The 221,340-nt window shown below is 41.8% G+C and overlaps 4 protein-coding genes and 1 pseudogene across 5 annotated transcripts; 4 read left to right on the plus strand and 1 right to left on the minus strand.

Annotated features, from left to right (window-relative positions):
• Window positions 1–14,726: 14,726 nt before the first annotated feature.
• SRGN (serglycin) lies at window positions 14,727–30,001 on the plus strand. Its single transcript, XM_086679879.1, has 3 exons — window positions 14,727–14,889; window positions 24,724–24,871; window positions 29,039–30,001. The coding sequence occupies exons 1-3, from the start codon at window positions 14,814–14,816 to the stop codon at window positions 29,310–29,312; spliced, it is 498 nt and encodes a 165-aa protein (XP_086536005.1). The 5' UTR covers window positions 14,727–14,813; the 3' UTR covers window positions 29,313–30,001.
• A 4,661-nt stretch (window positions 30,002–34,662) lies between these two features.
• Window positions 34,663–43,468, minus strand: LOC147575968 (cytochrome c oxidase subunit 6A1, mitochondrial pseudogene; annotated as a pseudogene).
• A 6,812-nt stretch (window positions 43,469–50,280) lies between these two features.
• Window positions 50,281–83,804, plus strand: VPS26A (VPS26 retromer complex component A). 2 transcript variants are annotated; one of them, XM_025917721.2, is made up of 9 exons: window positions 50,281–50,434; window positions 57,634–57,783; window positions 68,641–68,716; window positions 69,885–70,041; window positions 70,634–70,798; window positions 73,610–73,716; window positions 76,016–76,084; window positions 78,576–78,718; window positions 81,867–83,804. In XM_025917721.2, exons 1-9 carry the CDS (start codon window positions 50,432–50,434, stop codon window positions 81,978–81,980), a joined length of 984 nt encoding a protein of 327 aa, XP_025773506.1. In that variant the 5' UTR covers window positions 50,281–50,431; the 3' UTR covers window positions 81,981–83,804. The 2 variants fall into 2 exon arrangements, with proteins under 2 accessions (XP_025773506.1, XP_025773505.1); XM_025917720.2 differs by lacking the exon at window positions 50,281–50,434 and adding an exon at window positions 50,628–50,784.
• Window positions 83,805–93,915: 10,111 nt separating this feature from the next.
• On the plus strand, window positions 93,916–121,244 carry SUPV3L1 (Suv3 like RNA helicase). Its single transcript, XM_025918223.2, has 15 exons — window positions 93,916–94,260; window positions 101,397–101,474; window positions 102,303–102,410; window positions 103,688–103,802; window positions 104,968–105,136; window positions 107,021–107,132; window positions 109,678–109,755; window positions 111,107–111,198; window positions 112,556–112,736; window positions 113,284–113,377; window positions 114,305–114,524; window positions 116,045–116,125; window positions 116,503–116,679; window positions 119,727–119,875; window positions 120,507–121,244. Exons 1-15 carry the CDS (start codon window positions 93,984–93,986, stop codon window positions 120,937–120,939), a joined length of 2,364 nt encoding a protein of 787 aa, XP_025774008.1. The 5' UTR covers window positions 93,916–93,983; the 3' UTR covers window positions 120,940–121,244.
• Window positions 121,245–135,087: 13,843 nt separating this feature from the next.
• On the plus strand, window positions 135,088–184,108 carry HKDC1 (hexokinase domain containing 1). The gene is made up of 18 exons (XM_025917711.2): window positions 135,088–135,354; window positions 140,334–140,496; window positions 147,171–147,319; window positions 147,431–147,550; window positions 152,301–152,396; window positions 153,401–153,500; window positions 155,640–155,823; window positions 159,442–159,597; window positions 160,700–160,933; window positions 162,154–162,458; window positions 164,076–164,221; window positions 164,316–164,435; window positions 168,552–168,647; window positions 168,862–168,961; window positions 170,628–170,811; window positions 172,827–172,982; window positions 178,498–178,731; window positions 183,163–184,108. The coding sequence occupies exons 1-18, from the start codon at window positions 135,292–135,294 to the stop codon at window positions 183,308–183,310; spliced, it is 2,754 nt and encodes a 917-aa protein (XP_025773496.1). The 5' UTR covers window positions 135,088–135,291; the 3' UTR covers window positions 183,311–184,108.
• Window positions 184,109–221,340: the final 37,232 nt, after the last annotated feature.

Consider the following 221,340-nt stretch of genomic DNA (forward strand, 5'->3'; position numbering starts at 1 on the left):
AGTGTAGGGTGGGGACCAGAGAGTGGGACTTTATGGGAGAGGTAGGCTTGATAGGGTAGAATAAGTGAGAGCATGTACTTTTATTTCTAAGGTAAGAGTAGGAAAGCCAGTCAGTGGGGAAACCAAGCCGTGGTTCTCCTTCCAGGGGCTCCTTTCCCTCCCCGTTTGAAGTGAGAAGTGGAGCAGAGAAAGAAAGGTGCACAGAAAGGCATCCTATGCTGGACTCGGGCCTGAACTCCCTCTCCTCTGTGTCGGAGGGGTTCTGGGGTTTCCTGGCTGGTCAGTGGGGTTAGGGAGTTCATTCTGAAATAAACGTGGGTCTTCCCTCTGTCGCCCATGAAGTCAGGTGAGTTGCCACCTAGAAATACAACTTTGTCAGAGGTGGCTTCAGCCCTGCTGGGGACTGAAACTTGGGAGCTGGGACTTCCTTAAACATTTTACTTGTGTCATTTTGAAAATGTAGAATTCTTTTAGGCCCCTCAGGCTTGAGTCCCTCCTAGTAGGGCTTTTTAGTGTGATTCACTTTGCATGTCTTACAAGGCGTGTTTGCATTTTTTTTTAAATTTTTTTTTTTTAACATTTATTTATTTTTGAGACAGAGAGAGACACAGCATGAATGGGGGAGGGGCAGAGAGAGAGAGGGAGACACAGAATCGGAAGCAGGCTCCAGGCTCTGGGGCTCGAACTCGCGGACCGCAAGATCGTGACCTGAGCCGAAGTCGGACGCTCAACCGACTGAGCCACCCAGGCGCCCCTGCATTTTTTTTAATTTTAAGTTTATTTATTTATTTAGAGAAAGAGAGAGAGCACGGGGGGAGGGGCAGAGAGTGAGGGAGAGAGAGAATCCCAAGCAGGCTCTGCACTGTCAACTCAGAGCTCAGTGTGGGCTTGAACTCACGAACCATGAGGTCATGGCCTGAATCAAAACAAAGAGTCTGGATGCTTAACTAACTGAGCCACCCAGATGCCTCTTTGTCTTTGCATTTTATTGAAATGATTTGCTGGTGTTCCTTTAAGGACTTTAAGGGCCAATGGGACCTTGATCTTAAGCTCTGTGAGGACTGTGGCAGGCTGGTGGCCCCTTGGGCCCCAATGCTGTCAGCACAGGACCTGGATGGAGAAGGTGCTCGACAGGCATTGCTAAGTCAATGAACACTACTGCACTGTTTCCCACACCTCCAAAACCCCCACAAAAACATGAAATGACAGGGGAATAGTATGTAACTCAAGCCCAGGACTCAGGGTAGAATAGCACCTAGGCTTTTGGAAAGGCTTATTCTTAAGGGTAGGCAGGAATACATAAAAATACAAATGACAGAAAAATACTTTCCAGTAAGTATATTGTGATTGCTTCTGCTATAAAACATTGCTTCTGTGATGTGTAGGTTGTAGTAAGGAGCTGGAAGGAAAGACAACTGGAAATAGCTGTGCTAAGAGTGAGATTATGGGCAGCGACCGTTAAAGGTTTTTCTTAATTTTAACTGTTGCAACGTCATTATAAAAACCAAAGCTCTGTGGCAGTGTTCCGCGATAGGCATAACCAGGATGTGGGCGGCTGAAGTTCTTTACTTGAGCCGGCTAGACAGAGCTTCCTGAGGGCAGGGTTCCATTTGTTCATGCCTCACACCTAGCACATAGTAGGTGCTCAGTAAATAACTTGTTCAACTAGTGGCTCCGTGGGCAGCTTGGAGTGAAAGTTGAGGTCTTTTTTGCAGGCACCCAGAGGTAGTTTGGTTGAAGAAAAAGACTTGGAAAAAGAAGCACATGTGATCCACAAACCACCAACCAAAGGGAAAGTTTAAGGTCCGTGGTCTCTTGTCTTGCTATCGCGGAAGTTGGTTCTTTTCAGCTAAAGTGGTTTAAGTAAATGTATAATAAAATAATTTCATTTTTAAACAAATCTCTAGCTTCTTGTGTGCGAATAAAATCACACACACACAAAAGAGAAAACCTCTTTGTCCATACAAAATCCCATTCTTGGTTCAGAGTCCAGTGGGGGAGCACTGGTTGCCTAACTGACCTCCCCCTTTGGCCTTTCAGTCGACCTCATCCTTGCTCCAAGTGTGGGCCTCTGTGGAGCTGGGAGGTGGGGCATTTGCTGCGCCTTTTCCCTTCCCGGGGTCCTGTGCATCTGTTCACGACTTTGCCTTTCTCACAGGGGCCTTTTTGTCAGAACACGGGAGGACTTGTGGACAAAGAATGAGTAGGGTGTTTTGGGTTTGGTTTGGCGTTTGCTAACGGGTAAAGGTCCTGCCTCAGAATATTCCCTAACCAACCACCCCCTGTCTAAAATACAACCACTACTTCCTCCTTGAGGGGAAGGTTTTGAAGACTCCTGGTCAGGCACAGATCTGGAAAGGGAGACTCTCTGAGCCATTTCTCCAGTGGAAGAAGAACCACAAGGTGACTCAACTCTGGGAAAACGAACCACGAGATCAAGTTGGGGGATATTGTACCTGGGAGGTGGGGGGGTGGCCTGATCGCGTGTGGGCCCGTGGCATGGGCAGGGAAAGAATTCACCCAAGGCAGAACAAAGGACATAGAAGTTTGTTGAATACACTGCAAAGGAAAGGCAGGCAGGACTGCAAAGGAGAGACTCTCTACCACGAGGTGGTGATGAGGGGCCACAGTATAGGGCAGAATGAAGAGGTATGGGAACGGATGGAATTTTCCCTTTTTTGGTAACTGTGCCTGGTTGTAAGTGGCCCATTGGTTAGTTAGGGCCTATGGCTACTTGGAGGTGGGTCGCTTAATGAGTCTGTTTTGCATTCAGGTCAGTGGTGTTTGGTGGTAGCTATGGGCCCTTTTGCCTTGATGGAGAGTTTCCCTGTTGCCTAAAACCGCCCTCCACAGGAACTCCTCGAGATGTGCCCCTAGCAAAGGATGCCCAGAGCAATTGTTCCTTCTAGAGAGTCTACCTTGACTACTAATATTACGTAACACATTCAGCCAGTGGTGCCTCAACTAGCTAGACCCTGAATGAATAGGAAACAACGCAGGTTGACTTCTTACCCATTGTTCTCCAAGCAGTGCGCTAAGCCCTCACACACAATATTCTCTTTCCGTCTTCCCAACCACTACGTGAAGTAGGTAACACCCCTACTTTACAGGAACAAAAACCAAGGCTCAGAGATGTGATTTGCGCAGTTCCCTGCAGCTAACTGTAGTAATGCTAATTAACAGCTAATGACCATTGAGCACTTACTACTGGAGGGTTTCCTGTTTCCACTCACTGAATCCTCAAAACTTCCTTACGAAGGATGTTTCAACATCCCTATTTTAACAGATGTGGGAACTGGAGTACAAGAAGGTTAAAGGGTCCGCAAGGCATTCAGCTAACAGATGTCTGGGTAGGGATTCGACAGGCATCTTGTGGAGCCTGGGTTCTTAACCCCTGCGCTGTATGCCGTAAGGGCTGGCTCCAGCTGTGTCTGGTCCACAAAAATGTACTGAGAGCCTGTTGTGTGCAGGGCACAGACAGCTGTGCTGGTGATCAGACCCAGTCCCTTGCCCTCATGGAGGGTCCATGCTGTGTCATTGCACCAGGCCACTGTGGAGATGGGCCAGAGTCGACAGAGGGTTGAGACAGCCAGAAGTGGAACATCCAGAGGACACGGGGCCCAGGATGGGGGCAGCCCTGCCTGGGGAGGGCAGTCGCGTGACCCTAACCTCATCCTTGTGGCTGCCCTTAGGTACTGATTATCCTCTTTGGGGGACTGAAGCAAGAGGTCAGATGTCTCTGAAGCTCAGTTATCTCTGGGAGTTGGATCTCTGTGGGGTCTTGCCTCACACACCAGTTGTGGGGTTCTTCCTATCTCTGTTTCACACACACACATCGCAGATTAGGAGGCGGGGCCAATGGATCATATCAAGGAAGCTCCTCCCAGGAAGATTTTGAGGCCAGGATCGAGAGACCTTAAATTAAAATTTCTGCTAGGAAGGAATTGTGCTTCATAGACGGCCCTGCCTTCGGAGGGTCTGACGAGGGTGTGACAGGATCTGATTCTCACTGTAACAAGCTGGCTCCGGCCGCGGGACAAGATTAGTGGGGCTGAGTCTGTACTCTCCCCCCGCCCCCCAGAAGGTCAACCCTATGGGAGCCCACCTTGGCCGGAGTCCTGGATTGGAGAGGTCCCCTCTGTCAGCCTCCTTGGAGCATGGCTACAGCTGATCAAATTCTATCCTCAGCTTCCCCATCTGCACAACCCTCAAAGGATTGAATGTGTTAAATGTGAAAGGTGCTTAGAGCGGGACCTGCTCATATTTTACATGTGAGTGATTATTATTATAATTCCTCCTGGCCTCATGAACAGAGATGGACAGAAACTGGAGTCTGTCCTGTGTCCCTCCTCTTTACCAGCCAGCCCTGCGCCTCAGTTCTCACCGTGAGGCGGGGGATGGGAAGGCCAAGCTGGCAGAATTATGTGAGGATCAGACCTCACCCTCAGGCCCTGCCTGACCCATGGTAGACCCCTCTGCACCCAAGATCAAAGAAAATGGGTTTAAGATTTCTCAGGAAGGTTTAGGGCGCCTGGGTGGCTCAGTCAGTTGAGCGTCTGACTTCAGCTCAGGTCATGATCTTGCTGTTCATGGGTTTGAGCCCCGCGTCGGGCTCTGGGCTGATGGCTCGGAGCCTGGAGCCTGCTTCGGATTCTGTGTCTCCCTCTCTCTGCCCCTCCCCCGCTCACACTCTGTCTCTCTGTCTCTCTCTCTCAGGTAAATTAAAAAAAAAAAAAAAAATTCTCAGGAAGGTTTGCTCCTGCTGTTTTCCCTTCCTGGTTTCCCAATTGTCCATGCTCTTCCCCCCAGCCCCGCCCTGCCCCAAGCTACCCTCAGCTTTCCCATCTTCAGTTCCCGGATCTAGTGTGGCTCCTTGTAGCTTCTGTGTCAGCTACGATTACCCTTTTGGTGTCTCTGCCAGCCCTCTGCCTCTGGGAAATAACATATACTTTTAAGGACTTCCATCCAAGCACACCACGCTCAAATGGTAGGAACGCCTACTTACCAAGCGCCGACTGGGCGCTGACTTTGTTCTTTGTCGTCTTCTGCCAGGCCTTCACCCGCTCCTAGGTTTGATCCCCAGTGCTCCTAGGTGGTTGGCGCAATCATCGCCCCATTTAATGACGGAAAAACTGAGACACACCTGACATCACAGCCAGGAAGTGGCAGGTTTGAACCTCCACAGTCTCAGGCCAAGCCCCGGCCCCAACCGCTCCATTTTTCTTGCTGCCGTATGCCCCTACCGTTTAGAATCCACAGGAATTGGGTACAAGAAGCACTGACTTTGTCCTATAAATATCAGAGCTTTATTTGTTTGTTTTTAAAGTGTCTTTTAAAATTTTATTTTATCCATTTTTGAGGGAGAGAGAGGGACAGTGCGAGCAGGCAGAGAGAGAGGGAGACGGGATCCCAGGCGGACTCCGTGCTGACAGCGGGGAACCTGATGCAGGGCTCGAACTCATGAACCGTGAGATAGTGACCTGAGCCAAAGTCAGGTGTTCAACCGACGGAGACACCCAGGTGCCCCTCTTTGCTTTTTTTTTTTTTTTTTTTTTTTTACCCAAAAGATTAATTTAAGGTTGGACATCGCAAGTTTCCCCTGGTTCTATTGTATCTCCTTCTAAGGACAGCCTTCTTTCTAAATTTCATTGAACTTGCTTAGAAATGGGCACATTTTCTCTCGTTTCTGTCACCTGTAGAGATGGGAAACTGCTGATGAGCCCATTCTTTCACGCGCTGTAAAACAGTCCTACGATGTCTCAAAACCTCTCTGAGCCTGTTCCTCTGTGAAGCAAGAGGGCCCTGGCCCCTTCCCACTAGCCTGGTTTCCTGTCCACGTTTCTGAGAAAAGTGTTCAGTGTTTTCCAGGCTCTCTCCTTCCTCAGAATTTTATTTCACCTTAATTTGCTATTTCCATATACCAGAACATTTAGAAATGAAATAAAAGTGTAAAGAAGTAGGGAAACAAAGTAATGCCTAAGATCTCTCTCCTGACATAGTTATACAGATTAGGCTTGACCTTCAACCTGAGGGAGGCCTGCCTATATGCTCAGCACTGCAAGGGCCTTGCCCTGAGATTCTTACAGTCTGAGCTGATGAACGTGGAGAACAGCTTTGAACATTTCCCATTGCGTTTAACCGACTGAGCCACCCAGGCTGAACATTTCCCATTGCAAACAGTATTTATAGAGCATCTACTGTGACCACGGGTTCTTTCTCGTGTTTGGGGTCCATCTGCAAACAAGATCCCTATCCTCACAGAGCTTACATTCTAGTGGGGAAGGCGGATGATGAGTTCATAAATGTTATAGAAAAAAGAAAAGGAAGAGGGTCGGGTTGCAGGGTGTGTGGGGGGAGCCTGCAGTATCTTTTTTTAACTTTTTTTTTTTAACATTTATTTATTTTTGAGACCGAGACAGAGCATGAATGGGGTGGGGGGTGCGGGGCAGAGAGAGAGGGAGACAGAATCCAAAGCAGGATCCAGGCTCTGAGCTGTCAGCACAGAGCCCCATGTGGGGCTCAAACTCACGGACCATGAGATCATGACCTGAGCAGAAGTCAGACACTCAACCAACTGAGCCACCCAGACGCCCCGAGGAGCCTGCAGTATTAAACGGGGGACAGGGGTGGCCTTCTTAAGGTCAGATTTGGGGCACCTGGCTAACTCAGTCGGCAGGGCATGTGACTCTTGATCTTGGGATCGTGAGTTCAAACCCCATGGTGGGCGTTGGGCATAGGGTTTACTTAAGGGGAAAAAAAAAAGGTCAGATTTGAGTCAAGACTTGAAAAAGGTGAGGGATTTGGCCAGGCGGATATCTGAGAATAGCGTGTTTTAGGCAGCAGGAATAGCTAAATTCTCAAAGAAACAAAATCCAACACAAACATCAGGAAGGGGCCACCCGAAAGATAAGAAGTCTGAGAAAGGGCCAAAGGGAGGAAGGAGGTCTTCTTATGCTAATCACATGCTGGTGGCTCTGTTGGGTGGGGTGACTTATCCGCCCCTGGGGACCACTCTGCCCAAACCTCTGGGCCAACGGAAATCTGCTGTGACCCAGGCTCTCTCATAACTGGGACACGGCCTTGAGGGAGCGCGTACTCCCAGGGCCTCAGCGGCCTCCTCTGTAAAAAAAGACAGCCAACATCTGACTGCTCTCTGGTGTCCTGGCCCCTCGCTCCGTGAGTGCCCTTTGTAGTCATGATAGTAATAACAATAATAGTAATAATAATAATAACCTCACAAAAAAATAAGATGGCAGTTACAGCATTTTTCTGGGGTGAACAAGTTAATTATTCTTATTATTGGGACTTTTAAAAACCAAAGGCAAAACCACTGCTGTGGTTTCTGAGGAAAAGAAGGCAAGAGCATGGCCTTCAGTCAGGGGGAAAAAAATGAGGCAAAAGAGGCAAAAAGCTTCCTCTCACCAGCGTTTAACCGTCGTCTCCCCTCTGTGGGAAGTGTGCTCTGAGGGCCCTCTGGGCCGCTCCTGAGAGTATTTCCTTAGCTGAGGTTCAGAACATCCGTGAGCAGCCAACTGTCACTTTGGGAAGGTTTGGGAAATATTATGCAAAAGGTAAAAAAAAAAAAAAAAAAAAAACCCAACCCAAAACGGTCTTTGACAAACGTTTAAAAGTTACAACTTAGCAAAGTTTCCAAGCCTTTAGGCTGTAGGGGCCAGAAACGTAAAACTGTTCTCACAATCCACTGAGTTGCTAAAAAGGAGGGATTTGAGTCAGACACTTGATTTTGCCCAAATGGCAGGATTCTAGGCCCTGTGATTCTAGGGAAGGGCTTTCCCTACTCATGACAGACAGGAGTGTTTGGGTTTTTTTAACGCCAGGGCAGAGGTGGGGTGGGCTTGCTGGGGAAATAACACTGACAAAGAGAAGATCCCCTGCAGAAAGTACATCCAGAAAGGAGAACTCATGTGAGGGGTCACAGAACAAGAAAGAGGGTCTGAAGTCAGATTGCCAAAAGTCAAATCCCACCTGCAATTAAAACTCCTTGTGCCTCAGTTTCCTCATCTGTATAATAAGTTTACAAATGATGCCTACTTCACAGGGTAGTTGTAATAAGCAAGTGAATTAATGCACATGAGGTCCTTACCCATGGAACCCATGTCCTAATGAGACAGCCAACAGTGGATACTTTGGGTTGTATGAGTTCTTTCTAAGTAATGTTTGAGTGTTTTTCATTGAGAGCTGCCACTTTAGGGAACATTTTCCATGCAAGCACACTTTCAGGTTATGTATCTCCCTTCTAACGCAAATTTTCCTTGATCTTAAAAGAGCCATCATTTTTTTTTATGCCAACACTGTCCAATAATAGAAATACAATGCAAGTGTAGGGGCCAAGGGCAGGCCACCCCCAAATGTGCCACTTTGACATATTGATTGTTTTAAATAAAAGTCACTTAAGAGAGTCAATGTAAAAAAAACATTCTGCCAGGGGCACCTGGGTAACTCAGTTGGTTAAGCATCCTGACTCTTGATTTTGGCTCAGGTTATGATCTCATTGTTCACGAGATCACATGCCGCATTGGGCTCTGCACTGACGGCTCGGAACCTGCTTGGGATTCTCTCTCTCCTCTCTCTCTGCCCCTCCCCCGCTATCACACAGGCTTGCGTGCACAGTCTCTCTCTCTCGGTATAAATAAACACTAAAAAAAAAAAAAAAAAACACTCTGCCCACCCCCAGCAGAAAGAAAGAAATCTCCCATGTGAAATGTACCCTCCCTGTGCCAAGAGGTAGACATCCTTATCATGAGATATGGGAAATTTATTTTTTAATTAATTAATTAATTATTTTTAAAAATACATCCAAGTTAGTTAGCATATAGTGCAATAATGATTTCAGGAGTAGAATCCGGTGATTCATCCCCTATGTATAACACCCAGTGCTCATCCCAACAAGTGTCTTCCTTAATGCCCCTTACCCATTTAGTCCATCCCCCGACCCACAGCCCCTCTGGAAACCCTCTATTTGTTCTCTATATTTAAGAGTCTCTTATGTATTGTCCTCCTCCTTGTTTTTATATTATTTTTGCTTCCCTTCCCTTATGTTCATCTGTTTTGCATCTTAAATTCCACATATGAGTGAAATCGTATGATATTTGTCTTTCTCTGACTAATTTCGCTTAGTATAACACCTTCCAGTTCCATCCACGGTGTTGCAAATGGCAAGATTTCATTCTTTTTGACCGCTGAGTAATATTCCAGTGTGTGTGTGTGTGTGTGTGTGTGTGTGTGTGTGTGTGTACATACATACACACACACACACACACCACATCTTCTTTATCCATTCATCTGTCGATGGACATTTGGGTTCTTTCTGTACTTTGGCTATTATCAATAGCACTGCTATAAACATTGGGGTGCATGTGCCCCTTCGAAACAGCACACCTGCATCCCTTGGATAAATACCTAGTAGTACAATTGGTGGGTCATAGGGTAGTTCTACTTTTAATTTTTTGAGGAAACTCCATACTGTTTTCCTGAATGGCTACACCAGTTTGCATTCCGATATGGGAAATTTAGATCCAAGAAGGCTGTATAAACATTCCTTGTTACTTTTTACTAATTTACAGCCTAAACTAAAATTCTGTTTAGTATTCCTTACTAATTGAAGCTCCCAAAGTTAAATTTTCTTTGTATTGTCACTTCCTCACAGATTTATTGTCTCTTTGTCTAAAAAGTATGAAAACTGCCTGCCTTGGGTCTCAGTTCATTATTGGACCCCATGTGCATATAATTAAACTTTGGGTTTTTTTTCCTCCCCATTAATTTGTTTCATGTCAATGTAACTTTTAGACCAGCTGGAAGACTCTTGAAGGTTAGTAGGACATTTTTCCTCCCCTCCATAGCCACAAATGTATGTCACTATGTGTGATTTTATATCTTCTAGTAGCCACATTTTAAAAAAGTAAAACAAACCAGGCAACATTAATTTTAATAATATATTTTAACCCAATATATTCAAAATACCTCAACATAATCAATATAAAAATTATTAATAAGATTTTACATTTTTTCCTTAATATATCTTTTAAATCCAATGTATGGTTTACAAATAGAGCATATCTCAATTCAGATTAGCACATGTCAGGTGCTTACTAACCACGTAGGGCTACCATGTTGGACAGTGCAGTTCTGAGTGATGGGAGGATGGTTCTTGGCAGTGAGCTGGGGTGGGCTAGTTAGGCTGGGCCCTGATTCCCTCCCAATCACCACAATGATATCCAGAAAGGCCTCTGGGATGAGGATCTTCTGGTCATACAGAACGAGGAAGATCTTGATTGCAAGCCCTACAAGTTCAAGAGTGTGGTTTTGAATAGTGATCTATTGAGCAAGCTCTTGCTTGCCCCTAACGGTCTTTTCTTTTCTCCCCACTAGCCCCATCCTATCTGAAAACTACATTGGGAGTCCCTTGAAATAGGAATTTTGCTGAATTGTTCTGCCTATATTCCCACCAGCCAGGAAGGAGAGACCATCCCATCCCCCCTTGGAGAAATGCCCTTTGGTCCAATTCAAGGAGATTTCACTTTGGTCTTTAAAGTAGGATGGGCCTTGGGGAAGACTGACTTGATTTTGAGGACAAGACCTCTTCTCTTCACCTCTTTAGACATGAATTTGCATGTCTTTCCTCCAGTTCATTATTATAAGTTTGTTTGAAGGGAGCCTCATTTTCTTATTTTCAAGTTTTTGAAAAGAGTGGAAGGGAACTCATTCTTACCCCCATGAGCTAGAAGTATCAATACCTCCATGGATACTCTAAAATCTGAAAAGAAACTCATGCTTATTACATTTGTGATGAGGTTGCACTATCTACTTAACCCACAGATGTTCTTTTCTTTCAGCCTTCCTAACTACTGTTTGTACCAATCTTTGGTATTTCCAGCCACATTGCCTTGAGGTGAATTACTTTTATCAGGCAGTTCTTAAGTGCTGATCTCTGATTCAAATTTCTCTTTTTTTTTTTAAGTTTGTTTGTTTGTTAGTTTGTTTATTTATTTCTTTATTTATTTCCTTCTTTATTTAGAGAGCAAGAGAGAGCACACAACCTGGGAAGGGGCAGAGAGAGAAAGAGGGAGAGAGAGAATCCCAAGCAGGCTCCATGCTGTCAGCAAAGAGCTTGACACCTGTGCTTCCAACCCACCACCCGTGAGGTCATGATCTGAGCCAAAATAAAAAATCAGGATGCTTAATCGACTGAGCCACCCAGTTGCCTCTGATTCAAATTCTTTGATATCATTGTGCCCCAAAGGAGGGAGATACAAATTAAAACCACAATGAGATACCACCTCACACTAGTCAGAATGACCAACATTAACAACTCAGGCAACAACAGATGTTGGGGAGGATGTGGAGAAAGAGGGTCTCTTTTGCATTGCTGGTGGGAATGCAAGCTGGTGCGGCCACTCTGGAAAACAGTATGGAGGTTCCTCAAAAAGTTAAAAATAGGGGCGCCTGGGTGGCTCAGTCGGTTAAGCGGCTGACTTCGGCTCAGGTCATGATCTCGCGGTCCATGAGTTCGAGCCCCGTGTCGGGCTCTGTGCTGACAGCTCAGAGCCTGGAGCCTGTTTCAGATTCTGTGTCTCCCTCTCTCTGACCCTCCCCCGTTCATGCTCTCTCTCTGTCTCAAAAATAAATAAACGTTAAAAAAAAAAAAGTTAAAAAAGAACTACCCTATGAGCCAGCAATTGCACTACTCGGTATTTATCCAAGGGATATAGGTGTGCTGTTTCAAAGGGGCACATGCACCCCAATGTTTATAGCAGTGCTATTGACAATAGTCAAAGTATGGAAAGACCCCAAATGTCCATCGATGGATGAATGGATAAAGAAGATGTGGTATATATATATATATATATATATATATATATATATATATATACAATGAAGTATTACTCAGTAATCAAAAAGAACGAAATCTTGTCATTTGCAACTATGTGAATGGAACTAGAAGGTATTATGCTAAGCGAAATTAATCAGAGAAAGACAAATATCATATGGCTTCACTTATATGTGGAATTTAAGATGCAAAACAGTTGAACATAAGGGAAGGGAAGCAAAAATAATATAAAAACTGGGAGGGGGACAAAACATAAGAGACTCTTACATATAGAGAACTGAGGGTCGCTGGAGGGGTTGTGGGTGGGATATTAAGGGGTATTAAGGCAGACACTTGTTGGGATGAGCATGGGGTGTTACACATAGTGGATGAATCACTGGAATCTACTCCTGAAATCATTATTGCACTGAATACTAACTTGGATGTGAATTTAGAAATTAATTAATTAATTAGTTAAAAAAAAGAAAAAAGCAGTTGCTTAACTGACTAAGCCACTCAGGTGCCCCAAAACAGATCTGCTTTTAAAAAGACCACCCTGAAACCAATAGCTAGTGGGAAGCCATGTTGTTGTTTTTAATATTTTGTTTATTTTTGAGAAAGAGAGACAGAGTATGGGCCGGGGCAGAGAGAGAGGGAGACACAGAATCGGAAGCAGGCTCCAGGCTCCGAGCTGTCAGCACAGAGCTCAACATGGGGCTCGAACCCCTGAGCCTCAAGATTATGACCTGAGCCAAAGTCAGATGCTTAACCGACTGAGCCACCCAGGCACCCTGGTGAAAAGTCATGTTTATGTGAAGAGGGGAGGAGGCGGGGTACATTACTTTTTAGATGTGGAACTGGTGTGTGTCCTGTTCCAGGTGATTGTTAAGGAATGAAGATGCCCATGCCACGGGAAAATCAATTGTGTGTGAAATAAAACAGATGCATTTAAGGTTGCCTGGTAACTGAAGAATGAAGTCCAGAACAGAATTTCCCTTTTAAAATTATGGAGAACAGGCTTATTGTAGAGGGTAAGGTTTAGGGACAGATAAAGATCCTCTTTGGTTAATGGAGGAAATTTGGGGCAAGAAGAATGGTAGGTCCCCAGCCCAGAGGGGCGCCGCTAACGCACTCCTCATAGGGTATGCCGTGAGCTTCCTCGGGCACCCTCTCATTGGTTCCCCTCACCATTGTCAGAACCAGAGCAGGGGGCCCAACGTCCCTCAGCTGCTAAGTGAGGGAGTCAAGTTAGGACCCAGGACTTCTGGATGCCACATGCATTTGTCCTGCTCCTCTGCAGCTTAAAGAAGCCTAGGGAAATGAAACTGGAGGAAGGCTGTTTGGGAAAAGAAACTGTTGGTTGTCAGCGTAGTGGGAGAAGAGCAGATGGTTGAGAATGCGGCACCATTAAAAAAAAAAAAAAATCACCATGACCCAGAGAAGGAAAAAATGAAGTACCCAAAGGAAAAAGGCCTCCAAAATGATCATTTTCAATCAGGAGCTCTAAGCAGTTCTGTGGTTTTGCAGGGCTTACGGGAGCTATTGTTTTCGGGCCAGGGCTTTAAATTGGGGGATAGGGTTAAAAAAGACCAGAGATGAGGGCTGTTATTTCAAGCTGAAACCAATATTCCATACTGGGGAGCTCACTAGGTTTGTGAGTTTTGGGGTCGGGTACAGCTAAAGAGGGGTCCCTGGCCTCACTTCCAGATGGTTCTGAGGACCGTCAAGATGTGCATTCTTCATAGCTCTTGTGGACTTGGACCACAGCTACTCAGCGATTAGATTGTGAGGCCTGTCCTTAGCAGGAAATGGTAAAGGAATCAGCAGGAAGCTGAAAACAAGAAAACGGAAACCCCTCCCTCCTGTCAAAGGACCGACAACAGTGAGGGTGAAAATGGAAAGTGGGGGCTGTAGGGACAGGCATGTGGAAATGGAGAGTGGTTGAACCTTGAATAGAAGGCAACAGTGTGTGCCCCCAGGCGAGAACACGTGTTCAACTGTTATGTCTGTCCTGCAACTTTAACGTGGAGCCTCTACCCGGTGTTCCTCAGTCCCCCAGAAGTCTATGCACGATTCCCAGGACCTGAGAAACAGCCACTCCTTTAGTTACAGGGGGCAGCGCAGCATGAGCTCCAGCAGCCCACTGGGCGGACACAACACACCTTGTTTCTGATGCCCAGCTCATTCAAGGCCAGAGAACCCCAAATTCAAGGTGGAAACTTTTACCAGGAGAAAAGGTGAAAGCATAAATGCAATTGCATCGTAAGAAATACTTGGTGTGGAGGGGCAGAGAAGTGCAAAGTCGTTTTTCTGTTGTGCCCAAGTGCTTGGTAACCAGAAATCCTCGCTGCATTCTTGAGGAAGAGGGAGAGCCAGGGATCGATCCAATGGAAGCAACAGAGTCCAGTAAGAAACCTGTTCTCTGAAACCGGAGAACACTTTTTTTGTAGATGAGAACTCAGCTTTGAACTCTTACCTCTCGAGCTCGACTCAGTGACTTGTGCTACTCCTGACAGAAAGGAAAATTAACATTTTATGTTGAAGGTGCTCAGTATGAAAAGGCAGTGCCCAGCTCCCCCTCATCCACAGGGCAGTGGACTCCTTATGTTAAAAATCTTGTGTTCAGATTGCTAATTGAGGAGAGGAAAAACCGACTCTACTGAATGCTGATTCTACTGTTTTAGTGGGAAAACAATTTCTAACAGGCAAGTGTGAAGCAACAAAACTTTTGAAAAAGCAGACCTGGGGAGAGTTCAGTGCAGTTTCATAATGGGTATGAATAGTTATTTTGCTGTCTTTTTTTTTTTTTTAATCTTTCTGGGTTTTGATGTGGATCTCTTTCTATTTGTTCAGGAAATTGTGACGTGTGTTCTGGGCAGGGTTTGAGGTTTTGGAACTTTTTCTAAAAGGGACAGAGTGCACCCTGCTACATTTCCTAATCGTGAAGTTGGTGTCCAGGCAGCAGGACCGAAGTGAGCTGGTCACGATGCAACGGCTCCTCCAGGGCACTACGTTTGTCCTGGCTCTTGCCCTCCTCCTGGTTTTTGATTCTTCGGTTCAAGGTAAGACCTGGGAAACTTGCACCCCCCGCTCCCCGCTGTAATCTTTGTAAGCCCCATGTTTCCCACAAATGATAATATTCACTTTAAGATACAGAATGTATTGTGGGAGAAAGTATGCAAGGAAAAAGTATTTGGGGTGGCTAAACTCCTTAATGTGAGTTTGGTTAAGTTTGGTACCAAGAAGGATGAGGCTCTGGAGGCAGGTGTGGCCTTATAAGCTCTCACAATGGTTGAAACGTGCTCTTTTATTTTGGGATGAAAAGGTATAGTTTATAAACTTTTTTTTAATGTATATTTTCTTTTACTGAGAGAGAGAGAGAGAGAGAGAGAGAGAGACAGACAGAGGGAGAGAGAATCCCAAGCAGGCTCAGCGCTGTCAGCACAGAGTCCCATGCGGGGCTCTATCCCAGGAACCCTGAGATCATGACCTGAGTCGAGATCAAGAGTCCCACACTTAACTGACGGAGGCACACAGGCACCCCTAGTTTATAAACTTTCAGAAATTCAAGAAAGTAATATAGAAAAATACCTATGTGTCTATGGAGAAAGTGGCACTGTTGAGTGCCTATCCCTTAGGGTTTCTATCAGTCCCAAGTTTTCCTATATTATGGTGGTGTCATAATTACTCTAACAGTGGGAAATGATATATTTGTAGAAATCAGAGTAAATTTGTTTTTTTTTTTCCTTTTTTAAAAAAAACTTGGTTCTTAGTGAAAATTCAATTATGGCTAGACATAGTACAAGCCCTCTCAGAGTTTATAAAGAGGCCAAAGAATTTCAGTATCTGTGCTGTTGCTCACAGAGACATTACATCTGGAAATTTCTTGTTAGATTTCTCTATGATCCAGGGTTGTTTAGTCAGACTGAAACAACTTAAAGTCTTAATGACTAAGACAACGAAAATTAACAGTTTGTAGGAAAGATACAATTTCTTCTCCTTTGGTAAATAAGGGATCATGTCTAAACAAGGAAGAAGGTCATTACCTGATAAATAGATGGGAGAGTTTATGGTAGAAACACATTTAAGGTTCCCCAAATTGCACAGGAAATACTGACTCCTAGTGACATACATGTCCTGGATTTGTTTCTTCAAAGTGACTCTAATGGTCTTGTTTTTACTTTTGGTGGAAATGAAATCATATAGGGAATCTCAGATATGTTCGTCATGTACTGGAAATTTATAAAATTATTTTCTTCTTGTTATGCATTTATTGAAGAAAATAACAGCAAGTAGTGTTGCTGAAACTTTTTTATGAATCTATTTATTTAAAAAAAATTTTTTTTACATTTATTTATTTTTGAGAGACGGAGAGAGACAGAGCACAAGTGGGGGAGGGGCCGAGGGAGAGGGAGACACAGAATCCGAAGCAGGCTCCAGGCTCTGAGCTGTCAGCACAGAGCCCGAGGCGGGGCTCGAACTCACAAACCACGAGATCGTGACCTGAGCTGAAGTTGGATGCTTAACCAACTGAGCCACGCAGGAGCCCCAAATCTATTTATTTTTTACAGTATAAAACATTATTGATTGTAGGGAACAGGCTTGGGTCTTTTAGGGAAAATCTTCAGCTTGACGAGGTAATTCCCTAGTGTGTTGTGACAAGATCCAGGGTAATGAGGTCTATATTTGTAGCACAGATTTGAGTGACCAGTTGGTGGGGAGAGGGGGTGGGGTGCGGGGGGAGTCCACCCTGGCAAGAGCTAAGTTAGTCTTTACGTATTCAGAATTTCCCCCAAATATCACGTTCCCCACAAAGATTCAGTAGGTAAAACTGGAATTAAAGCAAAAACGTTCCTTATGTAGTAGGTATTCATCAGAAAGAAGTGAAGAAACCATGATGAAACTGTACAAAGTACTAGCATTTATATCATCACCTGGTAGGTTTGGCTCTTTGTTGGAAAAGGAACCAAGAAAGAGAGAATGAATGAACTGAAAAACTAGGGTATTTCCAAAGGAGAAGTGCACTTGGTGTTGGAATGAAGGGTTTGTGCCCACGTCTCAATAGGAAGGGAGGGGCGCCTGGGTGGCTCGGTCAGTTAAGCGTCCGACTTCGGCTCAGGTCACGATCTCATGGTCCGTGAGTTCGAGTCCCACGTCGGGCTCTGTGCTGACCGCTCAGAGCCTGGAGCCTGTTTCAGATTCTGTGTCTCCCTCTCTCTCTGCCCCTCCCCTGTTCATGCTCTGTCTCTCTCTGTCTAAAAAATAAATAAACGTTAAAAAAAAAAATTCAATAGGAAGGGAAACAGATGCCCACCCGGGGCTGTGTGTGCGAGTGACGGCAAGCTCAAGGCTGCAGTGGAAAGAGCCACGCCACTATTTCACCACACATCCACGTGATGCCAGGTGTGATCTGACAGTGTTTTTCCTCCATCTTTTAAAAAATATTTACTCAAACCACTGGTTTGACTGAACTGATCAAATTAACTAGGCTTTTGGCTTGCTTTTACTGCACATATTCAAAACATCTTAGATTACTGTATTTGTTTGCGAAGACTGCCCAGTATCCCAGACTGGTGTGGCTTAAACAACAGAAGTTTATTTCCTCACAGTTCTGGAGGCTAGAAGTCCAAGATCAAGATGTCGGTGGGGTTGGTTTCATTCTGAAGCCTCTTTCCTTGCCTTGAAGATGCCCATCTCTCTGTGTCTTCACATGGTCCTTCCTCTGTGTGTGTCTGTGTCCTGATCTCTTCTTCATAAGAGACACCAGCCATATTGGATTATAAGGACCCAGCCATATTGGATTAGGGTATATCCATATGACCTCATTTGACCTTAATTACCTCTTTTTAGTCCCTATCTCCAGATACAACCCCATTCTGAGGTATTGAGAGTTAGGGCTTCGACACACAAATTGAGGGGACACAACTCAGCCCCTATCAGTTACTATAAGTCAAACCCAAGTAAAGACATGATGTAAAATCATGTCTATTAGGGGCAAAGAAATGGAAATTTGGCAACGCATGGGAGACCCTAGAGAGCACAGGTGGCCATCGATTTAATGTAGAGCTCCAGGGGATTATTGATTATTGGTAAGGTCTGTGAATCCTAAAGTCTTTTATTGCCCCCCTTTTAATTTTTTTCATGTTTATTTATTTATTTTGAGAGGAGAGTGGGGTGGAGAGGGGCAGAGGGAGAGAGAGAGAGAGAGAGAGAGAGAGAGAGTCCCAAGCAGACTCCGCATTCTGTGGGGTGTCATCTGACAAACCATGACATCATGACATGAGCCAAAATCAAGAACTGGACGCTTAACTGACTGAGCCACACAGGCGCCCTGCCCCTCTTTTTAAAAGATGCCCATAAAGAGAGAAAATGGAAAATCCACGAGCAGTTGTGGCCAGATCATGTGTTCACTCCACACTATTGGGTTACAGTAGATATTGATTCCACCCATGTGTGCTGCTGTTTGATTGTAAAGTGATTTCATGTACATTCTCTCGTAAATGATCATCACATTTCCTGTGAAGAGGAATTAACACCACTTTATAGAAGAGAAGATTCATTTGCTTTTTAGACCAACTGCTTGCAAAATATTTTGAGACTTTAGGCCAGAAGTGGCCATCTGATTTCAAGGACAGAGTTTACTTTCTACTGCAACTTGACTGTCTTCTAGGTAGAGATTTTCTTTTTTCTTTACTGATCTTATCTTTTCTCTTATCTTTTCTTTCTTTTTAAAGTTTTTATTTTTAAGTAATCACTATATCCAATGTGGGACTTGAACTTACAACTCTGAGATCAAGAGTAACGTGTTCTACTGACTGAGTCAGCCAGGTGCCTCAAGTTTTTCTTTCTTTAAGACAAAAAAACCTTGTTTTGACTGTAGTAAACTTGCTATAAAGTTTACCAGCGAATTGAGGTATAGAGAGGGAGAAATTGAAAGTAAACTGGGAACATTTACAGCTTGGCAAGCCATGCAAGGGTGGGGGAACCTTATCTATCTTGTAGAATTGATTGTCTAGTAGGAAGCAACTCCAACTTAGTGATGTCTGTTTCCATGCTACCCAAACAACGAACAAAATGGCCTTTTTTTTTTTTTTTTAACCCTCCGCATGGCAGTTTCTGCTTAAGTTTCTCTAACATACCTGCAGCAGATCTCCATTAAGAATAGGAAATTGGCTGGGGCGCCTGGGTGGCGCAGTCGGTTAAGCGTCCGACTTCAGCCAGGTCACGACCTCGTGGTCCGTGAGTTCGAGCCCCGCGTCGGGCTCTGGGCTGATGGCTCGGAGCCTGCAGCCTGTTTCCGATTCTGTGTCTCCCTCTCTCTCTGCCCCTCCCCCGTTCATGCTCTGTCTCTCTCTGTCCCCAAAAAATAAATAAACGTTGAAAAAAAAATTAAAAAAAAAAAGTATAGGAAATTGGCCAATTGTGATGATGTTGGGGAAAAATTGGTACTACAATATATAAAGATGTAGAGAGATTACTGGGGTAATGTTCATTCACAGAAAGCATTTTGTATAAAGTGGGACTAGTGACTTTGTGTGTATGTGGGGGTGGCGAGCAATGAGGAAAGGATTCTAAATCATTTACCCTTCTTTTCCCTGGAATCTACCACAAAGTTCACCAGCAGATCCAGTAGGTGGGGCCTTTGGAGAAGATAACCCTTGTGTCCACTAGCGTTCTCTCTTTTATTTTTTCCAATTATGGTAATCAGTAATCATGAGGCATTTCTCTCAAGCAAGATAGGAGTCAAGATATTCCCACAACATCGGGGGCTGGAACTGTTGAATTCACATCCTGCCAACACCCTTCAACAGATATGTCAGGAACATCGTGTCTGTAACCATGTTCTTTATTTTAATCCAACTGAAAATTATCAATCCCAAATTAGATACACTTTTCTGGGGGGGGGGGGGGTGACTTCTACCTTTGATTTCTTTATGAGTTTTTAAACAGCTTTATTGAAATAGCATTCACATACCATAGAGTTCATCCATTCAAAGTGTACAATTCAAAGTTTTTAAATTATATTCACAGATATATGCAACTATCACTATAGTCAATTTTAGAACATTTTCATCAACCCCCAAAAGAAGCCCCTCTTTTTTTTTTTAATATTTTATTTTAAAGTAATCCCTACACCCAGTGTGAGGCCTGAACTTACAACCCTGAGATCAGGAGTCATGCATTTTACCCACTGAGTCAGTCAGGCATCCCAAGAAGCCCCTCTTTATAAATTTTAAAAGCTGAGACTCTGAATTCTGGGGGGAATTTTGTATTTTAGAATTTGTTTTCATGAGTTTATGAAAGCTGTATTATGCCAGCAAAATGATAGGGTCTTTCACCTGGACGCTTCCCCGTAAAGTTTTAGTTTTACTTTTCTGTTTAACTTCCTATCTATGCAAACATTCTCTCAGCTTGATAGCACATCGGCTGCCTGTAAAGGAGAAGGCAAACATCTACAGTGCCCAAAATGATAGCCTCTGAGCGCTTGAAATGGGGTGAATCCAAACTGAAATGTGCTGTTAGTGCAAAATATGCACCCAGACTTACATGAAAAGAAAAACGTAAAATATTCATTAATAACTTACATTGCTTATATGTTAAATGGCAATATCTGAATACATTGGTTAAATGAAATGTCTTGAAATTAATTTCACTTGTCTCTTTCTACTTTAAAAAATAGAGCTGCTATGACATTGAAAATTCCATACGTGGGCGCCTGGGTGGCCCAGTGGGTTAAGCGTGGGACTTAGGCTCAGGTCATGATCCTGTGAGTTCGAGCCCCCGTTCAGGCTCTGTGCTGACAGCTCAGAACCTGAAGCCTGCTTCAGGCTGCCCCTCCCCCGATCTGTCTCTGTCTCTCTCAAATATAAATAAACATTAAAAAAAAAGAAAGAATATTTCATACATGGTTGTCTGAACACTTCTATTGGACAGCGCTGTTCTAGACAGCCCACAGTGTGAAGACATCGCCCTCTGCTGGACATGTTGGATTTTTTTTTTTTTTTTTTTTAGTCCCACCTACAAGGCAGGGCTTTTAAGTAGCAAGCACTCAATGCCAAACTTACGCTGCTTGAGGAAAGAATCAGAGGAGAAAGGTAAACCATACCAATACCAGGTGCAAAGATTTGTGCTAGATGTTTTACATACTTTCATCTCACTGTAAAGGAACTGTTTGGGATACTATTATTCATCTTTGAAAGATGAGAAATTGAGAATCAGACAGATGCTAAATGGTAGAATGAGTGTTTAAATTCTGATGTCTTTATAAGTTGTCCACTAGCAGAGATTGGTCATTGTGGTCTCCTCCTCATCGGAGAAACTAGTGTTTAAGGAGCTCTGACCATGGTGCTAGTTATTATTCTAAGAACCTAACATTTATATCTCATTATCAGATCTATTACTGTTCCCATTTCATGGATGAAGAAATTGAGCTACACAGAGGTTAAGTAAGTTGGTCAAGGTCACACAGCTAGTAAGGGGCATTGGATGTCATCTTGCTACCTTACCTCCAGTCTCCAGACAGTGACAGAACTAACCTATTTTGGATGACTAGCTGTCCCAGGCCAGATACAGTTAGCGGTATTCAGAAACCATGGGGAAAATTGTGATAGTATTTCCAAAGGTAAGAAAGAAAGAAAGAAAGAAACAAACAAACAAACCAGCGGGAGAATATTTACTTTCTTACATTAGTGTCTTTAATTTTTCAAGGAATACTGTTATTTATAGAAATTTATAAAACAAAATGAGAAAAAAATCACCAAAGAGTCTATCACTATATTTTTGTGGATTTCCTCAAATTTCTCCCCAATATCTGTTTATGCGGTTGCATTAACAACTACTATGCAGCATGGCGTTCTGCCTTTTTCACTCATTTTTAAATATAGAGTTTCCCATGATGTTACATAGTCTTTTCTATAACCACTACTTTTTAACTTTTTTGTCAATATTCCCTCATATGAATGACTAATAATGAGATTTTTAACTGCTTTGATCAAGTTATTTCCTGTTTCCCCAGTTTAAATAGTACTAAGGTGAATAGTTTCATGTATCTTTTATACATTGTATTTTACTTATATCTATATATCTCTTTATAGATATAAAATGTGTATCATATATCTTAATGATGTAATAACTTGGTTAATCAGAGCTATTAGGACAAAGTTGAGTACAAATAGACATGATAGAGAATCATAAAGAAAGAGGACATTTTGAAAAAGTTCTGTGGTTCTGCAGTCTTTTAAGAACAAAGTCCTTGGCCATCCTATTGAGAGGTAAAGTGAACTTGACTTTGGTATCAACCTCTGATAGTTGCTGTCAGAAGAGAACAGGACATAGTTTGTGCATACTCTTCTAGAAACAGATACTGGGGGTGACCCCAAAACTCCAAAGTTCATGGTCTCTGGGGATGTTGGGTAATGAGATTAGGGGTCATTTTTCTTTTTTTTTTTTTTGTTTAATACATTTTCAAAATTTCCTATAATAAGCTCATATTTCTTTTCTCCTTTTAAAAAATAAAGTTATTTAAGTTTATTTATTTTAAGAGAAAGAGAGGGTAGAGGAAGGGCAGAGAGAGAGAGAGAGAGAGAGAGAGAGAGAATCCCAGGCAGGCTCCATGCTGTCAGCGTGGAGCCCTATGTGGGGCTCGAACACACGAACCATGAGATCATGACCTGAGGCAAAACCAAGAGTCAGAAGCTTAACCAACAGAGCCACCCAGGCGCCCTGTAACATAAATGTTATTTTAAAAAATTGCAACAAAAGCAGTCTAGATGTAAGGAATATCTAAACAGACTGCCCATTTCTAGAGGAGAGTGCTGTAAAAGGTAAAGACACCTTTCCATTAGTCCCTGAATTAAAACAATGTCAGGAAACCCTGTCAAATTGCTGTAGGAGTCCATTTATGTAAAATTACCGAAGATATAAACTAATTTTTTAAGTCTATTTATTTATTTACTTTTGAGAGAGAGAGGGCGAGCAGAGGAAGGGAAGAGAGAGAGGGAGAGAGAGAGAATCCCAAGCAGGCTTCGTGCTGTCAGCACAGAGCCTGATGCAGGGCTCAAATTCATGAACTGTGAGATCATGACCTGAGCCAAAATCAAGATTTGGAGGCTTAACTGACTGAGCCACCCAGTCGTCCCTAAACTAATTTATGATGACAGGAAGCAGATGAATTGTTGTAGGGGGCTTGCAGAAGTGTGTCAAGAGGAGGGAGGGCAGTCAGGGTCCTTCCTTCCTCTGTCTTCTGCCTACCAATCCCCTCCACAAAGGAAATCAGTATGTTGTGTAACTTTTCAGAGGTTCAAGATACATATATGCAAGCATATATGTAAATATATTCTTAAAAACACAAACACACACAAATGTTAACACAATGCACAGTGTTCCTTACTTTGTTTTAAATTTAATAATCTACTTTGGAGAATCTATATCAGTGTCCAGAGAGCTGCCTCATTCTTTTTTTTTTTTTTTTAAGTTTATTTATTTGTTTTGAGAGAGAGAGCAACTGGGATAGAGGCAGAGAGAGAGAGAGAATCCCAAGCAGGCTCTGCACTGTCAGTGCAGAGCTCAACGTGGGGCTCAAACCCACGAACCACAAGATGTGGCCTGAAATCAAGAGTCGGACGCTTAACCAACTGAGCCATCCAGGCACCCCTGCCTCATTCTTTTAATAGCTGTACTTTAACATGTAATTTTCCAATCTTTTACTATTGCAAAAAAAAAAAAAAGTTGCTGTGATTGTCCATAGCACTGGGTTTTTTGTTTGTTTTCTGAAATAGTTGTTACCATTTCCACTTTGATCTGTACAGACAACAATGTACTGGGTTTTAAAACCACTTTTCCTGCTTTTCAAGGATTCTAGACAAGCCCTTTCTTGCTAGGTGATTATTAGTTGCCCTTGTGTGAATAAAACATGGGCTTCGGGTGGGGAGGAGATGAACCTTTTGGAGTATGGGGAAGTAGTTCTCACCATCGGGCTTCCATTCTTGCTAAAGTGAAGAATAGACAGTTTATTTCATGAATTAATAAGGCATCTCTTGTATGACCTTCTAACACCAGATTTGGAGACTTCTGTGTAGAAACTAAACTCAAAAGAAGCTGTGACAAACTAGGGTATTCCAACCAGTCTGTCCCTCTGCGAATAGAACAGCCTAGTTCTTCTGAAATCTCGACTGGATCTGAGGGCAAAGAAAGAGGGCAGGTTTTTTATTTACTTTTCACTGCTAAGAACATCATATGGCCCTAAAGAACTAGGGCCCCGTAGTGTCTTAGGTACTACTTGGTGTATTCCTTAATCTTTCTTAATGTGATTTGACTCATCTCTTTAAGAAGGGGCAGGCTTTGGGGGTCAGATATGGGTTTGAATACTGGGCCCTTCAATACCCGTGTGGCCTCAGTTTTCCTTTGCGTAAAGTGGAGAGAATAGTACAAAAATAATAATAGTTAACACTACCAAGTGTTTATTGTGTTCCTGGCACTATGTTAACGTCTTTACATGCATTTCTTATTTAATTTTGAGGACCAGCTTATGAGAAAAAACGACACTGTTAGCGTCTTCATTTCACAGAGGGGGCTCAGGGAAGTGAAGGTTTCCCAGGTCACCAGTAGCATAGCTGGGACTTTACTCCAGGTGGCTGATTGCCCAAGCCTATTCTAACCTTAAACCCTGGGCTACTTTATGGGGTTGTTGGGAGGACAATGTATCTAAAAGGCTGGCACACGGTGGATGCTGCTGTTCTATTTATGGTCTTTCTATTTACGGTCTATTTATGGTCATGCCCACACCTTACCTTCTACCAAATTTAGAATTCATTTAATCAACAATTTCTTCTGGACAGAGTGATGAGAAGCTGTGTGAGAGGTACTTAGTAACCACATGGGTTCCTTTTTTGGGGTAGGTTCTCCTGTGCGGAGGGCCAGGTACCAGTGGGTACGCTGTAATCCTGAGAGTAATTCTGCAAACTGCATTGATGAAAAAGGACCAATGTTCAACATGCTTCCAGATGAAACCAACAGAATCCTCCCTCCAAGGACTGACCCTTTTTTGTAAGTGAACTTTCTCTGATCTTACTTTCACTGACCCCTGTTGAGACCTTGGCTTGGAGATGGGAGGGTTGTCCAGTGTGTTCTTCTTCAGGCTCTTGCCTTGGTGGCTTGGTTTTCGCCACACAGTACACGGTAAAGCTGTATACTGTATTTACTGGTGTGTGAGATGCGCAAGAATGCACGATTCATCCATACTTTTGCAAGGTCTTTTTGTGGTGGCAGAGACAAAAACCAACTACTTTTCACCAACAAGTATTGGAAATGATTGAGCATTATTCTGTTTATGTAAATAGAGCACGTTATATATTAAAATCCAATAGGAGTCTGGCAACTGCGTGCATAAATAAAATGCAGTACTTCGCTAGAGTGGACTATTATTTGGCCAAATAAGGAACGAAGTGTGTGATCACATGGATCTATCCTGAAAACAGTATGCAAAGTGAAAAAAACCAGACACAAAAAGCCACACCTTGCATGATTCTATCCATATGAAATGCCCAGAATAGTCAATTCTACGGAGGTGGAAAATAGATGAGTGGTCACCAGGGGCTGGAGGAGAGGGAGGAATACAGAATGATTGCTAATAGGGGTTATTAAAATATCCTGAGAGGGGCGCCTGGGTGGCTTGGTCGATTAAGCGTCCGACTTTGGCTCAGGTCATGATCTCATGGTACGTGAGTTCGAGCCCCACGTCGGGCTCTGTGCTGACTGCTCAGAGCCTGCAGCCTGTTTCGGATTCTGTGTCTCCCTCTTTCTCTGCCCCTCCCCTGTTCATGCTCTGTCTCTCTCTGTCTCAAAAATAAATAAACATTTAAAAATTAAAAAATAAATAAATAAAATAAAATAAAATAAAATATCCTGAGATTAGATAGTAGTGATGAAAAAAGAAATTAGGGAAGAGAAGAATAAATGGCCATGGCTTATCAGAGACAAAGCCAAACCTCTTCTTGATGAAATAAAACCTGATTTAAACTTGCAAAAAAGATCCAATAGGAATTCATAAGTAACAAAAATGGAATTGTCTTCGAATCAATTGTTTTAGTAAGCAGCAAAGTCGTATAACAGGTAGCAAAAATGCGTTATGAAAAGGATTATCATAAAGGTTTAATCTTCAGACTTGGAAGATTAACCCTAGAAAATTACTCTCCTCAAAGCCAGGGAAGTCATCATGCCCAAACCAGGTGAGGCCATCATCACTCAGCGGGGCAGGGGGGAGGTCCTGGCGACCCTCTTCGTTTGCTGGCACTCACTGCATAAGAGATTACATCGTCACCATCCTCAAAATGTCGCTCTGCAATCCTGCTCCTATGCCTCTACTTCCTTTTTTTTTCTTTTTTTTTTTTTTATAACCTTTATTCAGTACCTTTATTCAGTATTGAGAGTCAGAGAGACAGAGCGTGGGGGGGGGGAGGGGGAGGGGGAAGGGGAGGGGGAGGGGGACCAGGATGGGCAGAGAGCATGGGAAACACAGAATCCAAAGCAGGCTCCAGGCTCTGAGCTGTCAGCACAGAGCCGGATGTGGGGCTCGAACTCAAGAACCGCGAGATCATGACCTGAGCTGAAGTTGGCCACTTAACCGACTGAGCCACCCGGGCACCCCTCCTGTACTTCTACTTTTAGTCCACAGCATTAAGCTTGAAATTGATTTTGTAGCATCCTCCATTATTTTAACTTCTGAGTTTCCACAGTAATTCATTTAAAGCTAAAATGTTGGAGGAATAACCCAAGTTCTCCCAAACAACTATTTTTACACCATTTCTTCTCTCCTTAAGTCTCTACAATCTTCTCTTTCCTCAGCCGGGAAATTTTCCATCTCACTCTGACCCCAGACACTTAGGAGTGAACAGTTCTTGCTTCTGTGTTAGTCCCAGGCCCATTTGCCCTCCTATCCATTCTTTTTCCTTTCCTCTTCCTTCTCTGTATTGGGTAAGGGGTGAGGGCTCATCCCATGGTCTGCATCTCTCAGGCTCCCTGATCTGTGGCTGAGTTTGGACAATGGAAGGCACAGAAGGGAGACCAGAGAGCATGAGAGGCAGGGAGAGATCAGGATGTTTCTTCTCCTCGGTCCCTGCCTTGAGTGGCACCTCTGGCAGGACTGTGTCTCCTCCATGACTTCGGCTCCCACCAGATACCCCTCGTAGCTGGGCTCAGGGAAATCCACCTCCTTCCATTGTCCCTTTAGCCCAGGGAGAGAAGTATCTTCTCTCATCTCTGGGTTTCCTCGCTATCCCCTGTCTGGCTTCACTGCTTTTCCATCACACATTAAGTAGTTTCCTGTGTTAAATATTGAGATGAGTTTCCTGATTGGACTCTGTGGCAGCTTCTAGGGCCACTCCTCCTTGTTCTGGGGATCCTACCTCTACACGCCTTTTCTAGGACTTCAGTTCTGCAGTGACTCCTGTGAGACCAGCATCTTGTTTCCACCGGGGTGCAGAATTCTCTAGCATCTCAGGCAGTTAGCTAGAATCCCTTCTTTGACTCTGCATCCTGTCCAGCTATTGCCCGTTCTCTGCTCCTCTTCACAGTAACACTTACCGAAAAGGATGCTTCCTGTCTCCCCATCCCTCTACCCCTTCTGTTTGGACTTCCGTTCATTTCTACCTTCCCCTCAGAATGTTTGGTAAGGTCACAATTACTCCTGGTTAACACATCCACTCTTTACTTCTCTGTGTTTGGCTTTCTCAACTTCTTAATTGCCTTCAAAACGGTTGATGCCCCCACCCTGGAAATGCTTTCTTCTCTAGGCTTCCATGGCCCCACCTTATCTTGAGTTTTCTTCTACTTCCCTGACTATTCGTTCTCCTCTGTTCAATATTTAATATATTGATATGGCCCTGGCTCTGTGCTGGGCCTCTTTTCTATCTGCACACTTTCTTTAGGTGACCTCATTGTTCCATGTTTTTGATACTCTGTGTGTGTGTGTGTGTGTGTGCGCGCGTGCACATGCGTTTCCACTTTTCCGGTGCCGATCCCTTTTCCCTGACCCCCACAGTCTAAACTAGCCACCTGGTCACCCTTTCATACATTAGTCTATTTCACTTCTCTGCATAGCATTTAGCACCATCTCATAGTTTCCTGATTTATTCACTTTTTATGGTCTGTCTTCCCCAATAAGTTCTAAATTTCTCGAGGAGGGACCTCATCTGTTCGTCCCCATTCTATCCTAGGCACTTAGAATAGGGATCCACTGTTCAATATTTACTGAAGGCATGCATGCATGATGCTCTAATCTGTTGTATGGCCTGTGGTTCACTATCTTCACGGAAAAAATGACCCATAGACTATGAAACACAGTTTTTGTCTCTGATATTTAGTTGTGTTGTTGTACCACTGAGGGGTAGTGACATGGCTCTGGTCTTTTGGTGCTGAGTGGACTTCTAAACCACCAAACTGAACCCAACTGAATGAATATATTTACTTTTTTTTTAAGTTTATTTATTTATTTTGAGACAGACAGGGAGCACAAGTGGGGAAGCAGCAGAGACAGCGGGGGAGAGAGAGAATCCCAAGCAGGCTCTGTGCCGTCAGCACTGAGCCCAATGCAGGGCTCGATCTCACGAACCATGAGTTCATGACCTGAGCCAACATCAAGAGTCGGATGCTTAACCTTCCGAGCCACTCAGGTGCCCCAATACATTTACTGTTTGAGAGGAAATTGAATGTTAATACGGTGGCAAACATAACGCTTAACTTGTCACAAAGAATTTCTTTAGATTCAGTTGTGTTGAAGCACTGTGAATATTAGGAGTTTTGTAGAAATTTGAAATTTGGGAAAAATGTCATCTATCTAGGCTGACTTACTTGTTTGTGCTTTCTTTAATGGAAGAAAATGGGAAAATTTATCTTTTTTTTTAAATAAATGTCCTCTTAATTTACCAAATACAGGATTGCTATGCTACCGATAAGAAAATTAGCATTGCTTATATGAGTCTGCAATGTGTAGATGTGGATACACAAATGCAATGAGTTAAGTCTAGGCAAACATGTAGAAAGGCCTGATCGATTTGTTTTTTGTTTTAAAGCATTGAATAACTGGGAAATGTGTAACTTTTAATTTGAGCAACTGGGTGGCTGCATTAATTTTCTACCTTAAAAATTTTTTATGATTTTCTTTCATATGTCTCAAACTTCACTGTTTTTCTTTTCCATTTTTTGTTCTTACTTCAGAATGACAGGATCCCAGAACTTGAATGATGTCTTCCCTCTCTCTGAGGACTATTTTGGATCTGGATCTGGATCCGGATCTGGCTCTGGCTCTGGCTCTGGCTCAGGATCTGGAAGTGGCTCTGGAAGTGGCCTCCTCACTGAAATTGACCAGGAATACCAACCAGTAGATGAAAACGATGCTTTTTATTACAACTTTAGGGCTCTCAAGAGAAATCTGCCCTCAGACAACCAGGACTTGGGCCAAGATGGACCAGAAGAGAATTTCATTCTGTGAAAGAGAGGGTTTCCCATTTTGATCCCAGGCAATGCATTCTATACGTTTTATGTACCGGAGTGAAATGATCCATTCTGGAATGAAAAAAGGTTTATAGGATTTCAAAAACATCTGAAAGAAAAGTTTAGGTTTTATCACCTTTTTTTCTTCATGAATTCTTCAAGCTTCCTTCACCTATCCTATTGTCCTGGAAAATACCTGCATTCTCTTTGTATCGTATTCAGCCAACATCACTATGAAATTACCTAGACTGCCCACGTCTAGAAAATGGCTTTAAAGAATAACTTAACCTGTTTAAAAAAAAATTCAGTCTGAGAAACAAATTGACAAGTGATATTTCACACCCCAGTCTTCAGAAACCTGACACTGATTGTGAATTTTATTGATATGCCCCTTTTCTTATGAAAAATCCAGATGAAACACCAGGTAAATTTATAGAGTGGGTGGGTAATTGACAAGTCCCCTGTAAAGTGTACCACTCTACTGTTACCACTGGATGTGCTGGGAGAGCTGGTGGGCCATGTTTGCTGAGAACTACGATTGGTGTTACAATTAGAAACTTAGGACCCAAACTAAAGCACGACTGTGCTCGGAATACTTCATACTGCTTTCCTTTTTTTTTTTTTTTTTTCCTGGATATCTGTGTATTTTCAAATGTTCCTCTATTAAAGCAGAACTATAATCAATGAGTTAAGCTGTCTGGGATCTCTTGTTATAATAGATAAATTAAGAAATAATCATTTTTGCTCAGATGTTTCTAGAAGTCTTATCGACAAGATATCAGCAAGATTATTTTACAGAACAAATTTTGCAATCAAATCCTATTAACCAGCAGATGAAGAAAACAATTGTGGTAGAGCGAGGTTATTCTTGTCCAGGAGCCTCTTCTTCCTGAAGGCTGTTCCCATCTCTGTTCCCCTGAGTTCTGAAAAGCTTGTCAGCATCGTTGTCATGAATCCTGTTCTTCCTTTACTTAGTCTTGCTTCCTTCCATTCCCCTTCCAGGTTATCTATCCTGAGAATGCTCCCTTAGAAACTTACTGCATTGCTACGTGGAAAGTCCAACTGGTGACAGCTGGTGACAGGAACGTAGAAAGCAGATGCTAAAATGGGATCTGGGAGCTAGATCACCTGCTGCCTGACTGGCAATGAGGACCCCATCCCCGGCCAGAGATGCAGCACAGGGACAGGACAGCACTGCAATTACTAAAGTTTTCACTGACGATGACCTCGGGGGTACTAGGGCTAGGGTGTTGGGCATTGAGAAATATGAGGAAGTGGTAATTATAAAGACAATAGTATTGGATGGCTATTGCTAGAAGCAAGTAATGCTTTTAAAAGAGACAATGAAAGACCAAGGATGGTTAATTAAAGGCTAAATGTGAAAACAGATGGGCTTCCTTCGCAGCATTGGGGCACGCCTCAGACACATTGCAGTTTCAGTTCCAGACCACCACAATAAAGTGAGTTTTGCAATAAAGTGAGTCAAACGAATGTTCTGGTTTCCCATTCCATATAAAAGTTATATTTATACTATACTGTAGTCTATTAAGTATGCTATAGCATTATGTCTAAAAAAAGCCAAAAACAATGTACGTACCTCAATTTAAAAATACTTTATTGCTAAAAAATGCTTACCATCATCTCTCAGTGAGTCATAATCTTTTTGTTAGTGGAGTAACTTGTCTTGATGTTGATGGTCGCTGACTCATCAGGGTGGGGGTTGCTGAAGGCTGGGGTGGCTCCAGCAATGAAGTTTGCCACATTCATTGACTCTTCTTTTCACGGATGATTTCTCTGTAGCAGGTGATGCTGTTTGATAGCATTTTATCCACAGTAGAACTTATTTCAAAATTGGACTCAATCGTCTTGAACCCTGTCCCTGCTTTGTCAGCTAAGTTTATAAGATATTCCAAATCGTTTGCTGTCGTTTCAACCATCTTCACAGCATCTTCACCAGGAGTAGATTCTGTTCCAGAAACTATTTTCTTTGCTCGTCCATAAGAAGCAACTCCTCATCTGTTCAGTTTTATCATGACACTGCAGCCACATCTTCAGGCTCGACTTATTTTTTTTTCAGTCTCCGCTTCTTTAAAATTTTATTTTTAATCTTTATTTTTGAAAGGGAGAGAGAGAGAGAGAGAGAGACAGAGATACAGTGCAAGTGGGGGAGGAACAGAGAGACAGGGAGACACAGAATCTGAAGCAGGCTCCAGGCTGTCAGCACAGAGCCTGACGCGGGGCTTGAACTCACAAACCACAAGTTCATGACCACCAAATCAGCCGTTACTTCCTCCACTGAAGCCCTGAACCCCATGAAGTCATCCATGAAGGTTGGAATCAACTTCTGCCACACTCCTGTTCATGCTATTTTGAAATTTTTTTTTAACGTTTATTTATTTTTGAGACAGAGAGAGACAGAGCATGAACAGGGGAGGGGCAGAGAGAGAGGGAGACACAGAATCTGAAACAGGCTCCAGGCTCTGAGCTGTCAGCACAGAGCCCGACGCGGGGCTCGAACTCACGGGCCGTGAGATCATGACCTGAGCCGAAGTCAGACGCTTAACCGACCGAGCCACCCAGGCGCCCCTGTTCATGCTATTTTGACTGCTTCCCGTGAATCACGAATGTTCTTAATGGCATCTAGAATGGTGAATCCTTTCCCGAAGGTGTTCCATTTACTTTGTCCAGATTCATCAGAGGAATCGCTATGTATGACAGAAATATAGATATTAAGAAATATATTTCTTTAAATGATAAGACTTGCAAGTCTCAGTGTCTCCTTGACCCAGGGCTGCGGAATGGATGTTGCGTTCGCAGGCACGAAAATGACATTAATCTCCTTGTACCTCTCCCTCAGAGCTCTCGGGTGCATCGCCAACGAACAGTAACATTTTGAAAGAAATCTTTCTTCTAAGCAATAGTTCTCATCAGTGAGCTTAAAATATTCAGTATATCGTGTTGTCAACAGAAATGCTGTCATCCAGGCTTTGTTCCATTTATAGAGCACAGGCAGAGTAGATTTAACATGATTCTTAAGGGTCCTTAGGAGTTTTGGAATGGGAAATGAGCCCGGGCTTCAACTTAAAAGTCACCAGCTTTACTGGCCCCTAAAAAGAGAGTCAGTCGGTGCTTTGAAGCCTTGAAGCCAGGCATTGACTTCTCTCTAGCTGTGAAAGTCCTACGTGGCATCTTCTTCCAACAGGCCGTCTTGTCTATATTGAAAATTTGTTATTGAGTGTAGCCACCTTCACGAATGATCTTAGCTGGATCTTCTGGAAAACTTGCTGCAGCTTCTACACCAGCACTTGCCGCCTTACCTTGCACTTTCACGTTATGGAGAAGGCTTCTTCCCTTCAACCTCACGAATCAACCTCTGGTAGCTCCAAACTTTTCTTCTGCCGCTTTCTCACCTCTTTCAGCCTTCAGAGAGCTGCAGAGAGTTAGGGCCTCGCTCTGGATCGGGTTTTGGCTTGAGGGAATGTTGTGGCCGGTTTGATCTTCTATCCCGACCACTCCAACTTTGTCCATATCCGTATAAAGCTATTTTGCTTTCTTATCGTTCATGTGTTGACTCGAGTACCACTTTTCACTTCCTTCAAGAACTTGCCCCTTATAGTCACTACTCAGCTGTTGGCGCAAGAGGCCTAGCTTTCCGCCGATCCTGGCTTTCGACACGCCTCCAGGCCTTCGTCACTAAACTTAGTCATTTCTAGCTTTTGATTTAAAGTGAGAGATATGTGACTGACTCTTCCTTTCACTCGAACACTTAGAGGCCCTTGTAGGGTCATCAATTGGCCTAATTTCAATACTGCTGTGTTTCAGGGAATAGGGAGGCCTGAGGAGAGAGAGAGAGACAGAGAGAGAGAGGAGAGACAGGGGAACAGCTGATTGGCGGAGCAGTCAGAATACACATATTTATTAAGTTTGTCATCTTGTTTGGGTGCAATTTATGACACTCCAGGACAATTACAATACTAACATCCAAGATCACCGCTCACAGATCACTGTAACAAGTATGGCAACGAAAAAGAAATATTGTGAGCTGACCAAAATGTGACGCAGAGACACAGAGTGAGCAAACGCTGTCGAATGTTAAACTGTCAACCTAGCCAAGTCTGTCATGTAAAGTCAAGGCCCTGACTGGAAAAAAAATGGGACTCCGAGGGGCACCTGGGTGGCGCAGTCGGTTAAGCGTCCGACTTCAGCCAGGTCACGATCTCGCGGTCCGTGAGTTCGAGCCCCGTGTCGGGCTCTGGGCTGATGGCTCAGAGCCTGGAGCCTGTTTCCGATTCTGTGTCTCCCTCTCTCTCTGCCCCTCCCCTGTTCATGCTCTGTCTCTCTCTGTCCCAAAAAAATAAATAGGACCCCGAGAGATGACATCCAGGTTGATACATTCAGATCTCGATGCCCCTGATTCCCTCAAGCCCTCTGAACTTCAGCGGCCCACTCCTTAAGAAGTAGGTCTTCCCTCTGGCTTAAAGGTGGTTAAGAGGCTTGTGCCCTTCAATACCACACGCAGGCTCCCTCAAGGTCTATCCCTAACTTCTCTCCTTACCCATGAGATGAGTAACTACAGCTACAATAAAAATGAACGGGGAAATTTGGGGCCCGCTAAGAAAGAAAGGTAATATACTCTGCGGGTTCTGCAGAACCCAGCTGTCATGTACCTCAGCAGTGAGTGTCTATATGACTTAATTCGAAGAGTGCTAGATTAAGGGACAGAGGTAAAACACAGACGTAGTATTCTGTTTTAACACCCTGGCAAGAACTCCGGGAGAAGGTGTTGACGCCATGCTAGAATGGCTCTTAGAAGCTAGAAGAAAGCAACAGCCCTTCTTAAGTGGAGTAGGAATGCTTACAACCACCACAGCAGGCCGTGGAAGAAGGGGTGAAAGGGTTTAAGGAAGTGAGCACGTTACACGAACAGACTGTCAGTCTTGAAAACCCCCAAGAAGATTTTGTTCTACGGGAAGCCCCAAGTGATAAAGAATATGCTGGTGAGAATCTCGACATCTCTGAGCTATCAGTAGTAACTTTCCTCTGAAGGGCAAGGTTAATGGTACAGATGTTGCTGCAGAACTGGGCTCACTAATAGCAATGGGAATGAGAGGTTCTCGAAACGATAGAGGCCAGGTGGTAGTGCAACCGTTAGAAGCCAGGCGGTGCAGTTACCATAATAAGCGGCGGGGGCAGGAGGAATCCAGGGGAGCCTGCTGGGCAGGGTCATGGAAATGTCATCTCTAGAGGTAAGAGAGCTGGTAAGCGTTCTGCACCCAGTTCCAGTGTGTGCCTGAAGGGTCGTGTGTGGGCCAACACCAGCTAGCAAGTCAAACACACACACACACACACACACACACACACACACACGAATATTAGGTATAAAAAAGAATGAAATATTGCCATTTGCCACAACACGGATGGACCTAGAGGGTATTACGCTAAGTGAAATAAGTTAGACAGAAAAAGACAAATACTATATGATTTCACTTCTATGTGGACTCTAAAAGCAAAACAGAAGTGGACTCATAAATACAGAGAACTGGTGGTTGCCAAAGGGAAAGTGGTAAAGGGATGGGTGAAATAGGTGTTGTCTGTTTAGCTGTTTTCTGACGAGCCCTTTTTTATTTATTTTATATTTTATTTTTATTTATTATTATTATTTTTTATTTATTCCTGGACCAATCTGAGTTATTTATGTAAGCCATCTCCTGCCACAAGCAAAGGGATGGAAGGTCAGCATACTGGTCGTCATTTGATACACGTAAGGGAAGGTGAGCTTCAGGTCCCACATCCTTTTCTGGTCCGTGTGCGGAGTCATGGTCCAAACCAGCGCTGTGGTCCCCGCCCCCCGGGGCCGTGGTCCAGGTTCTCTTCATTCATCTCCGTAGCCGGTGGGAGGTGGATTCACGTGGGAGTCATGGAATAGAGTGGGATTACCATCTCCCCAGGGAAAGGGCTTGGCTCTGATGCGGAGATGGGGGGAGGCGACCAACTAGGGTCTCTCGCGCTCTGCGTGATGCGAATTCAGGAAGACGGTCCGCATGCTCACTTCCACGCCAAGAAGAGCTACGAAGTAGGTGAGGGCCTCTCACGTGCGAGCTGAGCCCTCCTCGCCGTGGGCGCCGCTGGACGTGGACCAGTCCCAGCTGTGCCCCGGACCGACCTGGCAGCCCCGGAAGCCGGGACACAGCCACCGCCCCCCATTTTCGACCTGGACAGCCTCAGCGCCTGATGATCCCCTTTTTATACTTACACTCTGAGCGCTGGCACACGACTGGGGTTTCATACTAGTTTTTTCTTCTTGTAAGAGAAAAGATTCATCCTACCTCTGGGGTCGTTCCTGGTTAACTGCCCGCGCTAAGGCCTGGCTGGGCCTGCTCTCCTGGCCCCACGCGGTGCCTGGCCTGTCCCAAGAGGGAGCCTTCCTCTCGTGGGTCCTCATATGACGAGCAGCGAGGGGAATGCCAGCTGCACCCCCGTGTCTGTGATGCCCGTGGCAAAGAGAAAATCTGCTGGAATAGATTTCTTCGGGGTAGGAGAGCTCACTACAATGTTGATTACAAAAAAAAAAAAAAAAAAAAAAGCAGTAAGTACAAACCTCCAGTTATGAAACAAATAATTCATAGGGGTATAAAATGCAGTGTAGGGAATATAATCAAGTATATTGTAATAACTTTGCGACAGATGACAACTATACTTATGGCAGTGAGCATTTAATAATATATACAAATGTTGAATTGGGATGTTGTTTACGTGAAACTAACATGATACTGTATGCCAACTGGGCTTCAATTAAAAAATACATCCATTGTTGGGGGGGCACCTGCTTGCCTCAGTTGGTGGAGCATGAGACTCTTATTCTTGAGGTTATAAGTTCGAGGCTGACGTTAGGCATAGAGATAACTTAAAATCTTAAAAAAAAAAAAATATATATATATGTATATGTATTGTTGAAAGTAGTTCCAATATAGTAAATGAAAAAAAAAGAAAATAGCTGTGAGAGGAAATTCTTCCTGTGGGCAGAGCTTCAGGTGGTGTAACTGGTCATTTACTCTGTGTGGAAAGAAAAGTAGCCTAAGGTTAGAATATATACACTTTCATGGGTAGTGGTGAATGTTTTGGTCAGGGGCCTAAAACAGAAAGATTGTAGATTGGGGACTAAGAAGTCTGAGGTAAAGGTATGTGAATGGCTTAAAGTAAGACGTAGAGTGTGAAAATATGTTGTTTTTTTTTTTTAATTTTTTTTTTCAACGTTTATTTATTTTTGGGACAGAGAGAGACAGAGCATGAACAGGGGAGGGGCAGAGAGAGGGAGACACAGAATCGGAAACAGGCTCCAGGCTCTGAGCCATCAGCCCAGAGCCCGACGCGGGGCTCGGACTCAGGGACCGCGAGATCGTGACCTGGCTGAAGCCGGATGCTTAACCGACTGCGCCACCCAGGCGCCCCTGAAAATATGTTTTTAAAATAAAGTTTATTTATTTTAGTAATCTCCACACCCAATGTGGGGCCTGAACTCACAACCCCAAGATCAAGAGTCGCTTTTACAACTGAGCCAGCCCGGTGCCCCCAGAGTGTGAAAATCTTCCTATCAAATGTAATGCCCATCAGAAAGCATCCGTCCCAATCTTTATAGCATTTTACTTTTGGTGACAGTTGTTAAGTTATACCCTCATCTTCCCATTAATAAATCTGTGATTTTTCAGGAGGAAGTTTGTGAGTTTTTATGCTCAATAGGGTGTTACTGTCATGAGACCTATTTTTTTTGGCTCCCATAACTATTCCAACAGAGGGAAAAAAAGGCATGTTTTAGAAAATGCATATACTGCTTTGTGTTTTCTAGTTAAGTGTTACATCTTACATATTTGAAGAATAGAGGAGCGCCTGGGTGGCTCAGTTGGTTGAGTGTCCTTCTCTTGATATTGTCATGGTCCCAGGGTTGTGGGATCGAGCCCTGCATTCTGCTCTGAGCGTGGAGCATGCTTGAGATTCTCTCTCTCTCTCTCTCTCTCTGCCCCTTCCCCTGCTCGTGCTCTCTCTCTTTAATGTAAAAAAAAGGAAGAAAGAATACATAGCCTAGGTTGATTTTTTTTTTGTAGTTTCAAGTTTTTATTTAAATTCCAGTTAGTTAACATACAGTGTAATATTAGTTTCAGGAGGAGAATTTACTGATTCAGCATTTACATACAACACTCAGTGCTCATTATAACAAGTGTGCTCCTTAATGCCCATCACCATTTAACCATCCCTACGTTGGTTTTTATTTATAATACAATACTTTTATGGAGAAAGATTTTAAACTAGCCACAAAGGAACTGTAGAATATTTCTATCTTTGGAGAGGTAATTAGACTGAATGAAAAAGTGTAAGTTTTAGAACTGCAAAGTCCTGGCTTAATACCAATTTCTCTCTTTATTAGCTTTGTAACTCAAGGCAAGTCACTTAATTTTGCTAAGCTTGTCCAGGGAAGGAAATAGTGAAGGGGTTAATTGTGTGAACTCTGAGGGCAGGTTACCTGGATTCAAAACTCTGTCACTCACCCACTAGGTAACCCTAGATCGGTTACTTAACCTCTCTGTACCTCAGGTTCCTCCTCTTTAAAATGAAGATAATGTGGGGCGCCTGGGTGGCTCAGTCGGTTAAGCGTCCGACTTCAGCTCAGGTCATGATCTCGCGGTCCGCGAGTTCGAGCCCCGCGTCGGGCTCTGGGCTGATGGCTCAGAGCCTGGAGCCTGCTTCAGATTCTGTGTCTCCCTCTCTCTCTGCCCCTCCCCCGTTCATGCTCTGTCTCTCTCTGTCCCAAAAATAAATAAACGTTAAAAAAAAAAATTTGTTTAAAATGAAGATAATGATAGTGCCTACCCTACAGGCTTATTGAGAAGATTGAATAAATTAATGTATGTAAAGTGCTCAGGACAGTGTCATTGAGTGAGTGATCAAAAACACAGGCTATTATCATTATCAGTATTATAGGTTAACAATATTTGCCAAAGGGTGGTGGTGAAGATCAAATAAGGCAATATATGAGATACGGTTAAGCTCAGTGTTTGGCACATAGTTAGTCCCTAAAAAAATTCTAATCATGGAAATGTGCGTTATAGCTACTTCATAAGATTATTTTAAAGGTTCCATCTATGTGCCAGGTACTGCGCTAGGTGATGGGGATACAGAGAGAAACAAAGACCTACAACATAGCCTTTGTCCTTGAGCTTAGAGTCTAACAGAGATTGAATGAGAATCAACGTGTCAGTCTCGCCTGGCACAAAAGCAGGTAGACAGATGGAAGTGAATATTCTCAGACACATAAAGGAAGTAGAAGCCAAGTAGATTTTTTTAAATTCTGATTCTTTTACTTTTGGGTTCTATTTGTCAATCATTGCCATAATTCTAGGGCTTTTTAGAGGGGGAAGACTTAGGGTTTCTTCTAATTTGTACTTTTGAGTAAGTAATCCATCATCATTTTTCTCATATGATACAATCAACCAAATTCTACAAAGGATCAAGTTACCAGGAATAAACAGTTAAGAATATTCCCAGTGTAATGGGGGAAACACATACATAGCTGTAATACATTTTACGTTATATTTTTTCAAATCTGTAATGATTATACACAAAAATCTAAGGTAGCAAAGAGGAGGCAATGATTGATTTTGCGAAAGCGTTTTGTCTCCATTCCCTCAGCATGCAGTCTGTTTTACCAGCTGAGTCACTGCTTAAAATATTAATACAATTGATCTTTCAGAACTCTGTCTTCTTAGGTTTACACTAACCCAAGGTTTCTCAGCTTTAACATTATTGACATTCTGGACAGGATACCTCTTTGTTGTAAGGGGCTGTCCTGTGCATTGTAACATGTTTAGCAGGATTTCCAATCTCAGTAGCATTCCTACAGACTTGACGATCAAAAATGTCTTCAGGCATTGGCAAAAGTCCATTGGAGAGAAATATCCTCTCTTCTTGAGAACCTCTGCACTAAACCAATGATTATTTTGGGACTTAAGTCTTATCAGTTATGTTTCTAGCTTATAATGGTATAGTATGATTTATCACTTATAATTGGTTCATAAGAACTTGGAACTTTACTATCACAATCATGCAGCTAGTTGATATGTGATTTGTTACAGAGGAAATTATGCACAAATCTACACTTTAAAATGTTTATATGTTGATTACTGGATATTTTATTTCTTTATCGTCACAAGGACAAAATGCTAATAACATATGACTTTCAGAGAATAATAAACAGTTCTTAAGAATTAAAAAATATAATAGTATCTATTAGTTAATTATTGCTTTTAATAAATTACCTCAAAACTTATTGGCTTCAAATAACAATAAACTTTAATTATTTCATAGTTTCTGTGGGTCAGAAATCTGGGAGTGGATTACCTAGGTATTTCTGGTTAGGAGGTTTTCTCATGAGGTTGCAGTTAGGATGTTAGCTGGGTGGCAGTCATCTGAAGATTTGACTGGGATGGGAGGACCAGCTTTCCAAAATGTTTCATTCACATGGCTGGCAAGTTAGTGTAGCTGTTTACAGTGAGGCCTTGACCCTCACTTTGTGGACCTCTCCATTGTGCTACATGACATGGCTGCTGACTTCTCTCAAAGTGAATGATCTGAGAGAGCAAGTCAGAAGCAGCCTTGGAAGTCACACACTATCACTTCCACCTTTTTTGTGTTGGGCATACAGAACAACCTTGACAGAATTTGACAAGGGACTACATTGAAGTATGGATCGTTGGGAGCAATCTTAGAAGCTGGTTACCATAACATGGCAATAAAAAAAAAATTATAAGTGTTGGGACAAAAAGTTGGGGAAAAGAGAGAAATAAAAACAACAACAGCAAACCAGATAGGTGGAAAATAGGAAAGAAAAAATATGAAAATGACACAACCAATCCAGTAAGCCCAATATATGACTAATAGAAGATCCAGGAAGAGAGAGGAGAGAAAAGAGGTGAGAGGAAATCAAAGAAATGTATCAAGGTTGCAAGATACAAAGTCAAAATAGAAAACCATACACACAAGCATTAAAGAATTAGAAAATGAAATTTTAAAATTCCATCAAAAATATAAATGCTTAGAGCTAAATTTAGCAGTAGATGTATAAGACCTCTACACTGGAAACTACAAAACATGGCTGAGACAAGATCTAAATAAATGGAGAAATATACCATGTTCATGGATTGGAAAGCTTGATATTGTTAAGATGTCAATTTCCCCCAAACTGAGCTACCAATCTCAATAAAAATCACAGCAGGTTTTTGCTGTTGTTTTTGCTGTTGTTGTTGTTGTTGTTGCTTTGGTGGAAGTAGATTAACAATTCAAAAATTTGTGTGGAAATACAAAAAATTTAACCAAAACATTCTAGAAAAAGAACTAAGTTCCAAGTAATTACACTTCCTTACATCAAAGCTTACTATAAAGCTATAGTAATCCAGACAATGTGGTATTGCATAAAGGTAGACAAACAGATCAATGAAATAGAATAAAAACTTAAGAAATAGATCTATAATTATATAGTCAATAAATTTTTGACAAGGCACCAAAGCAATTTGATGAGGTAAAGAAAATTATGTTCAATAAATGGTGCTGGAACCATGTGGACATAAGTAAGCCCTCAAATCCCACCTCATGTTATTTGCAAACTTTAATTTGAGATGGATCACATACCTCAATTTAAAAGCCAAAATTCTCAGGTCATCCAAAAACATTTAGAAAGTAAATAGGCAAGCTATAGACTTAGAGAAAATATTTTCAATTAATATATCTGATACAGGAAATGTATCCAAAATATTTAATAAACTAGAACTCAATAATAAGATAAACATCCTAATAAAATATTGTCAAAGTCTTTTTTTTTTTTTTGGAAAGAGGATTTTTTACTTTTTATTTTATTTTTTAATGTTTATTTATTTTTGAGAGAGAAAGAGACAAAGACAGACCATAAGCGGGGGAGGGGCGACATGGAGGGGAGACACAGAATCAGAAGCAGGCTCTAGTCTCTGAGCTGTCAGCACAAAGCCTGAAGTGGGGCTTGAAATCATGAAGTGTGAGATCATGACCTGAGCCAAAATCCACTGCTTAACCAACTGAGTCACCCAGGTGCCCCAAAGATTGGCAAAGTCTTAAACACTTCACAAAAGGAGGTATACATATGGCCCACAGGCACATGAAAATGTGCTTGACATTAATCTTCAGGAAAATGCAAATTAAAACTACAGTGAGGGTCGCTTGGGTGGCTCAGTCGGTTAAGCATCCAACTTCGGTTCAGGCCATGATCTCACAGCTCATGAGTTCAAGCCCTGCGTTGGGCTCTGTGCTGACAGTTCACAGCCTAGAACCTGCTTCTGATTCTATGTGTCCCTCTCTCTCTCTCTCTCTCTCTCTCTGTGCCTCCCCCACTCATGTTCTCTCTCTTTCAAAAATAAATGATTAAAAAAAACTACAGTGAGATAACTACACATCCATAATGGCTAATATTGAAAACATTGACAGCACAAAATGTTGGCAAAGATGTAAAGATGCTAAACTTTTAAATACTGCTGATGGGAGGGTAAAATGGCACAACGGTTTTGGGAAAGGGTGCGGTAGTTTCTTAATAAATATATACCTGTGCTACCCAGAAATTCCACTTTAGGTATGTTCACAAAAGGGCTTGTATATGAATGCTAATTGCGCTTTCAAAAAACAGATGTCCATTAACGGGAAGAAAGGAAAAATATTCCGTAATCTATTCATACAATGGAATACTACTAAGCAATAAAAATGGCCAAACTGCTGATAACATAGAATAACATGGATGAATTTCAAAATGATTATGCTCAGCAAATGAAATGAGACACAAAAGAGTACTTATTGTATGGTTCCATTACTGTGACATTACAGAACACTCAAAGCTAAACAATATTGAAAAAAATCAAAATAGCATTTGCTTCTTAGAGACGGGGTTGGTTGAGACAATATAAGGTTTTCTGGGGTTGATGGCAGCATTCATATCTTGATAGAGGTGTAGGTTGAACAAATGCTTGCATTTGTCAAAACTGATCAAATTGTATACTTAAGACTTGCATATTTCATTGTATGTAAATTATATCTCAATTTAAAAAAGGGGGACACTGAGATAAAACATTGAGTACATTTAAGAAAAGAACTATGTATTTTTGAAAGAAACAATTGCTATTTACAATGGTGACTTGAAAAAGGGGAAAAAAAGAGTATTTACCGTGATTACAACTGTACCGGCTAAAGTTAAAGAGAATAAATATATTCTATTTATATATTCTCTCTATATTTTCTACTACATATATATCCTATAAATATATTTATCTATTTATCTATATATATCTATATATATAGATAGATATGTAGATAGATATCTATATATAGATAATATATATATTTTTTCATATATATCATATATTACATATTTTATATATTATATATTTGTATATTTTAAAATATATTTATATATTCTATATCTATTTAGAATACATACCTATATTCTAAGTTGAGAAAAAAAGTGTTTTTATACTCAGTATACTGTAAATTCGATTTTAAGGTTTTCATTCTTTTGGTATATTTATTCTTTTTTTTCCTTTTTCTTTTTACTTGTTTGAGAGAGAGAGAGAGAGAGAGAGAGAGAGCAAGGGAGAGGGACTGGAGGAGAGAGTGACAAAGAGAGAATCTTGAGCAGGTTCCACGCTCAGCACAGAGCCTGACACGGGGCTTGATCCCATGACCCTGGGATCATAACCTGAGCTGAAATCAAGACTTGGATGCTCAGATGACTGAGCCACTCAGGTGCCCCTCATGTATTTGTTCTTGATTCCCTTTATTTAGCTTTGGCTGTCAACTCTGCAAATAGCTGCTCCGTTCCACTGTCACAGGTATTAATACGACTTTTTAGTTTTCATGAATTTCAACAAATGGCTATTTTTCTCTTAAGAGGTTGCTGGTAGGTAGATAAAGACTCAAATTATCTTCTCACCTAATACTTTTTTCCTAAACCTGGTCCTTCTGTTTGTGAAAGTAAATGCTCATAAGTTAGTCATATTTTCCCCACCTCTTTTATTTGCAAAGGGCAAATTTACAGATGTCACAGTCCTTGCCTGGAAAAACACTGTACTTCTTACAATCCAGCTTTAACATTCTGGCTTGCCAAATAAGTAGACAGGTAGATAGGTAGGTAGGTAGATAGATAACTTGCTCAACAGCACCACTGCTCCTTGTATTTATTACAATAACATAGCTATTGGGTTTTGATCAGCAGAACAAGTCATTAGCACAAATTGGCCTTTGGCATGACCTTCTTTGCCAGCTCTTATTCATACTTGGCTTCAGCGTTTCTTCACTGCTGCTACTTTTCTTTCATTTATTCTCCTTAATGTGTTGATATTTAGGCCCCCAGACAAGAGTGGGTGGGAACCAGAATAGCAGTCAAGAAAACAGGCATTTCTTCTAGGTATATATATAAAAAAATCATCTTCTTTTTTCATTAGTAATGTCATTTCATGAAGATTTGGCATTGTTTTTATGATTTTCTTCTCACAGTTCAAATGACAGTATCAGCATCAATACAGTTATGAGTAATATACTAATACCTAATACAGCTTTAAAATAACTTTTGGAAATTTAGAAATCATTGGACTCCATCCAGGTTCTATCTGACTTATTAAACGGGCTTTGACTATGCTCTTTATTATTATTATTTAAAATAATTTTTTAATGTTTACTTTTTTTTTTTTTTTTTTTGAGAGAGAGAGAGAGAGACAGTGCACGAATGAGGGAGGGGGAGAGGAAGGGGGGAGACACAGAATCCAAAGCAGGCTCCAGGCTCTGAGCTTGTCAGCAGAACCTGACATGTGGCTCGAACCCACGGACTGTGAGATCATGACCTGAGCCAAAGTCGGACGCTTAACCAACTGAGCTACCCAGGCACCCCTAGTATTTATTAATGTCAAGTGGGTAGTCTGGTAGGGTTAAAAAGAACTGTACTGTAAGTCAGGTCATCAGCTCTTCTACCCTCACCATTTGTATAGTCTTGATCCTAATAAGAGTCGGGACTAGTTGATCTCCACTTAGAGATCTAATTAAAAATTAAGTCAAGGGGCGCCTGGGTGGCGCAGTCGGTTAAGCGTCCGACTTCAGCCAGGTCACGATCTCACGGTCCGTGGGTTCGAGCCCCGCGTCAGGCTCTGGGCTGATGGCTCGGAGCCTGGAGCCTGTTTCCGATTCTGTGTCTCCCTCTCTCTCTGCCCCTCGCCCGTTCACGCTCTGACTCTCTCTGTCCCAAAAATAAATAAACGTTGAAAAAAAAATTTAAAAATTAAGTCAAAATATTTACTGTAGGTTTACTGGGTTTTAGGTACTGCAGTCGGTCAGAGGTATGGGATGAAGTTGTAACTTTTGGTTCCTTCCCTAAACTGGTAAGGAAGAGAAACTATTTAAAGGGAGGTGACTCTTCCTTTCATATTTCAGTTTAAATGTCACTTTCCTACCACCCTATCTAAAAATAGCTCTTTTCTGAGGCACCTGGGTGGCTCAGTCGGTTAAACAGCTGACTTCAGGTCAGGTCGTGATCTCGTGGTTAGTGAGTTCGAGCCCCTCGTTGGGCTCTGTGCTGACAGCTTGGAGCCTGGAGCCTGCTGTGGAATCTGTGACTCCACCTCTCTCTCTGTCCCCTCCCCAGCTCATGCTGTGTCTCTGTCTCTCAAAAAATAATAAACGTTAATAAAAGAAAAATTTAAAAATAGCTCTTTTCCACTCATGTCACCATATTTATTTCTTTTTAGTGCTTTCTTCTAATTAAAAATATTATATTTAATTACTTGTTTATTGACCACTTTCTACACTAGAACATAAGTGCTTGGGGACAAGAACCTTATTCTTATCATTCATTATTATTATTAGTACTTTCTAATTGGTTCTATCTCCACAGCCTAAAACAACACCTGTCATTTAGTAAGCACTCAATAACTATATGGTTTTTTTTTTCGTTTATTTATTTTTGAGACAGAGAGAGACAGAGCATGAACAGGGGAGGAGCAGAGAGAGAGGGAGACACAGAATCTGAAGCAGGCTCCAGGCTCTGAGCTGTCAGCACAGAGCCCAACGCGGGGCTCAAACTCACGGACTGTGAGATCATGACCTGAGCCGAAGTCGGATGCTTAACCGACCAAGCCACCCAGGCGCCCCTACATGTTTAATGAACAAATGTCTGCATCCCTGAATCCAAATATCTGGCTTCAGGAAATAGTTATTTGATGGAGATTCCTATTTAAACAACAACAACAACAACAACAACAACAACAACAAAACTACCTAGAATGGGAAAACATAGAACACATTCCCTCTTCTTAGATTTAGCTTTACTTTCTTTGCAGCCTTAAAGTTTCATTTGTTTTTGTTTCATTATTATCTATATTTTATTAAAGTTTACTTATTTATTTTGGAAAAGCGTGTGGCAGAGGGGCGAGGCCGAGAGAGAAGGGGAGAATCCCAAGCAGCCTCCTTGCTGTCAGGGCAGAGCCCCACAGGGGCCTTAATCCCACAAACTGTGAGATCATGACCTGAGCTGAAACCAAGAGTCAGGTGCTTAACCGAGTGAGCCACCCAGGCACCCCTTTACCTATATTTTAATGCTGACTTGAGCATCAACGATAACAGAGACGAACTTTAAAACATGTACAAAGATGTTGTCCCACTCCACTAACTAGGAATTTTAGAGGCACACAAAGGAACACATTTAACCACAGTGTAGGGCTAACCCACAGATCATGGTTTTTACAGAGATTTCTACTTTATAAACTTGGTTTAGGATTTTTTGCAGCTAAGGTTATGAAGGATGTTGATGCGCAGTTTTCTTTCCTGTAATGTCCTTGTTGGATTTTGACATCAGGGTTACACTGGCCTCAGAAAAAGAGTTGGGAGGCATTCTCTCCTCCTGTATTCTCTTAAAAAGTTTGTGTAGAAAGATTGGTATTGTTTCTTTGTTACAGTTTTGTAGAACTCACCAGTGAAGTCTGCAGCCTAGATGGATTTTAGGGTGGGAAGATATTAAATTTTGTGTTCAATTTCAGTGATGTAAGACTGTTCAGATTTTGTATTTCCTCTTATGTTCGTTTCAGAAAGTTGTTTTATTTATTTATTTATTTTTTAATTTTTTAACGTTTATTTATTTTTGAGACAGAGAGAGACAGAGCATGATCGGGGGAGGGTCAGAGAGAGGGAGACACAGAATCCGAAACAGGCTCCAGGCTCCGAGCTGTCAGCACAGAGCCCGACGCGGGGCTCGAACTCACGGACCGCGAGATCATGACCTGAGCCGAAGTCGGCCGCCCAACCGACTGAGCCACCCAGGCGCCCCCAGAAAGTTGTTTTATTTTTTTTATTTTTATTTATTTTTTTTTTTTTTAATTTTTTTCCAATGTTTATTTATTTTTGGGACAGAGAGAGACAGAGCATGAACGGGGGAGGGGCAGAGAGAGAGGGAGACACAGAATCGGAAACAGGCTCCAGGCTCTGAGCCATCAGCCCAGAGCCCGACGTGGGGCTCGAACTCACGGACCGCGAGATCGTGACCTGGCTGAAGTCGGACGCTTAACCGACTGTGCCACCCAGGCGCCCCCAGAAAGTTGTTTTAATGGAACATGTCCATTCCCCTAAGTTGTCAAACTTATTGGCATAAAAGTTGTTCACATATTTCCCTGTTATCCTTTTGATGTCTGTAGGATCTGAAGCGATGCCTTCTTTTCCATTCCAAATATTGTTAATTTGTGTTTTCTCTTATTTTCTTGATCAGTATTGCTTATCAACTTCATTTGTCTTTTCAAAGAACCAACTATTGGATTTCTTGATCTTCTCTACTGCTTGTCTATATCTATTCCATTGATCCGTTCTTATCTTTGTTTTCCTTCCTTCTACTCTCAGAGTTTAATTTTTTTGTTGTGGTAAAAAAAACACACAAAATTTACCAACTTAACCATTTTTAAGTGTACAGTTTGGTAATGTTAAGTATATTCACATTGTGAAACAGACCTCCAGAACATTCTCATCTGGCAAATCTGAAACTCTATATTCATTAAATAGTAACTCCTCTTTCCCCCTTCCCTCAACTTCTGGGAACCATCATTCTACTTTTTGTGTCTATGGATTTGACCAGATACTTCATATAAGTGGAATCATCCTGTATTTATTTTTTTGTGTATGGCCTATTTCACTTAGCATAGTGTCCTCAAGTTTCCTCTATGTTGTAGGGTGTGATAGGATTTCCTTCCTTTTCAAGACTGATTAATATTGCATTTATCTGTCTGTGAGCATCTGGGTTGCTTCTACCTCTTGGCTATTATGAATGAATATGAGTGCTCATATGTGCTATGAACATGTATGTGCAAATACCTCTTTGAGACCCTACTTCCAATTCTTTTGGATACATAGCCAGGAGTGGGATGGCTAGATCATGACAGTTCTATTCTCAATTTTTTAAAGAACCTCCATGCTGTTTTCCATAAGGGGCCTTGACATTTTGTAATTCCACCAGCAGTGCACAAAGTTCCAATTTCTCCACATCTCACCCATACCTGTTATTATTATTTTTAATGGTAGCCACCCTTGGGGCACCTGGGTGGCTCAGTTGGTTAAGCGCCTGACTTCGGCTCAGGCCATGCATGATCTTACAGTCCCTGAGTTTGAGCCCCTCGTCGGGCTCTATGCTGACAGCTCAGACCTGGAGCCTGCTTTGGATTCTGTGTCTCCCTCTCTCTCTGCCCCTCCCCTGCTCATGCTCTGTCTCAAAAATAAATAAAAACATTAAAAAAAAAATAGTAGCCACGCTGGGGTGCCTTGGTGGCTCAGTCGGTTAAGGGCTGACTCTTGGTTCCAGCTCAGGTCATGATCTCACTGTGAGCTCGAGCCCTGAAGTGGGTTCCATACTGACAGTGTGAAGTCGTCTTGGGATTCTCTCTCTCTCTGCCCCTCCAGTGCACACACACTCTCCCTCTCTCTCTCTTTCTCTCTCAAAATAAATAAACTTAAAAAAAAGTAGCTGCCCTAATGGCTGTGAGATGCTATCTTGTAGTTTTAATTTGCATTTCTCTGATTAGTGATGTTGAGCATCTTTTCATATGCTTATTGGGCATTTGTATACCGTCTTTGGAGAAATATTTGCTCAAGTCTTTTGCCCATTTGTTTAATCGTGTTATTTGATTTTTTGTTATTGAGTTATAGTATTCTTCCTATAGTCTAATACTAAGAATATATGTTTAGCTGTAGGAGTAATTTATATAGTGTTAATATCTTATCAGATATATGATTTGCAACTATTTTCTCCCATTCCATAGGTTTCCCTTCCACTCTGTTGTGTCCTTTGATGCATAAAAGCTTTTAAGTTTGATACAGTCCCATTTGTCTATCTTTGCTTAGATACAGTCCCATTTGTCTATCTTTGCCAGTCCTATGCCTGTCATTTCTGTTGCTTTTGGTGTCATATTCACGAAATCATTGCCAAGTCCAAAGATCTTCCCCTATGTTTTCTTCTACCAGCTTTATAGTTTTAAGTCTTAAGCCCATTTTGAGTGAATTTCTCTATATGGTGTAAGATAAGGGTCCAACTTTACTCTTGTAAGTGGAAATCCAGTTTTCCCAACACCATTTGTTGAAGAGACTGTCCTTTCCTCATTGAGTTGTCATGGCATCCTTATTGAAGATAATTTAACCATCCCTGTGAGGACTTACTATATATATAATTTTAGATAAGCTTTAAGTTCACAGAAAAGTAGAGTGCAAAGTATAGCTCTCATATACCCCCTGCTCCTCTCCACATGTTCATATGCTTTTACTTCCAGATGTGAACTTACATTGCTGATTTTTAAACTCTTCTTTTCAAATATATACATTTAAAGCTACAGACCTCCCTGTAAATACTTCGTACCATAAATTCTGCTATGTTGTATGTTTTCTTTTAGTTCAAACTATTTTTAAGTTTCCACTAACGTCTTCTTTGACACAGAGGCTTAGAATTATGTTGCTTAGTTTCCGTATGTTTGTGGATTTTCTGACTATCTTTTTGATATTTCTCGTTGAATTTTTTTGTGGCTAGAGACGATACTCTAATTTTATGCTTGCTTTATGGCCCTGCGGCACAAACTGGATTTTGTTTTACGATGGGATAACGATGGCGCGTTCAGATTATCATTTTTTTCCTGCTTTGGTCAGGTACAGAATACACCGTGGTGGTTCAACACTGCTTTTAAAAACTAAAACAGCCTCCCATTCAACTGGAGGGCCTCTAGGCTACACCACAGCGTCAGGATGCGGTTAAAACCAGAGTAGTGGCTAGTAGCATCACCTGTTTCAGGAAGGCTTCCCCCACCTCACGGACTGGCTGGGCGGCAGGGCCTGGGGGAGGCGGGGCTAGATCGCAAGCTATCCGCGTACTTTACAAAGCAACGGATGTAGCACCCTCACGTTTTTTCTATTGGTCGGCTCTTCAGAGGCTACAAAGCTAACAAGTTCTCAAAACCCAGAACCTCTCAGAAGGAGCGGGAGCTGGGCAGAGTTCCAGAAAGATGGAAAAATGCATAATCCCTGGATGAAGAGAGCACGTACCCTGCGAGGCCTAGGGAAGCAGGGCCTCGGGTAACAGCGCCCCTTCTCCTCGGAGGGGCCCTAGTAACCCACCCAGGGATATAAGCCCCCCCCTCCTTTTCCAGTTACTCAAACTTCCACAGGGAAGAGGAACTGGGCGTGGCAAAGCCCGTCAGCCGACCGCCCCTCACGTGACGGAAGGGAGGGAGAGGAGGGCCTGTGGTGCCTGCGTCCGCCCAGGCCCCTCCCACTTACGTCATCTCAGTGGCCCCGCCTCCTCAGCCGTAGGGTGGAGCACGAGGCCCCGCCTCCAAACTGCCAGTCCTCGAGGGCCTGGCTGGCCAGTGGGGCGGGGCAAGAGGCCGGGAGGGGACCTGAGCAGGGGGAGAGGAGGAAAGGAAGGGAGGGGTCACGTGCGGCCAGCGGCTCCAGGTCACGTGACGGGCGCTGGGGCGGAGGGAATCGGGGCTGGGAGTTCTCCTGAGGGAAGCGGAGTGAAGTGGGGGGGACGCGGCGGCGGCGCTGACAATGGTGAGTGCGCGGCGGCCCGCGCGCTCGCCTCCAGCCCTGGCCCTACAGCGCGCGGCGGGCCTGCCAACGGCGGGCCGGGTATCCCGGGTGGGGCGGAGGGGAGCGGCAGGAGGGGGGCGGCGAGCAGGGCGGGGAACCGGGTTAGGCCTGTCTAGCCACCCCGGGATCGGGGAAGGGCGGGCGGGGCCGCCTTTTCCCGGTCTCGCAGAGGCCCGAGCACCTGCGGGCGGCTGCGCACTCTCCTGGCCATGTCGGAGCCTCTGCCCGCCTTCCTCGACCGGCTGTGGGGGCCCTGGCTGGGTACTCGGACCCCGCCTCTGCGGGGGCTCAGCGCCGCCTCCCCTTCCAAGGTAGCTAGTCCCTCCGCTCCTTCCGGACAGCCTAGCTTCCCTTCAGGTGGAGTGACCCGGGAGTCCCCCAGTTCCGGGCTGGTGGGGGGGGGGGTACTGGGTCACTCTCTTTCAGTGTCACGAGCTTGATAAACTCCGGGTTGTTGTTGTTTTAATCTCTTTGTGGTGACATTCTGCCGTATCCTGACCCCAGTTCAGCCTTGATTTTGACACTTGTAGAATGGGAGAAAAAAAGGAAAGGACGTTGAAGTGGGATGATTTTAATTCAGACACTGGTTTTGTGCCAGCTAGTTTAAGCTTTGGCTCTCATTTCCTTCCCCAAGCCATTTTCTAGAAACTTAACGCTTCGGGATGTTGAAATGGCCTAGGGAACAGAGAAGGGAGGGAAATCGGAGTACTCCAACCGGTTCGTGAGAAGCACAAGGCGTTTAACTTTGTGTGTGTTGGCCGTCTCTAGATTGGATCTCATTTGGCTCACTTTGTGGTATTCGTTTGATTTTAACAAGTGTACGTTGAGTGCCTACTGTGTGCTCTCTTGATACTATTAGCTTTACCAAAGCTCACTGGTTGAGTAAACTGAGAGTTTTGGCTGAAGCAGAAGCTAGGTTTATTTAAAAAAAATTAAAAATAAATTGTTTTGAATAAATACATCTTAAACTCAGAAATCGTGTTGATTTAATTAAAATCAGAAAAGTAAAAGACAGACCTATTCATTCTTAAACTGGGGGCCCTTTTTTTCATGCAACAAATAATTACTTAGGCTGGCCAGGGGCCACGAGCAAGACTGAAACAGGCCTTGCTCTCTTGCAGCTTACAGTCTAGAGGGAGGTAAACATCTGTTTGTACAAATTATTTATTTAACGTGGAAATTACAGTTGTGATAAATCTAAAAAGGAGACCTTGCCTAGTGAGGGAGTTAGGGAAGTCTTTTTTAATTGAATATAATTTGCCAAGAAGACATAAAAGGCCCTCCTATTTATTGCTTATTTTTAAAATTATTACTTTTAATAAGCTTTTGAATAGTTTAAGAGCAATTTATTTTCAAGTTACTCATCAAACATAAACTGAATTGTAAAGCTTTATAACACAAATGGACATAAATGTAACCTATGCAAGAAAATTTGCTGTTTCATTGCTTGTGTAAATTTTGAGAGCCTCCCTATCTACTCACCTTGAGTTGCATTTCTTTACATCCACTGGAGGTAGTGAAATTTCTTCAGTGAGGGCTAAAGAGTTTGTTGGCTTTTAACGTATTCACATGTAATTTTGCTGGGTGGTAATGCCCAGTATGGGTTTATGAATTATATGGAAAATCTTAAGTTAACCTAAAGGTGATAGGAGGGTTAGGCCACAATTAGAAAACTGTAAAAACAATGCTGTAATCTTTTAATAGTCATATACATTGCAGGTTAGCTACTTAAAGCCTACCTAAGAGTTTTGACTTGTATATTATTGTCTAATGTTGCTCCTGAAAATCTCATATTTTAAATACTCACTTGAAGATATGAGTAATCTTTCAGTTTAATACATGTCTTCTGTAATTTCAGCAAAAGCCTATGTTAATGTATACTAACCTTCTTTACAATTTTCATTCACTTTCTACCTCCTAGTCTTCACCATCTTGTCAATTATGTATTTTGATTTCTTTACATAACAGGAAAATTATTAAAATTTGATGTGAATAATTAAAAAAGATTTTAATTTTATGACTTTTGTTTGAAATGACGGAAGATGCATATCTTGTAGTAAAAACTTCAAAAGCAAGACTTTGGGTAGACAAATCTTTTTTCTTTCAACTCCTTTTAGAAGGAAAACAAAGGGGCGCCTGGGTGGCTCTGTCGGTCTGGTCGCTTAAGCATCTGACTTTGGCTCACGTCATGATCTCAAGGTTCATGGGTTTAAGCCCCCCTTGTTGGGCTCTGTATTGACAGCCTAGGGCCTGCACCGGATTGTGTCTCTCCCTCTCTTTCTCTCTGCCCTCCTTTCCACTTGCGTGCTCTCTCTCTCAAAAATACATAAACAACAAAAAACAAAAAGAAGGAAAAAAGACAAACTTTTTCCTCAGATGTCTTTTTCTCTCCGTTGTCTACTTGTTACTTGTAAGACATTGACAGTTTTCTGGAGGCCTTTGATAAGACTAGTTTGTTTTTGATGTGTCCTAATGTGAAAAACTGGATGTTAACCTGGTGCTGAATTCTCATGGTGTTTGTTAACTTAATCTTGTTAAAATGTTACAGTTTATTAATCTATTATGCTTCTGTATGTATTATAACTAGGCTTTTAAAAAAAATCTAATCTGTCCCCATCTTAGTGTTTTGACAATTTATGTTGAAAAGTAAGCCTACTTTTTAAAGTTTTAGTTGTGAAATACTACATGCATACAGAAAGTAATAGAGGATAACATAGCTTTCACATATTTTTAATGCATAGGAATTTTTCATTTTTACCTATCATGTCAAAATAAGACTTACTATTTAACTATATAATTATGTTATTAGTTAATTGTGAAGTTTTATAAGACTAGCAAGTGTGAGCGGGGGAGAGGCAAGAGAGAGGGAGAGAGAGAATCCCAAGCAGGCTCTGCGCTGTCAGTGTAGAACCCCCATGTGGGCTCGATCTCCTGAACTGCAAGATCATGACCTGAGCTGAAATGAAGAGTTGGTCGCCTAGCCTGACTGAGCCACCAAGGTGCCCCTCTTTTACACCATTTTAATTAGTGGCAATTTTGATTTTGATCTTTTAGTGTCAGCTTTCAAATCCTAAGTTCTCTGTGTGTTAAGTATCCATATGTGGGAAAAGTTACCATAATATTTGCTTTTATTTGTAAAAGAATTTTTGTAGTTTTCGAATCTCATTTTTCCTGGAAGCAGCTCTGGGAAGTACTAAAGGGGAATGAAAAAATTGAATTTTATTTTCCTGCTTCTATTTTATATCTTAAATGAGGTTGTTGTCTTCTACCCTTTCATAATTGCTTCTCCCATAGCAGTTCCCACCTTCCCACCCTTCCCTGCCACCTTGGCTGGCTCAGTAGTTTGCACATAGTTGATAATTAGTAAATATCAGCAGACTGATTTTGAGCTGCTGTACATTGTCATATCTGTAGCCCTTAGGAGAACATAAACCATCTTGAGCAAGTTTTGAATTTAAAACTTGGGAGTGTGAAAGCTAACTAGGAAGGGACAGTGCATATGACCTATCACTGATGTTTTTCATTCTAAGTTCAGAATCATTTTCTGATTAAAATTAGTTTTCTGGTTAAAATTGACTTTGTTATTTGTAATGTTGCCAGGAAAGATTAAAACATTGCTGAAAGGAAAACATGCTGCTTGTGTTTTTGTAGTATGTCAAAAATACAAATCTGGCAATTTTTTGAGTTGATTTCTTGAAATTACGATATATTTATTTTTAAACTTGCCCATTTTTTTTTTTAAGTTTATTTATTTTGAGAGAGAGAGCACAACTTGGATGAAGGCAGAGAGAGAGGGGAGAAGGAGAATTCCAAGCAGGCTCTGCACAATCAGTGTTGAGCTGGATGCGGAGCTCAAACCCACAGACCGTGAGATCAGGACCTGAGTGGAAACCAAGAATCAGACGTTTAACCGACTGAGCCACCCAGGCATCCCTGAAATCACAATCTTTTTGTTAATATAGGATTAATAAAACCCAGCAGGCTCAGAATTTAGGAAAACACTGTCTTCTTTGATCATGGTATCATCCTGTGACCTACTGAGTTTTAAGAGGATCATTAGCTTGCTTGCTGTTACTCTGCTACCTAAGGACAGAATTGAGATTTGATGCAAGTTCCTTGCTTTAGACTTATCTACTGCACTGATGCTAACTTTTGGGGGGAGGGCTAGTTTCACCAAATATTCCAGATTTAACTCCTTTCTTTTGTATCTATTTTTTATTATGAGGACAGCATGTGTTTTTAACTTTTTTATATTTAATTTTTTTAAGTTTTCTTTAATGTTTATTTTTGACAGGGGGGGGGGGGAGGGGCAGAGAGAGGAGATAGAGGGTCTGAAGCAGGCTTCACGCTGTCAGCCCAGAGCCCAGTGTGGGGTTTGAACTCAAACTGTGAGACCATGACCTGAGCCGAAGTCGGGCACTCAACCGACTGAGCCACCCAGGGTCCCCAGAACAGTATGTGTTTTATTCAATATTAATTTAACATTCAGTATATATTTTAATGCTTTCTACTAAATTCCACATACTACCCATAGCTACTGTGTCTTCAGTGATGAGCAAAGGATAAAGTATCTGTCCTCACAGAATTTACGGTTCAGTTAGGGATTCAGGTATTGAATAAGCACACAGTATAATAGATGATGAAGTAAAAACTACATGGTGTTGTGAGGCCTAAATTTGGAGACTCTAGTTTCAATTAGGAAGGAAAGGAAGGCCTCTTTATGGAAATGAGTCAGACTGAGACTCAGAGGATGAATTAGTTAGGTTAAGGATACTTGGTCTAGGATGAGAAAGAAACTGGCAGATTTGATTAACTTGGATAATTTGAGGCTGGTGTGGTTGGAGGTAATGGGTAGAGCCAGTTACATGTAGGTCACGTTAGGGAATACGTGTGTGTGTGTGTGTGTAACAGTGAAGTACAGAAGAGTGCACAAATATACAGCTTGATGTATCTTCACAAAGTGAATGAACCTGTGTGGGAAGTTCTCTGATAAAAACAAACAGCATAGGGGGGTGCCTGGGTTGTTCAGTTGGTTGAGTGACCCACTTCAGCTCAGGTCATGGTCTCATGGTCTGTGTGTTTGAGCCCCGCATCAGGCTCTGCTGACAGCTCAGAGCCTGGAGCCTGCTTCAGATTCTGTGTCTCCCTCTCTCTCTCTGCCCCTTCCCCACTCATGCGCTGTCTCTCTCAAAGAATAAATAAACATTAAAAAAAAATTGAAAACACAACAGCATAACTAGCCCTCTAGAAGCTCCCTCTGTGCTCTCTTCTAGCCACTTCCTGATTTCTAATACTAGAGTGTATGTTACATGTTTTTGACTTTTTAATAAACGGAATAATATTGCATGTGTATTCTTTCTGTGTCTGGCCTCTTTCACTATTAGTGGGTATGTGTGTGTGTGTGAGTCATCTGTGTGTATAGTTGTGTCCCATTCCTTTGCCTATTTATGAATAGACTAAAATTTATGTACCCATTCTCTTGTTGATGGATATTTGAATTGTTTCCTATTTGGAGCTATTGTGAACAATGATGTTATTAACATTCTTACATTTGTTTCCTGGTTTATGTGTAAGAGTTCTCTTTAGGGTAGATAACTAGGGGTGTAATTGCTGGGTCATGGGGTATGTATATCTTTAGCTTTACCAGATAATGCCACCTGTTTTCTAAAGTAGTTGTTCCCATTTGTACTCTCACCAGCCTGTTGACGGATTTTTTTTTTTTTTTTTAATTTTTTTTTCAACGTTTATTTATTTTTGGGACAGAGAGAGACAGAGCATGAACGGGGGAGGGGCAGAGAGAGAGGGAGACTCAGAAGCGGAAGCAGGCTCCAGGCTCCGAGCCATCAGCCCAGAGCCCGACGCGGGGCTCGAACTCACGGACCGCGAGATCGTGACCTGGCTGAAGTCGGACGCTTAACCGACTGCGCCACCCAGGCGCCCCTGTTGAAGGATTTTAAACAGCATATGATCAGGTTTATGTTTTTGAGAGATTACTTATGGTTGTGTAGGGCAGACTAAGAAAGGATGTAGGATGACAGGATAGGAGATGGTTCTTCATGTAAATTTTATTATTTATTTATATTTTAGAGTCAGAGGGCCAGAGGGAGAGGGGGAGAGAGTGAATCTTCAGCAGGCCGTGTCCGCAACACAGAGCCTGATGCGGGGCTCATCCCACAACCCTGAGATCATGACCTGAGCCGAAGTCAGATGCTTAACCGACTGAGCAATTGAGACACCCCAGTTTATACATTTTCTTTGGAAAAATTCACAAATTTAGTCAGTCTCCTCTACTAGAGCCAGTTTTATTTATTCCAAGGGCTTACACAATGTAACGCATCCTGTTCAGACCCATATCGCAGTGCATTTTATAGTAAGTAGTACATAGTAATAATTCATTTGGATCTATATGCATAATTTGGATTTTATGAGTTCTGCTATATGAAAGAGCCACACAGAAGAATAAAGGTGACTTTTCAAACCATATATTAAGAATTAATTTTTAGGGGTGCCTGGGTGGTACAGTCTGTTGAGTGTCTGTCCCTTGATTTTTGCCCAGGTAATGATCTCACAGTTTGTGGGTTTGAACCCCACATTGGGCTCCACACTGACGACATGGAACCTTCTTGGGATTCTCTCTGCCTCTCCCCTGTGCACTCTCTCTCAAATCAATAAATAAAAAAAATTTTTTTTGGATTTCTGGTATATGTTAGTAATTATTTATAGCATTTACCTATGGCAATGATTGAAATTATAGCATGTTTAAATTTTAGTTTTCTTTTTGTCTTTTAAGAAATTGTGGTAAAAAACATATAAATTTGTCCTCTTAACATTTTAATGTACAGTACAATATTAGTTGTATGTGCATTGTTATACTAAATTTGTTTAGGTTTTTTGTTTTTTTAAGGATTTTATTTTTAAGTAATCTCTATACCCAATGTAGGGCCCAAGCTCACAACCCCGAGGTCAAGAGTTGCATGGTCTGACCCAGCTTGGGTGCTCCTAAATTTGTTTAGTTTTGATGTGGAATTTAAGTTCTTATTTCCTTGTTGTACTCAACAGATTTGCAGTCTGTTTAACTGTAGGTCATAGGTAATTTTACTTGAATTACAAAATGTACTGTCTGACAACACATAATTATGGGCATTTTCCTTTTATTTCAGAGTTTTCTTGGAGGCTTTTTTGGACCCATTTGTGAGATCGATGTTGTCCTTAATGATGGGGAAACCAGGAAGGTGGCCGAGATGAAAACTGAAGATGGCAAAGTAGAAAAACACTATCTTTTCTATGATGGAGAATCTGTTTCAGGAAAGGTAAATCTTGTGTTTGGGAGAACTACCTAGTTGTAGGATATTAGAATTAGTCATCAAAGTTGTCTGTGCTGTTTCTAAATTTGAATGATTTTGTTGGAGATGGAAGGTTTTTTTGGAAGGTCAGCTAAAATCCTTGATTCCATTAGAGCATTTATAGGAAAGATTTTTTTTTTTAAAGTTTACTTATTTATTTTGAGAGAGAGAGAGAGAATGGGGCAGGGGAGGGGTACACGAAGAGGGGGAAAGAATCCCAAGCAGGTTCCACACTATTAGCGCAGAGCCTGACTTGGGGCTCAAACTCACGAACTGGGAGATCATGACCTGAGCTGAAGTCAAGAGTCACTTGACTGACTGAGCCACCCAGGTTCCCCTACAAGAGAGATTCTTACTGGAAGGATTACAGGGACAGAGTCTAAAATTGTACGCAGAATTTTGTGTTTGTGACTATGCATGTTTCGCTTTAGCTTCTTCATTGGGGCTGTGATCCACTCAAAAGTTTGTTTCTCCTTTTACATTAAGTTGAGTTGTAGAGATTGGGGATAATTCTTTAGTATACCTTTCTAAAAATTTCTTTCTCATTCTTTGTAGCTTATCTCTCTACACTACTACTGTGGTGTCTGTTGATCTCATTTCTTGGTACCCTGTAGAGGATTTAATGTACATTTGGAATGTATCTATGCATAGTCAGATACGTTTATGATACCTTACATAAGGTTTCACTTTTGCCCCTTTTCCTTATCAAGCAATGTAGAAGAATAATCTTTTTTTGTAGAAGAATAATCTTACACCTTAGCAAATATGATTGATACCCATTATCATAACTTTTGTTTGTTTGTTTTTTAATTTTTTTATTAGTTTTCTTTATTTTTGAGAGGCAGAGAGAGACAGAGTGCTTGTGGGGGAGGGGCAGAGAGAGAGGGAGACACAGAATCGGAAGCAGGCTTCAGGCTCCAGGCTCTGAGCTGTCAGCACAGAGCCCGATGCGGGACCCGAACTCAGGAACCGTGAGATCATGGCCTGAGCCAAAATAGGACGCTGAACCGACTGACCCACCCAGGTGCCCCGTTTGTTTTTAAGTCTAGAAGGGAACATTTATTGTCTGGTTTAACATAATCTTATGTCATCTGGGCCAATTGGGAGTTCATGGCTGATGTTTATAGGACAAATAAAGGAAGAGGACAAATTTAAGGAAATAAAGCTACTTCAGTGTGGTTTTTAAAAAAACAGTAGGCCTTCAGATTATATTTTTGGAATTGCTAGAGATCATATGTAGACCTAATCAATAACTATAGACTACATTTTTTAAAATGATAAAACCTTTTGTAGATAAATGTTTTCTGTTGCTCAAAAGATACCGTATCTGGAATCTGATTATTTATTGACCTGAGATTTTTTTTTTCATTTTTAACCTTTTTATTGTAAAATAAAACACGTAGAGAAAAACCACAAAATAAATATAAGGCATGTTTTCTTGTAATTACCATTGATGTCAAGAAGGAGAACTTTGCCAGTTGCCCTTGTGTCTCATCTCAGTCAGTTATAGTCTCTTCTCAAAAGAAGCCAGCCACTATGCTTTCTATAATAATAAAATCCCTTGTGTTTCTTAATCGTTTCTTGTTCCTTTAAAAAGATTGATATCGCTTTTAAATCTCTTTCAATCTCTGGTTCCCTCTTTATGACTATTTTTTCTTTAAACTTTGAAGAACTTGGGACACTTGAACTGCAGAGTTCTTTGTGATTGGATACTCATGACAGAGTTTTTGCCTTGTAAATTGGTAGCTGAATTTAGAGACTTGATGAGACACAAGTTAAATTCTATTGGCAAGAGTATATGTGGGTAGTGTTTTTGTTGTTGTTTTTATCAGAGGGGTACATGATATTTGCTTTTTGTATCTATTTTGCAAATGTTGTAACTGCTGTTAATATTGATTCCTGACATACCTTTAGAACACGTTATTAAATAGATGATTTATGAGTATTTTGAAAAGATAGCTTAAAAGAGAAGAAAACAAGCATTGATTATCTGTGACCCAGCATGTTCACTAAGAACAAGTCTAGGTTTTCTGAAATATCTGAATATAATAAAAAAGATTGTTGGATTAGAGTTGGGAGATCTAGCCATGACTTTACCAATCTTGGTAGATAATTCGGGGCAGTCATTTAACCTTATGGATTTCACCTTAAAATTAGGGAGGTTGGACTGAATAATTGGTTTCCAGACTTGGCTTTGCATTGTAGGGACTCTGCATAAAAATCCTGCATATATTAGATCTAGTTTTGAAGTTCTAAGAGGTCTGATATCCCATCCAAAGCCAGAATAAATTCTTTTTATGGTATTCCTGACATGTGAATTTCTGTCTGCATACTTTTTTTTTCCAGAACTTTTTTTTAAGAATTACTTTTTTAAGCAGTTTTAGGTTTACAGAAAAATTGAGAGGGAAGTACAGTTATTTCCTGTATACCTCCTGCCCTTATACATGTATAGCCTCTCATTATCAACATCACTCACCAGAGTGGCATAGTCTTTACCAAGGACAAGCCTACATTGACACATCATAATCGCCCAAAGTCCATAGTTTACCTGAGGGTTCAGTCTTTTAGTGTTGCTATTGTGTGAGTTTGGACAAATGTATAATGACATATATCCATCATTATAATATCATACAGCATAGTTTCATTGCCTGAAAAATACTTTTCTTTCATGTCCCCTGTCCTCCCCCGCCGATTGTTCTGCCAGTTCGTCTTCCCTGTCCTGCCCCCTAAACCACTGACCTTTTTATTGTTTCCATAGTTTTGCTTTTTGCAGAACGTCATGTAGTTGGAATCATACAGTATCTAGCCTTTTCCGATTGGCTTCTCTAACTTTGTAATACGCAAGGTTCCTTCATGTCTTTTCACAGGCTCATTTCTCTTCAGTGCCAAATAATATTTCATTGTCTGGATGTATCACTGTCTTTTCTTTTTAAAGTTTGTGGGTTTTTTTGGGGGTGGGGGCACCTGGGTGGCTCAATTGGTTAGGCGTCTGACTTAGGCTCAGGTCATGATCTCGAAGTCTGTGAATTTGAGCCCTGTGTTGGGCTCTGTGCTGACGGCTCAGTCGAGCCTGCTTCAGATTCTGTGTCTCCGTCTCTCTCTGACCCTCCCCTGCTTGCTCGCTGTCTTTCTCTCATTAAAAAAAAAAGAATTTCTAAAGTTTTTTTTTTTAACTTATTTATTTTGAGAGAAGGAGAGAGACAGAAAGAGTGGGTGGGCAAGCAGGAGGGGGGCAGAGAAAGAGGGGGAGAGAGAATCCCAAGCAGGCTCTGTGCTGTGTGGGGCCCAAATTCACAAACTGTGAAATCGTGACCTCAGCTGAAATCAAGAGTCAGATGCCTGATTGTGCCACCCAGACGCCCCATATGTGCCACAGTTTATTTATCCACTCACCTACTGAAGCACATCTTGGTCGCTTCCAAGTTTTGGCAATTTATGAGTGAGGCTGCTACAAACATCTTTGTGCAAGTTTTGTATAGGTATAAGTTTTAAGCCCATTTGGATGAATACCTAGAAGTGTGCTTGTTGGATTGTGTGGTAAGCCTATCTTTAGCTCTGTAAGAAGCTGCTAAACTGTCTTTCATTGTAGTGCTGCCATTTTGCATTCCTTCAGCAACGTGTGAGAGCACCTGTTGCTCCACATCTTTGTCAGCATTTGGTGTTGTCAGCTTTCTGGATTTGGTCCATTTTATTATTTTTTTTTTTTATTTTTTTTAACATTGATTTATTTTTGAGAAACAGAGTGAGACAAAGCGTGAGTGGGGGAGGGGCAGAGAGAGAAGGAGACATAGAATCTGAAGCAGGTTCCAGGCTCTGAGCAAGCGGTCAGCACAGAGCCTGATGCGGGGCTCGAACTCACAAACTGTGAGATCATGACCTGAGCCGAAGTCGGATGCTCAACCAACTGAGCCACCCAGGCGCCCCTGGATTTGGTCCATTTTAATAGGTGTGTAGTGGTAATGGGATGTTGAATATCTTTTTTATGTTTATTTGCCAAATGTTTATCTTCTTGGTTGAGGCTCCTGTTCACATGATCTGCCTAATTTTTAATTGGCAGATTTTTAAATTGTTTGTTTTCTTCTTGTTGAGTTTTAAGAGATCTTTTTATGTTCTGGATAACAGTCCTTTACCAGATGTGTCTCCTGCAGATATTTTTTCTCATTCTATGGCTTGTCTTCTTGTAGTCTCATTCCTTTGATTGTTACATGGTATTAATTTTGATTTCCCTGATGTTCAGTGAAGTTGAACTACTTTTCATAGATGTATTGGCCATTTGATATCTTTTATGAAGTGCCTATTCAAGTTTTTTGGGGAGTGGGGAGAGCTCATTTTTCTACTCAGTTGACTTTTTTCTTATTGATGAATAATATTGGAGAGACAGTGTGTGAGAGTGGGGGAGGAGCGGGGGGGGTGGGAGGTGGACAGAGGATCTGAAGCGGGCTTCGCTGCTGACAGCAGCGAACCAAAACTATTGAGAGCGTGACGTGGCCAAAGTTGGCCGCTCAATTGACTGAGCTACCCAGGCGCCCCCTTGTGGCTGTCTTTTGATGAATAGCTCTTAATTTTAATACATTACAAATGTTACGTTTCCTTATTATTATTTTTTTAAGTTTATTTATTTTGAGAGAGCACGAGCCGGGGAGAGGCAGAGAGAGAGAGAGAAAAAAAGAGAGAATCCCAAGCAGGCTCTGCACCATCAGTGCAGAGCCCGACATGGGGCTTGATCTAGCAAACTGTGAGATAATGACCTGTGTCAAAATCAAGAGTCTTAATGACTGAGCCAATCCAGGTGCCCCAATTTCCTTTTTGTTAGTATGTTTTGTATCCTATTTAAGGAATCTTTGCCTACGTTATGGGCATGAAGATATTCTCCTGTTACCTTTCTCCTGTAAATTTGTTTATTTTACACACTTCACATTAAAAATTTTTTTTAATATTTACTTATATTTGAGAGAGAGAGAGTGCATGAGTAGGGGAGAGGCAGAGAGAGATGGAGACAGAATCTGAAGCAGACTCCAGGCTCTGAGCTGTCAGCACAGAGCCTGACTTGGGGCTCGAACTCACGAACCATGAGATCATGACCTAAGCCGAAGTCGGATGCTTAATGGACTGAGCCACCCAGGTGCCCCTACACTTCACATTTAGAGCCTCAGTTTGCTTGGAGTTGATTTTGTCTGTGTGACATAGGAGTCAAGGCTAGTTTCCCCCTACCCCCCACATGGATATCTGGTGAACCCAGAACATTTATCGTTTCCTTCATTGCACTGCAATATCACCTTTGTCATAGTTTAGAGGTTGTATGATTTTATTCCAACTTCTCTGTTGTGTTCCGTTGGTCTATTTGTGACATTTGCTTTCTTTTCTTTTTTAAAAAATAACCTATTGAGTATAATTCACATACCATGAAATTCACCCTTTTGAAGTGTACAAGTTAGTGTTTTTACTATATTTGCAGAATTGTACTGCCATCGCCACTAATTCCCTAACATTTTCATCACCCCAAAAGAAACACCATACCATTAGCAATCGCTTCCTTAGTGCTATACACTGAATATTTGTGCCTTCTTAAAATTCATGTGTTGAAAAACCTAACGTGATGGTATTTGGAGATGGGGCCTTTGGGACATGATTAGGTTATGAGGGCAGAACCCTTATGAATGGGATTAGTGCTCTTATAAAAGAAACCCCAGAGAAATCCCTTACACCTTCTGCCATGTGAGAACACAGTTAAAAAGATAGCCATCTGTGAACCAGAAAGAGTGCTCTCAACCAAGTCTGGTGGCACTTGATCTGATCTTGGAACTTCCTAGCCTCCAGAACTGTGAGCAATGAATTCCTGTTGTTTACAAGCCATCCTGTTGACAGTATTTTGTAATAGCAGCCCGAATGGACTGAGACACCTAGCAGTCGCTAATCTACAAATCTTTCTTTCTCTATGGATTGGCCTTTTCTGGATATTTTATATATATGGACTCATACAATATATAGCCTCTGGTGTCTAGCTCCTTAATGTGATGTTTTCAGGGTTCATTCCTTTTTAAAAAGTTAGTAAAAAAAAAAAATATACTAAATTTGCCATTTTATCCATTTTTTAAGTACAATTCAGTGGCATTAACTACATTCCCAGAGTTGTACAACCATTACAGAATTTGTTCATCACCCCAAAGAGAAACTTTGTACCCATCAAACAATAACTAGCCATTTCCTTTTTCTCCCAGTCCCTGGATACCTCTGGTCCACTTTGTTTTCTGTAAATTTACCTGTTCTAGTTATTTTTTTTAAATGTTTTATTTATTTTTGAGAGAGAGAGTGTGAGCAGGGAAGGGATGGCGTGGTGGGGGACAGAAGATTCAAAGTGGCCTATGTGCTGAGGGCAGCAAGGCCAATGCAGGACTCAAACTCACGAACTGCAAGATCATGACCTGAGCTGAGGTCAGACGCTCAACTGACTGAGCCACCCAGGCGCCCCTGTAGTTATTTCTTAAAGGTGGTCATACAAAATTTGCCCTTTCGCGTCTGCCTTATTTCCTTTAGCATAATGTTTTAAAGGTTTGTTCATGTAGCACGTATCAAAACATCATTTTTTATGGTTAATATTCCAATATATATCCATGTGGAATATGGAGGGATATACCACATTTCCTTTATCCGGTTCATCAGTTGAGGACATTTGGGTTTCTACTTTTTGGCTGTTATGAATAATAATGCTGTACATTTGTGTACAAGTTTTTGTGTGAATATATGTTTTCATTTCTCTTAGATGTATATACGTTAGAGTAGAATTGCTCAGTCATGTTAATTCTGTGTTAACTTTTGGAAAAACTGCCAGTCTTTTCCAAGCAGCTGCACCATTTTACATTCTTTCCAGCAATGTATGAGGGTTCCAGTTTCTTCACTTTTTTGGCACTACTTAATATTGTATTTTTTATTATGGCCATCTTAGTGGGTATGAAGTGCTATCTCATCTCATGGTTTTGGTCTGCATTTCCCTAATGACTAGTACTGAACATCTTTTCATGTGCTGATTGCCATTTGTATATCTTTGGAGAAAAGTCTATTCTTACCCATTTTTTTTTTTCTTTTTATTGTGTTGTCTTTTTATTGAGTTACAAGAGTTCTTTTTATATGCTGGATACAAGTCCATTATCAGTTATGTTTCACAAATATTTTCTCCTGTTCTCTGAATTGTATTCATTTTTTTTTTTAAGTTTATTAATTTACTGTGAGAGAGAGAGGAAGAGTGCTCAGTTGGTTAAGTGTCCAGCTTTGGCTCAGGTCATGATCTCACAGTTCGTGAGTTTGAGCCCTGCATCAGGTTATCTGCTGTCAGCCCAGAGCCCACTTTGGATCCTCTGCCCCCTCTCTTTGCCCCTTCCCTACTTGCACGCACGTGTGCTCTTAAAAATAAACATTGAAAAAATTAAATGAAAAATAAATAAAATTAATTTCAACTTTATCACTAGGCCTTCTGAGTAATTCTGAGAGTCTTACTGATTGTTTAATTATTGTTTATTATTAATTTAAATTACTAGGTACAATAATTGTAGAAAATTGTGAATTGTGAAAGATTTGATAGTGATTTTTCTGGGAATATTTTTGGTGGGTTCATAAGGTATAATTCCTTAACATTCTTTTAGATTGATCAGTGATAAGTAAATTGTCTTGAAGCAATTCAAGCTTGTCTACCAAGCCACCCATAGTGAATTCTGAATTCCTTGTTACAAAAGTGAACAGAGGTTTATTCTGAGGTTAAGGGCTTTATAGTTTAATTTTTTAAACAAAGAATATTACTGAAGTATCTTTCAAGAATATGGACTTTATTCTTCTGGCAGCAGTTGAAACTAATTTTGGGAAACCACAATATCCAGCAACAACAGAGTACAGATATCTTGGTAATTAACTGCAAATTATACTATAAATGGTGTGGAAATTGATACATGTTTGTCTTAAACACAGTGTAGATGAATTTCACTTACAAAACTCCTGAAGACAGCATTATTTGAGACATCTACGGGATATTATATGCTGAAGAATGAGCTTTGAGATTGGCCTGTTAGAGCGATGAATAGGTCTTTTTTTTACGTTTATTTATTTTGAGAGAGAAAGAGGAGAGAGAGAGAATGCATGAGCGGGGAGAGCGGCAGAGAGAGAGAGAGAGGAGAGAGAATCCCAAGCAGGCCCTGCACTGTCAGTGCAGAGCTCAACACGGGGCTTGAACTCACTAACTGTGAGATCATGACCTGAGCCGAAATCAAGAGACACTTAACTGACTCAGCCACCCAGTTGCCCCTGTGTATGTTTTATATATGGATTGTTTCCTTATGTTTTGTTTTCATGGCCTTTTACACGTATACACATAGTCTCACATATCTCAAATTACTTATTAATAGCAAAGGGGAAAAATAGTAACTTCAAATTGGAGAAACCTGGTAGATCACCTTGACCAGATGATCAAAGTTAACATCACCAGTTGGCATCATGTACTTCCTCATAAGATACACTGAGAAGGATACAACTTCATTTTCTGCAATATTCTTGGCAAAAATGCATAAACTGAGTCTAACTGTGGTAAAACATCAAACAAAACCCAAATTGAGGGATATTCTACAAAGTAAGTGACCTATATTCTTAAAAACATCAAGGTCAAGAAAGGCATTGACTGAGGAATGTTTGAGATTAAAGGAGACTAAAAAGACATAGCTGTATGTAACATACGATTCTAGATTAGAGCCTGGACAGAAAGAAAAAAGGGTATAAAGTACATTATTGGGACAGTTGTTGGAATTCGAATATAAACTGGAGTTTTAACTTTCCTGATTTTGATAATTGCACTGTGATTATGTAAGAGATTATAGAGGAGCATGATGCTTCCAGATTATTCTCAACTGTGAAAAAAAAGTTATGTATCTATGCATGCACATATATAGATAAAAGGTGGTAAAGCATATGGGACAGAATATAAACATGATGAATTTGAATAAAGATTATATGGAATTTCCTTGTGCTGTTATTAAAACTGTTTTGTAAATTTGAAATTGTAATAAAAGTTACAAAATTGTAGCAGTTAGTATTAAAACTTTTTAACCCAGTTCACTATCCTAGTTTAATTTATGTTTCTATGCTCCCTTTTAGAACAGCTTTTAAATATGCTTAATTATGTTTTCTAACTCTGGGATCCTTTAGATTCCAGAATATCTTGCATTAGGCTTAAAAAGCAACTGTTTTTGACATCAGTAGGAGATCAAGGACAATTTCAGAGTTTAGATAATTTGATAGGAAAATGAAATAACTTTGCATTTCTACCTTAATAATAGGGTTTCAGAATGTTTTTTGAAGGTCTGTACATTTAAAAAATACCAGACACAGCCATGTTCAAATGAAGACATTCCCAAAACCTGTTGCCAAATAGACATTTTAAAAAGTATGTTCTTCTTACGTGTTTTATTAGTATAAATTAGAGAATAGCTCTAATTCCTGCTTGGCTTGTGAAACAGCTGGGAGTATGCTTGTTTTATGCTAGTTTTATGCTTGTTTTATTTGTGGTTCAAACCTAAAATTCAACTTGTTAGTGTATGTGGAGCCTCTAAGTACTAATTTTTTTTCCTTCAAGAAGTATTTTTCTGACTTTGAAGGTGTTATTTGCCTATTGTAAAAGAGCAACAAAAGAAATCTCGAAAACTACAAAGAAGAAAACAAAATTACTCATACATTCCAGAAGTAACTGTTGTTAAGAGTATTTCTTTTGTGTAGTTTAAAAAATACAATTGGCATTATGCTTGCATACAATTTGACCATGCTTCCTTCATGTAACATACCATGCACATCTTCCCACATCATTAAAAATTCTTTGATCTTATTATTTTTAAACTTTAATAATATTCCATCATATGATGTACCACAATTTGTTTATTCTTTCTCTGAGATATTAATTTGGAAGGCAAGTAACTAACTCATTCTGGTTACAGATATGGAAGATATAGAAAAATGAATATTTTAGTTAATATAGTTTTCAAACAGAAGTAATTGGACCTCTGCTTTTATTGACCCTTGATTACTGTTATCTTTTGAGAAGCATTATTAAAAATGCTTTTTTGAGTCATGTTAATATTTTTTATAGTAACGAATACATCTGGAAGTATGCTTTTTTATATGTTAGCTAATCCTTTAATGTTTGGAAAAAATTTTCTTAATATGTATGCACTTTACGGATATTTTGTCAATTCAAATTAAAAATTTATAAAATTAAGTTTTCCATTTGGCAGATGTGAATTTAGGAATTTTAAGATTATATATTTTACTTAAAAAATATGTGAGATAAATCATACTCAAAATTTAAATCTTTAGAAATTCTGTTTTTAGGGTGAGTAGCAGATTCAGGGGCAATAAACATGGCTTTTAAGGTTAGGAATTATAACAATATATTTTTGGTTACTAAGAGCTGAAAATGATCTTTTTAAGTAAATTCTTGGAATTAGTGATTACCTTACATTAAAATGCTATTGTGTAGAATTGTTTAACTATTTGACTGGAAAACGCATTTGAATAGTTGAAACTTTTCCCTTTTTTTGATTTGAGTATAGTTCTCCAGCTTATAAAGGATTCCTTCCTAACAAAGCAGGTGCTTTTAAATTTATGTATAAGTGATTGTATAAGTTATACCTTCTCTACTGCTATAAAGTCATCATGATCTAGGTATGTGGTGGTGTCTCAAACTTCAGAAATGAATACCTGAAAGGCTTATATATTGCATTCATCTGGAAGGAATCTATTAGTAGGCCCACTTAAAGGATTGTTAACATCTTTTATAATTTCATGTTTTGGCAGGTAAACCTAGCCTTTAAGCAACCTGGAAAGAGGCTAGAGCACCAAGGAATTAGAATTGAATTTGTAGGTCAAATTGGTGAGTTTTAAAATAGTATTACTTTTTTTTTTTTTTTTTTTTTTTTTAATGATAACTGAGTTTGAAAAGGGTTGGATTTGGCACTTACATACGTGAATTAGAGCTTAGCTTTGTGGAAGGAAGGAATTGATTTTGCATAATAAAAGAGGATTTGTTTTGTAAACTTTAAAGCAGGTTTCTTTGTATTGTATTAAATGATACTTGACTCAACCTGCCTTTATTTGTTATTAAACTTAGTTACTAAAAATGAAAGGAGTTATGTGAGCTACCAGCCTTGAGAAATAATTCAAGTAAAATTAGTTGACTCACTGAAATTTCCATCTGCCTACATCTTTCACCAGCTTTACAATTTCCAGTGTCACTTTCATCCTTCACTTTCTAATTACCCATGCCATTTGTCTTCCTAACCTAATGTGTGCCTGTAGCCAGACTCACCTGTCAGAAGATTCCATGTGAAAAGGAGGGATGTAATTTCTTCTTGACTTAGATCAGCTTCCATAAATATTTCCATATATGTATTTCAGAGGCATTCTTGATTTAGTAGGAGTTAAACTCTATAAATCTTTTGCTACTACAGATTCAGAAAAGAGAAAAGAAAATGGGTCTTTCTAATACAGTATACATAGCTGGGTTTTAAATCTAGCTTTCTAAGTTTTTCTGTACATTTTTAAAGTGTCAAAATTGGAATGGGTAGATACTTGTTTCTGTATCTATTCCAGATGAGATTATATTTGAGGGGGCAAATTTTAGTAATTCACTGATAGTTGAAAAGTTTTTTGTATTTGTATATTATAGTTTTATCAAGGTACTATATTTGCCTAACTAAAGCAAAACAATAAATGCTTTCTGCCTTGAGGGGAGGAGGTTCAAATAATTGCTGGAAATGTGTCTATTAAAACAGCTTCATATTGGGCAAACTCTACATTAAAGGGATGAATATGTTATTAATAATAGAAATTTTCATTGTGCTGTGATGCTTGAATTTTTTTATGCCTAGGTGGAGCATAATGAAGGGAATAATGGAATTTATATCATAGCTCTAGTGTATTAGAGACAAATCCAACTAATTATTTTGGTAAAAATTATTTGCTTTGGAGGTAGAAGTTTGAATTTTAATGAAACAGATATTAAATGTAATTGGTCGTTTTTGCTTTTTCAAATTTCTTAGAACTTTTCAATGACAAGAGTAATACTCACGAATTTGTAAACCTAGTGAAAGAACTAGCCTTGCCTGGAGAATTGACTCAGAGCAGAAGTTATGATTTTGAATTTATGCAAGTTGAAAAGCCATATGAATCTTACATCGGTGCCAATGTCCGCTTGAGGTATGAATGCGTATTAGCAACTGTAGATAGTGTCAAAAACAGAAAGTAATGGCTACTGTTGAATGTCTCATTAGAACTTCTAATTACAATTCTGGACTGAAAGGCTTTAGATTTTTAGGAATTCTGCCAAATATTTTGTTTTGTCTAGCTAATGCTCATCTGAGGTAACAATAGTCTTCTATCATAGATTTAGAGAACCCCATCACGAGAAGTTTGGTTTAGTCATATACTTCTTTTGTATGAATCATCCCCTAGGTACTTTCTTTGTCTGGTAAACAGAATTACCTCAAAATCCATTAGTTTCCCAACAAATCCCATTTAGTATATGGTTAAGAAGTGCTAAAGAGAGATTTCCCCAAGTAGGTGTGACCATAGCACTTCAAATGTGTGTAAAAAAGTATGTACACTATTCTTAAAATTGTTGTTTGTATTTTTTTGATGGGGGCATTTAAAAATTTGAATTTGTAAATGAAGTAAGTTGATCCCAAAGGATCAGCAAGGAGGAAAGCTGAGTTGCAGTTAATGTTTGCTTATTGAAGACACTGAAATTTATGGTAGGAGATTTAACTTACCCTCTCCTTTAACTTCATAGGTATTTTCTTAAAGTGACAATAGTAAGAAGACTCACAGACTTGGTAAAAGAATATGATCTTATTGTTCACCAGCTTGCCACATATCCTGATGTTAACAACTCTATTAAGATGGAAGTGGGCATTGAAGATTGTCTACACATAGAATTTGAATATAATAAATCAAAGTAAGTACCTTTAACAACAGATAACTTAAATGTTCAGGGAAAATTAACAAGCCTTTCAGGTCTTTGTAAATTGGTCAGGGTAAGGATAGAATTGACATTAATCGGATGTTAACAGCCCAGTAGAATCTCTGAACAGAAAGAAACTTTTGGCATCTTCTAACTCAGTGCAGGTGTCTTTTGTATTCTATTCCTAATAGGTCTCTGCTTGTTTTTTGTTTTTTGAGAAAGAGCGAGAGCACAAGTTGGGGAGGCGGGCAGAGGGAGAGAGAGAGAATCTCAAGCAGATTCCACACTCAGTGCGGAGCCTGATGCAGGGCTCAGTCCCATGACCCTGGGATCTTGATGTGAGCTGAAATCAACAGTCGGATCCTCAACTGACTGAGCCACCCAGGTGTCCCAGTCAATTTTTGTAGAGGATCTTAACCATCTCAGAGGGCAACTAATACCTTATGTCTGTAAAAATTTACCTTACTGGGCTGATATAACTTTAGCCTAGTTATCTTTTTTTTTTTTTTTTTTTAATTTTTTTTTTTTTTTTCAACGTTTATTTATTTTTGGGACAGAGAGAGACAGAGCATGAACGGGGGAGGGGCAGAGAGAGAGGGAGACACAGAATCGGAAACAGGCTCCAGGCTCTGAGCCATCAGCCCAGAGCCCGACGCGGGGCTCGAACTCCCGGACCGCGAGATCGTGACCTGGCTGAAGTCGGACGCTTAACCGACTGCGCCACCCAGGCGCCCCCTAGTTATCTTTTTAAAACTAAAAGAGAACACATGCGAGAGTGAGCACAAGTTGGGGAGGGGCGGAAGAGAAGGAGAGACAGAATCCCAAGCAAGCTCTGCACCATCGGCTCAGAGCTTGATGCGGGGCTTGAACTCACGAACTGTGAGATCATGACCTGAGCTGACATCAAGAGTTGGACGCTTAATCAGCTGTGCCACCCAGGAGCTCCTATTATTTTTCCCACTTAATCACATTTAATATTCTCTTGTGTACCTTTCCATGGGGGAGGGGAAGGTATATATCACGTTTATATAATGTTGCATTTTTACAGAAATGGGCTTCTGTTTTGTTTATTGTTTAATGCCTTTTTAAACTAATATGGAATAATTTAAGTATAGACCAGAGTATATGGACACTGTAGTGAATCCTCAGGTACCCATTGCCCAGCTCCAGTAGTTATGAACACATGGTCAGGTCTGTTTTATCTGTATCCAGCCCTCACACTCCTCATAGATTATATTGAAGCCAGTTCCAGACATGGAATTTCAGCCATAAAAATTGTGTATCATTTTTAATAGAACGGTAATACTGTTATATCTAAAAATATTAATAGTTTCCTAATACCCATACTATATCCAGGCAGTGTTCACATTTCCCTGATTGTCTCATAAAATATCTTTTTCCCCCACATGGTTTGTTCAAATCAGTATCCACACAAGATTTGTTCAAATCCAGTGTATCCAAACACATTTCATTTGGTAGTTTGACTCTTAAATTTCTTTTAATTTGTTTTTTTTTCCACTAAAATTTATTTGTTGAAGAAATGGATGTATACTTTTATCCCCTTCCTGTGTACTCTTCTGTTAAATGACTTTTATTACTTGTCACTTGCCAGTGTATATCACTAAAAATGTGATATAGACATGCCTTCAGGGTTTCAAATCATATTATTAATAAAATTATCAAATTGTTTAGGACCTAAAAGCTTGTCACTGGAAGCCTCCCTTCAGCCTGACATAATTACGTTGATCAATTCCTGGGAAATTATTTTGAGATCCAAACCTGGGAGAAGGTTAAAAAGCCCTCTGGGTATTGTAGTAATTTCTAGGTTTATTACCACATTATTTCAGAATACTTGGGAAAGGTCTTTGATGACTAGATATCACAGCAGCAGACTCAACCTGTGGAGTCTCTTTATGGCCAAGTGCTTTGTTAACTGTGCTATTCTAGCACTTAGAGTAAGGACACTAAACTCTTGTGCAGAGTTTTGATGTTCAGAAACATCATTATACACCAAATAAATATTGCAAGCATGAAAATTTTAATTTTTTGCGCTTAAGTTCTTTGGAAACTAAGCTCTAAGTAAAGGACCTGCAGTTAATCAGGCTAATTCTTCCTTTGAGGTATATTGATAGTCAAGTAAAAGCTTGATTCCTGTTTTTTTGTTTTGTTTTGTTTTTTGTTTTTAACGTTTATTTTTTGAGAGACAGAGCGTCAGTCAGGGAAGGGCAGAGAGAGAAGGAATCACAGAATCTGAAGCAGGCTCCAGGCTCTGAGCTGTCAGCACAGAGCCTGACGCGGGGCTTGAACTCATGAACTGTGAGATCGTGACCTGAGCCGAAATCAGACGCTTACCTGACTGAGCCACCCAGGCACCCCGATTCCTAATTTTATAGTAAAATAATAAATACTTTTTTGTAAAAAAGGAACATTAAATAATATGAAGAGTCAAAATGGTATTCTTTTTTTTTTTAATTTTTAAAAAAAATTTTTTTTTTTTTTTTTTACTTTTGAGAGAGAGAGAGAGACAGAGCATGAGCAGGGGAGGGGCAGAGAAAGGGGGAGACACAGAATCTGAAGCAGGCTCCAGGCTCTGAGCTGTCAGCACAGAGCCCGACGTGGGGCTTGAACTCATGGAGCTGAAATTGGACACTCAACCGACTGAGCCACCCAGGCGCCCCCAAAATGGTATTCTTAAATAGTTACTATCCTAAAGATGTCTGCTAAAGCCTTTCAGGACATATTTCATTCTTTTTGTTTGTTTTTTAAACTGATATTTAGTAAATGAGGTATATTCTTTCCCCAAAGGTATCATTTAAAGGATGTGATTGTTGGGAAAATTTACTTTTTATTAGTAAGAATAAAAATCCAACATATGGAGTTGCAACTGATCAAAAAAGAGATCACAGGAATTGGTAAGTCAAAAAAAATATTTGAATTAAAATTCCTGTTTTAGTTGAAATTTAAAAATCTTAAAATATTGTTTAAACACAGTAAATATACACATTGGATACAAATTTTGATACTTAGTATTGTTTAATAATCATGCCTTTTAGAAATTAATTTTTATAAATATTTTAAAAAGCATCAAAATTAGTAGGTTATAAATTCACACGTTTCAAAAATAAAGTGTAAAAAGTTTTACTGTACAGTCAAAAGTGTCTGTGTACTTCAGCTCATAGGTCATATAAGTTTTAAAATGCTTCTAGATATTTATACATATACAATAAGTGCCTCTATATTATACCCTCCCCCTGCTTTTAGTTAAATGTTTATGTACAATACATGCTTTGCTTTTTCGCCTAGCAGTATATTTTAGAGATCTCTCCATATCAGTGGATAGAATATTTCCTCATCTTTTTTTATAGTATTCTTTCTATGGATATATAGAACTTAATTGGTCTGCTACAGGTTGTTTCCAGTCATTTCCTTCACTTAATAATGTCATTTTACATGTGGGTAAGTGTGTGTGCAAGATAAAAATCTTAGAAGTTGAATTGTTATTTCAGAGGGTATATTCATTTGTGATTTTGATATATATTATCAGTTTTTCTTCTTTAGGGGTTCTACATTCCAGCAAGGAATGTAGAAAAGTGCCTCTTTCCTCCTGTTCTTACCAACACAACATTGTAAAATTTTTAGCTGACATAATGGGTAGGGGAAGAAGGTTCCCCATTGTAGTTTTAGTTTTCTCATTCTGAATGAAGGTGAGCATCTTTTCCTGTGTGTAAAAGCTATTTCTTTTCTGTATACACTGCCTATCCATATCCTTTGCACCATCTGTATTATTATTAGTCTCTTACTGATTTGTAGAAACTCTGTATATATTAGGGAAATCAACTTTTTTTTTTCTGTATTAAAAGCAGCAAAACTTTTCCCAGTTTGTCTTGTTTATGATGGTTTTTGCCATGTAGAAATTTTTGATGTTTGTGTAGTCAGATTTACCAGTTTTTCCTTTTATAGACTCTAGGTTTTATGCCACAGAAAGGCCTTTTTCACACTGAGGTTCTGAAAATAATTTTCTGTGTTTGATTCTCCTAAAATAATATAGTTTGGGGATTTTGTTTAAATTTTTAATTTCTTTGGAATTTGTCTTAAGATATGAGGTATGGATCCAACTTTAGTTTTTTCCAGATGGCTGACCAGTTGCCCCAGAATTATTTATAACTGCTTTTTAATTTTAATTAGTGTATAGATTTGTCTCCTTTGTTGGATTTTTGCTGAAAATAATTTTAGGCAGCACTTTCTTTTGTAAGTTTATTTATTCATTTTGAGAGAGAGAGCATGCGGGAAGGGGAGGGGCAGAGAGAGGGAGAGAGAGAGAACCCCAAGCAGGCTCTGTGCTGTCAGCGCAGAGCCTGACATGGGGCTCGATTCCCAGAACTGTGAGATCATGACCTGAGCTGAAATCCAGAGTCGGATGCTTAATCACCTGAGCCACCCAGGTGTCCCTAGGCGACACTTTTTAAGAATTTATAATTGTAGTCATAATTAGAAACATCTGTGATATCTTAATTTCCATTTTCACCTACTAATAAAAGTTTAAGTGATTTAAAGATATTAAAATAAAGTGTTGGGTTCCTTTTTGTTTAAAAAGAAATTATTTAAATACTTTTTCTGGTTATAAAAATTGTCTGATTCTGTAAAAGTTTAAATAAAAAATAATCTGTACTCATTATTCAGAAGATGTAGCCTGCATATTGTGGGTATTTTAGGACAATGGGATCATTAATATATGCTTTCGTATACTTTTTTCACTTGCCGTATCTTGACTTTTTAAAAATCTCTGGGATCAAATAATCTCTTAGAACATAAATACCCAAATTTAAAAGAACTATGTCAGTCAGGTACTCAGTTTGATGTTTTCTCTGTGTCATGAAAGAAAACAATTTGGATGTTGCAGAGAAAACTAACATGTCAGTGGTTATTTCTGATGTGCATTGTTAGTTTCTATTTTGGTAGATACTAGAAATGATTGAAGGAACTCTGAAGAATATTCTTTCTGAACTATGTGTTTGGGAAGAAGGGAGTGAATCATTCAGTTGAGTGATAAGTAGATTAAATAAATGTACATGGAGAAATAGAAAAGAATGAATAACATTTTCACAAAATGGGAAGATAAATTAATAATGTAGCTGGAAAATACGAAGTTATAAGGCTGGAAATTATATTCTGGAAATAGTTAACGTAATGTCATTTACATTATTGTGCTAGGACCCAGTACCACCACAGAAACAGAAACAATTGCTAAATACGAAATAATGGATGGTGCACCAGTAAAAGGTAAGATAACATACTTTCCATGTACTACTTTTTGTGATAGGTAGTGCAGATGTGTTCATGGAAGTTTAGTTTGAAAGTATTTAGTTTGAAAATTTTTAGTATAGAAGTATTTGTGAATTTTTAAAACGATTCTTAAAATACTGTTTTTAAGGTCATCTTTGTATAGATACTGAATGACTGTAATGATATTTCCTGGTCTGAAATAAGGTTTGATTTTTTTTTTACTAAGTTTAAATTTAGTATTTAGAAGAGACATTTATATATTCTCTAGTTCTGAATTTGTCATATTTTGATTGTCTTCTGTTAGTCTTTTTTTTACTCATTAAATACAAGTTACAGTATAGCTGAGCATTAATTTCTGTGGGGTTTTCTGTGGGATTTTGTAGTCCTTATAGTATCCAAGAAAACTAGCAGTTCCATTATTATCTTCAGTATCCAAGATAATGAAGCCAGTATTTATCATTTTATTTTTTTAAGATTTTTTATTTTTTAAAGTAATCTCTACACCCAACATGGGGCTTGAACTTACTTACCAGCCCCAAGATCAAGAGTAGCGTGCTCCACCAACCGAGCCAGGCAGGCGCCCCAGGATTTATCATTTTAAATTTATGTCTTTGTTTTTTTCTCACTCTGTTAGTAATTACTTAAAAAAAGTAGCTTTCATTTACTGAGTGCCAACTGTAGATGAGGCATTATACTCTGAGGTGCTCTAATATTTCCTTTAAGTTAGGTGATGGTATAATGTTTCCTTTAAGTTAGGTGATGGTATTCCTTATTCCACCAATGAAGCTGAGATGCAAAGAGCTTTAAAAAACTTGTTAAAGGTGATACAGTGTAGGGGAAGCAGAACTTTACCTCTACCCATCTTAGATTTTCAGCTGGGACCCTTTAGCAGAGAGACAGATAAATAACGGAAAAAAAAAAGTTTACTAATGGATGCAGTGGACATCATAAAGGAGAAACCTCAACACAAATAGCTCAAAACACTGGCAGGGCGCCTGGGTGGCTCAGTCGGTTAAGCGTCCAACTTTGGCTCAGGTCATGATCTCATGGTTCGTGAGCTCGTGATCCCTGCGTGGGGCTCTGTGCTGACAGCTCAGAGCCTGGAGCCTGCTTCGGATTCTGTGTGTGTCTCTCTCTCTGCCCCTCCCCTGCTTGTATTCTTTCTCTCTCTCTTTCAAAAATAAAATAAACACTGAAAAAAACTAAAAAAAAACCAGTAGCTTAAAATTTCAGCTTATATAACATCTTCAAAAGAACAATAAATTTGGAGAGATGACCAGACAAAGGAAAGCAGAGCAGTTTTAGGCTTCCAAAGTTAGGGTAGACTGTGGGAAGGTAAATATATGGGAGGAAACTAATGGAGTAAGGTTTGTTTGTGGATTCTTTATCAGCCATCCTTGGGCTGGTAAGACTCTGTCTTCATTAAAAGGAGAATTTATATCCTGCCTTTAGGCAGAAAATGGGGAGCCTTTTCTGCTTTTTGCTGCTTCCTAATTGCCTGCAGTTCAAAATAATTTTATGTCCAAGAGGTAGATTTTGTGGTGCAATAATTTGGTTTCCTTCAATAGCTAATTATTGCAGAGTTGGAGTTAGAGCCCAGGCCTTTCTAGCTTCAAGACCTGTGTGTGTGCACTTCTGTGATGCAACATTATTTTGTAAAATTTCAGCAGCCACAAATTTTTATGTAAAGTAATAGGTCATATATCTTTCAGGAAATAGATGTGCACAAGAAAAGTATTACATAAAAAGGACTTAACAGAATATGCAAATAGTTACCCTTAGGAAAGGAGAAACTTTGAGAATCCGAATAGTAGTCTTTTTGGTAATGAATGACCAATCCTCATTCTGAACGCATTTGTTGTTTTGGATGAATTAGTTAATTCGTATTAAAGAAATTATACACGTGGTTAGAAATTATGGTAAACTTCATGAAAGAATAACAAAACTACTAAAATAGGACATATCTGTTGGCACCATTCTAAGCTTTTTACATATATTAACTCATACGGTCCTTACAAAGTCTCTACAAGATGGGTATTATTGGTATTCTACATTTCACAGATGAGGAACTTGAAACAGAATGGTTAAGTGACTTGGCCAACGTCCCACAGCCAGTAGGTTGTAGAACTGGGATCTGAATCCAGTATTCCAACTGCAGAGCAGTGGTTCTCATCTTGCATAGTTTTGCTTCCCCCCCCCCCCCCCCCCCAGGACATTTGCTGTTGTCCGGAGTTATTTTTGGTTGCCACACTTGGGGAGTGCTGCTGACATCTAGTGAGTGGAGGCCAGGGATGATGCTTAAACTCCTACAGTGCACAGGACCTCACCCACAACAGGGAATAATCAGGCCCAAAATGTCAGTAGTGCTAAGTCTGAGAAACCCTGGTTTAAAGTTTTCTGTTATGCTGCCGTCTCATGAAGAGCTAAAGTGTTAGTGTCTTCTTTATAATGCTTCTTTAGAATTAAATGGAAATTGCTTTTCTTTCAGGTGAATCAATTCCAATAAGATTATTTTTAGCGGGATATGACCCAACTCCAACAATGAGAGATGTGAACAAAAAATTTTCAGTAAGGTACTTCTTGAATCTAGTCCTTGTTGATGAGGAAGACAGAAGGTATTTCAAGCAGCAGGTATGGCACAACCCAGGCTGATGTTTTGTTCTATGGCAGTTCTAGAAACACTGGAAAGTACTCACTTTTCTACGCTTTATAGTACTGAGCAAGTGGGGGTTTCTATGAATATGCTGGGAAAGCAAGTGTGAGTGGAATAGTGTTGGGATAGATTTGTTCCCTGTCATTCTGCAGAACACCAGAATAGGCTATCATTTGGCAGCGTTTTTATTTTTCTCTTGGAAGTTTTGTATTTTTTTTTGTTTTAACTTGTTTTATTTTTTATTTTTTAAAATTTATATCCAAATTAGTTAGCATATAGTGCAACACTGATTTCAGGAGTAGATTCCTTAGTGCCTCTTGCCCATTTAGCCCTTCCCCCCTCCCAGAATCCCTCCTGTAACCCTCAGTTTGTTCTCCATATTTATGGGTCTCTTCTGTTTTGTCCCCCTCCCTGTTTTTATATTTTTGTTTCCCTTCCCTTATGTTCATCTGTTTTGTCTCTTAAAGTCCTCATATGAGTGAAGTCATAGGATTTTTGTCTTTCTCTGACTAATTTCACTTAGCATAATACCCTCCAGTTCCATCCACATAGTTGCAAATGGCAAGAGTTCATTCTTTTTGATTGCCAAGTAATACTCCATTGTGTGTGTGTGTGTGTGTGTGTGTGTGTGTATATATATATATATATATATACCACATCTTCTTTATCCATTCATCCATCGATGGACATTTGGGCTCTTTCCATACTTTGGCTATTGTTGATAGCGCTGCTATAAACATGGGGTACCTGTGTCCCTTCGAAAAAACACGCCTGTATCCCGTGGATAAATGCCTAGTAGTGCAATTGCTGGGTCGTAGGGTAGTTCTATTTTTAGTTTTTTGAGGAACCTCCATACTGTTTTCCAGAGTGGCTGCACAAGCTTGCATTCCCAAGGTTTTGTATTTTTTTATAAAAATAATACCTATTGTTTGTTAAAAAAAGTCAGGCAGTAAAGAACAGAATGAAGTAAAGGTCAACAAAGTTTTCCGGACAAATTTGTATATGTGTATTTAGACCATGTTATGTGTGTTGTTCTTTAATTTGCTTTTTCACTGAATAGTGTCTTGAATATCTTTCCTTTATCAAAAAATGTAGATTTCCATTATCACTTTGAATGATTGCATTAACTTGATGGATTCTGGGTTTCCATTTTGTTGTAAATGTACTTGAGATGACCCAAATCTAATAATTTTTTTTATATATAATGTTTATCATAAAACTTGTTCTCATTTGAAGATCAATTGCAAGCCTTTGGTGAATTTTCAGTGAAGATTGTGATTGGAATGGCCTTTTGTATTCTGAATGAGATTAATAAATACTTGAATGTCAGTTGAGCATTCAAAACTAAATTAGAAATTATTCTGTGCTGGGGCGCCTGGGTGGGTCAGTCGGTTAAGCCTCTGACTCTTGATTTCAGCTGAGGTCGTAGTCTCACAGTTTTTGGGATCAAGCTCTGAGTTGGGCTCTGCACTGATAGCATGGAGCCTGCTTGGGATTCTGTCTCCCTCTCTCTGTGCCCTTCCCTACCTTGAACATGTGTGCGCATGCGCGTTCTCTCTCAAAATAAATAAACTTAAAAAGGAAATCATTCTGTGCTATCGTGAAGAATACAGAAACTGCTTTTTATAAACATACTTTGTCTTAAAGGTCCTTACATTGCATATGTGCAGAAAAAGAAAAATTCTATAAGTTAATTAAAATTTTTTTTATAGCTTATTTACTTATTTTATTTTGAGAGGCAGAGACAGCATGAGCAGGGGAGGGACAGAGAGAGAATCCCAAGCAGGCTCCACACTGTCAGTGCAGAGCCCGATGTGGAGCTTGAACTCAAGAAACTGTGAGATTATGACCTGAAACGAAACCAAGAGTCAGCTTTTAATCGACTGAGCCACCTAGATATACTCCTAAATTAACTAACAAAAAACTTAAATAATAGTTTGACAATAATTTAGAAGAGAGAAAAACTTTTGCATTGATACTGCCGTAATGCTGTATAATTAAACATAGGTAATTTGTAACTCAAGATGGATTATATAAACTTTACAGTTTCCAAAATGTTGCATGTGTAGCCCTATGGAATAAGTACCTTGCTTCCCTTGGGCATTCACTTGGATGTTTGGTAACCAACATAAACAGCCTGTCATGACTTTATGAAGCAAATGATTATAGGATTTTTTTGAATTTTAGGAATTTAAAAGAGACTCAGGATGTATTGGTTAGGGTAAGATTAAATAGGCAGAGGAATGAGTATTTGAAAAACATATAGAAGTTGTAGGGCAGGTTTATTTGGAGTGCATTGGGAGCAGAGAGTTAACTCGTTTTGGCTGGTGGGGGGAGTGATGTTGGCAAAGGTTGGATAAAGGTTAAGAAGGACCTTGAATGCTGGTTGGAGATTTATCCTAGAGGTGCTGAGAACTCCTGAAGTGCAATCCAAGCAGTGTTTTATTTATTTATTTTTTTAACGTTTTTTATTTATTGTTGGGACAGAGAGAGACAGAGCATGAACGGGGGAGGGGCAGAGAGAGAGGGAGACACAGAATCGGAAACAGGCTCCAGGCTCTGAGCCATCGGCCCAGAGCCCGACGCGGGGCTCGAACTCACGGACCGCGAGATCGTGACCTGGCTGAAGTCGGACGCTTAACCGACTGCGCCACCCAGGCGCCCCTCAAGCAGTGTTTTAGACGAATCTAGTCGTGATTGGAAGAATGGGCTAGAAAGGGGCCTCAGGCACTGGAGGCAGAGCCATCTACCCAGAAGCTCTTTTAAGTGTCTAAGGTTGAAGTGACAGGGTTTGAACTTTGATAAAGGCAAGTGATAGCAAACCAAAGGGTAGATTTTAGGAATTATTTAAAGCAGTAATAGCTAGAACATTGTGCTGTGGTGCTCTGGATTGGGGGTGGTGGTGTGCATAGGTGCTGATGGTGGTGGGGGGGGAGGATTGGCAGAAGGGGTGGTCCAAGATTAGAATTGGAAGAAAGTAGGTCACTCAGCAAAGAGAACAGCTTTTGTTGGGAGAAAAATTAATTTTGTTATAGTAAATATTGAAATGGCATTATTTCCATCGTGAAAACTTAAGGCATAATATGAGAATATTAATTTGTCGATGTCTTGCATTTGTTTTACTAGGAGATCATTTTATGGAGAAAAGCTCCTGAAAAATTGAGGAAACAGAGAACAAACTTTCACCAGCGATTTGAATCACCAGACTCCCAGGCATCTGCTGAACAGCCTGAAATGTGAACTGAATAGGAGAAAAAAAGAAAAACAAAAAAACTCCTATATCCATTGAGGTTACGTTCAGCAGGTTAAAGATGGTTGCAGCTTGTAGGGGGGGAAAGGCCAAAACTCCATTTATAATAGTCTTCCTTTATCTTACAGTGCTGCATTTATTTTATGATACAACTAAATTTTCTTCATGTATATACATTAAAAAAAAACGCTTTCTTTGAAACACTGGAACTTTCTTAAGCTGCCATTTTTTTTCTTTTCTTTTTTTTTACTGCACACTTTGATTTGATGATAAGCACTCAGATATGCATCAACATAAACATTAAAGATTTTCACGTGAGTAGGCTGGTATTTGTAATTTGCTTTCTTCGTAATGTTGATTATAAATACTTTCTCCTTTTTCATGCTAATAATTACCTCTTATTCTCTACATGCAAAAAATTAAATATTTTGTGTTCAAATAAAAATAGAAAAATTGAGTGGACCTTACATCCTGCAAAGATTTAAAACATGGTGTCTCAGTATTTTTGAGAACTACATTTATGTTTCTACATGTGTGTTTGGGAAAGGCATATGGAGTGTTTCACCATAGGTGCTTCTTAGTCTACTATTCCATGGCTTCCTGAATTGTATCCTCTTTGAAGCCTTCTGTGGTGTGAATGTTAAACTTATTTCCCAAGAGATTATGTGGCATCTCCCCGAAGCCTGCTTGCCTGCCTCCTTCCTTCCTTCCCCCCTTCCTTCCCCCCTTCCTTCCCCTTCCTTCCTTCCTTCCCTTCTTCCCTTTCTTTACCGTCCGCCCTTCCTTCCTATTTCTCTCCCCCCCTTATCCCCCTCCCCCGCCCTCCTCCCTTCCTTCTTCCTTTCCCTTTCTTTTCTTTCCTCTTTTTCTTTTCTTTCTCTTTCTCTTTCTTTTTTGCCATATAAAGTAACTATTTTTGCCTCTGCCATCCAGCAGCTACCACTGTATGTTTTCTGCAATGTTGACTTGACTCTATGTTGGCATTTTAAAGTTTGTTAGAACTATATAATTTTTCCGTAAATACTTTGAATTTTTTTTTAATTTAAGGCATCTTTTTACCACATATATACAAATAGAATATTCTTGCCTTCACAAATATTCTCTTCCCTTGCTAGGGGAAAATTTGAGGATAGGGAACTCAGGAGGACCTGTGAAGCATGTAGTTATCTAGATCTGGACAATTTCATATTCGGTAAGCTGGAACTTTGGCTAGTTCAAGCTCAGATTTAAACTTCACCCACTCTGTTTAAATTTTGTTAACACTAAATTCAAGTCATTAGTTCAAAGTCTCCAAAAAGAAGGCTTCAGTCATCTGTTCATATGCATGGGGTCTGAGCTCAGATACACTAAATGTGGGGTGTAGGAACTAAAATGAAGCCTGCTGTGTGAAACTACTTTCACATAGGGTTCACTGGTTTTTGTACCAATATTTTTTTATACACTTCAGCGCAAGTCTTGTCAGTTTACCTTACCTTATGAGTAAGCTAAGTAACCTAAATTACATTTCTTTAAACCTGTTTACTACTGTGGCACTTTGTTGATAAAATGGTCAGTAACCAACTTTACTGGCAAAAGGTTCCATGTACCATGTGCTGGAGCATCTATTTTAAATGTGGCTCTCTGTGAATGGTAATGTTTTCCTTCATGTAAGTGCCTGTTCAGAGTTTCAAAATTTAAAAATGCCAAATATTTTCATGGTCACTTGCATGTAGTAATTAGGGAATATTCAAAGAAATTTTGAAAACCAATTGTATTTAACCAGCCTCAAATTGTGCAACCATGATGTATAATAAAGAATTTGAAATGATACAGAACTTGCTATTTGAATCATTGAAAGAGTTCTATTCTCAAATCTCATTGTCAGGTTTATCGTTGAAGCCACAATTGCTCATGGTTTAGGAAGCTATAATTATGACAAGTTTTTATAAATATTGTCAGTTTCAATTTCAAATAGTTATATAATACTTTTAATTAGGTGGCTTAAAACACTGTCATAAATAAGATGCTTATTCACTTTGCTTGAGACTTTGTTGCACAACCAATTTGAAGAATAAACATTTGAAATCAATATTTAGTGAACTGAGTAAAAACTTGGCCAATTAGAAATAAACTGAAAAGGAAATTTGTGTCTTTAGTAAAAAGTACAGGGGCACCTGGCAGGCTCAGTGAGTAGAGCATGTGACTCTTGTCAGAGCTGTGAGTTGGAGCCCTGTGTTGGGTGTAGAGATTACTTAAGTAATTTTTAAAAAGTACAGGGGTGACTGGGTGGCTCAGTCAGTTAAGTGACCGACTCCTGATTTCAGCTCAGGTCATGATCTCAGGGTGGTGAGATCGAGTCCTGTGTCAGGCTCCATGTTGAAATTACAATATCTACTATAGTGGTTCTCGACCTTGGCTGCATGTTCAAATCACTTTATATTTTTAAAATAACCATGCCAGGTCCTACCCAAACTAATAAAATCAGAATTTCAGGGGCCAGGATATCAGCATTGAAAAACCTATCCAGGGTTGAGAACCACTGTCTAAACCATGTTAATAGTTGTTCCATCACTAGTGAAGAATTTTTTTTTGTAGTTTTGAACTTTTTTTTTTTTTCAGCAGAACTAAAAAAAAAAAAAAAAATTCAAGAGGGTCAAAGCTTGGTCATTTTGAATTTCTGATAGCAAGAACATCATGAATTAAAAGTCACATCAGTTTTTAGAAAAACTAGAATTTTGGGGCACCTGGGTGGCTCAGTCAGTTGAGCGTCCAACTTTGGCTCAGGTCATGATCTCACGGTCTGTGAGTTCAAGCCCCGCGTCGGGCTCTGTGCTACAGCTCAGAGCCTGGAACCTGCTTCGGATTCTGTCTCCCTCTCTCTCTCTCCTCCTCCTCCCCCGCTCACACTCTCTCAAAAATAAGCATTAAAAAAAATTATTTTTTTAATTAGCACACTTAACCAATTCTAACTTAGGCTCTATTGAATTTGAGAAGTAGCTCCCAAAGGAGTTTTATTATTTTGAAATCCTAAAAGGGGGAAAGTACATAATTAGAAAAAGAACAAGTGGCTGGCAGTGTTTTGAATTGTTGGGGAGGAAAAACTTCATCTACCCTCTTGGATTCTGTGTTTGGGAGCCTGCTGATTGACAAAAGACAGGCAAAAAAAAGATGGACTTAGTATGAGGGAGTTCACAAAAATGCGACTTAAAGCGATAGTTAGAATTTGGGGCCTTATAGATCATCTTGAGGGGGAAAGGGGTAAAAGACACTTACAAATGACTTCTTAATAGCAGAAGTTGGGGGTAGAAAGGGCAGTTATGCGAAAGCACGTGACTTAAAAGAAAAAGGATGGTAACTATAATCATTTTGTGAGAAAAGTCTTGAGGTGTCATGCCAACCATGTCATCACTAGTGATGAGATAATCTTCCCTGGTTGCTCCCTGAGAGGGGATTTATGACAATTGAGTTCTTTCGGGAGGCTCTGCTTTTTAGGCAGAGGATTTCAGGAACTCAAATGTCTTCTACTCAAAACGTTTATGCCACAGTGGCATATTCCAGACCCCTTCATCAATATGGATCAAGTAGTTGGAATACTCAAGTCTTAAGTACCAGGTGAGTCAGTCAAGTCTTTAATTTCATTCCTTTTATATTTAACTGAATCTGTCAAACTTGCATAAAGGCATTCTCCAGGGGCTTATACTAGCCTGGATTGGAATGTAACATATTTTAAGTTTCAAATAATGGCATAATGAGGAAAATGTGCCCCCTTATGTACATCCTTTTTTAGGCTTGGGGCCTTCGATGAGCGTAATTCTTACGTCACTCCCCTGTCAAAAATCTTTTAGTGACTCAGTTGCAGGAGAAAGCTTAAATACTGTAAAACAGTTCCAGTTACTCGAGACTCTGGAGAATGCCTGCTTCCCTGCCAGCAGTCCCCTAGCTTTATAGTAAGGCTCTCCTGTCCAGTCTTGCCAAACACTATTTCCGTCTCCAAGTCAAAGAGCTAGATGTTTCCTTGCTATGTTGCCAAGACATGCTGTGCACACCTCCAGGACTGTGCTTGCCACACTTTTATAAAAGGCTTTTTAATTTTATGGATTTTAAGCCTCTTGGCTCAGTCCTGTTTTGGTGTACTTTGTGCATATTATGTAATACACTCATTATCTGAATAAATGAGTGAAACTTATTTTCCTAGTGATTATAAAATTAGGTGTCCTCCTTTAGGAAAAAGTGAGTCTGATGAGGGACGGGAATGGAAAAATGTTCACCATTACCCCAGATGACTGACATCTCGCCTGCATAGTTTTGATAAGGATCAAATACATGCTAGTTGCTACATTCTGGTCTCATGACTGCCTGTACATCTCACCCAGTTAATATCGAGCTGAATGATAAGCACCAGAGACATCTTGTGAAAGTATTTTAGGAGTAGACACTTGAAGAAAACATTTATAACCTATGTACATTCCCTCCTCGTTGAACACTAAGCATATAACCACCAGCTTCATACAACTAAAGTGCAGCTCCTGCCCAGGGGCCTGTCCCTGTGCTGCTTAAACTTACTAAGTTGCTTTGTAAAACATCTCAAGAATTCCTTCCTGACTGAGCTCAGTGATCCCACAGTTTTGGGAGCCCATATGGGGATTATGGAATGAATCCAAGTGCCCTGATGTGGCTTGATAAGTCATCTTTATCCCCAATCTTTGTTTCTTACTTGTTCCTTTTTGGAGATGTACTGAATAGTATAACCTTTCGGAACGGGTCTTTCCCGAATGCTCAGGACAGAACCTTTTGCCCATGGCGACACTACGGGGAGGGACAAACTTCCTGCCACCTGGCTGGATCCCAGTACCTTGGCCGTAATGGTGTTGGGCTCAGAAACATCAGGCTCTTCCTATTTTACCTGTTAAAACTTGTATTCTCAGGCACAGGAAGGCCATACACGTCATTAGGAAGGCTGCTTAAGACTCCTGTATCAGGTTTCTTCCTAAATAACGCAGTGTGATCCCTCCATGAACATAAAATCCAAGATATGTCTGTCTGTGTGCTTCCTGAAAGGGACTGGTCAGAACTATTACTTACTTGGGGCACTCACCCGACAGGGGACCACTCCCTTGGGACTGGATCATGGCTAAAACTCCCAAGAAAATTGCCTGGATTAGATAGGAATTCTATACTTTCATTTTCTCATGTCTCTCATTTGCCCTTACCCAGGGGTTGTTTGGCATTCCCAGTCCTGCTCTCAGATTGAAAAGTAGTTCTAGCTTAGTTTTGTTATGCTTGATAGAGAATAGCTGCCCCTTCTTAAAGGCCAGGACCTCTACTCCACCCATTAATACTAGATCTAGAGACTTACAAAGGGTATTATTATTGGCCACTGAATACATCAGTTCCTTCAAAATGGAAGGAGGCAGCCCCAATCTTTGTGGCATTTCAGTCCATTCACCGGCACCAGCACCTGCTGTGGTCCAGAATGCAACGGGGAAGCAGAGGGAGGTGGACATCCCTTCTCAGGGAGTACAAAGGAATCAGAGCAGTTGAGAAAGAGGGATGCTTACCTCCACTCTGAATCCCAGAAACCTTAGAGCCAGTATTCCTGATGGGATGCCATTCAGAAGCAAAAGGGGATTTTGGTAATGGACTCGTAGGTAATTAATGTACTCTCCTCGTTCTGTGGGAATTGACTATGGGATCAGCTTCCTCAATCCCAAAGGATTCCCTCTTAGGCTATCTCCCACTACATTGGAGTCAAATAAAAAGCACCCCAAGCTGTTGGACTATAAGAGATAGAAACCCAGTCCCCAAGGTGCACAGCTCTCTTGTAAACAGGTGGCTGTCCAGGGGCGCCTGGGTGGCTCAGTCAGTTGGACGTCTGACTTCGGCTCAGGTCACGACCTCAGGTTGGTGGGTTCGAGCCCCACGTGGGGCTCTAATGCTGACAGCTCAGAGCCTGGATCCTGCTTCAGATTCTGTCTCCCTCGCTCTCTGCCCCTCCCCCGCTCATGCTTTGTTTCGGTCTCAAAAATAAATCAAACAAAACAGGTGGCTGTCCAGATGCTATACATACCTCCCTCTTTTTCTGAAGTCACTATCTCTTTGCTTTTTGTGTGTCAGGTCTGGAATGTATCTTTTTTGTTTGTTTATTCATATTTGAGAGTGAGTGAGAGAGACAGAGAGAGTATGAGCAGGGGAGGGTCAGAGAGAGAGAGAGAGAGAGAGAGGAAGATATAGAATCCAAAGCAGGTTTCAGGCATAGACCCCCATGTGGGGCTCGAACTCATGCCAAGATCATGACTTGAGCTGAAGTTAGACGCTTAACTGAGCCACCCAGGTGCCCCAGATCTGGGATGTATCTTAAAAAGACTGGATGAACGTTGCCTGACTCTTACTTTATGTGGGGTGTTCTCCATCATTCATTTCCTGGGTTAATTCGAGCCAATTGTCTGGTTAGCTTACCTCAGGACAGGGACTTTAAGGAATATTCCCAAAGCAGCTGCCAAAACTCCTTTTGTTTGGGGGAAGTTCCCTGTCTTCTCCGGCCCAACATGGAGTGCCTATTTTCACTTTTTGTTGGTGGAAAAAAGAAAGCGTGCATCTGCTCATTTGTCAGAGAGGAGGAGTTTTAGGACCAGGAGTCCTCTCTACTGCCCTCTGGGCTTTTACCAGCCTCCAGTCTTGCTGGCCGAATGCCACCTACTCCGCCTCCACCCTTCTCCTCCTCCCTCCTCCTGTTTTCACACCATCACTGGTGGGCTGGGCCAGGCCGACTTACGTAACCGGCTCCTATACCATCCTCCATGCCTCCAGCACCATTGGCTCCTGCTCCTCCTACCCTCACTGTCAAAGGAGCAAAGATCACCCCTCCCTGGACTTAAAACATCCACTTCAGATTTCCCCACAGGCGCCCCAGGTAAAAATCGGCACTGGAGAACAAACGGATTGACTTCTAGTGGACCCAGCTGCAACTTATTCAGTATTTAAGTGAATTTAAATGTTTTTTTAAATAAGCATTAAAAAAAAAAGTTTATTTTGAGAGAGGTGCATGCAGGGGAGAGGCAGGGAGAGAGGGAGGGGGAGAGAGAGAGAGAGAGAGAGAGAGAGAGAGAGAGAGAGAGAGAGAGAAGGAGAAGGAGAATCCCAAGCAGGCTTCATGCTCAGTGGGTAGCCCGATGTGGGGCTTGATCTCACGACCATGAGATCATGACCTGAACTGATATCAAGAGTCAGATGCACAGTGACACCTGAGTGGCTCAGTTGGTTTGGTGTCCAACTTTGGCTCAGGTCATGATCTCACAGTTCATGAGTTCAAGCCCTGCACTGGGCTCTGTGCTCTCATTACAGAGCCTGCTTCAGATCTTCTGTCTCCCCCTCTCTCTCAAGAATAAACAAACATTAAAAAGACAAAAACAAGTAGACTAACTAAAAAAGGTTTATAGGGAAAACTTTTAAGTAGCTTTCAAAATCTTTGGTAACCTGCAACTTTGAAGTTTTGCTAAGTTAATGATAAATTGAGTTCATTGGATATCTGAGTCTTTTCCAAATAAAATAATACAACATTGATTATTGAATGCAGGTTTCTCTGCTTTTGGCTTCTTATTGCAGAGAAACTGTGGGTACCTTCTGTTGGCAAATGTGCTTTGTGCTTTACTGAAAGATTGTACTATGGAAAAATCTATGTTTTTAGAAATTATGAAATGTATTCATGAATTTCAGCTCTAAAAGAATTCTGGTGTAACAGTTCACAATTGGTTACTACTGAATTTTCATTGGAGAGGAAGGTTTCTAAAAGTTAAAATTCTGCTAAATGTAAATAAGACTGATGGAAATAAGGAAATAATTCTGTAGGTAGGGAAGTAGGATATGCATGAGAAAAATACAAGGAATGGGAATACCTTCTGTTGAGAGAAAAAAAGGTAATTTTGAGATGGGTTGTTTAGAGAAAAAAGGCTTAGGACACAATCAGAATGAAAAAAAATTGTACGCTTGTGAAGGTAAATCTTTGGAAAAGAATTAAAAAACATTTTTTTTAAATGTTTATTTTTGAGAGAGACAGAGCGCAAGTGAGGAGTGGCAGAGAGAGAGAGAGACACAGAGTCCAAAGCAGGCTGCAGGCTCTGAGCTGTCAGCACAGAGCCCCACATGGGGCTTGAACTCATGAGATCATGAGAGATCATGACCTGAGCCAAAGTCAAACGCTCAACTGACTGAGCCACCCAGGCGCCCTAAGGAAAAGAATTTTATGTGTGATCACGACTAAGGTTGAAATGGATGGATTTTAAAAGTACATGGGTACAAGACTGATGGGACACCGGGGTGGCTCAGTCAGTTGAGCATCTGACTTGATTTTGGCTCAGGTCATGATTTCAAGGTACAGGAGTTTGCGCCCTGCGTTGGGCTTTGCACTGACAGTGAGGAGTCTGCTTGGGGTTCTCTCTCTCCCTCTTTCTCTCTGCCCCTCCCTGCTTGTGCTCTCTCTCAAAATAAACTCAAAAAAAAAAAAAAGTACGCTGGTATAAGACTGACATTCTGCTTTTCTGTACGCTAAGAAGACAAAGTTTTCTTGGATTGCTGGTCTGCTTTTGATAAAACGTGCAAGTTTTTTTCTTTATCTGCTCAGAAAACCAAAGCTTCTATGTTTTGTCTGTATCAGGTCTTTGATTACTTCAAGTTAAAACTTTTTTTATATTAAAAACATATTTTTAGTGTTTTATTTATTTTTGAGACAGAGTGTGAGTGGGGTAGGGGCAGAAAGAGAGAGGGAGACACAAAATCCGAAGCAGGCTCCAGGCTCCGAGCGGTCAGCACAGAGCCCGATGCGGGGCTCGAACTCATGAACAGCAATATTATGACCTGAGCTGAAGTTGGACGCCCAACCGAGTCACCCAGGCACCCCTGTGCGTCACTTCTGACTTCCTCAAAACTTAACTGATGACTAAAAGCCTAATAACATAAACACATATTTTGAATGTTATATGTATTACCCTATTCATAAAGTAAGCTACAGAAAATGTTAAAAACAATCGTAAGAAAAAGTATTTGTATAATACTGTACTTCTCGGAAGCGCCTGGGTGGCTCAGTTGGTTAAGCGTCTGGCTTTGGCTCAGGTCATGATCTCACAGTTCACGGGTTTGAGCTCCACGTCGGCCTCTGTGCTGACAGCTCAGAGCCTGGAGCCTGCTTCGGATTCTGATTCTCCCTCTCTCTCTGCTCCTCCCCCACTCACATTCTCGCTCTCTTAAAAATATGAAAAAAAAAACTAAAAAAAAATACTGTACTTATCAAAAGAGGATCCACATATTGGTAGACCCACAAAGTTCAAACCTGTCTTGTTCAACTGTACTACTCTAGAGACACAGTTATGACACAATTTTAGTGCTGGACGGTAGTTGTACTGGGTCCTACGGCATACAAGAGAGGCACCCAATGTTTTCAGAGGTAAGAGGTGAGGAATGATGACATCATAGCTGGTATGTAGTTCTGGCATGAATAGAATGATAGATACAGGAAGTAGAGAGACGATATAAGGAGAGTTAATTTAGGAGGGGCCTTGGATGCCATACAAATTAATGGAGTATGGGCTTTATCTGAACACTTATTCAGAATACACTGAAGGATTTTAAGCAGGAATAACTTAATCAGATTTGTGTTTTCAAAGCATCATTACAGTGACTGCGCAAAGTCACAAAGATGGAGGCGTGAGAGCAGGCAAGGATACTGGTTATGATTACTGCATTCTATGGAGTCTCTAGTTACCAGGTGCTGATAACAGTACTGTAAACATCTCCCAAAGGGAATGACAGCTCTCTATCCTGTAAAAGCAAAAATCTTATGTTGACTATTCCCGTTTCAATGTTTATGGAACTCTGCTAATGGCTGAAGAGGAAAACCTATATACGCTATCATAAAATTCAGACCACGATTTATACCTGCAAGGAGGTACAAAGTTACCACTAAAATTGTTTTAAGATTTTTTTTTTTTTTTCTGCAAAGCTGTATTGGACTATGTTACTACCTCCATAAGATTAGTAACGACTGCTGATTCTGGCCCCCAAATTATAAATGGTTGTCAGGCATACTAACAAAAGGAATAATAATAACAAAAGGCATATTAAATTTTTGGCTTGTTCATTCCCCTAGTTTCCAAATCTGATGAGACATCCTTGTTTAATGGCCTTTTATATCATATTTAAATTGTCCTAAGGATTTCTTTAAGTCTCTCTATTCCGTATACATGGTCTCTACCATAATTCAGACACCCTAATCTACGATCTTTAGCTAGAAATTTTGGAGAGTTGTAATTGGTTTTCCTCCCTGTTTTTTTGGAGGGATGGGGTGGGGGAGACAGCTGTTCCAGTCTATCTTAGACATTTCTAAACTGACTGCTCAAAAATTTAACAACAATTTGCCAAACACAGAAGGAAGCCTGTCTTAATCCTGGCATTTAAATTTTTTCAGTATGCCTTTTCCATAGTTAAGCGTCTGCTTACACCTTTTCTCTGAAGAGAATTTCCTTACAACTTCCCTATTTGTCTTGTTTCATTTGCTTTTAAGTCTGGCAGGAACTTCCTTAAGGATCTGAAATCGCTCCTTTCTTTGACCTCTCACTGGCCTGAGTAACAACCATTTACATTACTTAACATGTACAGTTCCTATCACTAAAACCAGATCTGAAATTATTTGAGAACAAAGGGTTATCTACTTGTATTCTGAGGTTTGAAATATATTCTGTGGGGGCGTCTGGCTAAGTCTTGAGCATTTGACTCTTGATCTGGGGTCCTGAGTTCCCGCCTCATCTTGGGGCTAGAATTTACTTAAAAACAAGTATAGGCTTAGTATATAGGCTTAGTCCATTGGGCTCAGGTCATGATCTTCTGACTAGGAGTCCGAGCTCCCATCTAGAGTCTGACAGCTCAGAGACTGGGGAGCCTGCTTCAGATTCTGTGTCTCCCTCCCTCTCTCTGCCCTCCCCTGCTCACATTCTGTCTCTCTCAAAAATAAGCAAACATTAAAAAAAAATTAAAAACCAAACCAAATATATATATATATACACACGTATACGTGTATGTGATCAGCATATACATCAATATGTATAGATCCTGGGAATGAAAAGCACATTAACAAATTGTTACTGGTATCCTATTTGACGCAGGAGTATTACATATCACATGACACGTCCCTTCAAGTTGCAAGACCTTAATGTTTCAGGTAGGAGAGAGATGTGGAAAATATAGCAGCATATTTTGAATTAACATGTTGCAAACTCCTATGACACAGTATTCAACCTATGCAAATGAAACGAAACTCTGGGGTACTAAGGACATATTTTAGTGCTATGCGGTTGTGACATCTCAGCTGCCTGGACGACGTACACAGACTGCTCATACTAAAAAACGAGTACTTACACAAGTGTCACACAAGGGGTTTACCTAAGAACTTGCAGAAACAAATTCCTTAGCAACACTCCTGAAGGCCAGATCAGGTTATGCCCTCTCACGCTGTTCTAACAGAAAACCAAAGTTAATAATCCAAGAAACTTGAGAAATGCTGTTTAGTGCTCCAGTCAGCAAGTCACGCTGGTGCCCACAGCAGAAGTAACCCCCAACCAGCCTGGTCAACACTGCGCCCCGCGGTGTCCACGCGATTCTGAACTCGCGCGCTCTTACAAGGCCAGCCTGAGTCACGTGACATAGCTCTCAGGCCCCCTCCCCTCATCTGTGACATCATCAATGGTGCCTGATTACTTTCTTTTCTTTAGAGAAAGCCGGCCCAATCAATAATGAAAAAGAGAAAGAATATAAGAACTTCTTCCTTTCGGTTTTTATTTCTAAGCGTTTCCTCTTCTTTATGAGCAATCGCACGACACTACCTTCTCCTTATTGATCGGGCGTTATCCTGGGCAGTTCCCCTGCGCGGTCTGGGTCTTTCTGGACTGTAGGCACTGGCGGGTCGCGTCATTGTCCACCGCCAAGTCCCGGGCTGCTCCCGCCGGCCTCCTTTAGGGCGTGCGGCCTCGATGTCCTTCTCCCGGTGTGCCTTGTTGTGGGCTCGGCTCCCGGCGGGGCGCCGGGCTGGCCACCGGGCAGCCGTCTGCTCTGCCCTTCGCGCCCACGTCGAACCCCTTCCTGGGGCTTTGGGGCGCGTGTCTGCCGTTGCCTCCTCCTCCTCCTCCTCTGCCTCAGGAGGCTCCAAAGCCCCGAACACGTCTTTGTTCGTGCCGCTGACTGTGAAACCCCAGGGCCCCAGCGCGGATGGCGACGTCGGGGCCGAGCTAACCCGCCCTCTGGACAAGAGTGAGTGCGGGAGCCAGCGAGGGCGGCGGGGGTGTCTGCAGGCCCACGCGTGGCCGCGAGGAAGCCGCATCCCCTTTCCCTGGAGAACCCGGGTCCCCTCAAGCGTTGTCATCGTGCCTGTCAGTGTCTGCCTACCGCGCTGGTTTGTGAGCCCCTCCAAGCTCGGGGCTGCGTCTTAGGAATCCTTTTATATGTCGCCCCAGAAGTGGTCTTTTTCCTTTTACTGCTCTCTGTGAATCGTTTCAACCCTCTTCCGATGGGACGATTCGCCTTTCTTTCGTCGTTCGGTGGACGACCGCTTTTTCTGGCATCCTTTTTTGTTCCTTCGCCCCTGCCCAGAACTGATACCCCTGAGAAGGGGCAAGGGAGGTGTCAGTGAAAAGCCAGAGGAGGATCGCTTTAAGGAGTCTTTATAATTTACTGGCACTTAACACTCCAGAAACTTACAGTGTCGCGGGGAGAAAGGATGTATGGATAACCAAACGTAATACAAGTTAGAACATGATAAGGGTGTCCTCGCCTAAGGTGGTCTGTATCCTGATCATCCAGGAGATGGTCTGTATCCTGATCATCCAGGACTCCAGAGAGAAAGGAGTCCGCTTAGCATCAGTAAGTGGCAGTGTTTTGTTCCCCAAACTAACTTTGGATGGGTTTGGCAGGGAGGCATGCGGATGGTTTCAAAAGGATTTTCAGATTCTAAGGTTGTACGTCTTTAGTTTCTGAACGATTAAGGAGGCAGGGAATTTCCTCAGACCAAACGAAGCTCTGGGAGGCCGAGGGAATTGTATAGCTGCACAGGGCACTAGCTCTCCAGAAGCTGTTTTCAGGCAGTTCACTTCAACAAGCAACATTGGTCACTCCTATTGTAATTTTTGTTGTTGTTAATTTTCTTTTTAATTTTTTAAAAAAATTTACATCCAAATTAGTTAGCATATAGTGCAACAATGATTTCAGGAGTAGATTCCTTACCCATTTAGTCCATCCCCCCTCCCACAACCCTTCCAGTAACCTTCAGTTTGTTCTCCATATTTATGAGTCTCTTCTGTTTTGTCCCCCTCCCTGTTTTTATATTGTTTTTGTTTCCCTTCCCTTATGTTCATCAGTTTTGTCTCTTAAAGTCCTCCTATGAGTGAAGTCATATGATTTTTGTCTTTCTCTGACTAATTTCACTTAGCACGATACTCTCCAGTTCCATCCATGTAGTTGCAAATGACAAGATTTCATTCTTTTTGATTGCCGAGTACTACTCCGTTGTGTGTGTGTGTGTGTGTGTGTGTGTGTGTGTGTGTGTGTGTGTGTATACCACATCTTCTTTATCCATTCATCCGTCGATGGACATTTGGGCTCTTTCCATACTTTGGCTATTGTTGATAGTGCTGCTATAAACATGGGGGTGCATGTGTCCCTTCAAAACAGCACACCTGTATCCCATGGATAAATGCCTAAGTAGTGCAATTGCTGGGTCGTAGGGTAGTTCTATTTTTAGTTTTTTGAGGAACCTCCATGCTGTTTTCCAGAGTGGCTGCACCAGCTTGCATTCCCACCAACAATGCAAAAGAGATCCTCTACTCCTATTGTAATTTAAAAATGTATACTACAACATACTATGGGCCAAAGCTTGTTTTGGGGGGCAGAAGTACAAATACTTAAAAAAATTTTTTTAATGTTTACTTATTTTTGAGAGAGACAGTGTGAGTGGGGGAGGGGCAGAGAGAGAGGGAGACACAGAATCGGAAGCAGGCTCCAGGCTCTGAACTGTCAGCACAGAGCCTGACTTGGCGCTCGAACTCATGAGCCATGAGATCGTGACCTGAGCCGAAGTCCGACGCTCAACCAGCTGAGCCACCCAGGCACCCCAAGAAGTATCATACTTTTACTGAAAAGTGTGATGGAACTCATGCCTATTCCTTTTTTTTTTTTTTTAAGTTCATTTATTTATTTTGAGAAAGGGAGAGAGAGCACGAGCAGGGGAGGCACAGAGGGAGAGAGAATCCCAAGCAGGTTCTGCGCTGTCAGTGCAGAGCCCGTAGCAGTCAGTCCCACCACTGTGAGATCATGATCTGAGCCGAAATCAAGAGTCTGGACGCTTAACCTCCTGAGCTACCCAGGTGCCCCAGTATGTGCTATTCTTTAACCAGTTCTTCGAAGACAGTGTTAGGCTAGCTATTTCACTTAACATGGGAGTTGGGAGGTCTTTATTTTGGGGTACTTTTAATAATGTAATAATACTATTAAAATAATAACTTTAATAATGTAATTATTGGTATTAATACTATTTATTTATCTTAAGGTTGTGGTAAAAAAATACATAACAAAACTTAACCATCTTAATTTTTGGTGTACAGGTCAGTAGTGGTTAAGTATATTCGCATTGTTGTGAAACAGATCTCCAGAACTTTTTATCTTGCAAAACTGAAAACCTAAACCCATTAAACAAGTTTCCTCGTTTATTTTATGTATTTTTTTCAAAATTTTATTTAAATTCTAGTTCGTTAACATATCGTGCAATGTTGATTTCAGGAGTAGAATTCAGTGATTCATCATTTATGACACCCAATGCTCATCGTAACAAGTGCCTTCCTTAATACCTATCTCCCATCTAGCCTGTCCCCCACCCACATCTCATCAACCCTCAGTTCTCTAAGAGTCTCTCATAGTTTGTTTCCTTCTCTCCTTTTACCCCCATCCCACATATTCATCTGTTTTGTTTCTTAAATACCACATATTAGCAAAATCATATGGTATTTGTGTTTCTGACTTACTCTGTTTAACATAACACACTGCAGCTCCAGCCACATCATTGCAAATGGCAAGATTTCATTCCTTTTGATGGCTGAGTATTATTCCATTTGTGTGTGTGTGTGTGTGTGTGTGTGTGTGTGTGTACATATGCGTGTGTGTGCATATATATACACACACACACCATATCTTTATCCACTCATCAGTCAATGGACATTTGGGCTCTTTCCATAGCTTGGCTATTGTTGATAATGCTGCTGTAAACTTCAAGGTGCATGATTCCCTTCGAATCTGTATTTTTGTATCTTTTGGGTAAATACCTAGCAGTGCAGTTGCTGGATGGTAGGGTAGTTCTACCTTTAACTTTTTGAGGAACCTCCACACTGTTTTCCAGAGTGGTTGCACCAGTTTGCATTCCCACCAACAGTGTAAGAGGATTCCCCTTTCTCCTCATTATCTCCAGCACCTGTTGTTTCTTGTATATAATTTTAGCTCTTCTGACAGGTGTGAGGTGGTATCTCATCGTGGTTTTGACTTGTATTTCCCTGATGATGAATCATGTTGAGCATCTTTTCATATTTCTCTTAGCCATCCATCTGACTGTCTTTGCAAAATTGTCTATTCATGTTTTCTGCCCATTTTTTAACTAGATTATTTGTTTTTTGGGTGTTGAGTTTGCTAAGTTTTTTGTAGACTTTGGATTCTAACCCTTTATCTGATATGTCATTTGCAAACATCTTCTTCCGTTTAGGCCACCTTTTAGTTTTGTTGATCATTTCTGTCACTGTGCAGAAGCTTTTTATGTTGATGAAGTCCCAGTAGTTCATTTTTGCTTTTGCCTCTGGTGACATAGAAGAAGTTGCTGCGGTCAGGGTCAAAGAGGTTGCTGCCTGTGTTCTTTAGGATTTGGATGGTTTCCTGTCTTACATTTAGGTCTTTCATTCATTTTGAATTTATACTTGTGTATGGTGTAAGAAAGTGGAGGAACTTCCATTCCTCTGCATGTTGCTGTCCAGTTTGCTCAGCACCATTTGTTGAAGAGACTTGTCTTTTTTCCATCGGATGTTCTTTCCTGCTTTGTCAAAGATTAATTGACCATGTAGTTGTGGGTCCATTTCTGGGTTTTCTGTTCTGTTCCCGTTGATCTGAGTGTCTGTTTTTGTGCCAGTACTATACTATCTTGATGATTACAGCTTTGTAATATAGCTTGAAGTCCGGGATTGTGATGCTTCCAGCTTTGCTTTGCTTTTTCAAGATTGCTTTGGCTATTTCAGATCTTTTGTAGTTCCATACAAATTTTAGAATTGTTCATTCTGGCACTGTGAAAAATGCTGTTGGTATTTGGATAGGGATTGCATTAAAAGTGTAGGTTGCTGGGGCGCCCGGGTAGCTCAGTCGGTTAAGCGTCCGACTTCGGCTCAGGTCATGATCTCGCGGTCCGTGAGTTCAAACCCCGCGTCGGGCTCTGTGCTGACAGCTCAGAGCCTGGAGCCTGTTTCAGATTCTGTGTCTCCCTCTCTCTGACCCTCCCCCGTTCATGCTCTGTCTCTCTGTCTCAAAAATAAATAAACATTTAAAAAAAAAAATTAAAGGGGCGCCTGGGTGGCGCAGTCGGTTGAGCGTCTGACTTCAGCCAGGTCACAATCTCGCGGTTCGTGAGTTCGAGCCCCGCGTCAGGCTCTGGGCTGATGGCTCGGAGCCTGGAGCCTGTTTCCGATTCTGTGTCTCCCTCTCTCTCTGCCCCTCCCCCGTTCATGCTCTGTCTCTCTCTGTCCCAAAAATAAATAAAAAACGTTGAAAAAAAAATTAAAAAAAAAATTAAAAAAAAAAGTGTAGGTTGCTTTGGGTAGTATGGACATCTGAACGATATTTGTTCTTCCAATCCATGAATGTGGAATGTTTTTCCACTTCTTCGTGTCTTCCTCAATTTCTTTCATAAGCTTTCTATAGTTTTCAGTGTACAGATCTTTTATCTCTTCGGTTAGATTTATTCCTCAGTATCTTAATGGTTTTTGGTGCAATTATAAATGGAATGAATTCCCTGATTTCTCTTTCTGCCGCTTCATTATTGTGGTAAAGAAATGCAACAGATTTCTGTATGTTGATTTTATATCCTGTGACTTTACTGAATTTGTGTATCAGTTCTAGTAATTTTTGGCAGGGTCTTTTGGGTATTCTACATAGTTGTCTGTGAATAGTGAAAGTTTGACTTCTTCCTTACCAGTTGAGATGGCTTTTATTTGTTGTTGTTGTTGTTTGTTGTCTGATTGCTGAGGCTAATACTTCCAGTCCTGTGTTAAATAACAATGGTGAGAGTGGACATTCCTGTCTTGTTCCTGACTTTAGAGGAAAAGCTTAGTTTTTACCCACTGAGGATGTTATTAGCTGTGGGTCTTTTGTATATGGCTTTTTTGATGTTGAAATATGTTCCTTCTATCCCTAGTTTGTTGAGGGTTTTTATCAAAATGGATGCTGTATTTGTCAAATGCTTTTCCTGTATCTATCGAGAGGATCATATATATATATATATATATTTTTTTAATGTTTATTTATTTTTGAGATAGCGCCAGCAGGGGGAGGGACAGAGAGAGAGGGACAGAAGATCCAAAGTGGACTCTGCTGACAGCAGTGAGTCTGATGCGGGGCTTGAACTCATGAACTGTGAGATCATGACCTGACCTGAGCCAAAGTGAGGACACTCAACTGACTGAGCCACCCAAGCACCCCAAGGATCATATGGTTCTTATCGTTTCTTTTATTAATGTGGTGTATCACATTGATTGATTTGTGAATATTGACCCATCCCTGGAGCTCAAGAATAAATCCCACTTGATTGTGGCGAATAATTCCTTTAATGGACTGTTGAATTCGATTTGCTGGCATCTTGTTGAGATTTTTTGCATTCATGTTCATCAGGGATAACGGCCTGCAATTCTCCTTTTTCGTGAGATCTTTGGTTTTGGAATCAAGGTAATGCTGGTCTCATAGAATGAGTTTGGAAGTTTTCCTTCCATTTCTATTTTTTTGGATGGCCTTTCTGTGTTTTGTGGGCAAAGACTGTATTCTCCATTTTTGCCTGCCCTTCCAGCAATATAGCATGTGTGCCTGGATCAGTAGAATGTTTATCTCTGTGGAATAATGCAGTGATATTTAACATGTACAGCGTTAATACAATTTCAGCTTGATTAAAATATTTTCACTTATGACATTATTGATTTATTATTATTATTTTTTTTCAACGTTTATTTATTTTTGGGACAGAGAGAGACAGAGCATGAACGGGGGAGGGGCAGAGAGAGAGGGAGACACAGAATGGGAAACAGGCTCCAGGCTCCGAGCCATCAGCCCAGAGCCTGACGCGGGGCTCGAACTCACGGACCGCGAGATCGTGACCTGGCTGAAGTCGGACGCTTAACCGACTGCGCCACCCAGGCGCCCTGACATTATTGATTTATAGTGGCCTGTTTCCTCAGCAGACATCTAACTCAGCTTCCCCTGTTACACAGTGATTCTCTGCTGTCACCCTTGAAATAGTTTTCTAAGCCTTGTTTGAATACTTCCAGTGACAAGGAGCTGGCACTTTTTTGAGGCAGCTTCCTTCACTCTTCTCATTGTTAGAAGTTCTTGTATAAGTTCCACTGAAATCTGCATCCCTTACTTCCCACTGGCTTTAATTATGCCATCTAGAACAAAATAAGTGTAGTCTGTTCTTTTTTTTTTTTTAATTTTTTTTTTTAACATTTATTTATTCTTGAGAGAGAGAGAGAGAGACAGAGCATGAACAGGGGAGGGTCAGAGAGAGAGGAAGACACAGAATCCGAAGCGGGCTCCAGGCTCTGAGCTGTCAGCACAGAGCCCGACGCTGGGCTCTAACTCACGGACCGTGAGATCATGACCTGAGCCGAAGTCGGCCGCTCAACCGTCTGAGCCACCCAGGCGCCCCAGTCCGTTCTTCTTAAAACCATCATCTTCCAACTAAAGATCATCCCTCACCTCTTTAGTCATTTACATAAAAACATGATGATCTGGTCCTTGCGGTACTGGTTGTCTTTCTAGATACTTTTTGGCCGCTCACTATTAGATGTTTAGAATGCTTGTAAGTGAATGAAACAGAATACAGTTATCTAAAAGTGGCCTGATGGAGGCTAGGGACCATGTCTAATCCTGTGGTGCGTTGCTTATTCTTCTCCAGTAAACAGGAATATTCTGTTTGACTATAATTTTTCTGGACAGCCCATTGCACTATTAAACCATAAAGAGCTCATGGTCAACTAAAACCTTTAAGTGCTTACAGCACTCAGTAGACCGCTGGCTTGAGTATTAGGATTTCAAGTATCTTTTGCTCTTTGGGCCTTTCTCCATCTGGAAAACCAATGTTAAGCAAATCTTTCTTTCAGATGAAGTAAAGAAGATCTTAGACAAGTTTTACAAGAGGAAAGAAATTCAGAAACTGGGTGCTGATTATGGACTCGATGGTAAGGCTACTAGCATTTCTATTAGAGATATTATTTTATTACTTCTTAGATTACATCTTTGTCAGTATTGTGTGAGACCTAGTGTGCCCTGGAAATAAGTGCATGGGGGTAGTCTGGAGGATTTCCCTGACCTTTGCTTCTGTCTTGGCAGGAGTTGGGCAAGATGCATCTGCTGTGCTGGACACACAGCAAGGGAGCTGTTGTTTAGCTTTCCTTCCTGTTGTGCTAGGATTTCACTTTTGGTCAGATGATAGTAAACCAGCTGTAGACCCCCTGCCCCCACCTCAAAAAAAAAGTCACTTTGAATTTTTTTTAAATGTTTATTTATTTTTGAGAGAGAGACAAAGATTCAGAGCACAAGCAGGGGAGGGACAGAGAGAGACGGAGACGCCGAATCTGAAGCAGGCTCTAAACACTGAGCTGTCAGCACAGAGCCCGACACGGGGCTTGAACCCAGGAACTGTGAGATCATGACCTGAGCCGAAGTCGGACACCTAACCGACTGAGCCACCCAGGTGCCCCCCACCAAAATCACTTTGATGAGTTAGGTGTGTTGCGTGTATATACACTTTATACATTTATTTACTTATCTTGAGAGCGTGCACATGAGCAGGAGAGGGACAGAGAGAGAGAGGGAGAGAAAGAGAGAATCCAGCAGGCTCTGTGCTGCCAGCACGGAGCCCGATGTGGGGCTCGGATGGTGAGATCATGACCTGAGCTGAAATTCAGAGTCCAGTAGTTAACAGGTGCCCCTGTATATGTACACTTATAAATAAGAAATGAAATGAAGACTAAGTCTTACCTATTTTGGTTTTGTATTTCCTGCAGCTCGTCTCTTCCATCAAGCATTCATAAGCTTTAGAAATTATATCATGCAATCTCATTCCCTGGATGTGGACATTCACATTATTTTGAATGATATTTGCTTCAGTGCAGGCAAGTGTTTAGAGACTTTTAAAAATCTCTTTAAAAATGTGTTGAACATACTTTGTATTTCTTCCCATACTTCATGTTTATTTCTCTGGTCAGAGCTTATTCACATCCTGTAAATAATTCTGTGCTTTTATAGGAGGCCTTTGAGGTCGTTTTGCTTTAAAAAAAATTTTTTTTTAGGTTTATTTATTTTTGGGAGAGAGAGAGAGACAGAGCATGAGTGGGGGAAGGGCAGAGAGAGAGGGAGACACAGAATCTGAAGCGGGCTCCAGGCTCTGAGCTGTCAGCACAGAGCCTGACACAGAGCTCGAACCCACGAACGGCAAGATCATGACCTGAGCTGAAGTCGGACACTTAACAGACTGAGCCACCCAGGCGTTCAGAGGTCATTTTGCTTTTATAGTGGGTCCCTGGATTAAATCAACAATATATCTTAAGCTTGAGAAAGGCAGCGGCCTTGACCTTCTGCTCTCCACTCTGTGTTGTATACAGGCCGCAGTGAAATGAACTCTCACAGAAGACAGAATTAATACATGGTGGATTCCATTTGTTTCTGCCACTGACTTTTTTCTCTCACATATCAGGACCGAGTTCTTGATGTAAAAGAAAAAAATATAAGAACGTTATTGTTGTGTTCCCATCGGCAGTTTGGCTTTGGTTATGGTTTTTAAATGTAAAGTGTTTGCACGTCCATTTCTGTTCAGTAACCATAGGTCTTCTTTCTAATGTATATATCCAGGTTGTTTATTTTTTTTATTTTTTATTAAAAAAAATTTTTTTTAACTTTTATTTATTTTTGAGACAGAGAGAGACAGAGCATGAACGGGGGAGGGTCAGAGAGAGGGAGACACAGAATCTGAAACAGGCTCCAGGCTCTGAGCTGTCAGCACAGAGCCCGACGCGGGGCTCGAACTCACGGACCGCGAGATCATGACCTGAGCCGAAGTCGGTCGCTGAACCAACTGAGCCACCCAGGCGCCCCCAGGTTGTTTATTTTTAACTTAACTTTCACCCAAGTTGATCTTTACCTATTTATATTGGAGGAGTAGAGCATGGTGGTTGACAGCCAATTTGTTGTTTCTGTAGAAAGTGTAAGCAAAATTAGGAAGAAAACATAAGACAAAGCAGGATCTCAGAAAAGGAATTCCTCGCTCCAGAGTTTTTTTTTTATCCTGGGGGCAGTGTCCCCTGAAGTGGCTCACTAAGAGGAAAAGTTTCACTGAGTTTGGTTATGGATAACTTGTAGACTGTATGTGTTAATGTAGTGTTTTATTTTTCAGCTCATGTGGATGATTTATTTCCATTTTTCTTGAGACATGCGAAACAGATATTTCCTGTGTTGGAATGTAAGGACGATCTACGTAAGATCAGTGACTTAAGAATACCACCTAACTGGTTAGTTTCTTTATTTGTGGATTTGAGATTTTCAGTTTCTGATCTTGGGAGATTAGTGATCATTATATATTATTATATATGTCATTATAATATTTTTTGTTGTATGCTGGACAAGAAATCATAAGGAGGCTAGGAGTTGTTTTCCCTAAAAAAACAGGCAATTAATTCTGGTATCTCCCCTTGATTCTGATCAAGTTAGGTTGTAGGTTTTATTAGGACAAATCTAGAGTAGCCCTTAGTTTAGGGTGTTGGCCTTACAATTCAAGTGTGGCCTTTCCAGTGTGAGCTCTCACCATTTCCACACTGTGGCTGGAACTCCAACATCCAGCGCTTTGCCACCCCTTTGAGATTTTCTGCCCAAACCCTTTGTGGTTGGGTGGGCCCTGCCCATGTTCAGCCCAGCCCTTGGTCAGGGATCCACAGGGTAGCCTCACATAGACTTCAAGGCATCCTCTCCACTGAACCCTTTCTTCTTTTCCACAGTTTGCTTTCAAATTCCACCTGCTTTAGCATCTCTGAATTTTCTCGCTACCGCTTAGCTCGTTGGGACTGTCATACTTTGCTTGGGTTCCACCTCCTTGTGCCCTCCTGGGGTGCAGTACGGCACAGCTCAAGTGTTCCTTTGTTTCAGGGCTTGTAGTCCTACACTGTCTGCTGTTTATATCCCTAAGCAGCTGCTGCATATACTGTCCAGTTTTGTACTTGTTTATGGTGGGAGGGCAAGTCCTGTACCATTCATCATGGCCAGAAGCAGAAGACTCAATTATTATATTATATATGTTGAAATTCAGAAGGCTAGGCATATTTACTTACAGGTTCATGTGTTTAGAGCTGTGGAAATGATGTGAACAGGTCTATGGAGCAGGATGGGGTTTAAACTTATTTTAAGTAACTTCTGAAGAAAAGGGACTAGTACAATAGCAAAAATATCCAAGGAATTAATTTGCATTTAGATTTTTCTGTCCTCTAGTTAGTAAATGCCAGTCTTGGAAAATAGTCATTATTTTATTGTGGATCTGAAACTTGTCATTTAATTTTAGTTTCCAAAGATGCTCTCTTGTGAATATTAACAAGGTGTTTCATTGGAATAGTTTTCAGTTGATACCTTTGCCAAGGTAGATTTTGAGGTTAATGGGATTAAGCTGTTTACCTTCTTATGTTTTAGGTACCCAGAAGCCAGAGCCATACAGCGGAAGATAATATTCCATTCAGGCCCCACAAACAGTGGAAAGACTTATCATGCAATCCAGAAGTACTTGTCAGCAAAATCTGGAGTGTATTGTGGCCCTTTAAAATTATTGGCACATGAGATCTTCGAAAAGAGTAATGCTGCTGTCAGTATATTACCAAGTATTTGCTTTTTTTCTTGTTAATTTTCATGTTAATTTCTTGAAAATTGCTAATTTTCTTGTTAAGGAGAACTGGGCAGGGTGAAGGTGGGAGTTGGGAAAGGGCATAAGTAATTTGCCATTAATAAAAGTTGTCATAGTTCATTGTACTTTGTAAGATGTACCACTATTTTATGTACAATTGAGAAAGAAAAAGATGCTGTCAATTAACTCTGACTTGCCATCAGTTGTTAAAATATATTCTGATTTCAGAGATAGTAAAATGTGAAAAAATGTGTATTAGAATGAATGAAACACAATTATCACAGAATATTTCACAAATACAGAGAAGTGCAGAGAATTACACACAAATAACCTGAACCCACTCCCCAACTCCCATCAGATTCTAACATTTTGCCATACTTGCTCTATTTAGTTTTTTAAGAAATAAAATACTGATATAGTTGAAACTCCCTCTGAAGTCCTCCTTTGCTTCCTCAGAGTTAACCTAACTCTGATATATTTAATTTACCTTTTTTTTAGATCAGACTATGATGCTATCAAAAAGAACTAATGATAAAGACTGACACCACCTTTTCAAACCTGAAGGACCAAATGCCCTGTAGTCTGAGGCATCGTTTCACTAAATGGGCCACATGTTGGTTCACTGTTTTATTATAACTTTATAATGTAAGATGAACCAGTTTGGGAAGATAACTTGTATTCTGTTTTTTTGTTCAGAATAATTTGTGTAATTTGCATACATAATGCCTCCTTACCATAAATATTTAAGAAAATATTTCCTCAGAACAATGACTTTGTTTTGCATAAATAACCACGTGGCATTTATCTACAGCAGGGTATTTAATATTGATAGAATACTATTACTTAATCTACGGTCCATATTCACATTTTGCCAGTTGTCAGTAATACCACCACCACTCTCTTCCAACTCCCCAGTATTCTATCCAGGGTGCCAGCACTGTATTTTGTTCTCCTGTCTCTAGGTTCCATTAATCTAGGACAGTTCCTAGGATCCTTCTTTCATCTTTCATAACCTTTACGTTTTGGACGACTAATGGTCATTTGTGGTAAACTGTCACTCAGTTTGGACATGTCAGATGTTTCCTTGTGATTAGTTTTAGGTCACTAGGGAGATGGGCTGTCCCAGATTGCCTAGACTTTCCCAGATTTAGCACCAAAAGCACTTCGTCCTGAGGAACGCCTTAATTTCTGGGCAAACTATACGATAGTATTAATGTTGCTCCTTGTCAAGGAATTATATTAGGAGATCTTTCTGTTTTTTTTTTTTTTTTTAAATAATTCTTTTAATGTTTATTTATTTAGAGAGCACAGAGGAGGGGCAGAGAAAGAGAGGGATAGAATCGCAAGTAGGCTCTGTGCTCGCAGTGCAGAGTGGGACACTGGGTTCCATCTCATGAACTGAGATTATGACTTGAGCTGAAATTAAGAGTCAGATGCTAAAAAAAAAAAAAAAAAAAAAAAAAAAAAAAAAAAGTTGGATGCTTACCCAACTGAGCCACCCAGGCACCCCAGGAGGTCTTTCCATTCTTAAATATTACTTATGGTATTCTTCCTGAATCCAGAAACAATTCACATTTGTTTTATTTTAATAAACTGCTACAGTGCAGAAATATACAAAGTTAAGTGAAACTGCTACACTGTCTCATATTTTTGATACCTGAGAATTTAGCTAATTAGAGGTGTTTCCAAGTTGACATACTTTGTGTAAGAGCGGCTTTCATAAAATTTTTTTAAAGGTTTGGGAATAAATTTGATGGTAATGGTGAGAATATTAAACAACCCAAACTTCTTTTTGCTATTATTTTAAAGACGGCAATAACTCCAGATATCTTTTTGTCACCTTAGGGCGTGCCGTGTGACTTGGTAACAGGTGAAGAGCGTGTGACCGTGGAGCCAGACGGGAAACAGGCTGCCCATGTTGCTTGTACAGTTGAGATGTGCAGCGTTACAACTCCTTGTATGTACATGCCATTTAAGAACCTTTACGGTTTAGTAATTTTTTCTTTTAAAATATAGTTAAACATATGAAATGTGTTTTTATTGTGAAAAAAATTTTAAATTGAGATGAATAGGACAACAGATACCCAGTGCTCACCAGTGCTCACTAATAAATGTCAGACTCTTGGTGATGTTTGCTTGTGAATGTTCCTCTCCCCTTTTCTCTTAAAGGAACTAAAATGTTAACAAGTATAGTTCCTTTTTTGATCCAACTGCTGTCAAGTGTTTGGTGTATATCTTTCCTGTCTTTTTTTACATCACCGATACATGTTACCTATCGATACTATGGATTGTATGATTCAAAACAGTCAGGTGATTGTCATACTGTATTATTGTTCCACAACTTGCTTGGTACTCTATGCAGCATGTTTTTAGAACTAGTCTTGTTATATGTATATTATATGTTTATCTTATGTGTATAATATGTATCATAAATCTATATATCGCGTTTATTCATTTAAACTTATAACGAAAATTCCATCTTACAACTAAAATTGTTAATTCCCCTACTAAAGAATATTTAGGTTGTTTAAGGTTTTTCATTATTATATATTGCACTGCAATGAACTTCTATTTAAGTAGTTTTGAAAATATTTTGTTTAATTTTATTTTTTAAATGTTTATTTTGAAGGGGGGAGGTGTGTGTTAGCAGGGGAGGGGCAGAGAGAGGAGAATCCCAAGCAGGCTCTGTGCTGTCAGTGCAGAGCCTGACATGGGGCTCAAACTCACAAACTGTGAGCTCAAGACCTGAGCTGAAACCAAGAGTGGCCGCTTAACTGACTGAGCCACCCATTCGCCCCTGAAGATATTTTAAATAAAAATTAACTTTTCCTCACCAGTAAGCAGTCATATCTTTGTTATAGAAAATATAAACATAAATGCAAAGAGAAGGAAAAAACCCATAACCTCCCAGTCCTACTCATCCAGAATCAACAAGTGTTAATGCTGTGGTGTGTATTTTCCAGATTTCTTCTATGTTTATGTTTGTATTGTGTATGCATATGCTTATGTGTGCATTGTGAGTGTGTATATTAAATAGGAATTACACATTATGTACTCTAGTTAGCGTTTTCATTTTAATAATCAACTTTCTGAGTAGATAGTTTTTTTTACAAATGAATTTATTATAAAAGTAACACATTGTAGACATTCTGATAGCACAGGAGTTCATAAATCAAAATTCCCTCTTCTGTCTCTTCTAATCTTGTTTGTATGTACCCAATTGGAATAAGTAATTTTTAATCTGATGGTTTTTCAGTATAAAACGTCCTCTCTGGGACACCTGGGTGGCTCAGTCGGTTAAGCATCCGACTTCAGCTCAGGTCATGATTTCACGGTCCGTGAGTTCGAGCCCCGTGTCGGGCTCTGTGCTGACAGCTCAGAGCCTGGAGCCTGCTTTGGATTCTGTGTCTCCCTGTCTCTCTGACCCTCCCCCATTCATGCTCTGTCTCTCTCTGTCTCAAAAATAAATAAACATTAAACAAATTAAAAAAAAAACAAAACAAAAAAACAAACAAAAAAAGTCTTCTCTTTTGTTTCCTAAATGTTATTATGGGTATATTAATTTTTTTTTAATGTGCTCTTCTCAACTCCTTGGTATTTGAGGAAGAAGATTAAAATAAAATTGATATGACACAAGGAGAATAAAATAATATGGTTGAAAACATTTTGGCAAGGGCATCTGTGTGGCTCAGTCGGTTAAGCGTCTGACTGTGGCTCAGGTCATGATCTCATGGTTTGTGAGTTCGAGCCCCTCATTTGGCTCTCTGCTGTCAGCACAGAGCCCACTTTGGATCCTCTGTCCCCCTCACTTTCTGCGCCTCCCCTTGCTCGCTCACTCGTTCTCTCTCTCATAAAAAACATTAAAAAAAATAAAATCTTTTTGGCATTAGAAAATAAAGTGAGGCACTAATTTTTGCCTTAGTGATGAGGTTTTAAAACCCATAAGAATGAGCATAGCTAGAGCTCAGGAAATTACACTTTCTATCCCATTTTCTGCTCCTGACACCTGTCTGGGTTCACATGATAGAGAAGCTTCATTTACAGTAGGACTGTCTGCTCCTTATTCCTGGAAGCTTAGATGCTTACTTCTTTTACTACCCCGTGGATATGTTAGTTCTTATTAAGTAGATTCTCCAGGCTCCCTCTGAGATTGCAAAAAATAGGACAAATGAACCTACGAGATGTTGTATCGCCTGGGTTAGAATTTTATGTTTTTAGATCTTAAGCTTATACAGCTTGGGCCAGTGACTTAACTTCTCTGGGCCTCAGTCTATTCTTCTATAAAACGGTTAGAATGTGATACTTATGGCATAGATTTGTTGTAAGGATTAAATGAGTTAAAATTGTAAAGCACTTAGAACAAGCCTGCCAGAAAAGAAGTGCTTCGTGAGCAAGCGATAGTGGTGATTATGGTGGTGATGAAAGCTTGAGTTTGGGTGCTATAATTTGTTTATAGTATTATTTAAGTATATTGTATTGCTCATGACGAATTTTTATTTTAGATGAAGTGGCTGTGATTGATGAAATTCAAATGATTAAAGATCCAGCCAGAGGATGGGCCTGGACCAGAGCGCTTCTAGGTTGGTGGTCTTAATGCTAACACCCGTGCTTTGTGACCTCTGCACGGAGTTGCATTTCTCTGCTTGACATTGCCAGATAGAGTTCTTAGGATCCTCTCTTTTTGGCACAAATCAAACAAAATGTCAGCCTAGTGTGAGTTCTTAGTTCCTAAATATTATTTTAAAAATGGGAAGTCCAGTTTTCTTACTGTAAAGTTAGCATAACCGGTTAAAGTTAAAGTGTTCAAATCTTGCCACCTTTACACAACCATCTTAACATTTTGGTGTTTCATGCGGTCTTTTTCCTCGTGCATATGGTGTTTTGTGAATATATTATTTTGTATCTTGTGTTTTCTTCGGTTCTCTTGTTTCATAGATTTTTTTCACACCACATATTAATATTGCACATTCTCCGTTGAAGAGCTATACTATTTTTTTCCACAGAGTTGAACATTTGTTCCTATTATTGATAGTGCTACAGTAAAAATTTCTGTGGCCATAGCTTTTTATTTATTTATTTTATTATATCTTTAGGATAGGCTCCTGGAATTAGAGTTCTTGAGGTCCATGGACATGAATGAATATTTCTACTGCTCGATATTGGAGTGAATTTTTGATCATTGTGTTATAGGGCAGGTGTTTGCAAAGTTAAAAACAAATAGCTGAACTCTCTCTTCAAACAAATCATATACCTTAAAGCCTGTAATTTAAAATGAGAGTGGATCTGCTCAGTGGTAAGGAGCTTGGAGTTTCTTTTACCCTCCGGTCCCCAGCCTCCGAGGTACCTCAGTCATTCCATTGGAGCCTAATTTGAAAAACACAAGTATAAGATTCAGTACTAACCAGCAGAATGCCAGGTTCTGGTCCTTTGCTGGCTTTACTCTGTAGTGGACTCAAAACCATAGCCAAAGCAGTTTAAGAGCACTGAGATTGGAGTGCCTGAGTGGCTCAGTTGGTTAGGCATCTGACTCTTGGTTTTGGCTCAAGTCATGATCTTACAGTTTCATGAGTTCAAGTCCCGCATTGGGTTCTGTGCTGGCAGCATGGAGCCTGCTTGAGATCCTTTCTCTCTCTCCTTCTCTGCTCCCTTCTACTTGCACCGTCTGTGTCTCTCTCAAAATAGTAAAATAAAAATAAAATAAAATATAAATAAAATAAAAAAACACTGAGATTTATAGAGATAATCTTTGCCCGCTAGAAGGTTGTCGTGAGGTTTGAATCAAAGAGATAATTATCAAAGAGATAATATTGATGAAAACACTTGGTAAAGTTATAGAGCAATCGGTAAGGAAATTTCAAGTATTTTTGTTATATAAAGTGTGAAATATTTAATTTCGTATCTTTAAAAAACTATCGATTTTGCATTTAACAGGACTCTGTGCTGAAGAAATCCATTTGTGTGGAGAATCTGCTGCCATTGACCTGGTTACTGAGCTCATGTACACGACGGGAGAGGAAGTGGAGGTAGATCACATGCTTTGTTCTCAAGGTGGCATAGCAAATAGCCTGGAGTACCCCAGCAGTGGCTTCAGGGGTCCCAGATAGCAGCAAAGTCAGAACTTAACTAAAAAGAAAGTGTCATTTCCTCACAGTTGGCTAGATCGTACGTGTTTGGTTGAACCTCATGATCCGGAATTCCGGCGGAATGACCATCATACCCCAAGCCTTCCAAAAGTACAAAGAGACTCGTAATCTTCTCTTGACAATGCCTTATGGAGTGTGAGCAGTTCTCTTTAGAATTAAATAAGTCAGGAATGTTGGAAGTTTGAGGCTTAGCAAAAGCATATGGTTTTCAGAATTTTGGATGTCAGAGATTAGGGCCTTTTTTTTTTTTTTTTTTCCCAATATATGAAGTTTATTGTCAAATTGGTTTCCATACGACACCCAGTGCTCATCCCAAAAGGTGGAGATTAGGGCCTTTTGCTAGAGATAGTTTGTATCCCTTTCTCCAACGTGGAGAGTAGAAAATAACTGGTTTCCTTTCAATCCTAATTTTTTGTGGTTTTTTTTTTTTTTTTTTTTACTATAGTTCTTTAATAAGATGAAGAAATACTTAAAAATTGGTTCGTCAGTTTTGTGTTCAGCTTTCAGAGAGAGGGTGGGATGTAGTGGAAAAAATTCTGGGTTCTAGTCTTGGCTTTGCTGTTAACTAGCTTCGCGTTGTTAGGCAGATTGCAGAAGGCTAGAACCGAAGGAATCCTTAGCAGGCCTGATCTTTTATGTGGACTTTATTTTGCTTTTTCATAAAATTGAAATAATAGTTAGTAAACCTCTGAACTTACCAAGTTGCCACAAAAATCGAATGTATATGAAAGTGCTTTGAAACTCTGCGACATGGGGGTGCCTGGGTGGCTCAGTTGGTTAAGCGTCCGACTCTTGACTTCAGCTCAGGTCATGATCTCACGGTTTGTGAGTTCGAGCTCTACGTCTCGGGCTGTGCACTGACAGCACGGAGCCTGCTTGGGATTCTCTCTCTCCCTTCCTCTCTCTGCCCCTCCCCGACTCGTGCTCCCTCCCTCCCTCCCTCCCTCTCTCTCTCTCTCTCAAAAATAAGTAAACTTTTAAATAAAGAACATTAAAAAAAAATTTGGTATGCTGTATATAACATTTTGTTAATTTAGAAAACACCAATGAGAACTGATGGTAACATTTATAATATGAAAATAAATGTTTTTCTATATTGTAAAATACCATGTAAATGTAAAAACATTGGAACCTGTCAATTTTTAGCTGCTTTTGATTGCTCTGCCTATTTTTCACCTAATAGTGACAGGAAGTTGAGTTAGTTGTGTTATTTTACAATATCATGTCTTTATTGTAGGTTCGAAACTATAAGAGGCTTACCCCCATTTCTGTGCTGGATCATGCACTAGAATCATTAGACAACCTTCGGCCTGGGGATTGCATTGTCTGTTTTAGCAAGAATGATATTTATTCTGTGAGTCGACAGATTGAAATCCGGGGATTGGAATCAGCTGTTATATATGGCAGTCTCCCACCTGGTAATTATTGGCTTTCATCATGACAGGGACATGAAGTCTCTTATTTTTTGCCATTTATGTTGAGATGTGTATAGAAAACACAGTAAAAGGTACTGAATAAGGTTGTTTGATACATTAGTAATTTTTATGGGTCAAATAAAATAAATATATTTCTCTAGTTCATCTTGGTGGGGATAGAAGTTTTTTAATTATAGCTCTTGCTGCTCTTGTTAGACTGTATTTTAAATGTTGAGTTGATGATTTTGTTACCGAGATGTCATTAAAATATGAGCTTGGTACATCGTCTTAAAGGTGTAGTCCTGAAATCTCTTTATAAGTGTTCTCAGAAATGGGGCTAGTAGGGGATTGTGTTGCTCTATGTCAGGATATTTAAAGGAGTAGGAACGAAAGATAAGTGGCTCTTTGAGGACATAAAGCAGTAAGTTTGAAACAGTAAGAGTTTTATTCATAAGAATGGAGAATGAGAGGTGAGGGTTCTAAGATCTACTTAGTACGATGTGGTAAAAGATTGAGAGCACTGAGCGAACGTAAACTGTTCTTGTTTTAGGGACCAAACTTGCTCAAGCAAAAAAGTTTAATGATCCAGATGATCCATGCAAAATCTTGGTTGCTACAGATGCAATTGGCATGGGACTTAATTTGTAAGTAATTTGTTTTTAATAATCATGGGTATTCCGTGGGTTTTCTAATTGGAATTAGAATGACCAAACACTTAACGTTTAGGAGAATGGGTATTATAATACAGTCGTGAGGTTTATCTTGCTGACATCTCTTGAGGGAATAAAAAGAAAATATCACATCGCACTAGGGATTTTGAATGACACTGCCTCCCACTAACCTGTTATAGTATCTCACTTTATTTTCAGTTTCTCAGCAGGTGTATGAGTGCCCATTATGAATGTGGGGCTGGCCAATATCTCTAGGAGTAACAGTGTTGTGTCTAAGTATTTTCTCTGAGGAGTCAAGGCAGTTACACCTTTTGGAATCCAAGAAGTATTCAAAGCTATTAATGGCATCCAACTTCTTTATTTTAGAGAAAGAGAGGGAGCAAGAGCAGGCAAGAGGGGCAGAGGGAGAGACAGAGAATCTTAAGCAGGCTCCATGCACAGTATGGAGCCTAACATGGGGCTTGATCCCACAACCCTGGGATCATGACCTGAGCCGAAACCAACAGTCAGACGCTCAACAGACTGAGCCATCCAGGCTCCCCAACAGGAGCCAACTTTTAAAAACAGTCTGATAGCACTTTATATGGTTTACTGGTAAAAAAAAAAAAAAAAAAAAAGTCATTTTCTATACCTTATTGAAGTATAATTTACACACTCCACAGTTCATCCATTGTAATTGCACAGTTTAATGGTTTTTAGTAAATTTATACATTTGTTAAAAAGTACTATTTAATGGGAAGGAAAAGAATTACTGACAAACCTCTCTTATACTGTAAAGAGTGGACAAGATTGTAAGCAGGTCTAAACTAGAACTGGAGTGAACATTTCTGTAGTGACCCAAATGATGGGGAGTTTTTTATACAGCAGTCTGTATTGAGATTACTTTTATTTCTATTTCAGGAGCATAAGAAGAATTATTTTTTACTCCCTTATAAAACCCACTATCAATGAAAAGGGAGAGAAGGAAATAGAACCAATTACCACCTCTCAGGCCTTACAGATTGCTGGCAGAGCTGGCCGATTCAGTTCAAAATATAAAGAAGGAGAAGTGACAACAATGAATCGAGAAGATCTCAATTTACTAAAAGAAATTTTGAACAGGCCTGTGGATCCCATAAAGGTAAGGTGTAACGTGTTCATTACTTGTCTGCGAAGGACAGTCATTCCTTCCTTCACTCACCTTCCGGACCCTTGCCTCAGACACCTGGAAACAGAAATAAGCAAAAGAAAGTTTTGTGCCATGAAAATCCTGTCAAGAAAGCCCTACTTTACTGCTTTGGAGAGCCCTAGGGACCCCTTCATTAGAGAATGGTGAGCAAATGGAAGATCCAGATTGAACGAGTTTAGTAAACCTGATTTTCCTTGAGTTCTTTCTGTACTCTAGCATTGGGTGGGGAGAGGGGCGTAGTTGCCTCAGGTGGGCACCCCGCTGTGACAGCCAGCTGAAAAATTGTGAGAAGCTTGAATGTAGAAGAAACTCTTGAGTGTGGGGCCAAAACAGTACTAAGCGATATAACTTTGAGCCAGTTCGGACGAGGTTAACTTTCGGTTAGTGTGGTTAATGAGGCAGCAGCGTATGTATTTTAGTTACAAGTTTGTTAACTCATAATTTAAGTTGCCTAGAAAATTTACTTATAAATTAACGTGGCTCATCTCGTTTTTCAGTGACGCTAGTAAAAGGGGAATATAAATGAGTCGATGCAGGGGCGCCTGGGTGGCGCAGTCGGTTAAGCGTCCGACTTCAGCCAGGTCACGATCTCGCGGTCCGTGAGTTCGAGCCCCGCGTCGGGCTCTGGGCTGATGGCTCGGAGCCTGGAGCCTGTTTCCGATTCTGTGTCTCCCTCTCTCTCTGCCCCTCCCCCATTCATGCTCTGTCTCTCTCTGTCCCAAAAATAAATAAAAACGTTGAAAAAAAAAAAATTTAAAAAAAAAAAAAAAAATGAGTCGATGCAAGGGAAAATTCCTGGAGGAAAGCTGCGGTTGAAATCCTTTCTGTAGCTTTTGTTAAGAGTTCAGTTGCTAAGGACACACCCCCGTTTCCCCTGTGTGCCTCATTTCTTGTGCCCATACTCTTCGTCCCTCCCATGACTCAGGTCTGTCTTCCTTCCTCCTTTCCTCCTTTCATCCTTTGCTCTTTGTGTTTCCCATTCCTTTTCTCTTTCTCTTTTTGCTTATACCCGCCTTATTAATACTGGGATACAGTTGAAGAGAGACTGGCCTCCATGGAGACATTCTCTCATGTATTTATCTATGTTTGTCTGTCAGTTTTATTGCCTTGGTTAAAGCGATTGGGTTTTCCTTGTTCATTTTTGTTCAGTGAAGATAACAGAGACCCTGGAAAGTATTTTTGGTACTCTGTCAGATCATCAGAGGTTTGAGAAATACTAACTAAAATGCCAGCGAAAGGTTGATGAGCCAACTCGGTGGGTATAATTGGTCAGGGTCACTAAACCATCTCATCAGCTTTCTCAATTGGTGATAAATGGGAAAGTGACATTGCTTTTTTCTTTTTTACTCAAATTCTTGTCATTTAACTCATTTGGTGAGAGCTTAGCCTGAGTATAGGACTTTATAAACAACTTAAGAAAAGTTGTCCTCTAAGAAGGAGAAACTCAAGAGTTGTTCTTTCTTTTACTAAAGGCAGCTGGCCTTCATCCAACTGCGGAACAGATTGAAATGTTTGCCTACCATCTCCCTGATACGACACTTTCTAATCTCATTGTAAGTAAAAACTTACTTTTAAATCTCTCCTAAAATATCTAAAATATCTTTTCTAAAAAGGTTGATATTGCAGACAGTTACTAATTAACTTCGTGGGCATCAGTGGATAGTCTATTTTTGTGATATTGTTATTTATGAGGTTTATCTTGAAAGTGAAAACCTCCTCTCAAAATCTTCTGGAACTTTTGTCTTGAGGAATTTTCTGAGTATTTCAGGTTGGGAAAGATATAGGGGAGGTCTTTTAGCCTGTGAGGACAGTGAATTAAACAGGCCTTTCTAGAAGACTGTTAAGGATTCAGAGATTGTCTTTTGTAGGCTTGAGTACTTTATTCATGCCCACTTAGGCAGTCCAATAATGTATCTTTTTTTCCCTTCAGGATATTTTTGTAGACTTTTCACAAGTTGATGGGCAATATTTTGTCTGCAATATGGATGATTTTAAATTTTCTGCAGAGTTGATCCAGCATATTCCATTAAGTCTACGAGTGAGGTATGTTTTCTGCACAGCTCCTATCAACAAGAAGCAGCCTTTTGTCTGCTCTTCGTTGTTACAGGTAAGCCTTTATCTTTATATTTTGAGTTGTTTCAAGTCAATGCATTTCCCTAAACAGTACTTTGTTATTCAAGGTAAAAGAGTTGGAGAGTACTTTTCCATAGGAGATACTATATAAGAACTTATATATAAAGTGGCTCTTTTTTTTCTTAAATGACAAATTCTTTTGAGGGAAGGGGGTCTTGCCTGATGATATACGTCTTTTTTTTTTTTTTTGCCTGCTTTTTATTTTTATTTTTATTTTTATTTTAAGTAGGCGTCATGCCCAGTATGGGGTGTGAACTCACAACCCTGAGATTAAGAGTCACATGCTCTACTGACTGAGCTACCCAGGTGCTCGCTAATACACTTCTTTCTTAGTAGCATTGGTTAATATTTTTTGGAAGGGAAGGGGAGTAGGGGTTAGTGGTGGTCATAGTATTCGGTTTTCCTGATTATAAGGCACTGATCCAGGGATTGCTGTCTTTTATGAGTTTGGTGCCGGGCTTTTAGCCCCTTCTTATTCATTTGCATAGGGATACAAACCTCTGCCTTCTGAGGAGCATTTACGCACCCAAAAAAGGGGGGCAGGGAAGGGCAGTGGAAGCTGAACTTCCAGCCTCCTGCCATGTCCTCTCACCTTGCGGAGCCCTTGCCTCTCCCCTGTTGCCTCTTCCTAGAGTGCCCTCCCTGTCCCACTAAACCCAAGGGCCTCCTCTTGGAATCCTCCTCTGAAAAAAAAAAAAAAAGAAAAAGGGGGCGCCTGGGTGGCTCAGTCAGTTAAGCGTCCGACTTCAGCTCAGGTCACGATCTTGCGGTCCGTGAGTTCGAGCCCCGCGTCGGGCTCTGAGCTGATGGCTCAGAGCCTGGAGCCTGCTTCCGATTCTGTGTCTCCCTCTCTCTCTGCCCCTCCCCCGTTCATGCTCTGTCTCTCTCTGTCTCAAAAATAAATAAACATTAAAAAAAAAAAAAAAAAAAAGGAATCCTCCTCTGACTCTAGTCTTGCCCCTGTCTTCTATGTAGAACTCAGCATTCTGCATACTGGCTGTGTTCTCACCAAATCTGTTTCTAAATTTATGTTCGAAATTACTTTCAAATTTCATAAATAATACATAAATGCTTTCTCACTGCGTGAAGTTAAAACATTACGGATAGGTTAAATTGGGCTACCACCCCCAATCTCAGTCTTTGGACAGAGCTACAGTTGACAGTTTGTGTCATTGCAGACCTTTTCCGTTGCATTTGCTTACATATGTGTACATATGGAAATTCTAGTTTTGTGGGTGTGTTTTCCCATAAATGTTATAATGAATTATTCTGCAACTTGCCTTTTTCTTTTCCCTTTAATATGTCTTAGAGGTATTGCACACCCAGGTATTTACTTAGGAAATATGTTTCTTAGAGCTGGCATTTATGAGAGAGTTAGTTAGCATAAGGTTGACATTTCTGGAATAAAGTCTGAAATGCTATAAAGTGACCTGGGTGGGGGCACCTGGGTGGCTCAGTCAGTTAAGCGTCCGACTTTGGCTCAGGCCATGATCTCGCGGTTTGTGAATTTGAGCCCTGCGTCGGGCTCTGTGCTGACAGCTAGAGCCTGGAGCCTGCTTTGGATTCTGTGTGTCCCCCTCTCTTTGCCTTTCCCATGCTCATGTTCTGTCTCTCCCTGTCTCTTGATAATAAATAAATGTTAAAAAAAGATTAAAAAAAAAAAATGACCTGGATGGAGCTCGGGTCCATGGTCCTGACTCTGTTTTACCACCCTTCAAACAGCTGTTCTAATGAAGCAGAAGCATTTTACTAAGGGGTAAGAAGTCTGGAATGGTAGAGGCCGGCAGTTGCTTATGTGTTCTGATACTGTTAGCATATGAAATGTAGAGATTTTTCCTTTTTTTCTTGATCACCATTATGACTGAACTTTAAAAGACCTCCATCCCATTGATGGCCTCTGGTGCCCCGCAGGATAGTTGTTTGGAAATGGTGTTCCAGGGAGCTCCTTTAGGGCCAGCTGTTGGACGGAGGTATCTGAATGGATAAGTATCTCTCCCTTCCCCTTTTTGGACAGCTCCATACTTGGCTCTTTTACGTATTGGATTTTTACTAGTTTGTGGCCAGAAATATTAAAGTTTGGCTTGTCCTGCTCAGCAGGTTAGCTTGGTCACATTTCCATCCTTCATGGCTATTCTGTTTGGCATGTGTTAGCAGAATGCATGACCGAATTTAATAAAATCATAACATTATTTAACCACAATTGTTCTAAAACTGCCTCGCCTCTCTGATGTATGGACTTTACTTAGGTTAGACATTTAGAGATAATTTTCCCTAATCAGGACATGAACGATTTGAAATCAGCTTATTCTTGAAGCTAAACTTTTGCTCTACAGGTCTCACATGGTTGTATTTCTGTCTCCTATAGTACATTGTGATGCATAATAATGCCTGGCATTTGTGGGGGTTGGGGGCAGCCTGGTTTTCCGAGCACATTCTCCCAACAGTGTCCTGTGGTTCAAGAAGGAGGTATGGTGGTCTTATGGTATTGATGAGGTCGCTGAAGCACAGAGTGATGGCTTGGCCAGAGCCACACAGCTAGTGAAGAGGTGCAGAGTCTGTTTACTAGCTTGATCGACTCATGCCCAACCTTGCACCAAGCCACCTCAGAGTTTCTTTATGATAAGGAAGGATATTGACAAGATACAGCTTATATTTGCAGTTACAGGACCATTCCATAAAGGGGTGGAAATGAGAGACTTCAAAAATATCTGTCCAAAACTTGTAACATTAAATGTTCATTAAAGTTAACAGATTTAGGCTTTGTTAGTTTTTGTACGACTTCTGATGTACATATTATTGCCCTGGCTTTGGAAAATGAAGGAAACCCCCCCCGCACTTTTTTTCTTCAAGGTATCTTTATGAAGTATTAAATATTCTTAAAAGTATGGAAAAGTATAAAGAAGGAAAGAAACCAGCCTGTTGAAACACAACCGCAGTTAATGTTTTGTTGTGCTTTCTGTTTCTGATTGCAGATTTAAGTGCATTTTGATTCTTTCACCAAACTCTTTTCTTCTCTTTCAGTTTGCCAGGCAGTATAGCAGGAATGAGCCACTGACCTTCTCGTGGTTACGCCGATATATTAAATGGCCATTACTTCCACCTAAGAATATTAAAGACCTCATGGATTTAGAAGCTGTCCATGATGTCTTGGATCTTTACCTTTGGCTAAGGTATCACATTTTTCCTTTACCTGCTCTCACTTTTCTGAGTAATAGGGAAAATCAAAGGTTTTATGAATGGTCTTTTGCTCTCTCAAGTAACAGGCACATTTTTACAGGGTGCTGTTATGTTTATTGTCCATTATGGCAGTCGAGTCTTGTTTATACCCATTCTAAAAATGACTAACGACTTCTTATGATTCTAGTTCAGATAGGTAGGTGAGGAAGTGTACTAGATTCTTGCTACACAGATGGTGGTCCCCGGACCAAAAGCATTGGTATTATCTAGGAGCTTGTTAGAACTAGAGAATATCAGGCCCACCCCAAACTTAAACTACATTTTAACAAGATCCCCAGGTGATTCATTTGTATATTAACATTTGAAAGGTGCTGCTTTACATCAGTGATTCTCAAAGGAGGGGCCTGTCCCCCTTAAAATATGATTCACTTAAGATATGAGTGATGACCTACCCTCATAATGACAGTATTCCTCAGGTGTGTTGGGGCTGAGCAAAGGCACTGGACAGAGTCTGCAAAAACAGAACATTTGGGGGCCAGTGTCCAGATGTAGTTACATCATTGAGATAAGCCCAATGATTCTGATAAGGGCTGTTGCTATATAACATAATATGTCTTTTCCTAGCTACCGGTTTATAGATATGTTTCCAGATGCCAGCCTCATTCGAGATCTCCAGAAAGAACTAGATGGCATTATCCAAGATGGTGTACACAACATCACCAAACTGATTAAAATTTCAGAGTCACATAAGCTGTTGAACTTGGAGAGCTTGTCGGCAGAGAACCGGTCCCGATTGTCAGGAACTTTAAAGAGCCAAGCTAGAAGGGTGCGCGGCACCAAAACTGTAGGGAGTAAAGCTGCTGAGCCACCTGTCCCCAATGGAGGAGAGAAATCCCTTGCTTCCAGACTGGTGCAACAAGGACTCCTCACTGCAGACATGCTGAAACAGCTAGAAAAGGAGTGGCTGACACAACGAACTGATGGCAAAGAAAGAACAGAGCCTGGGACTTACTCAAAAGGGACAAGAAGAAAGAAGAAGGAACCTGATTCAGATTAGTTTTATTTTATTTTTATTTTTGCCAATAAAAATCTATTTTAAAATCCTTTTTTCCTCATATGTATTTACTGCCTGCTACGGTATGTGGCTATTACGGGGTTTTTGTTTGTTTGTTTTGTTTTTGTTTTGCTTTTTGCTTGGGAAAATTAGCTCTTAAAGATAACTGCTGTTTGTTTCAACATTTAAAAACTACGGAATGTCTTAGGGATTTTATTTAAAGCTTTATATAGTGGCCATTTGTAGTATAGCACTAAGACAGTGCGCTATAAGGAACTGTGAATGAGAATAAAATCAGTTTGGTGAAATGTTTTGACCAGTTTCCTACGCTGAAGATGTCATGATTGAAGTTTTTTGACACACGTTGCTGGTACCCATGTACTAGAGGCTGTTCTTGGTGCTGGATATAGGCAGAAAGCAAGACAGATAATGCTTCTGCCATCGTAGAGGTTGTATTTTGATATGGAACAAACAGGAGTAAGTTGACAAATGATGTCAGCTCTGTAAGGGCAAAGACTGTTGTCTGTCTGGTTCACTGCTATACTATGGTTCCTGAAATACAGTCAAGGCAAATCAGTCTTTCTGAAATAAGTGGATATAATTTCAGAGATATGCTAGGAAGAAGTACAATAAGGGGAGAGAATGACAAAAGTTGGACAGATCAGGGTACAGTTTCTCATCACTGCCAAGCTCATTGACCTTGCCCTCTCTGGGGCTTGGTCTCTGCATGGACAATAATGCCTACTTAGATTTGTCCAGTAGGTTAAGTGTGATGAGATCCCACTTAGCACAGGGCCTGGTATACAGGAACTCCTTTGTAAATGAACCTGAATGTTTGGGTTCATTCTGGGCTGTGAATTGAGCTCTTAGGTTTTAAGAGCTGAACTAATTTCTTCAGCAACTGCTAAATTGAGGCTGACTTCAGACTGGGGATTAGACCTGATTTGGTTGAAATTGGGTCAGGGAACAGCCAAGTTTACCAAACTAGCCATCTCTCTGGCTTTTTCTTCAGTAGTTCAGAGTTCAGATGATACTTCATTTAATTGAGATGGCAGTCTTTATTCTTTTGACTTTTGCTTTTATGGAAATACAGGTTGAACAGGTGGCCCTGACTAGAGTTCTCCCCTGCTTCTGGGTAAAGAGTAGTGAAGTGCCTGGAAGGGCATATTTCTTTTGATATTCTGCACGTGAGCAACTTCAGCTTCTAGAATTTGCTTTCTCCTGTGGCTTATACTATAGCAGACCTGGTGCATCTATTCTTGCCCAGATGGTCTCAAGAAATATTCATGAACTGACCTGTATAATGGATGTGATGTCACTGTATTTAAGTGGTAAGGCACATCATTTTGAATGTTGTAATTCTGCTACTTTCTCCAGCTTAGGGGCCAGGTTGGTGAGTCAGAGAAGACACTTAGGCAAGACACTTGCAAACATAGGTCAGTTAAATGTTAGTGAAGACCCAGACGAGAGGAGAGGGGGTGGGAGTGCTGTTAGGGAAGGGCTGCTTAAACACTGAGTTAAGGAGAGTTTATAAATAGTGATAAATCATTTACTCTTTAACCCTTCTCTTTGTGGGGGAGGGAAAACGTTGTGGTTAGAAGAAGATACTAAAGAAAGATGAAATCAGGAAAAATGTAACTTTGAAAGGAAAAATGTAATTGGAGGGGCCCTGAATAATTCTCTGCAGTGCGCTTACAATTGTCACCATGAAAACAGCTTGGTTTTCCTTCCACTAAGGTCATGTTCTCAACATTTCAAAAACAACTTTTTTTGTTTTTCCTTGCAGTTTTCTAGCAGGTTTTGAAGTTCTTGCTTGAAAGCCCTCCTTGGATTATTGTGGATTCAGCTTTACATCAACATGAGGCTTAGATGCCCACCTCAGTTCCATCAGAACAGATCTAGGTAATTCAATAAAATGTGCATAGTACATAACTGGTTAGGAATAATAACCAATGGCTTGTAATGCTTTTGTGCACCGTATTTGTGGACTAGTGTAAACCTGCAGAATAGATTTGGGTCCTTTGAAAAAATGACTTCTTGTGAATCACAGACATAGAAGACAATCATCGTAAAACACCTAGCCTCTTCTAGCTTACGACTGGGAGTCTGTAATTACGATGCACTCATTCTAGGTGTGTCCACCTCAAACCTGTTGGGGTACAATGACAGGTTATGCTTTGTTAAGAGACAAGTGAACGTATAAATGAATCCGGCTATTTTCTCTCCTCCATTTCTAAAGCTATAAAATACATAAACTTGAGCAGAGATAGCAATGTTTATAAACAGACTTCTGAGTTATCACTGTTACGTAAAAGCCTGTCACTGAACATAGGGGGACAATTTCAGACAGATGATAGATAACAGTTGTCTTTATGGGCAAAAATGCTAGAGAACAACAAAAAACTTTTGAAATAGGATTGAGCAAAGAAGACAATGCAAGAAGCTACTTTTGGTAATGTTGGGTAGAGGAGGTGCTCTTGAACTTGGTTCTTCAAGGGTATACTTTTATAATCTACCCTAAAATTCACTATCATGTGCTTCCTATCCACTCTAAGCGCTTGAAAAGTCCCTGGTGCTTACAGAAGCTTCAGGAAAGGCCTGTAATCTTAGTGACTGCTTTGAACTGCCAATGGACACACCTGTAAGTGGCAGTGAAATTGAAATCCCTGCTGGAAAATCTTTTTTTTTTTTTTAAGTATTTTAATCAGGCCAAGACATATATACACATATATATAGGTATGTATATATGTGTATGTGTGTGTGTGTGTTTTTAATCCCTGAAGTAATCTGCAATGTTTACAAGTTGCCTTACTCTTTTAATAGCTACGTTTTCATTTTCTTAAGGTGTATCACTCATTGTTATCCTTTTAAAACTGATAAATAGATGGATGTTGACCACATTCTATAAAATTCCCTTTTCATATAAGTATTTGAAGTATAATAAATTCAAATTCAAAACAAATTCATGATACAAATTCAAAACAAAGCTTACTTGGAGATACTTTCTCTAAGACACACTTCTGCACATTAACCTATCTCTAATCTATATACATAAGCCAAATAAGCTTAAGCTATTAAAAATTTTTTTTTGTCAAAGGAATATATACACAGCTGAAAAACCAGAGACAAGTACTCCCAACTCTATTACCTGTTTCTTCTAGAATTTACCTCGTTGACGCGACATAATATGCATCTACTATCTTCTGAGTTAGCATTTTAAGACATTAGCTGCTGATTTCCTGTTAGTATCAGGTGAGGATTTAGCTTTCTTAAATTGCTCCTTTGCTTAAGTCACTCATTTTTTTTCCATTTCCCTTTTGATATAGCTGTTACTCCTTTTTTTTCCTTTGTACTTTTTTGGGTTGTTGTTAAATCAGTATTTAGAAATTATGCTCATAACTTAAAAAAATTTTTTTTAATGTTTATTTATTTTTGAGAGAGAGAGAGACAGAGCATGAGCAGGGGAGGGGCAGAGAGAGAGGGAGACACAGAATCTGAAACAGGTGCTAGGCTCTGAGCTGTCAGCACAGAGCCCAACATGGGGCTCGAACTCAGAACAGAGAGATGACTTAGGTTGAAGTCAGACTCCCAACCAACTGAGCCACCCAGGCACCCCTATGCTCATGACTTTGGTACAACTTTATAGGTCATTTCTCTATCTTTACTTTCTAGCCTATTGAAACCTTAGTTTATCATAGTGTTTGTTTCTTAGAGCTCTTTATTATAATTTCATAGTTCCTTTTTTCATTTTGAAAATAAAAGGAGTGACGATAACGTAATGTCTACATCTGAGAAGAGATTTAGATACATGTTTGAAAAGAAAGGGTCACAATTCAGAAGAATAAAGGGGAATATGACAGTGAGGGAAACAGAAGGTAAGAATTTTGTTGCTTCGTGTGAGAATGTTGGCATTCTAACAGCTGACTGTCCCGAGGTCTAAGAAAGTAGTAAAACCTTGGTTTGCAGGCGTAATTCATTCCGGAAACATGCTTGTAATCCAAAGCACTCCATATATCAAGGGGAATGTCAAGAACCATTTGCTCAGTTGTGATCATGTGACATTTGGCGACATGTACTACTGGTTTTGCAAGACATCACTTGCTTATCAAGTTAAAATTTATTAGAAATGCTAGCTTGTCTTGCAGAACACTCACTCATAGAACAAGATACTCACAATCCAAGGTTTTACTGTAGATGCTTCCAGTGCTGGGCTTTTTAGTGGAGACTTGGAACCATCAGAAGAAAAGACTACCTTGAGAATTGATGGAAGAAAAACCTCCTGTGACTTGGTCTTCTATATTCTGCACAGTGGTTTAATTTCATCACTACCTGCTCCATAAACTGTGACTTAGATATATATACAAATTCATATAAATGAATTATCAATTCTGCCTGCTGTTATTTAATTTTTAGTAATATTAGAACTAATGTATTTTTACATAATTTAACTAAGTCTTGCCCTGATCTTAAAGCTCATCTTGCCTGTTTTCCTAGGCAAATGCACTTCTCCCTTTAGTAATGTAATGCATCAGGTATGCCTATATATTATTTCATTTACTGACAATCTTAGTACAGTATTTCTTAAACACTGTTAACTTATTAGCTGAATTTAAACTGCTCAAAGCTAATTAAGAATGCTATAAAATGTAACCAGAGAATATAAATGCTTAATATTGTCATAGTAAAAAAATACTGAAAAATGTGTCAGAAAGTACCCCTTTAAATCATTCCCAGAAAGTCTTATTAAGAAATTCCTTATAGATTCATATAAGCTTTTTATCAGTAATGACCTTTCCTAATTAGCCCAGAGTTAAATTTCTCTTTTTGAACTTAAAACACTTACTAGAAAAAAATACTGATTTTTTTTTTTTTAAGTGTCATATGGTTCCTCCACTCTGCCTCTCCAGCTCAATTATTTTGAGTTATCTTAATTTTGTTTTGGGGATGCAATGTCTTATTTTCCTAAAGACACAACAAATTTTTTAAAAGTTTTCTTCTATTTCATATATATATATATTCTCTTTGGTTTGATTTCTGCCTTTTTGGTAACTTTTCTTGAGTGTCTAGTAATCTTTGGCTCTGTTCATATTTAAAAGTGAGGAATTAAGCTAATAGGAAGCTCTGTTGACATGGATGGGGCTTATTAACTTGTGGGTTTTGATGCAGGTTAATTGGATCATAAGGTGGCTTTTTTAAAAGTAAATAATTGATGTATAACATTGTATGAGTTTAAGCTGTACAAAGTGTTAGTTTGATACATTTATATATTGCACTATGATTACTACAGTAGCATTAGCTAATGCCTTTACTATGGCATTTTGTATTGAGACCAGTTAAGATTTAGTCTTTTAGTAACTTTGAGGTTTATAATATAGTACTGTTGACTGTAATCACTTTGTTATACCTTAGATCTCTAGAACTTATTTATCTACTTGTTGTAAGTTTGCCCCCTTAAACAACAGCTCCCAAAATCTCTATTCCCTAGTCCCTGCTAATTACCATTCTACTCTCTGTTTACAAATTCAGTTTTATTCATTTATTTATTATTTATATATTTTAATTTTTTAATGTTTGTTTATTTTTGAGGGGGAGAGAGAATCTGAGTGGGGGATGGGCAGAGAGAGAGGGAGACACAGAATCTGAAGCAGACTCCAGGCTCTGAGCTGTCAACGTAGTTGACGCAGGGCTCGAACTCATGAACCGTGAGATCGTGACCTGAGCTGAAGTCAGATGCTTAACTGACTGAGCCACCCAGGCACCCCAATTCAGTTTTTTTAGATCCCACATATAAGTGATATACAATATTTGTCCTTTTCTGTCTGACTTACCTCACTTAGCATAATGCCTTCAGAGTCCATCCTTGTCACAAATGGCAGGATTTCCTTGTTTCTCATGGCTGAATGATCCATCTTCTTTATCCGTTCATCCATTGACAGATACTCAGATGATTTCCATATCTTGGCTATTGTGAATAATGCTGCTGTGAACATGTGTGCAGATATCCCCTCATGATACTAATTTCAGTTCCTTTGGACATATACCTAAGAGTGGGATTGTTGAAACTTGTGGTAGTTCCATTTTTATTTTTTATTTTTTTTGAGGAACTGCCATACTGTTTTCCATAATAACTGTACCAATTTACATCCCCACCAATAGTATGTAGGGTTCCCTTTTCTCCACATTCTTGCCAACATTTGCTATCTCTTCTCTTTTTGATAAAAGGCATCCTAACATGGGGAGGTGATATCTCATTGTGGATTTGATTTTCATTTCCCTGATGATTAGTGATGTCAGACACCTTTTTATGTTCTTTTTGGCCATTCGTGTATCTTCTTTGGAAAAATGCTTTTCAGGCCCTTTGTTAATTTTTAAATTGGATTTTTTTGTTTTTTTGCTATAATATGAGTTCTTTTTTTTTTTTTAAGTTTATTTATTTTGAAAGAGAGAGAGAGAGAGAGAGAGTGAGAATGGGGGAAGGACACAGAGAGAGAGACAGAGAGGAATCCCAAGCAGGCTCTGCTTTATCAGTGCATAGCCTGATGCGGGGCTTGAACTCAAGAACTGCAAGATCATGACCTGAGCCAAAGTTAGACACTTAACTGAGCCACCCAGGAACGCCATGAATTCTTTTTTTTTTTTTTAGGTTTATTTATTTATTTTGAGAGAGAGCAAGTGAGCAGGGGAGGGGCAGAGAGAGAGGGAGAGAGAGAATGCCAAGCAGGTTCCACGCTGTCAGCACAGAGCCTGACACAGGGCTTGAACTTGTGAACCATGAGATTGTGACTTGAGCCGAAATCAAGAGTAAGATGCTCAACTGACTGAGCCACCCAGGCACCCCTCAGGTCTTACATTTAAATCTTTGATCATTTTGAGTTACTTTTTGTGAGTGGTGTAAGGTTAGGGGTCCAGTTTTATTCTTTTGCATGTGGATATCCACTTTTCCCAGCACCATTTATTGACGAGACCATCCTTTTCCCATTGTGTGTTCTTGGCACCCTCATCAAAAATTAGTTGACTGTTTATGTGGGGGGTTATGTGTGGGCTCTCTGTTCCATTCCATTGATCTAGCTGCCTGTTTTTATGCTTGTACCGTACTGTTCTGATAAGTATAGCTTTGTAATATAGCTTGAAATCAGTTTTTATGATATCTGTTCTTTCTCAGGATTGCTTTGGCTATTGGGTTATTAGCTGGCTTTTTCAGTGTGTTTCCCAAATATCAGCATCTATAAGGTTTAAAAAAATAAACTTAAAAAATTCAGAATAGTTTTACTTTTATTATTATTATTATTATTATTTTAATTTTCTTAATATTTGTGTTTTAGAGAGAGAGAGAGAGAGAGAGAGAGAGAGAGAGAGAGAGAATGCGAGTGGGGGAGGGGCAGAGAGAGAGGGAGACACAGAATCTGAAGCGGGCTCCAGGCTCGGAGCTGTCAGCACAGAGCCCGATGCAGGGCTCAAACGCAGGAACCATGAGATCATGACTGAGCTGAAGTTGGATGTTTAACTGACTAGGTGCCCCTAGAATAGTTTCAGATTTACAGAAGAGTTGCAGAGATAGTACAGAGTTCTCATATACCCCCATACCAAGTTCCCCTTATTGTTAGCATCTTAACATTAGTGTGGTACATTTGTCAGAATTAATGAACCAATAAAGATAGATTATTATTAACTAAAGTCCACAGATTATTTAGATTTCCTTAGTTCTTAACCTAATGTCCTTTTTCTGTACCAGGATCCCATCCAGGATATGTTGTTACATTTAGCTCTCCTATCTCCTTGGGCTCCTCTTGGCCATGACAGTTTCTCAGACTTTCTTGCTTTTGATGACTTCAATAGCTTTGAGCTGGACTGGTCACATATAATTTTTTTAAGTTTATTTATTTATGTTGGGGGGGCGCGGTGTAGGGGCAGAGATTGAGGGAGAGAGAGAGAATCCCAAGTAGGCTTCACAACATCAGCAGAGAGCCTGATGCGGGACTTGATCTCACAAACTGAAATCTGACCTGAGCTGAAACCAAGAGTTGAACACTTAACTGACTGAGCCACCCAGGTGCCCCTGGACTAGTCACATACTCTATAGAATGTCCTTCGGTTGGGACATTCAACAGAGCCTGGAGCCTGCTTTGGATTCTGTGTCTCCTTCTTTCTCTGCCCCTCCCCTGCTTGCTCTCTGTCTCTATCTCAAAAATAAATATTTAAAATTTTTTATATTTTTAAAAATGTTTTTATTTATTATTTCTGAGGTATCAGCACAGAGCCTGATGTGGGGCTCGAACTCACAAACTGTGAGATCATTACCTGAGCTGAAGTCACACACTTAACTGATTAAGCCACCCAGGTGCCCCTATTCAATTACTTCTTTTTTTTTTTTTAATTTTAAAAATGTTTTTATTTTTGAGAGAGAAAAAGAGAGCAGGGGAGGGGCAGAGAGAGAGCAGGGGAGGGGCAGAGAGAGAAGGAGACACAGAATCTGAAGCAGGCTCCAGGCTCTGAGCTGTCAGCACAGAGCCCGATGTGGGGCTCAAACTCACAAACTGTGAGATCGTGACCTGAGCTGAAGTCAGATGCTTAACTGACTGAGCCACCCAGGTCCCCCTCCTGAATATTTTTTTAAATTCACATGCATTAAATTCCTTCTTTGTGCTATAAAGTTCTATGGGTTTTGACAAACATTGCGTTATGTATTTACTGTTACAGCATCATACAGAACAGTTTTACTGCCCTAAAAACTTCCCTGTGCTTCACTTACTCAATCCTCTTCTTTAAATTTTAAGTTTTATTTATTTATTTTTTGAGAGAGACAGAGACAGCATGAGTGTGGAAGGGGCAGAGAGAGATAGAGAGAGAGAGAGAGAGAGGCGGCGGGGGGAGAATCCCAAGCAGGCTCTGTGCTGCCTGCAAAGAGCTCCATGTGGGGCTCGAGCCCGTGAAACCATGAGACTACAACCTGAGCTGAAATCAAGAGTCGGACACTTTACCAACTGAGCCACACAGACACCCCATTAATCCTCTACTTTAAACCCCCTGATCTGTATATTGTCTCTATCCTTTTGCCTTTTCCATATCTAAGGACATTTGGTTTTACCAGAGGAAAAACTGGATCCCCTGACTCCTCCCAGGGAGGGAGGAAGGGGATGTCTATAGATAGATGTCTGCTGGCAGAAACTGGGCAGAAAGTGGTTCGGGGGTCTCATTGCCTATTTTGAGGCTTTCACTTGGAGACCGCATTTTCAGTTTTGTGCCCCATTCCTACTTCCCACGGTGCCTGGTAGTCCCGAGTCCAGAGGCTTTGGGGTTCCATCTCTCCAGTGAATAAAAGCCCACTCGCTGGTACGGGTGGTGGTTGGTTGGTCACCCTGTGCTCTAGGTGGAGGGGCATACTTGATGCATACTGCTTTTTTTCTTCTAAAGATCTCCCATTTTTGGCACTATGTCTTGCCTCCTCCTCTTCTGAGGTATCAGGGCCTGCAATTCCTGAGCATTTCTAGAGTTGAAAATGTCTTTTCGCATTTCTCAGCAAAATCACTCTCTGCAAGGTTTCCTCTGCTAAGCTAGTCTCTGTTGGCTTTCTACCTTTCAAAATTACGTTAAGATCTCTTATTAATCACTATTTCATTTCCTTTTCCTGGTGGGCTTACCACATGTTTAACCAGAAGTCTCGTTTGCTTTTACGAGTTTGCTGGTTTGTGCAATTGAGGTTGTAACTACTCTGAAAAATGTTAAAAGCCACACGGATTGAATTTCCTTGTGTGACTGGTTTCTCTTTAACATATACAGCTGTTTTTAAAGTTTATTTATTTATTTTTGAGAGAGAGAGAGAGAGAGAGAGAGAGAGAGTGTGTATGATCAGCGGAGGGGCAGAGAGAGAAGGAGGAGAGAGGAGAGAGAAGGAGAGAGAGAAGAGAGAGAAAGCATCCCAAGCAGGCTCTGCACCACCAGGGCAGAACCCAGCCTGGGGCTCGAACTCACGAACTGCGAGATCATGATCCGAGCCGAAATCAAGAGTAAAACGCTCAACCGACTGAGCAAATACAGCTCTTAATGTAGAGTTGTGATAAAAATAATTGTGTGCAATTTATTTTTTTATGAGCATTTCCAGTCCTTTCTGGGTCAGGACTAAACCTATAAAAAATGGTCAGTAGCATTCTTTTGAAACTTGCTGAAGTTAACGTTTCTGCTTCATTTGTGGTTGCTCCCATAGAGACACCATAGTAACTGTAACTCTTGGCAGGGCTTGGAAGTTTCTACATTGACTTTCCTGTATGGAAGTTTGCTCTCTCACACACACACACACTCTTATTCTTTTGCAGTAAGTGGAATACCAGCAGGTTAGACTGATTTACATTTTGGACAACCTAATTTTGGATTTGTCATTAAAAAGAGTATGGAACAGAATTCAAGATCTATTTCCTTTTGTTGAACAGGAATAGAATACTTATAAAATTCCTAATTGTTCCAGTCATGCCAGTAAATGGAACTGGTACCTTCTAATGGTTTATGGTTATGCTTTACTGAAGGTGTTGAATGGGCTACATGCATTTTCTTATTCTTTTTTTTTTTTTTTATGTTTTTATTTTTTTGAGATAGAGACAGAGCATGAGCAGGGGAGGGGCAGAGAGAGAGGGAGACACAGAATCCGAAGCAGGCTCCAGGCTCCGAGCTGTCAGCACAGAGCCCGACGCGGGGCTGGAGCTCACGGACCACGAGATCGTGACCTGAGCTGAAGTCAGACGCTTAACTGACTGAGCCACCCAGGCGCCCCGCATTTTCTTATTCTGAGGGACCAAATGGGATGAAATGAAAGAGCAATTTTAAGAAGGGGTCCCCAGCCATGTGAAGGCTTGGATTAAAGAAATGTTTTTCATGTGCCTACTGTGGGCCACATGGATTCCTTTGTGATCTCTTTTACTTTGGAGTAGCTACGAACCCTTTGCAGATATGAACCTAGGGCCTTCATCTTCAGTTGAGGGCAAAGCCAAAGTGGGATCCCAGGGCATGTGCATTCTCCATTGTGCTGCCTGGGGCTTTAGGCTGCTTTTCCCAGGTTGGGTCCCGTGTTTCCTTATGCTTTGCTTCCAGGTTAGCGAGAGCCAGTATAGCACAGTGGCTAGCATGGGCTCTGAAGCCACACTGCCTGCATTCAAATATTTACTCCACCATGTACCAGTTGGGCCCTGTGCCTTAGTGTTTCCACCTGTAAAATGAAGAGCATGAAATGATAGTTGCTTGGGCAATTAATATTATAAAGCACTTAGTATACGCCATAAAAGTGTTTACTAAAGAAATAGGTACATTCGGGGAGCCTGGGTGGCTCAGGCAGTTAAGCGTCCGACTTCAACTCAGGTCATGAACTCACGGCTCGTGAATTTGAGCCCTGCGTCAGGCTCTGTGCTGCCGGCTCAGAGCCTGGAGCCTGCTTCGGATTCTGCGTCTCCCTCTCTCTCTGACCCTCCCCTGCTTGCACGCTGTCTCTCTCTCTCTCTCTCTCTCTCTCTCAAAAATAAACAAAAACATAAAAAAACTTTTAAATAAATCGGTACATTCTGTTAAACTTCTAGTCCTCCTACCATGCTCAGTGCTTAAAAGAAAGCAGGTATTATCTTTAGGCCTTTCCATAAGGGAGAGTTCTATGGAAACGGAGATGTGTATAGAGCTGAGAGCGTTTCCCTTCTTTCATCTTCCCAAATGAAAGATGTGGGTCAGATGGGTAATATCCTTTAATGAAAATGTCACTTAGCGGTGCCCACCCTCGAATGGGTGTTCTTAAACAAAATCTAAGTGCTTATAAGACTCACACCCAGATATCCTTGAATAGCTACATAGAAACTTAATAAGAGTGAAAAATTCTGAGTTGTTGGGCTGGAATAATCAGATGAGACTTGGCGCAATATTTTGTCTTTATTCTGTAAAGTGAGGAGAGGGAGGTACAGGACTCCAAATGTATGTGATCTTTATAATGGTTAAACTCAGTTTAGTTGGCTAGCTCAAACCTGGAATGTAGGTGCAGATGTGCTGACATTAAAAATGGAAAGATGTAACAGGTGAACATCCTCCGATATTGTCTGCCTGAGGAAAATCCCCAAGGCTGCCTATCTGTGCACATAAGCAGCCATGAGATTGTAGGGACCTTCGGTCAGGGCTTTGTGGTTTTTTGTCCACTGGCCATTGTAACCTTTTACCCTGATGGTGAATAAATCAAGGACGGTCGGTGCCACACTGCACCGCAGAGGTGACTTTTTTTTTTTTAAGTTTATTTGTTTATTTTGATATTTTGAGAGAGAGGGAGAGAGAGAGAGAGAGAGAGAGAGACAGACAGACAGACAGACAGAACCATTGGGTAGGGACAGAGAGACAGGGGGCAGAGCACTCAAAGCAGGCTCCTCTGTGCTGACAGCACGGAGCCCGAGGTGGGGCTCGATCATGACCTGAGCCCAAATCAGATGCTTAACCGACTGAGCCACCCAGATGCCCCTAAATGGAGGACTTAAGACAAGTATTGTTATCACTTGTGGGCAGGTGATCTGCCCCAGGATGTCATCCCCAGCCTGTACGGACTCCGGCATAGCACGTCTGTTTCAGAATACCAACGATTCCACATGGTTTGGGGCACTGAATGGTTTCATCAACTGAAGGTTAACTTTTGTTTGCTTGGATAATAGACAAAGTAAAGGAGTGAAAAGAGAGTTCATAGTCTGAGGGGTGAACAGACTGAAAAGGATGGGGAGACGGTTTTATATCAATCTGAGGGAAGTATCTGGAGTAATTTTAGTCAAACGCTGTGTGCTTACGCTAGACTTCCAGAGGCTCAGTCACATGATGGATGGGTAAAGAGCCTTGACTGGAGATCGGTGGCTTCTGAAGAGGCCGCAGTTGAAGGTTCTTTCACCAGGCAATTGTTTGGTAATCATTTTGATTAATGAGGTTGTGTGGCAGAAAAGCAAACAAAGCCGAGGCGGCTAAACTGAAGATCAGGTATATGCGGGAGCGAGAAACATTGGGGGGCGCCCGGCAGACCTGCCTTCACATTAGTTCGGTTGCTAATTTGGGGAAGCATTTGATTAATATTTGGGAAGTTATGGTCAGGAATTCCTCCATTTGTTACTTCCCCTCACCGGGAAGACCCTGTTGGAATGGTATCCCTGTATGTAGCTATCCAAGTGGTCGGAATTTTTGACAACAGTCCAGCCCAAAGCTGGTGCTATTAATAGGTATCAGTTGAGTATCCATTGCAGGGAGGAAGACGAGAGGCGACATTATGTATCAGTTAAAGGCTAGGCCCTGGAATGAAACTCCTGGGTTTGATTCCTCACTGCACCGTTCACAGGCTTTGTGATTTTGAGTCAGTCGCTTAACCTTTCCGAACTTCAGTTTTCCCATCTACGAAATGGGAACAGTAATTGCTCCCTCCTTGCTAGCTGCTCTTGTTAACACTACAGTTGTTACTGATTTTGTTAGCTGACCAATGACTGCAGGAGGAGTGCAAGGTCTAAAGTACCCACACGCTGGCCCCTTTCTGGGTCCTTCTCACATCCAGTATGAGTGAGATGAGTAAACCAAATTTCTCAGTGGCATGAGACATTTCTGCCTCTGACTTCAGTCTTTCTCTCCGGCAGCAGCTTTCCGGTGAGCACTGGTGACATCAGTCCATTCTTTCTCGTGTATATTTTTTCCTGGGTCACTACCTATGTAATCAAGGTTTTCTGGCTTATCACTGTGACTAGATAAACTTTTATTGGTTCTCTTCCATTACCACGGGCTGTTGGCTAAGAGATCTGATCTGTCACAAATGGAGGGATTTGCCTCAACATTCTTGAAATCTCCCTGACCAGGGCAGTGTTTTAGTCTTAATTAAGACAGTGCTACGGAGGGGCAGGGAGTCAGGAGTTACATCCCTGGATTGAGAAGAAAAGGACAAAAGAGAAAAGGCTGAGACCAAACATTTGCCGAGCAGTTCAGCTGGTTCAAAGTTGGCTTTGTTTAACGCCCAACTTCTCGGATTTTCCTCGGCTGAGTGGGCTTGGTGGAACGCTGGCTTGAGAGTGTTGCTTAGCAATGGGATTTTGTGGCACCCAATTCTCAAAGAGTCAAGCAACCCATCACCTGCCTCCCCTCCACCAATCCTCAGCTGCCTTCACCAAGCCTCCTATTAGACAATCAAGTGTATGCTGGAGGGAGGGACCGAGCGAGGGGGCAAAGTTTAATCATTGAACTAAGCAGCCTGGAGGTATTCAATCTGTAGCACCTAGTTCCTGGAGGCCTCCAGCCTGACCGGGAGTGGGCAGCACTCCAGAGACACGGGAGTAAACACTGCACAGAAATCTCTGCCCATCTCAGGAGAAACCAAACTTGGAAAAAATGTTTGCCGTACACTTGATGGCATTTTACTTCACCAAGCTGAAGGAGGATCAGATCAAGAAGGTAAGGACTCGCAAAGCTCAGAGATACCTGGCTCATTCTTGACTGAAAGAACTAATTGATACCGTGGCTGCATCCAAAGGGACTTAAGCAAGCTTATTAGAGAAGACCCAGGGAGCACAGGACCAGCAAAGAGCTCACGGAGTGGGGTGCGGAGCAAATCTCCCACAGGCTGGGCATTAGACATTGTCCTCGGTCTTGCATTTCACTCTGCACTTCCTGGCAGATATCACTGGGTGTGGATGAGGCGAAAGTCTTTAGAAAGGTGAAAGACAATCATGTTTGATGTCGGGGATGTTTGAGGGGAAAGGCTACAAAGGAGGGGACAGAAATTTTGAGAACCTTTCAAGTAATTCACATGATTCTTCATGTGCTTGAAAGAATAGAAGCATGGGAACCAACCAAGAGGGATGTGGGTTTTGATGTACAATAGTTGAAATATTTATTATTGCCATGGCTGTTGGCCGATGGTAGGCTGTGCGTTATTCCGCCACTTTGCCCACGAAACCTCTCCACAAAATTGATTCCACGGTAGGCTGCTTAAAAGTTGCCAAGGCTCACCATTCTCTGCTGGCAGCCTGGAAGGAGCCCAGCCTGCCACACCAGCCACTCCAGCTGCCGAGGCAGCGCCCTGGGCACTAGTGTCTCTCAATTTACAGATAACAGAAATCCTCTCAGGAGGCGGACTTAGCCAAAGCCACCCGAGTATTTAAGGTGGAGTGAGGATTAAACCCAAGTCTCTGACTCCCCTAGCATTCTTTCCATTGTGCCGTGATGCCTCCAGGCTTTTCAAACACAGAGAGGAAGCATGGTCCCTTACAGCCCTCATGTGCTTGGTGGGACAAACCTCCACTAAATTCTGTTCATTAGAGATTTGGGTTACAAGTTACAGCAAATCTTAAAGTATTGTGAATCAATCTGATTTAAGCTGTCTTAATTTTCACTTATTGATTAGTTTCAGGGAGTCCTCTACTGGCTTCTTGAGGAGGTAGAAAAGTCCTAAAGGGTACAACTTAAAGATTCACTTTCCATTATTACCTGCTTAGTAAAGAAGAAACCTGCATGTATCTCTACAAAACCCAAGAGAGAAGTCTTTGGAACCTTTCCATTTGGTTCTGCGAATTAGTTTCATTTCCTTGGTTCCTTTTGTTACATCCTAGAATCAGGTGGGACCTGCTTGTCCACCAGCCCCAGGTTGCAGCCTCCACGGATTTGTTCGGGTCCTCTGCGAGGAGGGTGAGCCTTTGTCAAGGCCTGAGGTTGACCCTTCCCACCTCCCTCCTCTCTCCCCTTCAAGAAAGCTGAAGAGTGAGCTGAGGAGGGGTAGTCCGGAGCACCTTGTGGCCACCTGAAGTAACAGGTGACTGGGATAGTACGGGCATCTGGTTTATTGGTTGCTGGATGAGTCACAGGTTCTGAGAACACGGGCTCGTGCCCTCCTCCACGTGGTGTAAACACACCTGGTCAAAAGGCACAGGCCCTTTCTTTCTCTCCAGGGTCAGGTAGTCTATCCCCTCCTTAGTTTCTGTGCTTCTTGCCTCCAGAGTGTCAAGATCCTGGGCCATACTTGCCTGGGAGGGTTACCGTTTAGACCCTGGAACAATTTTTTTCAATCTCCCTATACCAATGTTAAAACAAAGACCAAACAAAGTAAAACCAGAAGGGAGAGAGGGAAGGAAGGAAGGAAGGAAGGAAGGAAGGAAGGAAGGAAGGAAGGAAGGAAGGAAGGAAGGAAGGAAGGAAACACCACTGTGATAGCTTCTTTTCCAATTCAATATATTGACATTATTTGACCTACTGATAACATTGGGCTGACTCTGGTCACTGACCTGCAGATTGTTCACTCATAAGAGAAGGGCTGGTTAGGTTTTCAGTATGTACTTTTTACGGTTCAGTAAGTCAACATTACGAAAAGGGAAAATGTTACCTTTATTCCCACCCCTCTCACAAACACTGTCAGATTTGCCCGGTGGAAGCTGTTATGGTATGTTTTTACAGTTGTATTTCTATCTCATCTACAATTCTGACTCTTGTGTCCTTCACTTATTGTTATATTGTAACCACTTGTGTACATTTCTCCCATTTCTTCATTATTATCATTTTATTATCCTCTGATAGTCAATCCTGTTGGATATACTGTAATTTAATCTTTTCCCTCTTGTTGGACATTTGGCTACTTAAAAACATATTTTTTAACGTTTATTCATTTTTGAGAGACCGAGAGAGACAGAGTGCAAGCGGGGGTGGGGCAGAGAGAGAGGGAGACACAGAATCCGAAGCAGGCTCCAGGCTCTGAGCTGTCAGCACAGAGCCTGATGTGGGACTCAGACTCATGAACCATAAGATCATGACCTGAACGGAAGTTGGATGCTTAACCAACTGAGCCACCCAGGTGCCCCTGACATTTGGCTACTTTTGAAAACATTTTTTAACAGTTAAGATATTGTTATGAAAAACACTGGAATGTGTTTACTGTTATACATCTTTGTGATCATCATAAGGTTAGATTTTCAGAACCGAAATCACTGGGTCAAAGAGGTGAACCTTTTTATGACTCTTGATTCATATGGGACCTTTGGACTAAGTGATCTCTAAAGTCACTTCCGGCTCCCACATTCTGTCATTCAGCAAGTCTGAGCTTACATTTTTGAATTTGCTCTTGTATGTTAAATGTACCGTGTGTTGGCTCTTTTGTTTAGAAGATATCCTGTTTCACGGTCTCAGAGTCTTTCCAAATGTGTGCTTGGTTTTCTGCAACTCAAACACCCGCCCTTAGTGCCTGCAAAGGATGTGCCTGGTTACACAGGCCCCAAATCACCTGTTTGGATTTACAATACAGCTTTCCCTCCCCAACATATGTTTCATTTTTCCCGTCTAGCCACTGCACTAGGTCCTGTGGGAGGTACAAAGAATAAACAAGAAATTGTTGCTAAGCTGACATTCTTTCTGTCACGACTTGAACTTAGTGAAACAGCAGGAGCGGAAACCCAAAGGTCTGAAGGACTCTTAAACTGCAGCTGGCAAATGACCCCAATGGGGCTTCAAACCCATGTCTTGTACGTGAGGGATGACACTATGGGGACGCGGGAGAAGTTCTGTTGGGCGCTGAGCAAAATGAGCTGTAGGTCCAAGGGCGCATTTCAGGGTCCTTGGGGTGGAAAGGGAGCAAGTTTAGTTCCCGTGTAGTACATCTCACCCTTCCCCAAGCCCCAATTACTTGGGTCATGTCCCTTCTGTCGGTTTTCTCCGTGTGTGTGGCTGTGCCAACCAATTAGTCATAAACAGACTCAGGGTGAACAGGAAGCCCTTAATGAAGCATGACCTGGTTCCATCCTATCTCCTCAAATACACTGAAAGCCCAATTGTCCTTTTTGCTAATGGCTCTCTGATGGTTTTCTGGCCTCTCCCTGGCCCCCAAGTCCCTGGAGCCATGTGCCATTTCACTGGCTTGGGTCTCCATATTGTCCCCAGCCTAAGCTGGGACGCCGCCCAGTAGGCCTGGCTGATGACTAGGCACCTGTCCTGTGATAAAGGTCATGTGGCCCCTGCACTTTCGGTGTAATGTCTCTGTTGGGCTCCTGTGTCCTGGACAGAGCTGTGAAGGAAAACCAGGCAAAACCAGACTGGATTCTAGTCCCACGGCTGCCGTTCACTTACAGCTCTCCCAGTGTTGCTTCATGACTCTGAGGCTTGGAGTCCTCATTTCTCAACCAGAAGCAAGAATTCTGGCCTCACCTGGCTGCCTCAAAGCCATGTCAGGGAGATTGAACGAGGTTGCCTACATGAAAGCACTTTGTAGACTGCAACGAATGTTCTTAGCCTTTGAGAAAAGTGTGGGAGAGTGATTCCTTTAGGAATGTGCTGGGATCAAGTCTGCTTGTGACTTGGGTGGGTGGAGAGGCTGCTCAGTATGTGTACATAAAGCAGGAGGGGCAAATACAGGGCATCTGTGCCACTGTCCCTACTCGTGACCCCCTCAGTCATCTGTTCCAGTAAGCCCTGGGAATCCAGGCTGTCACTACCAAATGATGAGCGTTACCATGAAGAGGAAACTGTTGTACTGAGTGCAGCCAGAGTGAGTTTTATAACGTCCCTCCATTAGGGCAGTGGTCCTTTGCCCACTCATTTGAAAATGAGTGTTTCCCACTCATTTTCAGGAGCAACTGGGGCTGGCTTTAAAAATTAAACTTCATCTTGGGGCGCCTGGTGGCTCAGTCGGTTGAGTGTCCGACTTCGGCTCAGGTCATGATCTCACGGTGCATGGGTTGGAGCCCCGCGTTGGGCTCTGGGCTGACGGCTCGGAGCCTGGAGCCTGCTTCCGATTCTGTGTCTCCCTCTCTCTCTGCCCCTCCCCTGCTCATGCCCTGTCTCTCTCTGCCTCTCAAAAATAAAGAAACGTAATAAAAAAAAAATTTAAAAAGAAATTAAACTTCATCTTAATTGGAACAACCTCAGTTAAAGCAGAATGACAATTTAAGGAACTAGAATTTAGATTGCAATTGGAAACTAAATTTAGCTGAGCTTCCTAGCAGCCCATAAACAAAAGGAAACAAGTTTGGATATATATTGTCATCATTGGAAGTGAAAACTTCCGTGCTTAGGAATTTACCTTTAAAACTATAGCTAGTCTTTTGTAGTGGAGAGGCAATGAGACAACGGTGCAGGCCCTGGGCTAGGAATTAGAAACCCTGAATCCTTTGTACCTTTTGCCCCTCTATTGTCCCATCAGAAAAATGGAAGAATCCTTTCTTCCTCAGAGCTTGCCCTTCGGAGGAATAAATTTCTACCTCCCAGCCTTCCAATCCATTCTGTTCTTCCAATTCCCCACTTTGTCTCCAAGATGTGAGGGGTCAGGCAAGGAGCTTTTGGGAATCGACATCATGACTGTCGATGTCCCCAGAGTCAGAAATGCAGCTTCGTGATGGGAGTGGAGGACAAGCACCCCTAACAGGGAACCCTGGTCACCCTGGTGTCTGTTCCAGGTGGACAGATTCCTGTATCACATGCGGCTCTCCGATGAGACCCTTTTGGACATCATGGCTCGGTTCCAGGCTGAAATGCAGAAGGGCCTGGGGAAGGACACCAACCCCACAGCCTCCGTGAAGATGCTGCCCACCTTTGTCAGGGCCATTCCAGATGGCTCAGGTGAGTGGGTCTAGGGGCTGCCAGGGACCCTGATCTCCCTGCTTTCTCCCTGGCTGATGGGTACCTGTCCCCTGGCTTATCTCTCCAGCCCTCTGTGCACATTCCTCTCCAACTCTCTATGCTTCTGTCTAGTCAGTACCAAAAGTTTTGAACCAAAGTTCAAATGTACCCGGCTTTTTCTCCGCTCACCTTGGCCCCACACATTTTGTTTATTCACTTGCTGGGGCATCCAACATTCTTCCTCTTGTGAACATCAACCTGGCTCTTCAGTCTCAGGGTAGCGGTCACTGCCTCCATCTAGGAAGCATTCCCATGCTGGGTCTCCCTACTGGGCCAGCGCTCCCTGAGGGCAGGGTCTGTTTCTTCTTCACCACAGTGTTCTGAGCACCTAGCAAAGTGCCTGATGCACACTAGGCCCTGAAATATTTGTTGAATGGATAGTAAGTGGTGTTTCATGCCTAGGTATCTAGATTCTAGGCCCAAGGTGCTAAGTAATGGAAGATAAGGTGATGTAGTGGGAGGAAGAATAAATGACAGTTCAAGAAACCTGGGTTCTAGGCCCATTTCTTGGTGACCTTTGTCCAAACGTTTAGCCTTAGTTTCTTTATCTGTAAAATGAGAGAGTTGGCCTCTGTATTTGTTTTCTGTTTTCTGCTATAATAAGTTACCACAAACGTAGCAGCTTAAAACCCACCCAAAATTTATTCTCTTACAGCTCTGAAGGTCAGAAGTCTGAACTGGGTCCCACTGGGCTATAATCAGGCTGTCAGCAGGGCCATATTCCTTTTGGAAGCTCTGGGGTAGAATCTCTTTCCTTGCATTTTCCACCTGCATTCCGTGGCTCATGCCCCTTTTTATCTCCAAACCACCTGTGGAGCATCTTTAAATCTCTCTCTGACTCTGATCCTTCTGCTTCTCTCTTCCACATTTAAAGACCTTGTGATTACACATTAGGCACGCTCAGATAATCCAGGATAATCTTCCAAAATCAAGGCCAACCCATGAACAGTTTTAATCCCATCTGTAACCTTAATTTTCCCTTGCCATGTAACTAACATATATACAGATCTGGGGATAAGGATGTGGACATCTTTTTTTTTTTTTTTTTTTTTTTTAATTTTGAGAGAGAGAGAGAGAATGAGCATGAGCATGAGCCTGAGGCAGGGCTTCATACCACAACCCTGGGATCATGACCTGAGCCGAAATCAAAAGTCAGATGCTCAACCGACTGAGCCACCCAGGCATCCCAGGATGTGGACATCCTTGGGGAACTATTGCTTTGCTGACCGTAGCCTAGAGGTCTCTAGAGGGAATCCACAAGTTTCCATCCACCTCCTCCCTTCTCAGCCTCTGGGCAAAGCCACAGGAGGGACAGGAACTGGTGTCTACCAGGCACCCTCTGTGGTCAGGGGCGTTACTGTCCCTTAAGAACCCTGAGTTGTAACTGTTTTGCCCAGGTCAGATGAGAACACTGAGGACCAATGAGCTCCCCCAATGGCAGTGTCCCAGTGCTCCCACCAAGCTCCAGCGAGGGCTTTGGGGCCCTTGAAGGAGCAGGGACTGAAGTTTAGGAAACTCCCAGGGACTTTGATTGGATTAGCTGGGTTCTGGGCCCCTGTGGGCCAATGACTGGGTCAAGGTAGTTTCTGCCATTCGAGAGTTCTCCGGGAACTGTGATGTGAAAGTCCTATTCCCTCAGTGGTGGGTGGGTGACATGGTGGACAATTACTCACCCTGGAGGGACATAAGCTTTGGAGAGAGACAGTCCTGTTTAAAAAAATCTGCTGAGTTCCAGATGCTGTTCTATGAAAGTGCCTAGGGGACTGTGGTCCTCGAAGGGTCATCCAGGGCCATTCAGAGTAAGCATCTGAGTCATGGGTGTGTCTATGGCGGGAGGCACCAGGGTGAAGTCCTCCCAGCTTCCTGTGCTTTGGTTCTTCCTGCTGAGGTGTGTCCCCAGAAACGAGGGAAAGTGACTTTGATGGTCTGGAGGCTGTGGGGATAGATGTGTCTTCCTGGCCCTGGCTATTTCAGGCAGGTTTGGAAGTGAAACTGACAAGTCTTAGAAACCCTCAGGCCCGGAGGTACCTCTCCTCAGAGCCTCTCATCATATAATAATTCTCACCGGTGATCCTGTTGCAGTGAGGTCTTGGGACCCAGAGTCCCTGGGGCCAAGTGGCCTTGGTAAGTCCCAGGACCACTGCACTCCTGTCTGCATCAGTAAAAGATCAGGGTTGTTAGGATCTGATGAAGTCATGTGGAGGGAGTGCTTTAAAATCTCCCAAATATTGCCCCAAGTCTTGTGTGGCTCCTGTGAGCTGGTGGTGTAATTTCATGTTTACTAACAAAAGCAAACAAATAAAATGCTACTAATCCACTGGGACCTCCATTTCAAAAATGTGTGCAGGTGCCAGAGAAATCCTGAGTTCACCTACTGTCTGTAATTCCCTTCCTTTTATCCAAACTTACCTGAGAGGGGGTAACTTGTTAGAGCTTAGCTCCCTCCCAGCCTTTCAGTGAGGGAGCTGCAACTGACTGTTCTTACAAAATGCCTTAAAAGCGTTAGCATTTGTGCCTTATCCTCTACCAGTCACGAGGGAAGGGGGACGGGAAGTGCCCATCACATGATTGTGACGGTGATTGTGATGCTGTAGGCCCAACTCCAGATGCTGCTACTGAGGGGGGAGACTTGAAGGGGAGCCCAGGGGGCCTGACGTAGTCAGCTGATATGCCCAGGGGGCTGTCCTAGAACAGGGGTCCCTTGCTTACCTGAGTATGCGACTCAGCTGCAGGGCGCTTGGGTGGCTCAGTCATTAAGCATTTGACTTCAGCTCAGGTCATGATCTCACAGTTCGTGAGCTCGAGTCCCACTCTGGTGAGCATGAGCCCTGGGTGAGCCCCACTTTCTCTCTCTCTCTCTCTCTCTGCCCCTCTTTCACTTGTGCGCTCTCTCTCTCTCAAAACAAAAAACAAAAAGACTCCCCTGAAGCAGTTCCTAAATGTGGTGTGGTTTCTCAGGTCTCTTCCCCTGGAGATTCTGCATCTCCAGGAATCTACACATTCAGTCATCGTGCATCTGTGGGAACAGGAAGGAACAGGGGCATAAACCCTGGGAGTGGCTTAGGAGAAGGAAACCCTGGAGCCTTGGAAAGGTCACAGAATCCGCCTACAGAGGCGGATTGTCAAGGCAACCTCACTCTCTTGGGAGATCGTTATCTTTTTATTTTTTAAAAATTTTTATTGAGATATAATTGACACAACATTGTATTAGTTTCAGGTGTACAACACGATTTGATGTTTGTATATATGGCAAAATGACCACCACAGTGAGTCTAACATTTGGCAACACATGTAGTGACAAATTTCGTTTTTTCTTCTGATGATGACTTTTAAGACCTACCCTCTTAGCAGTTTTCAAATACGCAACACAGTATTATTAACTACAGTCACCATGTTGTACATTACGTCCCCACGATTGGACGGTCATGATAATCTTCATAATTGCTGTCGAGATCCTGACGGCCCCACTGCCGCTATTGCCTCTTCTTCTAGGTAGGTCCTCCCTCCCTCAGGTTCCAACGAGTCCTTTCTCTGGGGTCAAAGTCACAGAAGGGACCACGCCAGGTGGTTTCCATGAAATTGCATCTTGAGTCACTGGTGGAGCCAGGTGATTGCACACCGATAAGAGCACCGGTGTCCAGAGGAAGGGATGAATCCATGCTACGCTACACTGGGTTTTGCATATCACCTCCAACCCGAACCGCAGCACAGGAAGCTCCTCTGTTATTAAAATCCTCCAGTCTATTCTGACTGGTGCTGGAGGCGTTTTCCCCAAATCTCCATCAGAGCTCAGCACTCCCATGCTTCAAATCTTTCTGTGGCTCCCCCTCACCTTCTGGATAAAGCTCAAGCTCTTTGGGGTGGGGCAGTTTTTCCAACTCTTTCCTAGTTTATCCCGAGACTACCTGCGAGCCTCATTTCTGTCACACCTCCCTCTTTCCGCAGAAGCAGACCCTCCCTTCCCTACGTGAGCTCATTCCTTGGCTCCGGGTTTCCTCCCTGGGACCTCCTCTGGCCGGCTGCCTGCCTCCCTCCCTCGCATTCTTCACTACTCTGCTCCTTCGGCCTCCTCTGTGGCGTTCACTCCTGCCCTCCCTGTGCCTTCCTAGCACGTGGCATGTTATCTGGCACAGAGTCAGTGCTCGGTAAATGTTCACACAAGGATTGTGTGATCTTCCCTATTTCCTACTTCAGATAACATCTGCGAAAGCATCTCTTGTTTGGTACGTGATGAAGGCTAATAAAAATTGCACAGTATCAGGTCCCTGGATTCCCTTCATGAATAATAAATGACTCCAACAGGCTTCTTTGGGGGCTGATCTAGGGAGATAAGAATCTTTCTGTCCAAATAATCTCCACAAAAACAAAAGATCCAGCTGGCTGGGTCTATAAATGACTAAGCCCGTGCAACTCTAACTGTGGTCCAGAGACCTGCAACAGAGACCTGGGAACTTGTTTAGAAATATAAAGTCTCGGGGCGCCTGGGTGGCTCAGTCGGTTAAGTGTCTGGCTTCGGCTCAGGTCATGATCTCACGGTTCGTGAGTTCGAGCCCCGCGTCGGGCTCTGTGCTGACAGCTCAGAGCCTGGAGCCTGCTTTGGATTCTGTGTCTCCCTCTCTCTTTGACCCTCCCCCACTCACACTCTTTCTCTCTGTCTCTGTCTCTCTCAAAAATAAATAAACATTAAAAAAAAAAAAAAGAAAAACATAAAATCTCAGGGGTGCCTGGCTGGCTCAACTGAAAGAGCATGCGACTCTTGATTTCAGGGTCACGAGTTCAAGCCCCATGTTGGATGTAGTGATTGCATCCATATGTACATACATACGTATATATACATACATTTTTTTAAAACCCACAAAATCTCTGACCCCACCTAAATTGAATCATGTAATCTGCATGTTAAAATTCTTGGGAGATTCACATGCACATTGAAGTTTGCAGAGCACACTGCTCAGGAGGGCCTGTCTCTAGCTCTTTGAGTGCCAGGAATGGAGAACCCAGGCAAGCCAGGTCAAGAAAGGAGGTCTGTTGTACAAAGACACAGAAAGCAAAAAGGAAGACACACAGGATCTCGTGAATCTGAGGGCAGGAACCGTGGTACACTTAAGCTGCAAGGGAACTAGGAGTCAGAATTTCCCTCCATGGTTTCGGCCTGCATACATAGGGCCACCTTGGCTCCTCAGCTGACCTCTGGTCTGGGGCATCTTCCACTTTGGTTTTTACCACCAACTAGCAATTTCTCACTGTGTTTTATTTCATGTTTCACAAGAAGTAAATCTGAATGGCCAGCTGGTCCCTATATCCATGCAGCCGTGTCTAGGGTCACACTGTACAAAATAAGGCCACTTGGGTGACTAGATTTGTGGTCATGGAGTTTCACTTACATGTGCCTTGGGTGTATGTATATCATGAAGCATGCCTAACATGTAGCCACTTGTCAGGCACAGGTAATTCTATACGAAGGCTTGTTGGTTCAAGAGTTTGTACACCTGCATTCCTATCCCGCATCTGTGGCTGATGCAGACACTGGCAAGAGTCCTGGCAGAAATTCTGTCTGGATCCCGAGTTGAAGTCACCAAAGTGAACTGCCTCAACCTTTTTGTTATTATTTATTATTATTATTATTATTTATTATTCCCACCTTTTTATTAACAGCATCTGCCTTGTACTGGGCTGGGTCTGGCCCCAAATATGAAGATCCTTGGCCCCTTAAGAGCTATCATTTGGTCCCTGTCTTTTTTCCCTTCTGGAGTCTTTTCCCTCTGCCCATGAGATTGAGCCTTGTATGGGGCCGGTTTCTCTTCCCTGCATACCTCCCTGCCTTTTCCTTCTGCCTTACCAGCACTTTGCCCACTCTTGGAGTATCTGCTCTCAGCCTGGTTGTGGCATGCTAGAATAGACTCCATCCTCAAGGCCCATTTCTTCTTTCTTTCTTTTCTTTCTTGTCTTTCCTTGTCTTTTCTTGTCTTTTCTTATCTTTTCTTTTCTCCCTCCCTCCCTCCCTCCCTCCCTCCCTCCCTCCCTCCTTCCCTCCCTCTCTTCCTTCCTTCCTTCTTCCTTTCCTTTCCTTTCCTTTCCTTTCCTTTCCTTTCCTTTCCTTTCCTTTCCTTTCCTTTCCTTTCTTTCCTTTTCCTTTTCCTTTTCTTTTCTTTCTTCCCGCAAGTCGGGGAGAGAGAAAAAGTCTTAAGCAGGCTCCATGCTCAGCACAGAGCCTGACGCAGGGCTTGATCCCACGCCCCTGGGATCATGATGTGAACTTAGATCAAGAGTCAAATGCTCAACCAACAGCCACGCAGGTGCCCCAAGGCCCATTTCTAATACCACCTGCCTCAAGTGGGCTTGCATTTGCCTCCACGTTTATGCCCTACAGCGTGACCCAGTGGGCGGGGCCTAGGCTGCAGAGTCTGGCAGGTTTGGGCCACACCCCAGCTCTGCCCCTTACCGGGAGGGCTCAGCTCATGGTTGTACTTCTAGAGTCTCAGCAAGTGGGTATGATGATACCTAATTCATGGGGTGGTTGTGAGATTTAGTGACATTTATTACATGTCCAACTTCTAAAGCAGAGTTTGCCGTATAACAGACCTTCAATAAATGATAACTTTGTTCTTTAATAGAAAAAGGGGAGTTTCTTTCCCTGGATCTTGGAGGGTCCAAGTTTCGAGTCTTGAAGGTGCAGGTCTCTGAAGAGGGGAAAAGAAACGTCCAGATGGAGAGTCAGTTCTACCCAACACCCAATGAAATTATCCGAGGAAACGGCTCAGAGGTATTGGGGCAAGGGCTCTGTGAGGGGGGGTGGGAGGGGGGAAGGCCTTGACATCAAGTTTATAAGTGACCATGCCTTAGCCCAGTGTTCTGTGCTTTCTCTTCTCTGTAGCTGTTTGAATATGTAGCTGACTGTCTGGCAGATTTCATGAAGACCAAAGGGTTGAAGCATAAGAAATTGCCCCTTGGCCTAACCTTTTCTTTTCCCTGCAGACAGACTAAACTGGAAGAGGTAAGGTTCGTGCCGGGGAGGGAAGAAGCTGTGTGGGATTTGGGGTTCAGGGCTGGAGAATGTGGGCAGGTTCAGGAGTCAGGCTGGGAACAGGAGAGGTCTGCAAGAGTTTTCTTGTTTTTTTCTTTTTCTTTTTCTTTTCCTTGTTTTGCACAATGAGGTGGAATTGTGAGGCAAAGAATTTGCAAATGTGGCTGCCTTGATTTTGCACTTGACATGGGCACAGCACACGACAACAGAATAGTTTTTACCCTTTAGTTCTCAGACTTGGTTGCGTGGGAATCCCCTAGAGGGCTTGTTAGACACACATTGCCGAGCCCGACCTGAGAGTGTTTTAATTTGTGGGGACTTGGGTTTGGATTTCTTACAGCCTCCGGGGTGGGGGCCACACTTAGCACGGCTGACATAGCTGACTGGAATAGAGCAGGAAGGCTCATGGAGTCTCACCTCTCCAGTAAGCCCTTAGGAGGAGAATGTAGGTGGGGTCATTGGAGCGACAGTGTTGTCACTACCCAGCTGGGGTCTCAACTCTGTGTGACTCAGATGTTCAACTGATAAACAGGGAGAAGTCAAACCCAATCTATGTAAATCTGCAAAAATAAATAGGGACCATATAAAAGGACAACGAGCTTTCTGGGGCCAGGGGGTCACAGTCAAGAGTCAGGTCTCCCCAGGCCACACCAGTCTGGGGTGGTGGCCCATGATCTCCTCCTGCATGTACTGGTCATGACACCCAGCTGACAATTCATGGAGCACCTTGATATCACGGACGGCCTTGGGATGTGTTTGCTATTGCTGGCATGAGCCACTTTTCAGTGTGGAATAGCGGAAAAGGAATGGGTTTTCATGTCCCACAGACTTGTCTTTGAATCATGGCTCGAAAGAAGCTGTGTCCCCCGGTCAAGTTACTTAACTTCTTGAGCCCTTTGTTTTCCCGTATGTAAAATGGGGATAATAATAGCTACTTGCCAGTCTGAGGGGAAGCCTAGACAAAACCTCTGCGACGTGCCCAACACTGTGCCTGGTGCATCAATGGTAGCTGCAGGGTCACCACAATGATTATCCCCATGCAACTTGTCTCTTGGTGCTTCAGTACCTTGTCCCCCGGTTCAATAGATGTTTCTAGAGGGAAGGTGCTATTTTATATTATTCTTTTTATATTATTCTTTTTCTCCACCCCCAGAATCTGTAGCACAGTGTCTTGTATTTAATAGCTGATTGTTAACTATCTCACAATTAAGAGTTTCAATCATTTACTTGATTCCACTGAATGGGAACTTGCCATGATCAATCTATGCAGGGGATGGGCTGAGGTTCACATTTTTATTATTTTATAAAAACAGGGATTAGGGGCACCTGGGTGGCTCAGTCAGCTAAGCATCTGACTCTGGATTTTGGCCCAGGTCATGATCTCACCATATGTGAGTTTGAGCCCCACATTGGGCTCTCCTCTGACAGTGCAGAGCATCCTTGGGATTCTCTCTCTTCCTCTCTCTCTGCCCCTTCCCCATTCACACATGCACACATGCACTCTCTCAAAATAAATAAATAAACTTAAAAAAAAAAGGATTAGAAAAAATTGGTATAAAGTCTTCAGGGGTGCTGGGTAGCTTAGTCAATTTATCTGACTTTTGATTTTGGTTCAGGTCATGATCCCAGGATCATGGGATCAAGCCCTGCATTGGGCTCCATGTGGAGCATAGAGCCTGTTTGGGATTTTGTCTCTCTCCCTTGCCCCTCTCCCCCACTTGTGTGCGCTCTCTCTTAAAAAAAATTAAAATTAAAAAAATTAGGGGTGCCTGGGTGGCTCAGTCAGTTAAGCGCTTGACTTTGGCTTAGGTCATGATCTAATGGTTCATGAGTTCAAGCCTGGTGTTGGGCTCTGTGCTGACAGCTCAGAGCCTGGAACCTGCTTTAGATTCTGTGTCTCCCTCTCTCTCTCTGCTCCTCCCCCACTTGCACTCTGTCTCTCTCTCAAAAATAAATAAACGTTAAAGTTTTTTAAGTCAAAAATTAAGATGGTTTCAGAGAATGTTAGAAGAGGCCAGTTGGAGTCTGGCTGTGAGGTGTCATCATCTTTGTTGGCTGGAGGAGTAGAGGTCCCAGAGTCGGTAGAGGAAGGGGGAGGAGGAGTCGTTGGAAATAAGGCCTCCAGATTTGAGATCAGATTCACCAAATAGTTAAGCACCTTTTATTCGAGCTCAGAAAGGGAGACCCCAGGAAGAAGGAAGAGACTTCTCGAGCTCTGTTGGAGTTCATTTGAGTTTGAAAGCCAAACTTGTATATTTTCTTGATAACTGGTGGTGAATGTATAGTTTGTTTATCTGGGATTTCGGCATTTATCTAAGTCAAATCCCTGCCTGCATCTTTATGTAATAATAATAATAATAATAATAATAATATTAATGGCACTGTACCTCAGATTTCGGCAGTGTATTTATACTGTGCTGAACTCTTTATGTGTATTATCTCATTAAATTCCCCAAGCAATCATATGAAGTAGCTATGATCATTTCATATGTGAGAAAAACTGCAGCTCAGAGATGTTAAGAGACTTGCCCAAGGCCACACAGCCCAAGCTCACAAGCCCCCACCCACTCTTTCCAGAGACATAGCTCTAGAACTTTGTTTAAAATGGCAGCAAGTGCCTGGAAGCATTTTGACCCATTTTGTGTCATTTCCCCAGTAAGGATTTTCAGGTAACATTTAAACTTGGGAAGAGTGCTTGATTATATGGAGGAAAGGAAAACTGGTTTTTCTCATCAAAGTCTAGTTGTATTTTATAAAATCCCCCCCCCCCCAAAATGCCTTTCAGTGAAGCCTAAAGAAAAGTAGAAAAACTTCAGGCACAGGAAATGCACTAGTAATAACTCAGTGTGGGCACAGCTATTTAATCATGGTTCTGCTGCAGACATAGGTTTTGTGGCACTAAAATAAGGGCTCTTGGAGAAGGTGGGGGCTGACAAACTGAGTGCAGAAGGAGGCGGGAAGGGAAAGCCTTCCTGAGAATGGGGTGGCCAGGGAGGCTTCTTTGTGAAACTACAAAATGATTAAAGAAAATAAGAGCCTGGGACTTAAGAGGGGCGGTCACTTTGCTGTGGTTGTTTTCTTTTGTTGTTTTTAAGTGAGGGAACAGAAAAGTCTTAGCTGGAGAGAAATTTCTTTGTTTGTGTATGTGTTCCTAATGATAAAATGGTAATACTTTTCAATGTAGAAGAGAGAGAGATGAGGGTAGGAATTGAAAAGTTTAAAGAAGAAAACAGAAGTCACCTCTAATCCCAACTCTCAGAGATACCCCCGCTACTTGAATGGTTGGTTTCCCTTCCAGCCATGTCTATTTTCAACACTGATGTTATTGCCGTATGGATAGTTTTAGAAAATATAATTGTATGTACCTTTTTTCCACTTAACTATGTATCACAAGCATTTATTCCCCACACCCCCGTACGCCGTGCCTTCAATAAGTCCCACATGTCTCCAGTACACTTTTTGGGGGGGGGGGGACGCCACCCTAGTCTTTTATTCTATCCCATGAAGCAAGGCTGTTCCCGAAACCAGTGACGGCAGAAGTTAGGGAGAGCTGCCACTAGGTGGCGCTGTGGTGCAGGGGAAAAGACCTCGTGGCCGCTCAGGATTCCGACAACCGTATTCCAGTTGGACCCTTCGCTCACTGTGCTATCTCTAGAGCACTTTCCTTCCTCTCTAAAAAATCCCAGCTTCTTTATCCATAAACTGAAGGGATTGGGAGGGTGTGGTCGGGGAGTTTATGAATTTTGGCTCAGCTGCTTTTGACTGCGGGCAAATCACTTGTCTCCAAAATTCTCTTCTCAGTCTAAAACATTCTGATTATTTGCTATTTTACAAAACTCTTGGGAAACAACAATTTTGTAAAAGGTTCTATTTTGGGGGCACCTGAGTATCTCAGTCAGTTGAGCATCCGACTTCAGCTCAGGTCATGATCTCACAGTTCAGTTTGTGAGTTTGAGCCCCACATCTGGCTCACTGCTTGTCAGGGAGGAGTCCACTGGAGATCCTCTGTTCCCGTCTTTCTGCTCCTCTCCTGCTCAAGCTCTCTCTCAAAAATAAATAAACACTAAAAATATCTATCTATTTTAATTTTTAAGTAATCTCTACACCCAACATGGGGCTTGAACTCATGACCCTGACTGAGATCAAGAGTTGCACGCTCTACCAGCTGAGCCAGTGAGGTGCTCTGGGAAACACCAATTTTAAGCAACTAATTGATCATGCAAATAGAGAACCATTTTTCTAAGTTGAAATTAAGTTCCCAAAGGAGTCCTGCCAGGTAACACCATGCCGGTTCTGTTTCATGGACCTGGCCGACCACATATTCTGCACACACAATGTGTATCTACCATATGCCAGGCCTTTCCCTCAGAGCATTCCTGGGGCCGAGGCAGGATATGACGTTTCTCCACTTCACAGACGAGTAAACTGAGGCTCGGAGGGGTTAAATGACTTGTCTAATATCTTGTGAGTCCAAGTGTTCTGACTCCTCAGCAGTTGTTCTTTCTGCCACCGTGTGTGCTATTTCAAACAGCTCACATGAAATAAAGATGTTTAGATTATTAGGAAAACCCTCCGAAGGAATGCTGAAAGAATTGGGGGGGGGGGTTCAGCTAAGAGAAGAGAAAGCCATGGGGCTGCACTTTATGCATGAAATGTCTGCCACTCGTTTTCAGAACTGAGCACCTTCCTCATTTTCACTGGCTCTGAAATCTTCTCCCAGGGCATCCTGATTTCATGGACCAAGAAGTTTAAGGCACGTGGAGTTCAAGACACTGATGTGGTGGATTGTCTGGCCAAAGCTATAAAAAAACACAAGGTGAGGAATTCACCAGTCCCAGCCCAGTTCTCTTGAGGTGGGGTCTCCTACTCTGCCTGCCCCAGAGGGAGGATCAGAGATGGGATTGATCTTAGGGAAGGTCTCCCTGTAGATGTGACCAATTGTGACCAGTTTGGATGAGCCCATTGGTGAGCCTTGGTTCCAATTGCTGTTGGAAGGTGGCCCAGCCCCCTCAGAGGGTCTTGGTTAGGCCCTATGCATGTGTGATGCTAGCCCCACCTTTCCTCTCTGAGCTTAAAAGACTGCTTTCTTTCCAGTCTGGCTGTCTCTTCTGTTTTCCACTGTCTGTTCATGGGCTATCTTTATTCGTTGAGTAAATTTTATAATAATCTAAATACCTGAAGACATGCTCCTTGCTGAGCCGAAAAGCATACAAATAAACCCAAATTATTTGTTATCCTGACAACGAGGAATATTTTAATGTATACCCTTCCAGTCTTTTTTCTCTTTAAACATGCAGTCACAATCTCTTGTATCTTGTGTTTTTCTCTTATTGTTTCGTTTTACTTTAAAATGTCCCCCCAAACCTTGGGGGAGCCATAAGGTAATAACCCAAGTTGACCTGCCAACACGGGAAACCCAGATGGGGTGTCCCTAGTGCTGCCCACAGAGAGGACTTGGCTGAGGCTGGTTAAGCTGTCCCCGTGGGGGAGGACTTGGGTCCCAGAATAAATATGCTTTCTTTGGTGTTTCTCAGATCAAGACTGCAGTCCTGGTGGTCTGTCACTCATATTTCATTGCATGGAGACCTTCACCCATAAGGCAGGAGCATGGGTTCCACTCTTTAGCTCCCGACTGCCATTCCTCTTTTCTAGATCCCGGAACCTTGATAGAGGCCTTGTTTCTTCCAGGCAGGCCCAGCAGGCAGGGTCTAGTAATTGTCTCAATCACCTTCACCGCTTTCGCTTCCTCTGTGGGGAAAGATAAAGGGATAATGCCTCCTTCTCATCCACTGATGTCCTTTGGGACTTGTGTTCAAGCAGGACATAGACGTGGACATCCTGGCCTTGGTCAATGACACCGTGGGGACCATGATGACGTGCGCCTATGATGATCCCTACTGTGAAGTTGGTGTCATCATTGGTAACTCAATTTGACTTGATTCTCCGGGTTGGGAAAAGGGATTCGTCTGGGGCTTAGTTTTAGCCAACTGAGTAAATTCTGTGGAAGGGTGCTGACACTTCCTATTTATGAGAAGTAACATAGGGAAATGGAAAATTAAAACATTCATCCATCCATCCATCCATCCGTTCATTCAACGAGTATTTACTGCATGCCTTTTGTGTGCTAGGCCCCATGCTCTGCATTGGGTTTTCAGTGGTGAGTTAATACTTAGAGGTTCCTGAGCTTTCAGTGGGCAAGTGGGGGGAAGGCCTGAAAGGTATAAACAAATAATAGAACTGCAGGTGGCGGTGAGGGTGATGACAACAAACAAGCAGGGTGGTGTGACCAAGGGTGAGTGTGGCGAGGCAATCAGGGCAGGTCTCTCTAAGGGGTGACATTTGAGCAGGGACCTTGGTGATGAGGAGGAAGGAGCAAAGTGGAGACAGAGAGGAAGAGAGTCGCTGCGAAGGAAAGAGGAAACCTATGGCCTCTGAGGTGGGATTGCATCTGGGATGCTCGAGGACCCTAAAAAGCTGAATGGGGGCTGCACCAAAGTGAGTGAAGGCTGAGAGTCATAGGCTATTCAGGTCCGAGGGAGTGGACGGGACTGGGCAGATCGCGTGGGACACAGGACAGAGTTACCATAAGGTCTTTGGCTTTTACTCCGAGGGGAGGCAGGAAGGCACTGGAGGATTTGGGTGGGGAATGGGTAAATGGAGTGTGCGTTTTTAAAAAGCTCGTTTCGGCTGCCGTGTCAGCCAAAGAGAATTGACAACTGGGGCAAGAATGGAAGCAAGGTGACCAGCCAAGAGGTCACTGTATCTCCTGTGCGGGCGAGACATGGTGGGGGCCTGGACCAGGGACGTCGCAGCACCACGAAGGTGCCCGGTGGGTGGTTCTCGACACCTGAGCTGTGAGGTAGTCTGCCAGACGCTGGCCTTGAGAAGGCAGTATGGGGGACAATAAAACCAAATGCATTAGATTTATCGACTGTTCTTGAATATTTCCGGCCACCTCCCCGTTCCGTTACCACTACTGGGGAGAGTTTTCTGAATTGCTTTCTCTTTGGGCAGGATCCCAAAGGGCAGGATCTTTGCACCCAAGCGGCTTGATCTGCCTTCCCATTTCCGGAGCCCTCAGCTCAGAGTGGGATGGGTGCTTGCCAGTCACATCTTCTAACCGCTGTCACCGTGTCTTGGTGACTACGTGTGGCACCCTGCAGACTGGGAGCCACGCCTAAATAGAGTCCACACTTTTCTTAGAAAAGCTTACTCTAGGTACTGTATTACATTCTGCTTCTCTCATTTCTTATTTCTCATGTTGGCTTTAAAATCCTCAGACCAGAGCATCAGGTAGGGGGAGATCCTTTAAAAAAATAATTTTTCTAAGCAGCTTTATTGAGGCGTAAAAATCCTCTCATTTAAGGGATACAATTCAATGATTTTTAGTAAACTTTGAGTTTCCTAACCATCCCCACAATCCAACTGTAGAACATTTTCATCAGCCCAGTAGGTCCCAAACAGATTGTGCCCTTTTGTAGTCACTCCCCAATATTCGAGTGTTTGAGGAATCTCCTTGGAGTGATTTTGTGTTTGAATAATGGAATGTTGCTTTCTTATGTCATAGCTAATCACTGTCAAAGATAAGGATATAGCTTATGCTAGGAACAATTTGTGGCAGGCCATGAGTACAGAATATTTTTAGTATCAAATAGAGAAGACGCTAAGTAGCTTAGAGAAAGGATTAAAAAAATTAACAGTAGGTTAGTGATTTTTTTTTTTTTTTTTAATTTCCAAGGTTAGGTTAACTCATCCTCCTCTTTGTAAATGTGCTTTGTCAGCTCTCATGCATATTCATCAGGGACTTCTTCACAATCGACCCCATTCATGACAGCAAACCATTAACATCTGAGAAGTGTAGACTTGGCGTGTCAGCTTTATTCCTCATGAACTCCAGGCTTGCCAAAGCTGTTCCCTCAGTGAGAACCAGGCCCGGGAAGTGGATCAAAAGCACTTTGTGGTACATTCAGAGGACTCTCAGGCAGTTAAGAGTTCTCTCTGTCTTTGCCCAGCTGGGAGCCCTTCCGTCTTTGCGTATTCGCTCTGATCCCTTGTTCAGGCACTGGCACCAACGCGTGCTACATGGAGGACATGAGCAACATTGACCTGGTGGAAGGCGACGAGGGCAGGATGTGCATCAACACGGAGTGGGGGGCCTTTGGGGACGACGGGGCTCTGGAAGACATCCGCACCGAGTTCGACCGGGAGCTGGACCTTGGCTCTCTCAACCCTGGGAAGCAGCTGTGAGTCCCCTCGTGTGCTCTAAATCGGGGCGTCGGAATTTACAGTAAATTGCCAGTCCCTCAGGTACACCTTATACCCGGCAGATTTTCTAGATGTGACTAGTTTCCTGCCACGATGATTCTGCAAGGTGAGGCTTATGTTTCAGTTTCATTGGACACCTGTGGAAAGTGAAGGCAAGGAAATGGAGTGATGCCCCCTAGGTCATAATCCTGATTCAATTTCAGTCCGTATTTCTGGAGCACATATGTGTGAGGCAGGGGAGATACGCCGTGAACCCAGGGACTCGGGTCCTGCCCTCTTGGTGCGTTCGGACGAGGGGCCATAGAGCAGACCGATGTGGCCAAGGGAGCAGGACTCAGGCAAGTCCCTCACTGGTGTTTCCAGGGCTCCCCTGTCACCCCACTTTCTCAGAGGCCTGATCATAGCACCTGGGGGTCTTTCCCAGCTCTCATCCCACACTCACCAGTGGAGTAACTATTGGGAGTTTGCCCTAGCTCTGCCTGCATGCTGAGCTCCCAGAGCTTGCCTTAACAAGCAGAGTGCCTTACACACTGTTGCAGCTCATGAAGTGTTTCTTGGACAAAAAGACATTTTTTAGATAATTTTTTTTTGTGGGGCACCTGGGTGGCTCAGTCAGTTACACATCCAACTTTGGCTCATGATCTCATGGTTCATGGGTTCGAGCCCTGCGTCAGGCTCTGTGCTGACAGCTCGGAGCCTGGAGCCTGCTTCAGATTCTCTCTCTCTCTCTCTCTCTCTCTCTCTCTCTCTCAAAAATAATAAATAAACATTAAAATTTTTTTCTTTTTTTGTTTTGTTTTGTTAGTTTTTTTCCTTTCAAAGTGAAAGAATAGTTTTTTAAAATGTTTACTTGTTTATTTTGAGAGAGAGAGAGAGAGAGAGAGCATGAGCATGGTAGGGATAGAGAGAGTGAGAGAATGAGAATCACAAGCAGGCTTGTTGCTGTCAGTGTAGAACCCGTTGTGGGTCTCGATCCCACGAACTGTGAAATCATGACCTGAGCCAAAATCAAGAGTCGGTCACTTACCTGACTGAGCCACCCAGGAGCTCCTGAAAAGCCTTTCTTAAAAAAAATAGAGTAATGTCAAACTTACAGAGAAGTTACAAAAATGGGACAAAATTCCCCTTCACCCAGATTCCTTAAGTACTAATATTCTCTCTCTGTTTCTGTGTACATGTATATACATACACATATATACAAAATGTCTAAATAGAATTATTTTTCTGAACCATTTGAGACTAAGTTGCAAACATAGTATCCCTTCAGTCCTAAATACTTCAAAATGAATTATTTGCAAACAAGTGTATTGTCTCACATAACCAAAGTATAATTATCAAAATTAGGAAATAAATACTTAATCTAACTTATAGAACTTACTCAAAATTCATTAGCTGCCCCATTACTGTCCCTTATAAAAGAGAAAAAGTTCAGGCTCACACATTACATCTTGTTGCTATTGTCTTTAGCTTCCTTTAATCTGGACATCTTCTGTAGTGTCTCTTAGTTTTTTATGATCTTAAGACATATAAGCCATATATTTTACAGAATATCCCTCAATTGTATTTTCCTGATGTTTCCTCATGATTAGATTCAGGTGGTGTATTTTTGGCAGGAATATCACAGAGGGGACGATGTTTCCTCTTCAGTGCATCACATCTGGAAGCACATGCTGTGTGTTCCATCCCATGTGATGCTACCTCGAATCACTCGGCTAAGGGGATATGCAAAGGTTTCTCTACCAGAAGGTTATTGTTATTCCTTCTGTAAAGAATACGTATCTGGTGAAGCCTGCTTTGAGGCTATGTAAATATCCTTTCTCATTAAACTTTCACTCTTTACTTTTAGCATCCTTTGATGAATTTCCAAATCTATTATTCCCTCCATGTTTATTCGTTGTTATTTTACTGTAAATAACAGCTTTCCTATCTCCTCCATTTATTTGTTTATACTAATATGAACTCATGGATTCTTTTTTTATTTATTTTTTTAATTTTAATTTTATTTTATTTTTATTATTTTTAACGTTTTTTATTTATTTTTGAGACAGAGAGAGACAGAGCATGAACGGGGGAGGGGCAGAGAGAGAGGGAGACACAGAATCGGAAGCAGGCTCCAGGCTCTGAGCCATCAGCCCAGAGCCCGACGCGGGGCTCGAACTCACGGACCACGAGATCGTGACCTGAGCTGAAGTCCGACGCTTAACCGACTGAGCCACCCAGGCGCCCCTTTTTTTTTTATTATTTAATGGAGGGTTCTTCTTATCATTATTTATTTTGATGCTCAAATATTTTTGGACATGACCAATGGAAGCTTCTCCAAACTGGTCCCCTGTGTCCTTAACGATGTGCTCCCATCACTCTTGAAGTACTTCCTTATTTTTCTGGCCCGGTAAGATGTTCCAGGCTCATCGGGATTTTTTTCTATTCCCAGCCATTTTCTCAAGAAGCTCTGATGAATAAATATTTTGAGTCCCTCCTAGAAACGATTCAAACGCTAGAACCGCATACCTGGAAAACAAATTTCTGCTTTGGGCGTACCTGCTCCCCAGCACATACCTGTTTCACTGGTGACACAGAGCAGTCATGGCCCATGAAAGTGGGACCCATTTTTTGGACTTTGTCGTCCTCACTCTCTCCATCTCACTTAAAACAAATTTCATCCCCCAAACCCAACCAGGATTTCTTTTGACTATCTTCTGCTTCTGCAATGTTCTAAGAGGTTTTATAACGAAATAGGTAAAGTTGATTAGAAAACAGGTTGTCCTTGATTTTGTGTCTATTATCTTGGAGAATAAAAATTATATTTAGTTTTTTCCCTGGGAAACAATTAGTAATTGCTTGTTGGATACAAATTCAACGTCAAGGTGTAGGTAGCCTGGTGGGATATGTCATCCACACTATTGTAGAACCTCTCTGGTTCTACAGACACAGCATCTTTCTCTCTGGGACAAAAGCATGGTATAGGATTTGGAAGTGTCTGAAATTTGGATTTGTCATGCCATGGTTGGTGATCTTGGGATCACCTGAAGTCCATGAAGTCAAGATTCCTTATACCTAATATGAGAATGGTACTCCTGTGGCCAGGGGTGATTTGTGATAAAGATCCTTGGATTCAAGCACTTTGTGAGAAGGAAGGAATATTAGGTCTCCTCTAGCATAGTTCTCTCCTTTTATAAATTTTTAAAAAATGTTTATTTTTGAGAGAGAGACAGAGTGCAAGTGGGGGAGGAGCAGAGAGAGAGGGAGACACAGAATCGGAAGCAGGCTCCAGGCTCTGAGCTTTCAGCACAGAGCCCCATGTGGGGCTTGAACCCGTGAACCGCGAGATCATGACCTGAGCTGAAGTTGGACGCTTAACTGACCAAGACACCCAGGTGCCCCCCCTCTCCTTTTATAGATGAAGAGAATGCATCCCAGAGAGAATAAGTGAGCTCCCAAGGGCACCCCGGGCTGGGATGGGGACTGAGGCCTCCTGACCCATGGAGTTGTGTTTCTGTTTCTCCTGCTCTTGATCATGGGCCATAGCTCATGAGCATTGGGAAGGATGCTGCATAACTAAAGGTGTTGCTGCTACTGATCTGTTCACCAAATTGTAGGTTTGAGAAGATGATCAGCGGCCTGTACCTGGGTGAACTTGTCAGGATCATCTTGCTGAAGATGGCCAAGGCAGGCCTCCTGTTTGACGGCAAGAAATCCTCTGCTCTCCACACTAAGGGCAAGATTGAAACACGGCATGTGGCTGCCATGGAGAAGTAAGTGGCTGGCTGGGTCCTTTTCACCTTGACTCTGCAGAAGGTTAGAGTGGGGAGCCAAGGCGTGGTATGATCATGGTAGTGGTCCAGCTGAAGGGACCAGATCTGTCCAGATCTTCACCAGGACAACTTCGGACCTGGACCCAGCTTCAGGTGGGTTGGCGATACCTACCATGGCTCAAGTGTGGCTTCTTGTTGGTTTCATCAGCCAGGGATTCTGTGGTTGCAGGTCAACTCCTTTCTTTTCCTGCCTTCTTCCTCCCTAAAGTGGTCACTTACAACCTTTTTAGGGCCACAGACCTGTTTGAGGGTCTAATTCAAGTTCTGGACCTTTTACCATAAAAATGTACATTTGTACTCAATTTTGCTTACACTATTAGGGCATTCTTGGACCCATTAAAGATTCCCATGCATGGAATCTTAAGGTAAGAACTCCTGCTACAGCAAGAACCTTCTCTACCTGGTGCTGTTGGAGACTGACTTTGGCTTTGGTGATGTGAGACCTCACACAGAGGTCCCTGCAATGGGGACAGGGCTGGTGAAGGCGGCTGGAACCAGTCCACTCAGGGTCCTGTTCCTCAGGCTTAGAAACCCCGGCATTGCCCTGAGCTTCATAATCAGTTTAGATTCTGAGCTCAGCGGAGTGGCATCTGACTCCTAGAGTCTGATTTTGTGCACAGCATAGCAGGGACTGAGTTTCTGTGAAAGGCAGAATAGTACAGGGTGGTTAAAAGGGTGAGCTCGTGATCTAACTGCCTGAGTTCAGATCCTGACCCTTGCAATTCCTGGCTATGCGACTGTGGACAAGTTACCCTCTCTATGCCTCAGGTCTCTCTCTGTACAATAGGGTAATGCCAGTACTTCCCCCAGGATTGTTGTGAGGGTTGTATTAATATGTGTCAAATCTGTAGACAAGTGCCTGGCATATAGTGAGGGCTCAGTAAACGGTGGCTGCTATGATCATTGTTGATATTGTTATCGTTATTCTATTACTAGGTGCCAGCTTATTTTCCCACTCCTGCGAGGTGGGAAATGTGGTTCTCTAAGGGGACTCTCATGGGATGGAGAAATGTGGTCTTCTCACTCCTATTCCCCTGGCCAGGTATAAAGAAGGCCTGGCCAATACAAGAGAGATCCTGACAGATCTGGGCCTGGAGCCTTCGGAGGCCGACTGCATCGCAGTTCAGCACATCTGCACCATCGTGTCCTTCCGTTCAGCCAATCTCTGTGCAGCGGCCCTGGCAGCCATCCTGACACGCCTCCGGGAGAACAAGAAGCTGGTGCGGCTCCGGACCACCGTGGGCATGGATGGCACGGTCTACAAGATACATCCTCAGTGAGTGCCGCCTGCCAGCCTGCATCCCTCACAATGTGCCTCCCCAGAGCAGAGTCCCAGGGTTCTCTCTAAACTCTGCTGCTTCTCTGTGTTGCTGGCACCAACCACGTCCTGTTGGTTCTGAGTTTACAGAGGAAAGAGAGCCTATATTCATCTAGCTGGCTGGTTGCCTTGGGGGATCATTCTTAAATATTCTGGGGCGCCTGGGTGGCTCAGTCCGCTAGACATCGGACCTTTGATTTTGGCTCCGGTCATGATCTCACGGTTGTGAGATTGAGTCCTGCATTGGGTTCTAGGATTCTCTCTCACTCTCTGCCCCTCTCCTGCTTGCAGTGCATGCTCATGCTCTCTCTCTCTCTCAAAAACAAAAAAAGAAAAAAAAAGAAAGAAAAGAAAAGAAATATTTTGCTAAACCCAGTTGCCTGACTAGAAGGGCATCCATCCATATGTTTATCCATCTGTCCATCTATCTATGTTAGTATCAAGTACCTACTATCTGGTAAGATTGGAAAGTAATATACACTCAATTATATATGAGGAAAAATCAGAATGGCAGAGGGTGCCAGGTTCACAGGAAGGATACTGGTAAGAAAACACATAGAAGTGAGAATTTCCTAGAAGGAGGAAGTGTGAGAGTCCCTCTGGCTAATAGAGGTGGTATTGGAAGTCAGGTGATTACACACTGGAAAGAGCTGGGGAAAGAACCCTTCCCATTTGGACAGAGATGATGCTCAGCCAATACAGTCTTGTGGACATGCCCTGCTGATTGAAATATTAATGGTAAAATAGCCATTTCTTGGGGTGCGCCTGGGTGGCTCAGTCAGTCAAGTGTCTGACTTTGGCTCTGGTCACGATCTCGTGGTTCGTGGGTTCGAGCCCCGCGTCGGGCTCTGTGCTGACAGCTCAGAGCCTGGAGCCTGCTTCAGATTCTGTACCACCCTCTCTCTCTGCCCCTTCCCCTCTTGTGCCCTCTCTCACTCTCAATAAACTTAAAAGTAACAGCCACTTCTTTGAGCCTCCAAGCGTCCCTTCTGCTACTCTAGCTGCCCTAGCCCCTCCCCCCAGTCATCTCCTTACCCTCCCACCATCCGGCAACTAAAGAGGTGAACCCAGCAAGGCTCCCCAGGACCCCACTCCACTGCTACACCTGGGTCTCTTCCCATTGACCAGGCATGGGCCTTTATGATTATTACATATTTTGCCATCACCCCTGCCTTCAGATACCCAAAACGCCTGCACAAGGTGGTGAGGAAACTGGTTCCGAACTGTGATGTCCGCTTCCTCTTGTCGGAGAGTGGAAGCACCAAGGGGGCTGCCATGGTGACAGCGGTGGCCTCCCGTGTGCAGGCCCAACGGAAGCAGATTGACAAGGTGCTGGCTTTGTTCCAGCTGACTCAAGAGCAACTTAAGGCTGTGCAGGGCAAGATGCGGACTGAATTCGAGTACGGGCTGAAAAGAGACACCCACCTGCTGGCCACGGTCAAGATGCTGCCCACCTACGTTTGCGGGATGCCGGATGGTACAGGTGGGCCATGCACAGAGCTTTCCAAAACTCCTCAAACCCAGTTAGGTTGTTTTGTTTTAAAAGCCTTGGAGTCGTGTCTGTAATGGAGGGAGGGGGAGTAGGGTAGAAGGTCGGTACTCCTTCTGAATCTATTTGCCTTGGTTGACCCAAGGCATTTGCAACGGAAGAATACCTAAGTGAGGTCACGTGTGTGTGTCTATGTAGTCGAGGACACAGAGTGTACCCCACGCTGTTGGCGAACAGAAGACCCAAGTGTTGTCCCTGGGAGCTGCCATCTGGACACTTGGAGTTGTCTGGCTTGTCTTCTGCCTGCTCCTCTCTCTCTCTCTTCTCCTGGGGCTTGGTTACTCCTCTCTGTCTCTCTCTCATTGCTTTCTGACCCTTTCCCTGTGCTCAGCCCAGAGGAGCCACGAAGCAGTGGGGTGAGTTCTTTAGACAAGTCACTTCACCTCTTTGAACCTCAGTAGCCTTACATGGAAACAATGACCTTTGTAAAATGGTTTTTTATCTTGTGATTTTCTTTGGAATCTTTCATCTCATTTCCTCCTCACGACCACTTCGTAAGTGATGTAGTGAAAAAATGATTCCCATTTTATTGCTGACAACTCGGAGACTCGGAGAGGTCAGATGACATACTCAAAGCCACACATCTGCACCTTGGGTCTCACAGCAACAGAGATCTTTTCCAGCGCTAATATCCTTCGAGTCTGTGTGGGGAGAAAAAATAGGAGCAGTAAAAGACACTGTTCAAGTGTTCATTCTTTGATCTCTTTACTCCTTCTGCCTTCATTTTTCACAATTTCACTAAGTACCTACGATAGGTCGGGCTCTGGTCCAGGCATGGCCAGAGAGCAGGGAGGAAAACACAGTCCCTACCCCTGTGGAGCTTACGTTCTCTTGGGCTGGCGGACAATAAGCAAAAGCCATGAACATTTAGTAAATAATAAACAAGGGCCATGTAGCAGCAGATGCTATGAAGAAAAACAGAGCAGGATAAGGGGTCAGAAAGCTGGCTGGGAGTGATGCCTTCGGCAAATTCGGGAAACAATAGAATGACCGGTGTGGCCAGAACGGAGTGAGAAGAGGCAGAGGGCAAGTTGCAAGGTCACACAGAACAGACTCTGGTGCTCTTCAACGTCAGGAGAAATGAGAGATACTATTGGCCCTGGATGGTAATGGGGGTCGGACTTGACATGGCTTCTTATTGGTCACGTGCAGGTGTGGGAATCCAGGAATGAGAAGAGCAGGGGGCAGGAAGAATCATTTCATGAACACTCCCTCTAGGCCACAGAGACAGGATGGAAACACCCTCCAGAGTTCATTGCAGTCAGAGTAGCCTGGCCTGGATTCACCCTCAGAGGCTCCTTGAGCACAAGTATCCAGTGTGGCCTTTAGCAGATACCAAGAAAAGCAGGCGGCCTCAGTCAGCCTCAAAGCGCCTGCCCAGTGCTCTGACGCTGTGCTTGGTGACGGCCACACTCCTCTGGCTCGAGAGCCCCAAGGGAAAAGGCTCTGAGTCGGCTGTATTTTGGTGTCTCCTCTTCCTCTCAATGCCTCCACGTGAGCCCCTGTTCTGTGGACGCTGGTGGAAGGCAGCTCCAACTTTCTCCACCACAGAGAAAGGCAAGTTCCTTGCCCTGGATCTGGGGGGAACCAACTTCCGGGTCCTCCTGGTAAAGATCAGAAGTGGGCGGAGGTCGGTGCGAATGTACAACAAGATCTTCGCCATCCCCTTGGAGATCATGCAGGGCACCGGCGAGGAGGTGAGCGCCGGGTGGGGGAGTTCTGTGCCCGAGGGGCCAGCCTGCCACCCTGTGTCCCTGCTGGCCTGGCCTGACTGCCACTCTTTCCCTGCAGCTGTTTGACCACATTGTGCAGTGCATCGCTGACTTCCTGGACTACATGGGCCTCAAGGGAGCCCAGCTGCCCCTGGGCTTCACATTCTCATTTCCCTGCAGGCAGACGAGCATTGACAAGGTAAGACAGCCCCGCAGGCTTACAGACAGCCCTGTGGGCTTCTTTCTCCCACCAGGGAACCTCAGCGTACCTCTGAGTCAACATTTATTTCCTGTTTTAAGGGTCTCAGGTTCAGGGCAGCTGGGGAAACATAATCAAGAACTTGATTATGTTTTCTACTAATATTTTCTATTCATTATGTTCCATTTTCACTGGTATTTTTTTGTTTTTTGTTTTAAAGATTTTTTCATTTTTTTTTTTTAAATAACTTCTATTCTCAATAGTGACACGCTCTCCTGACTGAGCCAGCCATGTGGCCCCACTGTTATTTTTTGGATTGAAGTTCACAAGAGATTTAGGGCAGTATACAGTAAAGGGACACACGCGTAAGAGAGCTGTTAAATGGGAGGTTAAATCATATTATGGAGAGATGGAGAGAGGTAATGACCAGTTAAAGCCAGTTATAACTTTTAGGTAGTAATAATGCCTGTGAACTCCTGGGCGGCCAGTGTGAACAGGGAGACACGGTAGGCTGCAGGGTGTTATCTGTTGAATGAAAGCTTACCGGTGCATCAGAAGTGTATTTCCTTCCTGATATTAGAATCGGAGAAAGAATTTATCACACAAACACTTACTTAGTTGACAATGAAGGACATCATGGATAACAGTTTTAATAAATCATTCATAATAATTTAGAAACGTGTATCACCAAGGCTTTCTTGGAATTCTGGGATAAAAACGCCATTCTCCGGGGGCGCCTGGGTGGCTCAGTGGGTTGAGCGACTGACTTCAGCTCAGGTCATGATCTTGCGGTTCACAAGTTTGAGTCCTGTGTCGGGCTCCTTGCTGACGGCTCGGAGCCTGGAGCCTGCTTCGGATTCTGTGTCTCCCTCTCTCTCTGCCCTCCCCCGCTCATGCTCTGTCTCTCTTTCTCTCTCTCTCTCAAAAATAAATAAACATTAAAAAAAAAAAACACCCAAAAACCCCATTCACCAGCTCATGGAGAGGGAGCACGTGTGCTCCCTGACAGGCTTACTTACAGGGCTGGCGGAGAGGAGAGCACCACTTCTGAATTTATGGGGAGAAGTCTGGTCAACACAAGTCAACCCGAGAGCTCATGACGGTGATAATAAGAATGGCACCAAAGATTTGTTAAGATTTCATCTAATCCATTCAGTGTCCCCATGATGTACGTACTATTTTTGTTTTGTTTTGTGCCATTTCTTTAATTGTAGTAAAATAGATACAACACAAAATTGACCACTTTAACCACTTTTAAGTGTGCGGTTCTGTGGCATTAAGTACATTCGCGTTGTCATGAAACCATCACCGCTATCCATCTTCCAAATTTTTTTATCTCCCCAAACTGAAACTCTATACCCATTAAGTAATAATTCCCCAGTTACCCCTCCCCCAGTCCCTCCTAACATCTAGTCCACTTCCTGTCTCTATGAGTTGGACTATTTCGGGCACCCCATCTAAGTGGAATCATACTGTATTCGTCGTTTGTGACTGGCTTATTCCACTTAGCTATAATGTCCTCGAGATTCATACATGTTGTAGCACGTGTCACAATTTCCATCCTTTTTTAAACCAGTGATAGCTCATTGTATGTATGCATACTATTTTTAATCACCTTGTTGTGGTTAGGAAAATCAGAAGCACAGAGAGGTAGGTGACTTGTCCAAATTGCCACATCTATAAACACTGGTGATACTGGCCTGAGAGGCCAGGCTCTTACACTTCACCCTTGGGGAGACCAGGACCTGGAACCGTGTCGTTGAACCATTTTGGTTAAAATGCACAGCACACCTACATCTATATAATTAAAACCAAAAAATCAAGAAACAGTATTCTTACTGTATGCGTTACACTCCATTTTCTATCCTATTTCCTTTCTCATATGAGAAAGTTGAGCCATGCAGGCCTCATCTGATTGGTCAGTACAAAATCAAACTGAGGCAGAGCTCTTCGGGGCTCTGAGAACAGCGTGGAAACATGCACATCAGCAGCGCCTTCCCACCCGAATTATTCAGAGAATGAGGAGAGAGGGGTTCAAGAGGGTATGTTATCTGGTAATATGGCTGACTCTCTTAAAATTAAAAATGCCAGAATGCTAAGGCCAGAAGACCCATTTCTCAAGATTCTATTTCTCAAACATGTGCCAAGAAGGAATGAACAAGGGTGTTCACTCCTTTTTCATAACAAAACATTAGAAATAATTCAAATGGCAATGGAGGATGACTAAACTACAGCCTATCAGTCATATGGACTTAATTACTTGATTTTTATTTAACAGGCACACACACAGTGCTTGCTCTGTGGTGGACTATGCTCTGAGTGCTTCACAGATATTACCTACCTAACTGGGAGGCAGCAGAGCACAATAGTTAAGAGCATGGGTGTGGAACCACGTTGGATCTTGGCTTCTCCACTTACTGACTGTGTGACCTTAGGCAAATTACTTAACCTCTCTGGTTTCCTCATTTGAAAAATGGAGATAAAAATAGTACTTATTCTATAGGTATTTTTTATTTCTATGCAATTATATTTGAGGAATATTCTGCTCAGGGAAGGAATGTGGGACATCTGTATTAACTGACCTGGAAAGTCAGTTATCTCTCAGATTGTGGGGATGGAAAGTTAAGGGGGACTTTGTCCTTATCAGTAACACTCTACTTTTTCTACAAAAGCAACACATTGCTGTATGACTGCTGCCATTAAAAATTAAAACACTGGGGTGCCTAGGTGGCTCAGTTGGTTGAGCATCCAACTCTTGATTTCAGCTTAGGTTGTGATCTCACGGTTCACGGGTTCGAGTCCTACATCAGGCTCTGTTCTGGCAGTGCAGAGCCTGCTTCAGATTCTCTCTCTCCCTCTCTCTCTGCCCCTCCTCTGCTCATACTCTCTTTCTCTCATAAATAAATAAATAAATAAATAAATGAATAAATAAATAGTGAATGAATGAATGAATCAGTCAATCAATCACCGATGGGGAAGGCAGCCACATGCAGCTGTCCAAAGTCCTGAATGGTCTATGAGCACCAAGACACAGCCACTCCTCCTGACCCAGGACACTTGGCCTCTCAGCCTCTCGGAAGTTCTGACAAGTTCATGGATACACAATTAAGAGGCAGGAGGAGACCAACTGATAGCTGGGAGCAAATCCACTGATGGCTGGGGAGAAAAAAGAAAGATTTCTAAAAAATAGTATTTTTTGTAACTGCAACTAATAACAAAGAGCAATTTTTTTTTTTTTCAAATCTCTAGTGAATCTCTAGTGTTCTATGTACATCCACCAGGAAAGGAACAAGGGAGCCCAGCTTCCCAGGCGCCCCATGTGTGTGTGGTTTTTAAAAGAATAATAGTATAATTCAGCATCTGTATTTGTTTAACGTGTGTTTACTTTACAGTGTATGGTGAACATTTTTCTCTAACATTCAATGTTCTCTTACAGCATGATTTTTTATGACTGTTTAACATTTCCTATATCGATGTACAAGATAATAGATGTATATTGTAATGATAGGATGTCTCTAGTTTTTCACTGTGGAACCATGCTTTGATGGACATTTTGTAGCATTTATCTTTAGTCACATCTTTAAAAAAAATTTGTTTATGTTTATTCATTTTTGAAAGAGAGACAGAGCACAAGCAGGGGTGGGCGGAGAGAGAGGGGGACACAGAATCCGAAGCAGGCTCCAGGCTCTGAGCTGTCAGCACAGAGCCCGACATGGGTCTTGAACTCACGAACTGTGAGATCATGACCTGAGGCGAAGCCCAACGCTCAACCCACTGAGCCACCCAGGTGCCCCTTTAATCACATCTTAATCGGTCCTTGGTTAAATTAGAAATAGAATCCCTATGATCCAGGCCTTTGTTCTGTGAGGTCATGGCCAGGGAACAGGAGTTGACCCTTGATAAATACAAGCTGCTACAGTTGTTCCCCTTGGCAGTGGACCTTGTCTGGGCATCATGCTCTGGGCCCCGTGATAGGCTGCAGAGATGGAGTGGTCAAAAGCACATGGTTTGGACTAGCAGCCGACCACAGCACTTCGAATCTATTGGATGTTGAGATTGTGCAGTGGTCCCAGCAAACTATTATTGCTGAAATGAACTTCTTCTTCTTTCCTTCAGGGAACACTCATTGAGTGGACCAAAGGCTTCAAGGCCACTGACTGTGAAGGGGAAGATGTGGTGGACATGCTCAGGGAAGCCATCAAGAGGAGAAATGTATGTTATGGTGTTAAGGCTCATGTCTCACCTTGCCCCTTCTCCCTGGTCCCTTTCCTCTGCCATCCTGTGCCGAGCCCTGTGACTCCAGTCTCTGCTGCTCCCCCCCACCCCCCCCACCTTGAGCTGATGTGGCCCTCCTGGAGCTGATGTGGCCCTCCTGAGCCTGTTTGGCTTGTACATCCTACTTACAATATGACTGCTTCCTTTGTAGGAGTTTGACCTGGACATAGTTGCGATCGTGAATGACACAGTGGGGACCATGATGACCTGTGGACATGAAGATCCTAATTGTGAGATTGGCCTGATTGCAGGTAAGTGGTCAGGCATGTCCCATTAGCCTACTCTCATCATCTCATCTTTTGGTGGTTTCCTTTTATTTATTTAATTTTTTTAAATGTTTCTTTATTTTTGAGAGAGAGAGAGCATAAGCAGGGGAGAGAAGGAGAGAAGGAGACAGACAATCTGAAGCAGGCTCCAGGCTCTGAGCTGTCAGTGCAGAGCCCGATGAGGACTCTGTGAGATCTCTGTGAGATCACGACCTGAACCAAAGTCAGATGCTTAACCAACTGAGCCACCCGGGACTTCCTGGTGGTTTCCTTTTAACATAGGGAAGTACATGGGGACCATTTTTCCATTACACGGCGAGTCTAAAGCCAGCTTTGACCAAGGCAGAGATGAAGTTAAGATTAGGATTCCAGATCTCCTACTTTCCAAATCTTTACTTAATATCTTTCTCCTTAAGGGTCCTAAGCCAATGTTGCCCTTTTGTTGAGGAAGGAGAATGGCATAGAAAGAAATGATTTTCAAAATAGGGCCTTGAGGCAAATTATCCTGGGTGGAAAGAGACCATAGTTGGATCATGTGGGCCTAGGGCTGAAGGAGCTAGATTTTCATGCGGCTCCAATGTACATCTCCTCTGTTATCTGACCTCTTCTGGCTGTCAGGGTGCACAGGGTGGGGAAGAGTTGGAAAGAAGAAGAGAGGTATAAGAGAAGAGAAGGGAGTGGCCTGGCATATAATATAGGTATTTTAGGGACCTTTGGGAGAAGTCCAGCAGTGATTAAGCAGAAGGGTGGATTTCAAGGGGATGACTCCAACTGGCAAAGAGAAGGGGTTTAAACAGATGAAGATGGAGATGATAGGCATCAAGTGACAGGCACAGGTTACTAATGACAGAATCCGGGAAAGTTGTTCCAGTTGGTTGTCTGGACTCCCTGAACGTGAACAGTGGCTAGAACAAGGAGAGGGGGGTAGAGTGAGATGCCTTCAATGCCAGCCAAGAGTTTCATCTCCCAGAAACTCTTAACCATTTTGTGACTGTGGGCGGGTTACTCCTTCTGTCTGGACTCGAGTTTCCTCATCTGTGGGAGGGGTCAGGCTAGAATTAGGAGGACAAAGGGGTGAGACTTGCTTGATTGAATATAGTCGCTGCCTGGGCTGTTGCTCGGAGAATAGTTCTGAGACCATGTCATGAGCAAAGGAGAAAGAAGGTGGCCTATGGATGCCAATGTTTACTTTTCTAAGACTAGATAATTCCTCATGGTCCCTTCTAGCTCTGGCTGCTAACTGTGACTACTTGGGAGCTCACTTTGTGTGCCTATAGCTTACAGTGATGATAAGGAAGAGGATGATGATGTGATGTGATGATGACGGTGATGAGGGGGAGGAGGATGGTGTTATCTCAGGGACCCCTTTCCTGGATGCTTACTATGTGGAGGAAGCTTGTGAACACCATCTCATTTTTTCCTTTATAACAAATCTATAAGGCAGGTGTTATTTCCTTTTTACAGATGAAGAAATTGGACCCCTAAAAGATGAGATACTTGTCTATGGTTGCCTAGTGATGAGTGTTAAGCTGGAACTCATACCCAGTCATATCTGACTCCAAGCCTAAATTCCCATCCACTGTGCTCCTCTGCTTCTTTAGGACTTGGTGATGTCTTTTGAAGACTAAAGTCCCTTCATGATTCCTTCTAGGAACAGGCAGCAACATGTGCTACATGGAGGAAATGAAGAACATCGAGCTGGTGGAAGGAGACGAAGGGAAGATGTGCATTAACACCGAGTGGGGAGGGTTTGGAGATAATGGCTGCATAGATGACATCCGGACGCAATATGACGAGAAGGTGGATGAGGGGTCTTTGAACCCTGGCAAACAGAGGTGAGGAGGGCAGATGTGTGTATTTATGCATGTTGTGCTGTGTATGACATTACCAGCTCTGGGGGAGGGTACTATGTTCATATCATAGACAGTACAGCTTTGTATTTTTATTACAACTCTCCATCAGAGGTCAGTGAAGTGTCTTACTAGAACAAAAACAAAACACAGGGCAAGTTCCCAACAAGTGGAAAGGAGCGGTACCTTTTTCTAATTACCATAAGGTGACATAAGGTCTAGTGGTGGCTTTGGAAGTGATTCAGAGATGGTTACAAAGTCCATTCACCGTGGGCCAAGTGTCACAGAGCAGGGGAATGCTGACTTAGTAGGCCCTCTCAGGGTGGGCTTCTAGTAAATCCAGTTTAGGGGTCAACATCCTCAGCCTTTCAAGAGCTGGCTGCCACTCTGGTGACTTCTGTTGCAGTTGGGGGTGGGGGTGGGGCAGCAAGTGATGGATGGGAGTACTGGTTCTTAGTCATGATGTCATGTCCCACCATGGGTCACAATCACTTGTGAGGTATGTTCCAGTTACTAGTCATACTAAAAATACTGAAAGCAATGAATGATTCTTTAAAAAAAATAGAGTACATTTTCACTTGTGTTTTCATTGAGCTTCCTGATTAAGAGAGAAAGCAGTGGGTAGAATAGAGGTAACATGCTAGGAATTGATAATTAACCCAGGCCCATCCGTGGCAGCAGGTGTTGGCAAACTTTTTCTGTAAAGGACCAGATTGTAAATGTTTTACTATCAGGCCATATGGTGTTTGTCACAATGAAACTCAGTATCTTAATATATACAATAAGATGAAAATATAGATTTATCATGATGATGATATCCACGTGGAGAAGTTGAACAGATAGGACATGTAATGAGATACCTGGGCCACAGATGCCTTGGTAACTAGGGAGCTGAGAACACTGTACAGGAAGATGCTTGGGCAAGGCCAAGACCAGCCTTAATGGTCCTGGTCTTCCTTTGGCACGAGTCTCTGTAGCTGAGAGGAAGGTGAGTTGTGGTCAGCCCAGCTGAACCAGGGGTTGATCCAAAAAGAAGGAACCTTGTCTCTGAATCCCAGGTTGGGGCATTTGAGTATCATGGCTCTTCTGAAGGGGCAAGTTCCTTCTGACTCAGTTTTGTGTCTGAATCCACTGGAGGCTGACATTTTTAGAGTGAGAGTTTGAGGGGGCAACACATTTGAATTTGCCTTGCTGTCACCATTATTTGTCTAAGTCTTGGTTTCTTAGACTGATGAGGTCCCAAGCAGTTAAGCAAGTACAAGTCCAGCACGTAAGTCTCAGGTATACTCAGCTTTCCACTTGACCCTGCAGGAAGTGGCTGTCTAGCTCCACATCACTGTTATTAATACTGTTGCAGATGCCTGTGCAAAGTGTCTGGTCAGTGCCTGTTGGTTACAGAGCCCCCTTTCCTCTTGTTCCTTCCCTCATGGAGTTCATAGCCTGGTAGAAAGGGGGAGGAGAGCCAATATTTTTAAAGAACCCCTGGTGTGCGCATTTTATTATTTCATGGAGAGAATCTCTAGTGAATCTCTAGATTTCTCCAAATACAAAGCCAAGGGGAATCTAGTAGACCAGATTTATAATACAAAGCCAAGGAGAATGGGCTTTGGGACCTGACAAGGGACTCACTTTTTGCTCAGTGCCTGCTCTGCGCCAGATGCTGGCCTCCCAATACTCTTGTGGGACCAGGAGGGAGTTTGCTCCCTGTTTTATAGATGATGGCTTACAGTGCTTGCTCAGGTCGTACGGTTAGTATGTGGGAGAGCTGGGCCTGGCTTCTTCCTGGTCAACATGGCTCCAAAGACTGGCTTTCTCACATCATGCAGACTTCTACATTGCATTTCTCTGGATCTACAGCCCACTCTGAACCACTCCAAACCAGGCAGTTGTTGGATGCCAATGGGCATACCTTCCATACCCAGACCCGTAGTCCTTTTGTGAACCACTCACCAGTGCTGATTTTCCTGCTCTTACCAATCTTATCTCTATTCTCCAAATAGATATGAGAAAATGACCAGCGGGATGTACCTGGGGGAGATTGTGCGGCAGATCCTGATTGACCTCACCAAGCACGGTCTCCTTTTCCGTGGGCAGATTTCAGAGCGTCTCCGGACCAGGGGCATCTTTGAAACCAAGTTCCTGTCCCAGATTGAAAGGTGATGTGTGAGCAGGTTCACCTGCTTGGTGTGAGAGGCACTGATTGGGATGTGCTGCTGTCATGCTGGGGTCCAGCAGGCTTGAGATTTAAAAATAAAAACAGTAAGGGCCTGGCTGGACAAGGGGTTTCCTCCTAGAGCTGCTCTGTCTCTCAGCTGCATCAGGACCACAGGACACAACTGAAGGGCCAGCTGCATGCCTGGGCCCTGAGGTTCCTAAACTGTTACACAGGACTTAGCTTAGGCTGAAAAATGATCCTCTCTTGTTCCTAAAAAGATGATGTGTCCATAATATGAAAGAAAACTCTGTAAAAAAAAAAATCACCTCTATGCTCATGACCAAATATAGCTGTTTTGATCTTTACATGTTCCCTTTCAAATTTTTAAAAGTGTGTAAACATATTTGCATAATTGCAATCATACTACACATATAACTCTGTATATTGTTTGTTCAGTGATTGTACAGGACAATTGTCAGTTATAATTCTGGTTTCTATTTTATGATTTATTATGAAAAGTTCTTTTTGCATTTTTTAAAAAACATTTATTTATTTAGTTTTGAGAGACAGAGACAGAGCACGAGCAGGGGAGGGGCAGGGAGAGAAGGAGACACAGAATCGGAAGCAGGCTCCAGGCTCCAGGCTGTCAGCACAGAGTCTACACGGGGCCCAAACTCATGAATGGCAAGATAATGCTCTGAGCCGAAGTCAGACACTCACTGACTGAGCCACCCAGATGCCCCTGAAAAGTTTTAAACATAGAAGAATAGAGGGAATGGTAAAATGAACTGACTGTTTGCATCACCACCTTCAATAATGATCAACTCATGACCAAACTTGGTCATTGATATACTCCTGCTTTTCCCACCCCTAAACTGGATGAATTTGAAACAAATCTCACATTTAAAAAAAATTTTTTTTTAACGTTTATTCATTTTTGAGAGACAGAGAGAGACAGAGCGTGAGCGGGGGAAAGGCAGAGAGAGGGGGGAGACACAGAATCCAAAGTGGGCTCTAGGCTCCAAGTCCTGATGTGGGGCTGGAACCCATGAAACATGAGATCATGACCTGAACCGAAGCTGGACGCTTAACTGACTGAGCCATCCAGGCATCCCAAAACAAATCTCACATTTTATGTGAGTTTATCTGTAACTATTTAAAAAATTTTTTTTAATTTTATTTTTTATTTTTAAAACTTTACATCCAAATTAGTTAGCATGTAGTGAAACAATGATTTCAGGAGTAGATTTCTTAGTGCCCCTTACCCATTTAGCCCATCCCCCCTCCCACAACCCCTCCAGCAACCCTCAGTTTGTTCTCCCTATATATGAGTCTCTTCTGTTTTGTCCCTCTCCCTGTTTTTATATTCTTTTTGTTTCTCTTCCCTTATGTTCATCTGTTTTGTCTCTTAAAGTCCTCCTATGAGTGAAGTCATATGATTTTTGTCTTTCTCTGACTGACTAATTTCACTTAGCATAATACCCTCCAGTTCCATCCACGTAGTTGCAAATGGCAAGATTTCATTCTTTTTGATTGCCGAGTAATACTCCATTGTGTGTGTGTGTGTGTGTGTGTGTGTGTGTGTGTGTGTGTGTGTATACCACATTTTCTTTATCCATTCATCCATCAAGGGACATTTGAGTTCTTTCCATACTTTGGCTATTTTTGATAGTGCTGCTATAAACATGGGGGTTATTAAAATTTTTTTTTTAATGTTTATCTATTATTGAGAGACAGAGAGAGACAGAGTATGAGTGGGAGAGGGACAGAGAGAGAGAGCTAGACACAGAATCTGGAGCAGGATCCACACTCTGAGCTGTCAGCACAGAGCCACACAAGGGGACTTGAACTCATGAACCGTGAGATCATGACCTGAGCCGAAGTCGGACACTTAACCAACTGAGCCACCCAGGTGCCCCTATAATTATTTTAAAATATGTTTATAAAATATTAGTTCTTTAAAAAAAAAACATAACCACATTACCATCACCACACCTAAAATAGCTAATGATAAACCTTAAACTCAAAATATCCTGCCAATGTTTCTATTTTCCAAATTGCCTAAAAATAATGGTTTTTACAGTGCATTTGTTTGCATCAATATCCAAACAAGGTCCAGACAGGTCATTTGGTTGAGATATATATATGTATATATACATACAAAACAGAAGAGACTCATATATGTATGTATGTATATATATATATATATATATATATATATATATATATATAGTGCAACAATGATTCAGGAGTAGATTCCTTAATGTCCCTTACCCATTTAGCTCATCCCCCCTCCCACAACCCACAATAAAAAAAAAAAAAAAAATATATATATATATATATATATATATATATATATATATATATATATAAAGATTTTAGAATCTTTTTTAATATATAAACTTCTCCTGTTTCCCCTTGGAATATATTGGATGAAGAAACTTATTTTATCCTAGAAGTTTCCTGTGTTCTAGATTTTGCTGGTTATAGCATTTAGGATTTTCTTCTCTCTTATATTTTCTACAATTTCATAGTTAGACCTAGATGCATGGTTAGATTCAGTGTTGAGTTTTGGACAAGAATGTTTCAGAATTGGCATTGAGTTGTCTCTCTTTTGTTTACTTTTATTTTTTTTTAAGTTTATTTACTTATTTTGAGAGAAAGAGAGTGGGAACAGGGGAGGGGGAGAGGGAGAGGGAGAGGGAGAGAGAGAGAATCCCAAGCAGGCTCCATGCAGTCAGCACCAAGCCCAATGCGGGATGTGAAATCATGACCTGAGTCGAAATCGACAGTTGGATGCTTAACTGAATGAGCCACCTAGACACTACTGTCTGTCTTTTATGATGTAATTAGTCACTGATGCTTATTGCCAAGATCTGTGATTTCACTTGAGATTGTAAAATGATGGGAAGTTAATGCTAATACTCCTGCAATTTTTAGCTGGAATACTTCTAGAGACTTCCCCATCTCAAGTCTTTGGTGTAATTATCATTTTAAATGGCTGCATAATGTTACATTAGATTGCTATACTATAATTTACTAAACTCTCCCTTTAGTATAAGATGTCTAGCTTATAATTTATGGATTTCCGCAGTTCTGAGTAACACCATAATTATTCTTTTTGTGTAATCATTTGCAGCTCACAAATTATTTCCTCAGGAGTAGAAGTATCTGGTTAAAAGAAGCATTTCCCTGTGGACACACTTCTGAAAAGGTGGTTCCATTTTCCACCACCACCAGTTATGTACAAATGTGTCAATGTCACTGCTTTTTTTTTTTTTTTTTTTCTCCCTACCGGCGCCGTTCCTGTCAAGAGGCTTTGTATTTGGAATTTCTTTCAATTTGCATTCATTCATGTAATTTCCCTGGTCTGCATGGCCAGATGCCAGCAAGCCACAAATCACTTTGGGAAAAACAGAAAACTCTTTAGAAGTGAAAGCAGTGTACTTAGAGAAATCAGATGGACTGTTGTAGGGCCGTTCTTGCTGTCTAAGGAGATGGTGGTGGAATCAGCACCAGCAGCAGCAGCAGCAGCAATTTTGTGTTTCGGAAGTTGTGATAAGCAGATATCCAGCATCCCTTTTTGTCTGCTCTTCAACCTATTAGATTCAAAAGTGCAAGTTAAAAGTCATCACTGCTGATGACCAGAGCGATCCTCTTTTGCTGTGGGGAAAAATGATTTCTTCCTCATGTGCAAGAGATGAGCACATTGACTATCTTTGCTGTGTGTGTGTGTGTGTGTGTGTGTGTGTGTGTGTGTGTCCTGAATACAAAGGAAGATGTTCTTGGACAAGAGTAAGTTAGCAGGACCTATATGCCTCCAGCAATATTTGCTTCTGCCACACAAAAGGTGTCTGCTTTGGATGCTTTGGTTTCCTATTTCTAGTTATTTTATTTGTTTTTAAACTTCATGGTATAAAAAGAAAATCACATCCAATCTGGTACCAGTTGGGAATGGTAGGTGCTGTGCTGTCTGTGGTCCATTTCAAAGCACGTTGTCCAATGGATGCAACAGCGATTCTTGGGTTGTGGGGAGTGTCCTAGGCTTATAGTCTCAGAGTCTGAGTTTAAGATTGCTTGTGGTGTGTGACCTGAGGCAAGTTGCTTCACCTTTCTGGACAATTCCTTTCCTTATAAAAGATAAGTACTCTACTGCTTAACTTCAAGGATTGCTCTGAGGATTGAGCGGGGGAATGCAGATGAAAGAAGCGGGCTGGGGGCACCTGGGTGGCTCAGTCGGTTAAGCGTCCCGACTCTTGGTTTTGGCTCAGGTCATGATCTCACAGCTTCGTGGGTTTGAGCCCCACATTGGGCTCTGTGCTTGGGATTCCCTCTCTCTCCTTTCTCTCTGCCCCTCCTCCACTTAACACTATTTCTGTCTCTCTCAAAATAAATAAATAAACTTAAAAAAAAAATAAAACAGAAAGAACAAGATAAACTGTGAAGGCTGGGACTGTGGAAAGAATTTCAGGTTTTATTTTTTTACATACTTAAAAAAATCCTTTTTTTTTCTTCCCATACACATATTGCTCATTCAAAAGTAAAAGCAAGAAAATAAGAACCTGCTGGTAATCCTACCAGCAACTGAATAGATTTCCTTCTGCTTTTTTTTTCTATGCAAGGACGCACATTCATGAAAACCAAGATCATATGGCACATAGTATTTTATAATCTATTTTTTCACTTAATATGTCATGAATACTTGCCATAGCATTAAGTAGTCTTATGCAAATTCATCTCTAAGGTTTACAAAGGATTCTCTTGTCTGGCTGTGCCACCATTTACCTGCTGAACCCACTATACAGCCGTATAGATTCTTTCTCAGTTCTCTCTCTCTTTTTTTTTTTTTTCTCAGTTCTCTCTTGGTAACATTCTTCTTCTCTAAGTATTCCCTGAGGCAGTCAAGGATATAATTTCACGTTGTTTAGCTTGGGAGTCAGAGCTCTGTAAGTTCACCATGAGAGAATCAGGGTCTAGACTCAAGGCCAGCCTGTCCCCGCGATGGGTGCTTTGCACGTGCATACATGCTCGTGGTCCCACGTGCAGATTCCTGCTCACAAAGGTGCTGATGGTACATTGTATATTAATTTTTTCACTTTCCCACTGAATATACACAGCCCTATGCTGGCTACTACTGAGAATATAGTCTTACCCTCAAGGACATGTAGTCTAGTTGGGAAGAGAAAGCAGGAAATCAGAAAAAGTTAAATAGAAGGAAAGCTAGCTTCTCACAAACAGCAGGGCAGCAGGAGCTGGCGTGCTCAGTGGGAGAGTTTAGACGTGGTGTGAGAAACTGTGTGCTACGCTTTATTTTGTAAAGACGATGGGACTTCCTGGGGGCGGCAGACTTTCTTGAGTCTCAGCTTCTGTGGAATTCTGCTCTAACTTAGCCATTTCTTGGATCATTTTCTCCTCCTTCTGCCTAGGGCATCTGGGACGGGGGGCTGTGAGCCATGTGGAGCAGGTTCCGGGGCCCCCCGAAGCAGGTCCTGACATCCCGCTCTGCTTGTCTGCAGCGATCGGCTGGCCCTCCTCCAGGTCAGGAGGATCCTGCAGCAGCTTGGCCTGGACAGCACGTGTGAGGACAGCATTGTGGTGAAGGAGGTGTGCGGAGCTGTGTCCCGGCGGGCAGCCCAGCTCTATGGCGCTGGCCTGGCAGCCATCGTGGAGAAGAGGAGGGAAGACCAGGGGCTTGAGAACCTGAAGGTCACCGTGGGTGTGGATGGCACCCTGTACAAGCTGCACCCTCAGTAAGTGCCCCAGAGAGGTGGGGATGGGAGGGTGCTGAAGCTGAAAGTGGACCCCATGGCTCTAGCAGACAAGGTGTGAGCCCTTGTGGCTCTGTGTCTTAGTGGTAGGATGTGGGAGTACTCACCATCCTCTCTGAACCCCCTGATCTCCACCAGTAAAAGGCAGGTAGTAATAATCTCCGCCTCATAGGGCCACATGAGGATTGAGTTCCTACATGTACTTGACACAGTGCTCCACAAATACAAGCCATTATTACTAACATATTCTCACCTGACCTCACAGGGAAGTGACGAGAACTGAGTGTTTTGTACAGCATAGAGCGTTTGCCAAGTATGAACTGGTTATAACTTTCTTAGCTCAGAGGCAGTGGACAGAAGGATTGACAGCCCCATCAGGAAATGTAGGTTTGAATCCTGGCTCCACCACTTAGAAGCTGGGAGGCTGAGGGTCAGTTTCTCACCCTCTTTGAGCCTCAGTTCTTAATCTGTAAAATGACAACAAAAATCTTACCTACCTCATAAGTGGTTGTGAGAATTGAGTTAAAAATTTTTTGATGTTTATTTATTTTTGAGGGATAGAGAGAACGCAAGTCAGGGAGGGACAGAGAGAGAGGGAGACACAGAATCCAAAGCAGACTCCAGGGCCCGAGCTGGCAGCACAGAGTCTGACTCGGGGCTCGAACCCATGAACCACGAGATCATGACCTGAGCCAAAGTCGGACACTTAACTGACTGAGCCACGTAGGTGCCCCGAGGATTAAGTTAAACATATCTGTAGAGTGCATGGCACATCACAAAAAGGTCAATGATGAAAGCTATTGTTTTCATTTAATGTTTAACATTTTGCTTTGGTGAAAATGAAAAGTATTAACAAGCTTATAAAAGTTTCCAATCATACTGAAATATATACATGAACATACTATTATTGTAACCCCTGATCCTTAGCCCCTCCTATGGTGATGACTAATTCTCCAAAATCACCACCTAGTATCTTTTCTTGTTTCCCCCCTCGCAATCGCTTACTTTTGATGTGGTTCCTGCGAACCTCTTCTCCCTTGAACCAAGACTTGACCAAGGGACAAAAACCACATGATCATTTCAATAGGTGCAGAGAGCATTTGATAAAATACAGTACCTTTCATGATAAAAGCACTCAACAAACTAGAGCTAAAGGGACTCCACCTGATGAAGCATCTATGAAAAACCCACAATTGACTTCATATGTACTGGTGAAAGACTGGATGCTTTGCCCTTATAATCAGAAACAAGACAAGGGTGCCTACTCTTGTCACTGCTGTTCAACATTGTCCTGCTTTGGCACTGCCTCCAGATGGTTGCATGGTTTTTGTCTCTCAGTCCAGACGTGATTCAAGCAGAGGCTTGTCAGACCAGACCAAACATATGTGACTTCAAAGGGAAAATCAAGGGCAAGTCTAGCCAGGGCAACTAATCAAGAAAAAGGAAATAAAAAGTATCCATATTGGAAAGGCAAAAGTGAAACTATCTTTGTCTGTAGATGACATGATTTTGTATACAGAAAACCCTTAATAATCTACAAAAAACTATTGGAACTGTTAAACAAGTTCAGCAAGATTTCAGGATGCAAGATCAATACACAAAATCAATTGTGTTTCTATGCATTAGCAATGAACAATCTGAAAATGAAATTAAGAACACAATTCCACTTACAACACAATCAAAAAGAATAAAATAATTAGCAATAAATGTCACAAAAGGAATGTAAGATTTGTACATTGAGAAGTAGAAAACATTGTTGAGATAAAACAAAGAAGACCTAAATAGAATGACAGCCTATGTTAATGGACTTAATATTGTTAAGGTAGCATTGCTTCACGAATTGATCTTCAGATTCGACACAATCATGATCAAAATCCCAGGAGACTTCTTTGCAGAAATCAACAAGTTGATCCTCAAATTCATATGGAAATGCAAGGAACTTAGACTAGTTAGAATAGTCTTAAAAAAGAACAAAGTTGGAGAACTCACAATTTTCTATTTGAAATTTACAATAAAACTGCAGTCTCAAAACAGTGTGGTACTGACGTGAGGATAAACATAGAGATCATCGGACTAGAATTGAGAGCTCAGAAATAAACCCCTACATTTATGGTCAAGGGATTTTAAACAAGAAGGCGAAGACCTTTTAATGGGAAAAGAATATTTTTTCCAGAAAATGGTGGAACAACTGGATATCCATCTGCAAAAAAAATGAGGTTGGATTCGTACCTCATCCCATGTACAAAAATCAACTTAAAATGGATCAAAGACCTGAATTTAAGAGATAAAACTATTAAGCTCTTAAGAGAAAACATAGGTATAAATCTTCGTGACCTTGGATTAAGCAATGATTTCTTAAATATGACATCAAAAGCATAAGTAACAGAAGAAAAAATAGGTAAACTGGACTTTATAAAAATTAAAAATTTCTGTGCATCAAAGAATACGACAGAGTGAAAGGCAACCTAGAGAATGATGGAAAATATTAGCAAATCATATATCTGATGTAGGATTTCTGCCTAGCAAATAGAACAATTACAACTCAACAATTAAAAAGACAAATAACCCATCAACAAATGGGCAAAGGATCTAAATAGGCATCTCTCCAAAGATGTGGAAGTGGCAAATAAGCATGTGGAAAGATGCTCAGTATCATTAGTCACTGGAGAAATGCAAACCAAAACCATGAGGTACCATTTCACACTCATTAGGATGGCTATAATAAAAAAAGAGTGACACTAACAAGTGTTGATGAGGATATGGCAAAATTGGAGACCTCATACATTGCTGGTGGGAAACAGTTTGGGAGTTCCTGAAAAAGATAGACATAGAGTTACCATATGACCCAGCAATTCCATTCCGAGGTGTATCCAAGAGAACTGAAAACATGTTCACACAAAAACTTGTTGATGATGTTCATAGCAGAATTATTCATGATAACCAAAGGGGGAAACAGTCCAAATGTCCACCAAGCAATGAGTGGGTAAACAAGATGTAGTGTATCTGTACAATGGACTAGTACTCATAAAAAGGAGTGAAGTACTGACACATGCTATAACTCTGATCAACCTTGAAAAATATCGTGTTAATTGAAAGAAGAAGCCAGACACAAAAGGCCACTTACTATACGATTCCATTATATGAAATGTCCAGAATAAGCAAATCTATAGAGATAGAAAGTAGGGGGGCACCTGGGGGTTGGTGTGAATGGGGAGTGACTATTAATGGGCATGGAGTTTCTTTTTAGGATGATGAAAATGTTCTGGAATTAGATAGTGGTGCTGGTTGCATAACTTTGTGAATACGCTAAGAAACACTGAATTGTATGCTTAAAGAAACGAAAGAAAGAAAGAAAAAGAAAGAGAAAGAAAGAAAGAAAGAAAGAAAGAAAGAAAGAAAGAAAGAGAAAGAAAGAAAGAAAGAAAGAAAGAAAGAAAGAAGAAAGGAAGGAAGAAAGACTTGATTGACCTGTGACCACTAAGCCATTTCTCCTTTCTTCTGGAAAGTTGGGGGCTAACCACCCTGCTGTGCCTTCAAGAAGACCTCAAACTTTCTCCTACTACATAACCAGTAGGGCCCCAGGGAGCATCAGCGGTTGGCCAGAGTCACCCACTGGCTGTGTGATGGAGTCGGGTTCAGAACCTGCTCTAGCATGCTGGCCCTCAGAGATGAACACCACTTGTACCATTCATGGTAACACAGGGTCACAGGACATGGGGCCTAGATGCCCAGGCCTCTGTTAAACATACTTTGACCTCACAGACTGCCCTGGTAATTCAACTTACAAGATGTCCCCTCAAATGGATTTAATATATCAAAGGACAGTTGAGAGAGGCCAACTATGTGCTTTGGGGGAAAATCAATGGAGGGAGGGAAGGATGGATAGGTGAATGGATAAAGCAAGTAGGATAAAATTATAACTTTGTTGAGTGTAGGCAGAGGGTGTTCAGGCGTTCAGCAAACTATTCTTTCAGCTCTATAGTAAGTTTGAAATTTTTCAAAATAAACATTTAGGGATTTTTGAACCAAAAAAAAAAAAAATGTGAGGCTGAGAACATGATAGGCCTGGTTCAAGTCCTAATATAACTTACTAGTTGTACAAGCTTAGAAAAATTTCTTAACTTCTGAGCATCAATTTTTTTTATGCTGTGAAAATACTAATAAATGCTTTTAAACTGTTATTACACTTTGTATGTATATTCTGTATGTAAAACACCTAGAATAGCCTCTGGCATTAGTAGTTACTCAACAAAAGGTAAGATTAAAACAGCTATTTAGGAAGAGGTGTATGAAGCTGTTCTAGAGCCTTGAGAAGCAAGCTGGAAGGAACAAACTAGATTGGAATCATTCACGAATATGTTGATCCCTTATGTGAGTGCTGATGATGTTTCTCTCTCTCTCTCTTTTTTGTAGCTTTTCTCGGATATTGCAGGAAACCGTGAAAGAACTAGCTCCTCGATGTGATGTGACACTCATGCTGTCAGAAGATGGGAGTGGAAAGGGAGCTGCTCTGATCACTGCTGTGGCCAAGAGGTTACAGCAGGCACAGAAGGAGAAATAGGGACTCCCTCAGGGTTGGGCCCCACATGCCTTGGATACTGACCAGCCTTTCCTCTGGCAGATGAGTCGGTCAGGGACCAACAGGCAAGCTTCTAGCTGACTTCACATTCTGGATGACCGGAAGAGAATCCCGGGTTCTCGGGTACTCTTAGCATTTTGTTACTCAGTGTTTTTTCCAAGGGCATTAAATGATACCTATCATTGGCATATTTGGGCCAAAGATGGGCCAACTTGTAAAATCAAAGCAGTTGGGCCCAAGAGATCCCCTTTTAGCAAATTTTTTAGTTGAGGCCCAAGCTGCTAGTTCTCTATGGCTTTGGGTCCTGTGGCTGTTGGACTTGAAACATACATGCAATCTGCCCGTGAGGCCTGGCTGGCCGAGTCCCCCACTGGAATGCTTGAGCCATTGCTTATAGTAGATTGGGTCCTCACTTGTGGATGCACACTTGAGAAGGATCGGGTCTCATGTAATAAACTGGAAATCTAATCTAACTTGTCCTTAACTTGTCATGTTGACTTCAAACATGGAAAGAGAACAAAGACTTCGGAGTATCAGCTCCAGGATGAAGAAGGTTGATTTCCAGGCAGCCCTGTAGGAATCTTTTCATGCTTAAAGTGAGTAATGTCAGCAGCCTGTAGGATTGTGCTTCTCCATATGCGTGTGTGTCGGGGAGGGTGCCATTTGGGGCACCCGTTTTCATTTTACATGTGGTTCGTGTTGCTGCTGTTGATAGTTGTTTAAAGGACTGCTAGGTGTATGAATACAGTAAATGAATAAAAAATGTTTGATTTCCCAAGATTCTTTGCATGAGGTATTAATGTTTCATTTGGGAGACTCGCTTGCTGACTTCATGCTCTGCTGGTGGAATAAGGCACACGTAGAGACAGAAGTTGCTGAGAGCATCTCTCTAGCCCAAACTTCTTACCAACAGGGGGGAATATATGGAATATCTTCCACAATATCTTTAGTAAATTATCCAAATCTCATTTGAATGAATACTTCCAGTGACTGGGCATTTATCACATGATCCTAAAGCTCTTGCTTTTGAACAGCTAAAGCTGACTGAAGGGCCTTTTGACTTCACTCTGACTTCTACCTCGCTGGAACTTGCCCCTCCCACAGGCCCCGCTAGTCTGCATTCTACCCTCCAGAACTAAGTGGAGATGGCCTGTCCCTGACCATTGCCCCAGTGGATGTCCTCTCTTTTTTCTCTCTCTCTCTACCTCCCCTCTCCCCATTAATCTGAGCCACCTGTGACATTCTACCTTGTCACAGAGTTACCTGTAGGCATTTCTCATCTGGACTAGTAGATTGCAAGCTCTTGGTTAGATACGTTTTTGTAGTGCTCCAGGGAAGCCAGGACTATGCTGTTCTTACTAAATACTTACTAGATGGAGGCGTGATTGAAAAATGAAGTGTTCCAAGAAATTTTCCGTGGAAAAAGTACAGGCCTTTATCATGGGCTACAGACTGAAAAGAATAATATTCCAGATCATCCAGGTTGATTTTGATGTATGTACTTAATTCCTAGTGATAACTGTCACCATTTGCTGAAGCAGGATGTTCAGACAGAATGGAGGAGGCCGAAGGAGGGTAAGAGAGAGGCCAGCTGGAGCTGGGGACAGATGAAGGAGTTGAGGTTCCCTAGGAAATATTTTTTCACGCATTCAGTGAACACAGATAGAGATACTGCTGTGGGTGGGACCTAGATTTACCAAAGTGAAATTATTTTTTGTATTTTAAGGTTATACTTCTCGGAAGAGATGTTGTATGGATTCATTAAATTTATTTCTTTGTATTTGGATGTTATGCTTCTTCAGGGAAATGTTTCACTTTATCAGATTTTGTCTTAACCCCAAACCTTGCTGTCCTTGTTATCTTTTCCCAGCTCTCCTTTTCGGTGTTAAGACACATCCAGCCCCCATCCCTTTCTCTCCTAGTTCTGCTGGGTGTCTCTCCCTTTGCCCTCCTGCCTGGACGGATGATCTGGCCCAGCTATCCAGGCAGTTGTACGACCACATTCTCCCACACCTGGTCTCTCACCACACATTTGGCAGGTTTGAGGAGGTCACCCAGCTCTGGCCTCCTACAAGAAAGAGAAGCCCCAACGTATCTAGGCAACCTTGCACATTCTGACTAATTGATAGCATCATAGAATCTTTGAAGCAGAGCAGAACTGCAGAGAGGGCACACATCCATCTTGCTGTCTTTGGACAGGCCGGCCCCTGAAACACCGGGGGCAATGGAAGACTAACTTTTCCACAAGGTTTGCTAGGCAAGACCAGCAACCACACAACAAGGTAAATTGTCCTCCTGTGGACCCCACAGACTTTTCCTCTTATGAAGGGCATCTTAGTCTACATTTTCTACCCTGTGGTTTCTCCCAGTAACCTTTTGGCTAAAAAGATCTAATAAACATAGACGTGAGAACTAGATTTTCCCTACGACTCTGACTCTCCAGAACGAGTGACCTCATTCCTATTTGTCTGTCTGTCTTCAGAAATCTTGTTTTCATTAGCTAGAATGGGTGCCCTATGAGAACAAGGACTCAGATCTCATTTTTCCTATTTTCCCCAGAGCCTACCCCAGTGGCTGGCGTTGAGTAGCCATTAGATAATCCTCTACGCGGACGAATGAATGAATGCTCAAACAAGTTTGTGAATGAATTTATTGCTCTCCTTTGAGTCTTTCCACTATTCAGCCACCCCCAATGGGACCTGAGCCTTATGCACAGTAGATACTCTATAAATGATTGTTCAGCGAATGCCAAGCCCCGTTCTAGGCACTGAAGGCTCAAAGGAATAGAAGCTACCACTCCTGCTTTATTAGAACTCACATGCTGGCAAGGAAGGAAAGACATATAAATATCTGCAGTACAATATGGTCATAAACAGGAACAAGAGGAGAACACAATTCCTGACCATTTGCCGCATCCTTCAACCTGTGTGGAAATATGGGTGTATGTGTGTGTGTGCATTGGCATGAGTGTATGTGTGCACCATAAACCCCTTTGGCAAGTATGAGGAACCTACAGGTACTTTCTCATAATGCTTTCTTGCTTTCTTTATTTCTTTCTTTAAATTTTTTTTTTTTTTTTTTTGTTTTTCAACGTTTATTTCTTTTTGGGACAGAGAGAGACAGAGCATGAACGGGGGAGGGGCAGAGAGAGAGGGAGACACAGAATCGGAAACAGGCTCCAGGCTCTGAGCCGTCAGCCCAGAGCCCGACGCGGGGCTCGAACTCACGGACCGCGAGATCGTGACCTGGCTGAAGTCGGACGCTCAACCGACTGCGCCACCCAGGCGCCCCTATTTCTTTCTTTAAAGTTATTTTTTAAAGAGAGAGAGAGAGAGCACACAAGCAGGAGAAAGGCGGTGAGAGAGAGGGAAAGATGATCCAAAGCAGGCTCCACACTGACAGTGGAGAGCCTAACGCGGGCCTTGAACTCACGGAACTGCAAGATCATGACCTGAGCCACCCAGACTCCCCTCATAATGCTTTTAAATGCATAAGATACTTATGAATTACAGTTACTAAAGTGGTGATAGAGTAACATATGTGATTATTTTTTAATGCACTGTAATGAGATCCAGCAGGAACTTAATAATCATAACTCTGAAATCCTGATGAGTGTAAACAGTATTTTGAGACATTTGCAACAACAGCATAGATGTGAAAATGTCCATGGTTTCTCCTGGAGACAAAGTCCAAGGTATCGCTTACCACTACTGTGGTTTGTTGTCCACATTCTAAATGGAAGGAAATGCTAAATTTCAGTTTTTTTTAATGTTTATTTATTTTTGAGACAGAGACACAGCGTGAGCAGGGTAGGGGCAGAGATAGAGGGAGACAGAATCCAAGCAGGTTCCAGGCTCTGAGCTGTCAGCACGGGGCTAGAACCCACGAACCGTGAGATCATGACCTGAGCCCAAGTCAGACGCTTAATTGACTGAGCCACCCAGGTGAGGCGCCCCCTAAATTTCAATTAGAGGTGATTGAAAATAAATCCTAAAGAAGTTCATGGACTCCCCACTTTGGGGGTCTCCTCCTTGGGACCTAGGTTAATAATCCCTGACTGAAACGTCCTACTAGACCTGGCACTTGTTTGGGATAGCATCTCAGATGGCAGAAAGGCATTGTGGTTTGGACTCAGAAGAATTGGGCACTCTATTTAACCTTTCTAAGTTTCATTTTCCTTTTGTAAGAATGGAAGATAGGGGCACCTGGGTGGCTCAGTCAGCTAAGCTTCTGACTTTGGCTCAGGTCATGATCTCACAGTTTGTTGGTTCGAGCCCCGCATTGGGCTCTGGGCTGACAGCTCAGAGCCTGGAGCCTGCTTCAGATTCTGTGTCTCCCTCCCTCTCTACCCCTCTCCTGCTTATACTCTGTCTCTCTCTCTCTCTCTCTCTCTCTCTCTCAAAAATAAATAAATATTTAAAAAAAGAATAGAAGATAATATAACAGCCTAACAAGGTTATGGGAAGTACACAAGGTAAGTATGTAGACATGGGGATAAGCTGTGAGCCACTCGCACACGTGTGAGGTACTTGTGTTATGCTTCTTCCTATTGTTACGGGGCTTGTCTTACTGGTGTGATCAACATGAACATCAACCTAAAGGTCCTTCCAAGCCTACTGCCCAGCCATGCAGAGGGGTAGTGAATGGCAACTGGGAGAAATGCATTTCTCACAACCCCTTCCTTCCACCTACACTGTCTTGATATATTCCTTCTCTTGTTAGTTCACAGTTGAAACTCCTCGTGAACCATATTTTATTGGAGGAAGGATGGGACTTGGGTCAAGTCAGGGATAATACAAGGATCTGGTGGCTTCTATTTGGGGTGAACTAAGGGGAAATTAAAGAAGAGGAGTTGAGTTCCTTTCTGGTCCAGCCAATGGAAGAATGATGCTGTGAAGAAAATGAAACTAAATATCTTCCCCTTTTTTTGTACATACATATAAGAAAGAAAGAGAGACAGGGAGTAAGGTAGGTTATTGATAATTTAGGGACTCAGAATGGTTTGAGCTATTGACCTAAAGTGCTAGTGCACCTAAAGGATGCACTAACAGCACAAGGCACAATTCCAGGGCGTGCCATTCAGGTCATTGTCTGTCTGTGACCCCGTTCCTACTGAGTCACTTCTGTGATGGCTAGCATGGTCTAGAGTGGTCTTTCACAAAGTCAGTAGTCTAGGGTCATTCTTTCCTTTAATACTCAAAGAAAATAGTTCATTTCCCTTATCCCACATGCTGCAGAAAGTCCTGTCCCCTGCCCTAATATTTCAACGTTCTTTTTTTTTTTTAAGTTTTTTTTTCTCTTTCTCTCTTAATGTTTATTTATTTTTGAGAGAGCATGAGAGAGAGACAGAGCATGAGTGGGGGAGGAGCAGAGAGAGAGGGAGACATAGTATCTGAAGCAGGCTCCAGGCTCCGGGCTGTCAGTACAGAGCCAGATGTGGGGCTTGAACTCACAGACTGCGAGATCATGACCCGAGCCAAAGTCGGACTCTCAACTGACCGAGCCACACAGGTGCCTCAATAGTTCAACATTCTTGAGTGGAATGCTTCTACCTTCCAGTTACTCCTCTTATTGCTGCCTCCAGTGTGCTCCCACTCATCTTAGCTGATGTCACAATTCCTGCTGCCTCTCTCTCTCTGTTTCCGATGTGCAGAATTGTCCCTTCCTCTTGGATTCCCCTAACACCATGAACTCAAGGCCAGTGTCTGGAACAGACTGAGCTAAAGGTTTGGGGTTGGTGAAGGGGAAATGCTTCATAGAATAGGAAACCATTTACATGTGAATATTAGGTATCAAAGTTCTATGACTGTCTCCACCCCAGGGAATTTCTCATTGGCCATCGTTCTCCATAGTCTCTGCTAGCAGTAGGTATTAGGGACTCTTTCCAACTTCTCTGGAGGCTTCTTTCTCATATCCTTCTCTTCTCTGAATTCTGGACTCTTTCCCTAAAGTGAAAAATTTCTCTTTTATAGAGCTAAGGACTCTTCTATAGTCTCAACCCACCCCCATGCCAGCCCAAGGTATTTCAACTTTCCCAGCCAAAAAGGCCCATTGAGGTATTTGAATAAAAAGAAGCATTTTCTCTCTAAGAGACATTATTCTGTTCTCTTAGAGTCAAGCTATGGCAAGCTTTTTTCCTCGACACCCAGCAAACCGCTCATATTTCAAGTGTATAATTTGATGTTTTGATGACATCATTACCACAATCAAGATAATAAGCATATCCATCACCACCAAAAGTTTCTTTGTGACCCTTTGTAACACCTCTTTTCTGCCCTGCACCTCTTTCCCCTTACTCAGTTAACTACTGATTTACTTTCTGTTTCTAGGTTATATAGTTTAGTTTTCATTTTTCAGAATTTTATATAAGTGGAAGCATACAGGTGGTATACTTTTAAAATCCAGCTTTCTTCACCCAGTGTACTTAGTTTGAAACTCATTCGGGTTGTTGCCAGTATCCGGAATTCATTCCTTCTTTTGCTGAGTATTCTATTCTGTGGATACACCACAGTTTGTTTATCCATTCGTCTAGTCATGGATATTTGGATTGTCTCCAGTTTTTGGCTATTACAAATAAGGCAGCTATGAACATTGTATACAAGTCTTTGTATGGACATGCTTCCATTTCTCTTGGGCAAATACCTAGGACTAGAATAGCTAGGTCATTTGATTAAGTTTTTAGGCAAAAGCCAAACTATTTTCCAAAGTAGTGGAACCCTTTTATATTCCCATCAGCAGTTTATGAGAGTTTGAGTTTTTCCACATCTTTGCCAACACTTGGATTGGTTGGTCTATTTAACATTCTAATAGGTGTACAGTGGTATATAATTGTGATTTTAATTTGTATTTCCCTGATATTTAACAATCCACTGTATGGACCAAATGTTTTCCTTCCTCCATGAAATGCTTTAATTAATTAATTATCTATTTATTTATTTTTGCCTATTTTTAAATTGAGCTGTCGGTTCCTTTTTTATTGATTTGTAAGAATTCTTTATATATCATGGATGTAGTGCTTTGTCAGTTTTAGGCATTACAAATATCTTCTCATCCTTTCATTTGAAGGTTTTGATGAACATAGTTCTAAATTTAATATTGTCAAATTTTTTAATCTTTTTAAAAAAGTAGCATGTTTTGTTTCTTAACCAATCTTTCTTTATCCTCAAGGCCAGAAAGATTTTCAACAGTATTGTCTTCTAAAACATTTAAAAATTTTGCTCTTGAGGGGCACTGGTTGGCTCAGTCAGTGGAACTTGTGACTCTTGATCTCAGGCTCGTGGGTTTGATCCCCATGTTGGGTGCAGATATTACTTAAAAAAATAAAATTATAAGGTTTTGCTTTTGACATTTATTAATATAAGTGGAAATGATTTTTATGTATGGATGAGTTACAAACCAATTTTATTTTTAATTTTTTTACTTTTAAATTTTTAAAAATTTTTCTTTACTTAGAATGACACTAGCAATTTTTTTAAAGTTTATTTATTTATTTTGAGAGAGAGAGAGAAAGAGGAGGAGCGTGAGTGGGGAAGGGGCAGAGAGAGAGGGAGAGAGAGAATCCCATGCAGGTTCTTTGCTATCAGTGCAGAGCCTGATGTGGGGCTTAAACCCACGAACTGTGAGATCAAGATCTGAGCCGAAACCAAGAGTCAGATGCTTAACCGACTGAGCCACCCAGGTGCCCCTCAAACCAATTTTATTTTCCCCTCATTTAGGTAACTAATTTTATAGGCTCTGTTTATTTTTTTTTAAGTTTATTTATTTATTTTGAGAGAGAAAGTGGGGGGGGGAGGGGGAGACAGAGAGGGAGAGAGAGAATCCCAAGCAGGCTCTGTGCCCAGCACAGAGCCCAACATGGGGCTCAATCTCACAACCACGAGATCATGACCTGAGCTGAAATCAGGAGTCAGCCGCTTAACCAACTGAGCCACCCGGGCACCCCTATAAGCTCTGTTTCTTGACTAGCCTCTGCTTTCTCCACTGACATGACATGGCAGCTTTTAAATTCTACAAAAAGCAAACTAAGAAAACCCTTTTGGTATTTACGTTGTACTGCATTTGTAGATCAATTTGGGGAGAATATTCTCTTTAGGATATTAATTCTTCCTCGCCATTAACATGGATTGTTTCTCCATTGATTTAGGTCTTTCCTAATGTTTTCAAACAAACTTTGTGATTTCCTACATCAGTCTTGCATTCTTTTGCTCTTAGATTTATTCTTAAGTAGTTTATAGTTTTGTGATACAGTTTTGTGATTATAACTTTAGTCCTTTAAAAAAATTTAGTTCCCAATTCTTTGGTTGCTGATGCAATGAAACGCAATTGACTTTTATTATTAATCTTATATCCAATCACCTTACTAGACTTTTCTATGACTGTCATTAACCTTGTCAGTTTGAAAAAAATCTGAAATCTACAGAAAACTGGCAAAACTGTTGCAATGAACTCCCATTTATCCTTCACCTAAATTCACTCATTGATAATATTTGCCAGATTTGTTTTATCTCCCTCTCTGGGCATATATATATATATATATATATATATATATATATATATAATGTAATATAATCGAGGTTACTTACCTTTTACCATTAAAATGATTCTAGGTTTGCAGAACCATTTAAAAATGAATTGCAGAGACTACGACCCTTTACCTTTAAACAATTCATCATGTATCTATTGAGAACAAGGACAGTCTCTTACACAACCACAGTGAATTTATCAAATTTAGGAATCTCCTCTTATTTCTAGCTACTTACATCTGGATTTTATGTCTAGATAATTATACAGTCCACCAATATTGTCGGTTTTATTTCTTTTTTTTTTCTATTCCTATGCTTTTAATTTTGTTTTTTGTCTATGTTCCCTAAATCACACAGTACGATGTTGAAGTGAAATGGCAGTAGTGAGTATCTCTGTCTTATTCCTGATTTTATTTTATTTTTTTTAAATTTTTTTTCAACGTTTATTTATTTTTGGGACAGAGAGAGACAGAGCATGAATGGGGGAGGGGCAGAGAGAGAGGGAGACACAGAATCGGAAACAGGCTCCAGGCTCTGAGCCATCAGCCCAGAGCCTGACGCGGGGCTCGAACTCACGGACCGCGAGATCGTGACCTGGCTGAAGTCGGACGCTTAACCGACTGCGCCACCCAGGCGCCCCTTATTCCTGATTTTAAAGTATATAACTACACATTTCTTCATTTAGAATAATTTTTTTTTCATATGTACGGTTAGTGTTTTACTTTTGGAGAATGGCTCTAAAACATCACACGAAGACAAGCTGAGAGGTAACGTTTAAAATAGTTTTATAAGGATCTGTTACTGGACATGTAATGACTGTTTACTCTACAAAGTCTTGATCACAGAGCTTATAATATACCTACTAGGTGGTAGCACCAGGTTTTCCAGACAGTCACTCAGCATTTTCCTCTTCATCTGCACAGACTTCTCATTAGCTGCCTTCTGCTTTTGCTGTGTGATCTCAGAGTCCCTCTGCTTTCTCTGAAAGGTAGTTAAGTTATACTCTTTTCTTTTTCCCTTGTTAATTTCCTGGGATTTCTTCATGTGTTCCTGATGGCAAGTTCTTGCTGCTTTCCACGGGCCCTGCCCACTGCTGGACCAAGCCTGAAACAGAGCACCCATGAGAAGCGGGGCTTCCTCCCGTGCTCAGCGGCCACCTCCCCCTGCGGATCTTGAAGGCTGAGCACCTGCTCCATCGACCTAGAATGATTTTTATGTGTTTTTGGGAGTGCCTTTTATCAGCTTAAATAAGTTCTCCTTTAGTCATAGTCTACTAAGACATTTTGTTTTCCCACGAACAGGTATCGAATTTTGTCAAATTCTTTTACTACACTGTTGAAATAGTGTACATTTTTTTCTCATTTACTTATGAAAGTGAGTAACTTCTATTTAATAATATTAAAGCATCACTGCAATGCTGGATAAACCCATCTTGGTCATGGTTTGTTATCATTTTTATAACTGTTGGATTTGATATGCTAGTATTTTATGTAGCATTTCTGCATCTATATTTATGAATGATAAGCTTATAATTTTTCTTCTTCATATAGTCATTGTCTAGTTTTTGTATGGGTATATGTGTCTCATGATATGAATTTTTATTCTCTGAAAGAATTCATTGACAGTTTCGTGGCTTCAAAAGCCATTTGAGCCTTGTATTTTCTTTGGGATAAGATTTTAACTACCGCTTCAATTTTTTTTTTTTTTTTTGAATAATCATACTATCCGGGCTTTCCATTGTTTCTTGAATCAGATTGGCAGGTTATATTTTTCCAAGTATTTATCCATTTTGTCTAATTTTTCAAATACAACGACCTAATTTTTTTTTAGATTTAGATATAATTCAAACAACATAAAATTTACCTTTTTAAAGTATAAAATTCAGTGTTTTTGAAAAATATTAGCAAGTTATGCATCTGTTACTACCATCTAATCCCAGAATGTTTTCATTGCCCCTAAGGAACCTTTATACCCATTAGTAGTCACTCTCCATTCCTCCTGAGCCCTACCCCAGGCAAACCCTGATCAGCTGTCTCTATGGATTGCCTATTCTGAACATTCCATATGATACACTCATGCCATATGTGCCCTTTTATGTCTGGCATCACTCACTTAATGTTTTCAAGGTTCATTCATGTTGTAGCATGTGTCAAAGCTTACTTCTGGTAAATGCCAAATAATATTCCATTGTAGGGATATACTGCATTTTGTTTATCCCTTCATAAGTTCATGGGTATTTGCTTGTTTTTACATTTGGTTATTATGAATGGTACTGCTGTGAACCTTTTGTGAACTAGTTTTTATGTAAACATATGATTTTAATTCTCTTGGATGCGTATCTAGGAATGAAATTGCTGGCCCATATGGTAATTCTATGTTTTAACTTTTGGGGGAACTGCCAAATTGTTTCCCAAAGTGGCTGCATCATTTACATTCCCACCACAGCAGTGTGTGTGTGTGTGTGTGTGTGTGTGTGTGTGTGTGTGTTTGTGTAGTAGAGAATCACACCACCACATCCTCATCAACATTTGTTATTGGCAGTCTTTATTTTTTAATGTTTATTTATTTGGAGAGAGTGCATGCATGCATGCACACAAGTGCAAGTGGGGAAGGGATAGAGAAAGAGAGAGAGAGAGAGAGAGAGAGAGAGACCGAGACCCAAGCAGGCTCCACGCCCAGCTCAGAGCCTGACATGGGGCTCGATCTCATAACTGTGAAATCATGACCTAGGCATAAATCAAGAGCTGGTTGCTCAACCGACTGAGCCACCCAGGTGCCCTGACAGTCTTTTTGATTATAGCTATCCTAGTTGTTATGAAGTAGTATCTCAGTATGGTATCGATTTGCATTTCCCTAGTGACTATTGATATTGACTATCTTTAAAAAAAGTTTTTTTTAATGTTATTTATTTTTGAGAGAGACAGAATGCGACTGGGTTGGGGGCAGAGAGAGAGAGGGAGACACAGAATCTGAAGCAGGCTCCAGGCTCCGAGCTGTCAGCACAGAGCCCAACGCGGGGCTCGAACTCACAGACCGCGAGATCATGACCTGAGCCGAAGTTGGCCGCTCAACCGACTGAGCCACCCAGGTGCCCCTGATATCGAGCATCTTTTTATATGCTTATTGCTCATTTGTATATCTTCTTTGGCGACATATCTACTAAAGTCCTTAGCCCATATTAAAAATTGGCTATTTCTCTTTTTATTGTTGAGCTTTATGTGTTCTTTATATATTCTAGATATTAGACCCTTTTTGGATGTATGATTTACAAACAATTTCTCCCATTTTGGTGGCTTGTCTTTTCATTTTCTTGATAGTATCCTTTGAAGCATACAAGTTATACTTTTCATAAAGTCCAATTTATTTTTTCTTTTGTTTGTGCTGTTGGCATTATATTTAGAAAACTTTTGTCTAACACAAGGTCAAGATTTACCCCTATGTTTTGTTCTCTGAGTTTTATAGTTTTAGTTTTTACATTTAGGTCTTTTACCCATTTTGATGTAATTTTTGTATATGGTGTGAAGTAGAGGTCCAACCTCATTCTTTTGCATTTGGCTATCCATTGTCAAATCCCAGCACCATTTGTTGAAGGGACTATTCTCTCTCCATTGATAGGTCCTGGCACTCGTCAGTAATCAATTGATCATAAATAAGTGGGTCTATTTCTGGACTCTCAATTCTATTCTATTGATCTATATGTCTATCCTTGTGACATGAAGTGTGTATCTATAGTTATGTGCCCACGTTCATTCATTACATTGTTCTAAGCCTTCTCTCCTTTTGTTGATCAATTTCGCCAGAGACTTTTTTGTTGTTATTTATTTATGTCTACCTTGTTTGACACTAAGATATTTGCATCAGCTGTTTTATGGTTAATGTTTGCATGTTGTATTATTTTCTGTCCTTTTATTTTCAACAATCTGTACCCTTGTATTTAAAGAGCATCTCTTGCAAACAACGTTTAGTTGGATCTTATTTTGTCTTGTTTTTATGTTGTATGATAATTTCTGTTCTCTAAATGAAGCAATTTATTCTATTTACATTTAGTGTAATTATAGTTATGGATGGCTTTAATCCTACCACCTTAATGCTTTGTTTTTTATTTGTCTTATCGGTTATATGTTTCTTTATGTTTTCCTGACTTCCTTTGGATTAATCAAAGTAGTTTTATTATTCCATCCTATTTCATCTGTTGGCTTCTAATTTTTTTTAATGTTTATTTATTTTTGAGAGAGAGAGAGAGAGAGGGAGAGAGAGAGGGAGAGAGAGAGAAAGTGGGGGAGGGGCAGAGAGAGAGGGAGACACAGAATCCGAAGCAGACTCCAGGCCCTGAGCTGTCAGCACAGAGCCTGATGCGGGGCTTGAACTCATGAACTGTGAGATCATGACCTGAGCTGAAGTTGGTCGCTTAACCAACTGAACCAACCAGGTGCCCTTTAATGTTCATTTAATTATTTTTGGAAAGAGAGACAGAATGTGAGGGGGATAGGGACAGAGAGAGAGGGAGACACAGAATCTGAAGGAGGCTCCAGGTTCCCAGCTGTCAGCACAGAGCCAGATGCAGGGCTCGAACCCATGAACAGTGAGATCATGACCTGAGCCAGATGAGTTGGATGTTTAACCGACTGACTCACCCAGGTGCCCCTGGTAAGTTTCAACAAATGCATTTCCTGGTACAACTTAAATAGACAACATTATCTTCACCCTGGAAAAGTTACCTTGTTCAAGGTGGTACTTTAGGGATTACAGTATGGATTTTTAATGTATCTCAGCTTACCTTGACCTAGTGTTTTACCATTTCATGAACAATGTAAGAACTTTATTGTAATCTCTTTACCTTCCTCCTGCCCTTTATGCTGTTTTTGACATACAGTATACATATATGTTACAATTCCTATAATACACAGTTACTGTTGTTTTGAATAGTTGATAGTCTTTTTATATTAAGAACTGTGTTATATTAATCCACTTGGCTACTTTTTCTCTCATTTTGCAGTTCTGTGATTCCATCTAGGATCATTTTCCTTCAATCTGGAAAACTTCAGTTAGCATTTCTTGTAATACAGTACTACTGATGGTAAATTCTCTCAACATTTATTTGTCTGAAAATATCTTTTTTTTTTTTTTTTTTTTTGCCTCATTTTGGCGGGATATAGAATTCTAGTCTGGCAGGGTTCTTTTCTTCCAGTATTTTAAGGATGTTATTTCATATTCTTCTGGCTTCCATAGTTTTTGTTGAGAAGTCCATCATCATTCTTATTGTTTTTCTCCTGCAAGTAGTGTGTCTTTTTATTGTGGCTGTTTTTAAGGGTTTCCTTTTATCTTCAGTTTTTAGCAGTTTAATTATAATGTGCGTAGGGGTGGCTTTCTTTTTATTTGTCCTGCTTGAGATTTGCTGAGAGCTTCTTTAACCTGTGAGTTGCTGTCTTTGTTGGATTTTGAAAATTGTTGGCTGGAGACCCATTATTTCTCCTCTCTCCTCCTAGGCTTCTGATGTACATGTGCGAGATTATTTTTTCACGTCTCACACGTCTTTCATATTCTGTTTTGTTTTCATCAATTTTTCCCTGCATGCTTCACTTTGCAGAGTTTCCACTCACCAGCCTTTAAGTTCACTGAGCTTTCTTCTCTTGTATTCAATCTGCCATTAGCTCAGCCAATGAATTCTTTTTTAGTTTGAAGCTATTTTTAACAAAATACTGCATGAGAAATGCTTAGCAGAGGAAATGACTTAGGGAGAGTGCACACAATAAATTATTATCATCAGCATGGGATTAAGAGAAAATGTTTTTTGCTATTTTTACATTGATATCCAGTTTTATTGGGTAATGGTGAGAGAATGTCTTATAGAGTATAAGAAAATAAAACACACTGGTATTGAAAAAAGTTTTAATGAGATGTAACTGACATATAACATTGTTTTAGGTGTAATGATCTGAGGGTGCTTGGGTGGCTCAGTCAGTTTAGCATCTGACTCTAGATTTCATCTCCTGGTTAATGGGATTGAGCCCCATGTTGGGTTCTGTGCTGAGCATGGAGCCTGCTTGGTATTTTCTCTCTCTCTCTCTCTCTCTCTCTCTCTCTCTCTCTGCTCCTCCCCCACTCTCTCTCAAAAATAAATAAATAAACATTAAAAAATAACATATAACAATCTGATATAGGTACATGTTGCAAAGTGACTGCCACAATACGTTTAGTTAAAATCCATCACCGCACATAGTTAACAATTTTTTTCTTGTGAAGAACATTTTTCTTCATAGTTTCTTTTCTTCAAAAGTTTCTTATGAGAACTTTTAAAATATACTGTCTTGGCAGCTTTCAAGTATACAATACAGTATTTGTTAACCATAGTCACCATATTGTGCATTATATCCCCAGGACTTATCTTATAACTGGAAGTTTGTACCTTTTGGCAACCTTTACCCATGGTGCCCACCCTCTTCCCCCTCCATCTTTAGCAACATCTTATCTGTTCTTTGTATCTATGAATTCAGGTTTTTTTATATTCCACATATGATTGCGATCATATGGCATTTGTTTTTCTCTGTCTGACTTATGTAGTTTAACATAATACTCCATGTCCTTCCGTGTTTTTGCAAATGGCAGAATTTCCTGTTTTTATGGATGAATAATATTCCATTGTTTACGGATACCACATTTTCTTTACCCATTCCTTCACTGATGGACACAGGTTGTAAATGATGCTGACATGTTGTAAATGATGCTGCAATGAACATGGAGATACGGATATCTCTTTGAGAGAGTAATTCCACTCCTTCTTAAAAAAATTTTTTTAAGTTTATTTATTTTGAGAAAGAGAGAGCAGGGGAGAGGCAGAGAGAGGGAGAGAGATAATCCCAAACAGGCTTCAGTCTGAAAGCACAGAGCCCGATGTGGGGATTTAACTGGTGCACTGTGACATCATGACCTGAGCCCAAACCAAGAGTCAGATGCTTAACCGACTGAGCCACCCAGGTACCCCAGTAATTCCAATTCTTTTGGATTAATATCCAGCAGTGGAAATGCTGGGTCATATGATAGTTTCAGTTTTAATTTTTTGAGGAACCTCTATACTGTTTTCCAAGTAGCCGAATCAATTTATATTCCCATCAACAGTGCGCAGGGTTCCCTTTTCTCTGTATCCTCTCCAACACTTGTTATATCTTGTCTTTTTGATAATAACCAGCTTAACAGATAGGAGGTGATATCTCACTGTGGATTTGATTTGCATTTCCCTAATGATTAGTGATGTTGAGCACCTTTTCATGTACCTGTTGGCCATTTGTATGTCTTCTCTGGAAAAATATCTATTCAAATACTCTGCCCAATTTTTTAAAAACACTTAAAAATGTTTATTTATTTTTTGAGACACAGAGAGAGTGCCAGTGTGTGTGTGTGTGTGTGTGTGTGTGTGTGTGTGTGTGTGTGTGTGTGTTTGAGCAGGGGAGGAGCAGAGAGGGAGACAGAAAATCCCAACCTGACAGCACGGAGCCTGACATAGGGCTCAATCTCATGAACTGTGAGATCATGACCTAAGCTGAAATGAAGAATCTGACATTTAACCGACTGGCAGGTGCCCCTGCCCATTTTTAATTATATATTTTGGATGTTAACTTCTTGTCAGATACATGATTTAAAAATATTTTCTTTCATTCTTTATAAGTTGACTTTTCATTTTCTTGATGGTTCCCTTTGCTCTACAGAAGAATTTTAGTTTGATATAGTCTCACTTGTTTATTTTTGCTTTTGTTGTCTTTGCTTTTAGTGTCAAATAAAAAAAAATCTTTTCCAAGACCAATAATGTCAAAGAGCTTAGTGCTTATTTTCTTCTAGGAGTCTTATGGTTTCGGGTATTATGTTTTAAGTCTTTAATACATTTTGAGTTCATTTTTTTGTATGGTGTAAGAATCCAGTTTCATTCTTTTGCACATGGCTGTTTTCCCAACACCATTTATTGAAGATACTATCCTTTTCCCATTGTATAGCCTTGGCTGCTTTGTTGAAAATTAATTGACCATAAGTGTATGGGCTTATTTATTGGCCTGTTCAGATTTTGTATTTTTTCATGGTTTAGTCTTGACAGTTTTGTGTTTCTAGGAATTTATATCTTCTAGGCTGTCCAATTTGTTGGCATGTAATTGTTCATAGTAGAATTTTACTTTGTATTTCTGTGGTATCTGTTGTAGCATCTCTTTCATTTATGATTTGATTTTATTTGATTCCTTTCTACTTTTTTCTTGAAGAATCTAGCCAAAATTTTTAGTTTATCTTTTCAAAAGAAAAAAACACAGCTCTTAGTTTCATTGATCTTTTCTATTGTCTTTTTAGTCTCTATTTCATTTGTTTCCACTCTGAGCTTTGTTATTCCTTCCTTCTACTAACTTTGGGCTCTTTTTCTACTTCCTTTAGGTGTAAAGTTAGGTTGTTTGAGATCTCTCTTCTTTCTTAATTCAGTGCTTATCACTATGAACTTAGAACTGCTTTTGGCTACATCCCCTTAGTTTTGGTAGGTTGTATTTCCATCTTCCTTTGTCTCAAGATATTTTTTGACTTCTCTTTTGATTTCTTCTTTCACATATTGGTTGTTCAGTAGCATTTTGTTTATTCTCCACACATTTGTGGATTTTCCAGTTTTCTTCTTGTAATTTATTTCTAGTTTTATACCATTGTGGTCAGAATAGATGCTTGGTATGATTTCAGTCTTCTTAAATTTATTGAGACTTGTTTTGTGGTCTAATATATGATCTATCCTGGAGAATGTTCCATGTGCACTCGAAAATATGTTTTCTGTTGCTTTCAGATGGAATGTTCTATATGGCTGTAAAGTCATTCTTTTTCATTTTTTTTTTTCTTTTCGCTCCTCTGATTGGATGCATTCCATTGCCCTGTCTTTCAGTTTGCTGATGCTTTCTTCTGTTTCATCTAGTCTGATGTTGAGCCATTTTACTGAATTTTTCAGTTTAGTTGTATTCTTCAGCTGTATGATTTCTGTCTGTTTGGTTTTTTTTCTTATATTTTAAACCTCCTAATTGAAATTCTCATTTTGTTTATACATCATTCTCCTGACCTTTGTGAGCATCTTTGTGAATGTTATTTTGAATTATTTATCAGGTAAATCCCTTATCTCTGTTTCATTAAGGTCCTTTACTAGAGTTTTATCTTATTATTTAATTTGGCACATATTCTTCTGTTTCTTCATTTTCCTTGACTAAGTTGGTTTCTATGCATTAGATAAAACAGCCACCTCTCCCAGTCTTGAAAGAGTAGGAGATGAACTTTATCATTTTTTAAAATGTTTATTTATTATTGAAAGACAGAGAGAGTCAGAGAGTGAGCAGGGGAGGGGCCGAGGGAGAGGGAGACACAGAATCTGAAGCAGGCTCCAGGCTCTGAGCTGTCAGCACAGAGCCCAAGGCGGCACTCGAACTCATAAACCACGAGTTCATGACCTGAGCTGAAGTCGGATGCTTAACTGACTGAGCCACCCAGGTGCCCCTGAACTTTATCATTTAACCCTGCCCTAGCTCTTGGTTCTCTCTCAAGCCTTTGTAATTGTCCAAGCAGCCTTCTTTGTTCTTGGTGGTTCCCAGTAGTTGAGCGTGTGCCAAGGCATGTCAGTGTCCCAGAAGAAAGAATTTCAGTCAGCACCTAGATGTAGGCTGACTGGAAGCTAGACTCTCAGGCAACAGCTTTTAAAGTATGCAACTATACCTCTTTCGGGGAAACACTGGGAGACGGACATGCTCTTTGTTTCCTCTGCACTGATCCCTGGGAAGACAGCCAATTGAGAACTGTTTCTGTATTTGCTACAGTTCTGTCAAACCCATGAACACAAGCCATACTGGCCACCAGAGCCAGGCTGTCAAGAGTTGTATCTCCTGGGCCACAGCCACAAAAGCCAGGGTGCCAGACTTACACACTCCTTTTCTGGAGACACAAGAGACCTGGGGCAGGGTAGAGAGAAAGTGTAAAGATGGTACCTGCCAGCCTCCTCTTTTTCTGAAGGGGATTGCCACTGGCCCCTAGATATGTGTTACATTAAGAGCCTGAACCTCAGACTGCAGTTTTAAGATCTTCAAGTAGGCCTTGTGAGGAAAAATGGTTTTTCAGTCTACTGCCTTTGCACTGTGTCCGGGGGGGATAGGCAGTTAAAAATATTTGTTTGTTTGTTTGTTACAGTTCTGAGACCCTGGAATGTAAGTCCCACTGACCACCAGAGCCACATAAGCAAGGCATATCCTGTGGGTGGCAGTTACAAAACCTAGGGCACCAGATATGTGCACAAGCTCCTTTCTGGGAGGGGAGACACTGGCAACCTGGAGTGAGGCACAGGGAAAGTGTAAAGATAGATTAATGAATTCTTAACTTAAAATATTGTATTTTTTAAATTGTAGAATATCCATTTTTTTTTTTTTTTAGCAATTCAATAGATTCAATTCCTCTGTTGGCATTCTTTATCTTTTCAGCCATTTTGTACATCTTTTCTTTAACATATTTATAGTAGTTTTTAAAAGTCTTTGTCTGCTAATTCTAACTCCAGTTCTGGATCACCCATACGACTGTTTCTGTTGCTTATTTTTTCCTCTTGCTTATAGGTCACATTTTTCTAATTCTTCACATTATTCCCCCCCACCCCATCTCTCTCTCTCTCTCTCTCTCCCTCTCTCATATATTAATAGCCACAGAATCTGAAGTAGATGTTATTTTTTCCCAGAGCGAGAACAACTCTTTCTTCTCTGAGACAGCTGAAATGATGGACTCATTACTTCAATCCAGTTTGATATTGAGCTGGATCAGCTTACTTTTAATTTCAAATATCTTCAAGATTAATGTTAATCTTGTCTTTTTTGCAGGCCCTCTTTTCAAGTACACTTCTCTTTCTCAAACATAATATTTCAGGAAATCTCTCCCTGAATTTCCATTCTAACCCTTAGACTCCTCTACTGCCCAGAACATAGTAAAATTGCTGTGGTGGAACACAAGCCAGTGGGGAAAACCAGCTGTACACTTGAGGCTTTGTAAAGTTCTACTTTGTCAAGCCAACCCACATGGCCATTAAAAGCTGGCTTTTTTTTTCTCATTCTTTCTCTCAGCAGGTTTATCTTTGCTCTGACAAGTCCAATTCCTATCAGTCCCTGCCTAGACTCAGCAAATGCCCTCAGAGAGGAAAGCAGTCACTAATCTCCATTCGCCTTAGAAGAGTTCTTTCTGCCCTAGAATTTAATTTCATTAGATTTCTTTGTATCTCTAGCTTTCCAGTGTCTCTAAAAAGAAATGTGATTTTTTTTTTAGCTTATCCATTTTTTTCCCCAGTTATTATAGTGATCTGCTGCTGCCTCAGTAGGTTAAGTGTCCAACTCTTGATTTCAGCTTGGGTCATGATCTCATGGTTCAAGCCCCACACTGGACCCTGTACCAATAGTGTGGAGCCTGCTTGGGATTCTTTCTCTCTCCCTCTATCTCTTTCTTCTTCTCTCTCTGCACCTTCCCACTCGTGCTCTCTTTCTCTCTCAAAATAAATAAATAAACTTAAAAAAAAGTATTTTCAAGGAGAGACTTTATGTGGCAAGTTGAGGATTTATATGCCTCAATATATTTTTTATGATGCCCTCATATTTGAGTGATAATTTGGCTGGATATAAAATTCTAGATTCAAGAATCCTTTCCTTCAATTCATTAAATTATTGTTTTCTTATCTCATTGTTGCTGTTGAGAAGCCTAACGTCAATCTAGTTCTTATGATTTGGTGTCTCTCTAGAAGTTTTTAGAATTTTTTTCTTTGTTTTGTCTATGGTATTCTGTAATGTGGGATGGATTTTCCCTTATATCTTTTGTTTAGGACTCTATAGCCGGGGCACCTGGGTGGCTCAGTCGGTTAAACATCTAACTTCGGCTCAGGTCATGATCTCACAGTTCGTGAGTTCGAGGTTCGTGAGTTCGAGCCCCATGAAGGGCCCTGTGCTGACAGCTCAGAGCCTGGAGGCTTCTTCGGATTTTGTGTCTCCTCCTTTCTCTGCCAGGAGGGAGCCCACTCATGCTATCTCTATCTCTCATAAATAAATAAACTTAAAAAAAAAAGACTCTACAGCCTTTTCATTCTGAGGTCCTTCATTTTTACTTAGTTGTAGGAAATGTATCTGTTTTATTTTCAAATATTTTCTATTTTATTTTTCTCTTTTTCTGGAATTCCTATTATCCAAATGTTGATACTTCTACTTTTTTTGGCACATAAAATAAAAATTAAAAAAATAAAAAAATAAAAAATACTTTTATTCTTCATATTATTTAACTTTTCTATTTCTTTTTCTTTCCCTGCTTCCTACTAGGAGAGTTTCTCAATCTAATCTTTTAACTCAGCAATTCATTCTTCAGCTATATCCTTTCTAATAGATGTGTCCATCTATTATGTTTTGCCTCTTATTTTCTTAAGAGGGTTTCCCAAAAAGCAAAAAGTTTTTAATTTCGAGAAGTTTAATTTATTACTTTTTTCTTTCATGGCTTATGCTTTAGGTGTCCCACATGTATATGTAATATATCAAATATATATGCACACACTTGTATATACATGTGTGTATGTATATATGCCTAATTTTCCATTATGTTGTTTTTCAACTCTATATTATGTTTTTCATATATAATGCCTCTATATTTTAAATAATTTCATATCTTTTTTAAAAATACTTTCATATCTTATTTCATGCTGTTCTTTATCTCATTAAGTATATCCATCATCCTTACTTATTTTACCTTCTTGGTCTGCCTGTTCTATTTCTGCTTCAAATGGTATCTGTTCCTAGTTTGTCATTGTTCTTTGCAGGTCATTCTGGTCCTCAGATATCTAGGTAGTTGCCTGGTGAACTTCATCACTTAAGGGTTATCCACTTCTCTGTCTTGGAAAGTGTGTTGGGTTAGACCCTGAGGCTAGAGCCTGCTCTGAGTCAGTCCCAGTGAATTCATGGAGAAGGGAGAGGCAGAGCTCTAGAATGTAGAATCCTGGGCCCCCAAATCCACTGTTCAACGTTCCTGTTAGCCCCAAGTATTTCCCTTGGTGAGGTTTTAGGGACTGACCTTTAGTCTGTTATGCAGAAGTGGTGCTGGGAGGGAATATCTCACTGGGTTATCATCTACCAGCCCTTGAGGGTGAGTGAATAATACCTGAGGCTAGTCAAGCCTCATTTGCTTTTCTGGCTTTTTACTCAAGCAGGACTTATGCCTTGGTCTTACTCCATGGGCCACTATACTGGGGTCTGAGACATTCCTGCCCCTAGTGAAGGAACAGGAAGCGATTATCTCAGGTTATATGCAGGGAGAGGCAGGAGTAGATTTTATAACACTTCTCTCTAACCTTCACCATTTTTCGCCTACCCAATCAGACATGTCCCATGGTGCACTTGATACACGTGGGTATGCTTGTTTTTGTTTGTGGCAGTGGTAAGAAAAATGGGATTCTACTCTACACATTACTCTGCATCTAACTTTTTTGACTTAACAATACATCATGGATAACCGTTACGATTTATGTTCATTTTTTCTTTTCTTTTTTTTTCTTTTCTTTTCTTTTTCTTTTTTATTTTTTACAGCTCCTTATAAGCCTAAATGAAATACTATTCACCAGGTACCCTGGTGCTGATAAAAGCACAGTATATTTTTTTCTTTTTCATTTATTTATTTATTTATTTATTTATTTATTTATTTATTTTTTTAAAAGCACAGTATATTTTATAGTCAACTGTGGAGGGACAGAGGACAGGGCTGGATGCAAAAATAAATCTGATGGTGGGATTAGGCCTGAGGGGCCAGAGGGAAGGAGATTGACATTTCTGTGGGAAACTGGCAGGTTAGCCAATGTTCCCGGTCAAATCCATTTCCTCTGACACCCAAAGCACTTACTATAAAACCCTCACTACTGACACGATGGCTGCCTGGCTCATTTTTCTTGGGTATATGTGTGTTTGAGGGCTTCCTACTTCTACTCTGCTCCCATCCCCCACTGCTCACCCACATCCCTTCTCCCCTGTGCGTGGTACACAGAAGGCAGCACTTACTGGGTCAGACTGGGAATTCATCTTTCCTCTGAAAGAGTTAGAGCTATGTATGTGGTCGTCTCTGGGCCCCAGATCCTAGTCTGTCTAGATTTCTGAATCAGGAGATGCTTCTGGTTAGAAAGGACAGAGTGGACTGTCCTGGGACTGAAGCTTGGGATCTGAACTGCGACAGTGTCTGGAGTTTTATACAAAAGAGAATTGAATTGTAGATCAGCTGGGAGGTTATTGTGATAGCCCTGGTGTCCTGTGCCTGCAGGGCACTGGAACCCTGTGGGAGCACATAGCTGGCATTTTTTTTGCTTGAGATTAGGAAGTCTTTTGCTTCCTCTGTGAAGAGGCTTGAATTCAAAGGACTGTTGTGGTAGGATGGAGTCTTTTTCTTGGTAAAAATGAAACAGAGATTTGGCTCCAGTTGTTACGAGGTGGTGGGCAGATGAGCTCTCTCTCCAGCCTTTGGTGGAAAGCAAGTTTAAGAGCTTGCGGTCACATTATTGTCCGACATCATAGAGAGCATAGAGAAGCTCTGATTCCAGACCCAGAGGAGTGAGAATTTATCTCGGTGTGACTCTCCAAAGACCGTCTTTATTCAAGAAATGTCAGAGGCCCATTTCATAGTAAGTTTCTTCTGAGGTTTTGCTTTGGTTAATGATAAATTCCCTCTCATCACTTAAGGGCTGACGTCATCTCCAGATAGTGGTGTCCCTGAGAGCCTTCCCAAGCCTGGGAGGTACTGACCGGTGGTGGGAATACCAGACTGAAAGGCAGGTCCCCTGTGTTGTATTTTCTCCTGGGCCTCAGTCTGGCTCTGTCTGAGATGTACTAATCATCTCTCTGCCTTCTTCCCAGGCTGTTGGGAGAGAGTGAGAGTACAAGTTTGAAGGAGAATTTAAGTTGCTTTGTTATACTCTGCCAAAGTTTGTCTTCTCAAAGTTGGCTCTTTTGTTAGCATATTCTTTGGAGCAGGACTTGTCTAGGCTTCGGTTTCTCAATTTGGAGAAGAAATTGGACAGTGCCCAACTGCAAGGAGACCGGCATTGAATGTGCAGGATGGTTAAATGAATGTGTGAATGAACGGACAATTGGTTGGATGTGACGAGGAACCTCAGAATGACACAAGAAACATGTTCTGAAGACTGTTTCCTCCAGAAACTAAGTAGATCCTGGCTGTGAAGTAGTTAATACACATAAGCACTGGCAGTTTAAATATATGGTCCAAGTCATGAATGCAGGGCTTAAGAAAAACCACACGGGAGAGGTATCAGTGAGCTGGGGAGCATCGGAGGCTTGGGCCAGGGTTAGGAATTAGATCCTGTGACCTTTATTTAACATTCTTCAGAAAGTGGGCCAGTCTGCACAGCCACCCTCTCGTGTTAGCTGGCCCAGCTGAAGGGCATATGTACTTGAAGTTTCTATCATGTTCACTTTTGCTTCAATAAAAGCATTTAGAAGTTTGGGGTCTTCTATTTGGTTGGTCAGTGATTGTGTCTTTCTTTACTAAGGATCACAGATTAGCATGACTGTCACCCTTGGAAGGTTGTGGGGAAGGAGGAAAAGATTTTCTGTAAGAGTCTAGAGAACTAAGGCCGGTAGAAGGAAGTCACGGGGAGGCAGGTTTCATCTCAGATACCACCAGCCAACCATGGAAAAGGCTGCTTTAAAGGGTGAGGTACTGGGACGCCTGGGTGGCTCAGTTGGCTAAACATCCAACTCTTGGTTTTGGCTCAGGTCATGATCTCACAGTTTTGGGAGTTCAAGCCTCACATTGGGTGCTGCGCTGGCAGCAGGGAACCTGCTTGGGATTCTCTCTCTCTCCCTGCCCCTCCCCACTCACTCTGTCTCTTTCCCTCTCAAAATAAATAAACTTATTAATTTTAATTTAATTAAAATTAATTTAATTATGTTTAATTTAATTAAAATAATTTAATTATGTTTAAATGTAATAAACATAATTAAAACATAATTAAAGCATAATAAACATAATAAAACATAATTTAAACATAATAAAAAACAATAATAAAGGGTGACATCTTCTTTTGCATGGGGGTGGGGAACATAATGTACTAGTTTCTTTCCAGCTCTCATAGAATATGCTTTCACCCCTTGGAGTCTTATCCCCTGGGAAATTAACCTCTGAATTGCTAAAATCCTTGTATTTTATCCCCACTTGCAACCCTATCAAACAACTGGTCACATTTCTCTCTACAGCTATAAACTCCTATCAGGCATTCTCTCAAAATATCATCTATGAATTCCTCTTTCAGGAAGAGCATGTGGAGAGCCTAGAGAGTGGAAGAGAAGCAGGGTCTATTATACTTTGAGTGAATGAATGCACTTGACTGTAGACATCGAGAACGTGGCTCTCAACTTGAGCAGGTTGTGGAATGGTCAAGAGGGCTTATTAAACACAGATTGTTGGCTTCTTCCCTAAAGTTTTCAATTTGATAGGTCTGTGGCAGGGCCTCAGGATGTACATTGTTAGCTGTTGCCACTTGTGCAGGGACCACACTTGGAGAACCACTGCCCTGGAGGGTAGAGACCTCAGCCAGCCTACTCTCAGTAAGTCCCAAATCTGCAAGGGCTGAGTTAATAAATTTCAGGGCACATCTTCCTCCTCCACCACATTCTCCTCCTCTTTCATTAAGGATCACTTGTCCCTGCCCCACTGGCTTGAAAGAAAACCCTGACCCCCAGACCAGCGTGTCCCAGATCCAAAGTCACTTCCTCTGGGAAGCCTTCCATGAGTCCCCAGGATTAGATGTTGTGGCTCACTATACTTCCCCATGATAGTAACCAGACACAAGTCACAATTTGTAATGATAATTACAAATGTGATTTCTTAATTAACATCTCTTTCCCCAAGAGACTATAAAGAAAGCTCTATGAAGGTAGGATTGAAGAAAAGTAGGAAAGAGGGGCACCTGGGTGGCTCAGTCACTTAAGTGTCCGACTTCAGCTCAGGTCATGATCTCATGGTTGGTGAGTTCGAGCCCCATGTCGGGCTCTGTGCTGACAGCTTAGAACCCGGAGCCTGCTTCAGATGGATTCTGTGTCTCCCTCTTTCTCTCCCCCTCCCCTGCTCATGTTCTGTCTGTCTCTCAAAAAAATAAAAAAACATTTAAAAAAAAGTTAAAGAAATCTTTAAAAAAAGGTAGAAAAGAGGTAAGGCAGCTGGATGGGGGAAGAGTGGTGGATCATCCCCAGGATTATGGAAAAGAATGAAAGAACAGGGGATTTTGTTCCCAAAAAAGTGCCTCCTGAAGGGAAGAGGAAGGAAGGAGGTGACATTCACGAGGATTTTTGGCTCAGGTCTGCCCCAGCTCTGTCTGGCACCAGTCAGACATTTGTCTTCTCTGTTTTCCCCACCAATCTGAGTATTTCACCTCTCTGCAGATTTTATTTTTAATCAAATTTTTAAAAATGTTTATTTATTTTACGGGGCACCTGGGTGACTCAGTTGGTTCAGTGTCCTACTTCAGCTCAAGTCATGATCTCGTGGTCCATGGGTTCGAGCCTTGCGTCAGGCTCTGTGCTGACAGCTCAGAGCCTGGAGCCTGCTTTGGTTTCTGTGTCTCTTTCTCTCTCTCTGCCCCACCCCCACTCATACTCTGTCTCTGTCTCTGTCTCTCTCACAAAAATAAAGATTAAAAAAAAGGGGGTGCCTGGGTGGCTCAGTCGATTGAGCATCTGCCTTCGGCTCAGGTCATGATCTCATGGTTTGTGAGTTTGAGCCCTGCATTGGGCTCTGTGTTGACAGCTCAGAGCCTGGAGCCTGCTTCAGATTCTGTGTCTCCCTCTTTCTCTCTCCCTTCCTTGCTCTCTGTCTCTCTTTAAAAAAATAAATTAACTTTAAAAAATTTTTTAAAAAGTTAAAAAAAAATTAGGGGCACCTGGGTGGCTCAGTCATTTAAGCGTCCAAGTCTTGATTTCAGCTCAGGTCGTGATCTCATGGTTCATGAGTTCAAGCCCCAGACTGGGCTCTGTGCTGACAGTGTGGAGCCTGCTTAGGATTCTCTGTCTCCCTCTCTCTCTCTGCCCCTCCCCTGCTCATGCTCTCTCTCTTTCTCAAGAATAAACAAACATTAAAAAAAAAAGCTGACACTTAACAACTCTTTTAAGTGTTTATTTTTGAGAGAGATTGAAAGCATGAGTGGAGGAGGGGCAGAGAGAGAGGGAGACAGAGGATCTGAAGCAGGCTCTGTGCTGACAGCAGAAAAGCCGATGTGGGGCTTGAACTCACGAACCATGAGATCATGGCCTGAGCTGAAGTCGGATGCTTAACCAACTGAGCCACCCAGGCGCCCCTCTCTTCAGATTTTAAAAGTTGAGTTGATTTTTCTAGCTCTGAGCTACTTGCTAGCTCTAAGCCTCAGCTATTGCACCCATAAAATAAAGAGTTAGAGCCCCAGGGTGGGAGAGATCTGAGTTAAAAACCCAGTTCTGCTACATTTTCATGTACATACCGCTGCATTTCTTTGAGCACCTGACTTAGCTTCGGTAAGCTTCGGCTTCTCTGGGCATAAGAAATGGTTTCTGCTTCCTGGCATTTTGGGGAAGCTTCCAGAGTCAATGCATGGGAAATCTTTAGCACAATGCCTGGCACACGGGAGGGCTCAGTGCACCTGGGCTGCCCTTTCATCACCGTCACCACCGTCCTCTTCACTGTTGTCCCCATTCCTGTCCGCCTCACCCAAGGTTTTTGTGAGGTTCCTATGAGCGGGATAACGAACTTCATAACCAGAAAGCATCCTCTGAATGTCTAGGGCACCAAATGCCCCAACCCCTGCCCACAAGACCACTGGAGCACCCTCTTCATTGGACACAAGGCCACGCTCTACCCCTTCCAGTCCTTTGGTGGCTCTTGATATTATGACAAATGCATCTTTTGTCCCTTTCTGTTCTCAGGACTCCAACTAACCAACTAAAGAGCTGTTGCCCAGAGCATTGTTCCCGAGGAAGAAAAGAGCTAAGCACACACCCACAAGTGCTTTGTGCCAAGAATCTACAGTTGGGTTTGCCAAGCAGCATATGTTGTCCTTTTGGAAAATGAGAGTGAGACCGCGTGAAGAGGCAGCAGAGGTGTCTCAAGCCATCTCAAGGCAAGTGAGCGGGTGGCCATGCTGTGTGGTCTCACTCCTCCCTGAGCTAGACCCTCCCTGGCCCTTTGCAGGACCTCCCTTCCTGTCCTTCTCTGTAAGTAAGACGAATAAAAGAATACTCCAGTCTCATGATCTCAAAGGGTAGATCCTGGAGTTGAGACCCACTTATTCTACCGCTGAGGCCCAGAGAGGGACAAACACTTTCCCAAGGTTACACAGACCCAGAGAGGGACAAACGCTTTCCCAAGGTTACACCGTGATTTGTAACTGGACCAAAACTTACTACGGTTAGGTCTTTTTGTTTGATGTACTGGGGCTAATGTCATCTACAGTGTTTTTGTTTTCTTTTGCTGTGCTTTGTTTTGTTTTTAAGGCAAATGCTTTTATTGCTCATGGCTTGGTAAACTGTAAAGGGCCGCTCTCCCCTGAGTCTCACTTGCTCCTCTCTGTTGACCTGTGTCTAAACTGATGCCACATACTTAAGGGAGGCTGTAATAGAATAGCCGAGAGCTGCAGCCAGCCTGATCTCCAAGCTTAACTTTGCTACTGACCCACTATATGAGGTTGGGAAGTTCCTCAACCTCGATGAGCCTCAGTGTCCTCATCTATAAAATAGGATAGGGGCACCTGGGTGGCTCAGCTGGTTGAGCACCTGAGTCTAGATTTCGGCTCACCTTATGATCCTGGGGTCCTGGGATCGAGCCCTGGGTCGGGCTCCTCACTGAGCATGGAGCCTACTTGGGATTCACTCTCTGTCTCTCTCTTTCTCTCTCTCTGCCTCTGCCCCTCTTGCACTTGTGCACAAGTGTGGTCTCTCTTTCTCTCTAAAATTAAAAAAATAAAATAAAATGTATAACATAGAATAATATTACTTATGAGGGGTTCTTGCAATTTAATGCCTTGAGTTATTTGTAGCAGTGCCTGACAAATAATACACTCCACAAATGCTAGCTATGATTACCTCTACGTGGGTCGCTTACGAGAAAGATGGGAAGTCAATCGATTCGGGGGTTCACGGTGTCTAAAGACAAGACTAAAAAGAAAGATATAAAGAAACAAGGCTAACCACAGCTGGAAATGAAGAAGGAATCCTGCCATTAGGAGACACAAATGAATCGTGGAGTTTTCTGTTATTAAAAGCCTGGGATATCAAGACTCCTAAATTCAGGTAAATGATACGACAAATGAAGCAACTGTTTTGAAAGTGTGTTATGAAGGTGCCTAGGCCTACTGTTTGGGAAAGGCAACACTTCGTTTGCACAGATGCTTTAGAATCTGAGAAGGGAGTTCTAGAGAAATCTGTGCAAACCTCGGAGAAGACTGATGGGATCCCAGGGTAATGGGGTGATAGGGGAAGGCCGGCTCCCATGGAACCATGGCAGGCCACTGGAAATGCCATGCGTTTCTACACGAACTCTAGACCACGCAGACTCTTGACAAAAAGCAAGGCTGCTTTGAATGGCCTTCAAACTGAGTGCCCTGGGCCAGTCACGAGGGCTCCTTTTTCCTTTCCTCTCCCATCTCCTGGGTAACAGCAGATAGGAAGCCATGGAAGAAGAGGATGATAGCATAATCCTCTCTGTCTTTCGACAGACCCATGGGAACTTAAGAAATAAATGCTAATAGGGAAGATGTAACCTTCATTCTCAGTAAGGTTGCTTTGGTGACCCGGAGCAGTGTTTGAACTAGATTTGGGAAGTTGCCTGGGTATCAGAAAGGAAGGCAAGAGTGCATTGTGGAATTTGTTGAAGAACCGCTTTGAATGCTCGTGGGCAGCTCTGCTCCTGGCTCTGGCAGGCTCTCCTTGCAGAGGGCCCGGGGCCGGGAAGCCTAGGATTCACTCCACTCCAGCATTCAGGAGGCTGAGGGCGTGTGGGGTGGGCGGAGAGGCAGCGTGTGGGGTGGGAAGAGGGCTCTGGAGTCTGGAGGATCTGTGCCCATGCTTGTCTCCCCAGGCTCTGCTGTGCAATTTTGAGAAAATGAGAGCACCTCTCTGAGTGTCAGCATCCTCATCCCTAAATTAGGATCTTATTATCCCCCTTGTAATGGTGTGCCAGGATCAAATGGGAAAATGGGCAAGAAGTGTGATGCAGTCAGTACTCTGTGATGCCACGCTTTCTTCGTGTGGTATTATTAATAGTTACTGGGCGACAAAGTTTCTTCCAGCTTCCACTCAGCCCATGCTAATAGCTCCCTTGAGGGATCTGTGTAGTTATATGTGTTTATTATTTATTTAATTTTTTATTTTTTACGACGGGGGGTGGGGAGGAAAGAGGGCGAGCAGGAAGGGGCAGAGAGAGAGGGAGACAGAAGATCCAAGTGGGCTCTGTGTGGACAGCAAAGAGCCTGATGCAGGGTTTGAATCCATGAACCGTCAAATCATGCCCTGAGCCGAAGTCGGACCTTAACCAACTAAGCCACCCAGGCGCCCCCGCATAGCTATATGTGATCCTCACAACGACCCAGCGAGTGAGACAGGAGAGCAGTTTTCCGGTGACATGCTGAGGCTTGGAAAGGTTAAGCATCTTCCCTGAGACCCACTGAGGGAACAGGTGGTGGACCCTGGGCCAGAGACACCTCCCTCTCTCACTCCTAGTTCAGGGCTCTTCCAGTGCTTCCGAAGGGCAGGGACCAACTCCCTGGGGCTCAGTTGTCTGGTGCCACATAAAAAACCACCCCCAGACTCAGTGGCTTAAAAGAATAGGCTCACGATTCTGTTTCAGCAATTTGGGTTGCGTTCAGCTGGGTGGTTGTAAAGGAGGAAACACTCCACTTGTGTGTCTCCTCACTGCTCACACCGAACCATTCTGGTTACCAATGTGTGGGGTTTCTTCCCAATCTCAACAAGTCTGCAACACCAGAATTATAGACCGTCCTATGGTTTAACTCAATCCTGACACCATCTACCTGGAGATAAAAGAGGACCTCAACACCTCCATTTTGACCTTAGTCTGTACTTTCTAATGCTTAAATTCTTCTTTCAAGCTTATCTCTTAACTCAGGCAGAAGACCCTGGGAGCAAAGCAACCCAAGTGATTGGAGCTAAAATGACCCCCTCATGCTGCCCTGAGCCAGTAGGACTCTGTGTGGTTGACCCCAAAGCAATGATCGACCTGACCTTTACTGCCAGCCTACATGTACCTACTGACCTTTGTCCCACATTTTCCTTAGATAAACCTAGAAGTATTTTCAGTACTTTCTAGGTGGTCTTTGAGACATTGGTCCACCATCTTCCGGGTGTTGGCCTTAGTTGTTAGAAATAAGCCCACTGACCCAACCAGAGGAGGAATTCGGAGACCCAGAGACCGGTGAAGCAAGACTTTAATCAATGTTCTTGCAAAAGCAGGTGTCTGATGGGCAGGCACACTCGGGGCAGTTACAGCAGACAACTTATCTCCTAGCGTGCAAGTCCGTCCCCTGGTTCCTCATTGGAGTACTACAGAGGTTACAGCCTGACCCGGATGTCGCCTATGCCCCTGTAGGGCAAAAAGTGGATTTATCCTCCCAGACCCTGCCCCTTCCTTGGAGAAAGGTGGGCTGCAGGTTCCAATGGAGTCACAGGGTTGGTTCCCCAGGCAACCAGCCCCATCCTCATTAACATAAATTCATTGTTATTGAAAGTGGCTTGTTAGGAATAACAAGACACTCCTTTCACCTTTATCACTGGACCTATTTCAGAACTGGAGCTATTTGAGGACAAAAGATAGACTATTATAACACAAGATTCTTTCATTGGCTGTAAAAATTTAGGAGATTCCAAGGGTGTTAGGAGCTGTGTGCCAGGAATAGGGACAAAGACCAAGTATCAATTTCTTATAATAAATCACAGTATCCCTATGGCTCTGCAGACCTGACCTAGGTGTGGCTGGCCTGGGATGGGCTCACTCTTGCATCTTAGTGGGCTTCCTGGTTGGCTGGGGGCTGGCTGGCCTAAGATACTCAGCTGGGATGGCAGTTTCTACCTCCCGGTGCCTCCCATCACCCAGTAGGGTTAGCTGGGGCTTCTTCCCATGACAGCAGTGGCAGGGGTCCCGAGAGCAACAAGAGAGAGTAAGCCCCTCATGTGTAAGCATTTTTCAATTTTTGTTTCTTGTGACACATTGTCCAGTTGGTCAAAGCAAGTCATTGGCTCAAGGTCAGGTGTTTGTGGATGAGAACTACCCAGGGGCATGGATAGAGAGAGGCATGCCCACTGTTGCAGCGATCTGCCACGTGTACAGTGAGCAGGGGAAGAAGGTAAGCTCCAGTCTTACCTTCCAATCATCCAACCCATGATCCTATGCCATGGGCCAAAGGCTGGTTTCTTACTCTGAGAAGTCTTCTTGGATTCCCAAATACACGTAGTTCAAAATAGAGTTCCCCACTCTTCCCCCTGTTTCGGAGTGATGGTGAGATCTGGAGCTGAAGGCCAAGAAAGAATTCTTTTTTTTTTTTTTTTTTTTTTTTTTTTTTTAAAGTTTTTTTTTTTTTTTTCAACGTTTATTCATTTTTGGGACAGAGAGAGACAGAGCATGAACGGGCGAGGGGCAGAGAGAGAGGGAGACACAGAATCGGAAACAGGCTCCAGGCTCTGAGCCATCAGCCCAGAGCCCGACGCGGGGCTCGAACTCACGGACCGTGAGATCGTGACCTGGCTGAAGTCGGACGCTTAACCGACTGCGCCACCCAGGCGCCCCCCAAGAAAGAATTCTTGAGACGTCTTTGGTGCAAAAATGTGATTTTATATTAAAGCACGGGGATGGGACCCTTGAGCAGAAAGAGCTGCCCCCCGGTTGCAAAGAGGGGCTGGTTATATACTAAGCAGTTGGGGGAGGTAAAGTCAAGAGGAAGTTTCTCACAGATTACTGGAGGCCTAGCTGTTGTCAGGCTAAGGTTGTTTTTCCCTCTAGCAAGGCATTAACGTTAAGACAGTGGGGAGTTCCTGGACTTTAGGCTATTGATAAGATTGCCCTTTTTTGGTAGTCGTTCTAAGATACTTGTAAACTGCTGGAGACACTTCCCAGTTTAACCATTTGTTTTCTGTCCTTTCCTTTGTTCTTGGGAGCTTGAAGTGCCCGAGGAATATCACACGTCCCACCTGGGGTGGGGGTGGGGTGCTACTTGTGCTTAGCCCTCAACTTGCCTGATGCTCCCTCATCATATGGACATTTGTATACTTTCTCCTTTTCGAGTTACAGAAAGGTGTTTTCTCATGTTTCGTCATGGCGCTATATCTGGCAGTCTGATACCTCCCCCCGCCACGGGGGGTTAGAATCTTCTCAGGGTTAGAATCATCTCTTGCCCACTATGAGTTGGTGAATGTAGATAAAACGATACATCAGTAAGAACAATAATCACATATTTAGCACTTACAGTTATCACTTAAGTACTTACTGTATGCCAGGCTCTCTGCGTGACTTAATCTGTAACGCTCATCAGAAGTGTTCTAGACTCTCCTAAACCTCCAGATTCAAAGACTGCCACAGGCCACACCTGGCCCCATTCTGCCTGTTGGGCCATAAGACAGGAACCACAGGCTGCTGTCAGGGCAGTGCCAACCTTTTCTTTTCTGAGGGATGGTGTGCAGCGGTCCACAGATGGGAGAAGACGAGATCCCACTGGGCAAGTGCAGGACTCCTCCTGGCTTAAAAAAAAAAAAAAAAAGCCTCCTGCTTGGCAGCAGCCAAATTCTCTTGTTACAACCCCATAGGGACATTTTCCAGAGTCTCTGTATGGGACAGAACAAGAGTCATCTCACTCAGGGAAGCCTGCGCTATGGGATCCCATCTAGTATTTACAGTTCTTCCAACCCAGGAGCAACCTAGCAACAAGGGATCATCCTTATCACAAGAAATGTTACTTGGAGAGGGCGCCTGGGTGGCTCAGTCGGTTGAGCACCCAGCTCTTGGTTTTGGCTCAGGTCATGATCTCATGGTTTGTTAGTTTGAGCGCCCGCATCAGGCTCTGTGCGGAGCCTGTTTGGGATTCTCTCTCTGCTGCTCCCCTGTTCTCTCTCTTAAAATAAATAAATAAACTTTAAAAAAAAGGGGAGAAAAAGAAATGTTACTGAGAAACATATGTGACATTCTATCCTTGTTGTAACGGAACTAGCATGAGTTTGCCTCTTGGTGAGTCACAGATAGAAGCTACAGGGACAGTTGTCACACAAAAGAAACTTTATTTGCAGCAAATAAAGAAACCACGGAGGATAACTTCCAAAGCTGTGAGTCTCCAAGCAAGGGTGGACGTTGTTGTTTTTTTAATTTAGGGTGAGGATGAATATTTAGAAAGGGGAGCCTTGTCGTCGGATGTAGAGGCGGGCGGGCATAAGGTCACACATGTGCCTTAAGGAAACACGCCTACACATACACTGTATGTTCTGTAAATGAGGCTCGTGCTCCCCCGTGGCCGGAGATTTTAGTATCATAATGAGGTAAAGTTGACTTTTGGTCACTGCACGGGTTGCAGCATGGTCCATCTGTCGTAGGTGGGAGTCCAAACTGGCGTAAGCTCTCCCTCAGGGCAGCCTTTATCGCTTGGGGGGTAATTTCAGTTTCTAGCGGGGATGCTATGGCTGCAAGTCTCTTGCCTGCGTTAAAAGATAAGCCAGAAAGAGCTTTAAGAAAACCTGTAGGACAAAGGTTGGTGAGTGCAAGCAGCTGAGTAATAAAGGTCAGGTCGTGGGGTCTAGCTGGTGACATTGCCAGGTAACTGGGGGGAATGGAACTAGAATGTTAACCCGAGGCCAAATTCTAATGCAGAAGGGAAAAGGGTTCTTTATTCTCACCTATTATCGCCCTCATTTTACAGACACGGAAACTCATGCTTCAGTAAGTGGCAGAGCAAGGATTCGAACCTGGGTCCCAGGCCACACTGCTGCTTTAACTATTAGCTTATCTAGCATACTTAGGGGAACATCTTTTTGTAGAAACAAAGTTAAATCATACATCATAAAGCAGAATGTATATTATCTTTACATTGCCTTTTGCTTTGGCCTGTGTCAGCCATTGGGTTGTAATTGGCAGAGGTTGATGGAGGCTGTGACCTCCTGTCAGTGTCTGTGTTGGAAATTCATAAAGGAGCTGGGGACAAAACCAAGAAGGTTTGACACTCTCAGCCAGGGCTCTCCACATCTTCTCGGTCATGTGCCCTCTCCATAAAATATTTTTGCAGACACATTCCCCAATACATGTATTTTAGTTATTTGGGGATTTATGCATTTATGATTCCATGTATGTGAAATATCCAGAACAGGCAAATCCATAGAGAAAGAAAGTAGATGAGCTGTTGTTGGGAGGGAGGGGAGGGAGGGTGGATAGAGTGAGAAGTGACTGCTGATGGATGCAAGGTTTCTTTTTGGGGTGATGGAAATGTTCTGGAATTAGATAGTGGTGATTGCACAACCTTATGAATATACTAAAACCCACTGAATTATATATATATTTTAAGGGGGTGAATATTTTGGCATATGAATTTTATCTCAATTAAAAAAAAATCATGTACTGAAATAATATGTACAATACAAAGAATAGCCTAAAAAAATCATACGGTGAAATTTAAAAAGTCATAAATAAAAGTTCTGTTGTCTTCTGTCACCCCAACAAATTGTCTTATGCTCTCCGTATGGACTCACTGCTTTACAGTTTATGTATTTATATTGAGAGAGAGAGAGAGAGTTCACATGAGCAGGGGAAGGGCAGAGAGAGAGAGAGAGAGAATCCCAAGCAGGCTCTGTGCTGTCAGTACAAAGCCTGATTTAGGGCTCAATCTCACAAACCATGAGATCATGACCTTAGCCTAAATCAAGAGTTGGACGTTTAACCGACTGAGTCACCCAGTCACCTCTGGACTCACTGCTTTAAACCAACCCCCTCCCCCCGCCCCCATAATTGAGACAGGCTGTGTCTCAATTATGTTAGAAATAAGCCCATCAACCCAATCAAAGGAGGGACATAGAGACTCGGAGCACAGTGAAGCGAGGCTTTAATCAACCTTCTTGCAAGAACTGGTGTCTGACAGACAGGCATACTCGGGCAGTTACAGCAGACAATTTATCTCCTAGCTTGCAAGTCCCTCCCCTGGTTCCTCATTGGCCGAGCACTACAGAGGTTACAGCCTTGCCTGGACATCGTTTATGCCCCTGTAAGACAAAAAGTAGTCTGGAACAATCAGACATTCCCTGAGGTGATGCAGAGACTTTCAGCCCCTCCTCCCTTTGTGCTTTGGCCCCTGCTCATTGCAAAGCCCGTGAAAATAAGCCTGTGAAATGGAGAGGAGAAGAACAAGGAAAGGAAGGGTCTGAGGGTTTGGGACTCCATTGTGTGTGTGTGTGTGGGGAGGGCGGGAGAGTTCATACATATTTCCAATGAATTGTAAACCTGTTGTTAACTAGACAGCACAGCTCTTATTTGGTATTTCTGAAAATGAATCATCTCCCTTCTCACAAATTATAAGCCATTTATGGCCCCTAGTAAAAGCCGTTTTTGCTTTCACAACTGTTTCGAATTTCAAAAACATTGCTAATCAATCAACAACAATAATAGTTAGTAGGTATATATTGAATACTTGCTAGATGCAAAACACTATCCTAAGTGCTCTGTTTACATACGCATACCTCACGTTCCTATGCAGCTATATTAATGTCTGTTAATGTCACCATTTTACAGCTGAGAAAACTGAGGGTCAGTTAGGTTAAGTAACTTTTCCAGAGTCAAAGCTATTACATGGCTGAGTGGGGCTTCAAACCAAACAGCCTGACCTCAACGCCGTGTCCCACACTTACTATGTGCTGAGCACTGAGGGACACACAAAGTGTGTGCACCCTGGGGGTTTATCCTGTAATGGGAGAGGCGGGTAATTATCGAGTAAATATAAGACAAGTACGGATATTTCCAGGCTCTTGGAAGAACATATCATAGCCAAGTTCTGTGTGCCTTCTGCCCCAGAAACATGCGGGATGACGGAATTAAGAGCTTTAAGTGTAACTTTGTTTATGTAAACAAGTAACAAAGAAACCTGACACGTTTTGTTTATGCCTCTGACCTGGGCCAGGGAGGGTTTGGGATGTCAGGGGTACGAGTTGTCCCACGGAGACCAACTCGGGCACAATTCACCAACCGTGAGCCATCGGGATTCAGTGGCTGGAGGCCCAGTGTTACGCCAATGGTTAGAAGTCTGGACTCTTGGCTTACCCTCTTAGAACTAAAAAGGCCCCAAATAGGGAACTTTTTGGATTTGCTGCAGCACGCTAATTGTTAGGCAAATCACATAATATTTCTAAGCTGTTCGGGGTATGGTAGAGACTTACTAAAATTGTTATGAATTTTGACTGAGGTTATCTGACACTTATTGAATTATTACTATATCATTCCTGAGTAAGCCTTTCTGAATATGAACTATAAGATCTCTACCCAGTGTAACCAATAAAAAACTAATGCGGTCTTTATTAATTGACATGAAAAGATTTCATAATATTTTCTTCCATGGAAAAAAGAAGATTTAAAAAGAGTATATGAGCATGATTCCACTTTTATGTTGTTTCTGGCCTGCGGTTATCTGGACCAAAATATAAGGAAGGATATGGGCCAGAATGTTAACCGAATTCATTTCTGGGGCACTTGGGTGGCTCTGTCAGTTAAGAGTCTGACTCTTGGTTTTGGCTCAGGTCATGATCTCATGGTTCATGGGATCGAGTCCAATGTTGGGCTCTGTGCTGACCACACAGAGCCTGCTTGGGATTCTGTCCCTCTCTCTCTGCCCCTCCCCCGTTTGTGTGTGCATTCTCTCGCAACATAAACTTAAAAAATAAATAAATAAAAATAAATATTTTTAAAAAGAACTTATTTCTATAGGAGTAAAGGTGATTTTAATTTTTAAACTACTTGCCTGTATTTTGTGACTTTCTTGGTATGATGAGTGTGCATTGCTTTTTTTTTTTTTCAACGTTTTATTTATCTTTGGGACAGAGAGAGACAGAGCATGAACGGGGGAGGGGCAGAGAGAGAGGGAGACACAGAATCGGAAACAGGCTCCAGGCTCTGAGCCATCAGCCCAGAGCCCGACGTGGGGCTCGAACTCACGGACCGCGAGATCGTGACCTGGCTGAAGTCGGACGCTTAACCGACTGCGCCACCCAGGCGCCCCGAGTGTGCATTGCTTTTATAATTAGAGAAGTGATTTTTTTACCCAGAGCTACACCCTACCCTGTTTAAATTAGGGGAAAAGAATGACACTGTGGTGAATATTGCACTTCTGAAATTTGGGCTTTGGAGTTGCCTTGGCTAGTGTCCATTTCTATTGGATTTCCGCCCGAAAGCAAGACCCTACTTTCAGATCTCTTTGTTTTTTAATTTTTAATTTTTAAAATTTTT

Source organism: Puma concolor, chromosome D2 (assembly GCF_028749965.1).
Source record: "Puma concolor isolate L17-30 chromosome D2, mPumCon1.1.hap2, whole genome shotgun sequence".
Lineage (NCBI taxonomy): Eukaryota > Metazoa > Chordata > Mammalia > Carnivora > Felidae > Puma > Puma concolor.

Coding starts and splice junctions, on each gene's coding strand:
- VPS26A (XM_025917720.2), top strand. CDS start 50,683: ATGTCGGAGCCTCTGCCCGCCTTCCTCGACCGGCTGTGGGGGCCCTGG. Junction 76,085..78,575: donor GGATGGTGCACCAGTAAAAG/GTAAGATAACAT, acceptor CTTTTCTTTCAG/GTGAATCAATTCCAATAAGA. Junction 78,719..81,866: donor GAAGGTATTTCAAGCAGCAG/GTATGGCACAAC, acceptor TTGTTTTACTAG/GAGATCATTTTATGGAGAAA.
- SRGN (XM_086679879.1), top strand. CDS start 14,814: ATGCAACGGCTCCTCCAGGGCACTACGTTTGTCCTGGCTCTTGCCCTC. Junction 14,890..24,723: donor TTTTGATTCTTCGGTTCAAG/GTAAGACCTGGG, acceptor TTTTTGGGGTAG/GTTCTCCTGTGCGGAGGGCC. Junction 24,872..29,038: donor CCAAGGACTGACCCTTTTTT/GTAAGTGAACTT, acceptor TTCTTACTTCAG/AATGACAGGATCCCAGAACT.
- SUPV3L1 (XM_025918223.2), top strand. CDS start 93,984: ATGTCCTTCTCCCGGTGTGCCTTGTTGTGGGCTCGGCTCCCGGCGGGG. Junction 105,137..107,020: donor TCGAAAAGAGTAATGCTGCT/GTCAGTATATTA, acceptor TTGTCACCTTAG/GGCGTGCCGTGTGACTTGGT. Junction 107,133..109,677: donor GTGCAGCGTTACAACTCCTT/GTATGTACATGC, acceptor TTTTTATTTTAG/ATGAAGTGGCTGTGATTGAT.
- HKDC1 (XM_025917711.2), top strand. CDS start 135,292: ATGTTTGCCGTACACTTGATGGCATTTTACTTCACCAAGCTGAAGGAG. Junction 153,501..155,639: donor TGAAGTTGGTGTCATCATTG/GTAACTCAATTT, acceptor TCCCTTGTTCAG/GCACTGGCACCAACGCGTGC. Junction 172,983..178,497: donor TTCCTGTCCCAGATTGAAAG/GTGATGTGTGAG, acceptor GCTTGTCTGCAG/CGATCGGCTGGCCCTCCTCC.